This window comes from Bos indicus x Bos taurus, chromosome 1, assembly GCF_003369695.1.
Source record: "Bos indicus x Bos taurus breed Angus x Brahman F1 hybrid chromosome 1, Bos_hybrid_MaternalHap_v2.0, whole genome shotgun sequence".
Classification (NCBI taxonomy): domain Eukaryota; kingdom Metazoa; phylum Chordata; class Mammalia; order Artiodactyla; family Bovidae; genus Bos; species Bos indicus x Bos taurus.
Window position 1 is genome coordinate 154,741,286 of NC_040076.1, and position 288,358 is coordinate 155,029,643.

At 42.3% G+C, this 288,358-nt stretch overlaps 1 protein-coding gene and 2 long non-coding RNA genes across 5 annotated transcripts; 2 read left to right on the forward strand and 1 right to left on the reverse strand.

Annotated features, from left to right (window-relative positions):
* Positions 1-38,563: 38,563 nt before the first annotated feature.
* Positions 38,564-134,862, reverse strand: SATB1 (SATB homeobox 1). 3 transcript variants are annotated; one of them, XM_027549672.1, is made up of 11 exons: positions 120,962-121,389; positions 117,268-117,502; positions 113,399-113,575; positions 112,510-112,636; positions 111,558-111,681; positions 93,633-93,744; positions 90,178-90,632; positions 82,391-82,603; positions 74,467-74,622; positions 45,797-46,000; positions 38,564-42,896 (listed from the first exon to the last, which is right to left on the reverse strand). In XM_027549672.1, exons 2-11 carry the CDS (start codon positions 117,476-117,478, stop codon positions 42,393-42,395), a joined length of 2,283 nt encoding a protein of 760 aa, XP_027405473.1. In that variant the 5' UTR covers positions 117,479-117,502; positions 120,962-121,389; the 3' UTR covers positions 38,564-42,392. The 3 variants fall into 3 exon arrangements, with proteins under 3 accessions (XP_027405473.1, XP_027405479.1, XP_027405488.1); XM_027549678.1 differs by lacking the exon at positions 120,962-121,389 and adding an exon at positions 120,222-120,734; XM_027549687.1 differs by lacking the exon at positions 120,962-121,389 and adding an exon at positions 134,724-134,862 and having other exon boundaries at positions 41,188-42,896.
* A 6,419-nt stretch (positions 134,863-141,281) lies between these two features.
* Positions 141,282-148,051, forward strand: LOC113897212. The gene is made up of 3 exons (XR_003512293.1): positions 141,282-141,348; positions 144,421-145,171; positions 147,086-148,051. It is a non-coding gene; the product is annotated as an uncharacterized LOC113897212 (long non-coding RNA).
* A 604-nt stretch (positions 148,052-148,655) lies between these two features.
* LOC113897215 lies at positions 148,656-187,286 on the forward strand. The gene is made up of 3 exons (XR_003512296.1): positions 148,656-148,858; positions 171,749-171,830; positions 186,844-187,286. It is a non-coding gene; the product is annotated as an uncharacterized LOC113897215 (long non-coding RNA).
* Positions 187,287-288,358: the final 101,072 nt, after the last annotated feature.

Sequence of the window (288,358 nt, forward strand, 5' to 3'; positions counted from 1 at the left end):
GGGAGACGGTGATGGACAGGGAGGTCTGGCATGCTGCAATTCATGGGGTCGCAAAGAGTCAGACACGACTGAGCAACTGAACTGAACTGAACTGGAATGTGAAGTCAAGTGGGCCTTAGAAAGCATTACTACGAACAAAGCTAGTGGAGGTGATGGAATTCCAGTTGAGCTATTTCAAATCCTGAAAGATGATGCTAAGAAAGTGCTGCACTCAATATGCCAGCAAATTTGGAAAACTGCAGCGGCCACAGGACTGGAAAAGGTCAGTTTTCATTCCAATCCCAAAGAAAGGCAATGCCAAAGATTGCTAAAACCATCGCACAACTGCACTCATCTCACACGCTAGTAAAGTAATGCTCAAAATTCTCCAAGCCAGGCTTCAGCAATACGTGAACCGTGAACTTCCAGATGTTCAAGCTGGATTTAGAAATGGCAGAGGAACCAGAATCAAATTTCCAACATCCATTAGATCATCGGAAAAGCAAGAGATTTCCAGAAAAACATCTACTTCTGCTTTATTGACTATGCCAAAGCCTTTGACTTTGTGCATCACAACAAACTGTGGAAAATTCTGAAAGAGATGGGAATACCAGACCACCTGACTTGCCTCTTGAGGAACCTGTATGCAGGTCAGGAAGCAACAGTTAGAACTGGACATGGAACAACAGACTGATTCCAAATTGGCAAAGGAGTACGTCAAGGCTGTATATTGTCCCCCTGCTTATTTAACTTATATGCAGAGTATATCATGAGAAACACTGGGCTGGAAGAAGCACAAGCTGGAATCAAGATTTCAGGGAGAAATATCAATAACCTCAGATATGCAGATAACACCACCCTTATGGCAGAAAGTGAAGAACTAAAAAGCCTCTTGATGAAAGTGAAAGAGGAGAGTGAAAAAGTTGGCTTAAAGCCCAACATTCAGAAAACTAAGATCATGGCATCTGGTCCCATCACATCATGGCAAATAGATGGGGAAACAATGGAAATATTGACAGACTTTATATTTTTGGGATCCAAAATCACTACAGATGGTGACTGCAGCCATGATATTAAAAGATGCTTGTTCCTTGGAAGAAAAGTTATGACCAACCTAGACAGTGTATTAAAAAGCAGAGACATTACCTTGCCAACAAAGGTCCGTCTAGTCAAAGTTATGGTTTTTCCAGTGGTCATGTATGGATGTGAGAATTGGACTATAAGGAAAGCTGAGCATGAAGAACTGATGCTTTTGAACTGTGGTGTTGGAAAAGACTCTTGAGAGTCCCTTGGCCTGCAAGGAAGTCCAACCAATCAATACTAAAGGAAATTAGTTTTGAATATTCATTAGGACTTCCCTGGTGGCTCAGATGGTAAACCGTCTGTGTTCAGTGCAGGAGATCCAGGTTTGATCCCTGGGTCAGGAAGATCTCCTGGAGAAGAGAAATGGCAACCCACTCCAGTATTCTTGCCTGGAAAATCCCATGGACAGAGGAGCCTGGTGGGCTACATTCCATGGGGTCAAAAAGAGTCAGACATAACTGAGCGACTTCACTTCACTCTTCCTTAGGAGGACTGATGCTGAAGCTGAAACTCCAATACTTTGGCCACCTGATGCAAAAAACTGACTCATTTGAAAAGACCCTGATGCTGGAAAAGATTGAAGGCAGGAGGAGAAGGGGACAACAGAGGATGAGATGGTTGGATGGCATCACTGACTCGATGATGAGAGTTGATGATGACATGATGGGAGTTGGTGATGATAAGAGTTGATGATGGGAGTTGGTGATGGACAGGGAAGCCTGGTGTATTGTGATTCATGGGGTCGCAAAGAATCAGACATGACTGAGTGACTGAACTGAACTGAATATTTACTGAGCCTGACAAATTAAGCATTTTAGTTTTTTGCTTTCTGTTATTCCTTTATTTTCTGCATTTTTCTATGTGAATTGAATTCTTTCTTTCTCTCTCTCCTTTTTAAAGAAAATATTCAACCTGATTTTAATTCAAGTAGAATTTTCCTTTACATTTTTAATTGAAAGTTTTCTAGTTTAAGATGCAATATTCATATTGAAAAACATATGAAGGGCTTCCTTAGTGGCTCAGTGGTAAAGAATCCACCTGCCAATGCAGGAGACAAGGGTTTATCCCTGGTCCATGTAGATCCCACATTTCACGGAGCAACTCAACCCATTCAGCACGACTGTTGAGCCTGTGCTCTAACGCCCAGGAGCTGCAACTCCTGAGTCCCCTGCTGCAGCTGCTGAAGCCTGAATGCCTCAAGCCCATGCTCTGCAACAAGAGAAGCCACCGCAATGAGACACCTCCTCACTGCAACAAGGAGTAGACCCTGCTCTCCACAACTAGAGAAAAACCAATGCAGCAACAAAGAGCCAGTTGCTGTTGGTTTACTTTTCGTGAAACCATGTCTGGACACAGCAAAGGCGGCAAAGGTCTGGGGAAAGGTGGCGCTAAGCGCCACCGTAAGGTTCTGCGCGACAACATCCAGGGCATCACTAAACCTGCTATCCGCTTTAAAAAAAAAAAACAAAGAGCCAGCACAGCCAAAAATAAATAAATAAACAGCAATTTAAAAAAAGAAAAACATGAAATCACTGGGGTTAAAGAAATCCAAGAAAAGGAAGCATGGCAGAAGGGACTCTTCAGCTATTCAGCTTTCTTAAAATGACATTATCATTTAGATATAGCAGCAGTAGCAACAAAAACTGCAGCAGAATGCACCATGGTTCCCGAAGCACGTAACGTGCTGAGCATTCTACATAATCGCACTCCCTAACGATCACATCATGGTACCTGTATGATTACCTGCAGTTTCAGGGAAGGAAACTGAGTCAGAAACGTTACAGAACTGTTTTTCTAATCATACATTCACCAGTGGCTTGGGATTTGTGCCCAAGTCTGTCTGATTTACAGACACGTGATTTTAAGGTACTGAGCATTAAATACACAATCCTGGGGGAAACTAAGCAGTTTTGTTCTCAAAGTAGTTCCTGATTTGTCTGTCCAAGATGCCTCTAGAAAAGAAATACACAGCATTATAATGCATCTTTATATAAAGTACATGTTTCATAAGTTACAGACATCAGTGAACTAGAAAAGTGAAAGTCGCTCAGGCCGACTCTTTGCGACCCATGGACTGCACAGTGCGTGGGATTCTCCAGGCCAGAATACTGGAGTGGGTAGCCTTTCCTTCTTCAGGGGATCTTCCCAACCCAGGGATCGAACCCAGGTCTTCTGCATTGCAGGCAGATTCTTTACCAGCTGAGCCACGAGGGTGAATTAGAACCAACACGTTTACAGTGATCTCCGTCGTTTGCTAAATAGAAACCTTAAACACTCTTCCCTTAAACAGTCTTCCCTGAATTCTTAATCCAGCATTTTACCACCTGGTGGAACCCCCAGCTCCCGAGTGAGTATTCCGAGTTTTCACACACGTGAGAATACGTTACAGTGTTTGTGTAGCATTTTCGTTGCTCATCCCCTGCCCCACCTGCACACACTTATCTTCCAGAAATACCTCTGAATAAACGATAAGCTGTTTTTGTACCAAGGTTCCACATTGACTATGTTGCCCCAAATCAATTTCCTTCAAGCTTTCCCCGAACCACTGACCTGCAGCATTATATGCCTATGTATCTACATCAGCTTGACCTTGCAAACAGGATAAACTAAAAGTCATTCTTCTTGGATTTTGGGTCCAAGGATAACACATGTGGATCTCCCACTATTTAACATTTCAGAAGGAAAGACAGTAAATCCCTTGTGTTTTTCATGTGGTGTTTGAGAGGAGGAAGGGAAATGAAATACCATTAGTTCAGCTTCTCTAAGAGAAACAACACCCCCTCCCCTACCAAAGTGGCTTAAGTAGTCTAGGGATTTATTTTTTAGGTAGAATAGTTGGAGCTTTTATAGCAAGTCTGCTTCACGAAGTTGTCCGGGGTGTTCTTCACGTTTGTTCAACCTTCATCCATAGGTTCTGGTTTCGTGAGAATAGCCAATGGTCTACATGAATTTCAAGTGGACACGTTCATTTCTCTCAAGGCTACAAGCTGGAGGTGGCATAAGCCCCACCTCACATCCCATGGGCCAGACCTCGCTGAAAGGGAGGCTGGGAAGGCAGGCGGATGTGGAGCAGGGCCATGCCCCTGGCGGTGCAATGGAAAGCACCTTAGGATGAGAAAGGTCACTGGTGACTGGCTTCCCAACAGTGTGTGAGTACTTATCACTACTGAGGAGTGCACTTAAAAAATAGTTAAGGTGGGGAATTTCATGTGCATTTTACCACAGTTGAAAAAAAAAAAACAAAACAGTTCATTAGCCTGGAAATTAACAGACATGAACCCCATTTAAGCCCTAAGTAACTCTGTGAACTTGGGTGATTTTAATATTACTGAACCTCAATCTAATCCACATAATGAAACTATTTTAGAGTATCTTTTCAGGCATAACCATTTAACTCTATGTTAGCTATTCATCTGAAATATAAGTGCATGTATTGGAAAGATGACTGGGCAGTTGGACCATCAGGAGGACAAGAGAACTGGGTAAGTGAGCAGCCACTGTGTTCGCACACCAGTCCAGTCTTGTCCACACCACCATCGTGAAGAGTTAACTCTGACTGTCCCCTGCATTCTTGCTACTCACATTAAAAATCATAAGTCATGTATTTCTGAAAAAAAGACATATACATGGCCAACAGCGACATGAAAAGTTTCCCTACGTTGCTCATTATTAGATAAATGCAAATGGAAACTCCAATGAGGGACCGCCTCACAGCAGTCAGAATGTGCTGTGCTCAGCCGCAGCCGCTCAGTCAGGTCTGACTCTCTGTGACCCCACAGGCTGTGTAGCCCACCAGGCTCCTCTGTCCATGGGATTCTCCAGGCAAGAATAGTGGAGCAGGTTGCCATTTCCTGCTCCAGGGGATCTTTCCAACCCAGGGATCGAACACGTGTCTCTTGCACCTCCTGCACTGGCAGGCAGATTCTGTACCACCGATCCACCGGGAAGCCTGCTGCTGCTGCTGCGTCGCTTCACTTTCACTGGGAAACCTGGTCTTCACCAAAATAAAAAGAAAGATCTACGGACAATAAACGCTGTACAGGGTTAGAGAAAAGGGACCCCTCCTATATTGTAGGTGGGAATGTAAATTGGTACAAGACTAAGGAAAATGGTACAGATTTTTCTCAAAAAACTAAAACTAGAGTTGCCATATGATCCAGCAGTCCCAGTCCTGGGCATATATTTCAACAAAACTCTAATTCAAAAAGATACACGTAGCCCTTTATTCACAGCAGCACCATTTACAACAGGAAGACACGGAAACAAGCTGGATTCGAGCTGGCGGATGAGAGGATAAAGAACATGTGGTGTGTATACACACTCACAGTGGCATACCACGCAGCCACAGAAGGGAAGCGGTGCCCCTGCAGCGCCACGCACAGACCCAGAGGTGACCGTACGTCTCCGTGTGGTGTCACCGTATGATGACATACCTAGAGATGTCACCATATGACCCCACGCACGTGTGCAGAGCAAAATGCGACACCAATGAACATGTCTGTGAAAGAGGGGCAGACTCAGACACAAAACAGACTTGCAGTGGCCACAGGGCGGAGTGGTGGGGAGGGATGTGTCGGGAGGCTGAGACAGGCAGACTCGAACTGTGATCTGTAGACTGGACACACAACGAGGTCCTGCTGGGTGGCTCAGCAAACTGTACTTAATATCCTGTGATAAATCACAATGGAAAACAATATGAAAAAGAATATACATATGTATGAAGTGAAGTGAAGTCGCTCAGTCGTGTCTGACTCTTTGTGACCCTGAGGCTTCCCTGGTGGCTCAGAGGTTAAAGCGTCTGCCTGCAATGCGGGAGACCTGGGTTCGATCCCTGGGTCAGGAAGATTCCCCTGGAGAAGGAAATGGCAACCCACTCCAGTATTCTTGCCTGGAGAATCCCATGGACGGAGGAGCCTGGTGGGCTGTAGTCCTCGGGGTAACAAAGACTCGGACACGACTGAGCAACTTCACTTTACACACATATATATGAAAAACTGAATCACTGCTGTATACCAGAGACCAACACAACATTGTAAATTAGCTATACTTCAATAACATGAATCTTTAAACAACTGTAAGTCAAAGAAGAGATTCTCCTGGCCCAGCTAGATCTGAGTCTGCCCAGGTCAGGAGGATGGACCTGGCACCCTTTGGCTTCCTCATAGGAAGCAGACAATTCTTCTGGCCCACACCACTCGTCATGTAGGGAAAGGCACATGGGAACCAGAGGCTTACGGGCCAGGACACCCATACCCTCTCTTTCTTTGTTTTTGAAATTCTCTCTGTCGGCTTCTATCACACCAGGTTCTTCTAGTTTTCCTCCTGCTTCCAGAACACTCTTCCTTCTCCTGGGCTTTGCTTTCTCTCCCTAATTTTCAAAGCTCTGACTTCTGCATGGTTTTCTGCTGGACCTCTTCCCTTCATTATCAATGTACTCTCACGGTCTTCCTCAGTATTTCGCGTCCTAATTCTGCCAATGGTCCCCACAAATCCGTGTCAACTGTCTGGCTTCTCCTGCACACGTGTGCACAGATGCACACGTCTCACTGCCTGTTGGGTCTCCAGGCAGCTCACGTTCGGCCCGTCCAGAACCACGTTCCTCAGAGCTGCCTCCCACAGGTTCTTCCTTTTTCGGGCTGTGTTTTTTGGGGGAAATGACGCTCAGAAGAGTCTCTCTTTGCCAAATATTCTACTTAACAGGGGTCGACTGTGAGAACTGTTAATAATTCCACAGGCCAGTAGCATACAGGACAGTGTTTCCTACTAGATGAGCCAATAGAGAAATAGCACGCTCCAAACCAGTGATGGATTCATTACATGACTGCTGCAGACAGAGAGGAGAGGGCAGGAAGAAAGCCCAGACCTAACTGCGGTGTAACACCCCTTGAGTTGGCTGTTGGGGTGACACGGAAAGTCCTTGTCGCTACCACCCATCGCTGGGGGAGAAGGCGCCTCTGCCAGAGGCTTCTGCTCCTGTTCTCCTCCCTACGGCCCCACAAGCGCTCCTGGGCAATTGCAGACAAACACGAGGACATCCTGACCAAACAATTGCACTTTTGTATCAAAACAACTCTACAGTTAGGGAACTGCTCAGAAAAAAAAAGAATAGTTTGAGCAGCAGCGTTTGAATGACAGACCATCTGGAGATGTAAGGAACTGCCCAAGCCACTGGGAAAAGAGGGCTGGAGGAAAGCAGACTTGCAGGTGAATCGCAGCCGTGCTTCTAGAAGCCGGCGCTGTCTTTGATGGGATGATCGTGCTCTCCCTCTCACTGAGGGGAACCAGAAATCAGATAAGGAACCTGACCGGAAAGGAATTCAGGTGAGCAGTGTGGATCAAACACAAAACCCTTAGGCAACAGCTGCCACCCAGAGACTGAGAGACGGGACCACAGAGAACACTGGAGCGATCCGGCATGCAGGCGGCGTGGAGCCACCACACTCTCCGCTACATCTGGGCTTATAATACAGGTGCTTTTGGTTTGGGTGGTGGAAGAAACGCTTCCTAAGTTCATATTTGCCATAAAAAAGTGGACTGGGAGTCATTTCACACCCACTACACCGCAGGCTGCCCACTTGGTAAATGGCAGTCAAACCTACCTTGCCTCCAAGGCAGCAACAAACCAGGCAGATAAACCAGAAACGACCTTAACTTGGCTGTCCTCACGCATCCATTGTCCACATCCACCCAACTGCCATGCCTTCTGGACTGAGCCTCTGAAATATTTCCCCGGCCCCGCTTGCTCTTTAAAAAACAAAACAGAACATTTTTGGCTGCTCCTGGTGCCACAGGGGATCTTACTTCCCCCACCAGGGATCAAACGGCCTCCTGCCGTGGAAGTGCGGGGTCTTAAGCACTGGACTGCCAGGGAAGTCCCCTACATTCACGTGCCTTTCACCCACACTGTCAAGCCCTTTTCCTCTTTATAAAGGCCCCTGGAGTCCATGTCCAAATAACACCAGAGAAAATGACCTTTATTGTTAACTGTAAAACTATGTGTTAGAACTGCAATCACAATATATGTTTATGCTGAAAAAAATTCCCAATAACAAGTAAAATTATTTTCTGTGTTACATGGCTGTGTTTTAACTTTTTGTATACTTGTTTTAGCATAATGACTTCAAAAAATCAGAGCAAAAGTCACATTAGATGTCACAGTTACGTGGATACATTGACTTAATATGTGAAATCAGCTTTGGATTATTACCATGTTTTTAATCTTGGAAATATTACAGCTCCACTGATTGAAACTTCATAACTTGTATGAAAGATTGCATCATATTTAAAGGAAGTTTTTGGAATAGAATTTGGTCAACATCATTCAGGCTTTCCACTGACCATAGCTGTCAATCCTCAATGTTTCTTGTTTTTTAGAATTCATTGTTTTAAAACTGAAAATATCAAAGGTCAAATTTTCATGGCCCTAAGTCTGAAGGAATTATTCTGTCTTAAATTCATATCATTTAAACAAAATTAAAAGATATTGATATACATATTATTTCTATGTGGAGTTAAGAAGGAAGTCATTTCTCAGTAGAGATAGAACAGTCTATGTTGTTAACAGGCAATGCTTTCATTAAATCTCCGAGAAATAGCTATTTCAGTATAAATGCTCCAGATGGCTTCATCCCAGCCTTCCCACCGCTCCACACTCTCCCTACTGATGCAAGTCTTTTTATACATACACCAATGTGCACACGTATCCCTCCAAGGACTGATGCTTTTTAATGAGTGTAAAGGGTATTTTTCTGATTTGACTTGGAATCTAGGTGGCAAACTCTGAGAACAACATTCACTCCTAAGGCACCAGGAGTCTCACTGAAATTCACAGGGATGTTTATTTAGTGACTAGTTGGGAAGGATTCGGTTGATGATAGACTCCAAGAAATGCAGAGAGACGGTGCTCTGGAAGAAGTGATGAAGCTTTCAAGAAGCACCTGGCTCTCGGAGCTGGGAGTGGGTGAGTCAGGTGAAACATCCGAGAGCTACAGTCAGATCTTCACGTGCTTTCATGAGGGACTTGGTGAAGCTCTGGGTAGAAGCCAGTCTCCTTCGAGCGCTCCGTGAGTGTTGTGGCATGGAGTTAGGGTAAGAGTCATTCTCTCTTCCTTCGCATGGTCTGCCACTACGCATGAGAGACCAATAGCTCAGGGGGCATCCAAGGCAGACTCTCTCACAGTCCTCGCCATTGACCTTCGCAGGAATGACGTTCCGAGTGCGTCTCTGAGACACAGCTGTCTCTGTGCTCCCTGGTTTTTCAGCACCGACATGAGTATGAAGGCACGATATTGACAGCAGCAAATTAGACCAAATCCTGCTATAAATCCCTGGGTACCAGTACCTGCCAGGTGAAGTTCAGGCCCTCTGGGGACTCCCGGAAATACTCAGAGGAGATTTTGAAAATGGAAAAAGGTTCCACTCTGGGCAGACAGGGAAAGAACAAGAACTTTGGATTCTTGAAAATTCATTTGCCTCTGCAAACAGAAGAGGTTTTTGTTTTGTCAGCATTACAAAGGGATCCACTCTTAGCATAAAGCAACACAAATGTACCTTGGGAAAGTCAGTTGCCATCCTAAGAATGAATGTGGGAGGCTTGCTTTTTTTTTTTTTCCCACAAGCAGGAATAACCTTAACCGTATGATTTAGGAAACAGTGCTCTGAACCAAGATATTGCTAATAGAGTGGCCCTCAAATAACTTTAGTATGTGAGCTAATAGAATGCTTAATAAAGAACGCTATGTGATGCCAAGAATGCATTCTTTCACAACACAGTGGGATTTCATCAATCAATTCCAGCAAGCAGACCAAGTATGTTGTAGAATTTCAGAATCAAAATTAAAGCATTCCAGGATGAAGAAAAACCTGTTCTTTCACTAAGACAGTCTCTTTCCTTGTGAATTATGGCCTAGTGGAGAATTTTTTAATAGTTTTATTTTAGGACATTTAGAAATAACAGCAAAAAATGAAGCTTTTGCTCAAAAATTTCCTGGTGTAATTTCTCAACGACACTCTTTTGTGTCCCAACATGCAGGACTTATGAACAACTTTCTCAGATATGTGAGTACTCAGGCATCGGTTTTCTTAACCCCTCACTAGATTCCGGGCCCCAGGGCACACTTTCAACTCCCAAACTACAATACCTGGTTTTATTCTAGGGTGAAAAGGAGACGTTCCATTTATACCAATGACCCAGTGGAGGGACATTATGATACAGAATAGAGTCATGAAACTGTCAACTGAGAATTTTTGGTGGCAGTGTAGCAATATTTCAGCCAAAATAGACAAGGAGATTCTGGTTGAAGTTTTGTTTCTGGAAACTTCTCTAGAAATTATGGTTATTATAAATTAACTGTGTAATGTTGAGTCTTAATTAACATCCACGGACCTCAATTTCCTGATAGAGACATTGATTTAAATAATGTTTTGTCAAGAATGAGTGGATTTGTGGAAACACGAATCCTATGAGATGCTCCTTTTCAAGAGGGTCTATAATCCAAATAAGTTTAAAAATGTGTCACATCAGCAGCCATTTCTCAAGTCTTTGTGGCCGTTATCACAAGTCAGCCCATTTATTTAATCATGGAAATCTTTTTCAAGTTACCCCCTGTTAAAATCCAGATAAAGCACTTTAGAAAAGGTTAGATTAAATGATCCATATGCCTGCTTCCAGATAAGAAAATCTTTTAAAATAATAGAGACTGTGATTTACGTGTATACACTACTGATGCTGTGTATAAAATAGGTAACTACTGAGTACCTACTGCACAGCACAGGGAACTCTGCTCGGAGCTCTGCGGTGACCTAAATGGGAAGGAATCCCCAAAAAAGAGGGGACATGTGTATACGTGTGGCTGATTCATTTTGCTATACAATACAAACTAACAACAGCTTTGTAAACCAACTATACTCCAATACATTTTTTAAAAAAGAAATAAAAATAATATTTCTAAGCTTCATGAAAATTATTGCTAAATGACAAAATCATAAAATAAAACTATAAGCAAGCTAATTCTTTAATAAAGGAAAGAAATCTTCATTCTTATGGGCCAACTGTAAGGAAATGCACAAAATTGAAAACAGTCCTGTTAGAATGATACCATCAGGCTTTTATCACTCAAAATAACCTATTTGTCAATATGCTTTGCTAATTAAAAAGTAATTTTTTGCATAGAAGTGAAATTTTCCCTCTTTGTCTAGGAAATGGTGTCATTCCTCTAGTTTTTAGATGATTCTTTGATTATCAAATTTTGGCTCTTCTTTAGTGGAGTGTAGCTGACATAAATAAATGGACATTTCAAACTTTCAGTGACTCTTGCTTTAAGAAATAGTCACTAGCCTATGGCAACAGAAAACCATCACACACACACACACACACACGCACACACGCACACACACACACACGCGCATGTCTCCCCTGCACTTTTGCCAACTTCCTTGAGATGTTTGGCCAAACTGTTCAACCACTGCGTGGCCTTGTCCACTGAACTAGAAAAGAACACTCCTGACCTCATCGTCATAACCCATATTCACAACTAGTCCTGTCTGCCAAGGCCAAACTGATCTGAGCACTCACCTAGATGTGCTGATACAATCTTCCTCGTCTCTCTCTGCTTAGTGAACTTTAGATGGACAGATAGGGATTAGATTGTCCCTTCAAATAAAATTTGTTGAAAAATGGAAAAAGTTTATCTTAGTTAAATTCTGTTTTCATTGATGTCAAGCCATTTCTTTGAAGTTTTAGCTGTTTCATGGATTGTCCTGTGGAAGAGTTCTGCTATTTACAGCTTAACAATGAATAAAGGAAGACTATATTCCCAATGAATCAAGCAGAGGTTTTCCTCTCTCAAGGAATAATTATTCATTGATCCAAATAAAACTCACATTAAGAAAGAAATTAGATGGCAAAAGACCTAAACAGTCATTTCTCTGAAGAAGAAATACAAATAGCAAACAAACACATGAAAAGATGCTCAACATTGCTCATTATTGGAGAAATGCAAATCAAAACTACAATGAGTATCACCTCACACCAACCAGAATGGCCATCATCAAAAAATCTGCAAACAAATGCTGGAGAAGATATGGAGAAAAGGGGATCTTCTTGCACAGTTGGTGGCAATGTAAATTGACACAGCTACTGCAGAGAATGATATGGAGATTTCTTTAAAAACAAGGAATAAAACTACCATATGACCCAGCAATCCCACCACTGGGCAGGTACCCTGAGAAAACCATAATTCAAAAAGACACATGTACCCCAATGTTCATTGCAGCATTATTTACAATAGCCAGAATATGAAAGTAACCTAGATATCCATCAACAGATGAATGGATAAAGAAGTTGTGGTATGTATATACAATGGAATATTACTCAGCCATAAAAAGGAACAAGTGTGAGTCAGTTGAACTGAGGTGGATGAACTTAGAGCCTGTTACACAGAGTGAAGTAAGTCAGAAAGAGAAAAATATACTAATGTGTATATATATGGAATTGAGAAAAAAGGTACTGAGGAACCTATTTGCAGGGAAGGAAGGAAAGACAGACCCAGAGAAAGGACTTGTGGACAAAGCTGGGGAAGGAGTGGTGGGATGAATTGAGAACGTAGCACTGAGATATATACAGTACTCGGTGTGAGACAGACAGCTAGTGGAAAGCTGCTGTGCATCAGGGACCCCAGCCTGGCACTCGGTGATGGTTGAGCAGGGTGGGATGAGAGCAGGGCTGGAAGGGGGCTCAAGAGCAGGGGGACACATACATATTCAGTTCTGACTGATTCGCGTTGCTGTTCGGCAGAAAGCAACACGACGTGTAAAGCAACTATCCTCCAATTAAAAAAATAATAATTTTTTTAAAAAGCTAAACAAACAAAAGGTCATATTTATTCCCTGGTGGCTCAGATGGTAAAGAATCTGCCTGCAATGTGGGAGATCCAGGTTCCACCCGTGGATCTGGAAGATCCCCTGGAGAAGGGACTGGCTACCCACTCCCGTATTCTTGCCTGGAGAATTCCGTGGCCAGAGGAGGCTGGCAGGCTACAGTCCACAGGGTGGCAGAGTGGACACTGAGAGTGACTAACGCTAACACATGGCCTTACAGTCCCAGGAGAGGAAGTCCCCCCTCATTCCCTTTCATCTGGTGCTGAGGCCAAATACGATATTAAGAGGAAGTGCTGCCTTTCTTAGTTTTTTTCTGTTACAACGGTTCAATCAGCATAGTTGTCATTGGCAATAATTACCTCTGTCTCCATTTCATGTCTCCTCCCCTGCAGCCTTGGGAAACTTAGAGCTTTGTCTTCTGCCAGCCGGGCCACTGCAGGGAGCCTCTCCACTATTTTTAATATTGAACTTGAGCTTGTTTTAGAAATACGTGCACATGACTGATGGCTTCAGCTAGTTGACTGCATGTGTTTTCATCACTGCTGACTCCAAATAGTTGCAGCATGCACTCAGACCCTTTTCGTATTCCAGGATATTGACCAGAGGTTATTGCTTTCCTTAGTACCAGAATGTTAGGGCTGAAAAAAAGAAAGTGGAGAAGAGAGAAGAATGAAAGAAAGAAGGAAGGAAACAAAGAAAATTCTAAGGTAGGTCAGTGTGAGTGAGTGATAGTCGCTCAGTTGTGTCCAACTCTTTGTGACCCCTTGGACTGTCCAGCCTCCTCTGTCCACGGCATTCTCCAGGCAAGAATACTGAAGTGGGGTGGGAAATACCATTTCCTTCTCCAGAGAAGGCAGGTATAAGATAGTAAAGAAAAATGGTTATTCTTTTGCTTTTTAATCAGTCATAATGAGATACGTCAACTCTTCGCATGAGGTGGCCAAAGTACTGGAGTTTCAGCTTTAGCATCATTCCTTCCAAAGAAATCCCAGGGCTGATCTCCCTCAGAATGGACTGGTTGGATCTCCTTGCAGTCCAAGGGACTCTCAAGAGTCTTCTCCAACACCACAGTTCAAAAGCATCAATTCTTCGGTGCTCAGCTTTCTTCACAGTCCAACTCTCACATCCATACATGACCACTGGAAAAACCATAGCCTTGACTAGACAGACCTTTGTTGGCAAAGTAATGTCTCTGCTTTTCAATATGCTGTCTAGGCTGCTCATAATTTTCCTTCCAAGGAGTAAGCGTCTTTTAATTTCATGGCTGCAATCACCATCTGCAGTGATTTTGGAGCCCCCAAAAATAAAGTCTGACACTGTTTCCACTGTTTCCTCATCTATTTCCCAAGAAGTGATGGGACCAGATGCCATGATCTTTGTTTTCTGAATGTTGAGCTTTAAGTCAACTTTTTCACTCTCCTCTTTCACTCTCATCAAGAGGCTTTTTAGTTCCTCTTCACTTTCTGCCATAAGCCTCTTTCACTCTCATCAAGAGGCTTTTTAGTTCCTCTTCACTTTCTGCCATAAGGGTGGTGTCATCTGCATATCTGATGCTGGGAGGGATTGGGGGCAGGAGGAGAAGGGGATGACAGAGGATGAGATGGCTGGATGGCATCACTGACAGAGGATGAGATGGCTGGATGGCATCACTGACTCAATGGACGTGAGTCTGAGTGAGCTCCAGGAGTTGGTGATGGACAGGGAGGCCTGGCGTGCTGCGATTCATGGGGTCGCAAAGAGTTGGACACGACTGAGCGACTGAACTGAATGAGATACAACTTGCTGTAAGGTCACTAGGTCGTGTCCCACTCTCTGCAGCCCCATGGCCTGCAGCATGCCAGGTTCCCCTGTCCTCCAGTATCCCCAGGAGTGTGCTCAGATTCATGTCCACTGGGTCAGTGATGCTATCTAACCATCTCATCCTTTGCTGCCCCCTTCTTCTTGTCTTCAATTTTTCCCAGCATCACAGTCTCTTCAATGTGTCTGCTCTACACATCAAGTGACCAAAGTATTGGAGCTTCAACTGCAGCATCAGTTCTTTCAGTGAATTTTAGGGTTGATTTTCTCTACGATTAACTGGTTTGATCTCCTTGCTGTCTCAGGAACTCTCAAAATCTCCTCGAACACCAAAATTTGAAAGCATCAGTTCTTTGACACTCAGCCTTCTTTATGGTCCAACTCTCACATCCATACATCACTACGGGAAAAACCATAGCTTTGGCTATACAGAATTTTGTCAGCAAAGTGATATCTCTGCCTTTTATTACACTGACTAGGTTTGTCAGAGCTTTCTTCCAAAGAGAAAGCATCTTTTAATTTCATGGCTGCAGTTACAGTCTGTAGTCATTTTGAGTCCAAGGGGAAAAAAAAGAAATCTGTCACTGTTTCCACTGTTTCCCCATCTATTTGCCATGAAGTGATGGGATCAGATGCCATGACCTTAGTTTTCTGAATGTTGAGTTTTAAGCTAGCTTTTTCACGCTCCTCTACACCTTCATCAAGAGGTTCCATGGTTCCTCTTCACTTTCTGCCATTAGGATGGTATATCAGCTGCATATCTGAGGTTGTTGATATTTCTCTGGGCAATCTTGCTTTCAGCTTGTGATTCATCCAGCCTGGGATTTCATATGATGTACACTGCATATAAGTTAAATAAGCAGGGTGACAATATACAGCCTTGACGTACTTCTTTCCCGATTTGGAACCAGTCTGTTCTTCCATGTCCAGTTCTAACTGTTGCTTCCTGACTTGCACATAGATTTCTCAGGAGGCAGGTCGGGAGGTCTGGTATTCCCGTCTCTAAGAATTTTCCACAGTTTGTTGTCGTCCACACAGTCAAAGGCTTTGGCATAGCCAATAAAGCAAAAGTAGATATTTTCTTTGGAACTCTCTTGCTTTTTCTATGATCCAACGGATGGTGGCAATTTGATCTCTGGTTCCTCTGCCTTTTCTAAACCCAGCTTGTACATCTGGAAGTTCTCAGTTCACATATTGTTGAAGCCTAGCTTGAAGGATTTTGAGCATATCCTTGCTAGTGTGTGAGATGAATGCAATTGTACAGCATTTTGAACATTCTTTAGCATTGCCCTTCTTTGGGATTGGAGTGAAAACTGACCTTTGCCAGTCTTGTGGCCACTGCTGAGTTTTCCAGATTTGAATGACTTGTCTTAGAAATGAACCGAGGTCATTCTGTTATGTTTGAGATTGCACCCGAGTACTGCATTTCAGACCCTTTTGCTGACTATGAGGACCATGCCATTTCTTCCCATTCTTGTCCCCATTAGTAGTATAATGGTTGGATCGTCTGAACTAAATTCAACCATCCCCATCCATTTTAGTCCACGGATTCTTAAGAAGTCAGTGTTCAATCTTGCGATTTCCTGCTTGACTCTGTCCAATTTAACTTGATTCATGGACCTAACACTCCAGGTTCCTGTGCTTCTTTACAGCATCAGACTTTACTTTCACCACCAATACATCCACTGCTGGCTGTCAGCTCCTCCTTGGCCCAGCTGCATCACTCTCTCTGGAGCTATTAGTAATTGCCCTCCACTCCTCCCCCGCAGCATAGAGGACACATTCTGATCTGGGGGCGCTCATCTTCTGGTGTCATATTTTTTGCCTTTTCATACTCTTCATGGTGTTCTTGCAGCAAGAATACTGGAGTATGTTCCGTCTCCTCCTCCGATGGACCACGTTTTGTCGGAATTCTCACTATGCCCTGTCTTGGATGGCCCTGCGTGGGGTGGCTCATAGCTTTCTCGAGTTTGCAAGCTCCTGCACCATGGCAAGGCTGTGACTCATGAAGGGTGATAGATCATTTACCAAAATTAAAAAGCATCTACTTGAAGTAGATCAATTTCAATGAGATTTGACAGATTTATTTCCCTTTTGGCTCCCCCCTCACTTCTCATGACCCATTATAGTCAGTACCCTGAAACCACTGCCTCAGGCACCACTAACCTGCTTTCTGTCATTGTGGGTTGATTTTTCCTGTTGCAGACATGTATAAATGGAACCAAACTTCATGTGGGACTTCTTTCATTCAGTATTATGTTTTTGCAATTCATCCACACTGTAAAATATAATCCACTTCTTCTTGCTGAGTAATATTCCACAGTATAGCTAGGCCACAATTTTTTTTTTTCTTATCCATTCACCAGTTGACAGCCAGTTAGGTTTTTAAAAGCTTAGCACTATTATGAATAAAATAGCTATGAACATTTGTGCACAGGTCTATATGTGGATACATGCTTTCATTTCCCTTGCATAAATATCTAGGAGTGAGACAGCAAGACCGTTAGGTAGCAGATTTTTAAAAACCAGAGAAGGTTCTCTAAATCTTTGTTTCTTCTGCTTAACATTATTCACCAAGCTTTCTCAGCTCCCTCAAAGGTGTCTGCCTTCAAAAAACAAGAATAGGACTGTCTGAATAAAGGAAAAGGGGAACAAAGCAGAAATTTTTCCCAGGCGGGTCTTCTGTTCAGACTGTGTCTGATTGTACTGGCCAAGAGAAAATTCCAGATCATCTCATCTATTCAACACTGTTGTAAGTAATCTTGCTTTCTCAAATTTCTCTTTCCATGTTTCATTGCTTGTTTACAGAAATTGGATTGATTTTTAGCTGTTGACTTTAGTTCCTGTGGCCTTCTTAGCCTCACTGAATATTTCTAGAAGTTTTTTGGTAGGTTCCTTGGAATTATCTACAATAAAAATCATGTTAGCTGCAAGCAGGAAGAGTTTAATCTCTCTCTCTCTAAATTTCTTTTTCTTGCCTTATTACAAAAATTAGGGGTGGTAGGAAAGGATGTCCTTGCCTTTTCCTGATAGTAGGGGGAAAGCATTCATCCTTTCAGTATTAGAATGATGTTAGTTTTGTTTATTTTATTTTTGGTAGATGCCCTTTATCAAACTGTGGAAATTACTTCCTACTCATGGTTTGTTAAGAGTAGGATTTTTTTCAAATTTTTCTGCATATTGATAGTATCAAGTGGGTTTCCTGCTTACAGTGTTACTGTGGTGAGTTGCACTGATTGAGTCCACTTACTGAGGCAGTGTTGGAGCCTCTGCATACACTCTGCTTGTTCATGATGCAGTATTCTTTCTACACAGTACTGGACTCAATTTTCTATTTTTGAAGGTTTTTTTCGTCTGTGTTCTTGGGAGATATTGGTGTAGTTTTTTTAATGTCCTGGTTTTTTTATGAGATAATGCTAGCCTTGTGAATTGAGAAGCATCTCCCCCTTTTTTATTTTGTGGAAGTGTTTGTGTAAATTTAGTGTCATTTCTTCCTAAAATACTTAGTAGAATTTATCAGTGAAATCACCTGGATCTATATTTTTTTAAACTCTTATTTTTAAAAATAATTATAGGGCTATTTAGGTTATCTATTTCATTATGGGGGGGCTTTAGCAGTTTGACAATTATGACGTATTGGTCCATTTCGATTATAGAATTTATGTGCATAGAGGTGTTCATAGCATTTCCTTATTATCTTTTACCTTCTGCATCTGTAGTGATATCATCTCCTTTATTCCCGACATGGGTAATTTGTGTATTTTTTTTTGGCCATTCTTGCTAGGCTTAAATTTTTTTTTACTGATATTTTCAAAGAATCAATTTTTGGCTGTATTTATTTTGTATATTGCTTTTCTGTTTTGATTTCTGCTTCATATTATTTTCTTTCTTCCACTCATCTGGGTTTATTTTCTCTTCTCTATTTTGTTTCTAAAGGAGGTAACTCAAGCTATTTCTCTAAGGCTTTCTTTCTTTTATATTATAAGCATTCATGCTATAAATTTCCTTCTAAGCATTGCTTTAGCTGCTTCTACAAGTTTTGATATGTTGTATATGAGTTTTTGTTCACTTCATAGTATTTTCTATTATCGTCTGATACTTCTTCATTGACCCACGGATTATTTAGAAGCACATGGTTTACTTTGTTAGTATTTGGAGTTTTTCCTATTATCCTTCTGCTACTGATTTCTAGTTTAATTACATTATGTCTGAACATATACTTTGTATAAATTTGATTTTCTCAAATTTAACTATCCTTAGATTTTTGACTGTCATCTAATCAGCAACTGTATTCCAGTGAAACAAAAGTTCTAAATATAGAAATGCTTACTGGATAGATTACAATTAGGTCAATATGTTGCCTCAATACCATTGTCAAGATGCTTTCCCAGCATGTTCATGATGAACATCAACTTGTTTTGCATACTTATAATCAGTTGAAAATTTTGAAAGAAATATTTCAAATATTAGAAGTTTATTATCTGGGGAGTCATGTGGATAATGTACTTCCATTTATGAATAGAATTTCCCATTGCACCCTGCTCTTACCTCATTCATTTTAGCCAGCAGGAAGGGAAACTTCATGATTGGATAAAATTTCTAAAACAACCATGAAACATGCTCAGAAATAAAAGTTTGGGAAGGGTATCCTAGGGAGAAATTTTTCTCTACATTATAGTAGCATTTTCCTCATTGCAGGCTTGCCTATTCATGGTTTATTTTTCACAAGTCATAAGGTGTCCTGGAAGATATGATGATACACAGGGTTGGGGTGGGCTGCCATTTCCTTCTCCAGGGGATCTTCCCAACCCAGGGATCAAACCCAGGTCTCCTGCATTGCAGACAGATGCTTTACCGTCTGAGCCACTAGAGAAGCCCAGTATGCAAACTAGTAGCCTCTAATATGGAGTTCTCAGCATGGAAAAAAAAAAAAAAAACTTTCTCTACTGTACCATAATTTCCCTGTTAGAGAATTTCTGTTCAAGGGCTTAAGCATCCCAATCCATTGCTCTGAAATTTTACCATGAATGACTCTCCTGAAAGCACCCAGGGCATTCCTCTCTGGATAATGTTACAAAAGCCATGGCTATAATCAATATGTGGGTTATTACTGCTCCCAGGTAAGAAGTTATCTGGAATATGTTCAGTTAGCTTATTCTACCCCACTCATGTACTAGTAGTCCTTGGATTTCTTGTTAAGTTTGAAAACACTTTGCCAATAAAATAAAATTATGTTAAAAATAATTAGTGAAGGAGATTGAACAGACCCAAAACCAACTTGGCACTGGTGAGAGGTAGAAATCAGTGGACAATTACCTCAGCCTTCCCAGCCCTAGGGGCGCAATTCTGCACTTCGTTCTACATGGCTCCTCTGAGTCTCTAATGGGACTCAGCCCTACTTGCTGTCCTTGTAACCTGCTGGTTAACTCACTTCACTGGGTTTTTCCCCTTTCATGTCTCACTTTGACAGCTCCTCAACTCTTCTCCCAAAGACACTGCTAGAAACTAAGTCCTAGAGCCTGCTTTCATAAGGATCCAAAATAAAATAGTAACCATTCAATATGTGTTTGTCAGATAGATTTTAAAATGTAGTTTCATAAAAAGAAAACATGACAAATAGAACATTAAATAGAGAGAAGGCAGTAAGACAGCCTCCCACTTGGCGTTTATCGACATCTGGAGGCGTTCTTCGTGTTGAGAAGTGGGACTTCCAGCTTCCTGGTGGGACGACAGGGATGTTGCCCTGGCTGAGAGAAGTAAGAGCACCTTGCCATTGCTCCTCAAGTGGCCTCTGTGGCACCATTTTGGGGTATGGGATGGTTTTGTCACCCTGGGCAGTGATAAAATTCTTGATTGTCCTCTTGACCTTGACGCCAGCCCTCTGGGGAGGCTGGGGTGTCTTGTTGAGGTCTTCTGAGAGTGGAAATCCGGGCTCTTCTCTCAGCCTTGCTGGCCCGGGCAGGGGCAGGCACAGTGTTTCCTGTGGTGTATGGCTGGAGTAGGGTGGTTGTTACCTAAAAGTTTTCCGTCTTGCTAGCCCACCCATTTTCTTTTTTTCTTCTTTCTGCTAGAGAAAGTAGGTTTGGTGGGGCGGGGGTGGGCGGTTCTTTTCTTTGTGTCCATTGGCATTTCTAGGTTGCTGGCTTCTTCAACTCCAAGGTCGTGATATATGAGGCAGAAAAGAAACTCAGGGAACTTAGCAGTATGCTGTTCCTTGGGTCCTGAGGTCCCTGGCTGGTCTGCCTTCTTGCTGGTTTATGGAGTTTTTCAGTGTTTGTTTTATACATAATCTCCAGGGGTTTTAGTTGTACTTAGTAGGAGGAATAAGATAAAGTATGTCTATTCTATTTTTGTGAAAGTGGAAGTCTCAATAACCTTTACAAGTATGAAGAATTCCTGAGACCAAAAGATTTGAGAATTTCTGATTAAATTCAAAGGTTCCTAGGTTCTAGATTTCATGGATGTGTAAAACAAAATGAAATCAAAGATTTTTACAGGTGGTCTCAATAAGATTGCTTAAAATCAAAGACATAAAACAAAAGCACCCACTCATAATTTATCACAACCAAGGAAGAAACGAAACGTCTCAGAAACTGCAGTCCCTTCAGCTCAGTTCAGTTGCTCAGTCGTGTCCGACTCTTTGCAACCCCATGGACTGCAGCACACCAGGCTTCCCTGTCCATCACCAACTCCCGGAGTTCACTCAGACTCATGTCCATCGAGTCAGTGATGCCATCCAGCCATCTCATCCTCTGTCATACCCTTCTCCCCTGCCTTCAATCTTTCCCAGCATCAAGGTCTTTTCCAATGAGTCAGTTCTTCACATCAGGGGGCCAAAGTATTGGAGCTTCAGCTTCAGCCTCAGTCCTTCCAATGAATATTCAGGACTGATCTCCTTTAGGATGGACTGTCTGGATCTCCTTGCAGTCCAAGGGACTCTCAAGAGTCTTCTCCACATCATAGTTCAAAAGCATCAATTCTTTGGCACAATCCTTTAAGATGTATAAATATAGAATTATACAAATTTTACCTCTTTTTTTTCATTTTTCTCAATTCACTTTGGCCCTGTAAAAAGTCAATTGTATATAAGTACCCACTGAGAGACCAGCATGTGAAAACTCCTGCTCTTGTTCCCACATATGACAATGGTGATTTTAAACTTACAATAACTGGCCCATAGTAAAGAGAGTATAAAATTTTGTTAAGTGAAATTCTTTTCAAATTTATTCTATGGGTTTGCAGAGAAATGTATCTTTTCACACTTGACCTGTGAAATCAAGTTGCTTGTTTCACGTAGGACATTGCACCACATATGCCCAGGTTCCAGGATGCACGTACAACATGGTATTGCCGTAAGGTCCGTGACGAGCACTGTGATGCCAGGATCTTGCTGCTTTTTTTGTTAAACGCTTAAGTTTCTCCCCATTTTTTTTTTTTACCCAGAGGCTGTTGTGATAGGTTTTTTATCACTAAATAAATAAAATATTGGGTCCAATCTAGACAGATTTGGACCTGAGGCTTTTTCCCTCCAGACACATTGACAGCATTACTCAGTCTCTGAGGTTTCATGAGCCCAAGGTTTGAGGGGGACATAGGCAGGGTCCTCTGTTCCTCCTCTCTTCTCCGGGGATGAGTAGAACATTTCTCCAGAATCTGGTGCTCAGCCACCAGGTCTATAGAAACACGGGAGCCTCTCTGAAATGGGGAAGGTTCTGTATGTGAGAAGAAACCATTGATACCCCTGTTGTGTTGGTATACTTCAGCACAGCTCTCCCTGGACAGAATGATTTCCCAAATGGCCATCCGTCCAAGAGCAGTGCTCACTGAATCTCAAATCCCCAGAGGAAAAGTTTACAGTTGTCAGTGGCACGTCCTTCCCAGGATGGATATAAGACAGATCTAGCTTTCTGCGGGGCCAGGAAGCATGGACTGCAGGAGAGAGCAAGTGCTCTCACAGCCTAATCAATCTCACAGAGCAGATGGATACGGCAATTAGTGCAAAAACAATTTTGCCAAGAATATTAACACTTCTTTAGTTTATCAAGAAGGGGTGAAATTTCTAGTCAATAATTTTCTAAATTTATAGCACTGTTACTGGTGAGTAGCTGGGTGTAGGTTCTCTGGTCTTGTGCTCTTGTGTGGCCCAATGAGATAATTAGTAGAAGGAAAGAACTGGGTTCTTCATACACATCAAGCAAAACGCGGGATTGAGAACAAAAGAGTTTTCTATTTAATATGTGCTCCAGCTCTTCTGAAATATTGAAGTGATTATTTTGTTTTGACACAAGTTGTCCAGAAAGTTGCTATAATTCTTATTTTGGCAAACCTAGGTATAGCTTAATGATCCAGGGCAGAGGTTCAGAAATACTGTCTGTAAAGGACTAGAGAGTAAATATTCATATTTCAGACTTAGGAGCCTTGTGGTCTTTTTCCCAACCATTCTAATTCTACTGCTATAGCATAAAAGGAGCCATAGATAATATGTAAAAGAAAGGGCATGGCTATGTTTCAATATATTTACAATACAGGTAGCAGAACAGACTTGACCCATGGATCATAGCTTGCCAATCACCGATCTAGTGCACTGATTCTGTTGTTTGCTCCCCTCTGATATTATATATATATATAAAATATTTTCCTTTTCCAAAATTAGAGCACTTATTAGAATCACCAAACTTAAAAATAGGCAGTGTTTCTAGAATCACTTAAAGATGTCATTTTCCCACAATGGTTCTTGATTTTTTTTTCTACTCACAACATGGAAATATGCAGAAGATGTTTCTCCCTTTGAGTAATCTCACTTATCAGCAGTCTTCCTCTTCCCCTCCGATCCTCCTCCTTCTCTTCCTGTGTCCCTCTTCCTTCTCCTAGCTCTTTTTCTCCTTCAAGTTCTTTTATTTCTTGCACAGTCCTCCTATTCCCTTTCCATATTTCAACTTCACTTTGGTCAAATAGAATTTTGTGGCATAGTCTGACAACCTAATTAAGAGTTGAGTGTTAAAGCTATCACCCTGGTGGTAGGTAGGGATGAAGCACTGAATGTCAAGGACAAAACAGCAGCTGCATTTTAAGAGTTGAAAGAGTTGTTGGGAGATCTACCAACTGTGGCCAGTAACATGGGCTCGCTGTGCCTCAGTTTAATTATCAGTAATGTAACGATAGGAATGTATCTTAGTATCTACCTTATATGGTTGTTATATAGATTGGGTTTGTCATGTAAAGAGGCTAGGACAGTGCTCACACATAAAGCTCAGGAATAAAGTAAGGATACTTCTTCGTACAATTTCAGTTCAATACTGAACTGGACCATCAAAAAATAAAATAAAGGAAATTAAGAAGGCATTTAGGTTTGGAGGAAGAAATAAAACTGCCCCTACTTGTTGTTATTGTTCAGTCGCCAAGTCATGTCTGACTCTTTGCCACCCCGTGGACTGCAGCACACCAGGCTTCAGTGTCCTTTACGATCTCCTGGAGTTTGCTCAAACCCACGGCCATTGAGTTGGTGATGCCATCCAAACATCTCATACTCTGCTGTACGCTTCTCCTCCCACCCTCAATATTTCATAGCATCAGTGTCTTTTCCAATGAGTTGACTCTTCGCATTAATACTGATCAATACATCATCGTGACCAAAGTATTGGAGCTTCAGCTTCAGCATCAGTCCTTTCAATGAATATTCAGGGTTGATTTCCTTTAGGATTGACTGGTTGCATCTCCTTGCAGTCCAAGGGACTCTCAAGAGTCTTCCCCAACACCACAGTTCAGAAGCATCAATTCTTCGGCACTCAGCCTTCTTTATGGTCCAACTCTCACATATGTACATGACTACCAGAAAAACCACAGCTCTGACTATGGACCTTTGTTGGCAAAGTGATGTCTCTGCTTTTTAATACACTAAGTTTGTCATAAATTTTCTTCCCGAGGCTTCTGGTTCAAGATGGTGGAGTAGAAGGACATGTGCTCATCTCCTCTGAGAGCACCATGATTGCAATTAGCTGTTGAACAACAGGCTGATCAAGAGGAGGATGCTGGAACCCTCCAAAAAAGGATACCCCACGTCCAAAGACAAAGAAGCTGCAGGAAGACAGTGGAAGGGGCACTGCTGCTGCTGCTGCTAAGTCACTGCAGTCGTGTCCGACTCTGTGTGACCCCATAGATGGAAGCCCACCAGGCTCCGCCGTCCCTGGGATTCTCCAGGCAAGAACACTGGAGTGCATTGCCATTTCCTTCTCCAATGCATGAAAGTGAAAAGTGAAAGGAAAGTCGCTCAGTCGTGTCTGACTCTTTGCGACTCCATGGACTGCAGCCTACCAGGCTCCTCCGTCCGTGGGATTTTCCAGGCAAGAGTACTGGAGTGGGATGCCATCACCTTCTTTGGGAAGGGGCACAGTTGTGGTCAAATCAAATCCCTCACTCACCAGAGGGTGACCCACAGACTGGAGAACAGCAACCCAAAAGAAGTTCTCCCGCTGTTGTGATGGTCCTGAACCCCACATCAGGCTTCCCAGTCTGGGGGTCTGACAAAAGGACTGGGAATCCCCAGGAAATCTGGACTTGAGGGTCAGCGGGATTTAATTTTAGGACTTCCAGAGGACTAGAGGAAACAGAGACTCCACTTCTGGAGGGCACAAACAAACTTTTGTGTGCACCAAGATCCAGAGGAAAGGAGCAGTGACACCACAGGAGACTGAACCAGAACCACCTGCTAGAGTTGGAGGGCTCCCGTGGAGGCGTGGGTCGGCAGGGGCTCCCCACAGGGCCAGGGCGCTGGAGGGTCTCCCGTGGAGGTGTGGGTCGGCAGGGGCTCCCCACAGGGCCAGGGTGCTGGAGGGTCTCCCGTGGAGGCGTGGGTCGGCAGGGGCTCCCCACAGGGCCGGGGCGCCGGAGGGTCTCCCGTGGAGGCGTGGGTCGGCAGGGGCTCCCCACAGGGCCGGGGCGCCGGAGGGTCTCCCGTGGAGGCGTGGGTCGGCAGGGGCTCCCCACAGGGCCGGGGCGCCGGAGGGTCTCCCGTGGAGGCGTGGGTCGGCAGGGGCTCCCCACAGGGCCGGGGCGCCGGAGGGTCTCCCGTGGAGGCGTGGGTCGGCAGGGGCTCCCCACAGGGCCGAGGTGCTGGAGGGCTCCCGTGGAGGCATGGGTCGGCAGGGGCTCCCCACAGGGCCAGGGCGCTGGAGGGCTCCCGTGGAGGCGTGGGTCGGCAGGGGCTCCCCACAGGGCCAGGGCGCTGGAGGGTCTCCCATGGGGCCCTGGATCGGCAGGGGCTCAGCACAGGCTTGGGGCACTGGAGGGTCTCCTGTGGAGGCCTGGACTGGCAAAGGCTCCCCACAGGGCCAGGGCGCTGGAAGGTCCCCCTTGGTGTAAAGTCTCTTGGAGGTCACCGTTATCCCTACATAGAGCCTGTAGACCCCAGGGCTGGGTCACCTCAGGCCAAACAACTACCAGGGAAGGTGTGCAATCCCACCCATCAGTAGAAAATTGGATTAAAGCTTTACTGAGCAAGGCCCTGCCCACTAGAGCAAGACCCAGTTTTCCCATCACCAGTCCCTCCCATCAAGAAGCTCACACAAGCCTCTCAGCCTCACCCATCAGAAGGCAGACAGAAGCAGCACAAAGAAGCAGTCTCACAGTGGCTAAAACAAAAACCGTATTACAGAAAGTTAATCATGATGAAAAAGCATAAAGTTATGTCCCAAAGGGACAAGATAAAACCCCAGAAAAAGAACTAAATGAAGTGGAGATAGGCAACCTTCCAGAAAAAGAATTCAGAATAATGATAGTGAAGATGATTCAGGATCTCCAAAAAAGAATGGAGGCAAAGATTGAGAAGATGCAAGAAATGTTTACAAAGACCTAGAAGAACTAAAGATGAAATAAACAGAGATGAATAACACGCTAGAAGGAGTCCATAGCAGAATAGCTGAGGCAGAAGAACGGATGAATGACCTGGAGGACAGAAGGCTGGAAATCACTTCTGCAGAACAGAGTATAGAAAAAAGAATGAAAATAAATGAAGACAGCCTAAGAGACTTCTCAGACAACATTAAACACACCAACATTCTCATTATAGGGGTCCCAGAAGAGAGAGAAAGGACCTGAGAAGATATTTGAAGAGATAATAGCTGAACATTTCCAAACATGGGAAAAGAAATAGTCAACCAAGTCCAGGAAGCACAGAGTCCCCGGAAGGATAAACCCAAAGAGGAACACACCGAGACTCACAGTAATCAAACTGACCAAAATTAAAGACAGAGATAAAATATTGAAAGCAACAAGGGGAAAATGACAAATAACATACAAAGGAACTCCCATCAGGCTATCAGCTGATTTCCCAACAGAAATTCTACAGGCCAGAAGGGAATGGCCTGATATATTTAAAGTGATGAAAGGGAAGAACCTACAACCAAGAATACTCTATCCAGCAAGACTCTCCTTCAGATTTGATGGAGAAATCAAAAGCTTTCCAGACAAGCAACAGTGAAGAGAATTCAGCACCACTAAAGCAGTTTTACAACAAATGCTAAAGGAACTTCTTTAGGCAGGAAACACAAGAGAAGGAAAAGACCTACAGGAAGTAAGGAAAATGGTGATAGGATCATACATGTTGATGATTACCTTAAGTGCAAATGATTTAAATTCACCAACCAAAAGAGACTGACTGACTGGGTGGATGAAAACATGCATGTATGCACTTCCACTTACCACATCATTCTGCTTGACCCCCCAAATTGTATAATTATATTATACTGTGAGGTTAATCATGTTCCCTTCCCGTTATGGCTTGCAATTGTAATTATCCTTTATTTTGTATGTGGCTACTGATTGTCAAAACCAATACACATCTTTTACACTTGTGGTTCTGTAACTATTACCCACTTGATACCATTGTATCACGATTGGTCAACAGAAAAATAATAGAACTCTGTATCACCAGGCTTCCCTAGTAGCTCAGTTGGTAAAGAATCTGCCTGCAATGCAGGAGACCTGGGTTCAATCCCTGGGAAGATCCCCTGGAGAAGGAAATGGCAACCCACTCCAGTATTCTTGCCCAGAGAATTCCATGGACAGAGGACCTGCTGGGCTGCAGCCCATGGGACTGCAAAGAGTTGGACACGACTGTATGACTAACTTTCACTTTCACTTTTCTGCATCACCAAAAGTAGGATCCAATAGAAAAACCAGTAGTCACTGTTTAAAATCCAGATGCATATCAGAATTATCTTGAAATTTTTTGAAAAATACAAATGCTCAAGTATTGTTTTTTTACTCCAAAACTCCAGATACGTTTCTAATGAGCAGCCCTGTTTAAAAGCAACTGGACTTTATGACGATGTTTTATTCTGGATGGCCTTTCACTGTCCTCTAGTTCCTTTCACCTTTTCTGTTTTATGCTCAGTGCTCCTATTTCATCGAGCTCATTTCTCCAATTTCTCTACCTCTGTTTCATCCTCTTCATCTTTTTTTTTTTTTTTTTTGATGTTCTTTCTCAAGCCTTTATCAACTGTAGGAGAAAAGCTCTTGTATACATGTACATAAATATGCATGGGCTTCCCAGGAGGTGCTAGTGGTAAAGAACCCACCTGCCAATGCGAGCCTGATGCCTGGGATATGCATAATGTATATATTTTAGAAAACTTCTGAATTTTTGCCTAACTAAAAAGATTATGACATTTTGAGTCCACTTGTTTGACTTAGTATGAATAGAATGCTGGATTTCTAATTGAAAAATAGATTCACAACAAGCAACAAAGATTTACCGTATACCACCAGGAACTATAGTCAATATCTTGTAATAACCTATGATGGAAACTAAGATCAAAAATAATATATGTGCATTTGTATAACTGAATCACCTTGTTGTGCACCTGAAACATTGTAAGTCAACTATATTTCAATTATATATATATATATTCTTTTTTCTCTAATTTCTTCAAAGGAGCAAGTGTCTTTTAATTTCATGGCTGCAGTTACCATCTGCAGTGATTTTGAAGCCCAGGAAAAGAAAATCTACCACTGTTTCCAGTTTTTTCTCTATTTATTTGCCATGGAGTGATGGGATTGGGTGCCATGATCTTACTTTTTTGAATGTTGAATTTTAACCCAGCTTTTTCACTCTCCTCTTTCATCTTCATCAAGATGCTTTTTAGTTCTTTTTGGCTTTCCGCCATTAGGGTAGTATCATCTGCACATCTGAAGCTGTTGATATTTCTCCCAGCAATCTTGATTCCAGCTTGCAGTTCATCTGGCCCGGCATTTCACATGATGTACTCTGGATATAAGTTAAATAAACAGGGTGACAAAATACAGCCTTGACGTAGGCCTTTCCCGATTTGGAACCAGTCTGTTGTTCCATATCTGGTTCTAACTGTTGCTTCCTGACTTGCATACAGATCTCTCAGGAGGCAGGTAATGTGGTCTGGTATTTCCATCTCTTGAAGAATTTTCCACAGTTTGTTGTGAAGCCTTGACATACTCCTTTCCCAGTTTTGAACCAGTCTGTTTTTCCATGTCTGGTTGTAACTGTTGCTTCTTGACCCACATACTAGATTTCTCATGAGGCAGATAAGGTGGTCTGGTATTCCAATCACTTTAAGAAATTTCCATAGTTTGTTGTGATCCACACAGTCAAAGGCTTTAGTGTACTTAATGAAGCAGAAGCAGATGTTTTTCTGGAATTCTCTTGCTTTCTCTATGATCCAATGGATGTTGGCAATTTGATCTCTGGTTCCTCTGTCTTTTCTAAATCCAGCTTGTACACCTGGAAGTTCTCAGTTCATGTATTGTCGAAGCCTAGTTTGAAGGATTTTGACCATTACCTTGCTAGCATGTGAAATCAGTGCAATTGTACAGTAGTTTGAACATTTTTTTTGGCATTGCCTTACTTTGGGATTGGAATGAAAACTGACCTTTTCCAGTCCTGTGGCCACTGCTGAGTTTTCCAAATGTGCTGGCATATTGAGTGCAGCAGTTTAACAGCATCATCTTTTAGGATTTTAAATGCTCATCTGGAATTCCATCACCTCCACTAGCTTTGTTTGTAGCAGTGCTTCCTAAGGCCCACTTGACTTCACTCTCCAGGATGTTTGGCTCCAGGTGAGTGATCACAGCATGAAGATCTTTTTGTATAGTTCTGTGCATTCTTGCCACCTTTTCTTAATCTCTTCTGCTTCTCTTAGGTCCTTGCCATTTCTGTCCTTTATTGTGCTGATCTTTGCACGTGCATCTTTACTTGTAGGTGACATTTTGGTCTGCACAGAAAATCTGATGGAATCTACAAAAAAACCTACTAGAACTATTAAGTGAGCTTAGTCTGGGTTGCAAGATACAAGAGTGATATACAAAAAAATCAGTTGTGTTTCTCTATACTGGCAATAAATAACTGGAAGTCAGAATTAAAAAAAAAACCATCATATGCAATGGAATAAAAAACTTGAAATTATTTAGGGCTAAATCTAACAATAGTGGAGGTGATGGAATTCCAGTTGAGCTATTCCAAATCCTGGAAGGTGGTGCTGTGAAAGTGCTGCACTCAATATGCCAGCAAATTTGGAAAACTCAGCAGTGGCCACAGGACTGGAAAGGTCAGTTTTCATTCCAATCCCAAAGAAAGGCAATGCCAAAGAATGCTCAAACTACCACACAATTGCACTCATCTCACACGCTAGTAAACTAATGCTCAAAATTCTCCAAGCCAGGCTTCAGCAATACATGAACTGTGAACTTCCACATGTTCAAGCTGGTTTTAGAAAAGACAGAGGAACCAGAGGTCAAATTGCCAACATCTGCTGGATCATCGAAAAAGCAAGAAAGTTCCAGAAAAACATCTATTTCTGCTTTATTGACTATGCCAAAGCCTTTGACTGTGTGTATCACAATAAACTGTGGAAAATTCTGAAAGAGATGGGAATACCAGACCACCTGACCTACCTCTTGAGAAACCTATATGCAGGTCAGGAAGCAACAGTTAGAACTGGACATGGAAAAACAGACTGGTTCCAAATAGGAAAAGGAGTACATCAAGGCTGTATATTGTCACCCTGTTTATTTAACTTATATGCAGAGTACATCATGAGAAACGCTGGGCTGGAAGAAGCACAAGCTGGAATCAAGACTGCCGGAAGAAATATCAATAACCTCAGATATGCAGATGACACCACCCTTATGGAAGAAAGTGAAGAGGAACTAAAAAGCCTCTTGATGAAAGTGAAAGTGGAGAGTGAAAAAGTTCGTTTCAACATTCAGAAAACGAAGATCATGGCACCTAGTCCCATCACTTCATGGGAAATAGATGGGGAAACGGTGTCAGACTTTATTTTTTTGGGCTCCAAAATCACTGCAGATGGTGACTGCAGCCATGAAATTAAAAGACGCTTACTCCTTGGTAGGAAAGTTATGAGCAACCTAGACAGCACATTGAAAAGCAGAGACATTACTTTGCCAACAAAGGTCTGTCTAGTCAGGGCTATGGTTTTTCCAGGGGTCATGTATGGATGTGAGAGTTGGACTGTGAAGAAAGCTGAGCGCCGAAGAATTGATGCTTTTGAACTGTGGTGTTGGAGAAGACTCTTGAGAGTCCCTTGGACTGCAAGGAGATCCAACCAGTCCATTCTGAAGGAGATCAGCCCTGGGTGTTCTTTGGAAGGAATGATGCTAAAGCTGAAACTGCAATATTTTGGCCACCTCATGCGAAGAGTTGACTCATTGGAAGACTCTGATGCTGGGAGGGATTGGGGGCAGGAGGAGAAGGGGACAACAGAGGATGAGATGGCTGGATGGCATCACCGACTTGATGGACATAAGTTTGGGTGAACTCCAGGAGTTGGTGATGGACAGGGAGGCCTGGCATGCTGCAATTCATAGGGTTGCAAAGAATCAGACACGACTGAATGACTGAACTGAAATCTGACAAATGTGCAAGAACTGCAGAATGAAAACTATACATAAATATTTCTGAGAGAACAAACAGCCCGAACAAATGAGGAGCTGTGTCCTGTTCACAAGTCTAAAGATTCAATGTTATTAAAATGCCAATTCTTCCTCAAATGATTTATGAAGTTAAAGCAATCCCAGGCAAAATCCAGCATTTTTTTTTTTTGGTAGAAACTGACAAACTGGATCTAAACTTCTGAGAGATGAAAAGACCTATCAGAGCCCCAGAATCATCAAGAGGACTCTGCAGAAGAATAAAGTTAGAAGATAAAGATTACCTGCAGACTTATTTTGTGAAACTGAAAGTTGCTCAGTCACGTCTGACTCTTTGTGACCCCAGGCACAATGTAGTCCATGGAATACTCCAGGCCAGAATACTGGCGTTGGTAGCCTTTCCCTTCTCCAGGGGATCTTCCCAACCCAGGGACTGAACCAGGTCTTCTGCATTGCAGGTGGATTCTTACCAACTGAGCCAGCAGGGAAGCCTTATTATGGAGTTTTGATAATCAAGACAGTGTAGTTTTGGTGAAAAGTTTGGTAGAGCAACAAAATAGAAAATCCAGAAATGACACACATGTGTATGTCAATTGGTTTTTGACAAAGATTAAAAGGGAATTCAGTGGAAGAAGAATAGTCTTTTCAACAAATGGTACTACAATAATTGGAAATATATTTTTTTAAAGTGAAAAGTAAAAACAGTTTTGATGCATAACTTGATACTTTGTATCATATAAAAAATTAATTCAAAATTGATCTTGGATTTAAATATAAATCCTAAAACTATAAAGCTTCTAAAGGAAAAGATAGGAGAACATTTTGATGACTTTGACTTAGGCAAAGATAACACTGAAAGCAAGATCTTTAAAAGAAAAGAAATTAATTTGGATTTACCAAAATCAAGAACTTCTTTCTGCTGTTTAAAGAACAGTGTTAAGAGAATGAAAATATAAGCCATAGACTGACAGGAAATGATTGCAGGTCATATAGCTGACAAATGGCTTGTGACCATAATATATGAAAGACTCTCAGAACTCCATAATAAGAAAACAAAGAACTCAATAAAATTGAGTAAAAGAACAGAAATATCCTGTAGGAAGATATATGAAAGCAAATTATATGAAAACATACTCAGTTAGCCAAATGCAATTCATTACAGGAATGCAGTTTACAATCATGTTGAGATATTATGACTCACCTCTGAGGATGTTTGAAATTAAACACACTGACCATATCACATGATGACAAGAATGTGAAGCAACAGGAAACCTCGGGCACTGCTGTTGGGAATGTGAAACAGTGCACGACCTCTGAGAAACAGTTTGCCAGTTTCTTATAAAGTTAAATGAATACCTACGATGTGAGAAGTTACTCTACCCCTAGGAATTCACCCAAGAGAAATAAAATGTATCTATAAAAAAGCATGCATATAGACGCTCACAGCATCTTTATCTATGACAACCCCAAACTGGAAGGAACCCAAATATCCATCAGATGCTTAACAAACTGCACTATGGGCACAAAAGGTTATATTTTGCAATAAATGGAACGAACATGGATAAACCTGAATATATTCTTCTTTCATGCCCAGTGAAAGAAGCCAGAAAAAAAGCAAGTACATTCTCAATCATTCTATTTGTATAAAATTCTAGAACAAGATGATGCTTACTCCTTGGAAGGAAAGTTATGACCAACCTAAATAGCATATTAGGAAGCAGAGACATTACTTTGCCAACAAAGGTCTTTCTAGTCAAGGTTATAGTTTTTCCAGTGGTCATGTATGGATGTGAGAGTTGGACTATAAAGAAAGCTGAGTGCCGAAGAATTGATGCTTTTGAACCGTGGTGTTGGAGAAGACTCTTGAGAGTCCCTTGGACTGCAAGGAGATCCAACCAGTCCATCCTAAAGGAGATCAGTCCTGGGTGTTCATTGGAAGGACTGATGCTGAAGCTGAAACTCCAATACTTCGGCCACCTCATGCAAAAAGTTGACTCATCGGAAAAGACCCTGATGCTGGGAGGGATTGGGGGCAGCAGGAGGAGGGGACGACAGAGGATGAGATGGCTGGATGGCATCACCAACTCTATGGACATGAGTTTGAGTGAACTCCGGGAGTTGGTGATGGACAGGGAGGCCCGGCGTGCTGCGGTTCAAGGGGTCGCAAAGGGTTGGACATGACTGAGCGACTGCACGGAACTGAACTGGAGTGGAACATGAAAGCTGATCTAGAGGGACAGAAAAAAGTAAGTGGTTTCACGGGGACAGTGATGGGAGAGAGCAGGAAGTGTGAGCGTGAGGGGAGTTCACAGGACACAAGGAAGCCGCTGCAACGCTGGCTGTGCCGCGTTGAGTTATGGGTGTTTCTGTGTTTGTGTCCTATTTGTACTTGATACATGTGTCAAAACTTTGTCAAACTGTCCACTTTAAATAGCTCCCAGGTGGTGCCAGTGGTAAAGAACATCCCTGCCAACGCAGGAGACATTAGAGACACGAGTCGGATCCCTGGGTTGGGAAGATCCCTTGGAGAAAGGGTCTTCTCTTGCCTGGAGAATCGCATGGACATTGCAGCCTGGTGGGCTACAGTCCGTAGGGTCGCAAAGAGCCAGACACGACTGAGGCATGCACACACACGTATGGTTTATTGTGTATCAATCGCACCTCAATAAAGCTGTTAACATTTTGGTAGTTCACTCTAACAAATGTATAGGTTCTCATAACACGTATTTCTGAGGGTCAAATATACTTTTCATTTTGTGTTAATACAAATTTTGGATTAATTTTGTTGTTTATTATTTTTACCCCATGTCACTGTATTATGGACTTCCCAGGTGGCTTAATGGCAAAGAAAAATAGTAAAAATGAAAGTTGCTCAGTCATGTCTGATTCTGTGACCCCATGGATTGTAACTTGCCAGGCTCCTCTGTCCATGGAATTCTCCAGGCAAGAATACTGGAGTGGATTGCCATTCCCTTCTCCAGGGGATCTTCCTGACCCAGGGGTCAACCCAGGTCTTCCGCATTGCACGTACATTGCAGGATTCCGGTCTGAGCCACCAGGGAAGCCCTCAGTGGCAAAGAATCTGCCTGTAATGCAGGAGACACGGGTGTGATCCCTGGGTCAGGAAGATCCTTTGGAGAAGAGAAAGGCAATTCACCCTAGGATTTTTGCCTGGGAAACCCTATGGACAGAGGAGCCTGGCGGGGGACAGTCCTTGGGGTTGCCAAGAGTCAGATGTGACTTAGCAACGAAACAACACTTTAGTATATATGAAAGGCTCAGCAAATTCTTTTTGTAGTAAGATGGGGTATAAAAATACACACTAGTAAATGTAATAGTCCATATTTTAGCAGGACCAGGAGATGCTAAATGGTAACAAAGCTTCTGCACAAATATCTATTTAAAATGTGTCACCAACTGTTTGTATTCTTTTTTCATGAACTTCTTGTTCATTATCTTAGTCTGTTTTTATTTTGGTAAACAGGATTTAAAGTGCAAATATAATATATAAGATACCAAGACCATTCTAACGATGACAGAATCTACTCTATGGTTGTAGTGCATGTCTTAGGGAGTTAAAGTCTTATGTTGATATCTGTTAAATGTCAAGAAGTGAAGTAGTTTCATTGTTTCTATTACTATAGTGAAAGATTGTATGTTAATTGTATAAAATTAGATACTTTGCTTAAGTAAAAATATTTGGAATGTTTTATAATTTTTCATTTCGTTGTTGTTGTTCAGTCGCCAATTTGTGTCCGACTCTTTGCGACCCCATGACTGCAGCACACCAAGCTTCCTGCCATCACCAACTCCCGGAGCTTGCTCAAACTCATGTCCACTGAGTTGGTGATGCCATCCAACCATCTCATTCTCTGTCGTCCCCTTCTACTCCTGCCCTCAATCTCTCCCAGACTCAGGTCAGAGTCAGCTGTTAGGTGGCCAAAGTATCTGAGCTTCAGCTTCAGCATCAGGACCCAGGGTGGTCATCTGATTACGCACGCCCAGATATTCCAAGCACAGTAAACAACACGTTTTAAAAAGTTCACGTAGCATTTATAGTAGAGGAAGTGTTCTTATCCCCAGCTCAAGCATAATAGTGACATGGAAAACTGTCGTCCGTCTTGTCATTATAAGAATACAATGATTCACAGTTAAAAAAATAAAATGCACCACCAAGAAGGAGACTCAGGACACAGAGAAGAAACTGGTGGTTGCCCCGGGGGACGGACTGGGGAGGTATGGAGAGGGAGGCTGGGGTTAGCAGCTGAAAGCATGTATGTGCAACATCCATGAACAGCAAGGTCCTACGTGTAGCACAGAGAACTATACTCGATATTCTACAACCAGCTGCAATGGAAAAGAATACATATACACAAAAAGAATGCATTAATATATACATGCATAATTGAATCACTTTGCTGTACAGCAGAAATTAGCAGGATATTGTAAAGCAACTATACTTCACTAAGAAGAAATAAAGAACAATTAAGACCAGGGCACCTCAAACAGGACTGTCCGTGGGACACGGGTCTCATTTCATACTACACCCCAACACTCCTCCAAAGGCTCGGCATCAGTAATTCCTCTATTCACTTACAAGTATGTGTTTCTTAGAGTAATACCAATATGATATTGAATTTACTTGCTGACAGATGGCTGAATCACTGTAGTTAAAGCATTGCATGTAAGACTGCCAACACCAGGTAGAAAGTTCTGCTGATGCTAGATGCAGAGTTTCACCTCTATATTATACTTTTTCTTAGCTGTTCAGTAGAATAATTTATTTTCAGAATCATGCTGACACATTCTGACATTTGAGTGGTTTGATTTTATTTGATGTATTACCCTTTTTTAAAAATAGGATACATGTCAAACGTCTCTATGAACTTCGGTGTTTCTAGCATAGAATTATTAATTAGACGTAGTTCTTCATTTGAAAAATAAGTTTACTGGATTCTACCGATTGGAGTGTGAATTAATTTAATGTAGTCTGAAATAGAGAAATCACCAAATGCAGTTACATTTGTATGTTCTTTTTTCTATTTCTTAAAGCTCATGCCCCTATTTAGAGACTTTTTTTCTCCCCAGGCTAAGAAGCATGTTGCAAATATTCTACCTCACTCTGTTCTTCAGGTCCATTGTAGTAGAGCCAATTCTTTGTTTCTCTGCTTCTCACCTGTTCTGTCTATTTATTTGTGTATAAGATGTCAAAGGAAAATGAAAAGCAACACCTCCAAATACCACCTTGAAAGAGAAAAGGCCAACAAATTCTTTTCTGCACCTGAAGCTTTTAATTCTTTAATCCACCATGGAATGTTGCTTAATTACATATTTTATTATGCATAACTGAAAATTACGTACTTTAGTTTCAACAATGATATGAAAGCACTTATTGTTTATAAATAAAGAGCGGCTGGTTTGTCTCTATTTTTTTATGTTACAAATATTTGTGGAATTCTCAAAGGTTCTCTTTCTAAAATTGGCTTTTTGAAAATTCTCAGAGAGACCCAAGAAAAACTTCAAGTTTTAATACTTTCTTTGGAAACCAGAAAATTCATTACTTTGCAAAATCAAGATGATGTCACGTCATTATGGGCAAAAGCCATTGAATAGTTTGGATATTTTCATAAGTTTCATCATAATTTTAACAAGCTTCACAAAGTATTTACTGATGGAAAAATGTTACAGTGGTTGAACCAGGTGATGAACCCTTGGAGATTCATTATACTATTCTATCTTTTTGTTTGTGTGTATTTGGAAATTCCTAATCAAATGTGTGTTTAAAAAAAAACTTGGATATATGGATTTTAACCAAAGTTTTGGAGTTAATATTTCACACACTGGAATTCAATGACTTAGTGATGGACTTTTTCATAGTAGTAAAATAATTATGCTGTTTCTGGAAATGTCAAATTGCATTTAATTTTTTTCTATATTTTCTGCATTTGATAAAGCTCTTATTGAGAAGAAAAGAGAAACCTGTAGATGTAAGACTTGGGTTTGAAACCAACGTGGAGCCTCCCCTCTTGTGTGCAAGGTGGGACAGACGTGTTTGTGGCAGTGTCGTGTAAAATGAAGCCTTCCACTAATGTTGTTGCCATTATCATTTTAAGCATATTTGAGGGCAAAGCTGGGAAGGAGCCTTACAAGGTAGGAAGTCTTTGTATGAGACCTGGTAGAACAAATCTTTGAAAATTAAAATCGGAAACAAAGTTGGAGTAGGTGAAGCCTGTCCCCTCATTAAGATGCTGCGGGGTAGATTTGCACACTGGACAAATGTGCATATTGCAACCCGGGGCCACAGACTCAGTGAGTCATTGCACACACTTACAGTATTTGAGCTTTCTCAACATTCTCACTTAGCACGTACTGTTGGTTCTTCTATGACTGGAGAAACTCATAGAGCAGCCCATGGATAGCCTTTCTTTGGTGGAGAGGGGTGTAAGGGCATGAATCAGAGGTTGTCACTGTCATGAAAACTTGTTTGAACACCATACAAAGCAAATATTCAATAACAGTAAAAGAAAATGCAACAAAGAATAAAGAAATAATGTGCAACATTTAATGCAGTGCAAAATACTTTAGAGTTTCTCTGTGGTTACTCTGCAAGGCAACAAAAACAATGGGCTGCTCTCTTTTTCCTCATCAACCACCTCATCCGCGGGTATCAGAGAACAGGGCCCAGTCATGTGCTTTTGATCACAATAGGGATATTAGTTGAAACAGCTGACACAGGAAGGTGACTTAATGCACAACCTTGACATAGAGCAAGGAATCAAAATGGAATTCTTGTAGAATTGATAAAATGGAATTTTTGTAGAATTATTTTGATACATTAATTTGGAGATACATATGATCCACCTAAGGAGCGTAAAGCAAGGGAGGTTTAAAAATGTTCACCTTTTAAACCTGAATTCCAAACGATTTTTATTTGACATGTGGAATTGTTAAACAGGTAATAGTATTCTGGTCATATACATTTCTTAAATAAGTGTTCTCTGTATTTGATCAAAATGTGCATGGTAACAGACTGTAGTTTAGCCTTTGTTCAAAGACGTGCAAGTCTTTAGTATTTACACTAAATGGACCGCCTCAGAAGAGTGAATACATTCCCTTAAAAACAAAACAGAAAAAAAAAAATCTTTAAGGTGAACTATAGTATCTTTATCTCATGTTTTAGATAGGATTAATATTCTTGAACCTCCATTGGTTTCCACACTCTCATGCAAATTTCTGGCTTGCTTTAACACAGCAGTCCAATTTCTGTTGGCTATATGACAGGGCATACACATATTAATTGCTCTTTTTGAAAATATCACCAAGCAGTTCAGAATACCTTATTTACTGGTAATATCGTGAAAATCAAGGACCTTAATACCAGCCAAAGATAACAGTGTGGGATAGGGCAGAACTGAATGATGAAATGTATGAGATTGTCGTTTTCACTCCATCTTGAACCATTTGAAAATGTTTTCTACTTAAGCTATGTATTTTAGATAAGCACAGTTAGATATAGATTTCACTAATGAAGAAATAAACACTTTTCTTTTTTTAGCTCAGAATTCCTTAGGACTAAATGTTAATTGATATGCATTTTATATATAATATGTACAGGCTTTGTAACCAAGGGTCACACAACTAGGGCACATGTTAGCTACCTCGGTTTTCAAAGGTTATGTGTCAACTCTGCATATTATGTGCCAAGGAGATACTATCGTTATTTTTTGCATAATGTGCAAGTATTATAATGGCCACAGAGTGTAATACAAATTAGTGGCAAAGTGCTGAGGGAAGGAGTCCATGACAGATTCAGACGCACAAGGTTGAATATTACCCGTAAACTACCCGACTCTGCTGAGGCCTTAGCAGCAGGGAGCGCTACGTCATGCCCAGCTTTTAAAAGCTTCTGAAATAGTTGGACACAAGGAAGCTTGTTCGAGGAGTTCTACCATAGCCTCTGGCAACACCGGGACTGGTAGGAGGGATAAATGACACCCGGGAAGCAACGTGGAAGGTTCCTCAAACCTCTTGCAAAATGTACCATCTTCCCGAAGAACAATTTTGCTCACTCCATCATGACCAACATTGTTTATTGATATGTGCTTTTTTTGGTTTAAAATATATTAGCAAGATGATGCTGCATGAGTTAAAAACAGTCTGAGAATTTTATTGTCATGTTGATTTCTTATACACACTCTTCAATTTACTGAAAATGTATTTTCAAAGAAGTTAGGAGGTTAGTGGGAAAGAAAAAAAATCTTATTTGCAACCCAAATTCCCCTTAAAAAGGTATTACATCTTTGACTTCTTATATTAGGTGTTGTTCTTATGTTAAGAAAAAACAAAAAACAAAAACAACACTACCCTCTGCTCTAGCTTTTCCCTTTAAAGTCAGAGAAGATAGGTTGTTTTTCATTAAATTTCATAGCATATTTAATTACCCTATTTATTATTTTTAATACATGAAATCTGGTTTCTATTTGAACTCAAAATTATTTTGCTAAAATGATTTTCTGACCCCTAGTAATAAGTTAGAATGTTTAAAGGTGTTTTCTCATTTAATACAAAGAAGTGGTAACTTTTTCAACATAATTTTAAGTTTACAGCAAACCAGCTGCCTCTGAAGTAGTTCAGCTATGCGTCAAAAGTAGATAGTAACTCTGAAAACTGAATTGGGAGTTTTCTATTATCCCATTTTAGTTTCTTAAGTTCGGCATCGGGGGAGTCCAGTTGCCCTCGGAGGAGTTCATCAGGGTGCAGGGAAAAGAGGCAGGAAGAGAGTGGGTGATTTCAGAACCAAAGGAACCCAAACACCCCCTAACAGGTACGTATGAAATCTTAAAAAAGCAGCAAAATATAAAGTGAATGCGAACAAAAATAACCAAAAACTGCAACACTGGCCCTATCCTTTACATGAACATTAGCGCACCCCACTTCATATCCTGGCGTTTACTGAGTTCTACGTTGCAAGAATTTTGAAGTGCATGTTTAAATTCCAGGTTGGTGAATTCTTAACTTCTTCATGGAGTTCTTATAGTTATGACATACACAACCAAATGAGCTCAGTTATTAACTTGTATTCCATTTACAACTTAAGAAAAAATACAGTGCTTACTAAGGAGTTCTTGTACAGAAGGTCCATTTCCCCGACTTATGTTACTTTTAATGGCCTTTAAAAATGTATATACACCAGCTTTAAAAAAAGTGTTGCCATGATGAGTGTATTGTGAAGTAAATGCAGGTCAATCTATTCTAAGTGCGTATCTGCTAGAGACTAAATTATGTCTTTGTTGGTGAGTCTTGACCATCCTCCTAATCAAGTAAAACATCAATCAAAAACAGGTTATCATCTTCACTGTTTAACTTAAAAAATGAGCATATGTTCGAGATTTAAATTTACAGTGTTTCAAGTGACTTTTAAATTGCTCTTTTTCAGATCTGTAAAATGTCAAGAAAGTTTTAACATGCATCTTACTGAGAGGGCCATCTTGGACTCTGTGTGTGACTTCACATAAGCAGACAAACCCTACCATGTCATACCATACAAACAATTTTAATCGTGTAGTTACAGTCAATAACCACTCCTAATCAGAACATTTCTGCATAAAGAAAATTGTGATACACTTATAAAAACAGCCAGCTGTAACAAAATAGCTGGTGTTTTCATAGCCATAAACTCATAAAAAAGAAATAACACCTTTATACAGAAATTTTATACAGATGTAGCTTTAAAATTGATTGTAAACCAAAGGAAGACACGTTGCAAACATCAATTATTTTCACATTAATTGCATAATTTTCTAAGGTGATCTATTAGTTTTATTAACCTAAGCTTATTTGCATGATAGTAAAAATTGCATACAACAATAAGAGTGAAGCTTATAGTATGAATTGCTTGGATAACATAGAGCACTTTTTATAGGCAACTGTGTAAAGCACATTTTATCTATTTAAAACTTTTAAGACACTTTGTTTTACTGCCCATCAAAATACATTTATAAATAGAAAAGAACCAGTATGGTAACAAGAGAAGCAATATTACATTTAACGGAAACTTCCAAAAATTAATTACAACATGATGCTGCAGGATCTACAAATAAATAATGAGGACTAAATTGTGTTTCACATTTTCTTTTCATTTTTTAAAAAATCTTGTAACAATGAGAATGAAAAAAATTACAGTGAACTTTTATTTCCAAAATAAAAACAAATTTGAATTACGGCAGTGCCATATAATACAAGGCATTTGTTGGCATATGTCATCTTTAAACTGCATTCCACAGTCTACAGTTCTTTTGCAACATACAATAGAGTAACAAACTCTTTCTTTTTTAAAACAAGGGGCGAGTTTCCAAAGATAAGTGTGAAGTGTTACAGAAATAAAGGAAGGAAATGATAATCACAGAAGTTATAATGCTTGTTTTGAGGCTCCAGAATAATAATAAAATAAAATAAAAAAAACCCACTGGTTATCATGCTTACGGGTACACACACCTGGGTGTGTTCCGTGAACACAAATTTTCCATTTTTAATACCAAACAATCCGATGCTTCACCTGGGGCTGCCAAGCAGTTCGTAAAAGAGAGGAAAACGTTTAGTGCAGTCAGTATCAGCCTTTCTCGACGTTCCCGTTTGTGCAAGTTTCTGACGATTCCCCGGCCGAATGGCGGAGCGCGAGGCTCGCAGGGCGAGCCCGGGGCGGACCCCCGGCCCGGGGAGCGCTGATGGGGGCCCGCAGCTCAGTCCCTGGCGTCGGCGCTCGCGTCCGTGCTGCCGTCGGCCGCCGGCTCATCCTCGAGCTTCACCGCGAAGAGCGGGCTAGCGCCCGCGCCAGGAGCACCCTCGTCCGGGTCCTGCAGCAGCTCGTCGTCCTTGTAGTCGGCCACGTCCACCTCCAGGCCCGCGTGGTCCTTCAGCCGGCCGTGGTGCTTGAGGTGGTAGCGCTGGTTCTGGAAGAACTTGATGACGGTGTGTTGCGGCAGGTCCAGCTGCGCCGACAGTGTCTGGATGGCCTCCTCGTCCGGGTGCAGCCCCACGTCTTGCATGAAGCTCTGCAGGATGCCCAGCGCCTCCACCGAGATCTTGGTCCGCGGCCGCGCCTTCGGCCGGCTCTCATCCTCCGCCTCAGCCGGCGCCGCTGCGGGCGGCTGCCGCGCGGGGAGCCGGGGCCCCGCCGGGGGCGGCGGCGCCTGTGCCGGCGCGGGGGGCGGCGCGGGCTGCGGCTGCGGGGGTGCCTGCGGCGGCTGCAGGGAGACAGCGGCACAAGGTCAGCGGTGCCGCAAGTGCCCGGCCCCACGTGCGCCTGGCCGCTGCACATGCCCAGCCCCGCACGTGCCTGGGCCCTCGCGTGCGTGGTCAGTGCCCAACACCTGGGTACTGCGCATGCGGCCTCACATGCGGCGCACAAGGGCCGGGAAGGAGCGAGCACATGACCTACCGGGTTCGGAATGTGGGGAACGGATGCTGCACAGAAACGCTGGCCAGCTGAACGGCCCACGGCATCGGGAAGAAGGTCAGAACGATCGCTAGGAAGGGAGGACCGGGGAGGGCCTGGGTGGCTCCAGGGCTTCCTCGTCAGAGGTCAGGCTGGCTCACTTACACGGCTGAAATTCAGCACTCTGAAAGTGTGAGCCACGTTCACCAGGAGGATATGCCTCCGAGGCGACGACAGCACATTGTGATGTCGGTAATTAATAAAGATTTAAAATGAAGACGGAGAAGTTAAGTGCGCCAAAGGCAGTTTAGGAAGGTGAGCTATGGACACTGGGAAGGAAATGTGTTTCGTCCCATTGCAGCAGATGGCTAAAACGTGGCCCTGGCTTCCAAGGTCTTATGTTCCAAATAAAATGGGGAAGCCAGTGCTCTTCTGCAGCAAAGTGAAAGTCGCTCAGTCATGTCCAGCTCTTTGCGACCCCATGGACTATACAGTCCGTGGATTTCTCCAGGCCAGAATACTGGGGTGGGCAGCCTTTCCCTTCTCCAGGGGATAGTCCCTACGAAAGGATCGAACCCAGGTCTCGTGCATTGTAGGCGGACTCTTTACCAGCTGAGCTCTGAGGGAAGCCATTAGCTCTCGTGAATCCAAAGAATTTCTCAGATTCTCACGTTTGTGAATTTCCTACCAGACAGTTTCAGCCTAACAGACACACATTTCTTACCGAATTGCACTGGGCTGACACGGCAAGATTTTTTCTTTACCGAAAAATAAAGGTTTCATTCACCCCACAACAGCTAGCAAATTGTTCTGTCTATACTAAGCTCAGATGTAATCAGGATTTAAATTTAGTGTATATAGACACTTTTTCATAATAAGTATCTGTGCTGTAATTTTCCATACACAATTATACGTAACAAATGTGACACACGCACACACACACATACATACACACACACACATACACACTCCAGCTCCAGGATTCTTATCAACAAAGGAAATCACCCTAAGGAAGCCTAAAATATCAGAACGTTTACACTGTGCCCTAAGCATTTCCTTAATCCCCCTAAGAAGCAATTTTATTAAAAACAATTTACATTTTCAAACAAGTACTATTTTTTTTTACTTATCTTTTTTTGTTTTTGCTAAACAGTACATTTTTCAGGCTTTCATGATTATTTTAGTGCTTGATATCCTAAGGGATTTTCTTTCTCAATTTATCTTTAATATATACTCAAGGATTCTTTTTCTTAGGGGATGGATAACCCTATTTTTGTTGTGTGTGTGAGTATCACCACCCCCCTCCCACCCCGTCCCGCCCCCCCGCCCCCCCCCCCCCCCCCCCGCCCCCGCCCAGCAGTACCAAGAAATAATATGCAGGTGATTCAACAAAGAGAGTGTAGAATTTTAAGACTTGGAAAAGCAATAGCATCTTCCCTTAAAGGGGAAAACGAAAAGCATCCCTTTGGATGTAACAGAAATAATTAGAACAGCTCAAGTTCAGCTTCAACACGCTTCCTAAGCAATCGAGGTCAACAACCAGCTAGGCCCAGACCTTCCCCATCTAAATGAACTGGGGGTGAATTTAGTGGATCCACTCAGTGGATGAATAGACAGGCCCCAGGTCTTGGAAGGGAGTAATTTAGGTGAGTCTGAGGCTGACCCTGCGGAAGCAGTGTATTTGGCCAACACCACTGTTAGCATGGCCTTTCCAAGGCTGAGCATCCTGACCAGGGAGCGGGTCTTGGCACCAACCTTCTGTGTGCCCCCTCTGACTGGCTAACTTGTGCCTGCTCACCTGTGGAGCAGCACCAGCCACGGGGCCGAACGCCTCTAGACTCTGCTTGCCCAAAGGCGGTGGGAGAGGGGCTCTAAGGGAAAAACAGACAGACGTGACTCACCCCTAACCTGTGCTCCCTGAGCCGGCGGGGACAGAGCTAGAGTGAAGGCAGGGCTGGGGAGTTGGAAGCCAGATGCCAATTTGGTTTCCCTCCACTCCTCTCTCTGGGACAGAATCCAAGGCATACAATTGCGATCCTACAAACTTCCTCTGCAGAAACAGCACTCATAACTTTCCTCGGGGACAGGATCGGTGTTCATTAAAAAATAGGTGGCGTGTCTAAAAATTCAAATTTTGCGGCAATGCGGAAGACCTGGGTTCTATTCCTGGGTTGGGAAGATCCCCTGGAGAAGGGATGGGCTACCCACTCCAGTATTCTTGGGCTTCCTTGTAGCTCAGGTGGTAAAGAATCCACCTGCAATGCAGGAGACCTGGGTTTGATCCCTGGGTTGGGAAGATCCCCTGGAGAAGGGAAAGGCTACCCACTCCAGTATTCCAGCCTGGAGAATTCCATGGACTGTATAGTCTATGGGGTCGCAGAGAGTTGGACACGACTGAGCGACTTTCACTTTCAATATAACAAAACAGATTCTTAAGCTCTCACGTAGTTCTAACGAAGACTGGCTTGCCATAGAAGTGTGGAAGGGGGTTCCTGCCGCCTTGGAGGCGGGGGGCGGAGAGGAACACAGCACACATGTTGGAAAACCCAGGTCCTCTTTTTGCCCCCCGGCCGAGATGGCAGGGTATTGTTATCTCTTGCTCAGAAGCCTATGTTCAGACTGGCGGCAAGAAGAGAAATGCCCCCTTCCCTGCTAAGTTTAAGCGTCTGTTTACCCCGAGCTCTACTGCAGCGGCCGAAGTACACGAACCTGAATCTGCTCGGCGGGCACGTGGATGATGTGCGGCGGCCGGTCGCCATGGTGATGCACCGCGTTGCTCTCCTGTTCGTAGATGGCGTCGCGTTCCGGCTGTGGGAGGCTGAGGAACCTTCGGATCATGGAGAGGTTCTCCCACAGGGTCCTGTTTTCTGGAGAAGGGTCTTCTTTCCAGCGTAACAGCTCGCACAGCCACCCCTTAGAGACAAGGGCGTTAGCAGGTCAGTTCAGGTCCAAGAGGGGGCGGGGTGGGGAGCTGACCGTTCCCATTAGGAAGTAAAAAGGAAGGACCCTGTGCAGTTAACTTTTTCCCAGCTCAGAACACTCCAGTCTGCTTTAAAAAAATTTTTGTAACCTGTTAAAAGACAATAGGTGTGGTTGTCGAAGAGGGGGCAGAATCTGTTTTTTAATACACAATTCATATTTGCATCTTAAAGGAGGGCTCTATTTTCCATTCTCCAAAGGCAAGACCCGTTTACCTTGGACTCTGCAGAATGTGCCCAAGGAGAAAGGAAGGCTGTGCGCTTCTCGTCCGATGAGTGGCCATCTGAGGTTCTGAGGACAGTGTTTACGAAGGGCTGGGACAGCTTTTAGGAATAATTTTCCTAAAAGGATTCCCTACGTTTATGATGTTTGCATTAAAAAGGCAGCTCTGTGAATATCTGTGTGTGTGTCAATGTATGTGTGTTTGTATAGAAAAGGGAGAGAAAGGATGTGTGCAGTTGTGTGAGCATGAATGTTGTCCAAGGTAAGGCTTTATGTTAGAATGAGCATTAGAAGAATTCTCCAGTACACAACTTTCCAGAAAGAGACCTCAGAGCCCTGCCTGCTGCTATGGACACACATGGTCCATCAGGGAAGCACTGTGAGAGGATCCCTGAGCTGAGGGGGACGATGTCCACTGAGCCCCAGGACCTGGGCCTCTCTGCTGCCCTCCAAGGCCCACTTTCTGACCCTGACATGCTCAATCCTGAACTGAATGGGCGGACGTGGGGTAGTGGGGCCTATGTACACATAAGTAATACTATATATAAAACAGACTGACTAATGCAGACCTACTGTAGAGCACCAGAGACCCTACTTGATGCTCTGTGGTGACCTAAATGGGAGTAAGTTCAGTCGCTCAGTCCTATCCAACTCTTTGTGACCACATAGACCGCAGCACGCCAGCCCTCCTTGTCCATCACCTACTCCCGGAGTTTACTCAAACTCACGTCTATCGAGTCGGTGATGCCATCCAACCATCTCATCCTCTGGCATCCCCTTCTCCTCCTGCCCTCAAGCTTTCCCAGCATCAGGGTCTTTTCCAGTGAGTGAGCTCTTCGCATCAGGTGGCCAAAGTATTGGCGTTTCAGCTTCAACATCAGTCCTTCAATGAACACCCAGGACTGATCTCCTTTAGGATGGACTGGTTGGATCTCCTTGCAGTCCAAGGGACTCTCAAGAGTCTTCTCCAACACCACAGTTCAAAAGCATCAATTCTTTTGCACTCAGCTAGATCTTTATAGTCCAACTCTCACATCCATACATGATCACTGGAAAAACCATAGCCTTAACTAGATGGACCTTTATTGACAAAGTAATGTCTCTGCTTTTTAATATGCTGTCTAGGTATCCGGTCTCATCACTTCATGGCAAATAGATGGGGAAACAGTGGAAACAGTGGCTGACTTTATTTTTTGGGGCTCCAAATCACTGCAGATGGTGATGGCAGCCATGAAATTAGAAGACGTTTACTCCTTGGAAGGAAAGTTATGACCAACCTAGACAGCATATTAGAAAGACCTAAATGGGAAGGAAATCCAAAAAAAAGGCGGGGGTGGGGGTGGGGGTGTACATGTATGCATAGAGCTGATTCACTGTGCTGTGCAGTAGAAACTAACACAACATCGTAAAGCAACTATGCTCCAATAAAAATTAAAAGAAAAAAGCGAGTTTTCCAACAAGAGTGGACAGTCTCCTGTTCTCTAACCATCATCTCAGTCCTTCTTCACTGAGCAGCAGGGCGGGGAGGCGGAGGGAAGGGGTCCCGCCCGGGGAGGGGGTGCCGCCCACAGCCGCTCCAGGCTGTCAGCTCATAACCGCGCTCTAGAGAAATGTCTGCACGCCAGCTCCCCGGGGGACGCCCGGCTGCTGCTCTGCTTCCTCCTGGTCCCTCTCCCGAGGCGGCGGTGGCCGGCTGGCCCGCCCTCCTGCCCACCGGACCACGCCCTCTACCCTCGGCTCTCCAGAGGTGCCCCTCCCCGGCCTGCCCGCCGCGGGGCCGCGTCAATACAGGCTTTTCCTGAGGTTCTTCCTGGACTTGCCTCCGCTTTCCTATCGTCCCGAACTCCTGCCGGGTCCCTCACCAGATCAGGGGCCTCGGATTCCTTACCTTAGCCTCTGCTTTAGGGAAACTGACCTAAAACAACGGGGTTCCTTGGAAACTAGCTGGATGGGAATGCCAAGAAGACAGGTTAGTATTTGATTTTTAGAATTGGCCAAGGGGCCTTTTTACATGAGTTAGGATGAGATCAGAGCATGGCATGACTTTCTTTTCCAACGTGAACCACTAGAGAAATTCTCCTCTCACTGTAATAAACAGTGGGAATAAGCAAGGTCTACTTTCCCCAAAGTGGCCTGAGAGGTTTTAAAAGAATAGATGGGGACTGACACACGAGCTTCCCAAGACCCACCACCACCCAGCCAAGGGTGACAGCTGCTAAACCCCATGAGATCTGCTAACCCTAACTGCAGCTAAGAGGCCTTTGCTTCTCCATGCCACACATCATTTAAACATGTATGCACCTAGGGAAACGCATGCAACTGCGTACTCAGTTGATGCCACCGAGCGCATAATTCCACGTTAACAGAACAGGCAGTAAACTGAAGGTTTACCAGAAAGAACATTAGCTCAATAAAAAATAACCATGATGACGGTGTCACTGAACATGCTTCTCTTCTAACCATGGCAGTTCTCTGCTGCTTTCCAGAATCAGAACATAGGTCACATTTTGCTCTTACCTATGAACGCAACATTAACTACAATTTGAGTAACTGAAATATTTGAGACCCACTTGCATAGGGTGCCCTGGAGACGTTTGTTTAGCTCCTACTGACAAATATTTGCTATCTGGATTGAGCCATGAAAAGATTTTATACTTTTCTACATCAAAGTTATCGCTTTATTCTTCACTTCTATATTTTGATGCAAGACAGGTTTTAGATCCATCTGCCTGAAGGCCTGACTATTAACTTTGGGTAAGATTACACCCCTGCCCTCTCCTCGTCTCTTTAGCTGTGGCAACTGACAGGCCCCAGTGCCTAAACAGAGAAAACCACTACAATTTTATTTACCTTAAGAGATGCTAGAAGGTTCATCAAGAACATATTCTCTTTTTCTTTACTTAGCTAGGATTATACTCTTGTAATAAGTTTACATTGAGCGTCTAAGTCTTTTTTGTTTTTTGTTTTTTCTTTTTTGAAATAAAAGCTTGTAACCAAAACCTGCTAAAAGTTAAATTAAGAACCATTAATGTAAGAAAATCTTCTTGAAGAAAGCTGAAGTACTCCAATGATTTTTTGAATCCTTTTAGAAACTTTTTAAAGTAATGCAGAGATCAGTTAGCACTTGGATATATGTGGGGGGAAAAAAAAACATGTGGATCACAGATGTTCTTTGGAGAAGAAAATCATTAGTTCTTTTAAAATGGCTAATAATGATAGCTAATTCCCAAACAATCACAGTCATACTGGTTTCACAAATATTTCAGAAAAAGAGCCTTGACTCATTCAGCAAATATTTTGCTCATATTGTCACTTCTGTGTCTCTATACTTATGAGACAGATTCTTATTTTTATTAATTGCCCATGACTAACATAACATTTCCAGTAGTTTGCTATTAACCTCTGCCCTTAAATAATACTTCCAATTCCTTATCTAAAAATAATGTGATGAATTATAAATCTGAAGCATGTCTCCGCTAGCCTTTCAAGAGACACGATGATTTTAAGAGACTGAAATCAGATGCTGCTTAGAAAAATATTTAACGGTGCAGCTGGGAACTGTTAGTTCGACAAGGGTATTCCAAAAACACAAAGATGGGGGAGGGGCGGTGTGCGCTTCTCTTGATGTGTGTCGCTCTCAGCAAGTAAGGCAAAACAGATATCCTGACAGGCTAGTTCTCGGTTAGCAGAGAAATCAGCTGGCTCACTCCCAATTTACACGGCAAAAAGAAGATTAATTTACTACGATTCCACTTAAATACCTCGGAATATTCTGACTCCCTCAATCCTATCGATCAAGATGATGACAGTAATCTGGTCTACGTTTTGCAGGAAGCACCAACGCTTTCTAATTCCCCAGTACCTGTTCCGAGGTCACTTTTCCATAAACGATACTGTTTGAGCACATAAACTTGGGAAGACAATACATGTCAGAATATAGGTAATATGTGGCGAATAAAAATAATGATTTCCCTAAGTACTCCACTGGTTCTTTTAAAATGATACATGTATAGATTTACTGGGTGGAGGAGAGACGGTGAATAAAACGCAAGCACTTTGCTGCAAAATGTGAACATAATTAAGTTTTAAGCCAGGTCTCCGGGACTTGAAATACTGTAAAAGGGGTAGGGAACTGCTGTGACAATTAACTTAGATCACAACTGTTCTGAACAGTAGAAAAGACAGGAGACTAACAGCCTGAAAATAATGAGACCAATCTATTCTCAGAAAACTAAAATGGCAAAGGAACAACCTAAACTTTAAATGTAGTAAATTTGCCAAGCAACATGACACCGCATACAAAGAGGGCAAAATATAAACAGTAGCCACATGTAAATAAATGAGGCAAACTTTCAGGATGTTCCTACTTTTCAAACTGACAAAGTTTAATTTGACACCTTCTGTTCTAAACCCTTTGTTTCTATTCAAAATCACGCCGTGAGCTGTTGCTATCAATCACAGCACTCCCCCTTTTACTTAAAAAAACTGGCATGGACCCTGAACAAGCTGCAAATGCCATGCAGATGAATTCTGAGATAATATGTTCAGACCTGTTACATACAACACAAATCCTGTAAAGTTATGTATTGTAAACCTACATTTATTGAGAACTAAAAGTATTAAATCCATCTGCCACAAAGGAAATACTGTTATGTACTTTATAGGAACCAAGAACCATCTGTAAATGTCTTGCCACCGTAAGCAAGAAGATGGTACTGAAGATGCTAAACCTCAGACAGCATGAAATCAGGAAGTCTTTGGACTGGTTTTGGTTTAGGGAATCTATGAAAGACATGGAAGATTTGGGGAGGGTAAGGGGGGCAAAAAAAAAAAAAAGGAAAAGAGAAAATGCGGAACGACTGCCAACCCACTACTGAAAAAAAGCAAAACAAATTCAATGACAACACAATGGCAATTTATCATGGTCCATGAAACACATGACTGTATGCTCATTTTAAAGGAAAAATTAGCAGTTCTGAACTCAATATTCTAATGATGTGCTTTACCGACAGAATCTTGTTGTACCACACTGAAATAAAAATCCTGGCACCTTCATCTCTCAGCTGCTAATTTCCACCCAAACTCAATCTCTGATTTCCATTCCACTCTTTTTAGAACAGTTAATTCAAGTCGATTCCCTTCTACCGTTTTAATGGGTAAGGAGTACGCAATGATTTTTCACCGATTCAGGAAAGCAACCTCCTTTCACAAATGAATTTATTGTACCTAGGGAGCCTCACATACATGAAAAGAGACCCCTGGCAAGGCCGAGTCTGTGATAGTCAGGAGCATGGAACACAACTAGTTTTCCAGGGGGAAAGAGACTTTCATGTCCTCTAAGGAAAAAAAGTCACTTAATACAGGATATGTATATACTGTTGCCATGTACATATACATTTTAAACTTAAGAGCTATAAAAAGAGAAAGAAAATGACAAATAATTCTCACTGCAACTAAGAAGGAAAAATACATTAAAAAAAAAAAACAGAATGGTAATTTGTGTTCTAAAAAGGAAAACATTTTATAGTCTGTATTTATTCCCTACCCCTCACCCTCATCTTTTATGTGTTATTTGCAGAAGTATTTTGTTCCAATCTCTGGGGTGTATAGTATAATAATATATGATATTAAAAGAAATCAATCTAAATAGGGAGGTATTTGATACAAACATTTTAGTGGAAAGCATGAATTACATTTTAGCAACTAGTAGGAACAGGATTAAGTACATAATCCATTAAATAGTACTTCTCACACAAAAAAATTTCAGTATTGTAGACTAAACTACACCAGGCATTTTGAATGAGTACATTTTCAACAGCAACTAACTACAGAGCTAGCAATTTATCATTCAGCAAATAATTTTCTACTTTAAAAAGAATCTGTAAGTGTTACTTATGCTAATGAAGACAGTTTTTAATCTGCCCACAAACATGCTAATAGAGGGCAATTTTTTTTTTTTTATTTACAAAGCTGTCTGCGCTGGAGGGTAATTTCATATCAATGTTCTGTAAGGGGTGGGGGGTGAGTTCTAATTGTCAGAGCTACTGAATCTTTTACCCTATAAAGGCTTAAAGGTATCACAAAAGATGCAAGGTGACTAATGACGTTTTAAACGACTCCCTGAATGTTCGAGAAGGGACATTTTTACACTTTTTAGGTTTTATACACACCTCCTCAAATACAGTGTTGAAACATACTACTTCTTCCACCCCTAACACAGAGAAACACAGGTCTGATGGGGGTACACTCCCACTTGTAGGTGTGAAGCCTGCATCCTTCCTTCACACACCAACGTCTAACTTTTTTTTTTTTTTTGAGAACAATCATAACACTTTGAACAGTGAGAAACAAAAGAGCAGCAAAGCAACACTGAAAGCGTTCTCAATGATTCACTAGGTTAAAAGGGTGAAACGATACTTTAAATACATCAAATCTCATCGTCTGGGCCATTTTTTGGTAGCAAAGTGGTATTGATCTTTCCAAACGCTGAAAACTAACTATTTTCCAGAAGGTCGTTATTTGATTAAAGGCATTAAAGTTGAGGGCAAAGAAGCGGTGCACTGCTTCCTCCCCATTCAAATCATCACGTAATTTAATAAAAACCATCCCATCATGTCCTGTAATAAAAACGCTTATCTTAAGATATTATTCTTTACCTAACGTATTAACCTTTAAATGTTATGAAGTTCTTGAGGAGAAAAACCTTTGCTAAAGCAGATTATTCTATAACATAATGAGAGGCCTCCACCATTAACATTAATAAAGATACATGTTCTCTATGGAATTAGCAGGAAATACATGAATCTTCTTCCCCAGCTTACTAACATCTACTTTGTGTAAAGTAAGAATTTCAGCAGGCGCTACAAGTAACTTTTTCCTGCTAACTTAACATGGGCCTGAATCAAGAAAACATGGGAAAGAAATCTGAGCAGAGACGGAGCAGTAAATGCATTTTCCATTCTACAAGTAGCATTCTACATCCACTGTATCCAAAGAGGGGTTTTAAAAAGAAACATACTTAAATGGAATATATGCATACGTGTGAGCTCAGTCGTGTCTGACTCTTTGTGACCCCATGGACTGTAGCCTGTCAGGCTCCTCTGTCCACGGAATTTTCCAGGTAGGAATACTGGAGTGGGCTGCCATTTCCTTCTCCAGAAGATCATCCCACCCAGGGATTGGACTGGTGTCTCTTGTGTCTCCTGCACTGGCAGGCAGATTCTTTACTACAGTACCACTTGGAAAGCATATGTGTATATCCCCAAATACATTTATCTTCAGGGTGTGGTTTCTGATGCTTGTACTTTTGCTGAAAAAAAAAAAAAATCACACTGGTTTTTAAAATTAATATTATTCTGAACTACTAAACTGTTACTGTTTTAAACTCTCTCCAGATTCCACAGTTTATTTAAGGGACTCAGTATCTTAGCCAAAATCTGTGGGTTTCCATACTGAATTAATAATAGGTCATAAACAACCATCCATGAATTTCTCACTTGAGTAGATTTTTGCCACTCTGTCTTCAAGAGGTTAGATAAAGCTAGCAGAATTTCTGGAGGTTTGGCATTAACAAAAAGAAATGTTTCTACAGTTTAGGGGAAGCTCACATTAATATTTAGTCAATTTAGAAGGAATATTCTGAATCACTGGTAAGTGATTTTTATCAATTTTGCTTAAAATTTAATTAAGCAAAAAAAAAAGAAAGAAAATTACTTTTTCTCTGTGGTTTGACTGTTTACTTCCTTTTTACATTCTCAAAGGCATTGACTTGAGGGAGCATATAAATATGTGTTCTTTTCTTTTCCTATATATTGTTTGGTTCATAACAAGAGTATCAGATAGTTTGGGCAGAGTAGATAAAAACATAAAATGGTTCTCACTTAAAAAGACTGTCAGGAAAGTTTTAAAGAATATTTTCAGGAAGAATTTGAGGAGAAAAATTAATGAAGATAAAAGTATGAAATTATAGACAACATATTAAATTACCTGACAAGAAGATAATCTCTTAATTTGACTGAAACAGAATTTCTGAATAAAGCCTTCATCTTATTATTTTTTTTAATAGATCTGGAAGATAACTAATTTAAAGACTAATTTTTTCAAAGACTTCAAACTTGCTTTCAGGATGGTGTCTTCAAAGTTTAAACATAAATCTGGCTTACATGTCTGATACTTGATACAGATTCTAAAAAAGAGTGTGTTTTTCTCTCTCAATCTCAATGCATTTTAAAATATTACGTAAGTTTCAGTCATAAGGTTTGGCTCTTGCTTTACATTTATACCCTCTGCCTTAAAAATCTTCCTTAAGGGAAGGGTGGGGGGGGTAGATTAGGAGTTTGGGATTAACGGATACAACCTGCTATATATAAAATGGGTTAGCAACAAGGACCTACTGTACAGGCCTAGGAATATGACTCAGTATCTTGTAATAACCCATAATAGAAAAGAATCTGAAAATATATATATATATCTATATAACTGAATCACTTTGTTTTATACTTGAAACTAATTCAAAGTTGTGAATTAACTAAAACTTCAATAATAATCCAAGAAAATAAAAAATAAAATACCACATCCGTTTAAAAAAAAAAAAAACACTTAAACTTAAGTCTTTATTCTCTCCTCCTTCTTGATATCAAGTGCCATTAAAAGACAGGAAACGCGGTATCTCCAAGGCTCCCCAAGGTTCCCGCTGTAACACTGGTTTCATCTTGGTCTCTGTTTCTACTGTAAAGACTGTTCCTTTCCATTCTGCCCACCACTGACCTGTCGGCAACTTTTCCTTGAATGATGCTCTTACGCACCAAAGAATCGTTTTAAGTACATCCCAAGGATGGTTATCTTAAATTCAGAACAAAACAGCCTTTAAGTAATCATCCCCTGTCCTCTCTTAGGGGAAAGCGTATACCCGTGACGACTAGAGCTTTAGGAAAGGAGAGAAGGAGCGTTACGACAGACAGCTGTAACTCCTACAAAAAGCAAATACAATGTCTGGCTTGGCCTGTGGAACTTCCTGATAGGTAAATACACAGGTGTAACTAAGCTTTCTTGAATCCCCTTAGTCCACTTTGAGATGCCCTTGGAAAAGGGAGACCAGGATGAAATCACTGCTCTGGTCTTTGCTTTCAAACCACCCAACATTATCCTATTGCTCAAAATGACCTTGAAAGCTTCCCAAGAGGGAGAAAAAGGTTACCCTCCCTAGAGCTTCACGGGAGGGTCCTTCAGTCATGCTCGGGCTCACTCAGTCGTGCCCGACTCTGTGCGACCCCGTGGACTGTAGCCCGCCAGGCTCCTCTGTCCACGGGATTCTCCAGGCGAGAACACTGGGGCGGGTTGCCATTTCCTGCTGCGGGGTGTCTTTCTGACCCGGGGATCCAACCCGCGTCTCCGGCATTAGGTGGCGGATTCTCGGCCACTGAGCTGCCTGCAAACCCAATCACACTCGGGTCCTAATTCATCGGAGCATTGATCAGCTGTCATTTCCCCACATCCTACGCCCATTCCCCACACTGTTTTCTCAAATAGAGGAGCCCTCTCCTTTGTTTTTTCTTCCCATGTAAATACTAACTCTCCTTCCAGTTACGCTCCATCACTTCAGCATACCAGTTAAGAATTACATCCAGGGCAGGCACTTATGTATGAGAACTTGAGCAAATCCCCTGAGTCCCCGATTCTCCTCAACAAAGTGCAGATAATAATGGCATTCATCTCACAAGACCGCGGCTGCTACAAATGGAACAGGGTTCTGTTCAGCCCAGTGCCTGGCCTATGATAACCACAGAGGGTCTGATGACTTCACCCAAAGCATCTGCCTTACGTGGCTCACAGGATAGTAGGGAAAAGGCGGAATTCAAACATAGCTACTAGAGCAAAGCAGTATATAGTGAAGGTCAGTGACGGGCAGACATCATGTGGGAACCAAGAGGAGAGATGGGCTGGAATGCTCAAGGACGTCTTCGCTGATGAAGAGTCATGGCGGCTTGGCTTTGAAGAATGGGCAATATTCAGTTGGAAGAATAAAGAAAAAAAAAAGAATTAGCAATAAGCTTGGGAAAATAGGTGGATAGTCGCTGTGGAATTCACCAAGCTTCCCATTCTTTCACCATCGTTCTCTGCCACACTTGCTTCAGGATGCTACTTAATCACTGTGACTTCATCTCCTCTATGTAATGTACCCCTAAGGTCAATTTGTTAAGAAATCCTATGTCTTTATTTTAACACTTATTCTAATAGTGATTGGTCAAGTGCCTTGTGTTCATTAGACCTGAATTTACTCCTCTGTAAAATGGGGGTAATGTTACCACCGCTCCTAGGGTTTTAAGAATTGTTGAGAAAATTCACACTAGGGGCTTGGTGCACAGTAACAGTATGATGAATGATTATTTTTATCCTTGTCATCATCACAAATATAATCCAAAGGAATGCGGGTATCTGGGGAGTTAATGAAAATAATTCAGTTACCACATCCCAACCTGAACCCAGTATCTTTCCCCCACAACACAGCTCCTTCTGTAGAGTTTAACTGTTAATGGCACCACCACTCACCCAGTCACCCGGGTGAAAGGTTGCTATTTGAAGCATAAATTGGTATAATCTTTCCAAAGCACAACGGGAAATGATGAGTGTAGAATGAGTAGCAATTACCTTTAAAACACAAATGCTTTTTTTGATCCAATAATTTCTACTTCTGAGAATTAACCCTAAGGAAATAATAAAGATGTATACAAATATTGAACTATAATAATGTTCACATTAGCATTGTTTGTAACAGCAAAAGTTGAATGCAACTTAAATATACCTCAATAGGGAATTAATTAAAAGGTGAGTTTAGAGCATGAATGAATGAAAGGCATGTATGTGCACACATGTGTATGTATGTATATGCATAAACATACACATATGTGTACACAAAGAGCACAAATCAGGCTATTTCTAGTTAATTGGGATTTGGGTATTTTTTTATGGTCTTTCCTCCTTTATGATTTCTTTAAAATGTGTTTTTCTATACTGGCTAGTACTATTTTTCAATTTTAAAAAACCATGGTAAACAGCTTCAATTGAAAAAATCTGACTTTTCTTGTTTGTTTTCTCCATAAACAATCATAAATTCCCATCAATTCTACTCCTCAATGTCTTTTGAATTTGCGTCTTCTTTTCCATTCCTGCTCTCTGGCCCCGACCCTCAGCGTTTCTCCCACAAACTGAGGCTGGCAGACTTCTTTACTCCAACCCACCCCCATCTCTGCTGAGTTACATCTGTCATAAACACAGGTCAACACGGACAGCCCCATGAAGGGCACGCTTTTCACCTGCCTTCACCCAAGAGGCTCACACTTGAGTGAGTGAGTGTAAAAATACAGAAGATTCCCTGCAACACTGAAGTGGCAGTGAGTTGGGGGAATCAGAGGTAAATAGAAAAATAACACAGTCCAAGCCATTTAGTTCGTGGCAAAAAACTGTATACACCACTACAGTTCCTGAGGGCACTGTGCACGATAGCAGAATCCAGCAACTTACACTCACAATAATGCTGCCTTTCGAAGAAGCAACATCGGAAGTGAGCTCAGCCTAGTAGGGTTAGGAGGCAGAGCGGCCCCGTAACAGGCTTCTGGGGCTCCTCTGGTGGCCCAGTGGTTACGGCTCCACGTGTCCCATGCAGGGGACACGGGCTTAATCCCTGGTCGGGGACTAACATCCAACATACCGCATGGCATGGCCAAAGATAAATAAATAAAGATAAAACGATGCGTTAAAAAAAGAAGGCTTCTATCAAAGGCATATACATTTGACTATTTACAGCACAAGTTTCCTGGGAAACTTATCTTTTTCCAAATCCCTCAACCCCAATAAATGTGTGCTCTTATACCATAATATTATGAAGCAAATCTCTTATGTTGCATTAAGGCACTATTAAAAACTTTCAATATTTATTTTTTTCTTCAAAATTACAATGATCATGAAAAAATGTTGTGGAATATCTGTATATGCCATATGCAAAAAAAAAAAAACCTATAAAAATATGAACCTGTAACATGAGTAATTTTTAGGTGATGGTTAACTCAATACACTAGTTGTCAGCTTACAAAAATAATCTATCATCAGGTTAATTTAAACAAATATTTTTGCCATTCCATTTTTCATTGATTTATATAAAACTTTTCAACACTGCAGATATCTCCTCAAATGGGCTATACCTCTCATTACTCATATTGAGGGGCTGCGAATTAAAAATTTAAATCTTCCCTCTATGATATTCTACGAGAGATAACAAAAGAATGTTTAAAACCAGGGGAAGGCAATTCGGGATTGTAAAAGTTATGGGGCTCATATCTTAGAGGAACCATCAAGCGGGCAGGGTCATTACAAGCTCCCAAGCTGCTTATGATTTTGCTGATAAAGTAACACCCATTTTGCGGCCAAAAACCACACTGCTTTATCCATTATGCAAAGCAACTCATCAGAAGTCAGCTTAAATGAGGAACTCGAATTGGGGGATTAAAAAAAAAAGGCTTAAAAGAAAGAAAGGGTGACTATTTCTAGAAGCACCATGGAGTCGCAGTGATAACGGCCAGGTCAGAATGTACCAGTGAAAGCGGACACGGAGGCCCCTCCCCACCGCCGACCCTGCACCGTGCCCGGGAGGGCACGTCCAGAGGGGCAGGCAGAGCCGGGCCCCACCCTGGCCTCCTGGGCAAAAGGTCTCCCCGCCTTCCTCCCACCGGGACCGCCTTAGGAGTACGCCAGCTTTTGTGCGGGCAAAACCGCGGCTGGATGAATTTACTCCTGAATCATTCTGCCCTTCCACAGATAACCACAGAGTGCCATCTATGTGCCCTCTACCGTGAGGCTGAGACGTGGGACAGACAGAAGAGGGACCAATGCTCCCAGCACTTGCTGGCCAGTGAGGAAGATCAGCTTAAAGTTCAGACTTAAGCTGACAGCCAAGGTATAGTTTACCTGGCAAAAAGTTTCCAGCCTGAGGGCAAAGGCACTGTCCCAAGTGCTGGGCATCAGAATTCTGGAGAACAGTGTGGAGGGTTGTGTTGTTGTTTGAAATGTCACTGCAGTCATCGTCACCCGTGCTTACGTACTCTGGAGTGCAGGGTACTTGAAAAATAAGCATCTGCAAAAGTAATAAATAAATCTTTCCCAGGTAAATTTAAGAACTCTTCAGCTGATGTTTTAAAAAATTAGACTTTTTTTTTTTTTCTTCTAACACACAACTGATCTAAACATTGGCCTCCCCTCTTTTGTGTGATGGCCCTTCTGGTAGTCTGGTAAAGTGCACTGTTTTCAGGACAATGTTTTTATGGGCCAGAAATAAAATACGTAAAATTACCCAAAAAAAAAAAAAAAAAATTGCACTGAAATACAGTCATCAAAATTGTATGTTATAGTAATATAACACTGTGTGATTCTTTATTAACATATAAATAACAAGATCTAAGACCTACCATAATTTTAGAGTGATGAGCAAAAACAGTATTTTGAGATTATCTACAATAAAAATGTGACATGAAAATATTTATGATTTTTATTGGTGACAAATCCTTAGGTGTTCCTAACAATACTGTCACCCGTTGCCTATACTGATAATTAAGTGCCAAACCTCAATAAGACATCAGTGAAATAAAGCTTTTTTTACTCTAAGTTCATGCGTGGACCCTTGGGGGAAGATGAGACACAGGTTAAGAATTCCTGAAGAGGGTGCCCCCCACCAACATCTGTGTGTCCGTATACATATGTAGATACGCACCTAAATATATATGTTTCAAACATTATTCCAGAACTATCTCATACAAGCTCCTAGTAGATTAGAAAACGGTGGCATTTAGGAATTCTTGGAACAGATCTCCTTATCATGTTGCTTTTTTGTTTTTGCCGCTCAGGCACCACACCTCTTAGAGACGGGTGGAAGGGAACAGTTAATCACTAGTCAATCGTTCCCATATCGTGTTCCGAGGAGCCCCGGGATTCCACCAGGGGTGTTTCAGCAGTGCCCTGGGTGTGTGAGTGTGTGGGGTGCGCGCGCGTGCATGCATGTGTGTGTGGGACCCCACCCCCACTCAATCCCCAAGTCACTGGAGGGAAGACTTTTATCAGATCCATCTATTTCAGGTCTGGAGGAGAATGCCCTCATCAAGTGATAGTTTAAGAGCCTGAACTTTCCTAACTGACAGTTAACACCAGCACACGAGTGCACCCCGCTGTGTTTTCACCTGGTCCTGCTATGAACTCAGTAAATGGGTTTACAACCTCTGAATCAGGAAGCTGTCTTAGCTCAGGTCACACCATCCCCAAACTATAAAGGTAAGCACAGTGAGCAGAGTTGCCTTTAAGAAACGCCTATCTGCCTGGAGAGGAACACTAACAGTGTTTGTCCAAAGACACCTGGGTTTCCTAAAGACGAAGAAGTAGTGGGGCAGACGCGAGAAGGAAAAGGAACGGAATTAAGGCAGGGGCGGCCTTCGGGGGTGGAGGGAGGGAGGCCTGCAGACCAGTGACTGGCCTTTCTTCTCCTCACCTCTTCAAAGAGCAAATGGCCATAAAGAGAGCCTTGCAGATTTGAGAGCAGGCAGAAGGAAGCTAGCAACGGATTGAAGAAAGAGAAGAAAGTGAACAGGAAAGACGGTAAAGGGAGGGTGGAAAAGGAGCCCGTGACCGCCTCATCCCTGTACATTCTATATACACCTCAGTGCTGAATTTATCCAAAAATATAGACGCAACTCTCTGCCTGGAAATTAAGCTTGATGGATAAGGCGTTAGTTCTTATGGTTACCCAGGGTCCAAGTTATTTAGACTCTTTAATCAAAATACTAAAATAAAATCATTACCCATTAGGCTATTACCCTTCCCCCAATCTCCAAACACACAAGCAAAAATTAATTGCAAGTCAGGAAAAAAGAAGGCAATTTAGACAGTAACAGCTTGGCATGGACCAAGCTGGATTTTCCTAATAGCATTTGTCTGTTTGTGAACGTATATTTTATTTACAGCCTTCACTTCCTTGACCCCACTGAAAGTAATTTATTTTTTACCTAATCTGCATTTCATTTTAACCACCAAATACTCCATCAATGAACCAGTCAAGTAACGCCCTGACAAGCAGCCTAGTGTTGGTATAAGGAACAAACAGGGGAACATTTAAAGAAGACATCTGGGGCTAGGCACTCCCCAGCAGCTATCAGACGCTCCAGGTACCAGGTGACAAGCTTGCGACTGAGAGTGTCAAGATAACTCCTGCACAGCAGCTCTCATTCCCTGCCTCCTTCACCCAGTTAACTCTCCTTTCCACCGACCTCTTCCAAACCTGTGACTGCTCGTGGACTGAGTCTATTTTTTCCTCTTCGATGTGCTATCCTGCCCTGAAGAACTTTTGTTTTGAATCAATCCCCTAAAATGAGAAGTTAAAGGTGGACTTTCAGGCATCAGTTAAAAACCCCCAAAAAGACATGTTAAAGGAGGAAGCTCTTTAGCAATCTCTAATCACAGGGCGTTGGCAACCACTACCCCACCACATAGCAACCCAAGGCCAGGCCCTGACTGAACGGAGCTCGCCTCCTCTGCATGTCGGCCCAACTCTGCATGGTCCCTGACAAAGGAGGCGGCTGTTCCAGCTTTCCAGCAACAAGTCTCAGACGAGAGCACATCAATCCGGAGCCCAGTGCGCACTACATATCACGGAGTTCACAGCCTGGATTTCAAACAGCCCGTTCTCACTACATGTCCCTCATAAATAATTCTTTTAGGTTAAAACGCCCCCAAAACAGCACTGTGTCCCCGTCAGCTAAGCCCTTCCATTATTCAAAACCTTGCCTCCCCTGGGACTCATCCCCATACAACATACCTGCCAGCGGTACCCTCAATCAAAACAGCATCCTTTTTCACACTCGTGCGCCTGCTTCAGCAACAAACTCATGGAATGTGGACCTGCCCAGGACGCGACAGTCTGACCCAAGCTAGTTCACTCTCCTGAACGGGAAAGTCAGAGGCCTGGCAGGCCAAGCAACTTGCCTGGGTCTCCCCAACATGACGGACGGGGACCTGGGACCCCCTACTCTTTGCAATCCCCAAGGCCTTCTCTGAAAGACGACGTTTATGTACAAGTTGTTATAGAAACCACAAATGACTTTGCAGATCAGTACGTTTCTGACATAGATAATCAGGAACCACACTCTCCTCTTTCCTTCAGCTTGGAGTATAAACACGGGCTACACGATAGATGATATTGACGACTTCAACGATGCTGGTGGAAAATGCTGACATTGAAAATAGAGTAAATATTCAAAGAACAAATTCTGCTTCCTGAACATCTTCCTGAAGATCTGCATGACCGCAGAGTGGGTGAAGGTGGACTAAGATCAAGTTTATAGACTCCTTTTCTACTAATCTTCAGCCAGGACTTGTTAACAGATACATGAAAACTGTCTTTGCATTAGACAGGGACCCAGTAGGGTCCATAAAGAAAATTTCAATATTTTCCTTGAATAATGGGGATTCTTGGAGTCTTGTTAAATTTAATGGAAAGACATGTTCTTGTCTCCTACTCAAAACTCAAACTTCACATATACTCTAGCATCCCTGAACAGCTATTCTTTTTTTTTTTTTTTTTTTGGTTCTTCCTCTTCTCTTTTGTATCCACAGGTATACTTAAGACAAAAAGAAATCCTAACCTATGAAAACTAAAGTTTGCAAACGTGGAAAGCTGGGGATGACTTCTTAGGTTACAAATGCAAACTTTCACTTGCAATGAAAAAAGGCAAGTTTCCATTAAGTGCCAAGTTCAATGACTGCAAAATGTGATTTCACTTGCATGCTGGCTCACCTATTTTGAAGTCGCTGTGCAAAATTCTTCAGGGTCATTAAAGCAGAGGCAGGACAGGAGTCAAAAGCTGTAATTTCTTACCCCCACGTTTCTTATTTCTTCGACTCATCCCCATACAACTACATTACAGATACAGCAAATCTGTTTCTGGGTATCCTAGAATACACGTGACACCAGCCATGGTGGGTGGACCTCACTGATTAGCAACTGGTGCTTTCACTTCTGTGTTAAGGAGGATTCTGAGGTTGTATCTGCATTCAACAGAAGTCAGTACAGTGACAGGTAGTGTGAGACTTTAACTTTCCACGATAACAGTATTGCAAAATGACTACGCAGGCCAATTAAGACTGAAGACATCAACCATGTGAACTGCTCAGCAGTTCAGATGGAAGGGGGATTCTAAGACAAATACTTTCTTTTCCTCTAAAGTGATATTCAGGCCAAAAGAAAAAGAATGAGTAGGCAGAAAAATGCTAGTTGCAAAGTTGGAAGATATTCTGAAGCAAACACAGAGCAAATGGTGAAACACTGAGAAGGAAAACTAAAATAAGGAAATAGGAAGAGAGGTAAGTGGCTAAAGAAAGGAGAGAAAGGAGAAAAATCCACTATTCCGTGGGAAATGGCACCTCTTATCAGGGAGGAAATTTCGAAATGAGGCTCATAACTTCAGTAGTAAAACAAAAATAAAGATAAAAAGGAAGAGTGTATTTTATTTGGCATTAAAAGATATTTAACTAGCTCGATCTACATTTAAATGGTCTCTAAAGTGGATTGTTGCAAGCCTTCTCTAGAGGCACAGTTCTACATCACCACAGAGCCCATTCCTTCCTCCTCTCTTAATTTCAGTTTTCCACCAGCTTTTGCCTTCTATGGCTCCAATACTTTAATTTTCTTATGGCTGGATTCTTCTGAGACTGGTGATAACTCTGGCCTTAACGGTTACCCGGCACCTGCACTCTCTGCCAGGCTGTCTCCACTATTTCTAAAGAAACAGAATTCACTGGTTTTCAGTTCTGCCCTTCACACTGATTCTGCAAATCAACACACCTCTCTGGGAAATAAATTTTTGATGGGTCCGTTTTTGTTTTGGGATTGTGAGGAATATGATTGCCATGCCTAAACTAACAACTTTTCATTGACAAAAATAAGGGAAACTCTCCTTTAAAAAACTGAATATACCCACTGTAGAAGTTCTTTCAGAACTTATGTTAAAAAAAAAAAAATGTTTGACACTGACAAAAAGGCAGACACTAAAGGGATATTATCATTTCCATCCAATAAATAAATACAAGAAAGAAAAAAGAAAAACTGTGCAAAAAAAGAAAAAAAGGAAATGGAGAGTACCATCTTTTTCCATCTGAGTTTTGGCAAAAGTGAAAAAAAAAAAAAAAAGGAAGTTGATGATAGTTTGGATAAAACTACCTGAAAAAAAAAAAAAAAAAAAAACAGGCAACTTCTCTATTTTTCTAGACAACTTCTGTCCACCACATTTTCTTTTTAAGAGCATCTCCAACATATGCACATGCAGACCCCAACTCTTAAAAAAAAGGGGGGGGGGCCTGAAATTTTAGTTACACCACATGTGGTTTTCATTTGTGAAAAATGAACAAGCTGTTTGTGGTTAAACTGTCTAATCGCCTGTTATCAATCTAGCGCTGCATTCAAGATTTACAGGACCCATCAGCTTCTGTGCTACATTAGCTGCAAGGGGGGAGGAGAGGAGGAGGAGGAGCGAGTTTATCCTGAGGAATAACGTTTCCATCGCAGCCACGCTCGTACTACATCTGGTTGTGCTGGTGGCGGCAGTTAAATTGAAATATTTCACAGCGTGTGTCAGAAACGTGCAGAATGGTAATTATGACAGATCTGATTAAGCCCGAGTGCCACACGCTCCCTGGCCAGCGCCGGTTGTGCAGGTGTGACCTTGTGCGTGCCTGCGTGTGTAAATAAAATTAATTACAAGCGAGAGGGTGAAGGCTCCGGTGACATCACAAAGCGGAGGAACTCCCAAGGGGGAGACCTAATGGAATATTTTCCCTCAGTCTAATAATACAGTTCATATTGACTTGAGGTAATTAGTGGGATCATTAAAGCAGTTTTCCCGGCGTATTTGGCTGCCTGATCAGATTAGTGAAAATGTTCTTCAGAACAAGCCCTGTGTGGTCTGCCAGAGAGGAGGAAATAAAAAGCAACAAAGCATATTTTGGAATGATAAGCAGCGCTGGACTTGTACTCCAGGAAACACACACACACACACACACACACACCTCTCCACTCCTCTCTGGAGCTTTCAGACCTCACGGTCCTGTCCGTTTTCATTCTGCTATCCGACTTGTGTATTCCTAGACGCATTCTCAACTATTTCTTTCATTTCCCCTCTCTGCTACATCTGACTGCTCCATCGTGATGAGCCAGCCCAACTCCTCAACAAATCTCTTTTAAACAAGGCAGGATGAAAACTGGGGAAGAGGCTCTTTGATGACTGCCTTGCCATTAACTGACTGGATGGGACCACTGGGGGGGAAAAAAGGGAAAAAAAAAAGGAGAGAGAGGATGGGGGAAAAAGCCGAAAGTAAGGAATGCCACTGAAAATTCACCTGCTAAATAAAAGAGTCCTCTCTTCTGCAACCTACAACAGAGGTTTGCATATTTCTCTGCCTTCGGATCACAAAATGGGTTTTGGCGTGGGCCAAAGTTGGGGCCAGTGTTCTTGAGCTGAACAGAACGCAGGGCCCTCGTCAAGTAAAGGGCCATTTGTCTGAAACTAGCCTACTGAGCATGCTCTCGGCAGCCGCCGGGACGTGCCAAGCGCTGTCACAGATGGCAGGCTCTGACAGTTCCCATCCGCAGCGTCGGGACTCGACAGTTCAGCAGAAGATCACTGACATTCTGTCTCATTAGAACCACGCTAATTATCACAGCTAGTTTCAGGGGAAACCATGTGTTGCAATGGTCAATTTGAAGGAGTCTGTGCATCAACAAACTGGTAATAAGGATCAGACACCTTATTATACGACAGCATGCTGCCTATGATCTGATTTACAGGAGCAGAGGCGCCGAGGCGGCCGAGCAGGCGGGCGGGCTATGAGACTGCGTTTCAGCCCAATTCCTGAAGCCTACGGGCTGAAAACGGGATTGCTTAAAGAAAAGAAAACCACAAAAGGCCACTGGAATGGCTGAATCAAGAACTCAAAAGAGAATCCATTCTCTATGACCAGACAACCGAAATAGATGAAGTCTCAGAAAAAGGACAACTTCATCTCTTTAGCGATCATATGGTGACACCGCCAGCAGATTGGAGCTTTTCTTTTTACAAGATATTTAATGACAAATTATAGAATGGCTATATTCCTATTAATCTCTAAAGTCTACTTTAAATACATGTATTTTGTACGTGCAGATATAGATATTTACTTAGATATTTACATGGGTGGTCTATGATTTAGCTGTCATTCTATCAGGCAAAAGAACAGCATGTATAAAAGCATAATAACTACAGTTATAGGAATGAATAATCTCAAAGGTTACTTTTTAAGGTACCAAAGGTCTTCTTTTACCAGGGCCGAAAAATCCTACGTCAGATTCATATTCCCAACGTAAGTTCTTCCATCTCTCTTTTAGGACCTTTCATTGATGTGAAATTTTAACAGTGCAGTTTCTTCCAGAGCTATTTTTCTATTGTCATTTTGCATAAATGCATTTTCATAGCTCATTCATTTCACAGGGCCTTTATTTTCATTTCTCATATGAGGGAAAAAGAAGATAAAGCTAAAATAAAACCTACCTTTACTACCCAAGCCATAAAAGACAACTGGTGAGACTTTTGAGAAAACACTGTCTTTTCACTTGGCAGTCTGTTAAAGAACTATATCAGTGTTATAATTACACTGGAAGTTTAGCTGAACAGCATTCCATTTTGAAATTCATTCCTGCCGAGAGTTAAAATCCCACTGGTCTGGTCTATTCTCTACTCCCGTTTTGGAGATACTGGAGCCTGTCCTTTAACTCTTCAACTGTCAAGCTAATTATATTGGGTCGGCCAGACAGTTCCGTTTGGGTGGAAAAAATCTGAACGAACTTTCTGGTCAACCCAACAGAAGGCTTCCAAAAAGAGGAACTTTCATAAGATATCCTCAGTCTACACTTTTCAACTTATATTACATTTTGGAACAAAAGGTGGCTTTAGAATACAGTAGATTCTACAAATGCACGCTCATACCCTAGAACGCATCACACGCTGGCCTGCCTTGAAGGACCCGCTCTGGGTCACCTTCCCCAAACTTCCCCACGTGCTCACCCTATTTAGAGAGCTGGCTCAATAGCCACAAACTGCTTCTCTCCAAATCCCGAGTAAAAAATTTTTATGCCATTTTTTGAAAGCTGGAGAACTGGGCTTAATTAGTTATGATTATACTTGTTACAATGAACTTACTAAATGGGAGAATGAGGAACGCATATTTACATGACTCCAATTACTTAATCTTAAATTTTAGAAGAAATTTTTAAAGGATTTTCAGGTGGCAATAAGATAACCAAAAAGCTTTGGTTTGACTTTCTGAAATAAACAATATCAAGTATGTAGGGGGAAAACACCCCTTTAGGTGATATTTTAGCCAAAAATATAATCAGCAGATAAGTTTCTATTGAATAATTCTGAACCTACCTCTGTGATCAAACCCCAAATTAAAATACATGCTTGTTTTTATAACATAGAAATGTGAAAAGAGCTCATATTCAGATTAACAAATATAGTTCTTAAAACACTGTAAAACATACCATCATGTACCTTTAAACTGCTATATTATGTCAATGTTTATGTATTTAAAGCCTTAATTGCAGAAGTCCTGTTTAGCAATCAAGTAGACCACAGCAGTCCCCAGCCTTTTTGTGACCATGGACCAGTTTTGTGGAAGATGCTTCTTCCAAGGACTGGGGGGAGGGGCTGGCTTCAGGATGATTCAAGTGCATTTCATTTCATTTATTGTGCACTGAATTCCTATTATTATTACATCAACTTCACCTCCTATGATCAGGCCTTAGACCCCAGAGGTTGGGGACCCCTAGAAACATAAAGATAGGTCTACACTTTCGAAAACTAAGTCCACTTCCCAAGTGGTCCAGTGGTCAAGACTCCATGCTTCCAATGCAGCGGCTGTGGGTTCCATCCCTGGTTGGGGAGGGGGATTGTCACAAATATACCACTGATACCATGTGTACAATCGGTAACTAACGAGAACACCCTGTAGAGCACAAGGAGCCCTACTTAAAGCTCTGTGGTCATCTAAATGGGAAGGAAGCCCTAAAGGGTGGGGTTATATAGGTTGATTCATTTTGTTATACAGTAGAAAGGAACACAACATTATAAAGCAACTATACTCCAATAAAAAATTAATTAAAAAAATAAAAGCATAATTCAAGTTAAAAAAAAGTCAATCCAATAGGGACCCTGGTATTTAGACAGAAGGGACGCTTCGAGATCACATAGTGCAGGACACTGCGCCAGGAGATGGGCAGGGCTGCACGGCCTCGTCACACGGGCAGCACAAAGCCTCCCCAAGGCGGCCAACCTGCGGGCCCGCTCGTCCTGAGACGCTGCGTTAGGCCGCCTTACTGCTCCCCTCCTGTAAGCTTTCCTCAGGCCGCCTCCTCCTCCCTGGAAGCCAGTCCAGGGAAACCTGTATCTCCGGAGGGTCTCCTCCCCACCAATAAAGATAAGTGAAGATAAAACAAGGAGCTAGGTGGAGAAGGGCGGTTCCCTCCCTGGATCCTGGCTGCAGGCAGTCAGCCCAAGGCAAGGGGCTCTGGGGACGCGGGGAAAGGCCTTCCCCCAGGCTGCCGGGGAAGCACGCGGCTCCGGAAATCACGGAAATTGGCAGGGGCCTCCTGCGGGTCTGAGACAGGAGGCTGCACAGGTGAAATCGTGCTGCAGCGAAGTCTGTTTTACGAGAACATTCCAAAACAATGAGTCAGCACGGAGCTTCCAAGTGAGGTTTCCACGACAGCAATTTGATTCTGACAAAATAAAAGATGCCTTTGCTGACAGGCTGGAATAGAGAATGCATCTGGTATACAGAATGCACACAGTTATGTGATTTTTCTCCTGGATTTTAGCACTGTAGATTCCTATACCCAGCATTCTTAGCCCTATGCACAGAGGAGTCTGGCGGGCTACTGTGCATGGAGTTGGAAAGAGTCGGTCACGACTTAGCGAATGAGCAACAAACAGCAGCCCTATTTCCATCGCCGATGACGTGTGGTATCTCTTATTCGTGTTTAAGGCATTCCAGTCACCATCTAAGAATTTGCAAATCCAAAGATACTTTTTTTTACCTACAAGCCCAATGAGCACGAAGGTGTTCCTTCTCCTTCACTCTCCCTTCTCTCTCCCATCCTACAGATCTGACAATGGCAAACGTGTCTGAAAAGTAGGTGAAAGAGTGCAAGAGGCTTTGAATTATTTGGTTGCTTTAACTGGCATGCTATTTTCACAGAGGCAGAAATTCTTTTTTTAGTGCGAAAAACCACATCCATTCACCAAAGGGTTGCAGCCAAAGCGTCCAGTAACTTGCCAGGACCGGTGGGTAGAGACTGCAAACGATTCTACTGAAAGCATGTTCAGTCAAATAGAACTTCCATCATCTGACTGCTTTACCTAAAAGAACTACCCTGTTCAATAAAGCACCAGAGAGAAATCACTTTCTAAATGCAAGCGGGGATGCGGCTGCACAGTGACAGCCCTCACTCCGACAGCATCACTGCATCTGCAAGCCCCACCTCCGCAAACGCGAAAATCAATGTAACAGCTCGATGTACAAGGCGAGGCCCGCAGCACTGCTGATGTCCCCTTGCTGGACATACACCTGAAGTCTCAGAGCTCTCAGGGGGTTTGCTGTGGAATAAAATTAGATTCCAACATCTGCCACCATTAAGGAAAGAATTCCATTTCCATCTCCCATATGAAAACACTATAACCACTGAACAGTAACTGAACCTTGATACTGTAATGGTTATTACCCAAATCAACTATTTTTTTTAACAGTAAAATTAGCGAATTCTGCTTCTGTAATTATTTGAATGTTATCAGACTAAATGTTTGATAAAATTCCAGTATGATTCACATGGAAAAAAAACGGCTCCTTATTTGAATACCCAGAATATAAAGTGTATTCATTTGTAGCTATTCGCATTATGTTTAGAGCATATCATCTTTTTAAAGTTTGCATTAGCCTGCTTTCCTACCCAAGCACAAAAAGTAGCCTACCTTCAGTCTGCACTTGCATATTTTACCCAGACATTTCTATTAGAGTTAAAAACAATCTCATTTCTATTACTCATGGAGGAGAAAATGTGATACATGTGCAATGGTGGGATCTGCAGAGTTGGTTTCTTTTCCTGAAAACGCTCTGGTGCGTTAGTCATCTCAGACCACAGTTACTCCATATCTGGTTCCACAGCTTTCTAGGGCTGTGCTGTCTTTTAAAAGAATTCTGCTGCCTGCCATTGAGGCAACCCACCTAAAGCTTTACCTTGTAAAATGAAAGGTATCTGAGATACATAAATGGGTAAAAATAAGTCCCTGTGTGTGAAGGTCTGAGTCTCTGGCTTAACACATTACAAGCCATGATCTGTGTTATAGTGTTGTAAACTTCAGTGCTCTTCCACGTACAGGACAGCATGAGACCCCTCCCGTCCTCCAGTGCTCTAACGCCAGTGACAGGCCGGGACCACGGCCCCCTGAGTCCTCACCAGGCACCCCTCCCTACACCCCAGCCCCAACCAGGCATGAAGAAGCTCGGGTTCCGAGAACCCTCCGATGGCGAGAACCCATAATCCATGAATACGTCAACGAAGACAGGAAGGCCCCCAGCGTTTTGACCACTGATTAGCTCAGCGTCCCGAATTCCTCTTTCCTGGAAGAGGGGAGCTAGCTTTGCTCCTGCTGCTACCTGGAACCCTGAGAAGACACGAAAAGAGGGATGCAGAGAACCTGGGGGTGGCTCTCTTACTTGTAGTCAAGCGACCCTCGTGTGTAAAAAGAGGACAGCAACGTTACAGCTCACAGGGTTCCTGAGAACTACATGCAGAACACACAGTGCACGATGGGGTCCAGCACAGAACAGGTGATGAGCGTTACGCCGACAGAGAGAATCAGGGCCAGACACACAAGCGGACGGGCCTGGACGGGCTCACACAGCGCTGCCTCCAGCTCTTCCCCGGAGTCTGGCGGGACCTGCGTGCTGACGGGCCTCAGCAAGTGCCTCCAAGGCATAAGTAACTCACAATTTGAGAATTCTGACCACGCGACAGGTCAGTCTCATCTGAAGGTTTTTGTTTGCTTTGGGTTGTATTCCAGTTTTTATATTTCCTTCACAAAAACTATGGCAAGAGAACATAGCCTGTCAACAACCACCTGCCCTTGTTAAGTCAGGCTTCCTCTCTCAGCCATGTAGACCGTTTTTGGATGGTCTTATTTTTCGGCAATCATCAACCTTTAGATTTTCACGAAGAGGGTAGCTAACATCTCAACTGAAGAATGAAGAGAACGACAAAAATGCTTTTTAATGAAGTTCCAGTAAATCAGTGGTCGGGAACTGTGATGTGAGGGAGTGAAAGCTAACGTCTGTTGGATCCCAACAGTCTACAGCTGGCCCCTGGGATTCTCTTCAACCAGAAGATGAGCCAGCAGCTCTGGGGGTTCCGGGGAACACTTCATCATGGCAGATACACAGAAGCTGCAACTGACCTGGTTGAAAGTGACTCATGGGGAGCTTTGTAGGTCAGGGACACAAAACAAGGATGCTGAACCCTGCCCAGAACATCACTCACGTGACATTATCAACCCATTGCTACCACTGTCCCTTGGACTGCAAGGAGATCCAACCAGTCCATCCTAAGGGAGATCAGTCCTGAATATTCATTGGAAGGACTGATGCTGAAGCTGGAACTCCAATATCTGGCCACCTGGTGCGAAGGGCTGATTCATCTGAAAAGACCCTGATGCTGGGAAAGATTGAGGGCAGGAGGAGAAGGGGACAACAGAGGATAAGATGGTTGGATGGCATCACCGACTCAATGGACATGGGTTTGGGTGGACTCCGGGAGCTGGTGATGGACAGGGAGGCCTGGCGTGCTGCAGTCCATGGGGTCGCAAAGAGTCGGACACGACTGAGCCACTGAACTGAACTGAACCACTGTCTGAATGGTTTCAAAATCAGAAACTCAGCTTAGGTGGGCAGAATTGGCGTAGTGTTTAAAAGAAAGAAAGCATGAAGGTAGCCAAAACACTGCTTCAGAAGGAGATATGCTTTCGTAAGACTGGAAATGGGCTGGCAGGGGGTGTGGGATAGGGATTAAATGACAGATGCCAACTTACCAGAAAGTTTTAATATCTATTTCTGTTTGTGGGTTTGAAGGCTGCCCCTTACTGCAATCAGTAATGCATGTTTAGTTTCTCTGTTTATCTGTTTTGGAGATTTGGGGAAAGTGGCCTTATAGGAAGACAGTCTGTTAGTCTTGATAATTTAATTGGAAAGGTCAGAAGAGCTGTACAATCACAGAGAAAGGTGGGACAAAATATGTTGCACTAGGAGAGTCTCATCCTAATTAGACTCAACAGCAGGAAGGTGCGGCGGCGGGGGAGGGGCGACGTGCACACAGGACGCCTCTCCTTAGGGCCGAGTCTTGGCATGTAAATGAGGACATCTGAAGAAGCACACAGGTTTGAAGCGGCTCTAACATTCTATCATAATTAGAAACATTTCAAGAGCCCTGTAATTTCCAATCAAAATTACAGTAATTTCCGATATACAAGCCATGATTCATGACAGAATTTTACATTCCATGAGAGATTACGGTGGCCTGATGTATGACACGCCGGGTACGGCACGAACATAAACAATTCAGTTTAATGTTTAAACAGCACTTGATGTTTAGAATCTCACAATAAAAGAAACATATTATTGTAGAAATTATCACTTTGACAGTGATTGAAGGGTAGGCAGGCATGTGGCCTATAAAGCTATAATTTTTACAGTCCACAGCTTGAGTTTAACCATTTTTATATAACATTTCCAAGATACCCCTTAAGTATTTCAGCCAGCCTATAACTTAAACAAGAACAACCTCTTCTCAAGCAAAACGCCCATCAAGGACCACTATTAATGTTGCTAGAGTAAAATTCCAGAAAAAGCTAATAATAAAAGTATTACATTATAAATACATCACATTGTAAATGAGTCTCAGGATGGCATAATCTTGTCAGAAGTTGACAGCAGCCAGGCTATTTCAAAAAGGACAGTTCACTAATGATAATGAAATGTATTTGTCTAAAATTTGACTGCCTCTCAGTCTCACTTGGATAGTGTTATCAAGTGAAGTGAAAGTTGCTCAGTCGTGTCCGACTCTTGGTGACCCCATGGTCTATACGGTCCATGGGGTTCTCCAGCCCGAATACTGGAGCGGGCAGCCTTTCCCTTCTCCAGGGGATCTTCCCAACCCAGGGATCGAAATCTTTCTGCAAAGAGGAAGGGACTTCAGTACTCTTCCAGTCCTTTACAAAGTATTCCTGCCTTTGAACAAGAGCTTGTAGATAACTGTGCATTTGTTCATGTAGATGGCCCTATTTGATCAACTGAAATTACCAATGTATAACAATCATACTGATAAAAGACTGCATTATCTATCCTTTTTTATGTCATCTTGTAAATATTTGTAACTTCTCCAAATTCAATTCTATTCATTTATAATTCAGAAGATTTAGACAATTTTTCTGACTATAATCAAAATTGTGTACCATATCTCATACACAGCATCTAAAAGATTTAGACAGTTTTTCTAATTGTAATTAAATTTGTGTCACATATATATGCATATAAATAATTATTAATATGCAAAGACAGATACGTGTGTGTGTGAGTCTGCTTTAATAAGTGCGCCTAACGGTGGTAGACGCCAGAGTTGGAACGGAAACGAACTACAGTTTTCACAGTATTTTAGGATGGAAATCAAGGTCACCCAAGTTCTAATGAAATAATAATAACTCAAGTTATTTGTTCCACTACAATAGGCCAGATGGAGAAACCTCCTACACACTACAATAGTCTTCTGGAAACAACTATTAACTGACTGAGGGATTGACTGAGAAATCTGTGATTTGGACGACGGCTGCTGGAGGAAACACAATCGAGTATCTGTTACCTGAATCTGAACCCTGTCTCATCCCACAGCTGTCAACATGCCTGGAAACCGTGGCCTCTCAGGGACACAAGGTCAGCTGCCGACAGGCGTCCTTGGGATGCACTCTCACAGGCTCTGCAGGCCAAGGGTCTGCACGCCGAACAGAGGCGCTTACCTGGCTCTTGGTAGCTGCCACCTTCGCAAACAGAGCTTGGGAAACTTTAGCACGCTTCATTTCCTGCTGAATCTCGTCGTAAATGGAAGCATTAATGTTCATGGTATTGTTCTCTGGTTTCCCATTCCTTTCAGTGGCAATAGTAGCTGTTTTCACCTACAAAACATTTTGAACATGCCTGTCATTTACCATTGGCCAAATTGTTTTGAAGCTTCTCAGGCTCAGCATCCAAACTGGACATTGTTGCTCCTTTTATGATCAAGGTGATCAACAGGGCAGTCATTCAACATTAGTTATTAGCTGGAGATCAGATTGCTTAAGGTAAGGAAGTCATATTGTCACAGGTGATTGCATCTGTAATATGACAGCAACTGCCAGCTGACAACCAGGAATTATAATGCCATAAAGTAAGTTTTCTGGAAAGCGGAATAGTTTCAAAGACTTGAAAACCCTAAACTAATTGTTACCCAATTACCTTCCATTGCAATTCTAACAAAGGAAATTCACAATTAAAACTGCAATGCACAGTGCTGTGTCTTTGTTGGGTACCTGACGCCTAACAGACAATCACACCACTAATAGCTATTATATACTATGGCCTTTTTAATTTTAGACTCTTTTTTTATGCCTTTTCCACTTATGTTTCATTTAAAAATCTTCCATAACAAAGCCATTTGCAGAGCTGCATATTTAAATCTTCTATCCATCCATGAAACAGGTAGAATGCCTTGCTTAATTATCATAAAGGTGGTTGCATTAAACAAGTGCATGTCCAAGCTGTTCCATGTAATTATTTCATCGCTTCCTGGCACCCCTGTATAACTATTTCCTTTCAACTTGTGGAACAAGACAATAAGAAAATATTTTACAATATTTAATAGAACATGACTGCAAGTCACACAAAATATATTCAAACTATATAATCTTGACCGAGGAATCAATATCAGTCCCTTTGGTAAAAATGATAAGCAGATATCACCAGAAAAATGACAAAAAATTTAGGAGGGAAATCAACCTCAAAATTTACTGATATCATAATCTTTTTTAAAACTTAAAAAGCAATCCTTAATACTTTAAATCATTAAAGTAAAAATTTGACTTTTATTATGCAGTTACAGGAACCAGCCTGGGACATTCACATATGAACCATGTAGCTGCTTTTTACTGGGAAACTGATGAAAACGTAAATGAAAAGTTACTGGAGATGCAGGACCATATTTCTCCTGACAACATGACTCATCGAAAACCACTTTTCTTAGCAACCTTTACAGAATCCAGATTTCCGTTCTCTACAAACTGACCATCTTGACCTTTCCTCTCATCTACTATGAACAGCAGAAACTGAAGCTCACTTTAGGATAAATGAATAATTTGGGAGCCCTAGATGACATATTCTCCCGAACAGCCAAGACTTCTAATTCTTATTTCACCTTGCCCCCAAATACTTGGTATCAAAAAAGGGGCAGAATTAATTATGCAATCTAATTCCCTGCGTTTAGAAAGTAAAGATCAGCTTGCTTTAAAACTGATGCCATCCGACTCCCTTTCTAACTTGCAGCCAGTTAGCAAGATAACTCACCTCTGGAGGATGTGGCTAGACTCTCCTACTTGGACACTAGCCTTGGGAGCTCAGAAACAAGGATGCTGGGAAACGGCTGGACCGCAGCCCTGGGAAGGACACGGGGCCCACCGGCATCAGAGATGGCAGGAGGCTGGACTCACAGGTGCCCCCGCCAGCTCTGGGGCTCCAGTGAGCAGGGGCACTCGGGGAGGCAGTTAAGGACCGAGGCCACCGAGCACAGACACCGGCTTTGAAGCAATAATCTGCTAAACACCACTTTAGGAGCCAGAAGAGTTACCGCATTACCATAAATTGCCTACAAAGTTGCTTTGGTGAGACTCACAACTTTGCTCTGGGGTGGTCTTGCTTTGAGGCAGAAGGATAGATTTGATCACTCCATGGGGTCCCTTTTAATACCTATTTTTCTCACTGCTTAAATGAAAGAGAAAAGAAAAGCCATTTCAATCGCTTTGAACACTGAATGTTATGGAAATGGAGGCATGGAGTCCAGTGCATTGGAAGAAATAGTTCCTTGGTAGTGATCTGCTTAGCAGTCGTTAAGAGGGCAGGCTTTGGAAACTTGGGAGTTTCAGTGTGTTTTGAAAGTAATTGTCATTCTTCTGTAAAAATAATGCTTGAGAATTTATCTTCGAGGTGGGCTATAATCGTTTGTTTCAACCTTGTGATTTTGCTTCTAAAATTTTCTTTGGTTTAATTTTTTTAATAAAGCAATTGCCACCTGAATCAACAAGCAAACATTTTAAATTATTTACCAAAAAAAAAATCAAATAACCATTTCCTAGCAGCTAACATAGTCAAAAGTGGAAAAGAAGCACATGAAAAAAAATTTTTTTTAAAGTGAGAGCAGTAACTTAAAAAAATATTAACGAACTGTATTACTCATTTTAAAAATATTTAGAAAAGCTCTTCTTTATCATCTTGTTGGCTCGGATAGGCATCTTATCAGAGATAAGCTATTAGAATTCTGGAATCACATTTTTTCCCCTAAACACAAGCTATTGCTTAAGGGGAACTGACTTGGACAGCTTTTCAAAAATATGAAAGCTGAAATTTTTTCCCCAGGTAAAAATGGAAACAAAAATCTTTTATACCTCACTCTACTAAGTACTATTTTAGCTTAGCACAAAAAAAATCTTCTTTAATCCTGGTTTAGCTTTTAATATTATATCACACATTAAAATTCATAAAGTAGTTCATTCCAGGCAAAACAAACTACTCTCCAGCTCTTCTCCACAAATAGCACAGGAGGTAAAATAAAGGCAGTTGCTTTCTGAATAGCTTTTATCAAGGTAGCGCACGCCACTCCATCATTACAGAGGCGCCGGGCAAGCAGTTACGAAGGAGCCTTCTGCTATTCACCCTCCCACGTGGGGACAGGGTGCGGCACGAGGGCCTGCTTTTTATTTCGCTGAAATTGTGCAGCAGAACACAAATCTCCCGTGGAGGTTTCTTGCTCCTTTACACGCTGCTGAATTCCTCAAGGCGCGTACGACACACGTGCTATGCACAGAGTGGACACTGCCGGGGTCGCCCTTGGCGCGGGGAGGCGCCTGTGAGCACATGCTGCACGGGCACGAGGCTGTGCACACACACAAGTCAGAGTCTGATGCAGTTTTAACAATAATTATGATAATGAGAGAAACCGACATTAGCTGTTTATTATAAGCTGGCCACTGGGTTGATGCACATTCACCTGCATAAGAGCCCTGAGCAGGTTAATATTAATGTTCTATTATCGCTCTGTTTTTAAATTGAGAAAACTAACAAGGTTAAGTCAAGTCATCTGTCCACGGGGCAAGGCTGAGGACTGAACTTGGGTCTAACAGCAGTGCTTATCTTAGAAAACACCCCAGTACCCTGGAGGGGGCATTACACAGGACTTCTTTATTTGGAAAAATTCTTACTTTTTAAGACATAATGCACCTGCTTTTTGGTGGCCCTTTGCTAAATCTAGCTCATGAACGTCTAATTTTTAGTAGCGAATGCTTTTATCATTAGTTTAAAAAATCCAGTCTAAATTTATTTTTCAAGTTAGGCAAACTATAAATGTTTTCTTAGTAATGTTATGTAAGATATGTGCTATTTTGAGGAATTCCTATTGGTGACAGAAAATAGCCTCCATTTTCAAATTTGTACAGATTAACACTGCTTGGAGTATCACGGCTCTATCCTTTTATGCTTCCTTTTGTAGAAACAATATTGGTTATTTTCCAAATATGGACTTTTCAAAAGTCCTCTGGCTTTTAAAAGATGACTATTAAGGAGAAGCATTTTCCAAGCACATATGTGATCTTAACATAAAGCTGGTCAAGAGATTCATAATAAAACTTTAATCAAGTGTGAAGTTCCTGCCCATAACTAATGTTTTATTATATTATAGAAGAATTTGTTGTAAAGAGACAGAAAGGTGAAGCTACCAGATTAAGTTAATTATACTGTATATTGCGTCTATCAACTTTGTACATCTTCTAAAACATCACTATAAAACATCACAGCTTACTTCAGAAGAAACCAAAGAATTCCTTAAAGACATGTTAAAAAAAATAGGAAAAGTAATTATATAATTTATGTAAAAGTTAAAACTTGATAATTATAGGCTTTTGAACAGTCCTTAGGAAGACAGCAAATGCTAATTTAACTTCAAATGTCACATATCTTAAAACACACAAATAAATCCATAGTAAGTGCACATCTAAACAGAAACCACCAACTTAACATGGCTATGTTTGGTGGAATAGACAACTCCCAGAAAGTAATAGTTAATTACTACTAATAAAATTCATCTTGTAAACTCATCTGAAAAATTTGCTAAGTGATAGAAAAGAAACCTCTCAGATCAGGGGGCTTTGGAGGGACTGGTGTCTCCCAGATATTCCTTCCATCGAAGTGGCTCTTTCCTCTACAATCTCAGAAACGCCCACTGCCCAGCGTCTTCCAAAGCAGGTCCTGTGTCAAGCGGTCGATTTCATCAGGGCAGCGTTCTCACCTGCGTTCTGGCGTCTCAGCTGGTAACACAGATTCTCACCCTCTCTGACGAACAGTCTCCAAGTTCCGTTTTCTCCTTTCTAAACTGTTCTCAGGACACGGCTTGAGGCAGGGGAAAGAGCCGCAGACTGACCAGAGGATCTGAGAACTAAGTCTGTGACTCTTCTCATCTCTCTCCCACCAAAAGGTTGGTATGAGAATTCCAGGAATTCATGTACATGAAGGTGCTCAGAAAATCCGGAATCAGATATTCTTTTTTGGGGGGGTGGGGGAGGGGATGTGGACCACTTTCAAAGTCTTCACTGAACATGTTACAATATAGCTTCTGTTTCATGCTTTGGTTTTTTTGACCACAAGGCAAACAGGATCATCTTAGCTCCCAGACCAAGGATCGAATCCATACCCTATGCATCGGAAGGCCAAGTCATAATCACTGGCCTGCTACGGAAGTCCCATGGTATCTGCATTTCTTGAATTAGAACACATACATTGTGAAAATATACTTTCAACAAAGCTCCTGGCGTGGCTACCTCTCTCAAGTCTGATGGACAGGGGTGCACAGGGCCATCTCACCAAGGCGAGGCCAGCCAAGAGCCTCTGCAGGATGGTCCACGCCTTCCCTAGGGGAGGCTCTCCTGAGAGTAAAGCCTGGGGCCTGGGGAAGCCCCTTCCTGCAGATGATTAGAATCCGAGCACCTCCATGGGTTAGGTCCTCGGTCTGGTACAAGCCAGGAACTTCCAATCATTCCCTATATGACCTACATTCCCCAGGGAAGGAGCTTTAAGAGGCTCCATTCTCTCGTCAGAGGCCCTGGGTCTCTGGTGAGCCACAAGGGACCTCTGCCTGCAACAGGCAGTTCTTTAGAAACAAAGCCTGCCCAGGTCCAATGCAAGCCAAAGACTTGTCTCAAAACAGCTTTCGAGTATCTTCACTTGGGGGGAAAGAAATGCACAGTGATTTCATACAGACTCCGGCAAAATACAAAATGTAAAGAGACAGAATTCTGCCATCCTTTTCTGATCTGTGGTTTCATCCTTTCCTCCCATTTTAGTCATTTGTAAATAAGCACATGAAAACCTTACATGTGGTACTGGTTCCAGTGTAAGCGCTGCACTTCAGCTGCTCCGACAGCACTAACTCAACCGCTCTAACGCCTGTTTTTCTAAATCCAAAGTACTCATTTACACTGACAATACATTTAATACACTAAAAACTCCCCCAAATGTAATTCATTGCATCACTGCCAAAGGGTAAAAGGTGAGCAAACCGGCTGTGAGGCCTGGTGTGATAAATGAGGGAATGGACAGGGATGCTCGAGGAGGCACACCCAGTGAAGCACGTAAAATCCCTCAAGATTTACAGGAAGTAGTGGGATAAAATTATTTACATATATCAGACTCATTTCAGAGTTTTGTTAGATGGACAATACTACTGTGCAAATAAAAACTTTTTTCTATGAAAGATCTTCATTAAGACTCTGCTGTATCCAAGTACATTCATCATTGGCTAAATATCCAAGCTAAAAGGCCTAATCTCAACTCCTCTTGAGAACTAACACATCAGCTGAGGGTGGCTCAACCAGTTCATCAGTAATTCAGGCCAAAATAAATTATATTTTCTAACCCAACTTGTCATCAGAGATAGTCTTTAGATATACATACAGGAAAGCAACCTGAGTATCTTACAAGTATACCAAAATAAGTATCACAGTTAAGAATTAATCTTATTTTGGCTAAAGAAAACAGTTGATGAATAAGGAGAGCAGACTCACATTTGAAAAGCAAATAAAAGCATTAAAATCCTAGAAAACAAAAGCTATAGTAGGGAACTACTAAGCCAAATATTTGAACAGACTAAAAAAAAGAAGAAGAAAGAAGCTCAACAATTAAATTCACACTGGTCTTAAGTAAGTCCTTCTTTCGCTAGTACTGCAGATTAAGTGCCCAGAGGCCCTCCAATGACGACTGCAGCAGTGAAGTCACCGATGGTACGTGAATTAACTCTGAACACCATGAACTGAGTGCTCAATCAAGTCCAAAGGAGAGTAGTTTCTGTTTAATCACTCTTACAAATGTCATATTTGTATATAAAGAGTTCCTCGTTCTTATTTGTAAGGAGTATTTTACAGAAGCCTTGACAGATCAAATTCAATACGTGTATATGTAGGAGATGGGTATGTATGAATGTATATGGGAGCCATTCTTTTCTGCTAGAGACATATGTCTTTCCTACTCACAATTACAGTGCCTTCCTTACTCTGCTCTTACTTACATCAGGACCAAATTGATTTTCATTGAATAAAATGGAGAAAATGGACTTTTGTGACGTTTCTAAAAAGCAATCATTTCAGAACATCACAATGTGCAGCTTAAGACCCTCCACAAGTGGCTGTATATTATGTCTATTTCTCATTTATGCAGTTTCTGTGGCAGTTTCATCTCTAGTGTTGAATGAACTTTATTTCTATACTTGGAAATGAATGCCTATTTTTTACTATGGATGAAATTAACATTAAGAGATAATTTCATTATGACATTATGTTACATAAGTACTTTAGTATTCCATATTCACTTTTTGTCATTTTAGCTGACCTTATTTTTAAGAACTGCACAAAACAAAAATTAAATGTGTAAGAAATATACTTCCTTGACGATTTTAAGTCTAATCCACTCTCATGCTTATATCTAATAGTTTGTGCTGAAATTAACTTCTTGAATTTTTATAATAGTTATAAGGCCACCTTTTAAACTTGATTTAAAAAATAATCAAGGAAGGTGACTTTTCTAAAAAGTGCAAAAATGTGGAAAACAGAGAATGTGCCCATTTCTGGGAATATGGATGGAATTCCTTACCAGTCCATTTAAAGCTGCCTTTAAGGATTGTATTAAACTTAATTATGAAAGATTACAAACGAGATGATGTGTAATTGGTACCAGCTGCAGTTCGTATCGGAAAGCATAAATACAAATGGAATTATTTATTTATTTTTATTTATTTACTATTCAAATGGTGGTTCTAAAACTGGTAGGGATAAAATGGACTTCATCACATTTTCCTGTTGAGTTTAAAACACTTTTTTACTTAATAGTAGTAGGACTAAATATCCCATTTAAAGATCACTTTTCACTCCCAAAATGAAGCAACGCAAAGTGATTGTTCCCATCTAATTAGTAGCTTATTGTTTTTAAACCAGAGTTAGTGAGTTCAGACTAAATTCTCCTCAAGCAACTATGAATTACTGCTCCTTAAAAAATCTCCCTAAGCATCTTTCTATTTTCTTATTGAGAATCTTCCTTAGCCTTTTTTTTAAACAAAAACCAAAAGCAGCAAAGGATGAGGAAGAAAACGAGCCTCACCTGGGGAGGGCGGCTGGGCGGTGTGCTTATCAGGGGGGCAGGACCCATGGCCGAGGCCGCATTCAGGCTCCTCTCCCTTTCATCCTGGTAAATTCGATCTCTCTCAGCTTCCGGTAACTGCAAGAAATTCTGCATAGCCCGAAGGTTTACCAGCAAAGACTGGGACGCAGTCTTGGGATCCTCTTCCTTTCGAAGGATTTCTGAAAGCAAGCCCTGTGGGGAATGAACGGCACAGGGTGAGCGGGTCCCTGCCCGTCCGTGGGGATGCCTGCCTTTTCGTCTCCACTCTGCTCGGAAAATGAACAGTCAGAAGCATCAATTCTACATAGGAATATATTAGTTACAATTGAAGTGGTGGAGAAGAGAGCCTCAATTGTGTTCTTAATTTTATTAAGCGTCTGCTTTACACATAACATAAACGGCAACTGCCTAATTGGTCTCCTTCCTCTGAGCAGCTTAACTTGCCATGAAATCTTTCACAGAGTGAGGATTGAGGCAAGTTAGGAATAAATGAAATGCTCATAATACAACAGCACTGAACTGTACAGTTCTCAAGCTGCCTACACAAAGGCAGCGGAATGCCAACAGCCCAACATGTAAAGATGCAAAGCCATTTCGAGAGAAGCAGGGTTTACAAAGAAAAGACTCGAAGATGAATCGTAACATACTAGGAAAGAGTATCACTAAGCCCTCATGTAAGAAAGACACGAGGTTTTCATAGGCGAGCATTTTACGTTATTCCTTGGTTTTCAAACGAGTGGAGTCAATCACAAGTGATTCTATTTACCCTTAAGGAGACTATCCTGACAACCCCTACGCCTGCTATACACCACCCAGGAACAGGCTGAAGTTCTGAACTTCACAAACCACCCTTTACATGAGATACATAACCCCTTTTCCATGTTGCAAAATACCACCGTAGTACGCCATGAAAAAGAATATTATCAAATTCTGTAATAATCCCATTTCTTGAGGAATATTTTTATTAGTGCTAGAAGAAATGCACAGACCATTTTAGTGAATGCCTTTCGGTGCTCCTCCCAAACAACAGAGCATTGTCAACTACTTTAATTTTTGCAAGAATGTTTTTTTTTAAGTGGGTGGTTTTCCACAATTCTCTTTAAGGGATTATATGAAATACAAGGATTAGAAACATTTCCTGCCCATTTGGTAAGGGCTGAGTAGCCCTCACCTCTTCAGTCTCCTACATAAAACAATGCAGGGAATGCCAAGTCATGTTTGATTTCTACATTTCAGTTTATCACAATATGGCTCAGGATAAAATGTTGTCAAGACCTCTTTATAATTTGCAAATTTCACTTTCTGATAATCCTGAAAAAATGACAATGGGGTCCTTTTGGGGCAGGGAGGTAAAGTGTCAAAACAACCAAGCCCCAGGGTTAAACACTGGGGTTTTTTCATGGTTTTCCTAGAAGCACAAACCTGGTTTTGTTCCCAATTCCTCAGGGCTAATGTGGCCTATTGTAACAGTTGGGAACATACAATATAAAAGCGGTGTCCACTTTAAAAATGATCTGTAGACTGCTGTTAAAAAGAACCTCCAACGGGCTCAGAGGGCTCAGGAGGTCATTCTGCTTTCTCACTTGGCCCACACAAGGGAAGCCAGCTTCACCCTAAGAAAGGAGCCTGAAGGATGAAGGGTGTGTGTCCCTTCATTCACGATACTGACAGGTAATGCTGCAACTGTGTCTACACAAAAGCAAAACATCCAGTCAATTTAACTAAAATCTAGTCAAACAGGCCGTCAATCACCCAGCTATTTAATTTGCACAAGACCAACTAATTAGATTGACTGGGGTTTTGATACGTCATGTTGAAACCAAAAATGCAGGTCTCAGGAACAATCTTTAAAATAGGTGTTAAAAAAAAAAAAGCCCCTGCTCTCCAATCCTGCCCACCAAATGGGGATAAAAAATTTTAAAGATATTAAAAGATGTACTTGGCAAAGCAGTCTATCTTAACCATAGGGAAAGAGATATTAACATATAGTACATATAAATACAATGTTATAAATTCCTCAAGTAGAATAATCTAATACCCTTTAATATTATCTCAGAACAATGCCTGCCACATGTTTGAAAAATATTTATTAAATGGATTATGTGTATTTGGAGCATAAAAGGAAAAAAATTACAAACAGGTGACAGAAACTTAAGAACAAGTTATGCTCCCCATGGGAAAATTCTAATAGTAATTATTAATTTACTCAAAGTAAGCCTTTAGTGGAAAGCTCTGTGGCACTCTGTAAGACGTTTATATGCAGTAACTGTTCAGTAATTTAAAAAGCTTTTGTAGGAACATGGATGGACCTAGAAATTATACTAAATGAAGTCAGACAAAGCTAACATGGCATAATACTGCTTACATGTGGGATCTAAAGTACGACACAAACGAGCTCACTTACAAAGCAGAAACAGACTCACAGACAGAAAACAAACTTACGGTTCCCAAAGAGGGAGGAGGAGGGGCAGGTCAGGAGACGGACTCACACACACACACTGCCATATCTAAATAACATCTATATAAACAAACAATATATACAGACATATAAACAAGGACCCAGTGCACAGCATAGGGAGCGATACTCAATAATTGATAATAAGGGAAAAGAATCTGAAAAAGAGTATACACATATATGTATGTGCATATATACACACATATATAAAACCTGAATCACTGTGCCTCACATCTGAACTAACGCAGCACCATAAATCAACTATAGTTCAAAAAATAATTTCAGCTCAAAAGAGATCCTATAAACATTTAGGATGCTATTATATTTGGGGAATTTGAAATTAGATATTCAGAGATCTCAACAAAATATCCTTTCTTTCCACTAGAGAACCACAGTGAGAAAACCAACACATGAAAAAATCCATAACGACATCAAGGCTTGTTAACATGAGACTGAGTCATTCCTGTATAGCTTGAAGTAGCAGCAGGTCACTTGGGAGAGAATTTAGAAATTTCTCTAACCACATTTTGAGGTTGGCATGATGTCTCACTTGAGCATACAAAGTATTTTCAGGGCAAAGCGTTTTATTTTCACTTAATTATTCTAACAAGAGCAAGTACGGGTTTTCAGCTGGGATGTGTTGGAGGGTCTAGACTGAGATCGCAAATCCTGGGAGATCCAAGAGCTCTAAAGCCCCCAGTGTAGACAGTCTCAGGTGCTTTACAAAACCTTCAGGGTTTTTTTTTTTTCTTTTTTTTTTTTTGGCCCAGGCTTTCAATGAGGGGAGTGCCCCCTGGTGGAAATGCTTGAAAATATTATTAGAAAATGTTTGATTAGAACGTGTTAATTACTTTCCAAAAAATGACGTCACTTGAGAACATTCTGGACGCGAAACGAATGCCATGAGAATTACAATTTGGGAATGTACGCTTTGGTCCTGTTCAGGCTGCGGTGACTTGAGCAGCTGCATTTATGAATTCAAGATGTATGTGGTCTTGTTTCCTGTTTCTCATGCTTGAAAATCTAGCTCAGATTGTCACATTAGGTCAAGGTCATTTGTAGTAATCCCCCATGGTGGAGAGTAAGAAAGCTCTCTGATCAAAACTCTTCTTCATGCTAAAAATACAACATCTCACAGTCATCGTGTACCATGCTTTCTATCGCTGACTAACATACATCAATATTGTGCCCTACAGGTGCTCAATAAATTTGTTGAACAAAATTAAAATCATCAGTCATTCGTGTTTCCAAAAAGAACCTGGATTTTGTATGTTACACAGTGAGTTACCCGCAACTCGTGGATACCGATCTCATGGGAAATGAGAAGCTGCTTTTCATTGTACTGTGTCGTCAAACCGTTCAGCATGTGCTCTGTACGTGAAAATGTGAACTTATTCTGCGTCGTCATTCCACAACAGTTGTGAGAATTCCAATGTTTTCAATTAAAGAGTGAACTTGCTGATGAATGCCTAAACCTTTTTAATATTCCAGAAAGAGTTTACAAGTAAAATTCATTAGTAATTGGAAAAGAAAGAAAAACCTTCAATAAATACTATCAGTACTTCCAAAAGCTAATTATGAATTCTTGAAAACAGCAGATAAGCGAAAGAGACTGCCAATCTGAACAAAGGCCTGTCTGGCCTCCTGTTCGTCTCCTCTTTGAACATAATCACTGATTCAAATAGATTTTTATCAGCTTCATGGAACTTCAAAGCCCTCAGAAGAAAAATATGATCTGATGAAATCGCCTCCTAAAAATAAAACATGTAGCAAATTCTTCAGGGCTACCTGCTTCTGCTGTTGGGTGAATTTTTAATCACGTGTCCAGGTGAAAGACTACTTTCAGGCTCCACCTACTGCCCTGGACTCAGGCTAAGCGAGTTATAAGCAGACACATTTATCTCTGCCGTTTGGGAGGCCAAACCAGAGCTGTCATGGTGGGGTGAGCACCTTTTACCTTCTATTCAATAGTGATATGGAGAGTGGACTTTTCTTAAATTACACTGCGAAGAATTATAGGAACACAGTAGCAATTTCTGTTATACTTAAGCAGGCAAATTTCTCTCTACCACATAATTTACAGGACTCAAATTCAATAAAACATTGCATGATGGTCCATTACTGTTATCAGTTTTGAATAATCCATCTTCATTCTTTATTTTACTGGAAAACAAAGTGTGCCGAAGACAAGCGGAGGGGGGTTAGGAAAAAAGCCGCTGGACGGGATCAGAGTTAACTCTGGGTTAAATTTTTTAAAAAAAGGGGGAGAGGCGCTAAAGTATGTATTTCCTTCTATAATGACCTTTAAATAGCAATAATACAGAGAAGTGAACTGAAATGTATAAGTCTAGAAGCTTCAGCAATTAATTTTAGCCATGGGTTTCCATTAAAAAGACATCAAGTAGGCATAACTGAATGAATGGCAGATGCTAAGAGCTGGTATCTTCAGTAGCAATTAAAGAACATATGCCCCTCGATTCAGAAGGTAGAGAAGTCCTCAAAACAAGAAATCATACCAATTTCATCACAAACTTTCAGAAAAGGTAGACTTTTAAAAACCTTTTAGTTTTTAACCTTTTTAAAAAAGTGATACATGAACATCTTAAGAGAGGGATAGATTTTAAATTAGGAGACCCAATTAATATGATGAGAAAATTCTCCAACGAAGAGTTAAAACAAGAGATGCAGGATTTTAGAGTTGTACAGAGCTATCAATGGCTAAAACAGCCTCAGCTCACAGTACCATTATCTATTATATGAATGTTTTCATGTACTGTTTATAGGGGGCCAGTGTCTTTATCTGATCACATCATAGAACTCTGCATTTGTATGTACATATTTTACATCATTTTTTTTTAAACCTGGAGCTTGCACATTGTAATAAGCGCACACAAATGTGTGCGTGGTTTAACTCTGCAGAGCTCCTGCTCTATACATATGCATTAGCATGTGTATTTTCGTCCTCCAAACGCACACCATACACTCTCACGCTGCACCTGCTTTTATTGAAATGCATACACTTTGAAATAAACACACTACACGCATGCATACGAATGTATAATCATTAAACTAAACGCAGCTGCGTGTGTGCGCGTGCGTGAGCGTGGCGTTTCAGTGTGACCACTGAAAAGACACGCGTGCGTGCATGCTCTAAAGTGAATTCCCCAAAAGTGGATCCTTAAATACACATTAAAAAATTACTCTCATTGAAATCAGACAGCTACAAACATGGCCAACATCCACTTTGACGGAGGAGTCCCAATTAGCAATATAAAGGTTTAAAACCAAACCCCTCTGTCACTGGGGGCTCCAGACAATTTTTCAGTAATGACTGTTTCTCAACCGGCTATTATTAATAAAGAGATGGATATCAAGCTGTACCCAGACTTCATTCCCCTCTCTCCCTCAAAAACATTAAGTCACTGTTTTCGATGCTAACCACAGAAATAACTATCCTTTGGGAGAGACTGATAGGGTATAAAAAAAGGGAGAACTCTGCCTTTTTCCCAGTAACAAATCCTACTGATATCTATGGAATCTGTCCCCGTGAAAACCCAAGAAGAACAAATGGTCACTCTCCAGGGTGATGCCTGCCTGGGACATGAGAGCCCCAAAGATGAAAAAAATGCCCCGATGGAAGTGACCTAACCCTTCTCTCCTTTAGCTGGACACTCTTTACCAAATAAAACACACTTTCCTCGGTCCTTTAAGAAATAACAATTCGCTCAACTTCCAAAATTCACTCACAGTGAATCTGTGAGTCATCTGTGTCCATGTCAATGCTATCTTTGTGGTCATTCAATTCAGTTCAACAAGCATCTTACTGAACTTTTATGCAGAGAGCTGCCTGGTTTTTGCCCAGGACTGAGAACTACTGGTAGTCAGCCAGTAGACCTAAGAACTACTGGTAGTCAACTATTTACAACCGTGATGCTGCTGCCAGAAACGGGGGCATCAAGAAGGCTGACTTGATTCTTTCATCTGTTCACTTCATTTTTCTAAAACAATGACCCTCCAATTGAACAGGGCTGTCAGATTAAAGGGACCAGCTAATAATGAATATACTTTTAAGTTAAAGATACAAAACTAGGCAAGCGCCTACAGTTTTGCAACCTGAGAAAAAACTTTTGAACCATCCCCTTAAACACAGACAAATGATATATAAAAAAAAGTTAAAGAACCCCAAAACAAACACGGAGTTAAAGGTTTTATAAGGCCTCCTAACTTTCAATCCAGCGAAGGCAAGCCGAAAATAAGTCACAGCTGGGATTCTCCTAGGTATGGAAACTCTGCCAGCAAAGAATTAATACTAGATATTTTTGTACCAGGATTTTATTCTTATAATCATGTAATAAAATAACTTAAATATGAAAGGAAAGTATGAGTCAGGCTTAAAAAGAAAAAAACGGACCAAAGAAATACCAGAGGCAAAACAAGAAAGTGAAAAGACATCACGTCCTCACTGATCATCAGGGTTACACCTTCTCCTGGGTTGTTTTTTGGTGTGTGTGTGTCTGTGGGTGCCCAGGCCAGAAATAAACACCATATATATTGTACTAATTGCCAAAAAAAGAAAAAAAACCCTCTCATTCACTCTTCGTTTAGGGCTTTTCACAAGTGTTTATCTTAGGCCTTCCCCTGGATCACCCTCTCCAGGTCCTGCGAAGTATCCTCCCTGCTGATAGTATCTTCACAGGAATTTGCCCAGGAGGACAAAGGCGTGAAAGCAAGGGGTGTATGCAAAACTCAGTGAGAAGTCTCAAACAGGGCTTCCAAGGGCAAGCCTACCCGCTCCAGCGCCCGCTTTGTCAACAGTTTTACTGAAACACCACACCCACATCCATGCGTTTACTTCTATGGCTACTATGCCCTCGAAACCTCCAAAGTTTACTATATGGCGCGTTACAGAAAAGGTCTGGCTGATCCCTGCTCTAGGAAAGGAAGCTCGTCAGCTAGAAGCCTGGAGTCCTACCAGTGGCCTTGACCAAGTGCTGAAACCTTTCTCCCTCGGCTACGACACTCTGTGTTTCCGTTAGGTAAAAGCATAGGTAATGTCAACTTGAAATATTTCTGACATTTGTTCTTTCAAGGCTGCTGATTCAGGATCCATCTGTACATAGCCTTCTCTTGGTAGGAGAGGTTTCTGCTAAGCAGAGAAGCGCTGAAATGTAGGCACCCCCAGGAACAGATCATATGGAGGGCAGGAGAAAATGTTAACATTACACAGCAGAAGAATAAAGGTTAGCACAGCCCGGATGAAAGAAGGAAGAGCAAGACAGAGAAGAACCACGTTCAAATGAACAACACTGACCTGAGTTCTGTTAAAAGCCACACGTGCAAAGACTGCCTGCGAGATGCCTGCCCGCTTCAGCTCGTCACGCACCCACTGGTAGATTTCGGAAGACACCTCTGTGTTGGTGGAGACCTGCTGCTCCAACGGTTTATTCATAGACCTACTGACGGGGGGAGGGTGGTTCAAGTACTGCTGGTTTAAGGACTGCTGGGCTAGAAGTCTGTTCACGGCATACTGCTGGTTCAGCAGCTGGGCCATCACCAGCTGCTGGTTGACCAGCTGCGGGCTGATGGGCGTCGACACCAGCCCGGGGTGCAGGTTGGGCAGCGGCGTCCGCACGGAGGGCTGGCTGCCGTGGGACAGCTGGGCCGGCGAGGGGGGCTGCTCCGCCGTGCTCCCTGGGGCAGGCTGCTGGCCGAAGCTGACGTGGTTGGCGCCCTGCTGGGACAGCTCCGACAGACTATCCATTTCCACTGCAGCGGGCGAGAGGGAAAACCACGTTACAAGCGGTACTCCGCACTGCTGAGGCGCCCTGAGCTTTCCCCAAGCACGGAGAGGCACGGGCGCTGAAGGGCCAACGAAAGCAGAGCATCTCAGGACAGAACCCAACCGGCTGTGAGCTTACCTTTCTTTTCCGCGCCCAGCCACCAACTCTGAAAGGGGGAAAACACTTTCTAATGTTGTGATGTGGTTTGGATTTAAGGCCCGAAATCCATTATCTTCACATTCTACGTGACTAGTTTTGGGGTCAAATTATTATTCGCTATTACTTCTGATCCCACGAAGGCTTATAAAAGCAACATGTATTTTGAAACAGCTTCTCGGGAAATTCCCTGCGGGTCTGGTGCTTTCACTGCCGAGGGCCTGGGTTCAATCCCTGGTCGGGGAACTAAGATCCCACAAGCCAGGTGGTACAGATGCCCACCAAAAAAAAAAAAAATTCTAGAAAAACCCTAGTTGCTTAGTGGTGACTAGAAAGAGTGAAGCTAAGAAAACATCATATGCAATTGTAGAAAAAAAGAAATATCCATATATATACACATATATATATGGCGACGCCATGGACTGTAGCCCGCCTGGCTCCTCTGTCTACGGCATTTTCCAAGCAAGAATACTAGAGTGATTAGGCATTTCCTACCCCAGGGGATCTCTCTGACCCAGGGATCAAACCTCAGTCAGTCTCTCCTATCTCCTGCATTGCCGGGTGCCTTCTTTACCACTGTGCTACCCGGGAAGCCGTATATATATATGTATATTTACAAGGAACAAATACTTGGAGATACATATATTAGACTCCCTGGTGGCTCAGCTGGTAAAGAATCCACCTGCAATGTGGGAGACCTGGGTTCTACCCCTCGGTTGGGAAAATCCCCTGGAGGAGGGAAAAGTTACCCACTCCAGTATTCTGGCCTGGAGAATTCCATGAACTGTATAGTCCATGGGGTTGCAAAGAGTCAGACACGACTGAGCAACTTTCACTTCACACATACATAAACTGTTACCACTTCAAGAAAAAGGTTTGAAAGAAAAATGATCTAAATATTATTTACGTTCAATTTTAAACCAGTTGTGAGTTTAAAAAAGTAATCCATATAATCAATAAAAGGGGTCATAATGATAAGTAATGATAACTGAGTTCAGACTGAACCCTGGGCTGAGTATTTTACACGTCCTGTTTCACTGAATGATAGCTCTCAAGTTAGGTGGCACGAAGAGCCGCAATCACCGCCTAGAACGAAGCAACCGATTTTTCATACTGCAAGCCAGTACACCCAGTCGCTGAAATCCAAATGCTTCTTGAAGAAGCTGTGGCCATCACCAGACGCTAATGACAATCTTTCAAGGGAGAGGTGGGGAGTCATCCCGGTACAAGGTGATGTTGTCACCGTTTTTCAATTAATTATCACCCACCCGGGATGAATGTTTCTCCTTTGGCTAGACACCTCATGTGGACTGGCTGAGAGTGAGCAGTAAGGCAGTCAAATGCTTTGCGGCTACAAGGAAGAGACAGCTTTGATGCTCTTGAACTGAGAGCTGACGGTGGTAGGTAAGCGAGTCCTAAACAGCACACCATGGGGCTCTCCTGGGGGCCCAGTGGTTAGGACTCCATACTTTCACGGCTGTGGGTCTAGGCTCGATCCCCAGGCCGTGCGGTGCAGCCAATAAATAAATAAACAGTACACCATGCCTCCCAGGTGTGGACTCTGGGTTGATTTTCATCATCATTTCTCTTTTTACTAAATATTCTGGCTTTATATTTAGAGGAACTGATCATATCGCTATAATCACTGATGTATGCAAAATATAACTAAAAACGGGGGAAGAAACTTCCATTTCAACCAGTGCTATCAGCCCAAGTGGGCCATTCACAGGGAATAGTAATTCAAGCAATTATTCCAAAAAATGATGTATTGTCTTCATTACAGCTCTAAGCTATAAAAGGCAAAGAATCTGTTTTGGTAGATGGATGATTTTGCTTCAAATATTAAAAGCTAAAACAGGCTCAAAATTCAGGTTCTCCTGCCTCTTAAAGTCTTAAGGAGAAGTTATTATTGCTGTTTTATTAAATCAATGTAATGGAAGTAAACAGAGATAGACTGAAACCATGACATAATGCCATGCATATTAAACACCCCATTTCTATATTATTTTAAAACATTTATTTGGAAGGGGCAAGTATGTGAAAGAAAACGTTAATAGAAATTAAAACATTAACCTTAATCACGGGATTTGCTTCTACAAACACTAACAGACTCAACAGGGGGAAAAACGTCATAATCTAAATGCTCAGGTACAACAAACAACTTTTATCTGTCACTTCACACTGTAGATCATTTTAATGTGTTCCCTGAGTAACAAATATTGACCTAAAGTTACACGTTAAGATAGGAGGCGTGGCGTGTAGAATCGAGGAATGATGCAATGGTTCTTGGGTGATGGATGGTCCAGAAAGCAGCAGACCCACCCAAAGCCCCCATCTAGGGGACTGGAGACAACAGCTCCAATCATTACCCGATCTCCATGCGGAGACTATAAATACAATTTAACGTCTTTAAACATTGGGTGTAAAATCTGGCACTCTCCCTTCTTCTCCAACAAAACCAAGAAAAACAAAAAACAACAAAAAACCCATAAAAGCATGACTTGTCTCTGAGAACCCACAGCCTCTGTTCACTATTCCAGGCCTGGTTAGGCCCTCCCTGAGACATTAAAAAAAATGACAGCTCAGGCCCCACCCCCCACCTCCATCTCCTGCATGTCTGACAACCAAGTCAGTTGGGCTGATTTAAACACAAACATTTATTGAATTTAATTATCTCATTATACTCAGACCCACTCCCCACCCTCCAAGAAACAGTCTAAATCGATCTCTAATTGGGCAATCACAAGGCCTGGCTGCACACGTGACTTGGAGAAACCCCCAAACGACACGCGGCAGTTCGGAGCCACCTCTGCGACGGCGTTCTGCTTACCCATCATATCTTTTGTCTTCTTGAAATGTTTGTACCACCTTCCAAATTCTTGACATTTTGCTGCTGAGACATTTGCATAGTAAGTGCTGTTCACAATGGAGGAGATCATGCTCTGCACGGAGAGGGGGAGAGCAGTTGTGACACACAGTGGAACAAGAGAGAACATGGTCATGATTTCAGCTGTGCAAACTCGTTTTTGTTTGTTAATCCATGGAGGACCCATACGTTTTTGCTTCACACTTTAGCCTAAAGCCGCAACTTCTTCAAAGTCATTAAGTAGATCATCAAACGCTTATTTCAGTAGAAAGCTGCAGCCCACTGAGACTGCTATAAAGCGATCACACCCACAGACTCTGCTCTAGTAGGTATGGGAAATGTCATCTATTCTTGGGCAGACAACTGTCCATGCATCCCAATAAATCCAAATACTTGGAGATGACTTTCTGATTGCAGTTCATAGATAAATGCCTTTGTGGTGTGGTGCCTAAATCTCCATCCTTGCAAGTCCCAGGACGGCCCAGGGACCAGCATCATCCGGAAACTTACTAGAAATGCAGAAGGTTGGGCCCTAAGCTAGGCCAGGGCAATCAGCATCTACATTTTAATCAGATCCCCAGGAGGGCTGCCTGCACATTAAAGTTTGAGAAACACCCCTTACACTGTTTATTCATAGCATTTGGGTTTCAATCGCAGGTTAATTAACACTGTTCCAAGACTGACTGACCACATTTAAGAAGAAACAAACTATTCACGAAGATCTTCTATCAGAAGAAAAAAAAGCATGCTGCCATCTTATTGCTAGCTTCATATAAAATTTGGGTTTGAATTTCAAACTGAGTGTAACATTTTTAAGTCTATGCATTTCATGGTGGGTTGTTTCTTGAGGCTACCACAAACAAAGAAAACAACCTGTCACTTATCCTCATCCCGCGTCTAACGAAAAGTTGTGAGACAGAATCAGCAGTTTAACACAGAAAAATGAAGAAAGAAAGACGATTTTGACGTATTACTGGGTATGTTTTTTTCTTTTTCTTTTTTAAACTCATTTTCAACATGGAAAAGTATTTTCCTCCCTGCCAGTTTTGGTCCTGGTCATTCCAGTGACTTGATCCACAACACTCACATTCTCTAGTAGCGGCTAACTTTATTTCTCCATTGAGTTGTAGGAGTAACTAGACTCTGCAGCACCAATCTGTTCTCCTATATGGAGAAACAAGAGAACTTACCTTTCAGACTTCAGTTGATCCATGACAAACAATTTACAGAAGGCAATTGTTTGGGAGGTGAGACACAGCCAGAAAAGCCAGTTTGGGAACAAAAGTATCTTTCACACCATTATCTTCTTTAAGCTACTTCTAATGTAGAGCCCTTTCGGCTATCACTGATTCTCCTGACACCTCTCATCAGTGTTAATTTTGTAACACGCACACATTCTCGTAACACGTAAATCTAGGGGATCCTTGAAGAACTTCCAGGGAAGGATAAGCTGGAGTTACATTATCGATGTAAAACACGGCTATCCTAAGAGCCACAATGACATTTTTTTGACACTTTCTACTTGATAGTCATTTTCACATTTTATTTCTCTAAAAAGACATTCTTAATGTGCTCGTGATACTCTGCCATTAATTCAGACTAAGAGTGTCCCTCAGTCCAGGGTACAAAAAGATACTTAGCAAGGTTGCCAAAACCAGAGCCAGAAATCTACCTGATCCAGTTAACAATCCATCAGCTTCAATCACAGTTACTCTATTGTTAATGACGGATCAATAAAGTCAACGATAATAAAACGAAGGAGATGGCTGATGGATCACAGTGATTCTGCAAACGGGCGAGAGCCCATGTTCTTCTACTTTGGTCCAATTTTTAAAAAACTATTACTCTTCAATTTAGACGTGCAGGGAGATTCTTAAATGTTAAGGTAATAGTACATGCAAATTTTGCATGTAGCTTATTCTTAATTTTAGAAAGGTACGAAATATTGAAATTTTGCTGAGGTTTTTCACAAACAAGTCCAGGCTACTTGACTTTGCGGATAGTTCTGTGTATGAGACTTGCTCTGGGCTCACACCTACTATCTGACTGGCTGACACTAGACGCAAAGAGGTGTTAAGAAACAGCCTTTACCACAACAAGTTTACCCTCAATTAGGAAGAGACATGTACACAGATCATTTCAATTTAATGTGATTCAGTAGACCCAGAGGAAAATATATGGGGGCGGGGGTGGAGAAAAATATATAATGTGTGGGGAAAAAGAAAAAAATTCTGAAACATTCTCATAAAAGTGGAGCCCATATGTAACAGTGCTATGTAGTTCATTATTATCCATATGTGGAAAATAATATCCATATGTGCGTGATCATCAAAGCTTCCCCCTGCCCTCGTTTAACCCTAAACTGGTACGCACTGTCCTTAAGTGACTTTCTGGATGCTTTCTACTCCGTCAAGTGATGCGTGCTCAGGGAAACTCTGATTAATATAAATATTAGCCTAAGCGAGACATAAATCCAAAGGCTAATCCACAGGTTACGGAGCAGGCCAGAGCAACTTTCTAGATTCTCTTTACGTGCTTTTAGCGGGGCTGGGAAATAGCCCGTAATTCAGGTAACTTGGGGTCAGCTCTATTTTTATTGGAACAATATGCAGTGATTTGGACAACCAGATTGCTCAGTCAGCCACTACATGAGACTTCTATTTTTCTTTGTGGTCACGTCTCTATTGAAGGCTTGGGCATGGCATCTGACTAGGCCTATGGGTTCCAAGGTGGGAGAGACCTCAGAAAATTGTGAGGCACGTGGCATTTGAAAGATCACATTTGCTGTGTATTTCAAATCTGGACATAAATACCTATTGCTTTGATAATACAAAGAACAGAGTCAAGATGATAATATTTTGCTACAGGGTAAGGCGGGAAAGGGGGCGGGCAGACAAAGACCCATGTTTCTAAGGAGAGAGGCTTGGGCTGCTTCTGTCATTCACAAGGAGATCCTGATTCAAAACGATTACCCTCTAAAAAAGACGACTCACTGACTTGTGAGTCCATACAGGTCTGGGGCTCTCTATTTCTCTCCATCCCAAACGCCTGGCACGAATTATATACACACTACGTGTTCAGCTGGTAAGGAATCCGCCTGCGATGCAGGAGATCTGGGTTCCATCCCTGGGTTGGGAAGACCCCCTGGAGCAGGGCAAGGCTGCCCACTCCGGTGTTCCTGCCTGGAGAATCCCATGCGCTGTACCTCCGTGGGGTCGCAAAACCCCCTGGAGCAGGGCAAGGCTGCCCACTCCGGTGTTCTGGCCTGGAGAATCCCATGTGCTGTACATCCGTGGGGTCGCAGAGTCGGACACGACTGAGCGACGTGCACTTTTCACGTGTGTGTTTGATGAAGCAGAACCAGCAAACCCACGTGCAGGTCCAGGGTGTGCTGCACGCTGGTCAGGCGACCTTGGCTGAATTAATCAACGACCAGGACCGTCCCCATACTTAATGGGAATGGCAGCAGAAGCCGCCTCACGGGGCTGTTCTGAGAACCCGTTAATTCATTCTGCAAACAACTATGGACCCAGTGTGTGTCTACCACTGGACTAGGTCGCTGAAAACAGGACCTGAGGAGGTGCGTGGACAGACAATGAACAGCATGATGAGTGTGGTGCAATGAACACAGAGCCCGTAACACGCTGAGCATGGAGTTAAGAGAAGTTAATCACTATGACGACCCTCCACCTCCCTTCACATTGGCTTTTATCATATGATCACATTTCAGATCAGCCCAAAGACTATGCTTTAAATAACTCAAGTCTTACATACAATTTTCAAACAAAGCGTTTTTAAGTCAGAGAAATTTTCTTATGAAGAACACACAAGATAAAAATTAATGATCCAATGACCAGTCGGATCGAGGGGTAACCAGAGAAAACCTCAATGGAAAAGAGCATTTCCGTTGGAATGGTCTCAATACTCCAACCTGGTGGTACCTTCTGAAGCCGGACTGCAGGCCCCACATGGCAGACGACACCAGTAAGACACACAGCTCTCCTCTGACACGTCAGCTCTGTGCCCTCTCCCATCTCTAGCTGCCGCGGCTCACCTAGGGGCTAACTTCAGCAGGAACTGCTGCAAGGCCCTTCCTGACAGCGCAAGCATGCCTTTCTTGGGCACCATGACGGTCTTGTCAAGCTGTTTCTTTCCTGCTAGGCAGTGAGCCTCAGGGCTTATCTCCGTATAGCCTGGACCCATCACAGGGCTGGGCACATCGATGGGGATCAATAAAAGGTCACTGACATGGGTCATCTCTGCAGGCTACCAGAAAGCCATCCTCTTTTCTTAAAGGTCAAAGGTTATGGCAGCTTCATTATCAGACGAATCTTTTCAATCCATCACTTCTGGTTATCCAGCTCCCACCCAGAGCTCTTGGAACTGTTGGCTCTTGAATTTGCAAGAGATCCTGCCCCAGGCTTTTCAAGCTACATCCACACAGATGTCTCAGAAGTCTCAGAGCTTTGGGGCTTGCCTTCTCCCAGATCACCTAAACAGATCAACAGGAGAGATCTCCCTCTCTCTGTCTCTTTCACAAAGATGTGTATGTGACTTGCCTGGCAAGTCCCATTTGGTGGCCAGCCTGCATAAAGCATCCATGTTCAGAGATGAAAATAACCAGGCTGATCAAACTCCTTTGGTTTAAATCCCAAGTTCAAACGCTACACAGACCCAGAAGAGGCACTGGCTTCCAGTGTCAGGAAATACAGTTTGGGAGTCGGCAGAAATTGGCTGTGGGTCTCCTAACCCCGGTGTGACACAATATTCTCATCCTAGGAGCCAAGTTGTAAGCTTTTCTAAGATCCACAAAGCATGTGTCTGCGCTCCATGAGGAGCTCCAGCTCTTTCTGAGAGTCTGCTCGAGTTCCGATCTGAAAGAATGCCATCTTCACAGAAACCCGGGTTCTCTAGAATGATACCATCTGCCACAGGCTGAGCTTCCTTTTCAGCCAAATACATTATTTATAACCTTTCTAATTGTGAAAAGGTAAGGGTGGAATTTTTCTACCGCCTGGCTTCGATATGGTTAGAACATTCTGAACCTTTGCTCCCAAAGACTGCCGGTCTCTGAATTTGAAAAACAAAAAGCAACCCCCAAACCCACAAGGAATTGCTGGAGGTCACACACATTTCCAAACTATCCTATCCTTTCAAAGCCCTGCTGGACAGGACAGATACTGGGGGTATGCATTTATAACATTCAGAAACCAAAGCAAGACAAGCTTTCTCTCTCTCCTTGGTCATCTGATAGCCAAGGGAAGAGGTTTGGGAAGAGGTGAGACCTACTGGAAAAAAAGGAAAAAACGGTTCACCAACTGGGGAAAGACAGTGATCTGATTACCCTTAAAATTGCTTTGTTGTGCCTTTAACAACAACAAAAAACCCAGCCCCAAACAATGCTAATCAGGTTATTCAGTCATTTAAACCAGAACTGTTCATGCTTTTCTGCCAAATCAACCAACCACAGCAAAATCTGTTATCTGTGATTGCTCAGCTTCCAGTCAAAGAAACACTTAACCCCCACTATACCAAAAGTTTTCCAAAATACCGTGCTCACTGGAAAGAAAGAGAATGTCATGACATAGCTAGAGGGTAACTGGAGGGCTGGACCCTAAACCTGCACATTAGAATATAACCAACTCCAGTCTTACGGGAAGCCAGCAGCTCCCTAGCTTTCATGTGAGCTCCAGCCAGGCTTCCCCTGCACATTTTTTTTTTTAAAAACAGGACGGTGATATCATGATCAAAACTTACTAACGACTTGAGGATGGTGTAACCGAGGTGGGAGGAGGCAGCCAGAGCCTCTACAAAACAGTGGGTCCCCACATTTAAAGCTTCCAGGCTCCATCAGCAGAGAGGGCAAAAGCTACAACATCTTATTTACACAATTATCTAAATACGATTAAACAGCTGATGGACAAATATTAAACTGGAAAATGTATAGTCATTTCAGCTTAATGTAATCCTCTTTCTGTAAACACCCAAGATGATTTTTTTCAACCAGAACAGTCCTGACATCTCATAAGCCTAAGGGTGAATAGCAAGAGATTGTTTTTGATAGTTATAAATATTCAAAAGACATGTAGACCATCTGCTTTCATAATACAGGTAAAGCAAGACTGAAATGGGGACTGCTGTATAAAAATGATTCTTTTAACAAAGTCTTCCTCTCCTCGAAAACTATAAAGACAGATGTCAAAAACTGTTTACACAGAGCAATCAGGAGCGTGCAAAATGTAATATTCCTTTTACACTCAGTGCTTGCTAAAGAGATTTTTTTTTCCCCTTTTTCTTCCCATCTGTGTGTTGCAACACATTTCTACAAGTTAAAAACATTTTTTTTCAAACAGAGATCTCATGAATACCCAAAAACATGCTATCTGGTTTCTGAATGCTAATTAATTTCAACTAAGGAATCTGAATATCTTCTTCTGTAGAAAGGAATGTATGTTTTGAATCGCAATACTCTAGAGACAGCAAGGGAACTCATCTTGCACAGGTTTAATTCCGTAAGGTGATTGTTCATGGTTCTTACCTTATCGGTAATATATATCTAGCCCATCCATGTCTTAAATGAAAGCACATCACTGCTAATGTCTTTGGCACAAAGTCTAAAATAATTGTTTTCTGAAATAAATGTCTGTCGTGTAAAATGTATATGCAGAAACCTTTAACCTCTCAGATGACGCAGAGCAAGGCTTTCGGAAGCTCCGTAGTTAATTTTCAGGCCTAGAACGCTAATCTTGACAGTAACCTTTTTATGTATTGTATTAATGGCACAGAGACATTAAGCACCTTTTTATAATTTTCAATAAAATGAGCATTTACTGAACAATCTGTCAAACTGCTGGCTCTCTCTTCCCTTACATTTTTATTTTTTGAGACGTGTGTAACTTCACAGGCCTGGATGGCCCTCCGCTTTCTCCAGGTCCTGTCTGCCTGCGGCCTGAATTTTCACAGCAGATTTTTCGAGGCGTGTGGGAAACTTAAAAAGGTCAAACTCGAACTTCAGATCAAATGACATCAACTCCATACTCAAACACTGTTTTCACAGGGATTCTCAGTCAGCGGGGTTTTCTTTTCATCCCAAAGGACATCAAATACTACGGACAAGCTCTAAGAGGCATCGCAGGAGGCAGGGCCATGGGGTGAATCTGCTGAAAAGGCTCAGGTAGGCCCCAGCTGGTGCTGGGAGAGGAGAAGGCGAGGTCTGGACTGGGCTGCAGTTCACGGGGAAGCAAACAGCAGGGTTTCTAAGAGTCCAGTGTGGTTTGTGATGTTAGCTCACGTTCCCCCAAATCGTTCCCTCTGGATCCTCTTCTGCTTTCTAAGCTATGCTCTCGGGAGATACAACCGGGGCATGGCCGGCATCTCGGTTTGTGGAGAAGAGACTGCTGCTGCTGCTAAGTCACTTCAGTCGTGTCCAACCCCGTGCGACCCCACAGACGGCAGCCCACCAGGCTCGTCTGTCCCTGGGATTCTCCAGGCAAGAACACTGGAGTGGGTTGCCATGTCCTTCTCCAGAGAAGAGACTAATCACTTCTAAATTTGACTTAAACTCCAGGTGTCATAGCTATGGCTTTTGCCATCTTGATCAATCTTGGCGCCTGAAAGTGGCCCCTTCACACAAAGTCACCCTTGTATTGTGCTAAAAACAGAAACTGGGTCCAAAGCTCCCGAGGAATACAAAAGGAAGCACTGCGAGAACCCACCCAATTCTGTTTCAATCCTCTCACTGCAGTTCCTAAAGACAAAAATGTCATCGTTTCGAAGCACGGAAATTTTACTTAATGATTTAAATGGGCAATTCATAATTTTTAAAGGAAATGCTGGTTCACAGTTCATATGACTTTTCTGCATAATTAAAGTAATTTTACATAGGCCCAGATGATATCTTTTGACCAAATTCTCCATGCTTTTTGTATAAGTATCCATTTAGATCTTTCTTACTGTGCTCAAACCTTCTTACTCAAATGAATTGAATATGTTGGCAAAGAGCTTAGATTAGAAAATACTTGTTAAAAAGTGTATTATTACAAAAGAGCTTGTAGTATTTCAAATTAGTTGCACATAGAGGCTTAGGCTTGTTCATCTGCAGGATGAAGGGAAATGGACTAGATAACCTGCAAAGTCCCTTCTCACAGCCTGGATACTCTAGGAGACCTCTATGTATTCCCAGACACAGGTCTTACAGGTTCTTCTCCAGCGACTGAAGATGATGCAATTGTAACACACATCATCCATTCACTTTGTAGACATGCACAACTACAGTTTTATTTTTGAGGAATGTTGGAGTCCCTTGGTATCTTGCTTAATAATGTGATTATTAAAAATATACTATTATTAAACACTATGCTACTCCAAATAGAATTTTCACAAGTTTTTCATTAGATAAATCTAAATCTAATGAGTCTTATTTGATTTTACAGTGAAAATTATTTCCCAAGATTCTAAATCTTGAGCACCTGGGATCTTGCTGCTGCTTTCTCTGATGGCCCTTATGTGGTTAAATCTCCCATTCTCTGTGATGAGTAAAATTTCTTGAATCTGTACTTAGAAATAGATACCCAATTTGTATTAAATTCCAGAGGTCCTAAATACAGCATTTTGAAAAACTTCAAGCCCCAGAGTGAAAACAAGAACTAAACTAGCTCGAGCAATCCATTTTTCCAAAGTAAATACTAGAATTAAGTTCTATAACACTTCACAGATTTTTATATTTCTTGTTTCGTTGTATGAATACCTAAAAAGTGGGGAGAAAAGTTAAGTCTGGTTTTCAGCTTCTTACAGGGCCAAGAACTTTCCTTGGGAGTCTCATGAACCCGACGGAAGCTCTTCCCACATACAAACTCCCCCAAAGAGGCTTGGAACTTCGGGGTCTGTACAAACCCTTGGGAGCAGGGCCCATGGGTCCAACTCAGATCTGATCCAATATTTCACAGGAAAGTGAGGGCTAAATCACAGCCTTGGTTTCTGTGTTTTACGAGTTGTTAGCCAAGATCTCCCATGTCTACTAAAGAAAAATAACCCAATGTCACCTCTGGATGAGGTCATAGAGAAAAATCAAAATAATCTAGGCTATCTCTATCAACATTATGAAAAAGCTTCACCATTTAGGAAAATGCCAGATCCTGGTAATCACCTCTTTGGGAGTTATGATGAAGCGGTAAAAATGTGCCGGACAGACTGTTGGTCATGAAACAAGGAGCCCTGTCCGTCCATGGCAGGGGCGTAAGTTCCACGCCGAGCTGGTGCTCCTGCAGGAGGGTGGGCAAGCCGCCCCCCAAGGCCTGCTCTGGAACGGCTGAGCACTTATCTCCACCTGCAGCTCTCCCTGAATTCCAGTGATCCTGGTCCCGCGCACAGCTGACTTTTCACACATCACATGTTTACAGCCTAAATGGAGTCTCCAATGCCAAATGTGGACCCTGGAGTCTCAGCTGATGGAGGGATGCTGCGAGCTAACACAGGGTGGTGCTAAGCGGAGCTTTTCCATTTTGGCAGCATCAGCATCTCGGGCTATAAGTCACTCGATTCTGCTACTGACATTCCCCTCCTTTATACTTTCGTCAATATGAGAAACAGACAAACAAATTGACTAACAGTAAAAAAAGCGTGGATCTCAAATATGAGATGATTGAGACAAAATGAAAACTATCAGTCAGTCTGAAATACATGATTATAAAAGAAACACTTTAAATGTGCACGAAGTAAGTTGTTAATGACTGCGCTTACCAGTGGCGTATAATTAGGTCTTCTATAGCATTTTTTAGATCTCTGGGTCCTGTGTGCCTCCCGTGATTATTCTTCTGCTTACAAACATACAACTTTTGTACGTGTGTTCAAGAACATCGCAGTACAAGCAGAACTATGGGGCAGCTTGGAATATCAGTAGGTTTTCTTAGAGGAAAATGCAGAACTACGTTAAGTAAGCTAAAAAATCAGAAGTAAATGTAGTAGGAAAAAATATTTTGCAAAGTAAGGTATTATAGATAAGATTACAAATAAAATACTACTCATAAAACTATGGACATAGTTTATTGGTTCACAAAATAAATGTGATAAAAACTCTATGAGGTTGTTTTAGTTTCACAAATATTCCTGAGACCCTACTGTGTGCCAGATTCCTGAGTGTGATGATGGATAAAACCAAGTCCCTTTGTGACCACTGATGGTAGTGTTTTCAGAAATCCTACTCAGTCCACCTACAATCACAGAAAACGTGGAAAGTACCATGGAGAGGGGATGAAGCAGGGTTTGGGCCTTGGATTAGGGTGCAGGGGTGAGGGCAGTTAATGTAATGCCGGGAAAAACACCCAGAGGACAGTCCCCGTGGGACAGCTTTCCCCCACTTACACTTGAAGACACATCAGAACTTTATAATGAGCTCAGGACAGTGCTAAAAGCATTCCTTAAAGGTGAGCATGAGTTATAAAACAGCCCTTTAATTTTTTTCACAAATGAAAAGTTCTTGGTTGTTTCATTAAAAACAATGCTTGCCTCAAAATCTTCTAGGTAGCAACAAAGTCTATGAGACCTACAAGAGTGGTTTCTGAGTTGCAAGTCCCCACGTTGTAGAAAAACAAGGAATGTTATAGTGTACTTTAGAACTGAGAGCTATTCTAAATGCTCTACAAGTATTAACTTACGCAATTCTCCTAAGAGTCCTGAAAAATTGGTACTATTATCTTGCTACTTTATAGACTTAAAAAAATTGAGGCATGGAGAGCCACTTGCCTAAATTTACAGATCAGTGATGACAGAGCCACGTTCTCAACTCCTATGGAACGAACGCTATTAGTGCACTAATTACATGATGGCAAAGAGCGGTTGCTGATGAAATATATCACTTCCAAAGAGAGTTCCATTAAGAAATAAAAAGAAAATGAGATTACACTCTGTTCTACGTTAACATAACTGAAGAGATTCAATACATTTTGGGAAATACGTCTTGTGACGTTTCATAAAGTTAACACCTGTTCTGGTTAGCTCCACGTTTTTTCATTGCACAGGAATACACTCTGGATTAACAGGAAAACGGGACAAGCCTAGTCTGGATGGTACCAGTGAGGAAATACTGTCTTGTCATCTAGAGAAGAATGTGATTGCAAATGGTGCTCATAATTAAAGCTTTAATCGTTCTTAACTTTCAACACATCATCTGGTTTGCCTCTTTAACCTCTCTGAGTAAACTCAATGAGATTAGCATTTTATGGGAAAATATTGCCATACCAGAGGATAGCTTTTTTGAAAAGGAGAGAGAAAAAGGTGATGACTAAGGTGGATGAAGTTTCAGAGTAAGAATAAGAGGTGGGAAGAAGACTCTTACAGCGAGTCGGCCACCTTCTCTAGGGTGTGGAGCTCTGCAGCCTCCTCCACTGTCCACAACAAACCAGCACCCATAACAACGGTGCACATCAGGACTCAAGACCGGCTTGTATTTCTGGAGCACCCTTTGTTGCAAGGATCCCAGGGTGCTTCACAATCACGGTGAGTTAAAATTAAAACTGAAGCACGGACAATTCCTAATAGGCCCATTTTAAAAATGCTAAACAGAGCAAATAACTTTTAAGTCTAGATTTAAAAGTCCCAACAGCCAGAGCGTTCCTTACTTCAACTGGCATCGGGCCGCAGAGCTGGCTGAAGCGCTCTCCTGGTGCATTCAGGCTCTCTAATGTTTTCTTATATCAGAGCACCTCACGAGCTAGCAGTTTTCAAAGAAAGGGGAAAAAAACTGGGTGCACGTAGAATCTGCTGGTTTTGATTCTTCTGAATTGAGGGTTTCCTGTTTGTGAGTTAGTTTGGGGCCCAAATCTGACATGAAATAAAGCAGGTCTAAAAAGCAAATTCAGATAAAGCCCAACTTGAACTTGAAGTAGTCATTCCAACAAAGGAGCCCTTTAAAACTCGCTCTGTTTGAGTAAGTAAATCCGTATGATTAGCATGATTTTGGTTAACTCTAAAAAATAAAAAAGCAATCAGAAAATCACATGTAATAGACTTTCTCTCAGGCCATGTCTACTCCTAAGCCTTGGCAGTAGTTATTATTCTGCACACCAGAAAAAAATAAGGGAGATGCACTCATGATATGGTAATTTTCCTTGCATTAGTGATTTTGAGGTCAAAGGAAACCTGTTCAGATCTAAAATAAAGCAAAGGTAAATATCTATTAAGTGAAGATGAAGTGCTTACACATTGTTAAAGCACTCTAAATTGGCATGGCTTAACTCTTTTAGGTTTTACTACTGTGAGAAGTCAGTGGCCATACAATATTTGAGATCCATCCATTTGAAGTTAGATGCTTTATTAAGTTTGGCTTTTTTGAAAGGTTACAGGGAACAAATATCAAGCTATAAGACAACCTTCACATATCTAAAACAGCTAAAAATGAACCTGACAGATGAGATGCAAAAAGGAAAATTCATAATTTGGAGGACACATCTATCATAGATACTATGGATTACATTATCAACAGAAGAGCTACCTCACTGTCTAATTCGAAAGAAGTACTAGAGTGAAGTCAGAGCTGGTTCAGAAAAGGAGACAGAAGAAAATGACTTGGTGGAAGTTTGCCCATAAAGGACTGGTTTACCATTTCCTTTATGGATCTCGCCATTAATACAACGGCTGAAAGTGGTAATAAAATCCAATTAGTATCAAGTACTTCAGTGCCTGGCAAAGCAGATACTCATAACCTCCGATTTCCATGGGCAGTAGGGTAAAAACTGGGAAAAGTTTTGTAATTTAAAGGAGGAATGGACTTCCTCAAAATGCATGCTATTTAACAGGAAGCATTACAATAGATTTGCAGTATTCTGCTAGGAAGGGACAAGCAGAAAATCCTACAAGCCCTGTCTCAAACAGTAAACTTTAGGGCTTGCTCACCGCATCAAGCCAGGGTATGACTAAGGTCTATATTTTCAAAGAAACATGGGAAACTGCCCACTGCTTCCCACGCAAATACCTAACGTTGTCGTGGGGGTCAAAACAAAGGCTCTTAGCTCAGTTATATACTTACTGATTCAGACAGGGTGTGAAGCCAGAAAGAAGTGACTGGCACAGAGCTGTTACAGCCAACCCTTTTGGAACCTTCCAAACGCCACGTTACCCTAGAAGTCAGTCCCCGTGTTCTAAAGCACCCTCCCACGCTCCAAATTAAGGACATGATGGTATTTTTCAAGGGAGTCCATGTAAGAACGGCATAAAGATACAAAAACAAAATACATGTTAAAGAAAAATTCCAGCAGTGAGAATAAATGCAATTGGAAAACTTTCATTATCAGCGCTTCAGATAAATGTAAGTTCTTTTATAAAACATTAAACTAATTGGAGAAAGACTTTTTAAAGCCGTTTTCTCTCCTTCCTTCCTTCCCTTCTCTCCATCCATCTATCCATCCACCCAAGGATAGCTAATTAAGCTCACAGGTCTGGGGATGAATTGCCACCCCCACGCTTCACCCATTCCATAACCATGGGGCGCGCTTCAACATCCCATGCCTCAGGTTCCTTAATTGAAAATGAGGATATAAAACCACCTACCATTTACGGTGACAGGCATGCTCTTGATGCAAAAATACTAAAGGACAGTTACCATTATTTGAACTACTAAGATGTGTTATGCTTATTACTCCACAGGAAAACAGAATGCCTGTCACACAGCAGACTGTCGATACATACTTTTGAATGAATAAATACATGAATAAATTTCATAGGTTAGATGTGCATGTGAAATGCAATATATGAATACTGATGCTGGATGTTCTCTGGAGACAATGTGATTATTAATACTTATTGATTTTTTTTTCAGAAACATCATTCTGGTTCAAAAATTATGAGAAAATACAGAGTGCAGTTAAATATATATATATATATATTTATGTCTCCTAATGAGTAGAGTTTTTTAAATTGGTGCTTTGTATAATACAGACTGAAAATCAGCTGAACACAGGGGTTTATTAATGTCTATGGAAATGATTATCAAGTTTCAGAGAGAGGACCTGGATAAACGCTAAGCTTCAGGAGGGCAAGGTGGTTGGTTTCTTTCTTTCTTTCTTTTGCCAGTACCTTATAAAAAGTCTGAAGCGTTCAGGATCCCTAGATGCTGTCAGGAAAAGGAAAACTAAAAAATCATTTTTCCCCATATTACGTCTAAATGGAACGTTCAAATTTAAATTCATTTCATGTATCTGTTGCTTGAAAACAAAAATGACAATTCTCACTTTATGGAGAACTCAGGCTTGGAGCTACTCTTCCCAGGTGAGAAATGAAACAGAAAGAACCAGCCCCTTAAAAATACGACAGTGGTGATGTGTGTGCCCAGGGAAGTGGGTGGTGAAAATGCACACGCACCAGATTTAGGTCAGGAACATCTGACCTAAACATTTCTAGAAGGAAGCCACTAGGCTGGCAGAAGTAATAACGGAACTTCTACTCATGACACTTTTAACAAATGAACCTACCCTTGTATCCAATGTCTGTACATTTACCTACTGCTGAAGTTCAATTTTCAAAACTTCAGGGAAAACTAAAATCAAGACGAAATGTTTTGTTGTAAATCAAAATATTTACTTTTTTCAAATCCCAATTTATTGATACCTTCCAAACACATGGTCTCTGAGTTCCTGTGACCTTAAACGTTCTTGTCCCCTCAAGTCAGACTTCAATCTCTCCTCCCCACTTGTGGGTCTGAATACAAAACCCACCTTATCTAAGCACCTCCACTGAAAAAAGCAAGTCTAACAACAAAATGCCCCATCTCAGAGCTCGGAGCTGATGGTTTCTTACACCTTAGAACAGTTTACAGAAGTCATCACATGGTACAAAAAACGTAATAAATGGATGTCAGTCTATCTGGGCAGATGAGAAAAAGCAGCCACAGAAACGAAGGTCTGAGCTATCAATCAAACCACATGCACACTTACGGAATTTCTACAGCTAGAGAAACCTTTGCAGAGATTATCCGAGACATTACTGCAGCCAAAGCTATGCGTCCATTTTAAAGTCAACACTTTAAAACTCAACACTGGGAAAGGACTTCTGGGTCAGTCACCAGCCAGCAAGTTGACTTTAATGTCCAGAGACACTGGCTCTGAAGAGGAGTCTGCGAAGGATGACACATCCCTTCTGAGATTCCGAGCGCAAACTGGGCTTGCCCTTGTCAAGCGTGGGACGGTCCTCCTGGGGGCCAAGGCAGATTGCGGGCTGCCCTCGCCTCCCCTCCCATCTCTACTCAGGAATGGGATCCACTGGCCACAGAGTGGGCATGCCGCTCGGTGTATCGCTAAGGCACCCACCAGCCACTTCTAATGCAAAACCAAAGCATTAATACACAGCAAAATGTGCACGCTGCCTGACAGGCTCAGAGTTCTCACAGGAATGAATCAAAACTCCACAGAGAGGGAGAAAGTCTTGGGCGCCCTTTCTTGCTGCCAGGCGCCCTTCTGAACAAGACTGAAGCAGCCCTTATCTGCTGGGCCTCCTTCAGCGCTGCACCTTCAGCTCCGCAGCGCACCGGGGAGGAAACAGCAGCTTTACCCCGTGCGGCACGCATTTGGGGCTGAGGTCTCAGATGCCTGTGCTTCCTCTAACTAACAGCTCCAGACACAAGAGAAAATAAAGAAGCAAATGGAAAATAGTTCATAATTAAAACATTCCGAATTGAGTATCAGATTCATAAATTCAATCTGGAGAAAGAAACAGAAGATGTTGCAGCGGAACAGAAAATAACTCCCTCATTTAGAGCACAAGTTGCCCTTTTTCATAATAATATTAATTTCAAATATTCGCTGCCACTGCTGAACAACATACATCTTTCTTTCCAAATTGTTTTGCAAAAGAAAGGAAGACTGTAATTACAGCTGATGTTGGCCTTACAGCCTGGTCTTGCCTCTGAAGGATGGCAGCGGGGTCCCCAGTCATATAGGCCCACGCGTTCCACTTGAGGCCTCTTTACAGAAATTCATCCCCATCTGACTCCAAAATCCAGTCCTGAATTTTATTTTGTCATTCTGTTTAATGCTGTAATTGTTTTATTCAATTAATTACCCATGATAACATTAAGTAAACTCACAGTTGTATTTGTAAGCTACGGTGAAGGGGGAGTTTATTGGTTGAATGTTGCTGGCATGTAACCATTAGTTCTCACCGCCTGTATCAATAAATACTCAAGCTAGCATCCTCTTCTCCAGCTCACAGGAAATGCCTTGAACCTTTGCCTGAATTCACTTCCCAAATCAATAGGACATTTAGTAACGTGAAGATACGTGAGATTCCTATGCTGGGTCTTTATACTTATTTTAATGCTGAGTTAAAACCTTTATTTCTAGGGGATTTCAAATTTCAAATCCTAGAGACCAACTGACAGATTATCTGGAGTTGTCTGTAAAACCCAAAGTCCCAGAGGTAAGAGTCACCTGCTTCATTATATCACCCTATTGATGTAACTGTGTTTAATTAATTTAAATTATTTTTACTCGATGGTTATAAATTCACATCCTCTCTACTCAAAGAGTGAGATGGAGGACAGGAGGAGATCCATTAAAGTGTCAAAAAGACTTTGATTTTCAAGAAATGGACTTAACATCAGAGAATATTTCACCTGTGGCTACAACTTACTTTACAAGAATATAAAAAGCCATCATTTATTATAAGCTTAATTCATTTGCTTCATTCCTATAACTGCTAACAAATATCAAAGTAAAGCTGATGGACCGTAATGCAGTAAACCTGAAATGCACAGAGTTTTCATGAAAGAAGAGCACGGACGCCCACAAGCTTCCTTCCAAAGGTACCCACGTGTCTTCACGGCCATCACGTCGGAAACACACTTGGAGAAATTCCCTACTGCAGAAATATTTACAGCAGTCACACAATTCACGTTCAAATACCAGACAGACGGGGCACTCAGGCTTACATGCTAACCTTGCATTGAAAGAAAAACGTTAGCAAAAATTTAGTAAAAATCTAGGTAGACCAGCATCTCAAGTATACTCTCCGGTGGCATGACCTTCAGGGGCGGGGCCCCCGGAGAGAGAAGGCATGAGGGCACAGTGACCTCAGGACCACACAAGCAGCGCTAGGGTGGGCTCACAGCGCCCTTTTCTTTTCAATTTAAAATCAACTGCACAGCATCAAAAGCGATGCTCAGCTTTACATCTAGAAAATGAGGGAGTCTCCCACCAGAGTTCTTATTGCCCTCCACCAAAATTCATCCTACAATAATAATAAATCTCCGTCTCATTTCAAAAACCCCTGACAGTATGCCAGGCATCTCAGAGGAAAACATATGACCCCATGAAAGAAAAAAAAAAAAAAAAAGTGGGTGGGGGGGGGTTGAACCAATGCCTAAAACTGGTGACGGAATCCTGATGAATAATAACTATCTAACCTTCAATTAGAGGGAAGAGACTTGTTTTCTCTGTACTTTTTTTTCTAAATTCTATTTCTTCTTCTTTTTCCTTTGTGTGGTAATGAAGAAAGTACCTAGAAGCTGTTCTGTTCCTTTACTCAGGGAGCATGGTGAGGTTCTGCAAAGTAACACTTCCAGGCGCTTCCTGGCATCTAGGGGTTCCAGGAAGGCACACCACCTTTATTCCCTTAAACACAGGCCCTCAGGACAACGAGGCGGCCAATCTCAGAGCACTCAGAGGAGGGATCTGCAAATGAGCTAGCGCCAAGGTCAGCTGAGTGGGTTTCCCTCCCCTTTCTTTCCCACACTGCTCAGGATGAATCGCGCACACTTCTGAAAGTCACCAGTGGTCAAGTCACTTTGCATTTTGGGGAGATTCTTGCTTCCGATACCACTTGCTTTAGACTATGGCTTCCCATGACTCCTCCAACGAGGCTGCCCTCAATGACTTGTCATTTAGGACCAGTGATGCCCAGTACCTGTGAGAGGGGGCACTCCTTCGCCAAGGAGCTCTGGTTCATATCCTTCAGCAAGTCCTTCAGCGCATTCCTCACGGTCGTGTGGGACCACTGCTCGGGAGGCAGGTCTTCCAGTTTGGGGCAACTATTGGAGACACAGATTAGAAAGGGGATTATGACAAGATTGCATCCCGCTGCAGAACATTCCTTTAAGACAGACAGATTTCATTTTGCGCATCAAACAGATGCATCTGGAGATTGCTCTCGGTCTCCTGATTGTTCCGATTAGTTAATTACTTTATACAACACATCTGCTGTATCGATGCATGAATTATACATCAGCTGCCTGTGGTGGCTATTTTTCCATGTTACTTCTACCTTCCTGCTCTGATGCGCTCGGGAAGACAATTTAAGGTATACTGCTTTCTCAAGAGCCATTGTGAAAAGCACGAACGTGGGAACCGTTTTCCCTTCAGGACTCCGCTCGTACGAATTAAAATGGTTAAAAAAATTATATAACTAAATAAGAGCTCGGCAACAGTGAATAAGGCATTCTTTCACAAAGTGTACACAGATGGCACTGCTCATGATATGCAAAAATATTTTTCTCTTAAGTAAACTTTATGTAAAATGCCTTCTTGCAATGCATCATTTAATTGATTACATAGAAAAAGTCTTGTCTTTCGATAACCTGCACAAGTAGATGCGTTTGGGGGGAACACTGCTTCTAAACGATAGGCTCAAATTAGGAAGATAAAGGAGAAAGGGTGAGGTGACAAATGTCATTGGGGTTAGCCTCTCTGAAATGCAGGGCAAACCACAACTGAAGGCTGGCCAGAGATACTTTGTTGCGATTGGGGTTAGCCTCCCTGAAATGCAGGGCAAATCACAACTGAAGGCTGGCCAGAGATACTTTGTTTCAAACGATCAGGTGAGTAGAACATTCTGCCCTGGAACTGCTTTCCTGACTCACCTGTGTAACTGAATTTTCAATGTGACCACATGATACACATCTTGAAGCATGTCTGCTACTGTAGCATCGGGGGCATCGGTCACGTAAGACAGTGGGACCGGATTCCACTTCCCGACCTGGATCAGCCCTATTCCAGATAAAGAGCGCGCGTCACTGCATGTCTGACCCTTCGGATAACCTACCCAGCGCAAGGCTGCTTTTCATTGCCCCCACCACAAGCAATATTGTTACTTCTGTCTGAATGATTCCCTTCCCTCCAAAGGGCAGGTCAATGAAAATATTCACAGCTTAGTTTTCCAAACTGTGAAATTATGTAAACGACGGTGGGGCTGTTTATTATTTTGGAAATAAAACCCCATCAATAAAACCTAGGCAGAGGCCACATTTTCCTAACTTACAGGAAGTTCTAATAAGACATAGCTGAACCAGTTCTAAATGGCTTTACGATTTAGATAAGATTCTCGATTGCAATGGGAATCAGCATTGAAAAATACTTTACAGCCCATAAAACCATCAGAAACAGAATAAAAGAAACAGAACTAGATATTCAGTCATAAATGCAAATTGACTCTCAACAGTCCATCTGCTCAGATACGCTCCTCACTTCCTTGTGGGTCCTCAGTGGAGCAGATTATTAAGGTCAATAAGCATACTAATGATTCAGCTGAAGTAATTTAAAAAAAAAAACCTACCTCCACATTCCACATGAGCAAAATGTGTGTTAACTAAACCAAACTGAATTAAGCCAATTTTTTAAAGCCACAGTCTAGAAGGAACCCATGTAACACACAGGCTACAGTTCTTTGAATGAGAATATTCAGATGCTTTCTCTGCAAAGTAAACAAAGGATGCCAAGCAATTTCCCCAACCCCGAGGATGCATTATTTACCTTTGGCCTGGGCAGCAGAGCTATGTGAATAACCCAGAGACAGCAAGGCCATTTCTATCAGCTGGTTGAAAAGCATGTCCTTCCTCACCAACACAAACTCTGCATGCTCCTCCTTGCAATCGTATTCAATGGCATTTTCATAATGTTCTACCACGCAGAAAACCGGGAGCATGGTTCCTATCAAGGAGACAGAAGAAAAAGAGACGCAAACCAACGAATTGCAGCAACACAGTCTGGGGGAGGAGGGAGGGAAAAAATGAAGCCATGAAAATAAATCTTCAGCACCACGAGAGAATGCGAGACTGGCACAGAGGCCCAGGCACACACACACACACACACCTTCTTTTATTTTTATTTTTTCTTAAGTTGTAAGAGAAATGTTGAAATAGAATATGAACTTGGCCCTCAGGTAACGTGGGCTCTAATTTTAACTGAGCATTTCCCCAAACCAATTAATGCAGAATTACCTTTCTGATCAAATCATAGGGCTGACAGGAGAGGAGTAAGTGTCTGGTCTGATCTGCTGTGAGTGGTACCTGGTGTGCAAATGTAATTCACTCAGCTCGGCTTCGAAAGAACCCATCTTCATGCTTCCTACATGCTTTTGTTAGGATTCAACTTTCCCTGTCTGTGTCCAAACAAATTAGCTTTGATTATAAAATTACGAGCATTCGCCTCCTTCTTTAAGATCTTCACGTTGAGGCCACAGAAGAAACACAAAACTTAACCCAACCGAAGTTCATAACACAGGATTTCAATATGTGCACACTGCAGATGACTAATATTTACTTTGATGGCTACTCATTTAACCTGCCTAAAAGGACATCACGGTAACCACAGGTCTTTAAAACGAACCATCTCTGCTCTAGCGAATGGGGTAAAGATGAGAGCAAAGGAAAACTGTCGTCATCAGGGTGTCTCAGGATACAGGAATCTGCAGAGACGAGATGTGTTCTCTGTTTACTGTAACCCCAGGTAATAACTCAGGAGCCAGATGGTTAATAAACACAGGCCACACCACACCACTGTCAGCAAAGAGGCTTCTAGAAACAGAAATCACGGAACGCTGTCGTCCTCGAGGTGTTTACACAGCGCACTGTCAGACTTCCAGTGATAAACGGAAAAGGGTTAAAAGCAGATGCAGCAGAGTGCACTGTGGCACTCTGCCAGGAGGGCACCATCCTTAGCATAAATGATGACAAAGGTTACTGCACCAGGGCACCCAGGACCCCCAATTAGTCCTGGAACGCTAATGCCTCTCTAAGCTCTGCCCTCTGCATTCACAGAAGCCAACCAACTTCTGAAGGTGTCCAGGGTCGGCAAAGCGGAGCTAAAAACCCAGGGTTTCCTCCTGACACCAGAGATGCCCTTTAAAAACGCCCTATTTGCTTGTTTCTGCTGAACAAAGCCGGCAGGAAAAGCAGCCACAGTTTTCTACATGGGCGTCTACACCACAGCTTCAGTGAACTGTTCACAAGAGATTCTAGTTCTGACAAATAAACCCCTTTAGGTTTACTTAGAAAAGCTCACAAACTCATTTGGAGGGACCCAACAGGCTAGGCATGAAAAACAAGCTGCGGAGCTTGCCAATATCCTTGTCATTCATTCGGCTGTTTTTATACCAGAGACAGAACCCGTCAGGGATCAGGAGGAGACTGGGAGAAACCACGGCACAGACAGCAATGTGCAAACTGGTGACTTCTTCCGTGGCTGGAAGGTTCTCTGGCAAAACCTCCTAAACAAACAAACAAAAACCTCCAATCCCTTTCCTTAAGGTGCGCTTTCTCAACGCAGCCACACTTACTCTCCGGCACCTGTCAAGCAGAAACGCTGCACGTGAAGAAGAAGATAAGACAGCACCACCACCAACACAAGGCTGGAGGCACTTTGTTGCTTCAAGCAAGCAGAGAACCTTCTACAATTAAAGTGCATTTTTAAAATGTCACTACAAATGCAATGCTTGGGAAAAAAATAAAAAGCAGCACTTGAGCAGGAAGTGACATTATTGTTCTTTGGTTTCTCCTCCCTCTATCCTGAGGTCTTCAAAGAGTTGGGTTACTAATACAACAAAAAACATAGGCATTGATTTTTCCTCTTATAGAATGATACAGACCTGGGCTGCTCTTTGCTGCTCCTCAGACCTGGGAGATAACTGAAGGTTTTTTTTTAAACTGTTGAAATAAACAAGAGTCGCTCTGGACTTTAGAGGGACCCTGTAAGATCGTTAAGGTGGCTGCTGATAAGGTGACAATCGTAGACTTTAATTTTCAATCTGACTGCTTAAATCTTCCAGCAAACTGTCACGCGCCTCCTGATACTGCGAGTCAGGCTGAACAGGAGCCTTCTCTGAACCGATTGTTTGTGTGAGTGCTTGGCGAGGCTTCCAACTCCAGCAACTTCATAACCTTCCAGTATGGAAAGGGGAGTACGCTGGTCACTGCTGACTGCTAAAAATACCGCATGATTTAAACCTGGAGGCAGTCTTAGAAGCTTTTGCTGAAGGTTTATGAGCCTGTGTAAACAGCACGTCTGCCATAAGGAGCAGTGAAGTCTGTAGAATCCTTGTCTAAAACTGTCCTGGCATTAAAGTTTGCTGTGCAAATATCACATAATACCAGAGACAGCTGAAATCTCCTATTTAGGAATTTATGGAACTTATATGTTTGCAGGCGTCAGAAAGTCTTTTTTATAGAGCCCCAGCGCTTCGCAGTACAATATTAATGCACTCTGTTTGAAAAGCCATAATAAATTATATTTTTAATGCTCTTACCCTGGCTTTCTTAAGATGCATACATTCTTGGCAAACAATCAATAAACAGGGTAATCATGAGGAGAGGCCAAAGAATTTGCTGAAGTGCTGTTTTTCCATTTTTAATAGATAAAGATCTAACAATACGGACTGCTGTGTCTGTTCATTTCAGGATCAATATATTCTTTGTTTTCGCCAAACCAAGGAAAAAATAAATGATTGTATGATAAATGTTATGCATCAAACACAATGAAATTCCTCTGCCTGCTAACTTTATCTACTTAATATTCTTGGTTGTTACAAGATGGCATTTTTATCCTTTGCTTTAGCAAATGTAAGGAAAATCTGAATCCCATACACAGTTATTCAGAGACAAATAAAGACCTTCTAAGGCCCACACGTTATGCCCTGGACAGACACTGATTTACAGAAGCAACACTGCTGAATACAGTCAGAGTGGGTAAACTCCATCCCTGTGATATAAAACCGGCAAAAAGGAAGCACACAGTTGCATATCCCCTCCTGATTAATTTGTTTACATCTGCCCTTTTATCAGAAACACCCAATTATAGCAAAAGGGAAACACCAGAATTATCAGGTTTTTACCTACTAAGTAATGAAGTTGCTCTTAAGAAAACAAACCACACACACAAAAAATCACAAAACGTTTACATCATATCGCAGAAGACTTCCATTATCTGTGAAACTGCCTTACAACCAGTAATACCATGAAAAAGCTAGGTCCATCCTCAAACAATTTAAAGGTCTCATTCTCAAGCAGGGTTAGTTTCAGCAACAGCCACTTCTGCACCCCCTTCTACAACACCACCTTATCAACGGAAGCCTTGTATAACTGAGACCACTAGACTTAACTCAGTCTTTACCATCCGCAACGTCCAAAGACTCCAGTCTACAGTAGAGGGAGACGCTCTGCTGAGGCACGGAGCCTACGCTTTCAGACACGCCTGACGCTGCAACCAGAAATGTGACTAATTTCAGATCAGAAAAGAGAATCAAGGAGCACACACAAAGCCAGGCGCTGCGTGTCCACCCCCGCACCAGGTGGTGCTGGGTGGACGCAGGACTCGCGCCTTCCAGGATCTGGCTTCAGGGTATTTACCTTTCCTAAGGTTGCTTTTCATCAGATGGCCCGAGTGTTTCAAAGGCACTCCCTGCATTTTTGCACCTGTACTGCCAAGCCTTCCTCTTCCTAGCGGGCTCCCGTTCTGTTCCAGGCGGGCAATCTTGGCGGGTGGACCCTTCGGATCACTCACATTGTTAGACATTTCTGAATGTTCTTTCCCCTGAGTTGCCTCGTTCAAATGATCCATACTCAGTTACTCTCTAAAGATCACCTGCGAGAATTTAAGAAGAAGACATGTTACAATTGGGTGGGGGTCTCCGCACACCCCCTCCTTCTCTGTGTATATATAATGCATGTACATGTTTTATCCCTGGATATTTCGCTCCACAAATATAATGTATTTGTAAGACTCCTTAACCAGATATATAATGCAGAGGTTACTCTACTTTCTAGATCACAGCATTATATTTCCATTCAAGTTAACAGAATAATTTGTGGGAATTGTATCAACACACATGAACGAAAAGATAATTTGTCACCTACCAGCAAAACTATGTGTGTAGGGGGGTGGGGGGGGGGTGGGGGATTATTTTTAGAACAAGAATTACTACAAGTGTAGCTAAAAGGACAATAACAAATTGTATTTTTGTAGTCCCAAGTTTTAAAAATGAGAAACTTAATACAGAACATAATAATGAACTTTAGTCAAAGATGGAAAGATTATTTTATCAGTCCAAGAGATTAGTTAGATCTGTTGTCTTTATATTTTTATATACATTTTAATTCTCATGAAGGAAAAATAGATTCATATGTATATATACCACCTCAAAGGAGGGAGCAGACAACTGCTTTTTAAACTCTCTATTGGCTTTATGGTTAATGTGTAGAAAAAGTTTTCTACTGTCAAAGTATCAAGAGTTACATGACCTGTTTTAAAGATTCAGTCAAGTCTTGGCTCAAACATGCAACTGGATCATTCCATCCCTAACTAAGTGGATACAAGTGGAGGATTTCTTCAAAGAGCCCTGATACTGAAGTATTACAACTCATGTATCTTAGAGTTAATATTTAGGTATTCTTTTGTAATAGAATGCTATTAACAATTTAAATACCAAAAATTTTGAAAACATTTTGTAACATACACATTAGATTGAAGTGCTAAACTTGCTTTGAAAGAAAGCTTGTTAATTTTGGTAAAACAAAATAACCAGTGTTCAAAAATAATCTCAGCAGGCAATGAAGTCAACATTTCAATTAACTCCAGAAAAAAAATGAACAGATAATGATTGTTCAGTTGTATTATACTTTGGACATCAATTTTCATACTGCTTATAGTAAAGCAGTTAGTACATTATCAAAATCGCTTCTGCAATAGTTCTAACAGTGATAAGAACAGGTGAGTAGAATTATTTTATGAACTTTCATGCTGCTTGAAGTATTAAGTTCACCAATACTAAAGGAAAGAGAATCATACTCAGAAAAAACAGAGAGAATATGATAATTATCACTTTCCTCCAGCTGTTTGGTAATTTGACATATCTTGCACATTTATATATATATATGTGTATATATAAAATATGAACATGCTACTTAGATACAGATTTGAAAGCGAGCTTATATTCTTAGCAGGGCCTTTCTGTAAGCATTGCTTTCCCCTCTGTTTAACCGGTACTATATCCATTATAATGAAGGAAAGAGGTGATGGGGAGGGGGAAGCAATGATAATCTGTAAGTTTAAAAGCAACCTCAAGAATGCCAGTTAAAGAACTGTGAAGTTAGAGAAATAATGGCTATTTATCCTTGTGCTCCACGGTGGCGCACTGAGACCAAAGGTTTACCATTGATCGCGGTCCCATCTGGTTTTGGTTATGAGGTTCATTAACAATAAATGTGCCTCTTTTAACCACTTTTTATCAAGATTACTCTTTCCATTACATTAAACTGTAGTCTAAAGCCAAAATTAGCGGTGATTATTAACTTACTCAAAACACTCTTTATAATGCTTCATGTGGGTTATAATACAGAACTACTTTTCCTGAAATTGGCTGCCTTACCCTAAAGCAGAAGATGAATTTTAAAGCATATGATTTGAAAAGAAAATACTTAACCCGTGTAGCAATTTAAGTGCCAAAAAAATAAAAAAGAGAGAGAGGATGAGTAGGCAACAGCATCAAAGTTAATGCTACAAAACATATTAAGTAGTCATGAGGCTTAACAGCATTATAAACTGTGAAGTGATAGATGATAATTTAGTTAATGTATTGACAATCAAAACATCATATAGGTCATGCAAAATTGTCCTTCGAATGAATACCCACCTATAAGCAGCTATTAAACACTCAGTCATCTTGTAAAAAGCTTTACATTATAAAGCAAAATTACATGCACATAAAACACCCAATTTACTCATTTAAACTCTATGCCCAAGGCTAAAGTTCACCAAACCTGAGTTTGGATTTGCAAAGAGCAACCTCCGCGGGGCCTGCTGGACAGACTGCATGGGAACAAACTAAGGTCTCAACAGATGCCAGGCTGGAGAGTTTCTTGTGAGTTACACATTTTAAAAACCGATTTCACTGTGATGTTTGGCTGGCACATTGAAAGCAGGCTACTTTCTCCAAACCCCACTTCCCTGTCCATAAACGAAGTCCATATATGATCATTAACGAATTAAACAGCGAACTCAGACACAGCAATTATTTCCTTTAAAAAGAAAGAGAAAAGCACGAAATTCCGGTTTCAAGAACCTATTTTTTTGCAGTGTGGGAGCCTTTTCAACGAGTTCCCTGCTGAATCGCCTCCTTCGCCCCCACACAACCCCATAATCACATTTTAAGAGACTGTGCCCTTATCCGTTCCATATGGCCGGCACGATCCAGGCCAAGCTTTCACTGTGACCTTTTAAAGAGACAAAGAAGCAAAGTACTATCTAGAAACAGAAACGCTGCAGTTTTACTGAGTGAAATTAGCAAAACCGACCTGAAACTCACCACTTCAAAACTTGACAGCATATAAATAACAAAAACAAAGGAGATTTCCTTTGCAGCCCGGGTTCTCGAAGAGAAGTTCAAGAATGATGTTTTCTATGTCCTTTTTTTTTTTTTTAAATTAAAAAAAAAAAAAAAAAAGCAGCAGCAGCAGCCCTGAAGGCGACTTCCCCTGAAATTGTATTATTTTCTCTTCCTTTACCCTCGCCCCCCTAAGCGGGGTGAGGGCAGATAAGCGTCTGGAAGAGTAGCCATGGGAGAGAGGGGTTAAGGGGGGGGGGGGGGGGCCGGAATCACAATTGGACAAACAGCATATATGGTTTGTAAAATGTCTAACCTCGGAGAACGGGGTTTTCGATGAGGGAGGAGGGGAGAGCGGGAAGGAGGGAGGAGGGGGAAGACAGAATTGATCTGACAAGTGATTCGTTGGGGGGAAATCGTAAAAACAAAGCCAAACCCGTTTGGAGCAGTACGCGGCGGCGGTGCTGGGGAGGCGAGGTGGGCACCGGGGATTCTCTTAAAAAGAAAAAGGGAAAAAAAAAAAAAAACAAACCCAAACAAACCTCGGCGGCCGAGGTCTGCAGAAGCGCCCCCCGCCCGCCGGGGCTCTCCCGGGCGCCGGCCGAAAGTCCGCCCGGCCGTGGCCCGTGGTCCCCTCCTCCTGCCGCCCCGCGCGCGCGGCTGGGGGGCCGGCTCGCCTCCCCCTGCCCGCTCCCCGAGAACCGCGCCGGAGAGTAACCGACCTGCAACTTTCTTCCCGCAGCCTTGGGCCCCGCGCGGGGCATCTAGCGAGGGGCCGGGGGCGCCGGGGGCCGCAGGGCACGCAGGAAGCCCCGGCAAGGCACTGGGGCGCCACTTTGGAGCCGGCCCTCGCGGACGAGCGCCCCGAGGACCCCCCCGCGGCCCATGGACGCGGGGCCGCGAGCGTCTGCGGAGCCGGGAGAGTGAGGCGTGGGGGGAGCCGGGGGAGGGGGCCGGAGGGCGCCCCCGCCGCCTCCCCGCCGCCCCCCGAAAGTCGCGGAGCCCTCGCTCAGCCGGAGTCCGAGGTAAACACCCGGCCCCACAATGGCCCCGGGGCGCGGGGGGCCCGGACGCCCCACAAAACTGAGCAGGAGTTTCGGCGCGCGCGGGCTAGGGGCGCGGGGCGCCCCCCGAGCCGCCTGGGCCCCGCGCCGCCTAGAGCGCGGCGGAGGCGACGAGGCCGGCGGGCGCCGGGCGGCGCGGCGCCGAGTGCGCGCGCGGGCCGCTCCCCGCGCCGGGCCGCTCCGCTGCCCCCCGCGCCGCCGGCGCGGCCCCCATCAAACGCGGGGCGCGCTCCTCCCGGCCGCCGCCGCCGCCGCCGCGCCCCGCTCGGCCCCGCGCGCCCGGCCGCGCCGCCGCCGCTGCTGCCGCCGCCGCCGCTGTGGCTGCCGCTTCCCCGTCCTCGTCATCTTAACGCACGGCCCCCGCTCGCAGCCCCCGGGCCGCCCGCCGCCCGGCCCTTCCCCAGCGGGACCGGCTGCGCCGCGTCCGGGCGGCGGGAGCGAGCGGGCGGGCGGCGCGGGGGCGGGGGCGCGGGGAGGGGCGCGGGGCGCGGGGGAGGGACGCGGCTTAAAACCCGGGCTGGAGGGCCGGGAGCGCGGAGGGGCGGCGGCGCGGCGGACGGGCGCGGGGAGCCGGCCGGGCGGGCGGCACACAATGCCCGGAACGGCGGGGCGCGCGGGCCGGGGGCCCGCGGGGGCAGGTGTGCGCGGCGGCGGCGGGGCGGGGAGCGGCCGGCGGGGAGAGCGGGGGAGGCGGGGGCGAGGCCGGGAGGCGAGCCGCCCCCCGCCCCGCGCGCCGCGGGAACACCGAGGGGAGCGGCGGGAGCGGGGCGCGCTGGCGCCCGGGGACGGGCGAGGGCGCACCGGCCCGCGCGGGGCTCCGAGGCCGGGCCCTTCGGGACGGGGCCGGGGGACGGCGGGGCACCGGCTCTCGGGGAGCGCAGAGCGCACGCCGGCGGCGGCAGAAACGGAAGGGCCGGGGCCCCCGAAACCCCCTGCGCAATGTGATCACTCCTCACGGGAGGGGGAAGCCCCAGCGAAGAGCCAGAGGCCCCAAAAGACGAGCACTTTCCGAGCTCATCGGTGCCCGTCCACTCTGTGCTGGGCGCAGGTAGATGCCAACGTCCCTCACTTCTGAGCCGGAGAACTCGGAGGAGGGAATACGTGGCCCACGGTGGCCGAGTTAAACAAAATTTGGGTCACTTTCTTGAAAGAGACCTGACTAGTTAAAAGTTATTACAAAGGAAAACATGCCACCTTTACCCCTGGTGAAAGACGGTAACGTTGGGGGGTGGGGGGCGGTAAATACCTGTGTTGTAGCAATAAATACTTCTGTAATCTAAGGTAAATTACCCTGGTAGATAAATGGTCATTAGCACCCAAGTATGATCCTCTTATTTAGATAATCTATTAAATATAGTTCCTATAAAAATGAAGACCATCACAGCCTTGCCCGAAATGGGGATGTAGCGTTCATCGTTTAGGTTTGAGTGCTAACGCCTTAAGACCCTGAAGGCAGTTAATCATTACACAGAAACAAAAATGTTCGAATTGTTTTTTCAGAATACAGTAGGAGGGAAAAGAGAAAAATCAGTGAGATAAACATTTTGTTACACATAAAAAAGCAACAAGTTAGCGCAAGTACTGAGATAAGAGGGAAATATGCAAATGAAGCTATTTAAAGCTACCAATACACTCTCAGACACTGTCTACACTAGAAATCTTAGACAAACAGAAGGTAAAACAGAAGATAAAGGAGAGGAAATAATGGCCTCCTGGGGAGGACAGGTTCAGGAGGAACACAGTGAAAATATATCACTCTAAGGGCACCCACGTTTCACCCACAAAACCAGAAAGGTTATTGAAGGCAGCAGTGAATCTTGGTGTATAAACCCAAACCCAGAGCTAAAGAATGTGATGATAAACACAGTATCAAAAGCAAGAAAAGAAAGATAAGGAAATCTTTATGAAAAAGCTCAAATGATACCGTATTTTCAAAAGTTGATATGCAGGAAAGTATGAAGGAGGGTATTTTGATTAAAGTATAAGAAATACAATCAATAAGGAAACATGTAACACTGGTGGCAGAGTTGTTATTGTAGATGGAAGTACTTAAATATTTTTTTTTAATGTTTGATATTCAGAAGAAAAACATGGATAACACTCATCTTTATAATGAGAATGATTTTTGCAATGTGATGGGTTAAATTGGGAATTTCCAAGATGTATATTTTAATAGTGCTTCACACTGGTGATGCCTGACATGTTTCCCTGAAACCTGCCTGGTTTTTCAGTAGGGACTGTGCATTCTAGTATCACAGTGTATAAATTTACAAGCAATACCAAAATCTCAAAATAGAGGAAAAGTATCGTGTACTACAAAGAATCATTCAGGCAAATGGAACTCAAATGGAGTGTTTAAAAAGAAAGAAAAAGGAAGACTAAAACAGGTTACTGAATATATCAATATTAAAACACACTGGGATAAAATACTGTAAGTGATGTTTATCCCATTATTTCCACAAATAAGACAGAAAGCTTTCTGATTGCCTTAGCCTCCTATTCATGTGGGGGTTAAAATATTAATCTTTAAATTTGAGTAGCAGCTTTTATCTAGGAATTCCAAGCTAATTCTCAAACACAAACATAAAAAAGTGTAATAAGGATGGACATGGCCTCCGAAAATGATAAAACAGAATAAATGAGGATAAAGGCATCTAATAATAACTTTACTACATGATTATAAGTCTATTAATCATATACGCATATTAATTTCCCTCAAGCACATTCTTTATTTCAGAACTATATAAGATATAAGCAAAAGGGCACACAGGCGTATGCCCTCCAAGTAATAGTGCACTGGTGAACTTCCTATATATTATTTACTCTTTCAGAATACTCACTAAACCACTGAGTACTAAACGCAGATTAAAACAAAGAACAAAAGAAAAGTAATAAGGAAAATTCCCCCTTCCCAGACATATGTGAAAATAAACCATTGCGATGGGGGGCATCAGTTTTATTCTACAAAGTATCTTAAATTTGGCAATAAAGGTGCAAGCCAAGTATTGAAAAAAGTTAAGATAAACTTTATAAATCCAGCTACGAGAATGGAAAACCTCAGGAACATGAAATATTACAAGTCAAATACATGAGCTATTAAACATGTGGGTGTACAGTTAAAACAGTGCATCAATTTTTTATCACAGGAGAAGGAAGTCAGTCTGGCCACGCAAAGGTAGCAGAGATAAAATATTGTAACAGAGATACAAGATTTTTAAAAAACAATAACAAAAGGACTACTGCATGCTTCAGGGGGCCCCATATCAAGATAAATATGCTGGCAGATATCCGGAAGCATTAAAACACATTCAGAGTTCTGAATAGCACATACATTTGTAATAAACAGAGAAAGCATTTAGAATTTGAACGCTTTTAAGACACGGCAACTCCGCCAGTGACTATGTTAGCAAAGCAATGTTTACTACCATAGCACTTTCTAAGGACATGGTAGGTTTTTTTTTTTTTTCATCTTTTTAAATTCAAATACTGTTGGCTATCTCTCCACATCTTAGAGCAGCACATTTCACGTGGCATATTGCTCTTTTTGTCGTGTCGACTCTTTGTTTTTGGCTTTAGCTGCAGGTGGCGTTTCCCATATATGAATTTCTGGGAATACGGTCTGTGTTGGCCATATAAGGATGCCTCTTTGAGCCATATGTTCTGCCGTCATGTGTCTCGTTTTGTCTGTCTGGGATGTCAGGACTGATTTCCACATCGTTTCTTGAATGGACCAGATACAAATTTGTAAGAGCCGAGAAGGGGGGATTAAAAAAAAAAAAAAAATCTGGGGCTGGAGCCCAAACAACTTTGTCAAAACATACATTGGAGAGGAAATGCAATATCCTGTAAACATTCACACCCTCCTTCTCACGTCTTATCTGTGACTGACATCATCACAACTGCATAGCTTGAGAGGGGATCTGTGCGATCGAGTGCAGGAGTCTGCATGTGAGCATGTGCAGCTGAGCCAGAGGGACCCTGCGCCTCTGGAGGTCACGGCAGGCGCAGGGGGACTGCCCTGCTCCAGAGTCCCAGGCACTGCAGCCAGCCTGACCCGGCCTTGAACCTGGGGAGGGAAGCCACCTCACGCCTTTCTCCTTTAGTGAATCAACAGGACTCGGATTAAACTTTCAGGTGAATCACGCAGGAAGGCCTGGTCCCCGGTTTACACTCTCATAGCCTCCGGTACTTCTCCTTTGTCGCAGTTATCACCAGTGAACAAGCTGGATGATCACTGGCTTAATAAATACCTTCCATCAGTCCAGTTCAGTCTTTGCGACCCTGTGGACTGCAGCACGCCAGGCCTCCCTGTCCCATGCTAGACTGTCATCCCTATGAGCACAGAGACTGTGTCTTGCTCACTGCCCTATGACCAGGGATTCATACCGCATCCCTGCAATGTTTACATTCTGAACAAATAAATGAGAGCCAAAGGCTCAGTGTCACATGCAACCAAATGCTATGGCTAATTGGAATGACCGTTCCTCTTAGAGACTGTGGAAGTGAGGTGGAGTTAACAGTGGGGAAAGCGGCTGTATCTTTGAAATGTGAATTCACTGGAATTAAATAACATTTACAGTTTAGTTCCTCAGTCACACATCAAGTGTTCAATAGCCGCATGTGATGAGTGGCTATCCTATGAGACAGTGTGGGTTAGAGAACCCTTCCACCATTGCAGAAAGTTCCATCAGGCAGCACGAACCTAGAGAACTTCTACAACAGAAGACTCAGTATATCCAGGACCTTGCCTGGAGGAGTCTTAGAGGTGCTGGACAACTTCCAGACATCCCAATGAAGTCCAAATTGAAGTCCTTTTCCACTTTAGAATGGGCCCGTGGATCTGTAAAGCTGCGTGGAACGAGACATGGGCAGTGCTGCACACAAATCTAAGACAGCTTTCTAGACACGTCTGTATGTAAAAGGGTCTCAGAGTACGTTTGGAATAACATGCATTTACCCCCAAAGGCTGCTTTCCATGAACATTTCAACAGGTCGCAGGTGAAGCTGAAAACCACAGAATTGTTCCACACCCTCTCCCACCCCCACGTTAAAAAAGCAGAGTTGCCACTAGAAATGGCTTTTTTGGAAGCTTTAATGTAGATATCTACTCAAACCGGGAGGGCATCCAAATACCAACCAATAATGGTGTGCTGCAGAGAATCAAAGCAAACGGCTTGAATATGTTTCAGGAGAGAGAAAGGAGGAATAATAAACGCTAAACATGGGCCTAAGGTTTTCGGCTTTTGTTTTTTCCCCAATATGTGGGGTTTCGGTTATAGCCGGACTGATAGCGATCAAAAGTTGTTTCCTAATTACTTTAAGGTGAATGTAAATACCCACTGGTAATTTGGGTTATGGTTTTAATTGACAAAGGTCACTATTAAAGTGAAGCAAAGAAAGGCTGATGTTTAAGCTAGTTTGAGGAGAGGGCGCTGAGGTAAATGAACGGCCATTAGAGTTGGCTTCTAGAACCTGGTGAGATACCTGGGACTTTGAAATATCTGCAATGTTTACATTCTGAATAAATAAATGAGAGCCAAAAACTCGGTGTCACTTGCAACCAAATTCTATCGCTAATTGCAATGACCGTTCCTTTTCGAGACTGTGGAAGTGAGGTGGAGTGAAGAGAAATATTACCTCTTTTTAAAGCAAGAATTTACTGGACAAAATTTTGTATCTTCCTTCCACAGATATCAGTATGGCCCACAACATTGACATGGACAGTGGAAATAACCCCATCAAAATTGGTTCTCTCTGCCTAGACCCAACTCCAAAACTGAGTAGGGCTCGGGTTCCAGTAGCGATGCTGTTGAGACGCCCGCATACGTCCGTAGTAGCCTGTGTATCAATAGCATCACCACCAAATGCGTGACGAGGTTCAGACTGTCTTCTTCCCCCATTGCTTCTGGAGAGCAGGGCCTCCCTCGTCTCTCTTGGGAACCCCTCTTCTGCCACATTCTTTGATATGTGGCCTGATTGCACCTTTTCTTTCCAAAGCTTCCTCCATCTATTAGCCACTTCCTCCTCGATGCCCCATCCCAACTCTGTCCTCCAAGCGCAGCATTTCATATTTGCATGCCTGCCCTTCCCAACTGCACATCTGTCAACATCTTGAGGCTGGACTCCTGTCTGTATTCCAGGAGTCTCTCACAGTGCCCGCAATTAACAGGGAAAGGAAGCCAAGAACTGTTTTGGTGAATGAGTGCTGGTAAAAATCTTAGAAAGATTCTTGCACTCCTAGGCAGTAAAGCCAAGGATAAGATCAGAAGTTAGTTCAGTGGCTCCTCAAATCTGCTGCATGTTAATATCGCTTGGTATGTCAACAGTCCAGATACCCAGGCTGCACCCATTGCCAAGGGTTGGAGCCAGCGTTTGAGAGTTTGCAAGCTGATTCCAGCATACAGCCAGGTGTAGCATCCATTGGAGTAGGTAATGTGTTAGAGACAAGAAATTAAATATACCTGTTAGGACATCTCCCAAGGGTATGGAGATCCTGGAGTCACTTGGAAAAGTTAAGGCTCTTTTAAGAATCAGAGCTCACCCCAAAGTTAAGAAATTTATGTGCAGGCAAGCTACTTGTTTCAAATTAAAAAAAAAAAAAAAAAAGGTAGGGAGCAAGCTATTAGATCATTGATTTGGTGAATAAAAGTCTGCTGTTTGAGGAACCATGATAAATTAGCATTTGGGTACTGGCTTGAGATTTACAGGGGTGCCAGAAATCCTGTGCGAGTGTATGATTTATCATCACAGACATAAGAGACTAACCACAAAATTACACATGGAAGTTAAGTTCCAAAACCAGTCTATTATTTACTGGAGCCAGAACCATCCTGGTTTTCTCTAATTCTTTTTATTTTTTTTCCCCCCCAACATATTTGAGCAGGCTCTTTCTCCCAGAAAATTTCAACCTTGAGTGGGATTCCCTTTGAAACAGCTGAAACCGTTCAACTCCTTTCTGGCCCTAGTCATGGCACTTGAGCAGGACTGAAGTGCCCAGGAGCCGGTGCAGGGCTCCTCACTGCTGTGCGGCGCCCCCAGGAAGCCCATGGGATTTTAATTCCAGCGAAGTCAAACAGAAACCATTCTCAACCAACCTTCCGTCAAGACAGACCAGCCAAGTCTCCTTGGTGATGTCAGTGCTATTCTGATCTTTCCCAGCTTACCTGAGGGAAAAACAGTTTGAGGTTGCAACAGGCCTGGATGCTGGTCCAGATTGTTTTTGGGAAAAGGATCAACCAAGGGCAGGATCAGATTCTGCACCACCGTGCCCAGCACCACAAGCAGTGGACAAGGGCCATCACTGGGGGAAAGAAGCCCATTCATTGGGGGAAACAAGTGCAGCGCACCTGGGCAGTGCTTAAATACCTCTATAGTGCCGGAAGCTCACTGAAGCAGAGGAGGAGTTTAATTCAAAACTAAAGCACATTCTCTTTGGGATGACGGCGAAGACCTGGAAGAGACAGCGGCGCTGGGCACACGATAGTGTGACTGTGATCAAGGCACTGAACTGTCCACTCACACACTGTCCAAATGGCACGAGGTATGGTACCTATCTTTTACCCCAATTTAAACATTTGAAAACAACAAAACTAAAGGAAAACAATCCTCTATTCCTAAGACTGGCAGATGTATATTATCATGAAAACATCACGCTATGCACAAAACAATAAGCTGCAACACATTGGCAACTGCCTCCGACCTTCCACTGCTTTGCCCTTACCTGCCAACAGCCGCGGCCCAGTCTCCGCTGGGTAATTCATTCAGATGATGATTACCTGGCCCAAGGATAATTAACATGGGTTGGTAATCAGAGACCCAACATCCCACCCAAAGTAGGTAATTTGATGGTCCTCTGATGCAAGAAAATGTTTCTCTTTTCAGATGTTCTTCTATATTCTTGTATCTTAGCAAAAGAAGAGAAAGGAGGGACAAAAACCAGGCCTTCCAAATATCCAACATTCAAATATCCAAACATTCTATCTGGATATTTTTCAAGTGAGTAAAAATTAACTACACTCCTGAGACAGCAGACAGTCCCCAGGTGGCGTCTGCAGGACACTGACACTGCAGTCCAGTCACAGAGCCGTGACAACTCCATGTAGGTACTCGATGTAATAATCTATAAACTCTCCATGTAGATATTTTAGGTTGCACTTATTAATAAGAGAATGCAGTTTTAGTAATAAGCTCAAAAGGCTTTCAAATTTATTTTTATCAGTCACTTTTTGTGATAGTAATTATAATTATTTATTTTTGTATGCAGTAATCTGTAATGATATATTTTTTATAGTGTTTTGCCTGATACTGTTTCCTATCATCTGTTCTCACTGATTTTATATTAGGGACTTTTATATTAATGATGCAGTTTTTTTTTAATGTATTGGAAACTCGTATCTAAATTGTATCTCCCTGAAGTTCATTCCTGCATATATGTATTTTTCTGATGCATGACTAAGGAATATGATTACATAGTAGAGCCAAATTAAGATTACATATTTATTGGTCTGAAATAAAATACTAAATAAAAGAAAATAATTTAAAGTCTAAATAAAATACTAAAAAATAGTTTTACAGCATAACTGTAGCTAAAGGATATCCAGTTACCTATTTTGCAGGTGCAGCTTTCTTTATTAGTGTGTTTATTGTGGAATTTAATTCATTGGATAACTAACAGGGACTATAAATACACATGCAAATTTCCAGCTGATAAGAAGCAAAAAGTTGATAAATAATGCTGCAGTATAACTTTAAAAACAGAAGTAGTGGGCCTTCAGGCTATTTTTTTAATCATTTATTTTTATTTATTCTGTAAAGACTATTTTCATTTGTATTTTTTAAATCTATATATAAATACACTTGGGAGAGAAACAAACAGCACATTTATGAACATTTTTGACGGGGACCAGCTTGTAGCTGTTTTGAGGCTGTAACTGCTGTACAGACGGACAATACCCCACAGTTCTATCACTTCTGCAGCTGAAAATCTACTACACATTCATATCATATTTAATGAAAATCAAACTTATCTCTCTGTGGAGGTAACAAGACTCTCCAAAATAACTTTTTAGTTCACTCTACACAAAGGGGTTTTGTCTCTAAGAATTTATAACACCACAAGCTAGTGTAAAGGCATCTTTGTAACTGGCATATGCTGTAGTTTTGGATATAAACCACATCTTGGGGTATTTTCAATAGATTTGGAAAATCCAAATGTTGGACCAACAACCTAGTGTGAATAAATGTATATATAATACACATCTAGCATAGCATGGTATACACACTCACAGATACAATCCACACGTCATACAAGAGAATGTTACATCAGTTAAAACTAGTCAACCACAGTTTCCATCAGAAATTCTTTAAAACCCAGAGTTAGTGTGATAGTGCTCTCTATCAGTAAGCAACTCCTACAGAAAAGAATCAATGACATAGTGGGAAAAGAAGTGGAGAACAGCAGAAGCCTTAGATCCAGGTGGTGGTCCTTCCTCTGCCAACTGTAAGAGTCACCCTTCGTGAGCCAAACGGGACCCGGTTCTGTATCCACGAAGTGATGGAAAAGAATCTGATCATCTTTAAGATGACAGAAAGTCTCTGCCCTTAAATTTAAGTTAAAAAAAAATCAGGTTCATTTTAAAGAGAATACAAAGATATGAGGGAATTTCTCACATGCTACATTAGATGTTTATCTCTATATGAGACAGGTGTCAAACAAACAAATTAAAAAAAAAAAACCACTAAGGCAAAGGGAAACTTTAACTCACAGATTCCATCTGTTACATCCGAATTCATGCATAATTGATTATCCATGACTGGTAAGTTCTTCTCTCACTAGCCGACCACAGTTTTCTAAACATTATGTATTAAATCACTAGCAAAGTAGACTACATTTCAGAAACAGCAAGGGCAGAATAAGAATATTTTAAATGAAAAATTACATGCTGGTTAATAATAATACAGCTGACCTATGTTTAAGGGAGAGAAATTTTAATCATGTGCATATTAAATATTAATAACCTATTCTGTTATTGTTATAATAAGGTTAAGTAGGCTTCTCCATGCTTAAGGAAAGAGGGAGAACTAGGAATGCATAACTGTGCAAAGAGATACAGAGACGGGAGACAGAAGGAAAATGTGTCAACAATAAACGAGAGGAAATGAAAAAGAAGGAAAAGATGAAGGTGGAAACTAATCTCTATGTGTCATTATGACTGCCAGAGTACTGGCAAAGAAGCAGCATCCTTTTATTTCAATTTTAATCATTTCTGAATTTTAATACCCGGCTCCTTTTGTAATTCTCCTGGCATTCCCCATATGCCTCCATCCCAGCCAAAACACCAGTGTAAATTAAATGGCAGGCAACCACACCACTGATGTAGCCTCCCCAAAGAAGCTACCAGGTGAACAAAAGCAGAAAAGGTATGTCTACCTTACATCCCTGAGGACCTCCAGCCAATTAACTGGCTGAATGTTCTCTGTTTTCTCTAGTTTTGCAAAGAAGGACAGTAGTTGGGTAATCTACAGATAGAGAATCATTAAAAAAATAAAGCAAGCCAGTGGTAATACAATCATCAGTGACCATCAGGGCCTGGAAAAATGAGTTTGCTCTCACTGGCACTAAGGAGCATCACATGATTATTTAATTACAGCTCTAATTTTTGTCTCGTGGATGGCAACATATCAACAATTAATAGGGCAAATAGAGGAGACTGTTTTTAAAGAGACAGAATGTGCATGACAATGGACTGGGTCACACAGCAGTCTGCTGCTTCAGGAAGACTTTTCTTTGTGTAACTAAACAGCACTGTCTTGCAAAGAGCCTCACATGTGGAAATAAATTTAAAGAGGAAGTGTCTTTTTTCTTTAAAGATAACTTTCTTAGAAGGCTGGCAACTTTTCAGAATGTTTCAGATGCACCTAACCCAACCCCACCGCAATGCGAGCATTAATTTTAAGGAAGAGAAGGAAATCATCTTTAACATAAATACCCTAAATCTCAAAACAGTGTTACACAATGGATATAAAAATCCATTTTATATATAAGTGGATAGAAAAATATCTGTTATGCAATTAATCATGGCTGATATGCATCCAGAGAGGTCCTGGAAAACATCACCGTCGTAGGAAAGAATAGAGGCCAGTCAGACGTGGGCTGCTGCGCACACAGGATTTTTGGCCCCAGAAGATCAGAAGGACCTTCACCTGGTAGCCTGACTCCAGGGACGACAGAGCAGGTTGTGAGCACCACCCCACACCAAAGGACCAAAAGCCTTGACAGAGACCCTGGCCCATCCTCAAGGTCGAAGAGGAGGAAACAGACCCTGGCTCTACTGTCCAAAAAGGGCACAGCAGAGAGAGGAGAAAACCACTCAGTTATCCAGAGCACTGGCACATGTGCAGATGAAGTGTGCAGACAACCCCAGTGAAAAGAGAAGACTGGAGACAGAAGCCTTTTCCCACTAAACCATATCGGCACAAGCTAAACGCACTATTCTGTTATTAATTTAGCAGATCTTTAATGAGTGCTCTCTATGCAAAACAGAATGTGAAGTTACTATTTTCTGTAACACAGACATGTACCTTACACTGATTTTTTTTTTTTTTTTTGTAGTTGAATAACTTGTTGGAATAGAGGCAGCAGCACCTAAAAATTCATAAAGTGGGAAACTCAGTACATTTTTAAGCGCTGTATTACAAGGTTACAAGGTCAACATATCCAGATTAGCTGAGAGTTCAAAGAGTCCACCAGTCTGAGAGATGTCTAAGGCAGGCTCAGTCCAGCTTTCAGCCTCACTAGTAGCAGTCACCCATTGTTTGCCATGCCAGAAGCCAAGGCAAAAACCCAGGCTTTAGATCTGGAAAACAAAATAGTCTTAGAACCACTGCTGTGATCAACTGCTCTCATGTATCCTACATATCATGCTTTACAGAACTGTAAGACAGCACAGCCTGGCTCAAGAAATAGTGACTAAAAAGATGCCGTAAAGAGAATCAACTCAATAAGCTTTGAATGGCTTATATTGGCCAAAGTCATCACAGAACAAAAATGTAGGCATCTCAAACTACAGTGTGGGAAGGCTAAACTGCTGAGGGACACTGATTTCTGAACCTACTAGCAGAAGTGCTCAAGTCAATGCTAATATAGAGAAAGGGGAAAAAGAAAATTAAAACTCTTACATCCCAGTGAAAAGTTCAAAATTAAGTTACTTTATTCGAAAACATTCTGATAATTGTGGACCCAAAATCTGACTCCATACATTCTGAAAGACTGTTTTGAAAAGAGTCTAGCAAGCAGCAGCTTGTATGTAACAGTATACATCATTCTTTTTTGACATGACTGTTAATATACAGTTAACATGTCTCAGAAAAGGCTGTAATTAACTGTCTACTGCTCCAATAACACTAATAAGTGTACAGTATTATTAAAATACAATGACTCCTTGCAAAGTAAGGCTGTCATTTTTAAACTTATAAGATAATGTTCTAAATTGGTTTTGAGTCTTCTTACACCACCCCAAAGCAAGCCCACCTCTAAGAAAAAGAAACTTAAAGCATAGTTATTAAAATATTATTCCTCTCACAGTCTGGAGAAATCTATTAGAACGTCTAGGTATCATTTCAGTTGGCGAAAATACAATGAGAAACACTTGGATTATTTCATCAATTCTGGATGTCCTTTTAAAATTTAAAATTGTAAGCATTTGAATTGAGTGCTTTATTTACTGATAAAATATTTTTATCAGTGAACAAGGAAAGAAAGGTTTGCTATATCAAGAATCATTACATAGCCCTGCTGTTAATCCCCAATGATTTCCATTGTCTGGTTCACTGGATCAGGAAAACTCAATTGCATTCAACATCAAACAGCTAATTATGGAGACACCATATTCAGGACTATCTCTATTTCAAAAGATATCTGCATATACTAGGTTGTATTTTATTTATAATAATTATTACAATAAAATATTTATAACAGACAACCTCTTTTACCTTAAAGTCCTTAACACTGTAAACGTTAAAAGGCCAAATTATCGTTTGCAGGCTCTTAACGGCATATCAGAAACCATTGAGTAAGACTAGAAAAGAACCTCTAGCAATCCACCCTACTCTGCCCAGCTTCCTGGAAAACTGCATCTAGAGAGTTGCCCCTCTCACAGATTACTGAGTACCTTTTCTTTAAATATCTCAAGAAAGGAAGATGTAGTAATTTCTCCTGGGAGCTCTCCACCACCTCTCACCACCCAGAGTAGCACGCACGCTGCAGAATTTCTGCTGCTCTCTGGTTCCAAATCACCTCTCACCAAGAAATAGCAACATCCAGACATGGAGACCTCCCCTGGACACTCAGTCCTGGTCTCTCCCGGGGGCTGGAGCCCCTGAGTCCCCACATGGAACTAATAGGAACTTTTCTGGCACTTACCCTCCAAATACCAGAGGCTGCTCTCAGAATCTAGCCCTCCAGGAGAGCTCTCAAGAAGGAGTCTTTGACGAGGTGACAATGACGAAGTTGTCTCTGGCACAGCTAGCAAGGCAGAAGCATCCCCAAATGAGGTGGATACCAGTTGCCTGCAAAGCAGCTGGACCATTACTGCAGTTCTGAGGGTACGTCACAAATCAGGTCATAGCTCTGGGTAGAGTCCACCCACTTCACTGGGTACAACGCCCTCCATTTCCTGCACACCTGGGAGAAGAGGTCGGCGGGAGGTGCGGGGGGCAGGGGTGGGGGGTGTTGCAGCAGGTCCACAGCACCCTAACAGAGGCAGGGCCAGGTGCAGCCTGCCATCTGCTCCTTCTGCAAGCATCTCAGCTTCATTTGGGGGACCTGCACCCCTGAGGTGCAGCAAAAATTCATGTCATGATAAGCGGGCTCTCAAATGAGTGATTAGTGCAATAAAATACTGCACAGTTAAAGGTTTTATCCAGCAAGACCGTTTCTCCACTGGAAAACTGAACCAACTCTTAATGTTTGATTACAAGACACTTCACTACCAAATATCAAATAACTGGACTGAATAAATGTCAGCCAAATCTAGGCACATAAATGCTGGGATACTGGTTAACTGATTTTCATGTCTCATAACTAAGCTGGGATTGCCACATAAACCAAATTACATCCTTGAAAGTCCATTGAAAGAGGTGATGAGAATTTCTATTTACGAACCTTCAGACAGCAACAACTGTGGAAGAGATACAGAATAACTTCAAAGCATAAAAATAGGCCAATATGCTGGAGAAACGCTAAGCTACTAAATCTCACCCTGAATATATATACACACAATCTGTATCTATTTACTCTGAAATGAAATATCTGATCTTAAAAAAGACTTTAAAAAATAAACAGCAAAAGGTACCATTGGCATAAGTTCAAAAGTACTAAATAATGTGTGTTAATGTGTTGATCACACTCTATGAAGACATCAAGTTGAAATAGACTTACCATTGAGAATAGCACTTAGGAACGATATATAAATTACCATAGAAGACACTTTTTCTTTGGGAGGGAAGGAGAAGAACCTTGTGTAACAGATTTGATTTATATGCTGCATTAAGACCACATTCTGCTCTGATGTCAATGGAGTATGTGATTAGAGGCTGACAACTGGGTGGACAGGCTGAGTGTTAGAGCTACTTACAGAATGTCCTAGATAACAAGCATTTTCTCAAATTAATTACAAGTTTTGGAGCTCAACTTTAACTGTATTTTGATGTTTCCAGGGGTCTCCAAAGAGAATGGGCTTCCAATTTAAAAGAAAAGATCCCTGAATTTAGTATTGTAAAAAAGTTGAAATCCAAGGTTGGCTGCTTAAACAAAAAGATGAAGGAGGCAAGAATATTTTCAGAGCAAAGTTAACTGTACCAATTCATCCATCCATCAGTGTGTCTCACTTTATATTCATATTTGCAGATCTCCATTAAAAACTGAAGCATTCCATCTAAGGCTTGGGAGAGAAGACATTTTATCAAAGCTATTATCTAAGTAATCAAACAGTTGAAGTTATCTCTTTGGAACTTTGTAGAGAGTTTAATTTAGCAAACATACACTTGAATGTGTTTGAACATATTTGTCCTGAGGTTGCTCTAAGATGACTATTTTAAGTGGCATGCGGATTCTTTTGGGATTTGGATGTAACAGTTGAGGTATGTAAAGTAAACATGTATAATATCTGTTTCAACTGATTCTTGCAGGACAGAAATGAGAAGATGAAATAACTCTTTTTTTTTTTTAAAGTTTAGCCACTGGGAAATGATAAGAAAACTCTTCTCGACCCCTACCCCCAACCAGGAAGAGTCTAAAGCCCTGGATTAGAGTACAGGTAGATATTAAAGTGGAGACAGGGCCATTATTTAGTGGTGACAGGAATATAAATACGTGCACTAACCTATAAACTGGTATTTACTTCAGGAAGGTAAGTAATATTTTTCCTCTGATTGCTGAGCTGTCAGTTTAATGCAGCGTAAATAAACAGTAGGTGCCTGCTAGCTCGAAGTAGGAAGTGTTCATTCCACACGAGGAACAGATTACTGAAGCCTGATGCTCATCGTGCTGAAACATAACTTTCATTTTACCAGAAAATACACCCTACATGGAGGCTTTTCCGTGCCTGATCTATTAATTAACTTAACTCTGTTCTGTCAAAATGTAAACCAATTTGTTAAAAGCATCCCAGAGTTTTGGAGTTTGCAAACCAAATCAACTGGAAAAGCAAGAGGGATGACGGTTCTGTAATCTGATCACAAATGCTAAAAATGACTACTTAATAAGCAGAAACTACACCAAACCAAAAAAAGACAAAGAGCATATTTAAATAGAGAATTTAATCATCACGGTTACCGAATTTACTCAAAATCCTCCTCCTTTGATAATTAAAAGCAACTGGCACCTTTTATACTTTGCAACCTTGTGCTACTGAGGTCTGTTCACTATGGATGCTTATTCTGCTCTCTGAAATATCTAATGGCAAACCATTCATAAAAATCCAATCACATGCCTTAATTCTAATCAAAATACTACTGAACTCCCTTGAGAGAAGTGGCAAGTTTGGAGAGCAAGTAATGATACCCACCCAAACAGCACTCATGTCAAATGTGCTTTTCTTCTCCTTCTCCATACACCACAAAGCTCTGTCAGCATGGAGCAACTCCTGTTCTGTACAAGCACCAAGCAAAATATTTCCTGGCATCATTTACAGTGGGAACTCACCTTATCTAAAAAGCATAAAAGGCAATTTGGGGAGGTTTCTATTTAAAACCTGAGCAAACTCTGATCATTAATCAGTGGACTGTAAAGGAATAAGAGGGGGTTGAAAAAATAATATTTTGACTAGATCTGCACTTGACTACAACAGGCTCAGGCAGAGTCAGTCACATGCATTTACATACTCCATCAGTCTCAAGCATGAAAATGATACAAGAGTCATCCGAGACAACACGTCTTAGAAGAAGAGGTGTTTGTGTGAAGGGCATGTCTGTGTATGGCCCTTTTGGAAATTTCCAGAGCGGATGAAAAACCACCAGAGTGCTGTACAGAGTTCCTGCTGTATATCCATGTTGTGTTTAGCTTAACAGTGTTTGTAACCAAAAGGTTTTAACAATAATGAGGAACAGGTGCTTGTCACCTGACCTTTTAGGCCTAATTTAGGATCCTCAACCTATCACACGAACAAAAATCACTGAAGATCTCCCCCAGATATTTCCCTTTTTGCTAATTTAATGCAGACTTGCTGAACCATCACTCAGCACATCATCTTATTCAATCGCAGGTTCCTATAGCTGGCAGCAGACTTCTGTGCAGAAATAAACCAACATTCATTTTGTTGCTGTTCTCATTTAAGATGCTGTGAGACAAAAGAACTACTTTTGTAGATTATCAACCAAAGAATATATTAATTTATTACAACAACTGAACAAAAGGCATTCCTTTGGAATACTTTTACATACAAAGAACTATTATTTATTACATATTTCAGCTTGTGGGAAAATGAAGAATGCATTGATTCTGGAAATAACTATTCAGACTTTTGGAAGTTCTTTAAGTCTGCTTTCTCTGCTGATCTTTCCCCTGCTTCTCCCCCTTGTCCCCCTCTGCCCCCTGCCCCCTCCCCCCACACATTTTAAGGCACTAGTACTTCAGGAGGGAAATCCCTATCTGTTCTTTTCTCATCCATCATGTGTATTCATTATTCAGAAAGGAATACAAAATTGAGCAGGGATTTTTATTTCTCCTGTATAATCTTGTTACAATGTAGCCATGCTCAAATTTAACAATGCTTTGTATTTTATAGCTACTGTTTACATATTATGTATTACATATGACTGAACAACTCTACATTTAAAATATTGTTTCCATTAGGAAAAATATAAAGTAATAAGTGTCAAATGGAGATGAAGAATAAACATGCCTGGTATATTTATAAAATGCATAGTCATTTAAAATGTACACAAATAGGATACATATTTCGCTACTGTTACATTTTATATACCATTCACATCGTTTAAAGTGTATTTAATAATGTGCCTAACCAAGTTAATTACAGTATTTATGTCTGCTGATTGTGTTTAACACTTGGAGAGGTAGTGAAAGATACAGCCAGTTACTTCTGCTAACTAAAGTTGAAATTATGCACTTATTATAACCTTTTCTAACAATGTGAGAAAAACAGAGTAAATATATTAAATTTGTTTCACAACAGATGCTTAGGTTGTTAATATTTAAGATGCCTATTCATGCTATTCCTGTCTGCACATTTGTCAAAAATGTAAGCCTGAATGCTAATGTTTGCCAGCAGACTGGAGCAGTCAGTATATGAACGTACTCCTGTTCTACTAAAATAATATGCAAAAGAAATAAAGGACTGCTGCTAAATCATAGCAGAGTACCACACAGATTAAAGATTTTTAGAGCAAACACCTCAACCTTGGCTGTCTCATCTTTTTCTTTTTTTCCCAAGCTACGTTTGACTGCAGAATAAATCTTAATTCCCGACATCTCAGAAAAATTCACTTTAGATTGGGTGTAAATTTCAATAAAATTTCAGCGGCATGAATGACTGTCGGCAGCACAAACACTGGATTTCGGGACCTGCTTGGGACAAATCCTGACCCCAGCAGTCGCGTGTTCCTCGGTCCTAACCCCTTCTCTGTCCTCTTGGGAAAGTAAGGTCCCCTGGCCTCCCAGGAGGGAACCCCAGCCAGTAGGGGCAGAAAGGTTCTCTCCTGAGACTAGGACTTGTTTCGTCTTTCGCTTTTCTCGGTCTCCTTACAACCATGTGGAGTCCAAGACTCCCAGCGTTTGCCTGAAAATCCGGAATGCTGCGGAGAAAGTTCGCCAGGGTCCAAGTTGCCAACCAGGGCGCTCTGAGAGGCGATCATGAGGTTGACACTTAGAAGTGAAAGGTGCTACGCTCTAGTGGCGATCCGGGCCGAAACGTCTAGCAAGAGCCCCGAGACCCTCTCCGTGGCTTCTGGGGGCGCCCGGGCGTCCAGCCCAGTGGGTCTCCCGGGTCCCGGCACGCGCCTGTCACTGCCCGGAGCAGCCGCCGGCCAGCCCTGCCCTCTCCCCGAGGTTGTGCAAACCCGCGCCCCGCCAGCCCCGGAGCCTGGGCGGCGGAGCGCCCCGCGAAGGCCGCGGCGCCCGGGCCGCGGCCGCGGGGGGAGACTCGGCGCGGACCGCAGGCCGCCCCGGCGCGGTCCCGGCCCTCGGAGGGGGGGGGGGGGCGCCGCGCCCTGCGGCCCTCAGCCCGACCCCCAACCCCGCCCGCGTTCGCCCCGGGAGCCGGTCAGGACCCACCTGCCTACCGCCGGCGAGGGCTCGACACGCCGGGCGCCGCCGCTTTCCAACTCCCGGCTCCAAGTTGAGCGCCCCGGCGCCGAGCGGCTCCGGGCTGGAGAAGTTGCCGCAAACTTCCCGCGCCCCCCTCGCCGCCCCCGGCGGGCGCGCGGGCCGGGACGGATGCTGAGCCTGATGCACGCGGCCGGCCGACGGGACCTTCCCGCTCCGCGCCGGGCGCCGCGCGGCCAAGCCGGCTCCGGGGCGCACACAGCGGGTCCCCGCGAGCTCCCGGCGCGCTTCCCGAGTCCCCTTTTCTCTTGCCAAAGAGGGTCCCACGGCGGGCCCGGAGGCGTTCGTTCAGCCGTAGTCTGTCGGGGCAGGTGTGTGCGCGCGTCCACACCCCGAGGGAGGGCGAGTGAGCCCCCTGCGGCCCCGGCCTGGGCGCCCCCTCCCCTCCCCGGCCCCCGGCCGTCCCTCCGGATCCCGCCGCGCGCGGGAGGAGGGCCTCGGGGACCCCTGTGGCCGGGCGACCCCCACGAGGCGCCCCGCGCGCGGGTCCCGCGGTGAAGTTTGGATCGCTTCCGAGCAAAGCAGAGACCGAGGGAAAAGAGCACGAACAGGGCCAAAAAAAAAAGAGAGAGAAAGGAGCGAGGGCGGGGAGGGAAGCGGCACTCACTCAGGCTGGGGCGCCGGGGGCGGCGGGGGGCGCGCCGGCGTCGGGCTCCAGAGGCGGCGGGCTCGGCCTCCAGTGCCGCCGCCGCCCGGGCTGCGGCCGCCGCGGAAGTTAATTGCAACTTGACTGCAAGTTGTCTTCTTTTCCCATCCGGAGTGGGCGTTTAAAGGGGAGAGCGAGGCGCGGAGCGAGCGCGCGAGCGCGCGGGGCCGGGGGAAGGAAGGGGGAGGGGGTGCGGCCGGGGGGAGGGGGCGGGGGCGGCGGCGCCCGCGGTCTGGAGGCACCGGGGCGCCCCCCGCGGGAGCCCGCAGCCGCCCGGGCGCGCATCCAGCCGCAGCCCCGGGCCGGGCACGCTGCGCCCGGGGCTCGGCGGACCCGCGCGCCGCCGCCGCCGCCGCCCCGGCTCCCGCCCGGTTCTCCCCCTGGCGGCGGAGCCTCGGCGGCCGCCCGCCCGCAGGGCGCGCCGGAGCCCTAGCCGCCGCCGCCGCCGCCGCGCGCCGCTCCCGGCTCCCTCCCCGCGCGCCGGCCGGGCCCGGGGCGCAGCGGGCGGCCAGGGGCGCGCGCCGAGACGGGCGCCGGAGCCGCGACCACCCTGGCGCGAGGGTAAGTGTGGGCGCGCGGGGGGCGCGGCGCGGCCCTGGGCGCCGCCAGCCCGGCCCCTCGCCTCTCCCGGGCCCCCCGCGCGCGCACCCCGCCTCCTGCAGCCGGCGGCTTCCTCCCGCGGTTCGCTGTTTGGCTGGGCTTTTGGGGGGTACGGGGGGGGCTCCGGGGGTGACTGTGGCTGAGTGCCAGCGGAGGAGGAAGTCAGGGCAGAGGACCCCCGCGCCGCGCCCCCACCCAGGCCGGCCGGTGGGCGGAGGCTCGCCCCCCGCCCGGGGCGCAGGACCGGCTCTCCCCTCCGCGGCGCTCGGTGGAGACGATCCCGCCTAGAGGGCCTCCTTGCCCGCCAGGCGGCTCCGCTCCCCTCCCCGCGCCCCACCCTCGGCCCGCAGCGCCCCATCCGGGAGCGCGGCGCCCCCTCCGCGGAGCACGTGGCGGGCGAGTCGGGGTCCTCCTGCAGACCCCCTCCCCCGCCGCCACTCCTCGTTCATTGAATGTCCTCCCGGGGCAGCGCTCCTGCTTTTCACCCCATTGGCCAAAGACGCCTAAACTGAGGGCCACTCGCTCCACAGAGCAGGGAGCACAAAGGGCAAGTCAGGAGGCTGAAATGACTGGGGACTCGGGGAGCGGGGCGAGGGGACCTTTCCAGAGGGGACTGAGACGCCACAGGCCTCGGGGGGCTGGGTGACCGAGGACCCCGGGCTGAGGAGAAACGGGAACTCGGTTTGTCCTCTTTTCCTAAGGGAGCTCACAGGTCTTTTGTGTCGTTTTGTCTTTGGGAAATTCGCAAGGAGTATGACCACAGAAAATGACTCCTGTTTACTCAAAGTTAAGGAAATTGGGGAAACGAGGTGTTTTTCTGTGTGTGTGTGTGTGTGTGTGTGTGTAGTTAAGTTTGTGGCTTGAACTGTCAAACGTCAGTTTGTAACAGTAAGGACCGCAGAGGCGCCCCGGTGTATTTTTTAGAAGCTGCACTTTCTTGAGTTCCGTTCACTTACGGCTGGCTCTCTCATGAAGCCCCCGTAAATAACTGTGCTTCGAGGGAAGCTCCGGGAGCAGGAGGCAGAAGGCTCAGATCTCCGTCCCGCCAGTACAGAGCACTGTTTGCAGGGAAGTTCCTGGAAAGTGGCTGTGGGCTGAGAACTCAGCTTTTCCTCAAAGCTCTGTGAGGTCCTCTTCTGTCAGATGTCTATGAATAAGGCACCCTGGGAAAATCCTGATGTCCTTGCCGGCTTGCTTTATCTTTTACACGGTGGTTGAATCTACTTTCAAGTCCTGGTAACAGCACATCGACTGTGCTGTATTTCTGTGTGGTTTTTCTAAATAAAAGGAGGGCAGCGCTTGTCTTCACCCTGGCTTCTGATATGCCCATTCTTTTCTATTAATGGGTATTGAATTCACTGGAATTGATCCGTCTTTTTCAGTTGATTGTCATTTTATGCAGAGTCGGCAATCGCAAAGACGGAAGAATGTAGAAAGTTCATGAATTAGTGTTCTTTTAGAGAACTGGCACCTTGCTTTTTAAGACACAGGTGCCCACCTCAGCTCCTGGTTCTAAAGCAAAGCAAAAAGGTGTAAATGATCCCAGTGGGCAAAACAAAATCAAACACAAGTGTTTCTTCCTGGACCACTTTTCTGCCTCCACAGGATCCAAAAGACACCAAATCCTTCTGCCTTCATTTACCAAAATGCTGAATAGCCTAACTAGTACCAATATCTCCATCTGGGGATGACATCAGGTTTGGAATGGAAAGAATAAATTCTCAGTCTTTAATTGCTGCTTATTAGCAATTTCTTATAGCAGGCAGCTGATTCTCCAATTCTGAAAGCCTGAAATGAAGCTTAGCAGAAATGGAAATATTGAAAAAAAAGGTTGTTTCTTCTCCCTTACATACTTTTACATTACTCATCTACTACCCCAAGTCATTCACCACACCCTCAGAATTTAAGGTGGTAAACCAAGGGAATGTTTTGCTCCAACTTTTTGAATTTGTTTTTCCCCTTGCAAATAGTCTTATACAGAGAACTCATAGGCACTATTACAACATAGAATTGTGTAACAATGGGTACAGTACATGAAATAACATATCTTGTAAACTCTTATGTAAACCTTTCCCCCTGGCACATAGTAGGAATACATTAAACACTTACCCAATTAAGGAGTTAATGAAATATTGTAATTGGCCACAAATTCGATAGTACAGGGCTAAGGGTTTTTGTTTTTTTTTTTTTTTCAGAAGGAAGACTCATTTTGCCTGAAAATTATTAGGGTAATATATTTGTGCTCCTTGGTTTCTTTTGTTTTGTTTTGTTTTTGTTTTTTAAACAAGTCCAAACCTAATTTAAATGGTTGAAAGACAAGTATATCTGAAACATATCAATCAGTTAATAATAATAGCTAGTGTCAAATGCTGACTATTTTCCTAGGAGGACAGACAATAAACTATTGTGTCCTAAATAGCGTGAGAAAGATGCAAAGGAAGAATAAGAGTATTGGCCTGCAAGGGACTTATTTGCTGGGAAAATTACATTAAATTCAGACAACTCAGTGGGTCAGTAAATGGCTTGAGGCAAAGGAATACTTTAAATAAATAGATTTTTTTTTCTTTTTTAGACCAGAGGAAATAGACATCCTGAAGTTCCAGGTTGGCAGGTATTTTTAGAGTTAATTCGTTGAGTCAAAACTTTCAGGGCCATCCAAACAAACATCTTGAGTGAAAAGAAGCTTGCCCCTTACCTCCAAAGAGATGAGGATTTTGTCTATAGAACACTTAACCCAGGGTAGAATTTAGTGTACACTGTATGAATGAACAATAACCTAAGTCGTTCATTCCATCTTTGTATACTTTGTACATCTTTTTCTTAAACTGCAGAGAATCAGTCTTCCTAAAATGTCCAGCTGTCAGTCTTAGTTCTGCCACTTGCTGCAAACCAGAGCCATCTGTTGTATCAGTCAGGATAGGCTGTGTTAGCTGGAGTGACAAACAGTCCCAAGAATTAGTAACCATGATGGCACAAGTTGTCTTGGTGTGTGATGTGTCTGCTGCAGGTTGACTGGTCTCTTCCGTGTCCTAGGCCGACAATGTTGCTCTGGGAGAATGAAGATCACCCTGGAGAGTCTCATGCTGGTATTTAAATGCTGCGGCCACAAGGCACACCTCTTCTGGGCTCACGACTCACTGTCCAGGACTAGCGACGTGGCTGCATGGAATCATCTCAAGACCAGATAGGGCAGTCTGTCTTGCTGTCTGTGCTCCATAGTGGAGAGCTGTGCTGCACAGCTCTAAGGACTGCTTTACTCATGGCGGCTCGTGTCCACATGCCCATTCCAGATAAATGATTTCTTCCTGCCACTCGGGGGCCCAGATGTTCCGCTCCTCAGGGCAGGCGCTCCCAGAGAGACCACTAGCTAATAAGAGACACGCTCTGGGTCCTTTCACCATCAGCTCTCTGAATGCAGCATGATCATTCGCCCCTCCACACCGAGACGTGGTGCCCTATTGATTTTAAGTCTCTTTTACTTAAAATGCACTTACTTCTGTTGTTTATATTTCATTGTCTCAAGGCTTGTTTTCCCTGAAAGGCTGAGATGAACAGGAACTTTTAAGAGCTGCTATCTGGAGATGTCATGATCATTATCAAACTTTGAAATTTGGTTTCAAGTCATGACTTCCCTTATTTTAAATGTCATAGTCTTGTGACACAGATAAAGCGTTCTCCTGGAAGTATCCATTCATGCATCCGTTCATCCAGCTTTTTGTGCATTCGGTGAACACTGTGTGCCTACCAGGTGCCGGGCACCATATGAAGAGTTGGGGATATAGAGGTGGGTGGTGGTTGTTTAGTCGCTAAGTCGTGTCTGACTGTTTTGCAACCTCATGGGCTGTAGCCCGCCAGGCTTCTCTGTCCATGGGATTTCCCAGGCAAGAATACTGGAATGGGTTGCCATTTCCTTCTCCAGGGCATCTTCCTGACCCAGGGATCAAACCAGCGCCTCCTGCACTGGCAGGTAGATTCTTTACCCCTGAGTCACCTGGGAAGCCCTATGGAGTGGATAGAGTCCTCCTTTGCAAGAAATATATTTTCCAACTGGACAAATAGAATTTTGAATTTTGATTTCTATTAGAATTGCAGTAGTAATAGAGCCACCTAGTGCTGTGGGAACACTAGGATAGAGGCAAATAACTCTCTGGTGGGATTGAGGAATGTTCCACGGAGACATTGGACTAAGTCTTGAGGATAAATGAGATTCCTTTAGGCAGGAAAGGAAGCTGGAGGGAGGGTTGTTGAAGCAGAGAGTCCATCATGAATCAGGGGCCTGAGGATGACAAAGCTTGTCATTTAGTGAACTACAGAGAATTCACTGTGGCTGGAACGGGGTCTTTACAAAGGATGAAACCAAAGAGCTTCAAGCTGTGAAGATCCTCGGAGACATACTCTGCATAGACATTATCCCGTCCCTCAAGGGATTTCAAACTCTTACATCTCCCTTGGTCCAAGCATGAATGTAAATGAACAAAGCAGGTGGAGCTGAAGCCATTAGGGACTGTGGCAAGCAGGAGAAGAGGTTCTTTGTCTAAATGTAGTGGTCAGTTTGGCCAGTGGTGCCGGATGTAAGACCTTCCAACTTTTAAAGAGAAGCTGCTGATTCAGATTTATATGAAAAATTAAAACATTACATGTTGAGGACTTATCCACATTTTAAAGAACACACATAGAGGGAAAACATGTCTATGGGTCAAAACCAGCTTAAGGATCCCCAGTTGCATGTCTCTTGCTGCAGGAGCCAGGGAGTCATTAAAGCGTATAAAGATAGGATAATACCGTCAGGTCCCTCTAGAAGGATCCCTCAGGAGGCAGAGTGGACAGGAAAATCTTGGAGCCAGGAGAGTCTAGCCGATACTTCATAACCATTTGAGTGATGATGCAAAGCCCTTGATAAGGACACAACCTTCCGAGTATATAGGGTACACGCGTGCTCAGTTACTAAGTCACGTCAGACTGTGACTCCATGGACTGCAGCCCGCCAGGCTCCCCTGTCCTTGAGATTCTCCAGGCAAGAATACCAGAGTGGGTTGCCATTTCCTCCTCCAGGGGACCTTCCCAACCCAGGGACTGAACTGGTGTCTCCTGCATCTCCTGCATTGGCAGGCAGATTTTTAACCACTGCAGCACCTGGGAAGGCCATGCATGGGGGAGACCCAATAAATATTTACAAAACTAATGAACGAAAGAGAAGAAATGTTCAGAGGAGGGACACACGTTTTGAGTCCTCCTTATGTTATGCCCTTCCTTTGCTAGACTGTTTGTTTTTCAAGACCACAATGATGGTTTATTTTAATGACTTAAAAAAATTTCTTGGCATATCGTTGTTTTCAGCATCGTGTTGGTTTTCGGCGTACAGCATAGTAATTCAGTTACACGTATGCATATATTCATTCTTCTTCAGATTCACTTCCCGTATTGGTTATTATGGAATATTGAGTAGAGTTCCCTGTGCTGTACAATAGGCCCTTGTTGTTGTCTGTTTTATATATAGTAGTGTGTGTGTTAATCCCAAGCTCCTAACTTATTCCTCCTTGCTGCATCCATTTCCCTTTTGATAACTGTAAGTTTATTTTCAAAATTTGTGTGTCTATGTCTGTTTGGAAACATGTTCATTTATATCATTTTTTTAAAACTTCACATATGAGTGATATCATACTTGTCTTTCTCTGCCTGACTTAGTTTTCTCTGACAGATGGATGGATAAAGAAGATGTGGTATGTGTAAGCAGTGGAATATTACTCAGCCATGAAGAAGAATGGAGTAATGCCCTTGCAGCAATGTGGATGCACCATGATCTTTTCTTGATTGGATACAATTTTTCTGTATCACTCTCTGATAAATATTACTGTTTGTTTGTTTTTTAATGCACAAATCATTCAGTGCAGGACACAAAGATCAGCAGCTGTCAGAATATCTACTCCCTAGGACTGAGCTTTCTGATCTGTCCACCTTCTTAAGGAATGCCAGCTGAACAGATGGATCTTATTCCAGGCCCTACAACTGGACTCTCGGGCTCCGTGAAACTGTAGAGACCCATTTGGATAGCTTATGTATGTTTCTAGTGAAAGCCAAGCTCCTTATTACTATCCCCCAGAGTATATTATAACTCAGTCTGTCCTACCCATATGCCTAAGACTGTCTCAATGTTGTTAATTTTTCAGTTAAAAAAGCGTGAGTCCACTGAACTCTTCTTTCTCACAGCTTCTCTCCTGCTTTGAAACCATACTTGTCTGCCGTTCCACAGTCAGCAGTCTGAAAGAACTCCCCACACTCTCCCATAAACTCCTATAAAATCTTAGAATCACTGGGTATTTTTTCATAAGGTGTGGCGGTTTCTTGTAGGTTCTGTCCCCCTGGGCACATCCAGATTCTCCAAGCCACTCGGTTCACTGGACAATGAAATCTTTAAATTCTCAACAACTCGCTCTACAAATTGTCATTTTTTAGCTCAGCTTTCCTGAGGTTTAATCTCTATAGGATAAAACACACCTATTTTATATATTCTGTGAGTTTCGAAGACAGTGGAGCAGCATGAACAAACTATACTATTTTCAGCAAACTTCAGAATAAATCAATGGGCAGAACAGAAAGTGAAGAGGAGCTAAACAGCCTCTTGATGAACATGAAAGAGGAGAGTGAAAAGCTGTCTTAAAACTCAACATTCAAACACTAAGATTATGGCATCTGGTCCCATCATACCATGGCAAATAGATGGGGAAACAATGGAAACAGTGACAGACTATATTTTCTTGGGCTCCAAAATCACTGCAGATGGTGACTGCAGCCATGAAATGAAAAGATGTTTGCTCCTTGGAAGAAAAGCTATGACCAACCTAGACAGCGTATTAAAAAACAGAGACATTACTTGGCCAACAAAGGTCCATCTAGTCAAGGCTGTGGTTTTTCCAGAAGTCATGTATGGATGTGAGAGCTGGACTATAAAGAAAGCTGAGCACCGAAGAATTGATGCTTTTGAATTGTGGTGTTGGAGAAGACTCTTGATAGTCCCTTGGACTGCAGGACATCCAACCAGTCCATCCTAAAGGAGATCAGTCCTAAATATGCTTTGGAAGAACTGATGTTGAAGCTGGAATTCCAATACTTTGGCCACCTGATGTGAAGAACTGACTCATTGGAAAAGACTCTGATGCTGGGAAAGATTGAGGGCAGGAGGAGAAGAGGACAACAGAGGATGAGATGGTTGGATGGCATCACTGACTAGATGTTCATGAGTTCAAGCTCTGGGAGTTGGTGATGGATAGGGAAGCCTGGCGTGCTGCAGCCCATGGGGTCACAAAGAGTCAGACACAACTGAGCGACTGAACTGAACTGAGCCTTGGGTGTCTGACTACCTAGATTCTAATCCTGGTTCAACTACCTGTATGACCTAGAGCAAGTCTCCTAATATTCTGCCTCAACTTTCTTATCCTTGTGATGGAAATAATCATTTTAACCACCTCCTCTGGTAAGTATATGCCCAGTGTTTCAACACAGTTGGTACTCAATAAAGGCTCACAATTGCTTCTTTTGTTAATGTTTTCATTATGAATAATTCTAGTAGAAAAGAAATCCTGGGGTTTAAAGAAAAATAAAAATGAATTGACTGGAATGTAAGTGGGGTAGGAGCAAGTCCCTCCTGGGTGACTTGCTGGTGTGCCAGGGGTAAACAAAGCCCCGGAATAATGATGGCCACTGCTTCTGGAATATTTATTTTTTTACTTAAATATTTTGGAAGAAATTCTTTTTCTGTTACATACCCTGGAACTGAATACAACGTTTTGCATGCATTTTTAAGGAAAAGAAGTGTCTTTGAGACTTGGACAGGGAGGGGTGGGACCTGCGTGGGGACTGCCTTTGTTTCTTTCTGCTGCTCTGTATCCTCCATTGCTTTGATGGAAACATTTGCAAATTTCAGACCGTCCACCTAGTAGCATTTACCTCAAGGTGGTTAGAATACCTATTTTTATATGCCGTGAATGCTGCCCAAATGCAGAATCTTTGCCATTAGTCAGCGTTCACAGTTTAGATGAAAAGTCAGGAAGAAATGTATTAAAGCAGAAGCTTGGGAAGGTCAGGTCACCAGGAACAGAATTCTAGTTCTGGTTCTGTAACTCATCAGCTCGTTTGTGGATGTCTTCCCAAATGTCATTCCCACATACCTAGAATAAACACGTGCTGTTGAAAGAGCTTGTGATGGACACCTAATCTTCATTATCTCAATTTCCTAAGCCATAAAATTGGAACAGCACATCTCAAACTTGAGTGTGTTCAGGAATTAGCTAGAATGCTCATTGCAATGCAGGTTCCTCGGCTGTAAGTCCGTGCATTCAGGTTCAGTAGAAACAAGCTGGGATCCAGCAATCCCCACGGATTTGAGAAATGAGGGCTGTAAGGGGGAAAATGCAACCCAAAACTGAGGTGCCTACTTCCTTGTTTACTCTCCCTGGTACATACACATTCTCACTCGCACCCACACGCTGAAAATGCTGTGTGAGGACTGCTTTCGGCATAGGTAGATCCAGCTGCTCAAACAGTGTCACCAACTATCTCTTGGTTCTGCTTTCTTCTGTTTTAACTTGATTCTCGGTCTGATTGTCCCTTCGCTGGAGCAAGCTACCCTTCCAGGCTTCTATTCTTCTGACATAGGAACCCCAGCCCAAAGAGCTTCCCTCTTTCTCAAAGTTTCGAGCTAAAGAATTATACCTGGTTGTGACTGGATCAACTTACATCCTATACCCAGACCTGGGCTCATCACCCTGGTCAGGGGCTGTGGTACTCTGACTCACTAGTCTTGGGTCAAATGCCCACCTTGGATTCATGAATGTAGCCATCCTACCCAAATCAAGTAGTCTGCAGTGAAGGAGATATGATTCTCCAAGATAAATGGGATTATGTTTCCAGAAACAGGAAAAGTGGATGCAAATTGACCAGAACTGTAGATTTCCAGCCACTACCTGACATTTTTTGGAAGCACTTAGATGAGAATGATGGAGAAGGAAATGGCAACCCACTCCAGTGTCCTTGCCTAGAGAATCCCGTGGACAGAGGAGCCTGGTGAGCTGCTATCTATGGGGTCACACAGAGTCGGACACGACTGAAGTGACTTAGCAGCAGCAGCAGCAGCAGCAGATGAGAATGAGCCAACTGCTCTGTTACAGACGGACAACATATGTGTCGATACATTGAGGCCTTCAGCTTTCCAGGAGATCCAACAGGGCCTGGGAAAGGCTTGGGTTATTACAGTCCCTGACCCAGTTGCCTCATCCACTTACCCCAGTGTTTTTCAGTTCAGTTCAGTAGCTCAGTCATGTCCGACTCTTTGCAACCCCATGGATTGCAGCATGCCAGGTTTGCCTGTCCTTCACTATCTCCCGAAGTTTGCTCAAATTCATGTCCATTGAGTCAGTGATGCCATCCAACCATCTCATCCTCTGTCGTCCCCTTCTCCTCCTGCCTTCAGTCTTTCCCAGTATCAGGGTCTTTTCCAGTGAGTCATTTCTTCCCATCAGGTGGCCAAAGTGTTGGAGTTTCAGCTTCAGCATCTGTCCTTCCAATGAATATTCAGGACTGATTTCCTTTAGGATTGACTGGTTTGATCTCCAGTGTTTTTGGCTGATATTAAACATTTTCTATGTGTTCCACAAGGATGATTTATATGCAACTCACCTGTGACTTGCATATTGCAAATCAATGGATTTTGAGAGTCATTCATAGTTTGGGATCCTTTCTAACACATTAAGGTTATTAAGATCTGAGTAATTATTCTAAGATAACTTAGGCGTTGATTTATCCAACTGAAAGGACAATAAAAGCTCCAGTGATGTTGCAAAAAAGTGGGACAGAGTGAATGAACAAGCAGGGCCAGCATTTACTCCTACTTGGACCTGGTTTTCAGCTTGGTTTTACTCAATACTCTTGGGCAGATACAGTCTATCCCACCTGACAGGTACAGTCCTCCTCTCGATCTCAGTTACTGTCTGGAACACTAAGGGATGCACGCTATACCCACAATGCAGAAGGATACGCTGCCAACAACATACGGCAGAAAGCTGAGCTAACTCCTGGCCATCGGACACGTTTCAGGTGGATTACGTGCAAGTTCATGGCAGAAGGGAATTCTAATGAATGGACTGTCAGCCCATTCATTTCTTTCTTTCTGTTTTTTTCTGAGTAGGTTTTTTTTTTTTTTGGATTTTTTATTTTTTAACTTTACAATATTGTATTGGTTTTGCCATATATCAACATGAATCCACCACAGGTATACATGTGTTCCCCATCCTGAACCCTTCTCCCTCCTCCCTCCCCATACCATCCCTCTGGGTCATCCCAGTGCACCAGCCCCAAGCATCCAGTATTGTACATCGAACCTGGACTGGCAACTCATTTCATATATGATATTATACATGTTTCAATGCCATTCTCCCAAGTCATCCCACCCTCTCCCTCTCCCACAGAGTCCAAAAGACTGTTCTATACATTAATTTCTTAAGTGAAGAGACTACTGTGTTTTCTTAAACTCAGTAAGATGAGTAAAATAAGCGAAGTCTACCTCTTCATTTCAGTATTGTCATTAATTCAGGTTCAGATGGTCTCTCCATGCCCTCCCTTCCTGGTTTCATCTTCTCCAAAGCAGCCCATTGTGCCAGAGGAAGTGTTTTCAACCTGTGGTACTAGAATGGCTAGACATCCACAGGGAAAGCAAACTAGAAGCCCTTGATCCCTGCCTCACACCATACGCAGCAGCGCAGCAGCAACGAATTACAGCTGTAAATGTGGAAGCTGAAACCCTGAACTTTTAGAGCTTTATGTTTTAAAGCATACATTGAACATAGACCAAGTTTGCTTAAAAAAGCCTGAAAAATGATAATCATAAAGAAAAAAACTAGATAAATTACATATTAAAAATTCTCCTCATTAAAGAAAAGGGAATGACTAAAGCCTCAAAAATCTGTATGCAGGTCAGGAAGCAACAGTTAGAACTGGACATGGAACAACAGACTGGTTCCAAATAGGAAAAGGAGTACGTCAAGGCTGTATATTGTCACCCTGCTTATTTAACTTATATGCAGAGTACATCATGAGAAACATTGGGCTGGAAGAAGCACAAGCTGGAATCATGACTGCTGGGAGAAATGTCAATAACTTCAGATATGCAGATGACACCACCCTTATGGCAGAAAGTGAAGAAGAACTAAAGAGCCTCTTGATGAAAGTGAAAGAGGAGAGTGAAAAACTTGGCTTAAATCTCAACATTCAGAAAACTAAGATCATGACATCCGGTCCCATCACTTCATGGCAAATAGATGGAGAAATGGTGGAAACAGTGGCAGACTATTTTGGGGGGGGCTCCAAAATCACTGAAGATGGTGACTGCAGCCATGAAATTAAAAGACACTCCTTGGAAGAAAAGTTATGACCAACCTAGGCAGCATGTTAAAAAGCAGAGACATTACTTTGCCAGCAAAGGTCTGTCTAGTCAAGGCTATGGTTTTTCCAGTAGTCACGTATGGATGTGAGAGTTGGACTATAAAGAAAGCTGAGTACCGAAGAATTGATGCTTTTGAACTGTGGTGTTGGAGAAGACTCTTGAGAGTCCCTTGGAATGCAAGGAGATCCAACCAGTCCATCCTAAAGGAAATCACTCCCGAATATTCATTGGAAGGACTAATATTGAAGCTGAGACTCCAATACTTTGGCCACCTGATGCAAAGAACTGACTCATTGGAAAAGACCCTGATGCTGGGAAAGATTGAAGGTGGGAGGAGAAGGGGGCGACATAGGATGAGATGGTTGGATGGCATCACCGACTCAATGGACATGAGTTTGAGTACGCTCTGGGAGTTGGTGATGGACAGGGAGGCCTGGCGTGCTGGGGTCCATGGGGTCGCAGAGTCGGACACGACTGAGCGACTGAACTGCACGGAAAGCCTGGGAATCCATGATTAAGCAAGCGTCGCCGTCAAGAGGATGTCCTCTCTCGTGCCTTGGTTCAAACTGGTTTGACTTGTAAATGCTAGAACAGACTCTGAGCTTGAGCAGAAAATGGAAAAGCCCTCTGGGGCTTTTCATGAGATCCAGAGTCAGGGGTGTGATGGGGCCACCAGGACAGGAAGTGCTGAAGAACTGAAGGGCGGCCATCAGTCTCCTTTCTCCAAACCTCCCCTTTGTCTTTCTTCCTGTGGCTGTCCCGCTGCTCCTCTCCTGCTTATGTAGCTGAGCATGGTTGCAGGTTGTTACTGAGCCTTGGATATCCCAGCAGAGCCACCCAGAGACAGGACTGCCTTTCTGTCTCCCACAGTTCTCAGGGAAGAGTCTGCTTGCTGCACCTGGGGCCATGACCACCCCTGGTCCAACAAACTGACCAAAGGACTGTATTTAAGGAAACACAGCAGCTCTTTTCGTCTCTGAGGCGGCAGGGTGAGAAGAGACTGCATTTCAGCTGCTGTTCACCTGACATTCCCTCGTTACAGCACTGGAGTCAGAGTAGATGAAGTTTGTACTTGGTCAGTTTTTAAGGACTGCAAGTTTTAATGTGTTGATATACTGTCTCTTTGGTTATCTAATCTCAGCATCTCTGCATTTCTATCAGTTGACTGATACATATTAAAGACCATAAACAAAATTAGTTTATTTTTTAAATGGGCAAATTTATTTTTGAATTATTAGCCAAGATCTATCCAAATGCAGACATGCTTTGTTCTAGTCTGGATATGCAATAAAATTAATTTAAGTAACTTTAATCAGCTTCAAAAACAGCAAATTTCAAGACAATTAGGTTAACTTTAAGAATTCATATTTATTGAGTTAACAGATGGTAAATTAAAAAACAATGAAGTTAATTTTTTAAATCATTCATTGGATTAGAAAAACAGACATTTAACGAAACTGTTTTTAAGCTGGATTTTTTTTTTCATCCCAATATGCATATTTTAAGATTCCAATTTGGGGGACTTCTGTGAAGACACCGAATGAGTTGCAATATATGAAGACACTCCTCCAGCAAATTACTTTTTTAAAGGCTTTAAAACCATCTGCAAAAGAATTTTGTGCATCAACAATAAAAATATGAGAGAGAAGTGTATTCCAGATATTGGAAGGAGTGAAGAGTCTACTTTGTCACATTCCTACTGTAAGCTGTTTCTGGGCCTTCTGTGTTGCCTGCCCTGGCATACTTTGGGAGTTTCCTACGCTAGCAGAGTAAAAGTTACTCCTGGGCAGAATTGCATTTTAATGGTCAAACACAGGACTCCCCTTCGATGACTTCTTGGGCCTTGTGCATGAATGACTTGAAATATCTGAGCATCCCCAAATGTGCTCCTTCGTTCTTTTTTGTTTTCTCCTTTGTTTTCTTTGTAAGTGCTAACAGTTGACTCTGTCGGCTTATAGGAGACGGGGAATTGCATGGAAGTACGCTGAAGGCACGGGAGCTTTTCCTCTGTAGGTGGAATTGGAAATAACACCACTAATAGATTAAGATAATCTTTGCATTTTTCCAAGGGAAAACCACTTGGCTCAGATGGTAAAGCGTCTGCCTACCATGCGGGAGACCCGGGTTCGATCCCTGAGTCAGGAAGATCCTCTGGAAAAGGAAATGGCACCCCACTCCAGTATTCTTGCCTGGAAAATCCCATGGATGGAGGAACCTGGTAGGCTACAGTCCATGGGGTCACAGAGAGTTGGACACGACTGAGCGACTTCACTTTACTTTGCATTTTACTGGCCATTGTTAGTTTTAACAGATGGCATATTTAGAACCTGAGTTATACCTGTGGAAGCAAATTATTCCATACAAATAATTGGATTAGATTTGTTTGAATGGCTCATTGTTCAATTGCTGTTATAGTTCTTTCCTCACCTCGGATAGTTGCAAACTGTAACAATTTATTTCATGGTCCTAGAAACCTCTTATCTAAAATGTGGTCTTACTTTACATTGTAAATCTAACATTACTTGGTCAGTAATGTTGAGAACTGTATTTACTGATTTTGAAAGAAAAATTTATTAATCATAATTTGAGTTAAAAACAGAGATATAAAAGCACACTTATTGACATTACTGTGGTAAAAATTATCTTATTTTTGTGCATTTGAAACTGTTCAGCCCCTAGTCCCTTTTCTCCTTGAAATAACTGTTTTTATAATAGCCTTTTGATAATACAAGTCTTCTTAGGAATGCAATTATAATAGTATAGCAGGACAGACTGTATTGTTTTTAATTAAACAGGTAAAAATAAGAGTAGATTGTGATCAAATAAAAAATTCATTAGATGAAATTTCTGTTTTGCAAAAGTGGAAATAAGGGATACAGAAGAAAAACCGTAACTAGTCTAAACATCCAAAGAAAATGAATAAAAGTTCAAAGGAGAAGAGAAAAATGGGCAAATTATGGAGCTCTGACTTAGAATGTAAGCTTCTTGAGAGCAATAAACATCTTATTGTAACCCTACCCCTAACAGAGCAGTTAATACACAGTATATACTATTAGTGTTATATAAATATTTCTTAAATTCGTGAATAAAATAATGGATGTTTCCTTGAAAATAAAGCAAGTGGATCAGAAGTAAAAAAGTTATAACCGAAGAACATTTTCTCTATATAAAAACTATAATGATATTGTAAGGTTTCTTTTGGGCAAAATTAAGGAATGGAGATAAATGTCTGGTCATAGGCTGGTTAATTTTTAAATTTTAGGACAAACAAAATTCCTTCAAGTATCTAAGAATACATTATACACACACACACACACACTTGTAGATTACCTTCATATTTCTTATTTAGAACAAGAACTTTTTAAGACCATTGGTCAATTTCTACACAATTTTAGAGAAACAAGTTTGATTCTGCAAGTTTATGCCTACCCAATTATTGCCTTACGTGTAAAAACAACAGAAGAACATTTTAAAATCGGCAAAGTATCAGAAAATAGAACAACTAAGAGTATTTTCTGTAAAAATTGCAAAGATACGGCTTCTAGATGACTAAGAAGTGAGACAATATAAAAATTCAAGAATAGGAAATTTCAGGGAAAATGATTAGTGCTAACTAAGCCTTGAAGATAAAGATAAAGTAATAAATGAATAAAGTGCAGTGAACATTGAAGTGATTAAGAATTGATGCTGGTGACTAGATTTTTTTATTAAGGAAGCGATGTTTTCAATAAAGTAATTCTGAAAAGGAGGTTTTAAAATTTTTAAATAAAGAGGCTGTAGCTAATGATCACCATGTGGAAAGAGAAACTGGACAGAACAAAAGAGATCATTAAAAGTTTGGCTTTCTTTTTAAATAATCAGGTAAGAATGTATTTAAAGATCGTTGTGAACAATTTATTATAGATACTAATTGAATGGGAAACATAATATCTGTTTTATAAATAATTGTGGAAGACAAAAATAAATAAGACATAGTCCATGCAACAGGCAAGATGGAGAGAAAGCAATAAGAAATTGTTGAAAATATAGCATCCAATCAATTATGGGCGGTTTGTAGCACAGTTCTATTTCTTTTCTTCCATCTCTCACATTCTCAAACTTCGGATAAAGTTTCTTATATTAAAAATATACCGTTGTTTAAATACAAGAACTTGCAGCGTTTATTGGGTAAGAGTCTGGGCTGTGGAGCCAGGCGGCCTGTGTCAGCGCTCGTCAGGTGTGTGACCGTGGGCAGGTTGTTGAACTTTTGTTTCTAAGTTTATCCTGTAAAATGAGGATAATTGCAGTACCTACCTCGTTGGGTGATTGAGAGGATTAAATGTGCTTAGAACACTGTGTGGAACTTAAATATGTGTCATCTAGTATTGTTATTGTTAATTTACAAATAAACCTCACTGCTTCCCAGCTCCTTAGTGATCAGACAAGATGACATTTCCCTTTAGCTGATCCTTAGATAGGACATCCATTAGTAACAAGTTTCATTTTTATATATAGATTTTACTCTGTCTTTACTATGAATTACCCAATGCAGAGATTTCTAGAAACCTACCTACTATTGGTTGAAGGCACACTTGTGAATTCTCTCCAAGGAGTATTGTCAAAAATCAAATTTCTATTTTTTTTTTTCCACTTTCCAGAAACTCAATCTCTCTGCTTGTGTCTGTCTCTGAGGACATGGGCGTGAGCAATCGAAACTCTCCACTGAAGCCAGGATTACATTAATTTCACCAGCCTTGAGTTAGAGAAAATATGTATCTACTTCTCCGGTTTTCACCTTCCTCTAGCTGCGTGACTCTTTCCAGCTCCTTGATCTGAGAGTAGACAGCTGTTTAAGAAATGGGACATTTGTTGTGACTTGAGTTTTATGAATCGCACACCCTATAAAGCCTGAAGATGTGCCTTGAAATGTTATCCCACTCGGCAGATCCAAAGAATTTAGATTTTGGTAGAGTTTATTCACAACTTGAAACAGTGAAGTAAAAAAATCAAAACAAAACAAAAAACCAAACCAGAAAGCCCAACAACTGTTAAGATGCCAGGGTGTATTAACTATCTTAATGGGCTGATGGAGCTACAAGACCTTGTAATGACCTCTGCCAACTATAGTGACAGGTGTTGACAAGGTAAAGTATCGAGGTGCCTGCAAGAGGAAAGGTGAGAATTGGCATTTTGCACATCTGGAGGAGCAGTCCCTCTGAAGTATCTGCTTGGGTTTCAGGGCAGCTGCCCTCTGCTCTTCTGAGCCTTCAGCTTGTAAGCGCCCAGGGGTGAACCCTCCGAGGTGAGCGGCGCTCTGCTTAATGCCGGCGCTCTCCTTACCTGTCTCACCCAGGCCCTACAGCGTTCACGAATAATATCCCTTGGTTAAACTCCCTCATAATGATCAGCTCTATGAAGTGGTAAATGCCTAACAAACTGCCTTAATGTCTGAGTTTCTCATTTTTGCTGGAGTTATCATCGCCTTGATTCATGAAGGCAGGCTTGGGTTTATCCGCCTCCACCTCCTTCCAGGATTGACCCTAAGCCTTTCACGCTCTCTCTTCTAATAGTTAGGTTCTATTAGCACACAATACCACTTTTGAAGACGTTTGCTAAGTCAGCAGGTAGCATTTCACAATTAGTGATGATTGACCACGTGAAGAACAAGAAAATAGTAACAGTGATAGTAACCGTGAAATCCATGTCCTCTTGGGAAAATGGGTCCAAGGATTCACTCAGTTCAGTTCAGTTCAGTTCAATCGCTCAGTCGTGTCCGACTCTTTGCAACCCCACGGACTGCAGCACGCCAGGCCTCCCTGTCCATCACCAACTCCCGGAATTTACCCAAACTCATGTCCATTGAGTCGGTGATACCATCCAACCATCTCATCCTCTGTCGTCCCCTTCTCCTCCTGCCCTCAATCTTTCCCAGCATCAGAGTCTTTTCTAATGAATCAGCTTTATGCATCAGGTGGCCAAAGTATTGGAGTTTCAGCTTCAGCATCAGTCCTTCCAATGAACACCCAGGACTGGTCTCCTTTAGGATGGGCTGGTTGGCTCTCCTGGCTTCACCCAGAAAATGCTAACCCAGTGAATGACAGGGTGACAGGCTGTGTCACTAAAAGGTGACCTCAGGATTATTACTGTATTTTGAACTGGTTTCTTACATAGCCAAACGCTAGACAATTTCTCATTCTTATAGTACAATTGGAGGGGATTTCTTGTGTTTATGCTACCACATGAGGTGAAATGGAACTGAGTTTGGTCCTCTCTTTAACCAACCATCAGTGTCTGAACTTGGGAAAAATTTCTAAACAATTCTGGGCCTCAGTATCTCCACTTGAGAATAGGAACAATGGTATTTATTAGGGTATGAGAGCAACATGTCATACCATAAAAGTCCTGGTACCCAGCAGTCACTTCATAAATTCTGGTCCTCCCCATCCCTGTTTATGTAGCTAACACACAACTCAGGTGTCATCTTCAAATATATTCTAAATTGATTATCATATGCATAGAGCTGTTGATTCTGAAGATAGGTGAAGTTCCCATCTCTCCAGCCTTCATGCCTTGATTCATTTTTCAGTGCTTTAATGAGCATCTACCGTAAGAACTGACTACTTTGGAAGACAACAAAGGAGAGTGAACTATCAATCCTGTTACCAAGGAGATTGGGGTCGAGAAAGGGAGGCTACATATTTTTTAAATGCCAGTAGAGAAACAAGGTAAAGTACTGCCTTTATAAGAAGGAGAAATTATTAGTTTTTAAACTGGAGTTAGTTGATGTACAATGCTGTGTCCATTGCTAGTGTACAGCCCAGGGACTCAGTTATACATACACATGTATATTCTTTTTCATATTCTTTTCCATTGTAGGTTATTACAGGGTATTGAATATAGTTCCCTGTGTTATACAGCAGGTCCGTGTTATCTGTCTTAGATGTAGTAGTATGTATGCGTTAATCCCACACTCCTCCCCTTTCTCCATTGGTAACCAGAACTTCTCTATGTCTGTGGGTCTCTTTCTCTTTTGTAAATAAGTTTATCTGTATCTTTTTTTAGATTCCACATGTAAGCAACTTCACGTGATATTTGTCTTTGTCTGACTTCCTTCACTTGCTTCCCTGGTGGCTCAGATGGTAAAGAATCCGCCTGCAATGTGGAAGACCTGGGTTGATCCCTGGGTTGAGAAGATCCCCTGGAGGAGGGCATGGCACCCCACTCCAGTATTCTTGCCCAGAGAATCCCATGGACAGAGGAGCCTGGTGGGCTACAGTCCATGGGGTCACAGAGAGTCCGACATGACTAAGTGACGAAGCACAGATTACTTCACTTAGTGTAATAATCTCTAGGCCCATCCATGTTGCTGCAAATGCGATCATTTCTTTCTTCTTAATGACTGAGTAATACCCTGTCGTATGTAAGTATCAAATCTTCTTTATCTTTACATCTGTCAATGCACATTTAGGTTGCTTCTATGTCTTGGCCACTGTAAACAGTCCACCGTGAACACTGGTGCCATGTATCTTTTAAAGTTAGAGTTTCTCTAGAAGGAGAAACTTTATCAACTAGGGTTCTCAGGGAAGGCTTCATGGAGGAGGTAGGGTTGCACTGGGCTTTAAAGAAGAGGTACAGTTCAGACAACAGTGAAGGTGGGGATACAATGAGCCAAGACTAAAGCTGTGGACTTGAGCAGAGGAAACACTGACCTGGGACTGGCAAGACCTAGGTTGGGATTACCTTGGCTGGACCGCTTCCCCTTCAGTTCCTTCATCTGTGAAATGTGTGCAATGATCTGCACCCATTGGTCTTTCAGGGCTCTGGAGAGGATTTAATGGGAGCTTGAGTGTGGAAACTCTTTGGAAACCATGAAGCACTCAGTGAAGGAAGACGGTACATTTTTTTCTTCTCTTAGCCCGTAAACTTCACGACAGCAATAGACAGGATGATTGTGTCAGCCTTTAAAAAATGCTCCGTGGAGTTTACCAAAAAGTTATATTGTAAACCTTCATCAGTTGCTCAGTTATGTCCGACTCTTTGTGACCCCATGGACTGCAGCACACCAGGCCTCCCTGTCCATCACCAGCCCTCCGAGCTTGCTCAAACTCATGTCCATCGAGTCAGTGATGCCATCCAACCATCTCACCCTCTGTCATCCCCTTCTCCCACCTTCAATCTTTCTCAGCATCAGGGTCTTTCCCAATGAGTCACTTCTTTTCATCAGGTGGGCAAAGTGTTGGAGTTCCAGCTTCAGCATCAGTTCTTCCAATGAATATTCAGGACTGATTTCCTTTAGGATTGACTGGATTGACCTCTGTGCAGTCCAAGGGACTCTCAAGAGTCTTCTCTAACACCACAGTTCAAAAGTATCAATTCTTCGGTGCTCAGCCTTCTTTATGGTCCAAATCTCACATACATATATCACTACCAGAAAAACCATGGCTCTGATTATATGGACCTTTGTTGGCAAGTGAGGTCTCTGGTTTTTCATATGCTGTCTAGGTTGGTCATAACTTTTCTTCCAAAGAGCAAGCGTCTTTTAATTTCATGGCTGCAGTCATCATGTGCAGTGATTTTGGAGCCAAAGAAAATTAAGTCTGTCACTGTTTCCATTGTTTCCCCATCTATTTGCCATGAAGTGATGGGACCAGGTGCCATGATCTTAGTTTTCTGAATGTTGACATTTAAGCCAGCTTTTTCATTCTCCTCTTTCACTTTCATCAGTTCAGTTCAGTCGCTCAGTCGTGTCCGACTCTTTGCGACCCCATGAATCACAGCACGCCAGGCCTCCCTGTCCATCACCAACTCCTGGAGTCCACCCAGACTCACGTTCATTGAGTCAGTGATGCCATCCAGCCATCTCATCCTCTGTCGTCCCCTTCTCCTCTTGCCCCCAATCCCTCCAAGCATCAGAGTCTTTTCCAATGAGTCAACTCTTCACATGAGGTGGCCAAAGTACTGGAGTTTCAGCTTTAGCATCATTCCTTCCAAAGAAATCCCAGGGCTGATATCCTTCAGAATGGACTGGTTGGATCTCTTTGTAGTCCAAGGGACTCTCAAGAGTCACTTTCACTAAGAGGCTGTTTATTTCTTCTTCACTTTCTGCCATAAGGGTGGTGTTATCTGCATATCTGAGGTTATTGATATTTCTCCCAGCAATCTTGGTTCCAGCTTGGGATTCATCCAGCCCAGCATTTCTCATGATGTACTCTGGATATAAGTTAAATAAGCAGAGTGACAATATACAGTCTTGACGTACTCCTTTCCCAATTTGGAATCAGTCTGTTGTTCCATGTCCAGTTCTAAATGTTGCTTCTTGACTTGCATACAGGTTTATCAGGAGGCAGTTCAGATGGTCTAATATTGCCATCTCTTTCAGAATTTTCCACAGTTTGTTGTGATCCACACAGTCAGAGGCTTTGGCATAGTCAATAAAGCAGAAATAGATGTTTTTCTGGAACTCTCTTGCTTTTTCTATGATCCAACGGATGTTGGCAATTTGATCTCTGGTTCCTCTGCCTTTTCTAAATCCAGCTTGAACATCTGGAAGTTCTCAGTTCACATACTATTTAAGCCTGGCTTGGAGAATTTTGAGCAATACTTTACTAGCGTGTGAGATGAGTGCAATTGTGCAGTAGTTTGAACACTGTTTGGCATTGCCTTTCTTTGGGATTTGAATGAAAATTAACTTTTTCCAGTCCTGTGGCCACTGCTGAGTTTTCCAAATTTGCTGGCATATTGAGTTCAGCACTTTCACAGCATCATCTTTTAGGATTTGAAATAGCTTAACTGGAATTCCATCACCTCCACTAGCTTTGTTTGTTGTGATGCGTCCTAAGGCCCACTTGATTTCAGATTCCAGGATGTCTAGCTCTAGGTGAGTGATCACACCATCGTGATTATCTGGGCATTAACATCTTTTTTGTATAGCTCTTCTGTGTATTTTTGTCACCTTTTCTTAATATCTTCTGCTTCTGTTAGGTCCATACCATTTCTGTCTTTTATTGTGCCCATCTTCGCATGAAATATTCCCATGGTATCTTTAATTTTCTTGAAGAGATCTCTAGTCTTTCCCATTCTATTGTTTTCCTATATTTCTTTGCACTGATCTCTGAGGAAGGCTTTCTTATCTCTCCTTGCTATTCTTTGGAACGCTGCCTTCAGATGAGTGTATCTTTCCTTTTCTCCTGTTCCTTTAGCTTTTAAATATCTAATTTAAATATTGTAAGTCTTAAATATTTACAATTTTTTTCAATTATACCTCAATAAAACTGAGAGTAAAAAACTTTTATGAAATAAAGAACTATTGATTGAATGAATGACTCCATGAGTGCTCTGGGTTGAATGTCTGCACCCCCCACAAAGTCATATGTTGAAATCCCCAATGTGGTGGTATTAGGAGGTGGGGCCTTTGGAGGTAATTAGGTTTAGATGAGGTCATGAAGGTGGAGCCTCTTAGAAAAAGAGGAAAAAACACAGCATACAGTGCAAAAGGGGTGGTCTACCAGCCCGAAGTATGTCTTCAGTTCAGTTCAGTGGCTCAGTTGTGTCTGACTTTTGTGACCCCATGACCCACAGCATGCCAGGCCTCCCTGTCCATCACCAACTCCCAGAGTTCACCCAAACTCATGTCCATTGAGTCCATGATGCCATCCAAGCATCTCAGCCTCTGTTGGCCCCCTTTCCTCCTGCCCTCAATCTTCCCCAGCATCAGAGTCTTTTGAAATGAGTCAGGTCTTCGCATCAGGTGGCCAAAGTATTGGAGTTTCAGCTTCAGCCTCACTCCTTCCAATGAATATTCAGGACTGATCTCCTTTAGGATGGACTGGTTGGATCTCCTTTCAGTCCAAGGGACTCTCAAGAGTCTTCTCCAACACCACAGTTCAAAAGCATCAATTCTTCAGTGCTCAGCTTTCTTCGCAGTCCAACTCTCACATCCATACATGACCACTGGAAAAGCCATAGCCTTGACTAGAAGGACCTTTGTTGGCAAAGTAATGTCTCTGCTTTTAATATGCTATCTAGGTTAGTCATAACTTTCCTTCCAGGAGCAAGTGTCTTTTAATTTCATGGCTGAAGCCACCATCTGCAATGATTTTGGAGCCCAGAAAAATAAAGTCAGCCACTGTTTCCACTGTTTCCCCATCTCTTTCCCATGAAGTGATGAGACCGGATGCCATGATCTTACTTTTCTGAATGTTGAGCTTTAAGCCAACTTTTTCACTCTCCTCTTTCACTTTCATCAAGAGGCTCTTTAGTTCTTCTTCACTTTCTGCCATAAGGGTGGTGTCATCTGCATATCTGAGGTTATTGATATTTCTACCGGCAATCTTGATTCCAGCTTGTGCTTCATCCAGCCCAGCGTTTCTCATGATGTACTCTGCATAGAAGTTAAATAAGCAGGGGGACAATATACAGCCTTGACAGACTCCTTTTCCTATTTGGAACCAGTCTGTTGTTCCATGTCCCGTTCTAACTGTCGCTTCCTGATCTGCGTACAGATTTCTCAAGAGGCAGGTCAGGTGGTCTGGTATTCCCATTTCTTTCAGAATTTTCCAGTTTATTGTGAACCACACAGTCAAAGGTTTTGCCATAGTCAATAAAGCAGAAATAATGTTTTTCTGGAAAACTCTTGCTTTTTCAATGATCCTGCGAATGTCTTCACCAAGAAGCAAACCTGCTGGCCCCTTGACCATTGACTACCAGCCTCCAGAGAGATGAGAAATAAGTGTCTATTGCTTAAGCCACCCAGCCTGTGGTATTCTGTGATAGCGGCCTGGGCAGATTAAGACAACGAATGAGTGAATCCAGGAATGAAATGAAATGATAGCACAGAGTAGGAAAGCTACAGCATGAACTGGGAATCAAGGGCTGTCTTTGAAAACATGTCCTGTCGCTGGGTGTTAGGACAGCAATCTGTGATGGGATAGAATGGGTCCACTAGGCTGGGTCCACAGACTGTGGTCTGTGAACCAGCAGCATCTGAATCACCTGGGAACTAGTTAGAAATGGAAGTTTCTGGGCCCCCAGCCAGGCCAACTGAATCTGAAACTCAAGGGTGAGGCTGGTAATCTGTGTTTTAGCAATCAGTCCCTCTAGGTCATTATGATGCATAGTAGATTTTCAGAACCTTTGCTTTGTACTTCTGTGGGGATTTTAGAAGCGAGTCTCCTGGAAATTCAGTGTTAATGAAGGTGGTTGGCTATTGATGGACATAATCAGAGCTGTATTTCTGATATGATAAGGCATGAAGTTGTGCCTAGAAGAATTCATAGTTTCAATGTACAAAGGACTAGTAGCAACACTGGAAAACATGTATCTGCTAATCCTCAGAGTTGAATTTTTTTTTTTTTTTCTAATTGCAGATAACGTCCACATTGTCACCTAAGCAGCAAAACAGAATAGGCATTGCTCCCAGGCACTGGGCAAGCTTGCTGGGTCTGCAGAGACAGAAGGGATGAGGATGCTTATGTGAAAGCACAGAAATTAACTGTCCAAATGGGGCCCAGCCAATCTCAGAGAGGCCTCCTAGTTCTGATGAACTCTGGGGAAATGCTACATGGGACCTTCCAAACCAAGTTACATGGGCAGCTCTTCCTGAGACGTGGCTAACTAAATGCACAGGGTGAAAGATCGGTTTTGTCTTCAGGGCTGGTGGAGACAGGTCTGCCAAAGGACAGGACATCTCATGGAAGAGAAATGAAGAGCCTCAAGAGAAAACATTTATCTTAAGAGTCAAGAAGCAAAAATCCAAGTGTCGGATGGGGAGGAAGTTAGGGAGAAGCAGAATGAGGACTATTTAGAGTGACTCTGGGGCTTTGGGGATGACCAGTCACTAGGTTTGCCCCAGACTGAACAAGCCCTGTCAAACTAGGACAACTGGTCACCCCATGGCTACACTCCCTAACCTATATTAAATGCCTGGGGAGAAGATGTGGTGAAAGCAGAATAAGTACTGCTCTAAAGCTGTTTCTCAAAGTAACTGTCTGCAGATGCAAAGGCAGCATCACCTGGGAGCTTATTAGAGGTGCAGCTTCAGGGCTTCCCTGGTGGCTCAGCTGGTAAAAAAATCCACCTGCAGTGTGGGAGACCTGGGTTCAGTCCCTGGGTGGGGAAGAGCCCCTGGAGAAGGGAATGGCTACCCACTCCAGTATTCTTTTCTTGAGTATTCCACGGACAGTCCATGGAGTCACAAAGAGTTGGACGTAACTGAGCAACTTTCACTCACTTCTAGACCTGCAGGACTAGACCTGCACTAGAGCAGGAGCCCTGAGTGATTTGCAAAACATCAGTTTGAGAAAGACGGCCTTAGAAGATCCTGTGAGCTCCAGGTGGCTTCCCCCAATAAGAAAATGTAGCGCTGATGGAAAGTGTAGGGAATTTCTTGGCTGTGATACAGTTTATGTCCAGGTCAGCCAGATTCGAAGCCAAAACCGTATCAATCATCCAGAGAAGGAACAGAAGCATCAAGGAAGATGAGATGCTGGAGTCTCCAGAACAGACAGCAGAGAGGGAAGAGATGGATGACCCAAAGCAGCCAAGAGGGGCCTCCTGAGCGATTAGTGGTGGTAATTGTAGGGAATGCGAGGAAAGCCAGAAATAGTGAGAGCAAAGCCGAAGCAAACTCTCTTCTGTTCCTACTACTGTGACCCTTTTTGGTTAAAATCAAGCCTCAGGGGACTGGGAAATGAGTGATACTTGGAAATGTGGAACCGCAGGCCTGTTGCTAAGCTTGTAGAGAAAAGTGAAAAATCATCATCCGCTAAAAGTATTCAGCTTTACTATTTGCATATCACTCTGATATGCAAAGAAAGTTGTTTTCTCTGTTTTTTCCTCTACCTGATCTGTTCTTTTTCATGGGCTCCAGCTCTCTATTCTAGTGGACATAATTTGCACTTAATTAATCATGTTTCATTTTCTTCCAGCTTGAACATAATTCTTTCACTTAAAACATCCTAACCAGTAGTTCTTAAATGCAGGCTTGCAACTGAATCACCTAGGGGGCTTGTTAAAACACAGATTTCTGGGCCCAACTCCAGGGCTTCTGATTCAGTGCAAGGGGTGGAGACTTAAACTTTGTGTTTCTAAGGTGTTCGAGGATGACGCTGATGTTACTGGTCCAAGGCACACACGCTGACAACCTCTCATTCAAACCACTCGGCATCGTTTTCCCATCCGAAGGTGATGATTTCAAAACCGTCCTCTCTGAGAAGAATGCTTCTCGAATTGATTGATCTTTCCAGTGGATCATGGATCCAATGCATGGTCTTCCAGTATAGGATGAGGATGCAGCTTACGCCAAGAGCACCCGGCCACACAAGTTCAGCACCTGAACTGGTCTATGTCTTGTTCAACAATCCTCATCCACTGATCACATGCTAGGATGTCAAGGCAGTGTCATTTCATGACACAAATTCCTGAACATGACTCGCCTGTATGTATCTCACCTCAGGTAGCTAACACACTGGCCCTGCTGATAGACTGCCTTTTGAGTAGCTTTATGTAATTTGAGATAACTCTCAGATTCTCTTTCTCCCTTGTCTGTCTCTTTCCCAAGATGGCACCTGGGTATATGAGGGGGGTGTTTTTGTATACTTGTGGCATCCTTGGATTATGCATTGTTTTCTGGAGGCTCCAAATTTTTTCTATAGAAAGTGAAGCCACTCAGTCGTGTCCAACTCTTTGCAACTCCATGGACTGTAGCCTGCCAGGCTCCTCTGTCTGTGGGATTTTCCAGGCAAGGGTACTGGAGTGGGTTGCCATTTCATTCTCCAGTGGATCCTCCCAAACCATAATCAAACCCAGGTCTCCCGCATTGCAGGCAGACGCTTTACCATCTGAGTCACCAGGGAAGCCCTTCTATAGAATTTTTTATATAGAAGGGCTTAATTCATCTTCTGCCTGAAATTGAGATCATTGAAATGTGACTAGATTCCACTGCTCTTTCGAGATGATGTGTACTGGCCACTTCTGTTGCTGTAACTTTGGACTTTTCTCCTACTGTCAAAGTTCCACACCTGCCCCATCCCAGCCCATGGTCTCTTTCTTGGACCTTAGACCTCTGCTAGTCCACCAATGGTCTCAATGTGGAAGTGAGAAACTCCAGAGACCCCTGCTTCCCACACTAAGGCCTCAAGGAGACAGGATCACTTTCTAAGTTCTGTATACCTTCTACAGCTGTCTCTGCATCCTTCTTTCTGGTCTACATGGGATATGGTGCTGGGCCAAATGCTCAGAATCCCCTAGAAGTAGGGACATGCTGGAGGGAGCTTGCAACTCAATTTTTTTTTGGAAATTTGCACTCCAACTCTTTCTGTTTGTGTTTGTTCAGTTGTTTAGTCATGTCTGACTCTTTGTAACCCCATGGACTGCACCACACCAGGCTTCCCTGTCCTTCACTATCTATTGGAGTTTACTCAAACTCATGTCCATCGAGTCGGTGATGCCTTCCAACCATCTCATCCCCTATTGTCCCCTTCTCCTCCTGCCTTCAATCTTTCCCAACATCAGGGTCTTTTCCAATGAGTCAACTCTTCACATCAGGTAGCCAAAGTATTGAAGCTTCAGTTTCAGCATCAGTCCTTCCAGTGAATATTCAAGGCTGATTTCCTTTAGGATTGGATGATTAGATCTCCTTATGGTTCAAGGGACTCTCAAGAGTCTTATCCAGCATCACAGTTTGAAAGCATCAATTCTTTGGCACTTAGCTTTCTTTATGGTCCAACTCACATCCATACATGACTACTGGAAAAGCCATAGTGTTTACTATATGGACATTTGTCTGCAAAGTGATGTCTCTGCTTTTTAATATACTAAGTTTGTCATAGCTTTTCTTCCAAGGAGCAAGCATCTTTTAATTCATGGCTGCAGTCACCATCTGCAGTGATTTTGGAGCCCAAGAAAATAAAATCTGTCACTGTCTCCATTGTTTCCCCATTGATTTGCCATGGAGAGATGGGACCGGATACCATGATCTTAGTTTTTTGAACGTTGAATTTTAAGCCAACTTTTTCATTCTCCTCTTTCAATTTCATCAAGAGGCTCCTTAGTTCTTCTTCACTTTCTGCTATTAGGATGTGTCGCCTGCGTATCTGATGCTGTTGATATTTCTCCCAGCAGTATGGATTCCAGTTTGAGCTTCATCCAGCCCAGCATTTCACACCATGTACTCTACGTATAAGTTAAATAAACAGGGTGACAATACACCACCATGTTGTACTCCTTTCCCGATTTGGAATCAGTCCATTGTTCTATGTCTGGTTCTGACTGTTGCTTCTTGACCTGCATAAAGGTTTCTCAGGAGGCAGGAAAGGTGGTCTGGTCTTCCCATCTCTTGAAAAAATTTCCACAGTTTGTTACAATCCACATAGTCAAAGACTTTAAAGTATTCAATGAAGCAGAAGTAGATTTTTTTTTTTTTAATTCCCTTGCTTTTTTGATGATCCAACAGATGTTGGCAACTTGATCTCTGGTTCCTCTGCCTTTTCTAAATCCAGCCTGAACATCTGGAAGCCTAACTTGAAGGATTTTGAGCATTACCTTCCTAACATGTGAAATGAGTACAATTGTGTGGTAGTTTGAACATTCTTTGGCATTGCCCTTCTTCGGGATTTGAATGAAAACTGACTTTTTCCAGTCCTATGACCACTGCTGAATTTTCCAAATTTGCTGGCATATTGAGTGCCACACTTTCACAGCATCATCTTTTAGGATTTCAAATAATTCAGCTGGAATTTCCTCACCTCCACTAGTTTTACTTATAGTAATGCTTCTAAGGCTCACTTGACTTCACACTCCAGGATGTCTGGCTTTAAGTGAAACAGAGCCATTATTACAAGTTAAATGATATAGACATATCTTTAAATGAATTATATTAAAAGCCAAGTTGATTAGTACTCAGAATCATCGCTTTCTATTGTTTTACTGCATTTTACTATTATCTGTATTTGTTATGGCTTCCCAGGTGGCTTACTGGTAAAGAATCTGCCTGCCGATTCAGGAGATGCAAAATCAATCCCTGGTTTGGGAAGATCCCCTGTAGAAGGAAATGGCAACTCATTCTAGTATGCTTGCCTGGGGAATCCCATGGACAGAAGAGCTGGTGGGCTGCAGTCCATGGGGTTGCAAAGAGTTGGACATGACTTAGCAACTAAACAACATACTTGTTATAGATGTGTGGTGGAAGTCTTATGTAAGAGTGAACTAAAACACAGTTCTTCTCACTTCTGTTCAGTAACATTAAGTTGATAGTTTCACATTGGCCAAGGCTAGAGTGCTTACACCATGGAAATGAGCAAACATTATGATCAGGGCTCCAGCCTCCCACATCTGCACCCCTGCCCCCCACTCCCAAGGCCAGTTATTCAATGTTGACCAGCACATCAATGCCTACAGCCTAAATCTGGGAAAGCGACCCCTTAACCCAGTGGCCTCTCTCACATTACACTTAACTAGATGTTACAAAGATGCCCTTGCCCTGACGATTAGCCCCAAAAAGTGTGTGGAGGAGATACTGAAAAGTCGATCCCGTATTACCCTCTTATCTACTTCCTCTACTTCTGTCTCCCTCTCTCCCTACTTTCTCTTGGGACCAGAAGCAGCAAACTTCTGGCCTTTTCTTTCCTCCACATCTTGTCTTTGTTCATTAAGAATACCACTCATGGCTTAACATCACCTTTCCGGGATTCTTCCCCAAAACATATACATTTAGCCTTATTGTGAGAAAATATTGGATTAACTCAGATTGAGGGACATTCTATAAAATTTATCCCATTTGCTTTAAAACTATAGAGATCATGGGACTTCCCTGGCAGCCCAGTGGTTTAAGGCTCAGTGCTACCAAGGCATGGCTTGGGGGTTTGATCCCTGGTTGAGGAACTAAGATCCCACATGGCACACAGCTTGGCCAAAAACAAACAAACAAACAAAAAAACACTGTAGAGATCATGAAAGACAAGGCAGGACTAAGATATGTATATAATCATAGCTTAGAGGATACTCCGGAGAAGGCGATGGCACCCCACTCCAGTACTCTTGCCTGGAAAATCCCATGGGTGGAGGAGCCTGATAGGCTGCAGTCCATGGGGTCTCGAAGAGTAGGATAGGACTGAGTGACTTCACTTTCACTTTTCACTTTCCTGCATTGGAGAAGGAAATGGCAACCCACTCCAGTGTTCTTGCCTGGAGAATCCCAGGGACGGGGAGCCCGGTGGGCTGCCATCTATGGGGTCGCACAGAGTCAGACATGACTGAAGCGACTTAGCTTAGAGGATACTCATGCACTAGATTCAGGGTGATATCATGAATTGAAAGAAAGAAAGAAAATTAGTAGAAAACCAGGAAATCCAAATAAAGTCTGAGTGTGGTGCCAATGTCCATTTCTTAATTTTAATCATTATGCACAGCTGGGGGAAGGGTACAGGAGAACTCTCGGTACCCTGTTTGTAGCTATTCTGTAAATATGTAGTCACTTCCAAATAAATAAAAACACTGAAGGGAAAACTTCACAGTCTAAGTAACAGGTGGAATACTGATCATTTCTACTCTATGGAAAATTCTTATGCTCTGCATTCACCTGCTTCTTGATAAGATGAAACAGGGAAAGATGGGGCTGGTAGAAAATCTTCTCTTAACAAAGCCTGGCCTTCAAGTCTTATCTTTTACAGGATAAAACAATTTGCTGTGGATGTTGTAGGCTGAACTCTGGGATTCCGTGGTGGCTCAGTAGTAAAGAATCCGCCTGCCAATGCCAAGATGCAGGTTCAGTCCCTGGGTCTGGAAGATCCCCTAGAGAAGGAGACGCAACCCACTCTAGTGTTCTTGCCTGGGAAATCCCATGGACAGAGGAGTCTGTTGGGCTGCCGTCCATGGGGTCCCAAAAGAGTCAGACACAATTTGGGACTAAACGACAACAGTCTGAACATTAACTATCTCCCTTTGTCTTTACAGTCTTGCTGTAACAACAACAAAAACATCACCGTGCCCTGAAAGTGGACTTCCTCGGACAGTGAGGGAAGTCACGACGTAGATGGTAGGTTAATATAAACTCCCTGATGATGCTTTGCTGCTGGTGTCTGAGCAGAAGGAGTCAGGGCTCTTTCTGGGGTATCTCTGCTTCCCTTAGCACAGGAAGCATCGGGAAAGTGCTTATTGATCAGAGCCTTGAAGAATAGGAAATGCACAGTACCTCCGCAAGACCAGAAATAAAACACACAAGTTAAAGAAGAAGCACACGCATCAAAATTTGACATTATTACACACAATGAGACGGAGTGAAAGATGGACCATCCAGGCATTCACTGAATATTAGTGAAGCTGTTTGTGAAGTTTACTTTAAGGCCCCAAATAAGAGTCATTGTATCTAGTTATATCCTTTCACTAGAAAGAAAAACTTCAACATCTTCTATTAAGGAGGAAGGAAAGCTCTCAAAGTACTGAGTTGTCAAGTGCCAATTTACACAAATCTCTTCCCTCCTCCAAAAGTTTCTGATGATTATGGTTTCTGGAAAATAATGGATCATTTTTTTTTTCCAGTACACACTCAATCTACGAAAAAGCTCTTCCAAAAATTTAAGCTAGAAAAACAGGTAATTTGCCAGTATCGTAGAGATAACTCACGCCAGTTAAAAAACACATTTTTAGAATTGGGAACATTGCAAGGAGAGTTCAGGGTTTTGCGTGCGTCTGTGCATGTTCTTACCCCTCGCCAGTGAATTCTTCCAAGGTGTGACGTGCATTTAGAGTCCCTCTCCCAGCATTGAAACTGTGAGGCATTTTTCTGGAAGATTTGTTCAGTCGTCCTGTAGGCACGCTGGCAATCACCTATGTGATTTACAAACATTCTGATGTACTTGTCAGAAGTAGACCTGAGTCTGCTAATCACTCATCACATCTTTCACCCACTACTTCTTCGTGGAAGAAGCGACGTTGCTTATCTTACCGATACACAGTATCCAACTTGCAGAAAATATAAATAATACGGAAAACAGCAAAAGGAGATCCTGTGTGCAGATTCCTACATCCTGGGCAGCACAGATCTATTTAGAACTGATAGCTCTTTCCTGCGCTATTAGTTCAGTTGCTCAGTCATGTCCAACTCTTTGTGACCCCATGAATCGCAGCACGCCAGGCCTCCCTGTCCATCACCAACTCCCAGAGTTCACTCAGACTCATGTCCACGGAGTCAGTGATGCCATCCAGCCATCTCATCTTCTGTCGTCCCCTTCTCCTCCTGCCCCAAATCCCTCCCAGCATCAGAGTCTTTTCCAATGAGTCAACTCTTCACATGAGATGGCCAAAGTATTGGAGTTTCAGCTTTAGCTCAGTCCTTCCAAAGAAATCCCAGGGCTGATCTCCTTCAGAATGTACTGGTTGGATCTCCTTGCAGTCCAAGGGACTCTCAAAAGTCTTCTCCAACACCACAGTTCAAAAGCATCAATTCTTCGGACTCAGCCTTCTTCACAGTCCAACACTCACATCCATACATGACCACTGGAAAAACCATAGCCTTGACTAGACGGACATTTGTTGGCAAAGTAATGTCTCTGCTTTTGAGTATGCTATCTAGGTTAGTCATAACTTTCCTTCCAAGGAGTAAGCGTCTTTTAATTTCATGGCTGCAGTCACTGTCTGCAGCGATTTTGGAGCCCAAAAAAATAAAGTCTGACACTGTTTCCACTATTTCCCCATCTATTTCCCATTAAGTGATGGGACTGGATGCCATGATCTTCGTTTTCTGAATGTTGAGCTTCAAGCCAACTTTTTCACTCTCCACTTTCACTTTCATCAAGAGGCTTTTTAGTTCCTCTTCACTTTCTGCCATAAGGGTGGTGTCATCTGCATCTCTGAGGTTCTTGATATTTCTCCCGGCAATCTTGATTCCAGGTTGTGTTTCTTCCAGTCCAGCGTTTCTCATGATGTACTCTGCATATAAGTTAAATAAGCAGGGTGACAGTATATAGCCTTGATGAACTCCTTTTCCTATTTGGAACCAGTCTGTTGTTCCACGTCCAGTTCTAACTGTTGCTTCCTGACCTGCATACAAATTTCTCAAGAGGCAGATCAGGTGGTCTGGTATTCCCATCTCTTTCAGAATTTTCCACAGTTTATTGTGATGCACACAGTCAAAGGCTTTGGCATAGTCAATAAAGCAGAAATAGATGCTTTTATGGAACTCTCTTGCTTTTTCAATGATCCAGCGGATGTTGGCTATTTGATCTCTGGTTCCTCTGTCTTTTCTAAAACCAGCTTGAACATCTGGAAGTTCATGGTTCACATATTGCTGAAGCCTGGCTTGGAGAATTTTGAGCATTCCTTTACTAGTGTGTGAGATGAGTACAATTGTGGGGTAGTTTGAGCATTCTTTGGCATTGCCTTTCTTTGGGATTGGAATGAAAACTGACCTTTTCCAGTCCTGTGGCCACTGCTGAGTTTTCCAAATTTGCTGGCATATTGAGTGCAGCACTTTCACAGCATCATCTTTCAGGATTTGGAATAGCTCAACTGGAATTCCATCACCTCCACTAGCTTTGTTCATAGTGATGTTTTCTAAGGCCCACTTGACTTCACATTCCAGGATGTCTGGCTCTAGGTCAGTGATCACACCATTGTGATTATCTGGGTCTTGAAGATCTTTTTTGTACAGTTCTTCTGTGTATTCTTGCCATCTCTTCTTAATATCTTCTGCTTCTGTGAGGTCCATACCATTTCTGTCCTTTATTGAGCCCATCTTTGCATGAAAAGTTCCCTTGGTATCTCTGATTTTCTTGAAGACATCTCTAGTCTTTCGCATTCTATTGTTTTCCTCTATTTCTTTGCATTGATCACTGAAGAAGGCTTTATCTGTTATTGCTGTTCTTTGGAACTCTGCATTCAGATGCTCATATCTTTCCTTTTCTCCTTTGCTTTTCACTTCTCTTCTTTTCACAGCTATTTGTAAGGCCTCCCCAGACAGCCATTTTGTTTTTTTGCATTTCTTTTCCATGGGGATGGTCTTGAACCCTGTCTCCTGTACAATGTCACGAACCTCATTCCGTAGTTCATCAGGCACTCTATCTATCAGATCTAGGCCCTTAAATCTATTTCTCACTTCTGTGGCTCAGACCATGAACTCCTTATTGCCAAATTCAGACTTAAATTGAAGAAATTAGGGAAAACCACTAGACCATTCAGGTATGACCTAAATCAAATCCTGCGCTATGGCCAGTGCCAAATAGACTGCTTATGTAATTCTTGGCTTTCTTCGTGTCTTTTTGGGCATCAGTAGAGTTCCTTTTTCCCTACACATCAACTTCATCTCCTTTATACTTGAAGAATTCAGTATTAGTTTAAAGGATTTTTCAGTTTAAAGCAAACTTGTCGAGATTTTCTCACCCATGATTGATGGACGAACAGGAAAAAAACGTAGGTTGATTTCATCCCCAGCCTTTCAGATCTCAAAGGGGAAAGAAAGTAGATTGTTGCTTCCTGACCTGTCTGTCTAGTCAAAGCTTTGGTTTTTCCAGTGGTCATGTATGGATGTAAGAGTTGGACTATAAAGAAAGCTGAACATAGAAGAATTGATGCTTTTGAACTGTGGTGTTGGAGAAGACTCTTGAGAGTCTCTTAGACTGCAAGGAGATCCAACCAGTCCATTCTAAAGGAGATTAGTCCTGGGTGTTCATTGGAAGGACTGATGTTGAAGCTGAAACTCCAATACTTTGGCCACCTGATACGAAGAGCTGACTCACTGGAAAATACCCTGATGCTGGGAGGAATTGGGGGCAGGAGGAGAAGGGGACAACAGAGGATGAGATGGTTGGATGGTATCACTGACTCAATGGACATGGGTTTGGGTGGACTCTGGGATTTGGTGATGGACAGGGAGGCCTGGTGTGCTGCGGTTCATGGGGTTGCAAAGAGTCGGACACGACTGACAGACTGAACTGAACTGAACTATGCCCATAAGACCAACTCCCAGTCAAGGGAACAAATATGTCCATTTCTACAAAATGTTCTCTCATGGCCCCACTAGTCACCCTCCACTTCACCAAGGCAACCACTGTTTGGATTTATATCACCACTGAACATAATGGTTTGACCTGTTCTCAAACTTCATATAAAAAGAATCCTATGTGGAAAAAAAAAAAAAGTAGATTGTACCTGAAAACTATTCAAATTTTTGAAAGTAAGTAAAGCTACATTGCTCTTCAGGCTTTTAGCTATAGAAATGAGGAAGTGTATATATTAGCTACTGTTTTCTTTAAGGGCTTGTGTTCATTTGTCTCTTGGCATAAAAATTTATCATTGAAAATTATTGAATTGTCATCTTAATGTTGCACATTACGTAAATCTAATATGTATATTAGCAACAAAGACTTATGTCCCAAACAGGAAAGGATAATTCATGAAACTAAATTTGAAGTTCAGGCAGAACTGTGATATTCATAAATTTGTATTTTCCTTTCTCTTGGCCTTATTGGTATTTGTACAGTGTATGCTCTGCTAACTCGCTTCAGTCGCGTCCGACTCTGTACGACCCCATAGACGGCAGCCCACCAGGCTCCCCTGTCTCTGGGATTCTCCAGGCAAGAACACTGGAGTGGGTTGCCATTTCCTTCTCCAATGCATGAAAGTGAAAAGTCAAAGTGAAGTTGCTGAGTCGTGTCCGACTCTTCACGACCCCATGGACTGCAGCCCACCAGGCTCCTCCGTCCATGGGATTTTCCAGGCAAGAGTACTGGAGTGGGGTGCCATTGCCTTCTCCGTGTACAGTGTATAAATAATGACAAATAAAGAACCAATGATCACATTTCTACAGCGAAGTATTTTTTAAACAGGACAACTATCCCTCAGTTACTTGTGTACATAGAACTGCTGGCAGACCCTGATTCCTTTTTCAGAAGAAAAACTGGTGAATCTCAAATACAAGTGCAGAAGACTATCTTTCATGAAAACGTACTGATAATACCAAAGAAAGCAAGATAACTTACTTAAAAAATAATTGTTCTTGACAAGGGATTTACATGTAGGAGCCAAATTTATAAATTTCATGTTTTGTTCTTCCTGCCTTTGCCTTGTGCCCTTGAACTTTTTTACTTCAGATGACCTTGTACTTTCTTTGCGACTCACACTCAGTAATGTGTGTCATTGTGCATTTTTTATAGCAAGAAGCAAAGTATTGACAAAATAATCAAAGTTTCAGGGAAAATGGCACTCCCATAATAGGAAAAAGAAAATGTAGCTTCATTTTAGCATCTTTCTGGAGACTCTCAAGAGAGGAGAAAAGTTCCTTTAAAAATATGAGATGATATACTATTTGATAGTTGCTTTAACTACTGCTGATTGAGGTAGTAAATTGGAACAACAGGTGGTGATGGAATTCAAAACAAAAACAAAAAAATCCCACAAATTGTGTATAGCTATTCACATATCACTTTTAGAAAATTGTGCAAAGGAAATATGGATGTGTTCACAGTTATATATAGGAATGTTTAGTGGAGCATATATTGTGGAAATGTTGGAAGCACCTGATGTCAAAGCATAGAAACTAGTGTAATATAATAAATTAAATCTATAAAATTCCATTTACTATTACAAAAGAAATAGTGTAGAAAGTATTTAATGATGTGAAAAATAGGAAACATTAAATGAAAAAAATCCAAAGTAATTTTTACAGACTATATATATATATATATAGTGTTATAAAGGGCTTACCAGGTGGTGCAGTAGAAAAGAATCTGCCTGCCAATGCAGGAGACTTAAGAGACATGGGTTTGATCTCTGGGTTGGGAAGATCCCCTGGAGTAGGAAATGGCAACCCACTCCAGTGTTCTTGCCTGGAGAATCCCAGGGACAGGGGAGCCTGGTGGGCTGCTGTCTATGGGGTCACACAGAGTCAGACTCGACTGAGTGACTGAACTGAACTGAACATGTTATTTTAATATGAAAAACAATGTTATTTATCTTAAAAAAAAAAACAATTAATTTTATCAATATGCCCCTATTTGTCCTTTGAAAATTTGATAGCTTTATATACTAGTAATTCTTTAACAGGTACTTGATTTTAAAAATGGAAATAGAGAAGATAGTTTTTATTTTAAAAAAATAGCAAGAAGTGGCCATATAAAATACTTGCTTTATTAATAGATAGGCCATAAATAGCCTAATGAGTTATTTCCTGGTGAGAAATAAGAATTGCCATGGCTCAGGATTATATTTTCTTGGAATATCATCAAAGCCATAAGTAATAAATATTCTAACTTTGCATCTTAAGGAGTAGTTTTTAACATTCCTGCATAGATAAGATAGCTCCTGGAATCTTCCCAGTGCTCAACTATTTCTTTGATGACTCAATATACCGTTTGATTTATTAATATGAATGTTAAGTGACATATTTAGTAAATGCTTATTTGGTATTTAGATATTGTTGACTACTGAGCATACCAGAGGGTGTGAGGTCTGGCCCCTGACTTAAAGGAGCTACAGTATTTTGGGGGAACAAGTAATGTGAAACAAATGGGGAAAAAAATGTAAGAATATAATCCAAACATCAATTGACTGAAGAGATAGGAACCAAGGTATTTGTATAAAGCAAATGATAGATATAGGCTGAAAAGGTGCAGCTTGCCCTGCTTTAGAAAGATGAGTGGGAATCGGCCTGACAAAGTTTGGGAAACATTTCCGTTGGAGAGATGAAGGGCTACAGTCCACTGGCTGGATTTGTTAGCTGTCCATGTGTTTACCGCCATTCCTCAGAGTCTGGTGCACCCAGGGCATGAAGCTATCTGGCTGTCTGGCTGGAAGGGGAAATCCTGAGAGAAGGTGATGAGGTAGGACGCTCCGTGGAGTTGTCTTCATGGCTTCGCTGATGTCCAGCTCTAGTTTACTCTCTCTTCTGTGAGAATCTTCTCTACTCAAGCTCTGAATGCTGGGCTTCCCCAAATTCCTTCCAACTTCTTTTCTGACCCAATTTCTGATGTTCATCCCCTGGATGAAAGTGGAGGGTTCTAAACTACCCACTCCTATGGTTTAAGACATCTACCCAGGTCCTTGGAGAAGAGATTGATTCTGGGGCGAGGGCAGGGACGATGCAAGCTGAGTCTGGGGAATCCCGTAGTTACCAAAGTGTAAGGGAACACTAAGGATGCCAGCGGGTGGAAAGGGCACGGTGCCAGCTTGAAATTGCTCTCAGCGACCAAAGCAAGAACCATCTCAGTAACGAAATAAAACACTGGATTATGAAACAATGAAGTGGATACTCAGAAGTCCATACTGACATAGATAAATGATTGAATAAGTAAATGATAGAGAAAGGATAACTCCTTCTTACAGAAGAATTCCATTAATACATGAAAATGGAATGAAGGAAATAGCAAGTCATCACTAGACCACTAGAACATGAGTTAAAATGTTAGTAATTAGTAAAAATAAGGCAAGATTAGTAAAAATTAGGCAGGATTCATCTATATATGCTAAAATGAGTGGGCAAAAGTTTAAAGAGAAAACAGATATTTGCATAGTCTCAAAATATTGTTCCTCAGGTATTTATTATTTACAAAGGGAAAAAGACTAACTTTAATGAAGCTACAAACACAGTAGATACCAGCTTAACCAAGTGATCAAGTTTAATATCACTTGGATAGGATATGGAGGCTCAGTGGCAAAGAATCCACCTGTGATGCAAGAGAAAGATCCCCTGGGGAAGAAGATGGCAACCCACTCCAGAACTCTTGCCTGGGAAATCCCGTGGACAGAGGAGCCTGGCAGGCTACAGTCCATGGGGTCACAAAAGAGTGGGACATGACTGAGTGAGTAAACAGCCACAGGATATGGAACCCTGATAAGGTGCACTCAGAAGGGCCCCCAGCTCTGTGATGTCACCCCTATCAGTGCACAGCCTTCACCTGATCGTGAGAAACCACCAAACAAGTGCGAACGGAGGAGCATTTTACAAAATAATGGACTAGTACTCATCAAGAGTGTCAAGGTCATGAAACACAGGGATAAACTGAGGGAATGTCCCAGACTGGAGGTGGAGAAGGAGACACAACATCTAATACAATGTGGGTCCCGGAGTGGACTTTGGAACAAAACAGGAGCATTGGTGGAAAACTGGTAAAATCTGAATAAGTCTGTAATGTAGTGACTGGTATTGTAACTGTTAATTTCCTACTTTTGACCATTGCACCATCATGATGTGAGATGCTAACATTAGGGGAAGCTGGGTGAAGAGTATATGGCACCTCTATACTATCTCTGCAGATCTTCTGTAAATATAAAATTATTTGAAAATTAACAATTAAAAATAAATAAAATGTGTATATCCCAAAGACGTCTCAGTCCTCTGTGTCTCTGGAGGGATCTTACTTTCCTTCTCTAAATCCTTCACATGCTCTTTGTCCACATTTAAAATCTTCATCCTCTTGATCCTCACATATTTTTATGTCCTCATCCTAAATGCAAAAACCACTGGGTCTTTTGGAGAATTTGTTGGATGAAAGTGCATTGTAAGGCTCCCTTTGCCTTCCAAGGACAGAAATGTTAGACAAAATATAATGACGTGTGCAAAATACACAGGTAAACTCAAATGGAGGGGCAGTCCACAGTGATGGAACAAAAAGCAATGATCTGTGGATATATGAGACCCACGGATTTACAGCGGGGCCTCAAGTCATAATGCCTGGGACAGGAAATGAAAGTTTAGGCTAACGCTGGGTAAGGAGCTTGAGGGACTAGAAAACTCTAACTAGTAGCTTTAGGAAGGTGTCAGGAAAACGTGTCTTATGCTTGGGTCATGAATGGGAAAATCATTACTGCATAAGATATCAAACTTAAGCCTGTACTCTTTGTGGCTGTGGGATTTAAAATTATATTACTCATATGGTATAGATGAAAGTGAAAGTGGAGAGTGAAAAAGTTGGCTTAAAGCTCAACATTCAGAAAACTAAGATCATGGCATCTGGTCCCATCACTTCATGGGAAATAGATGGGGAAACAGTGTCAGACTTTATTTTTCTGGGCTCCAAAATCACTGCAGATGGTGACTGCAACCATGAAATTAAAAGATGCTTACTCCTTGGAAAGAAAGTTATGACCAACCTAGATAGCATACTCAAAAGTAGAGACATTACTTTGCCAACAAAGGTCAGTCTAGTCAAGGCTATGGTTTTTCCTGTGGTCATGTATGGATGTGAGAGTTGGACTGTGAAGAAGGCTGAGCGCCGAAGAATTGATGCTTTTGAACTGTGGTATTGGAGAAGACTCTTGAGAGTCCCTTGGACTGCAAGGAGATCCAAACCAGTCCATTCTGAAGGAGATCAGCCCTGGGATTTCTTTGGAAGGAATGATGCTAAAGCTGAAACTCCAGTACTCTGGCCACCTAATGAGAAGAGTTGACTCATTGGAAAAGACTCTGATGCTGGGAGGGATTGGGGGCAGGAGGAGAAGGGGACGACAGAAGATGAGATGGCTGGATGGCATCACTGACTCGATGGACGTGAGTCTGAGTGAACTCCGGGAGTTGGTAATGGACAGGGAGGCCTGGCGTGCTGCGATTCATGGGGTCGCAAAGAGTTGGACACAACTGAGCGACTGATCTAATCTGATCTGATCTGATCTGATAGAAGGTAAGACATTAATGTAGAAACGGTTATGGAATGAGTAAAGCCTCTATGGGCTTTGCAAGTACAAAAGCAAAACCATTTGGAAGGACACTTTCATAAAGGCCTCTCAGGCAAAAACCCCACTGAACAGGCACTTTCTATCAGCAATTATACCCTGCCCAAAGAACAAAGTATCATGAGAAACAATAAAATCTACACCCTTAAACCTAGAGAAAATAAAACAGTCCAAACTATACCATAAAATATTTAGTTGGCTTAAAGAGAAGACTGAGTTATAATAATGCACTCAAAACAAGGTCATTATAAAACTAGGAAATGGGGTTTTAAGAAAACAGAATTCTTAAAATAACCTAGAGGCCAAATATCAATACATTATAATCTTGGAAGTGTTCCAGAGCAGATTAGACACTATTGAGAATAAGCTCTAGATAATAGAAAACAGATCTGAGGAAAGTATCCAGAATAAAGATCAAAGACGTACGGAGAAGAAAATAATTGCGGGAGTTGACAAGTTGCAGAGGCTAGAACAAATTTCAGTGTTTTTCTAAAAGCCATTCTACAAGCAGAGGCTAGAGAGAAGAAGCAACTTTTCGTTTTGTCTTCTCAGCTTTATGGCCAAGTGTACATAATCAACAGATACCCAACAATGGGTGAATCATAAGGACCTTTTTGGGCTTCCCTGTTACCTCAACTGGTAAAGAACTCACCTGCAATGCAGGAGACCCTGGTTTGATTCCAAGGTCAGGAATATCCCCTGGAGAAAGGATAGGCTACCCACTCCAGTATTCTTGGGTTTCCCTGGTGGCTTAGATGGTAAAGAATCCACCTGCAGTGTGGGAGATCTGGGTTCGATCCCTGGGTTGGGAAGATCCCCTGGAGGAGGAAATGGCAACCCACTCTGGTAGTCTTGCCTGGAGAATCCCATGGACAGAGGAGCCTGGTGGGCTACTGTCCACGGGATCTCAAAGAGTCAGACATGACTGAGTGACTAAGCACAACACAGCACAGCAAGGGCCTTTTTAGCATCACCTCCTTAATCACTGACACATCACCGTCAGCTCAGCTCCCTGGATTACGCTGTCACTCACTGAGCATACTCTTCCCTCCTTTCATCATCCGACTTATTTTACTACCTTCTAGATTCAGTTTGCATTTTGACTTTCTGATAAAGGGATCTCAGTGATCCCCTCTCTTCCTTAAACTTGTGTACCATTGGATCTGAGCCACCCAACTAACTTCTCAATTATATTCTTGAGTTGGAAAACTATGCCAGCTAAGCACACCTGCTCACTGCCTGTTTTTGTATACTCTGCAAGCTAAGAATGGTGTGTTCATTTCTATTTTATATTTTTAATATTTGGAAAAAGCAAAAAAGAGCAATAGTATCTCATGATGTGGAAAAATCGTGAAATTCAAAGCTAGTGTCCCTTTCAATGTCCAGTAGTTTTATTAGAACACCGCCATGCCCATTTGTGATCTGTGCTGCCTTTATGCTATGACAGAGCTGAGGAGTTGCAACAAAAAACACACATCCCACAGTGACTGACAGACTGTACTTCCTGGCCCTTCACAGATGAAGTTTGCCAGTCTCGGTTGTTCTCTAACTCGGTCATGCTTATGAGTCTTCCCTCTACTTTGCGTGAAACTACTTGAGGCTCGGAGCATCGTCATCTCCTTTTGTCTCCTGGCATCTGACTCCATGTAGGACAGTTATGGATTTTCTTTAGCAAGTTTTGGCATCTCGAATACAGGATTTCAAGAAATGAGTCAGACTCCATAATGCAGAATAGGTCAGAAAGAAAGAGAAGTAATAATAGTTGACACATGTTCATGGATGCTCTGTGGTATCTGTGACTTGATCGAGTGTGGTGGTGTGGGATATGGTGATGGAGGCAGCAACCTGAAACAAGGTGCTTCCAGTTAGATGACACAGACTGGGAAGGAGGGGTGGGGAGGAGATGCGGTCTGGCAGGCAGCACACGGGAACAACAGGGCTTAGCCTGCACAGCCCAGAAAGCACAGCGTAACGAAGACCAAAAAGCGCTGAGGAATGACGGGGGAGAGGACAGAAGCACAAGGCCTCCAGAGACACTTCAGGCAAGCATGTAGGCACAACCAGGGGAACTGAGTAGGTGGACTGTATTCTGCCTGAAGTTAGGAAATAGAGCCACTGGCCAAGCTGGGCCTTGGTAAAAGAGACCGGACCACAGAATCAAGCAATCAAACTATGGCACAAGTTTGAATGGGTCTGATGGATACAAGGGTCTCATGGTTAAGCTCTAAACTAAGAATGGAGAGATATTTAAATACCAAGTCCTGGAGTATTAAGTTGGATGTTAAATTCTTTCTACTTAAAATCAGGTTTTAGAAAACTAAGAAAACTAAGATCTTGGCATCCGGTCCCATCACTTCATGGCAAATAGATGGGGAAACAGTGGAAACAGTGACAGACTTTATTTTTTGGGCTCCAGAATCACTGCAGATGGTGACTGCAGCCATGAAATTAAAAGATGCTTGCTCTTTGGAAGAAAAGTTATGACCAACCTAGACAGCATATTAAAAAGGAGAAACATTACTTTGCCCACAAAAGTCTGTCTAGTCAAGACTATGGTTTTTCCAGTGGTCATGTATGGATGTGAGAGTTGGACTAGAAAGAAAGCTGAGCTCCAAAGAATTGATGCTTTTGAACTGTGGTGTTGGAGAACACTCTTGAGAGTCTTTGGACTGCAAGGAGATCCAACTAGTCCATTCTAAAGGAGATCAGTCCTGGGTGTTCATTGGAAGGATTGATACTGAAGCGGAAACCACCTGGTGTGGTTTGGCCACCTGATGTGAAGAACTTACTCATTGGAAAAGACCCTGATGCTAGGAAAGATTGAAGGCAGGAGCAGAAGGGGATGATAGAGGATGAGATGGTTGGATGGCATCATCAGCTCGATGGACATGAGTTTGAGTAAACTCCGGGAGATGGTGATGGATAGGGAGTCCTGGCGTGCCGCAGTCCATGAGGTCACAAAGAGTGGGATAAGACTGAGCAACCGAACTGAACTGAACTGAAAATCAGATTTGGTTTCAGAAACTAAGCTGGATATGGCAACATAAGAAATCCCACCAGCCCCAAATATGGCAGCACCCACCCTCATGCCTGAATACTTGCAAATAACTGTAAGGAGGATGCTGTGTCTCACACCCTGCTGGTGAAGGTGAGTCCTCAGACACACAGTCCACCACCAGAGGTGATGGAAGGAAAGAGGTACCTGTGGGAGATAATTGAAAAAAAAGATTTATCACCTCCTTCCAAGAGATCAAAAAAAGACTTGATGAACATGGCAACACATGGCAAGATGGAGGCCCTACGCATCAGTAGATGCCGTCCGCGCTCCGCCTGCGTTCCCGTGGCATTCATCTCGACGTGCAGAAGGCTTCTTACTGTGAGCACCCGGACCTCTCTGTGAGAAGCTGCTTCTGGTGTCTAACTCGCTTATGTGCCCGGTTGTCAGTGATCCCTGAAACCATCAGCCAGCCAAGGCCCATGATGTGGATAAGTGCCCCACGCTCCTTGTCCATCAGGTGGAATAACTGAGCTGTGCCATCCAGGGCAGCAGCCACCGGAGACAGGTGGGCTCCTGAGCATTCAGAATGTTGCTAGTGTCACGGAGGATAGGAATTTTCAATTTTATCTCATTTTCATTCATTTAAAGTTAAAACATGATACTCTTCAGTTACTGGAAGACCTTTATATTTGGAAAAACTTGGCTACATAAACCTACTTTTCAACTGCAAATTTTACAGATTCTAAATACACATCAGGATTAAATTTTAGTGTCCAAATCCGGTATAAATTGATTTCAAAGACATGGTAAAAAAAAAAATTAGTATCTCAATAGTGTTTACATGTTGAAATAAAATTGATATCAAAGACATGGTAAAAAAAGTAATATCTCAATAGTGTTTATATGTTGAAATGTAATGTTTTGAATTTAATAGGTAGAATAGATGATTAAAATCAGCTTTATCTTTTTTAACCTTTTAAATGTTGATACTAGAAAGTTTAAAACTACCAGTTTGGCCTCATACATCTCCTGGCCAGTGTGGCCAACCCGCCACATTGTCTCAGGGGGACTGACCCCCTGGTGCCCACCGTGGTAGCTAGCTTGATGACCCGCTTTTTTCTTTTTGTTTAGTCACTAAGTCACGTCCAGCTCTTCAACCCCGTGGACTGTAGCCCGCCAGGTTCTCCTCTGTCCACGGGATTTCCCAGGCAAGAATACTGGAGCAGGTTGCCATTTCCTTCTGCAGGGGATCTTCCTGCTCCAGGAATCAAACCCATGTCTCCTGCATGGACAGGTGGATTCCTTGCCCCTGAGTCACTAGAGAAGCTGAACACGCTTTTTACGGCTTCCTTTCCTTCTCTCTTTCTGGATTCTCTGCTGAGTTTCCTGGGATTACCCCCTCCATTTGCACTAGAATCCTTGTGTGGGAGTGTGTTTCTGGAGACTCCCAACCATGACAAACAGTGTCAAAAACAGGACAGGGAACCTTTCCTGATGGTCCAGTGGCTAAGACTCTGGGCTCCCCTTGCTTGGGGCCTGAGTTTGATCCCTGGTCGGGGAACTAGATCCCACGTGCAACCAAAGATTCCACATGCAGCATCGAAGACCCGGTGCAGACAAGTAAACAAAAATATTTTAAAAAGCAAGAAAGGGTATAGTTCCCTTTACTGTACAGTAGGTCCTCGCTGGTTATCTATTTTATATACAGTGTATGTGCTTATGCTCATTACAACCTCCTCACTTATCTCTCCTAAACATTTTGTAATAACCTATAGAGCAAAAGAATCTGAGAAAGTATATAGATAGATAAAGATAGATCTGAATCACTTTGCTGTATAGCCGAAACTAACATGACATTGTAAATCAACTATAATTCAATTTAAAAAGCAGGAAATAACTTTAGAGATTAACTATTCTAACCTCTTACACTTATAGATGAAGAAAATGAGGTTCAGAGAGGCTAAATGATGTCACCAAGCCCACTCAGCTATTTGACTGTGAATTCAGAGCTTGACTTCAGATCTCAGGATCACAGGTCCATTTATTTTCTGATGATATTATACTGCCTTTTAAAGATTACTGACCATTTTGGAGAAGTGATTTCTAAAAGCAGAAGAATATTTGGGGCTCATAGGGAGAAATTACGGTAAACCAGCTATGTTTGTTTTGCTCAAGCCCGCTAAGCCTCCTTGGGTGAGTGGTAGCCTTTCCTTGCTCCTGGTTGGAAACCTGGAGAGGCTCGTTGACCCTGCTGGTCCTTCTCATAGAACCAGGAGCCCTCTGGCCAGCTGTAGCCACAATCTCATCTCCGAAAGTAGATCATTCAGTCCTGGTATGAATCCTACTGAGCTGAAAGTTAACTCTTTCTTTCCCCGTCTTCTTTTTCCAGATGGCTATGCAGTTGTTGAGCCACCAGGATTGGGGCAGAGAGACAGAAGGAGAAGCAGGAAGCGCAGGTATCGGGTACCATTTCGAGATGACGGGACCCTCTCTGGACCTGGGAGGCATTCACCGCTGACCCTCGCGCTGTCAGACACTTGGTCAGGTCTTTTCAAGTTTCCTTTGCTGGGCCTTTCTGACTGCAACCCCGCTGATGTGATAGGTCTCCTTTGGCAGCATCCCACCCTCTCACCACCCCCCTCCACCACTGGTTCCATCAGTCTGCTCCTCATCCTCTGCCTGGCCATCTTGGGAAGAAGCCTGAATGACTCCAGTCTGATCACCTGCTCTGGGGTTTGTGCACCTTTAACCCGTGATCCAAAATCACCGTGGATGGTGACTGCCACCATGAAATTAAAAAACGCTTGCTCCTTAGAAGAAAAGTTATGACCAACCTAGATAGCATATTAAAAAGCAGAGACATTACTTTGCCCATGAAGATCCGTCTAGTCAAAGCTCTGATTTTTCCAGTAGTCATATATGGATGTGAGAGTTGGACTATAAAGAAAGCTGAGCACCGAAGAATTAATGCTTTTGAACTGTGGTGCTGGAGAAGACTCTTGAGAGTCCCTTGGACTGCAAGGAGATCCAACCAGTCCATCCTAAAGGAGATCAGTCCTGGGTGTTCATTGGAAGGACTGATGCTGAAGCTGAAACTCCAATACTTTGGCCACCTGATGGGAAGACCTGACTCATTGGAAAAGACCCTGATGCTGGGAGGGATTGAGGGCAGGAGAAGAAGGGGACGACAGAGGATGAGATGGTTAGATGGCATCACCAACTCAATGGACATGAGTTTGAGTAAACTCTGGGAGTTGTTGATAAACAGGGAGGCCTGGCATGCTGTGGTCCATGGGGTCGCAAAGAGTCAGACATGACTGAGCGACTGAACTGAGCTGAGCCCGTTGTCCACAGGAAGTGCAGTTTATCTCCCAGATCAGCAATGGACCCCCTCGTTGGCCATCCGCAGATCCTTTGGCTTTCCCCTGTAGGAGTTCAGCAAAGGACCTCTGAGTTCCCCAGCTGCAAAGAACACATGTCAAGAAAGAGCCTCAACAGCCTAAAAATGGTCTCACGGAAGCCCCTGTCGTTAGGTTTGGGGTAGTGGGTAGTGGTGGGGTCTGTCTCTCCCCCTTGTGAGCTGGACTCTAGGGTTCTCTTCCAAGTTACTCCCCTCAGAACCCCTCTTTCGCCTCCCAGCCCTGACCCCACTGACGAGCTTGCAGAAGGCAGGGGCTCCAGGAAGCGTGTAACCAGTGTCAGCGCCGCCTTCGTAAATTTCCTACGGTCTAGCACCGCTCTTGTCGCGTGACCTCGTTCTACTGCTGTGACTCACTGGAAACTACAGACTTAATGTCTTCATTGAGCTGATGTATTACAAACAGTTGAGCTGGGAATAAATAAAACTGACACGGCTAATATGGACCTTTTATCACTAGAGCCTGGCAACGAAAGAAACAGGTCCATGTCCAGGTAAACAGCATGTAAAGCGAACGTTTAGGTTTTAGGGTTTGTAATTATTTTCTAAATAAGATACGCAGGCCGTCAAATATTTGAAAAGATCCTGGGTGAAGCTACAGAAAAAAAAATCATGTTTTATTGTGCTATCTTGGTTTTTTTCTTTTTCTCTTTTGACTTCAACTGTATGGGTTTTAATGAAATAAATAAGTATTAGATGTCTTCAGAGCTGTGTGATTTCCTTTGATAACTGCTAAGACAACAGAGGTTTCGATTGTTTTTGATCTGCTTTGATCTCCCTCAACTACTCTTTTTTTCAGCATTGTAGCATTTTTTTTTGGCAATTTTTATATGAGAATGAACAATAAAAGATAACACTGTTGTTATAATTAATTGAAGAATATGGCTGCATCTACGCATAAAATCACTTGCAACCGTCATCTTCAACTTTTTTTCAGTAGGTTGTTTTATTTGCTTGTCTACAGCACAACTGGAGCCAGAGCAAGCGAATTTCTTCTTTTTCTTTCCAAAAGAGATAATTTTAAAATGTTAGACCATTTCACAGTCTGAAAGTTTAGTGTCAAAGCATTTCAAACATCATTTCTGTTTGAAAACTCATCACTGTCTCTTACAGGAACATGAAAATGTTTAGTAACCGAACTCCAAATATACCAAACTCTAAATTGCTTGTTTGAAAATAAAAACACAAAACGCCCAAGTTGGCAATCTTTGATGAGTCCTTTCCAGGATTGTTTAGAGAACGAAATAGCTAGGCTTTGTTTAGGTGGATAATTCGTCAAGGATTTGCCCTAATGATTGCGTAGTGGCTTCCGTGAACGCAGGCGCAGTCTTGGTGCCAGATCAACATAGCAGAAGTCATGCAAGTTTCCTGCAGCCTTAGCTCTCAGGCAGTACCAGCCTTGTTTTAAAATGAACAAAGAGGAAAAGAAAGGAGAAAGATGTAATGTTAATAGACTTCCTTTTGTGATCTCTCAGGGAGAGGTCTTTTTAAATAAGGGGCTTGAACTTGACCTTCTTCAGTGGCACAAAGGTCCCATGCGTGGTTTTTAAAGTCATATTTAAATTTTAATAATTTTACTCATTGGAGGCAGTTAAAAGCAAACTCTCAAAACCTAACCTTCAATCTTTTAGTAAAACTGATAGACAAAGAAGAGAAGCTTAGGGAAAAAAGTCTGTAAGAGGTAAATAAATGTTCTAACTTCTATATCACAGTCAAGCTGCTTTCAGGTCATTATCAATACGATATTTGAGTTTGAAAATACAATTTAGTATAGAGTTAGAGTAGAAAAAAATCTTAATTTTATGATAAATCTAGTTTTACGGACCTCAGATTAAAAACAGATGAAAAATATCATATTCTCATTGCTGGCGAAATGGCATGAGAAGAGTCACTGTCATATGCTGTTGGTAAGAGTATAAATTTTTAAAATCTTTCTGGAAGGCAGTTTGGCCATAGCTATTGAATGCCTCAGAATTTTGCATTACAACCTTTAAACCAGCATTTTTACTTTAGGGGATTCATACTAAGAACATAGTCATCGATGTTTGCAAAATTAGAGCTACAAGATTTTTATGGAAGTGTTTTTGATAGAAACAAGAACTGAATGAAGCATAAATATTTAACAACAAGTCTTTATTTAGCCCTTAAAAATGATACTATAGAAGTATTTAATGCTATGAAAAGGTGGGAAAAGCTGATTATAAACAGTACACAAATGTGATTCGCTTTCACAGAAATTACTCAATATCTTGTAGTTACCTAAAACGGATAAGAATCTGAAACATACATCTGAATACATATGAATCTGAATATACATCCATCTTCTTTTTAGGAGTATATCGGGAGAGAAATGATCCTTTCTTTGCAAGCTTGGTAGCAGCATTTTGGCGCAAATCTTTGGTAGTCATGAGGGTGGTAAGGGTGATGAGAGGTGGATGTGCACATCTTTGCTTGCCCTTCAGGTTTTCCTATAATTATTGGTCTAGTCCATCTCCTTTGTTTCTTGATTTACTTTTGGTAAATGTTTATCTTAATGCAAGACATCAGCTCGATCTGGATTGGGGAGCCTTTGCCTTTTTCTTTTTTTAAATGCCTCGAACACCTTTGGCATTTGATGAACTATATGGACCACTTCTTAACATCATTTTGAAGATTGTTCTTCCTGGAATTTGACTTCCACTGTGAGTGGAGTCACATGACCTTCCATGCCTTCCTACAAATAATGTGTGTGGGCTTTTTTCCCGATTATGTTTAGGAGGTTCTCACAGTGTTATTCTCAACACGTGCAGTATTTTAATGGAATAAAAATGCACAAAGCCTGCTTGTATAATATATTAAGAGGCTAGCTTATAATGTAGTAAGAGCCTAGCTTCCCAACAGAGAACAAAATGGGGACTGAAGAGGAGTCCAAATAAAGAAAAGAACCTTTGCTTCTCAGAACTTGTAACACGCGTGGCCTGTATCTCTGCACAATCTGTGACTACTAATAAGTTGCTTTAAATAATACTTCAGTAGTTATCTCAGTCGTATGATGTGTTTGCACTTGCAAGGCTTATACTGGTGGCTCACCAGTTATCTGTATTACAGAATACCATCCTGCCTTATGGAGAGTTAAACTGTCCAGCTGTCCAGTTTTACAAAATTTTACCAAGTGAGGGGAAAAGCTCACCCCCTTTCAACTATTGAACAGAGGGAGATAAGTATATCAGAGAGTAATCAGGTGGCAGTCACCGAATGGGTAACTGCACGTTTGCCGGGGCGGGGGGGAGCGGGCGGGGGTGGGGCAGTGGGTAGCAGCCAAAATGCTGCCACCAAACTTAAAGAAAGGATCGTTTCTCTCCCTACGTATTCTCCTAAAAATGGTCAGCCCGTTTGCAGGATCATCTGTAGACGGGAACTTAGGGATTATGTGTAATCTACAGCTGATCCAATGACTCTTATTAATGATATTTTCGTTACCTGCATCAGCAGGAAATGATACAGACGTTTCTATGATTTGCACAGATGACAGTCACAGGTGTTGCTTACACCACTGTGCTTCTTGGCAAAGTTCATGATTGAAGGTCGCGCTAAATTTCAGTTAGAGGCAAGTGGAGATAGAGACATAAGTTCTTTTACCATCCAAGACGATGGGCCCTCTGGAATCTAGAGTCTGTGGTTTTAGAATCTAGATTTCTAAACTTACCAAAATATTAATATAAAAGAATATATAATATTCTCTGATGCTTTTTTTTCCCATTTGCTCTTTTCAAAGTTTTGCCTTTTTACTTAGGAATCGCTAGAGCACAGGAATTATAGAATTTTCTTCAATGTCTTAGTCAGCCGTAATCACAGCTATGTAAATGAAATAAGGAGTTTACCTGCTGCCTTTTTTACTTTTTCCCTTTTAGCTGCGCTTCTCCCTCTATTCCACACATCACTGGTTGGCTCGTCTCAGTAGTGCTCTGAGTAACTCTTACAGAAAGAATTTGTGGATTTTAAGCTGTCTGGGTCTTTCTTGGCCCCTAAATATTTTTCCTTTGCTCTTATACTTGGTTCATAATTTTCCTGGATATGGAATTCTAGGCTCAAAATAATTATATCTCAGGACCCCAGAGGAATTTTTTTCCACTCCAGCATCCAGATTTGCATACGACACATCTGCATTCTCATTCTAACTCTACTCCTTTGAAGTTGAAGGAAATTCTTTTCATATTTTTGCAGTTTCAGCGTTATGATTTTTCTCTTTACCTTTGAAGCAGAATTTTCACTAACTTGAGAATTTTCCAGCTTGGCAATATCAACTCTTTCAAACCAAAGATTTACATCTTCTATTTTTTTTCTTTTGCAGCTCAGAGAACTTTTCTTCTATTATGTTTTAATTATTCCAACCCTGCATCTTCTTCTTCCCTTGGAATTGCAATCCCTATTAAATGGGAACTGGAAATTCTGAATCTATTCTTTGTAATCTAATCTTATTTCTCCTAGTAGAAATACACACCCATGCCTTCCATGGTGGGAGTGGTTTAGGTGTTAAGTCGTGTCCGACTCTTGTGACCTGCCAGGCTCATCTGTCCCTGGGATTCTCCAGGCAAGAACACTGGAGTGAGTTGCCATTTCCTTCTTCAATAGCTCTATTTTTTCAGTGCTTTGTGAGAGAATCATTCTGCTTTGTCTTCTAGGTCACTGATTTGTTCACCACTTATGTCCATACTAAAAATAGATTTTCCTAAATAACTGGAAATCATGAAAATTTATAAGAGCCTTTTAAAAACATACAAGGGTCACAGGTTCCTCAGCCACACTGGGTGTTGCTGGCCAGTGCTGACCTCCTCCTCCAGTTCCTGCCTGGGCTCGCTCACTGTCTGTACTCCTCTTGTGTTTCCAGTGCTGCCATGGACAAGTTTCACCCTCATTTTTTCCCCTCTGTAATTTGGAATAGAAAGGAAGTTAAAAGTTTTCATCAACCATCTTGCATCTGGACTCTGTTTTTTAATGTCTGATATGTGTCAGGAGAAATATCAATAACCTCAGATACGCAGATGACACCACCCTTATGGCAGAAAGCGAAGAACTAAAAAGCCTCTTGATGAAAGTGAAAGAGGAGAGTGAAAATGTTGGCTTAAAACTCAGCATTCAGAAAACAGATCATGGCATCTGGTCCCATCAGTTCATGGCAAATAGATGGGGAAACAATGGAAACAGTGACAGATTTAATTTTGGGGGGCTCCAAAATCACTGCAGATGGTGACTGCAGCCATGAACTTAAAAGACACTTGCTCCTTAGACGAAAAGCTATGACCAACCTATACAGCATATTAAAAAGCAGAGACATTACTTTAAGAACAAAGGTCTGCCTAGTCAAAGTGATGGTTTTTCCAGTGGTCATGTATGGTGTGAGAGTTGGACTATAAAGAAAGCTAAGCTCCAAAGAATTGCTTCTTTTGATCTGTGGTGTTGGAGAAGACTCTTGAGAGTCCCTTGGACTGCAAGGAGATCCAACCATCAATCCTAAAGGAGATCAGTCCTGAATATTCATTGGAAGGAGTGAGGCTGAAGCTGAAGCTCCAATACTTTAGCCACCTGATGCAAAGAACCGACTCTTTGGAAAAGACTCTGATGCTGGGAAAGATTGAAGGCAGGAGGAGAAGGGGCTGACAGAGGATGAAATGGTTGGATGGCATCACTGACTCAATGGACATGAGTTTGAGTGAACTCCAGGAGTTGGTGATGGACAGTGAGGCCTTGTGTGCTGCAGTCCGTGGGGTCGCACAGAGTTGGACACAACTGAGCGACTGAACTGCTTTGATGTGTCAGTTCCATGTCCGTCGCTGGATGGACAAAGCACATTCACAGTGCTCCTAGTCAGGTGGACTCTCATGACCACCTCCTGCACGAAGCATCTCCCTCTGGGGTACACAGGAGATGGCAGGGGACAGTGGAGAGAGGTGCAGTCTGAACATGCTGGGGTTGCATCATTAACGCCTTTTTCTGTGTATTTTCCAGAGGAGTTAGGACTTCATGTGCAGTAGGGAGCTAACAAGGGATTAAAAGTTTTTAGGAAGGTATTTTTGTCAATATTATGGAGGATATAAGGAAAAAGCTGGACTGGGAAAGGGAAGTCATTTAGGAGATGACTGATCATTTTCACCTGAACTTTTTCACTGACATCAGACAGGAGGAGGGGCATGATGTACTGGCCCAGCACTTCACCTGTGTGCGCTTTTATTAAAAGTGGCCTGAGACCCCACGCAAAGAGCTACCCCACTGGCCAACAATCTCAGTCATCACCTTTTGGTATTGCTCTGTTGCCTTTTTCTTACCCACACTGTGAGCCAGTACATTTCTGTAACTTTAATATGTTTCGTGAAGTCAGATCACCTGTTTCTTGTGTAACAGATGACTCATGGGGCTCCTAGAAGACAGAGCTATATTACGTTTGTGTGGTTCCTTGAATACTGGTGGTGTGGAATCGTGGTTCATTTCAAATCATGAACTCAAGTAGCCAGGTGTGATATTGAAAAGGTACGACATTTCAACCCTAAATTCCAAGGTGAACTTTTCAGTTCTTTCTGAAATTTGTGCTGGGTAGTCGAACACCATGATCCTGGGAAGAACTTGACCTAAAAGTCAAGGATGTCCCCATTGCTACAGTAGTAGAATTAATAGACAAGGTCACATTTCTCTGACTAGAAAGATCAAACTGGGAAAATTTATAAAAGTGTACTAATAAAAGTTCAGAGAAGGCAATGGCACCCCACTCCAGTACTCTTGCCTGGAAAATCCTATGGACAGAGGAGCCTGGTAGGCTGGAGTCCACGGGGTTGTGAAGAGTCAAACAAGAATGAGTGACCTCACTTTCACTTTTCACCTTCATGCATTGGAGAAGGAAATGGCAACCCACTCCAGTGTTCTTGCCTGGAGAGTCCCAGGGACGGGGGAGCCTAGTGGGCTACCATCTTTGGGGTCGCACAGAGTTGGACATGACTGAAGTGACTTAGCAGCAATAATAAAAGTTACTTGGGAAATGTATAGAAGTGTAATAATAAAAGTAACAAAAACACTTGCTGTGCTCAAGAATCCTATGTATGGTGAAGCACTGAGATCATCTTGGCAAGAGATATGGAGCAGGTGTTGAAATTTGAAAGGACGAGTTAGTGCTATGGCTGCAATAGATCAGTGGTTGGTGGGCTGGCTCATCAAGGAAATGGGTGCTTGACAGTGAGTCGTGAACATGTGTCTTTCAATTGTTTTTTTCAAAACAATGTGTGAAAACACTAACTCACTAAGATATCTGAACCCCCATGTTTCTTGCAGCATTATTTACAATAACCAAGATATGGGGGAAAAAACCTGTGTTCATTGACAGAAGAATGGATAAAGAAGTTGTGGAATATATTGTTGTTCAGTCGCTCAGTCAAGTCCAACTCTTTGCCACCCCATGGACTCCATCACCAACTCCCGGAGTTTACCCAAACTCATGTCCATTGAGTTGGTGATGCCATCCAACCATGTCATCCTCTGTCGTCCCCTTCTCCTCCCACCTTCAATCTTTCCCAGCATCAGGGTCTTTTCAAATGAGTCAGCTCTTCACATTAGGTGGCCAAAGTATTGGAGTTTCAGCTTCAGCGTCAGTTCTTTCAATGAATATTCAGGACTGATTTCCTTTAGGATTGATTGGTTTGATCTCCTTGCAGTCCAAGGGACTCTTAAGAGTCTTCTCCAAAACCACAGTTTGAAAGCATTGATTCTTCAGTGCTCAGTCTTCGTGGTTCAGCTCTCACATTCATACATGGCCACTGGAAAAACGTAGCTTGGACTAGACGGACCTTTGTTGGCAAAGTAATGTCTCTGCCTTTTGATATGCTGTCTAGGTTGGTCACAGCTTTTCTTCCAAGGAGCGTGCATCTTTTAATTTCATGGTTGCAGTCGCCGTTCACGGTGATTTTGGAACCCATGATTTTGCAGTGTTAAAGAAGGAAATTCTGCCATTTGCAATAGTGTGGAACCTGAGGGCATTAAGTTAAGTGAGTCAGAGGTAGACAAACACTGCATCGTCTCACTTGTACATGGGGTCTAAACAAACCAACCCGTGGCAAAGAGATCAGACTGGAGATTACCGGGAGTGGGAGCTGGTGATATAACGTACAGCACGATGACGTGCTCAGCACTGGCATACAGTGTATGTGAAGTGGTGAGGAGAGTGAATCCTAACAGTTCTCACCACAAGAAAAAGTGTTTTCTTTCCTTTTTTTTTTTGGAATGATTACGAGACGATGGATAATTAAATTCATTTTATAAAATATAAGTAACCATTTCATAATAAGGTTATCATTTCATAATATATATGTCAAATCATTATACTATATACCTTAAACTTATACAATGCTATGTAGCAATTATACCTTAATAAAACTGGGAAAAAAAGAAGAAAATTTTTTAATGTAAAATTTATGGCAGAGATTTCAGATTTAAAATTTCTATTGCAAAGTAAACACAGTTTCATCAGTCATGTATTTTGTTAAGACGTTCTTGTAAAAATGAGTTTCTCCATATGCATATCTTTTGGTCTATAAACTATGAGGCAACAAATAGTTTCTATAATACAATGTACAGAAATCTCAGGAATATTTGTGTTGACAAAATAAATTTTTGATGTAGGTTAAGAATTAACATAGAAGATTAAGAATTAAGAAGTAAGATTAAGAATAAAATGATATAGGGACTTGGGGGTTAATGAAGGGTTCAAAATATTTAATGTCTTCTTTATATTTTTAATTCAGTGAACAGTTTCTCATTTGAAATATGTACAAATTTCTTTTCCCTCGTGTGTTCCTCTTCCTACCCGAACAATATTTGTTTGCTAGGACATAAATGCCTCAACAACGATAGCTTTATAGTCAGACAGCAGGTTCAGTCTGATTGCACTGAGTAAGTGATTTGCACTCATTCGTGAGATACTAATTTTGGAAGTTACTGGAAGAAACCCTATGCATTATATAGGATTCTCACTTTATGTAAAGTTACCTGTTTCCGTTATTTTCTGATTATTGTCTCACTGTTTAAATATTAAACCACTTCTTTATGTAGTCATTCTTTTAAGTAGCTATGAGCTTCAAATGACAACTTTTAAGTTTGATTGATTAAAAGCAAAACTCATTTTCTTAATCACAGTTTGGCGTTGCACGGCTCAACTCACAGTAGGAGAAAAGAAGACAAAACAAAATAAGTAAACTGCACTTAAAAAAAGGTTTGAACAGTAAAATCAAATGTGAAATTGTTCCCAAATAAACAGCACTAATTAAGTGATAAATTTGTGTTTTAAGTAAATAAATCAATGAAAGGAAATACTCTATGCTCATTCTTTGAAAATCAAGTACTTACTTGTTTTCTTATTTTTGGATCAGAGAATCTGTACTTGTCTCAAAGAATAGTAGTAACCTGTTCCTAGTAAGAAGGGCAAAGGAAACAGTAACATGGATGTTTGCTCAGCTCTGTGCTGAGTGCTAGACAGAGCAAACACAAGGGCCAGAGAATCGTATGGCCTTTGTGTGTGTGTGTGTGTGTGTGTGTGTATTTTGCAGTGTAATAGGGAAAACACACTCTGATCACACTTTGTAGCAGTTCAACACGGCAGGCCATCGGTCATACTGCTTATAAAGTGTCCATGTCCCTGTTTCCTGATGTGGGTGTGCAGCATGTTATTATATTCAATTCTTTTGATGTAGATAAACGTCTTGCGATGAATGACCTTCTGGTTTTTGTATGCATGCAGCACTCAGGCACTAATGTCAAATTTCATTGTTGCTGTTGCTCAGTCGCTCAGTCGTGTCCGACTCTTTGAGACCGTGTGGACTGCAGCACGCCAGGCTTCCCTGTCCTTCACTCTCTTCTGAAGTTTGTTCAAACTCATGTGCATTGAGTCAGTGATGCCATTAGGATTTATTCAGTTCAGTTCAGTTCAGTTCAGTTGCTCAGTCGTGTCCAACTCTTCGAGACCCCATGAATCGCAGCACGCCAGGCCTCCCTGTCCATCACCAACTCCCGGAGTTCACTTAAACTCACGGTGATGCCATCCAGCCATCTCATCCTCTGTCGTCCCCTTCTCCTCTTGCCCCCAATCCCTCCCAGCATCAGAGTCTTTTCCAATGAGTCAACTCTTCGCATGAGGTGGCCAAAGTACTGGAGTTTCAGCTTTAGCATCATTCCTTCCAAAGAAATCCCAGGGCTGACCTCCTTCAGAATGGACTGGTTGGAGGTCCTTGCAGTCCAAGGGACTCTCAAGAGTCCTCTCCAACACCACAGTTCAAAAGCATCAATTCTTCGGTGCTCAGCTTTCTTCACAGTCCAACTCTCACATCCATACATGACCACTGGAAAAACCATAGCCTTGACTAGACTGACCTTTGTTGGCAAAGTAATGTCTCTGTTTTTTAATGTGGTGTTTAGGTTGGTCATAACTTTCCTTCCAAGGAGTAAGCGTCTTTTAATTTCATGGCTGCAGTCACCATCTGCAGTGATTTTGGAGCCCAGAAAGATAAAGTCTGACACTGTTTCCACTATTTCCCATGAAGTGATGGGACCAGATGCCATGATCTTCGTTTTCTGAATGTTGAGCTTTAAGCCAACTTTTTCATTCTCCTCTTTCACTTTCATCAAGGGGCTTTTTAGTTCCTCTTTACTTTCTGCCATAAGGGTGGTGTCATCTGCATATCTGAGGTTATTGATATTTTTTTTTGCCAAATGTTAAGAATTTCAGTTTTTAAGATCCACTTACTATGCGTATTTTTAACCCTACAATTTGCTTAGAAACAGCTTTTGATCTCATTGAACTCGCAGGTGGAGGCAAACGCATTGCAGATGCCAGAGTGACAGGGCAGTGAAGAGGAAGCCCGCACTGACTGTGGGGAGTAGTTTCCAGGAAAGCCCTGGAGGGAGGTGAGGCCGAGCTGAAGCTCGGGCAAAAGCAGGACGTGGTGACATGAAGAAGGAACAGGAAAGGCATCTCAGAGACAGCAAAGTCTACACAGCCAGGATTCGAGAGGGGACATTTGAAACACTCACCCTCGCTGAGTGCAATAACAGTTCCAGTTGCGAAAAAACAGAAAAAATGCAGGCGGCACGTGTGAATGACTGCTATCCCACTCCATATCCGAATTATTGCAAAACCCTTAAATACAAAATGTGAACTCCTTTACCATTCTCAAAAGCTGTATGTTTCCACATTCTCCCCTTTTGCCAAAAGTCAGAGTGAACTTCACAGTGAACTGAAGTTGTCCTTGGTTTTCCTAAATATACTTTATTTGAAAGAAAATACAGATTTTCCTTGATCAACACAGTCACACGGGTAATTGTTATACATTTCTGTGGAATTAGGAGTACTCTAGTGGGACAAAAATTCTACTCTGTCCTGGGGCCATCTTCTTGGGTCTGCTAGCAAATTTCAGACGCCTGTGCCTTTACATCTGAGACAGAGCTGCAAACAGCCTCAGGAGTATTAGTGCAGGATGTTCACACACACACACACACACATAATAAGCTTCATGCATCTTACTTTGAAACAAAGCAAGTGGTATGTTCTCTTCAGCAAAGTGTCGTATCTGACATAATGTGGTACTTTTATACTTTAATAATAACATTTATGGAGTCTAGAAAAATTTAACTGACGAACCTATTTGCAGGGCAGGAAGAGAGACACAAACATACAGAACGGACGTGTGGACACAGGAGGGGAAGGGGCACGTGGGACGAATTGGGAGACCAGCATTGGTGCAGATACACTAGGGTGGAGCATGGCCCAGACGGTTGGGAGGGGCTACATGTATACTTACCGCTGATTCACGCTGTTGCACAGCAGAAACCAGTGCATCATCAAAAACTAACTCTACTCCCAATTGGAGTATAAAATAAATTTAAAAATACGTAGATATTTTCACTTGGTATACTAAGCACAGAGTCTGGGAACTCATTCTATTGGGTTCAGATAACTGTTTTTCAAGGTATGACCTTGGACTTTGTAGGTCAGAATCATCTGGAGTATTTCAAGACGTGACTGTTTCCTGACTCCACGTGGGATCTAATGAGTCAGGACCTCTGGGTGTGGCCCCAGGGCACACTGCCCAGCACGCCTCCAGGTGATACCTGACGTCTCCTAGAGTCTCTGTCGTCCTGCATTCGGTTTGGTCCAGAGTTAACCACTTAGAACCAAATGCAAATGAAGACAGGTAGCACATGTTTGACTTGATCCACTGAGCTTAAAAAAATCTACGGTTCAGAATTCTAGTCTTGCAGCCTCATTTTTTTTCATCTTTATAATTTCAAAATTCCTTACAACCATTGTGGAATACACCATGAACATTATAACTTTTTTGTTTATACAATACTTTCTGAAGTCCAATGCTCAATTTTACTAAACATGGAACTTGTAGCATTTATTTCTCCTCCACACATTTCAGTCTGTCTTAGAAAAATTTTTATTCTTTATTGATTTATACCTCTCAAGGTTACATTTGCCTACAGATTTTTCTTTGGGTGTTTTGGTATTTATGGCAGGCACTGAAACCTATTTATTTCTGAGCTACATCTCCCTTCAAATGCCTTAAACATCATCTCATTTCACTACATACTCAGCGTTACTTTTTCTCTACTTTTGATTTTATCCCATGAGATCTTTATCTCTCTAGACAATTTATTAATACCCTTTGCTACCTCTTGCATCCTCCTGGATTTATAACTGCAACAACTAAGAAACAGGAGTGATTTCTTTCTTTTTTTTTTTTTTTTTTTATTTGGCCTTTCTGCTTGGCATGTGGGATCTTACTTCCCCAAACAGGGGGGATTGGAACCCAGCCCTCTGCAGTGGGAGCATGGAGTCTTAACCACTGGACTACCAGAAACGTCCTCAGCAGGGGGAATTTTAATGTTTTCTTCCATCCGCTGCTTCTCCATGACTAAGTGAAGAATGAGGGGGTCTGTGTGTACAGGATAACACAGGGATATTTTCCAGCATCACAGATGCGAGGAAATCAAACCAACTGGGATCCTCAAAATTATCTGTGATCACATAGAAAATGCCAGAGCAAAATCTATTCTAAGCATTTCCTCTTTCTGAACTGTTTGCGCTATCCTGTCTTCCAGGATTCCACTAGGAAGTCAAACCCCCTATGAGTATCATAGTGATGATAAAGAATATGAATAAAGAATCTATCATTAGGAAGACGTTGCACAAATGGGGAGAAGTTGGAGAGACGTCCAAAAGGAAGAGCTGAAGGATCAGATAGATCCTTCCGCCAGCCAGCCCTTCTGATGTACACGAGGAGGAGGGATAATTTACCAGAAAATCTGGAAGCTTAGAACGTCTAGATGCTGAAGTTAAGAAGAATTAGAGAGCCCAGCCTGGGGTAGCTGTTGGTCAGCAGGACCAGCCGTTGGGAAGAAAAGTTGGATGCAGGGTGCTGATGAAGCCGGGACAGGGCAGACTTCATCGGCATCTCTGCGTCTGTCTCTTGCTCGGTCTAACTACAAAAACCTGCAGGGCATGACGGCTACAGCTTCCTCTACACCTTTCAAGAACCTCACACAAACTTTTGGTCAACTTCCCTCTAGCACCATAAGTGGACGGATATTCTGGGGAAATCCTTCCCACCTAGCCAAGCTGACAAGTGATCCATAAAACCGTCCCACCATCAGTTGTGAGAATCAAAACTATCTCCATTTCCCAGAGGACATTTGGCAATGTCTGGAGATGTTTTTGATTCTCACCGCTGATGGTGGGATTGCTGTTAGAATCTAGTGGGTAGAGGCCAGAAATGTTGTTAGACGTCCCATCATTCCCAGGACAGCCCCGGACAGCAGAGAAGCATCGGGTCCAAAATATCAGTCGTGCTGAGGTTGATTAACTCTGCCTTATACGGAATATAATTCTATCAAGTTTGCAGAGTAGGACTAAGGTCAGGAATAATACCTAAAGGTATTCTTTTTACACAGCCTGAAATGATTTAGAATTTTGAAGGGATCATAAATTTCCTTTTGGATGTAAAGGGGCTTTCAGCATTCTGCCTTTCTTTCTAGTATTCATTATTTATGAACAAGCCATTTTAGATAGAGTATGAACCACTCAAACCCTTCTTTAAGATTCAAGCTGAAAACAATACTTAGACTTTCAAGACTCTGCCTATTATTTTTAATTTTTAACTCTCTTTCTAGCTTCTAACCCAAGTTTAAGGGATGTGCACGCTTGTGTGCTCGTGCCCAAACACATGCGCGCGCGCACACACACACACACACACAATGTTTTAGCTGTTTCTGTCAGAAATCTCTTAAGCACAATCCCACATTGTTTTAAAGGCTAAGAAGTACGTGTTAATTGGTCAAAGCCCTTGTCTCATTAACTGAGGAATAATACTTCACACAAGTTTCAAACTGTGTCTCTAGATGGAGGCTGATAAGAATTACATAACCCGCTGAGGATTCTCGTCACACTGTCCTTGGGAAGGCTGAAATTGTCAAGGTTTCCCCTCCAGAACAAAAGAGAGTAGAATTTAACGTAAAGTGGGATAAATCGGTAAGGACACAAAGCAAGCTAGAATTGTATGCAACGGTGAGACTTCCTTAGGGCAGAGGGAAGAAGCGCCGAAAGAGGACTGTGGACAGAATTTAAAAATCAAAAAGGGACAGAAACCAGCTCCGCACCCTAGCTCTGCTCCGGGTTCAATTCCAGCTCTTGGGCTGGTCTTGACTTGGATGGTGCCCAAGTTGGGGCAGTCATCTTTTCACCCAGACATGCCCCATCTGCTCTGTCCTGAGGGTGTGTGATCACAGGTATCTTACCTTATCAAGAAGATGGATTGACATCCCTCTCAGGTGGCAAAGGCTGTCTGTGCTGGCTCCAGAGCTCAGTAGTTGGGGTAGACATATGAATGCAATGATAGACATTTATTACATCAGCTCAGGCCTGAGGACTCATTTATTTTATTTTTAATTTTAATGTCACACTAAATAATGTCTTACAAAAGAAACAATTTCTTTTATGATGTCAAGGAGTATATGAATAAACATCAAATTTAGGGCTTCCCTGTGGGCTCAGTGATAAAGAGTCTGCCTGCCAATGCAGAAGACAAGGGTTCGGTTCCTGGTCTGGGAAGACCCCACACTCCTGTGGGCCACAACTATTGAGCTTGTGCGTTAGAGCCCGGGACCCACAGCTACTGGGCCCAAGGGCCACAAGCACTGAAGCCTGCGTGCCGAGCCTGAGCTCAGCAACAAGAGAAGCCCCCCAAGGAAGAGCCTGCACTGTGCCATGAAGAGCAGCCCCCACTCTCCGCAACTAGAGAAAGCCCGCTCAAACCAATGTGGACCCAGTGCAGCCAAAAATAAATAAATTAAAAATTATTTTTAAAGTGTACACTTCAATGCATTTTTTAAAAAAAAATTGAATTAAATGACATGTACTTTTTATACATATTTCATCCTTATTTTATTTTCTTTGATATTTTGTCTCAAGTTTTAAAACATTTCATTAAGCAAAATTTTCAAAGACCATTCTTTCACTCCTTTTAATCATTTATATTGCAGTGTTTTTGCTGTTTGTGACAACCCAAAGTATTAATAGCTCTATGATCTTTACATGAACAACTGGGTGGATGACTTCAGAATTTTCTCTGTGTTATAGACTGTTTTCATCCTACATTTTTTCCTCACAAATTAAATATAATGTCGCACCATGGCAAGTTCCTTTTGATTTGCAAGCCTGGGGGTGATGTTGTGACAGTAAAGGACCCTCACTGAGAGAGAGGGAGAGGGAGAGGGAGAAAACAGATCCTTGCAAATTCGGGAATCCATCGAAATCAACAAAGTAGTTTCTCTAATCTATGGATGAGACCAACTACAATCAAGATCTACCAATTCACAACTACAATTATGATCCCTTTAGTTGCCTGAAAAGTAGATTAATTTCTCTTTTCAGCTAAAGGGTTGACGTCATGCATAGAAAACAAACTTTATGGTTACCAAAGCGGAAAGGGAGGGAGAGGCATACATTAGAAGCTTGGAATTAGCAGATACATGTTACTGTATACAAAATGAATGAACAACAAGGACCTATTGTATAGCACAGGGAACTATATTCAATATCTTGTAATAACCATAATGAATAACAATCTGAAAAAGAACATACATAAAACTGAATCACTGCTGTATGCCGGAAACTAACACAATATTGTAAATCAACTATACTTCAATAAAGAAATTAAAAAAAAAAAGGATTGATGTCATCAATGCAACATTTTACTGGAGAGATATTGCTGAAAACTGTTTAATAAAGCAACTACTGATAACCTGCAATTGCTTATTGCGGCCCAAATTATCAATTTATTAGCAAATGCAGTCTCCTGTCTCAATAGTGACGTGTATTTCTACTTTACGGAATGCCGACATATAATACTTCTTCCATAGAGATATATCAGGAAGCCATAACCATTAAACTACGAAATGTCACATCCACACAAGCTGGAGAGGTGTTAAGGAAATACTAAACACATTGTTTGAGGTTAGTGCTTCCGGAGTCTTGACCTCGACCTTCAATCGATATCTCACTTCAAAATAACAGCGATAGATGATGAAAACAGATGTGTTTCACTTGCATTGTTACAGAAACAAAATCTTAGAGGCTTTAACATATAGGGACCTTCCAAGAAGTAGGTAACTAAACTTGTTTTGAAGTGCTCTCGGAACGCAAACATTTTCTGCTGCCTCCGCAGGAGGAAAACGAAGGAATCTCAGCCCACCGTCAGCCTGGAAGTAGTTGTTCTGCTGGTTATTTTCTTGCGGAGGCCTTTCCTTCTCCACACTCAGGAGTGGGTAAGAGCAGCTTCTGATGACTTGGGCACATATCTTGAGTTCTTGAAATGGTAAAACAGTAGTTTTGAAGTATTCCTGTACCTGATTCCAAAAGGTCTAACTACACTCACTCAAATGACTCACGGGATGGCTGTACCATTCAAACCACTTTAAGGCATTTCTTCCTCTTGAGAGCAGCAGTGAGAACAGTGTGAGATTAAGACTCTTCTCCAACAACCATGACAGTACCGCCTGACACTTGAGAGTGGGATATGTTTTCCAAGTGTACCTAAATGCATTACAGCGTGACGCTACGGTGTACTAGTCAAAACCTCGGCTTCAGAGTCAAGGCAATCTACTTCTTCGTAACGTGTATATATTTAAAACATAAATAGTAGTACCTAAGTTGTGGCATTATTCTAAAGACTAGGTATATGGAAATAGCTTAGTTTCTGGCTGCACCCTGGTTAGCATCACATAGCTGGTAGCTATTATTGGTACTACCTTAATGCAGGTGTCTTTTTCACCACTTATGTCTCACAGATTTAGACCTTAAAATAGTCATTGTAGATTTATTGCCATAGCACACATCTTTTTAAAAAACCTACACCAGGACTGAAGTCCCTAAAATTTGTGCTCCAATCTCTACAAGGGTGTATAAAGAGGCAAGACAGGCAGGAGAATCTTCCATGACAAAATAAACCACATGGATCATGGATTCCGACTGACACCTCCTAAATCATAACTTCAGTGTCCACGCTGGCTAAAAACATCTAGGTTATCCATTTCAAACCAGAGCCCAAAACATGGTTGGTGCTGACGGAGCCGCCGAGCAGACTGATGAGGCTTCCTGCCTCTGCTTTCCCTGACACCAGGAAAACCCTCTTTACATCCTTTTCTGAGGTGGTAATTCACCCAACAAAGAGCATGCCTTACCCCAGGCACCACATGCTTCAGGAGGCTCCCAGGTTGCCCATATTCCTTGGGAAAGTCTGGGGGCCACAGAAGCCCAACCACTGTTTCAGAGCCTGCCGCCTGGAGTGCCAAAGAATTATGCACAAAGAAAATCCTGCCGGGAAAACGTTAGATATGAAACTAAGCATCTTGAAGAAGAAGTGCAAAGCAATATAAATGCTGTAAACCACCCAGCAAAATTCAGCTTAGAAATGGATAGGTAGTCACATAAGGGATGCAAATTAAAATACAAAAATGACACGCTGAAGCCTGACATTAGGGAGAAAGAGACCCATTCAGTGATTCTGAGATGGACTGCCGTTCTGACAAGCTGCATTTTAGCAGAGTCTGAAGAAGCAGAATTGGAACTTGGATCTTCACACACTAGGGGGATCCTTTACATAATAGGATCTCCATGAACATTTAAAATATATGACAGATCTAAGAAATGTATACATATGTCTTTAATAGGAATGCATCAAATGTGCTGAGAAATCTAATCCAGTGTTGCTCTAAGGAAGGGAGAGAGCTGAGGAGCTCTGAGCATGCATCCTGTCTATTTGCCATTTGGAAGAACACAGAATGGAATAACTGGAATGAAGTACGTTTACCTTGATGTCATTGTAGAGTTTTGAACCATTTTTTGTTGTTGTTGTTCTCTCCCAATCCTGGCCGCCAGTACTTTCTCTTCTTTTAAGCTTTTCATTGAGAAAACTTGGGAAAGAAGTGTGGTATCAAGAGTGGCTTGAAGGTTGTTAAGTATGTCCACCCAATGTGTTTAAGACGATTCTGCCATTTTGCTATTTCATCACCTTCCTCCTCTCCTACTTATTACTGATGCTTATCACTGTGGCATCAACTCTGCTGTTGAAGTGTGTGTGTGTGTGTGTGTGTGTGTGTGTGTGTGTGTTAGGTGGCTCTATTCAGTTGGAGAGTTGCGTTTCTGAGGTGGTATCTCGGGTGAGATCATATTATTTAAGAAGTTTTGCTAAGTTGTCTGGGTGTGTTTTGCTTGACTAGAGATAAATACATTTACTCCAAGGTTTTTCCTGACAAACCTATATTTTTCACTTAAGGTTTTCTTTTATCTGATTCTCATACATCTTTTTTCTCCACATCCATAAACACACACACACAATTTATATTTCTGGAATGTTATTTTTTAGGGTCTTCTGAATCCTTTAACTCTTCTCTCTTTTTAGAAACAAAAAAAAGCCTCTGTATTTTTCCTTCTTTTCCCAGGACCTGTATGAACCTCACCCAGAGTGTCCCTCTAATCCCCTTGTTTACTGCTCTAGCCATGAAATGTAATTTAATTTATTCAGTAAGTTTCCTTTTTTTTTTCCTTTTCTCCTGAGAATTTCAAAAAGGAAGAGTCATGAAAATTGCTCCTATTGGTCAGAATTTCTCCATGTGTCAAAGTAGTGATCAGGAAAGGGAGAAAAAAAAAAAAAAACAATAAATGGGAACTGAATGATCTATACAAATTAGTTTGAAATCTAGGACTGAAATAAGATCGCTGGACTATATTCAGGGATTTTTTTTTTTTTTTCCTGAAAAGAACTGATTCTTGACGTCATCATGTGGAACAGAGAGTACATTCTTATTTTAAAATAATTATGAATGTGATTCGAGTAACTCTATTTCTAGAAAATTCCTTTCAGAGTTCCTGTAAATATTGAACAATAGTTCATGAAGTCTGGGCATGAGCAAGTTTCACACAAGTCAGTTACAAGGGCCCCAGGGAACAAATTTTATTTCAGGGAGGACATACCCTGGAGGAGTCATGCCTGCTGGGAATTCCAAGGTGCCGGCAAGATCTGAAAACACCGCTGCAGTGCAGTGCTGATGCCGTGGGCATCTTCTGGGTCTATTTTTCGGCAAGGAGTCTGCATTTTCGGGCAAGCAGGACGCAGCTCAGAGTCCACAGGAGGCATGTCTTGGAGACTTCCGCCTGACAGCGCATGCACAGCTTCCTGTTTTGGTCTGGTAGCTTCCCCTGGGCGTTCATAGATGCAGAATTACCCACGCGGAGATGGTTTGCCCGGGCAAAAGAGTAGGTGTCTTATTTTTGGAAAGACTTGTTTCACATTATCTGTGTCGTTTCATTCTACTAACGCTATTTCCTCTTACATTTTACACTAACCCTTGAAATGTCATTTCAGTTGCCTATGGGAAATCCTTTATTCCTCCTCTTCGGCTTAGTCTTCTCCTGATCTGTTTTATTTCTTCTCTCTTGGCGCTGCACTAATATGACTGCTTCATTTGCTTACAGTGTTAATAGCCAGCTAAAATGACTTCAGACAGACTTTGTTAAATCGTTTGGTCAACCATTCAAGAGTGTCTATGAGCCCGTTCCGTCTTCATGTCCATATGTACCTCGGGGTACAAAGAAGCCTTAAATACTCATCTTACTTTCAAGTGGTTTACAGTTTGGGTTGTGAGTTGTACTTACGCAAATTGTAGTACAAGATACAAAATGATTGGCTCCCCACAAAGTAAAGATGAAGTGTTATGAGAGATTTTCTCATGTGCTTTTTACCTATTGCATATCTTCCTTTGTGAAGGCCCTGGCAGTCTTTGGCCCATAATTTTTTATTGGATTAAAAAAAAAAGAAAATGAGTTGAAAGAGTTGTTTATATAGAATAAGTCCTTTGTATGTATGTACTTATTCCAGAGTATGGCTTGTTTATCCATTTTTTTTAAGGTTTTAATTTTGACGATGTCATATATATAGGTATGTATATTTTTTCTTTTACAGTTAGCATTTTCTGGGCCCTGTCAAAGGAATTTTTGCCTACTTGAAAGTCACAAAGATATATTTCTGATAATCTTGTGTTTTCTTCAATCTCCAGGTCTACACTGTAAGTTATTAAGGAACTGTCATTAGGGAAATGCAAATTAAAGCCAATGAATAATGACCACACACTCAGTGGATGGCTGAAGTTAAAAAGACTGGCAATACTGAGTGTTGACAATTATGTGGAACAACTAGAATGGTCGTCTGCTGCTAGTCAGAATATAAAATGATGGAATCACTTCGGAAATCAGTCTGACAACTTCTCATATAGGTAAAAATGCACCTAACCTATGGATTAACTCATAATTTTAGGTTTTACCCCAAAGGGAATGAACACATATGTCAACAAAAAGATTTGTGTAAGATTGTTCATAGCATACTTAAACATAATAGCCAATTATTTAGATGTTCATCAATAAAAGACAATTAAAAAACATTGGTTTATCCATAGCATGGCATAGTCATTGTTAGCCGCTTGGTCATGTCTGACTCTGTGAGCCCATGGACTGTAGCCCACCAGGCTCTTCCATCCATGGGATTTTTCAGGCAAGAATCCTGAAGTGGATTGCCATTTCCTCCTCCAGGGGATATCATGGCATACTACCTATAGAAACACAAAGATACTGATATTCATGAATAATATGGATAAATTCTCAAACTGGTGAGCTAAAGGTGCCTTCCACAAAAGAGTACATACTGTGTGATTTCATTTATATGAAGTTCTAAAACAGATAAAGCTTGCTTCTGATGAGATAAATCAAAGCAGTGGTTACTGTCTATGGGGAGTAACTGGAGTAAGGAAGGAAGAAACCTTCTGGGGTGATAGAAATATTCTGCACTTTGATAAGAGTGTGCGTTGACACCGGTGTCTAGGTATTTGTCAGCACAGTGACAGCACATTAAGATCTGTGCGTTTCATTCCATGCGAACGACACTTCTGGGACTTCTCTGGTGATCCAGTGGTTGAGGGTTCACCTACTAACGCCGGGGACACAGGTTTGATCCCTGGTCTGGCAGGCTTTCATATGCTGCAGGACAGCTAAGCCTGCGAGCTGCGCTACGGAAGCCCGTGCCCCCTCGGCCTGGTGCTTTGTGACAAGAGAAGCCCCCTCAGTGAGAAGCCTGTGCACTCCAACTGGAGAGCAGCCCCCAGTGTCTCCAGCTAGAGAAAGCTCGTGCACAGAAGACTCAGCACAGTCAAAAATAAAGTAAGAAAATAAATCTTTTTAAAACAATTGAAAGAGAAACATCCATAAAAACAATGAAAAAATGTCCTCAAGGGCTGAATTTAGCAATTGATTGGTTAGAAATATGGCACATGTGTTTGGAGTAGATTTTGTTTTTAGAGGGCAGATCAGATCAGATCAGGTCAGTCGCTCAGTCATGTCCGACTCTTTGCAACTCCATGAATCGCAGCACGCCAGGCCTCCCTGTCTATCACCAACTCCCGGAGTTCACTGAGACTCACGTCCATCAAGTCAGTGATGCCATCCAGCCATCTCATCCTCTGTCGTCCCCTTCTCCTCCTGCCCCAAATCCCTCCCAGCATCAGGGTCTTTTCCAATGAGTCAACTCTTCACATGAGGTGGCCAAAGTACTGGAGTTTCAGCTTTAGCATCATTCCTTCCAAAGAAATCCCAGGGCTGATCTCCTTCAGAATGGACTGGTTGGATCTCCTTGCAGTCCAAGGGACTCTCAAGAGTCTTCTCCAACACCACAGTTCAAAAGCATCAATTCTTTGGTGCTCAGCCTTCTTCACAGTCCAACTCTCACATCCATACATGACCACTGGAAAAACCATAGCCTTGACTAGATGAACCTTTGTTGGCAAAGTAATGTCTCTGCTTTTGAATATGCTATCTAGGTTGGACATAACTTTCCTTCCAAGGAGTAAGTGTCTTTTAATTTCATGGCTGCAATCACCATCTGTAGTGATTTTGGAGCCCAGAAAAATTAAGTCTGACACTGTTTCCATTGTTTCCCCATCTATTTCCCATGAAGTGGTGGGACCGGATGCCATGATCTTTGTTGTCTGAATGTTGAGCTTTAAGCCAACTTTTTCACTCTCCTCTTTCACTTTCATCAAGAGGCTTTTGAGTTCCTCTTCACTTTCTGCCATAAGGATGGTGTCATCTGCATATCTGAGGTTATTGATATTTCTCCCAGAAATATTGATTCCAGCTTGTGTTTCTTCCAGCCCAGCATTTCTCATGATGTACTCTGCATAGAAGTTAAATAAGCAGGGTGACAATATATAGCCTTGACGAATTCCTTTTCCTATTTGGAACCAGGCTGTTGTTCCATGTCCAGTTCTAACTGTTGCTTCCTGACCTGCATACAAATTTCTCAAGAGGCAGATCAGGTAGTCTGGTATTCCCATCTCTTTCAGAATTTTCCACAGTTTATTGTGATCCACACAGTCAAAGGCTTTGGCATAGTCAATAAAGCAGAAATAGATGTTTTTCTGGAACTTTCTTGCTTTTTCTATGATCCAGCGGATGTTGGCAATTTGATCTCTGGTTCCTCTGCCTTTTCTAAAACCAGCTTGAACATCAGGAAGTTCACGGTTCACCTATTGCTGAAGCCTAGCTTGGAGAATTTTGAGCATTCCTTTACTAGCGTGTGAGATGAGTGCAATTGTGCGGTAGTTGGAGCATTCTTTGGCATTGCCTTTCTTTGGGATTGGAATGAAAACTCACCTTTTCCAGTCCTGTGGCCACTGCTGAGTTTTCCAAATGTGCTGGCATATTGAGTGCAGCACTTTCACAGCATCATCTTTCAGGATTTGGAATAGCTCAACTGGAATTCCATCACCTCCACTAGCTTTGTTCATAGTGATGCTTCCTAAGGCCCACTTGACTTCACGTTCCAGGATGTCTGGCTCTAGGGCAGTGATCACACCATCGTGATTATCTGGGTGGTGAAGATCTTTTTTGTACAGTTCTTCTGTGTGTTCTTGCCATCGCTTCTTAATATCTTCTGCTTCTGTTAGGTCCATACCATTTCTGTCCTTTATCGAGCTCATCTTTGCATGAAATGTTCCTTTGGTATCTCTGATTTTCTTGAAGAGATCCCTAGTCTTTCCCATCCCGTTGTTTTCCTCTATTTCTTTGCATTGATCGCTGAAGAAGGCTTTCTTATCTCTTCTTGCTATTCTTTGGAACTCTGCATTCAGATGTTTATATCTTTCCTTTTCTCCTTTGCTTTTCGCTTCTCTTCTTTTCACAGCTATTTGTAAGGCCTCCTCAGACAGCCATTTTGCTGTTTTGCATTTCTTTTCTATGGGAATGGTCTTGATCCCTGTCTCCTGTACAATGTCACGAACCTCATTCCATTGTTCATTAGACACTCTATCTATCAGATCTAGGCCCTTAAATCTATTTCTTACTTCCACTGTATAATCATAAGGGATCTGATTTAGGTCATACCTGAATGGTCTAGTGGTTTTCCCTACTTTCTTCAATTTAAGTCTGAATTTGGCAATAAGGAGTTCATGGTCTGAGCCACAGTCAGCTCCTGGTCTTGTTTTTGCTGACTGTATAGAGCTTCTCCATCTTTGGCTACAAAGAATATAATCAATCTGATTTTGGTGTTGACCATCTGGTGATGTCCATGTATCACATGGAGGGCCCTGCATTCAGATCTCAGTTCTGAAACTTATTAGCTGTGGAAGTTTTGGTGAATAGCAAAACTTCCCTGAACCTTAGTCTTCCCTTTGCAGAACTGCAGTATTAACTTCTTTCAAGAGATGTTGTGAAAATATTTGTAAAGAGTTTGTCACAAAGGTCACATATATGTTAAGAAATTAATACCACTCAAATAATTCTCCCTTTCCTCCTTCTTGTTATTACTGAGCAGAGGTCCAATACAATTGTGAGGTTTTGAATTTCGACGTTAAGATGATGTTAACAGAAGTAAGGTCATACCTGGGAGACAATATGATGTGTTCTCTGTCAAACTTAATGAATCTGAGTAGCGATGGTCTGAATGTAATTGACAACAATGGGTCTGGGATTTGGGGGAGAGATATAAGAAAAGAAGCTTTGGGTTTGAGCTATGATGAAGTGGTAAATCAGATTTTCCAGGGGGGCTGGGGAGAAAGGCTGTGATATGTGGCATTTGCTGATTTCCATGCTGTAAATACTCCCAACACGGTCAGTTTCAGGTTACCAAACCAGTTTGCAAAATTCCTGATTACTTAGTGTTTAGCTTTCCCTCCAGCTGGTGCCTGCTGCTCCTAGCTCTGAGTCACTGGCTGAGCCAGAAATGGAGAGAAAAAGAGATCTTTTTTCACCTTGCATGGGGTCGTCTTGCCTAGGATACATTGAGTTTCCGTTCTTTTGCTGTGAATCCGCACTTCTGAGTGCCTCTCCACACTTCTCACCTTTCTCTGCTGTAAAATGGAAAACCTAACCACCTTGTATCTATTTCCTTAAAGATGGCCTTGAGGCACCGTGGTGTATCCATCTTCCTGTTGCCCTGATATAGTTGCTTTATCCTTTGGTGGATTTTACAAGGTCGCTCCGTCCAGGGAGGGAGGAGGTCAGGCAGACCCCATGCCCCGCTTCTAGTACATCTTCTAGCACCGGGCTCCTGCCCAGCTTAGATTATGTTTCTCTCCTTGCTGGATTGGAAGGAACGCTTCAGACAGCTCCTTGTCTCCTCCTTCCCATCCCATCCCCTGGCCAGTGCCTACATCTGTGTTTGCATGAAACGCAGGTATAGACGGTTCACAGTCCCCTTTCCATGAGCTCCTAGGACGTTGACAAACCATAGGATGAGGTTCATCTTACACTCAGTATCACTGAGCTGTCTACAGCACAGGACTTCCAGGTGGCGTGGTGGTAGAAGCCCTGCCTGCCAGGGCAGGGGACAATCCCTGCGTCAGGAAGATGCCCTGGAGGAGGGCATGGCAACCCACTCCAGTATCCTAGACTGGAGAATCCCATGGACAGAGGGTCCTGGCGGGCCACAGTCCATGGGGTCACAAAGAGTCGGGCATGACTGAGGTGACTTAGCACACGCAGCAACAGGGCACTTTGTCACGAATCCATGGGGGCTATTCTTAACCCATAGGCCAACTAACATGCCCTGTTCAATGTACATTTCCAGAAACTCTCTGCCTTAAAAACAATTAATATGTAAAGAACTTTTTACTCAGATGTTTTTTCAACATTGTTATAGCAAAATAAAATAAAATAACATATATGCCCACATGTCCATAGTATAATACAACATGTGCTTAATAAATAAATACATATATCTATTTAAAATTAAATTATGTAGTCTTTAAAATTATTTATGGATTTTTTATTTACATGAAATATATTTACATTATACTAGAATATTATATTTGCCATTCTGACTCTGTTAACATGTGGAAAGAAAAATCATTAGAAGTAAGTTTCTCAAACTATTAACAGTGATTTCCTTTTGGTGGGAGGATAGGGCTGTGAGTGGCTTCTTTCTTTTCACTGTGCACTTAGGAGCTTTTCCAAATTCTCTGCACAAAAGCAAAAAATGTCTTTAACAAATTCTTAAGTATCCAGAGACTGTATTTATATTCCAATATTCTTGGTCAGTCGACTCAGTTTTTTAAATTACAAGTCCATCTGAAGTCTAAAGTTGAATTATTTCTGAAACACAAAAGTCATGTATCTTGTGTCATGAAACTGGGGACCTTCAGTCCTGCTCCGTAGTTAGCGGTGTTACTTCTCTGGTTATTTCCTTCTATACCACACTTCAAGAAAGGAGGGTACTTAACAAAATAAGAACCTAAGTTTCCCTCACTGCAGGATACTCTACCTTTAATTTGTACGTTATTCAAATATTCCAAATTCTTTTAACAGTATGCATGCATTAATATATTCTTGAGTTACATTTCCCCAATATTTTATTATGAAAACTTTTAAAGATCTAGAAAGGTTGAAAGAATATTAACTATAGTTAGATGCTATAATTAATATTTTAATAATGGGAGGATAGATATGTCACATTATCTATTTATCAATCCATCAGTCCATCTTATTTTTTGATACATTTTAAAGTAAGTAGCAAACATCAGGACATTTCACTTCTACATATTACATCATGCAGATCTTTAACTAGAACTCAATATCTTTTAGACTTCTTTTTATGTCTTTCAGGGTAAAATTTATATGCAATGGAATGTATCAATCTTAAGTGACACTAATTAGTTTTGACAGCTCCATATATCTGTGCCACCCAAGCTCCAGTCAGAATCTAGACCATCACTGTCACCCAGGAGGTTCCCTCATGTTCCTTCCCAGTGATGCTTGCACTGACCTCCCAGGGCCAACCTTTGTTTCAACTTGAACACCTAATGGTCATTTTTCCAAGTCTAGAACTTCATATAAATGGAATCAGAGAGCCTGTAGTCTTGTGTCTGGCTACTTTTATGCAGCTTATGGTTTTCAAGATTCAACTATGCTATTGCGCTTCTTGTACAAGCCTTTTTGTGGACATCTTTATTTCTTTTGGGTAAATACCTAGGGATAGAATTGCTGAGTTATAGAGTAGGTATATGTCGAGTTTTATAGGAAATGGTTCAACCTTTTTCCAAAGAGGTGTAACATTCTCCACCCTCACACCTTCAATCTATGAGAGTCTCATCTGCCTCTCTTTCTTGGCAACAACTGGTATTGTCAGTACAGGCAGGTCTTCCTTTTTTAAGAAAAAAATTTTACTCTGTCTCATGGATATGTTGTAGCTAAATTATATATTTTAAGTGTGTGAACACTTGGTCAGTTTCCTTACCGTCCTAGTGGGAAGAAAGGCAGGAGCCGAGTTTGGCGCCCAGAGATCTGGCCTCGTGGAAACAACAGCACGTTGCAGCTGGCAGACCCCTGCCCTTTGTGAGAACGGATTGCCCTCCCACAAGGAACTCTCTCTTCTCAACACTGAAAGGGTACTCACTGCGGGCTTCCTCTCTGATGATCCCAGCGTGACGGCCGGTCCCTCCTTCTAAGTCTCCCTTTCACTGCTTCTGCCATGCCCCTCTCCCTCTGTCCCTGGGCCACTCGTAGGAATCAAGGTTGCTTGCTATATTCCAGGTGTCTATCAGCTTGTCACATGTTTTTTTAGGATGTCGGCATCTGAGCTCATGTCTCATCTCCTTAACTGTGAAGAAAAAATTTCTTCCTTTTGAAGAAAAGACATTATTTACTTTATTAATACCTTAACACAGTCCCTTTCCCCTCCAAGGTGCTCACTGAACAGCCATTGAATGTGTGATTGAGTCAGAGGTGGATGGTATCGTTGCCAGCACAGATCTGGGGCTGGACTTTGGTACCTATGGGCTTTGGGATGTCAAGATGGTTACTTACCCTCTCTGAGCCTCAGTTACTACCTGAAAAATGATGATAGTAAGAATACCTACTTTACTGCACACGGAGTGGGGATTCATAATTTAATTTTTTAAAACGTGCATAGTGCTGTGCTGTGCTTGGTTTCCCTGTGGGAGACCTGGGTTCGATCCCTGGGTCAGGAAGATCCCCTGGAGGAGGGCAAGGCAACCCACTCCAGTAGTCTTGCCTGGAGAATTCCCATGGACAGAGGAGCCTGGCAGGCTATGGTCATGGGGTCGCAAAGAGTCTGACATGACTTCCCAACCCGGGGATCGAACTCAGGTCTCCCACATTGCTGGCAGATTCTTTACCATCTGGGCCATCAGGGAAGCCCAAGATTCCTTCTCCAGGGAATCTTCTTGACCCAGGAATCAAACCAGGGTCTCTTGCATTGCAGGCAGATTCAAACCCCAAAATTGTAGAAAAGTGTCTAAAACAAAATAAATAAAAATAAAATGAACCCAAATCTTCTTTGGATCTTAAATACAACGTTAGAGAGAATGCTGCTTACTAAATCTATATTCATCCTGTGATGTGGAAAAACCCCAAACCTGACACCAGCAATTGTGATAATTCAGCCCCAAAATACTTCTTCAAATACTTTGGTCCTGCTTTTTCAGAATACAGTAAACAAGTCTGTTTATCTGTGAAGATGTCATAACCTTTGATCTCGCGACTTTCAGCCTCCAGGTATTTAGACTGAGCAAGTCAGGAGAGTTTTTTCCCTTTATCTTGGGCCTATATTGTCTTCCTAAAGTGCCTGTATCAGACCTGCAATATTTGATATATAAACTCTCTTCCCCCGTCTTTTGAGTAGAAAGAGAATTAGTCCTCATGGTCTTCAGTATTATCAAACTTATCTTGCACCCACTTGCTTTATACGAGAAAGGGATGCACCTTTAACAATGAGAAAAGCAGCAAACACTGACAGGACCTTTTGATACGATTTGCCATTGATCGAACCTACACATTCTGGAGGGCCCTGCTATACATTCTTCAAAGAAAATTTTGGCATTTTCTACTCAAAAGGTTTGAAAAAGAGGGCACAGAAGGGTCCTGAGAGCATCCCCCAGAAGAGGGAAGGATCTTTACATGCCAGGATCTTCAGTATCAGGAAAAAGTATGGCTCTCATTTTCCTTCACTGGACTGGATTCCATAACGAAGCACCTTATTTTCTGGAGTCAGGATGCATCTGTTTGTCTCCATACAATGTGGGAGAAATATGTTCATGGAGTGAAAGGAGGGTGCTGGCCACTGTGACCTGTGAACACGGTTCTCTGCTCTTTGGATGAAAGATTGCACATCTCATGCTTAACGCGGTGGCAGATACTGACTTGGAAAACACGAATACTCCATGTTGATTCGTCCACCATCAGAACCAGAGAGAAGGGCTTCCCTGGTGATCCAGGGGTTAAAAGTCCGCCTGCCAACGCAGGGGATGTGGGTTTGCTTCAGGGTCCAGGAAGATCCTGTGTGCTGTGAAGCATTGAAGCCTGGGTGCCACACCCGAGCCCGGGTACCCTAGAGGTTCTGCTCCCAATGAGAGAAGCCACCCCAGTGAGAAGCCCGTGCACAGCAACTCGACAATAAACCCCGCTCCCTGCAGCTGGAGGAAGGCCCTACGCAGCAAGGAAGACCCAGTGCAGCCAAGAATAAATCAGCAAATCGAAGATCATAATGATCTCCTTGTGACTTCCAAATGCCTTGCATTTGAAGTGGAATCTGGATTGGGGTGTCTGGAGCAGCGAGGGGAACTCCACAGGATGCAGAATAAAGTAAAGGCTAGAGGTGTCCTCTTGGTATTAAAACAAAATGCTTCTGTAAGCGAAAGAAGAAACCGCGTTGGATGGAAAGGAGCGCGCTTTCCCCGTGCCTGCGCATCTGCGTGCTTCCAGAGGCCGCGGTGTCCTCCTTACCTGCGGGTGGCCTCCACGCCCTGACGGGGCACTGCGTGAAGACGTGCCTCCTTCTGTCGGAGGGAAATTCGCTTTGCCTGCTCTCCCCTGCTCCTCTGTGCCTCCCTTTGTTCTAATCACGCGCGTGAGAACAGCCAGTGAGACGCGCAACCGTTTTCTTCTCCAGCCACGTTTTTTGGAGCTAATAATTCAAACGGATCTTTTACAAACTTTCATTTTATTCTTAGAAATGGCCTTATTGCTAACAGCCTGCTCTCCAGTTGTACTTTATCGAGCAGCAGATCTGTTGTAAAATGTGATGACTGGATTTCATCTGCTTTGCCACCCCCGAAGAATTCATTGCCCACGGTGCTTCTACTGCTGTTATAAGAGACGTTTAATTTTTGTGGTACATTGATGGATATCTGGACTCCCTGGTAACATGGTCTTCCTTGAATAGGACTGCTGTTTTCTAGGTCTCAGATCCCCTGAAGATGCTACGTAACTCCCTGTATGAAACAAATCTTCCACACCCTAATAGTAATATCCCCAATCCCCAGATGAACAGCTAATGCACACAAGTGCCTGTAGGTAACTCCAAGCCTGCAGGTGAGACAATAGGGGAAGGGAAGCCCCCCTCGTCTTAGGTACGATGGAATTTGAGACACAGAAAGACAAACACACACACACAATTGGAAGACTTACCACAGTTCTGAAAAGTTGTCTAAATAGGTCTCTTCTGAGTAATAAAAGTTCAGCTACTTTTTCACTCCTTGACTCATTTTCTGTTGCTTTCAGGTGAGCTGTGCAGAATCCCTGCTAGGCACCTTCAGATTTAAAAAATAATAGTAAGAGCAAAAGGAAAACAAACATTTTGCAAAGAGGAGAATGGAAAACATCAGGAAAACAAAGCAGTGGAATCAGGTAGAGGGTTTGAATGGCCATGCTGGAGGAGCTACTGTGTCCTCAATTTAATAAAACTCCATTTTTGAACAAAACTCCACATAATTCTCTGATATATCAAGGTCAAGAAACTGTATGCTCACATAGAGAAGGGCACAGTGACATGGTCCTGGAACAGGGATGCCAGTGGATGGCAGATTTGCTACCCTCACCCAGTGGAAAAAGGCTGAGGGCTCGGTAAGGCTGCAGCAAGTCATCGAATAGAGTGTGAGTGCTCAGCAGCCTATCGTATTGGACGAGTTGGGCGCGATCCACTTCTTCCCAACCAGGGGCACCCGGGGACTAATGCATATGGCAGCCTGTTAAAGTTGGAAGGTCATGCGTTTCGGTTTGATACCTTCTATTGCTTTAGTAATGATCGGGTGTGGCCTCCGGTGACTATTCTTGTGTCCATTCCCAGAGCATCTTCTTTTGATTTGGATATCTGAGATGGGTTAGATAAAATTAGGAGAAGGCAATGGCATCCCACTCTAGTACTCTTGCCTGGAAAATCCCATGGAGGGAGGAGCCTGGAAGGCTGCAGTCCATGGGGTCGCTAAGAGTCGGACACGACTGAGCAACTTCACTTTCACTTTTCACTTCCATGCATTGGAGAAGGAAATGGCAACCCACTCCAGTGTTCTTGCCTGGAGAATCCCAGGGACGGGGGAGCCTGGTGGGCTGCCGTCTATGGGGTCACACAGAGTCGGACACGACTGAAGTGACTAAGCAGCAAGCAGATAAAACCATCTCTGCATTTACTAAGCATTACTCATTCATTCTTTACCAACTGAGCTATCAGGGAAGCCTCAATGAAAGTGAAAGTCGCTCAGTCCTGCCTGACTTTTTGCGAACTAACCCCATGGACAAGTTCTCAAGGCCAGATTACTGGAGAAGGTAGCTTTTTCACTTCTCCAGCGGATCTTCTCAACCCAGGAATTGAACTGGGGTCTCCTGCATTGCAGGTGGATTTGGTACCAACTGAGCTATCAGGGAAGCCAGTTAGCTTAAAACTCAACATTCAGAAAACTAAGATCATGGCATCTGGTCCCCTCACTTCATGGAAAATAGATGGGAAAACAATGGAAACAGTGAAAGACTTTATTTTCTTGGGCTCCGAAGTCACTGCAGATGGTGACTACAGCCATGAAATTAAAAGACGCTTGCTCCTTGGAAGAAAAGTTATGACCTACCTAGACAGCATATTAAAAAGCAGAGACATTACTTTGCCAACAAAGGTACGTCTAGTCAATGCTATGGTTTTTCTAGTAGTCATGTATGGATTTGAGAGTTGTACCATAAAGAAAGCTGAGTGCTGAAGAACTGCTTCTTTTGAACTATGGTGTTGGAGAAGACTCTTGAGAGTCCCTTGGACTGCAAGGAGATCCAGCCAGTCAATCCTATAGGAAATCAGTCCTGAATATTCACTGGAAGGACTGATGCTGAAGGTGAAACTCCAATACTTTGGCCACCTGATGTGAAGAACTGACTCATTGGAAAGGACCCTGATGCTGGGAAACATTGAAGGTAGGAGGAGAAGGGGACGACAGAGGATGAGATGGTTGGATGGCATCACTGACTCAATGGACATGAGTTTGAGTAAACTCCGGGAGTTGGTGATGGACAGGCAGGGCTGGCATGCTGTAGTCCGTGGCGTTGCAAAGAGTTGGACACGACTAAGTGACTGAACTGAACTGAACTGAACTGACTCATTCATTCAACCAATATTCATTAAGTATCTACTTACTTCCAGCCCTGGAAGCTGGGGATTCAGTAAAGAACAAAACAGATATTGAGCTACATGAGCTGTTTGAATACTTTGGAGATTAATCCCTTGTTTCATTTGCAAATATTTTCTCCTATGCTGGGGGTTGGTTGTCTATTCATCTTGTTTGAGGTTTCCTTTGCTGTGCAAAAGCTTTTAAGTTGAATCAGTTCCTATTTGTTTATTTTTGTTTTTATTTTCAGTACTCTAGGAAGTGGGTCACAAAAGAAATTGCTGGGATTTATGTCACAGAGTATGTTTTCCTCTAAAAGTTTTATGATGTGCAGCCTTACATTTAGGTCTTTAATCCATTTTGACTTTATTTTTGTGTATGGTGTTACGTTCTAATTTTATTATTTTACATGTAGCTGCCCAGTTTTCCTAGAGCCACTTATTGAAGAGACTGTCTTTTCTCTATTCCATATTCCTATCTCCTTTCTCATGGATTGGGTGACCATAGATTCTTGGATTTATCGCTGGGCTTTCTATTTTGTTCTATTGATCTGTATTTCTGTTTTTTGTGCCAGTACCATACTGTCTTGATTATTGTAGCTTTGCAGTATAGTCTGAAGCCAGGAAGCATGATTCCTCCAGCTGCATTAGCTCTGTTTCACGTTCTCAAGAGCAGCAAGTGCAGAGTCCACGGGGCAGGGGCAAGCCTGACATTTTTGTGGGGAAAAGCAAAGAGGTTGGGATTCTTAGAATGGAGCAAAAGAGGGAGAGAGTCATAGGAGGTGACAGCACAGGGGTGATGAACACTAGACCGTAGGACCTTGTAAAACACGGAAAAGACCTTGGCTTTTGCTCCAAGTCCCATGGGAAGCCACTGAAGGGTTTTGTGCCAAAGTCTGAGATGATCACAGCTCCCTGTGAACAGGACGGCTCTGAATGTTATGTTGACTGAGAACAGACGGATGAAGTGCGAGGACAGAGAGATGTCAGTTAGGATGATACTGGGTGGCTGGATCAGGGTGGTGGCAATGGACGCAGTAAGCAGTCCGGTTCTGGATATACTTTGAAGGTAGAGACGATATGATATGATGATGGCTTGCGGGGAGCCGGTGAGGCATTCCACTCATGACAAAGGTCATGAGGAAGGAGGTTCGGCATACGCAAAGGCGGGATCGAGCCTCAGGAGTCCCCCCGGATATTCTCGAGCATTTTCCCCCAAAAAACCAGAGTCTGCCTACTTTATTGCTTTGTGCTCTCACCTCTGACTTTACTGGGGGCTGTCCCCTACCACCATCTCTCTCTCTCTGTCAAAGAGTTAACTTACAGCTCCAATTAATAAAGTTCCTGGGCAATTAGGAGTGTTTAAATCCAAACCCCTCTGAGGGCTCTCTAACTCGCCTGACAAGTTTACCCGGACTCCTGCAGCTATGCATACGATTGTTTACAGTCTCCCAGCCTCGAGAGGCATGGGAAGCTTAAGATATTCAAATAGCTTAGAGCCTCTCAGAGAGTTAAAAACTGTCAGAATAAACTGGTAAAGGATTTCATTGATGAGTCAATGCTTGTTGCCAAGTTTTCACATCCCCTGAATTGTATCCTTGAATATGTATCAATTAATAGTGGGTATGTAGAAAAAATAAGTAGTGGCCTTGGTGTTAGTAACTTTAGACCCTTAAGGTAATAAATTCTTTCTTTGTTGTAAACCCATTACACATCCGCCCTATAGGAATGCAATTTTATCTTTGGAAGATGGTGCCAAACCTTGAAATAATTACTCTTAGAGAAAGTAAGTCTTTGTTGATAAGTCCTTGTCAAGAGTCATAAAATGTTAGTAGGCCTTCTGGCCAGAAGATGATGTAAATCACCTAAACCATTTGTATACGATACATTTGCAGGAAAGAAACCTTGGTTTTTGATAAGAATCAAAGACTGCTGACTTTGCATCCCCTATTATCCTCTATGTGTAACTTAGGGTATAAAAGCCCCTGTTAAAAATAAAGCTACGGGCCTTGCTCACCAACGCTTGGTCTCCCCATGTCATTCTTTCTTTTAACTTCCAGCTGAGTCTCCATCTGGAGCGCGGAACCCACCACGCTTACTAATCATGCCTGGGCTTCTAAGACCCACTCGAGAAGGAGTCTAGGGTGAGACACCTTCCGCTATTCGAGAGGGCGCCTGCGGCCTACGTAAGTGGTGCAAACTTCTTGTCTTGAAGTTTTATTGGTCTCCCGCGTAAACCAAGCTACTCAGCTTCTTTTCTCCACTGAATTTTCCTACTGAGCTATCCTCATTCTATTGTTCTCTATATCTCTAATTAGCATATAAATAGTCGCCGACGCCGTCTCCCCTTCGAATACCCTGGATCAGCCGGGGCTGGTCCTCGGCAATGGCTCTTAGGGTATGAGTAGAGCTATTGATTCCTTCAAAATATTGATGTAAACAGGTATTGAATTAACAAATTGAGTGGAGTTTCAGTTAAGATGGGCAAGATTGGAGATGGAGGGTGTGTGCGTTTGTGCATGTAAAGATCCTCATTTGAATATGTTAAAAGTGATGTATCTATTAGATATCCAAGTGAAGTTACCAAGTAAGCTCTTGAATATATGAGTCTGGAGATGAGAGAAAGAGAGTTTCAAGTTAGGGGTAGAAATTTGAGGATGAGCAGCAGATAGGTGATTTAAGTCATGAGATGGGATGAGATCACTTTGGCCATGTCTTAGAGAAGTGGTCTATGGATTAAAACTTGGGACTCAGAGGGATAAGGAGGTATCAGCCTGTGAAGCTGAGAAGGAGGGGTCAGAAAGAGTGTGATTTTCTGGAAAACAAGTGAAGAATATGTTTTAATGCAGAAACAGTGATTAGTTGTTTCAAATGTTGCTGAAAAGTCTAATAAGATGAGAATCATGTAATGGCATTTAGTTGTTACCTTTGAAAATACAGAGTTCATCAGTAACTTAAAACATTTTTAAAAAATTGAAGTATAGTTAATTTACAGGCTTCCCAGGTGGCACTATTGGTAAAGAACCTGCCTATACAGGAGACAGAAGAGACGCAGGTCCCATCCCTGGGTCAGGAAGATCCCCTGGAGGAGGGCATGGCCACCAACTCCAGTATTCTTGCCAGGAGAATCCCATGGACAGAGGAGCCTGGCGGGCTGCAGTCCATGGGGTCACAGAGAGTCGGACGTGACTGAGCGACTCAGCACACACAGAGTTAATTTATAATATTGTGTCCGTTTCTGGTGTGTAACAAAGTGATTCAGTTCTACGTATTTACATATACCTATTCTTTTTCAGATTCTTTTTCATGACAGATTATTATAAGAGATTGAATACAGTTCCTTCTGCTACACAGTAGGTCCTTGCTGTTTATCAGTTATACATATAGTTATGTGTAACTGTAAATCTCAAACTCATTTTCTCATTTGTGACTTTGAGAAGAACTTATTTCTGTTGGGCTCAGGATCTAAATAATGCAAGACATGTCATCAATCTTTATGAATTAAGTAAGGAAATGGATTTGGATGTAAACTGCTTCTTCAAAAGCAGACTAGGGTGAGAGGACAAGCTACCGAGGAAGAGAATTTTAAATCCCTTCCCGGTCCTAGTCTATGACATAGAGTATGGAGATGACATGAAACTTAAAGCAAACAAATAAACAACCAAACAGAAGTGAGAACATCATCCAAATAGGATCACCATAGGCACTGGTCTTCAATGGGAACAGTGGCAACGGGAAAAGGGGCCTTGTAGAAACTTTGTGCGTGTGTGTGTGTGTGTGCGTGCGTGCATGCTTTGCTTTCTCAACGTGTTTACCATGCTGTGGCCTTGTCAAGAGCAAAAGCTAGGGAAAGATAAATAATAATTTCTTACCTTTTGGAAAAAAGTAAACTGGACTAATGTAGCTGGTTACGTATCATCTCTATGTTATCAATTTAAATGTAAAAGTTCAGTTTCAAAAAAATGAATAAGATTGCAGTTATGTGGGTGGATTTGGTAGGAAGTCTAATTACGTTGCAAGGCTGGAAGGTAATCTTGACCAAAATAAAAACATATCCCTTTGATTTTTAGAAAGCTTCAAACTCAACCTAAGTAAAATGGAAATTGGTAAAAGGGGGAGAGAGATGGGCAGGATTGATCAGATCAGCTTAATTTAATTTTATTTATTTTTTACAAGTATATGATTTAATATTAATGTGTTAATATTAATTGGTGAGATTTTATGATTGATACATAATCATATTATGGCTATATATATATATATGCCTGTATATATACAGACTATTTGCTTATTTGCTTATATACATATATCTATGATAAAGCATAAGGTTTTTTATTCTATAAACACACCATATAGTCACATTCTTAGATTCAAGGTGAGTGGGCCAAATATAAACTTGTTAAAACAGAAAGTCACAAATTGTTTTTTTTAATTAATTTTCACTGGACTGTAGTTGATTTTAGATTAATTTTAAAATTAAAGAATTGTTGACCTTTGCCCGAGAAGACTCAGGAAAGCTAAAAGCACATGAACAATAATGATCACACTGCTTTGCATATTTCGGGTTGCATTCTTTGCAGCCTCAGCTAACTGAAATAGAGTCTTAAAACTGGCACAAAGCTCATGGTATAAGACAGGCGTGGCCCTGCCTTGGAGGGCGGGCAGAACCCTAAACATACTGCTTCCTATGGGTTACCTGATTTCCACTTGAGTTAGGGGCAGCAGATTGATTGACTAATTGCTGACCAATCCTGGAGTTGTGTGCAATGGCAAAGGTGGAAACAAAGATCAGAGATGATCTGCGGGAGTAAATAAATTTAAGTCTCTTAAATGCCCCCTTCAGGAGTGGTGACTTGACAGTGAGACTCATAAACTCCCACCCTCTGTAGTCTTCAGCTCTAAAATCTCCGCATCTGGACTTTTTATTAAAAAAAAAAGTGTGTTTATTTATTTATTCATTTGGCTTCCCCTGGTCTCCCATGAGACCAGGGATTGAACCCAGGCCCCCTGTGTTGGGAGTGCAGGGTCTTGGTTACTGGGCCGCCAGGAAAGTCCCTGCGTCTGGACTTTTAAGCCACCCTGACACGTTCCCACACCTTAGGTGAATGACCATGGACCTGGCTGGCCATCACGTGGGGGGCTTCCTGAGTGTTCTCCATTGTTCTTGTCCTGAGCCCATCTACGTAAGACCTCAGACTCCTCTCCTCCCATACAGCTTTGGGTACCTATGCTTTGCTCTCAGAGGTTTAATTCTTGTGTGTCCTCCTGCAGCAGGACTTAGAGAAGAGGCCTTCGTCCAAATTCTCAAGGCCCTGCCTCCAGCCTCTCCTGCAAAGGAAGGGTGGAGATGAGACACAGAAACCACATCTTCTTGATGCTGAGCGGAACTGCACCCCCTAGTCTGGGAAGGGTCTTATACACTGTTGGTCAGTAGTACAGGAACAAGGTGAGGACCGGCAAGGCCGTTGCTAATGAATGAATTATTGTGAATTGTTCTGGTATGTTCATGCCACCCACTTAAAGCCTCCTTTTCTTCTGGTAATTTACTAAATAATTCATGATGCGCCTCAGTTTGGTATAACTCATCATCACAGTTTGATGAGTTAAGGAAGTGGCCCTGTTTGGGAGTTTTCTCGGAATATTGGCTCATCTGAGTGAAAATCGGTATTCTCTTTCTTCTACTTCGGTATTGCACACTGTGAGTAAGTGAGAATGATCACTGCACTGGTAATAGTCTTAGGTCAGGACTCCCAGAGACAGGTCCCAAGATGAGGATTTGCACGTAACTGATTTATTAAGGAAGTGCTCCTGGGAGACACTAGTGAGAGGCTAGGTATCAGGACAGGAGAAGGGAAGACACCAAGCCGCAAGTGCGCTCCAGGCCAAGTCTCAGGCGGGACGTTTAGCCTCATCCTTCATGGGGGCCCGGGTGGGAGGTGACTGCCCCCACGAGTCACCTGGGCCTCCTCCACTCACGTCGCCAGTCACTGGGGACGCCCACCCCAGGGTCACGTAAATTCCAGGAGATTCTCCTCCAGCGCTCCTGGGACCATCCTCCCCAAGAGGGTTGTGCATGAGGCCACTGGAAGTAAATAGCAAGGAGCAGGAAGAAATCACTGAGACGGCTGAAGGAACTCAAGGGATCTGGGTGGGGCAGTCACAGCGCCTGCCCCGTCGGCATAAACGCTTAGTGAGGCTCTTGGTACCAGGAGAGCTGTTTCTTCATGTGCACCGTTTAGTTCTTACAGTCAGATCAGATCAGATCAGATCAGTGGCTCAGTCGTGTCCGACTCTTCACAACCCCATGAATCGCAGCACGCCAGGCCTCCCTGTCCATCACCAACTCCCGGAGTTCACTCAGACTCACGTCCATCGAGTCAGTGATGCCATCCAGCCATCTCATCCTCTGTCATCCCCTTCTCCTCTTGCCCCCAATCTCTGCCACCATCAGAGTCTTTTCCAATGAGTCAACTCTTCGCATGAGGTGGCCAAAGTACTGGAGTTTCAGCTTTAGCATCATTCCTTCCACAGAAATCCAGGGCTGATCTCCTTCAGAATGGACTGGTTGGATCTCCCTGTTTCACATAGTGAGGACTGAAGTGTTAAGTAATCTGTAAGAATGTTCCAGAATATTGTGATAGACTACAGGTAGACTCAACTCCAGTTCTACCTAAAGACCACGTCCACAGTTAACTATGTTTCCTCTGATTATGTTCCTTTCTGGTCTCTTAGATTTTGGACTCACTGCTTGGCATGTGGGTTAGTCCCTAGATACCAGGGATCAAATCCTGGTGTCAAACCGCACTGGAAGCACGGAGTCTTAACCGCTGGACCGCCAGGCAAGTCCCATAGGAATTTGTTTTCCCCTGGACAGTTACTATATTCTTTACTCTTCTCCTCTTATGACATTCCTTACTTTTCTCTCCTTTTACTATATCCCAATATCCGTTTGGTTATATTCCATAACCAAAGTGAAAGGTTCTGTTCAGGAAGGCATGGGGAAATTGGGAATAGGGTAAATAAGAAAAACAGAGAGGATAAAATAATTTGTAAGCAAGAAATACTATAGCAAATGAGTCGGGATCATTCTATGACCAGGAGAGAGGAAGAAATCTAATAACATCTTTAAGTTCATGAGCGGTTTTAACACAGAATAGATTGACCAGCTGTTCTCAAATATCAACAGAGCAGAATAAAGAAGAAACCTCCTTGCTATTATAGCAGGAGGATTCTATGTTGAATTAAAGAAAGTGCTCTCTGGACATAATGGCTATTGAGTACCAGATTGAAGTCCTGTAAACTCAAATGAGAAGGAAAAGAAAAGAAAAAGGGAAAACACACAGATGCAAGCCCGGCCTGCCATCCTGCGCAAATGTATGAGATGTTACCTTGAAGACAGCTGCTTCACACCTGCAACCTTCCACAGAGTGGGAGCTGTGAACTGAAAACCAAACAGCAGCAAAACTGAACTTCACCGGGGCTGACGATGCCCACCAGAGGCCATCCCACTGTCTGCGCCAGAGAGAGGCTAGAACCGTCGGGCCTGGCAATCTGCTTCTCCGTGAGAACGCTTGTTTTCACTTTTGTCCTTTCTCCCTTGAAGAGAAGATCACAAATGCTGCAGCACACACGTGACAGAACACTTTTACAGAGAAATACAGAGAAAGAACATGCGTCGAGGCTGCAGCGCGGTCTGGAGCCGCTGACTGCTTGGCGAGGAGAGGGGATGGGCCCCGGGAGGCTGGACGTGCCTTTGAAGAGTCTGCTGTTTGCCTGCTCCCTGTCCATCCGCTGCTCCCTCCCCTAGGGATTTTCTCTGTAATATGGCTCCGTTTAGATTTCTCAAATGTTAAAAAATGTATATCCTCGATGATGATTGTTAAACATTCAAAATGTATGTCCCCAGTGATGTGCTTGCTGCCAGACTAAACTACTCACTATTTTTGAATAGGGACTGTGCAGAAAATTAATTTAGGAATCACTTATGAATATATCTTCCCCAAAGAAACTCTGATGTGGATGGACTTGTGTTTTGGGGAAAAATCCATTGCAATCACAACCAACATACCTTTGAAGGTCCTAGTCTTTTAGCTACACTGTGCAATTGGGGTTTCCCAGCTGGCGCTAGTGGTAAAGAACCCGCTTGCCAATGCAGGAGACATAAGCAACATGGGTTCGATTCTTGGGTTGGGAAGATCCTCCAAGGAGGGCATGGCAACCCACTCCAGGATTCTTGCCTGGAGAAGCTCATGAACAGAGGAGCCTGGTGGGCTACAGTCCAGAGTGTCACAGAGAGTGGAACACGACTGAAGCGACTAAGCATGTGTGCGTGCATGCCTGTGAACTTAAATGGACGCTTCGGAGCTAGAGTAGGAATTTGATCACTGTTCAGATCGTTATTTCCCCAGAACACTGAATTCTTGTTTGGATGTGGGACCCCAGGACTGTTTCCAACCTAAAATACCCTTCGGTGGAGGCTTGCAGGGGGTTTTCTGTGCATCGGGTGAGGCCGGGAGGAAACAGTCAATTGCCTCTTGAAGTTCAGGGCTGCTCTTCCTCTGGCCAGGAGGTAGTGATGTGTGTGTTTGTTTTTTCTGCACTGCTCGGTTTGTGAATCTCAGTTCCCTGACCAGGGATTAAACCTGGGCTATGACAATGAAAACCCAGAATCCTAACCTGTGGGCCACCAGGGAACTCCAGAGTGGCGATTTGTTCTCTGCAAAAGAGGATTCCCCTAACCTCCAGATTAACAGCAGCCATTCATAGGAATGAAGAATTTGTACAAGAGTGACTATTATTACTGAGCACCTATTATGGATCACAAACACTGTCATTCACTATATGTATATTATGTAACTTTCATAATAACTTCGAGGGGTATTATTTTCACCATTTTATAGAAGAGGGAACTGTCTTTAAAAAGTCAACTTGTGTCTGAAGTCCTATTCATAATACATGATTGAATTTAATGTAATTAGAGCTCCAGATTGTCTGACATCAAAGTCTAATCATTTCATAGATGTTGCAGTGGGCATTTATTCCTTGGCTGCATCCCTGAGATCTGTTCACCCTTATCATTATTTTCTTCTGGCATATCTACCTTCACTGCCTGTACCCTACAACACACCACAGCCATTTGATTTGTGCAGAAATGACCCCATATCTGCGTTAGATGTGAGTTTAGATTGAAATAAGATAAGCACTAGATTCTATTCCCTTTCACCATTTCCCCTGCCATATTGCCTGGTACAAACATGATTAGGTATATTCATGAATATGAATATAATTCAGAGTCAGGGAAATAGAATGAGATGTTTGCTGGTCTTCTGGAAATGAGTAGTTCCCCTCTTTAACAATGTTATATCAGGAAGTGAGTTCTGAAGTGGTGGCAGCATTTTCTTACCCACAGGATACAGCATGGCTCTGCTGGGTTGTGTATTATGCAGAATCTAAGGTTGAAGCCGCTAGGACAGAAGACAGAGGTCAGAGACAGGATTCAGGCTCACACTGTCAGTCACTGAGCTCCTGGATCAAGCCTCACCTGAAGTAAGAGCGGCTCCTGGAATAATTCAAACCTTTGCTCAAACCACTATTTGTAGTTTTAGTCACTCAATAGGTTCTCTGCCACCTTCACCATTAAGAGTTGTAAGTGACACAGATGCCCTGGTATGAATCACATTCCTGAGACAATTCAGAAACCTAATTAATCAAATTAAATTACACTCAGGCTAGTCTCCTGAATAGCTGATAGCTCAATTGGTAAAGAATCCTCCTGCAATGCCAGAGACCTAGGTTCGATCCCTGGCTTGGGAAGATCCCCTGGAGAAGGGACAGGCTACCCGCTTCAGTATTCTGACCTGGAGAATTCCATGGACCATACAGTCCATGAGGTCTCAAAGAGTCAAACAGGACTAAGCCACTTCTACTTTCATTTCACAAGCTATTCTCAGTGACAAAAGCTGTCCACTTAAAATTTACAAAGATTCTGAGCAATACAGAATGAAAATAAAGAATGTTTTGGTTAAGGAATTTAAGTTACACAGAAAAAAATTAAGTAAATGATGTCATTCTCTGATAACTATAATTAATCTGAGATTTAATTCCATAGGAATAATAAAAACTGGGGTCTGGGTTTAAGTTTGAGGAGCAAAATTCTCCAATTTTTTAAATATGCTTAATTTTTTTAAAATGTGGGTGTACATTGGTTTCTGATCTGAGACAATATATTAGTATTTCTTAAGGAAAGTGTATTTCTCGTTATCTTGATAGTTGCTCATTTTGCTGAAGGTATCATGATGGTACCCTCCCCAGCACGTGATAAGGATCGGAGCTGCAGTTCTCAGGTGTTTTACAGGCCGCAGGTAAAGCCAAGTGCCCTGCTGCTGTCCTCTGAAGTGAGAGACTGCCAGAGGGTGGGGAACGCCGTGAGGGAGAGGGGAAGCAGTCACGAGGAAACAGGCAAGCGGAAGGAGAAAGAGAGGCTAATTTCAGAGGCCATTCCATCAGGAAATATCAGTTTTAATTGGCGGGTTCCCTTCCTTACAGGGCCCTTCTAGGGCTGCAGGAGGGACTCTACTCACGTATTCTCATAGTACAGGAGTTTTCAAAATTTTCGAGAGCTAGGTATTTTAACTGAAATTCATTAAGACCATTGTCTTTTCTCTCCTCAAATGCTCCCTGCCCCATTTTATTTACTTGGGTTGCTTAGCATTGGAGACACTCCAGTAATTCTAGAAGATGCAATTCAAGAGGGATGTATTTATGTGGGCCACAGACATATATTCAGTTAAGGTATTGTTAGCCATCCACCCCTGGATTGCCCTGTGGCTCAGAGGGTAGAGTCTGCCCACAACGAGAGAGACCTGAGTTTGACCCCTGGGTTGGGAAGATCCCCTGGAGAAGAAAATGGCAACCCATCCAGTACTCTTGCCTGGAAAATCCCATGGACGGAGGAGCCGGACAGGCCACAGTCCATAGGGTGGCAAAGAGTCAGGCACGACTGAGTGACCTCACTCTCACCTTTTTTTCAGCCATCCGTCCCAGCTGGAACTGCCTTCCAGAAATATTCATTCCATCACCTGGGCCAGTGAACCCAGCATTGAGACAAGAACCTACAAGGGCATATACTTGATCATGAAATGAATGGGGGCTAAGGTATCCAGCTCTAGAAGTATGTAGGTATTGAGGAGAAGCTTGGTTGAAATGCACGGAAACAGGAATGAATCAATGGGAATTCTTCCAATTATTAGAAATGTAAAATTGCCAATGGAAGATTCAGTTCTTCCAATATGAAGCCAAACTGGAAAGTGTGCTCTGATCAGAAATATAACAAATAATGACATGTGCACAATGGCTCATGGTGTATGCAGGTCTCTAGAGGAAATAATGAGCCATCTTTCTGTCTTCTTATAAACAATGTTATAAAATTGTCATAAAATAGATGAACAAAGATTTTGCACAAAAATGTGTTAGAAGTACAAGTGGTGAATTAATAAATATATACATCATTTTTGAATTTTGTGCAGTTGAGGATTGTGTCAACTTTTTAAAATTAGGTAGATTTTCTGGTTTCTACTGTATATAAAAAATTCCCAATCTCCTTATTTTCTCAGCCAGGTGGTCATGGGTAAGGTAGCTAATTTGTCTTAGTTTTCTTGTCCATCAAATGGGCACAGCAATATCTAACTTTAAGTTAGTTAGATATTCCAAGTAATATCTAACTTGGAAGAAAAGCTATGACAAACTTAGACAGCATACTGAAAAGCAGAGATGTTACTTTGCAGACAAGGGTTCATATAGTAAAAGCTATGGTTATTCCAGTAGTAATGTATAGATGTGAGAGTTGGACTATAAAGAAGGCTGAGTGTTGAAGAATTGATACTTTCAAACTGTGGTGTTGGAGAAAACTCTTGAGAGTCCCTTGGACTGCAAGGAAATACGACCAGAACATCCTAAAGGAAATCAGTCCTGAATATTCATTGGAAGGACTGATGCTGAAGGTGAAACTCCAGTACTTTGGCCACCTGATGTAAAGAGACAACTCATTAGAAAAGAGCCTGATGCTGGGAAAGATTGACGGCAGGAGGAGAAGGGGACGACAGAGGATGAGATGGTTGGATGGCATCACCGACTCAATGGATATGAGTTTGAGAAAGCTCCAGGAGATGGTGAAGAACAGTGAAGCGTGGCGTTCTGCAGTCCATGGGGTTGCAAAGAGTAGGACACAACTGAGTGACTAAAACACAACAACAGTTGTATATTAATAATAATTTCTGAACCTAATTTAATTTTTAAAATTTATATTTCTTTTCTTAAATTGACATTATCAATTTAACATTCTTTAGAGCTTAAACACTTGGGCCTGATCTTGGTCTATTCAAGCTTTGTATGTGTGAAGTCACTCAGTCATGTCCGACTCTTTGTAACCCCATGGACTGTAGCCTGCTAGGCTCCTCCGTCCATGGAATTTTCCAGGCAAGGATACTGGAGTGGGTTGTCATTTCCTTCTCCAGGGGTTCTTCCTAACCCAGGAATCGAACCCGGTCTTCCACACTGAAGGGAGACTCTTTACCATCTGAGCCACCAGGGAAGTCTTTCGAGCTTTAGGTGAAAGCAATTGCTTCAACCTCTAGGTGAATTCTTATACCTCCCAAGAGTCCAGCCTGATAACCATTAGTGGGGCCACCATACTTTTCAGTTCAAACTTTCCTTAAAGGGGTTCTGGATTTGCATAAAAGGAAAGATCCAGTCTACTTTTTTTATATGTAAGCATTTTATCAGCTTTATTGAGGAATAGTCGCCATCAAACAGGCAGTGCTTATTTAAGGCGTACTGCTTGGTAAGTTCTGACACATGTTTACACCCACGAAACTATAACAATAATCAAATAATGCAAGCGCCCATCACACCCAGAGTTTCTTCATGTCTCCCTAATCACTTCCTCTTGCCTCTCCCCTTCCCAGCCCCAGTCAGCCTCTAATCTGTTTTCTGTCACAACAGGTTTGTTTGTGTTTTCTGGAAACATAGACAAACAGAGTCCAGCTGACTGTATTTTTGTTGGTGTGGGGAGTGTCTGGCCTCTTTTGCTCAGAATAATTATTTTGAGATTCACCCCTGTCCTTCTTTGCATCAATAATTCCTGTGTTTTTATGAGTGAGTTCCATTGTGTTACTATTGTCATTATTTAGTCACTAAGTCATGTCTGACTCTGGCTACCCTGTCCTTCACTATCTCCTGGCGTTGCTCAAACTCATTTCCATTGAGTTGGTGATGCCATTCAGCCATCTCATCCTCTGTCATCCCCTTCTCCTCCTGCCTGCAATCTTTCCCAGCATCAGGGTCTTTTCCAATGAGTCAGCTCTTCGTATCAGGTGGCCAAAGTATTGGAGTTTCAGCTTCAGCATCAGTCCTTCCAATGAATATTCAGGACTGATTTCCTTTAGGATGGACTGGTTGGATCTCCTTGCAGTCCAAGGGACTCTCAAGAGTCTTCTCCAACACCACAGTTTGAAAGCATCAATTCTTTGACATTCAGCCTTCTTTATGGTCCAGCTCTCACAATCATACATGACCACTGGAAAAACCATAGCTTTGATTAGATGGACCTTTGTTGGCAAAGTGATGTCTCTGCTTTTTAACAGGCTGTCTAGGTTGGTCATAACTTTTCTTCCCAGGAACAAGCGACTTTTATAGTATATGTTACTATACCACAGTTTCTTTATATATTTTCTCTGTGCTGTTTCCAGTTTGGAACTAATACAAAAAAGAATAGCAAGAAGAGATAAGAAAGCCTTCTTCAGTGATCAATACAAAGAAATAGAGGAAAACAACAGAATGGGAAAGACTAGAGATCTCTTCAAGAAACATAGAGATACCAAGGGAACATTTCATGCAAAGATGGGTTCAATAAAGGACAGAAATGGTATGGACCTAACAGAAGCAGAAGATATTAAGAAGCGATGGCAAGAATACATAGAAGAACTGTACAAAAAAGATCTTCATGACCCAAATAATCATGATGGTGTGATCACTGACCTAGAGCCAGACACCCTGGAATGTGAAGTCAAGTGGGCCTTAGAAAGCATCACTACGAACAAAGCTAGTGGAGGTGATGGAATTCCAGTTGAGCTATTTCAAATCCTGAAAAATGATGCTGTAAAAGTGCTGCACTCAATACGCCAGCACATTTGGAAAACTCAGCAGTGGCCACAGGACTGGAAAAGGTGAGTTTTCATTCCAATCTCAAAGAAAGGCAATGCCAAAGAATGCTCAAACTACCGCACAATTGCACTCATCTCACACACTAGTAAAGGAATGCTCAAAATTCTCCAAGCCAGGCTTCAGCAATATGTGAACCATGAACTTCCTGTTGTTCAAGCTGGTTTTAGAAAAGGCAGAGGAACCAGAGATCAAATTGCCAACATCCGCTGGATCATAGAAAAAGCAAGAAAGTTCCAGAAAAACATCTATTTCTGCTTTATTGACTATGCCAAAGCCTTTGACTGTGTGGATGACAATAAACTGTGGAAAATTCTGAAAGAGATGGGAATACCAGACCACCTGATCTGCCTCTTGAGAAACTTGTATGCAGGTCAGGAAGCAACAGTTAGAACTGGACATGGAACAACAGACTGGTTCCAAATAGGAAAAGGAGTACGTCAAGGCTGTATACTGTCACCCTGCTTATTTAACTTCTATGCAGAGTACATCATGAGAAACACTGGACTGGAAGAAACACAAGCTGGAATCAAGATTTCTGGGAGAAATATCAATAACCTCAGATATGCAGATGACACCACCCTTATGGCAGAAAGTGAAGAGGAAATAAAAAGCCTCTTGATGAAAGTGAAAATGGAGAGTGAAAAATTAGCTTAAAGCTCAACATTCAGAAAATGAAGATCCCATCACTTCATGGGAAATAGATGGGGAAACAGTGGAAACAGTGTCAGACTTTATTTTTTGGGGCTCCAAAATCACTGCAGATGGTGACTGCAACCATGAAATTAAAAGATGTTTACTCCTTGGAAGGAAAGTTATGACCAACCTAGATAGCATATTCAAAAGCAGAGACATTACTTTGCCAACAAAAGTCCATCTAGTCAAGGCTATGGTTTTTCCTGTGGTCATGTATGGATGTGAGAGTTGGACTGTGAAGAAGCCTGAGCGCCGAAGAATTGATGCTTTTGAACTGTGGTGTTGGAGAAGACTCTTGAGAGTCCCTTGGACTGCAAGGAGATCCAACCAGTCCATTCTGAAGGAGATCAGCCCTGGGATGTCTTTGGAAGGAATGATGCTAAAGCTGAAACTCCAGTACTTTGGCCACCTCATGGGAAGAGTTGACTCATTGGAAAAGACTCTGATGCTGGGAGGGATTGGGGGCAAGAGGAGAAGGGAATGACAGAGGATGAAATGGCTGGATGGCATCACTGACTCAATGGACGTGAGTCTGAGTGAACTCCGGGAGTTGGTGATGGACAGGGAGGCCTGGCGTGCTGCAATTCATGGGGTTGCAAAGAGTCGGACATGACTGAGCGAGTGAACTGAACTGAGTCTTTGTTCTGACATTAACTTTCCTGGATGAATATCTGGAAGTGGATTGCCTGGATTACACATAGGTACATTTCACTTTTTAGGACAATTATTAAATATTTTTTCCCAAAGGACTTGAGCCCTTTTACAGTCATTCTCACCAGTGTGATTAAAGTTCAGTTGTTCCAAAACCCTTGGTAACACCAGGTATGGAAAATGTTTTAAAGAAAATTCTAGCTATCTTAACAGGTCTGCTTTGCTCATTGTGGTCTTAATTTAATGTTATTGAGGATTGTTTCATTTGCTTATCTGCCATCAATATATCTTCTTTGGTGAAGTATTTTTTACAAGTCTATTGCCAACTGTTTGTTTTCTTATTATTGAGTTTTGAATGTATACTTTAGATACAAGCCCTTAATCAGATGTGTAATTTGCCAATGTCTTTCCAAGTCTGTAGAATATTTTTTCATTCTGTTATCAGTGCATTTCAAAAAGCAGAAGTTTTAAATTTTGATTAAAATTTGATGCTCAGTTTGTTAATATTTTCTTTTAAAGATTGTACTTGTGGCATCATATCTTAAAGTAATACAAATTCAAAAGTTTTCTTTATGGTACAAGAGATGTATCATCGATAGTATATGTACCATATCTTGTGCTATTAAAACCACAAATAATATTCAATTATGTCAGCACCATTTGTTGAAAAGAGCCAAGTTTTCTTTATTGAATTGCCTTTAAACTTTGTCAAAATCAGTTGTCTGTACATATTCAGTTGTCTGAACATGTCTGAATCTATAGACTCTGTCCTATTCCATTCATCTATCTTTCTATATTTACACCAACACCTGACTGTCCTAAATATTGTAGCTTCATTGCTGTTAGTCCTCTAACTTGATCACCCCTTTCCACACTATTTTGGCTACTCTAGATCCTTTGGATTTTTGTATCAATTTTAGAATCAGTCAGTTAATTTCTACAGAAAAGCCTGCAAGGGTTTTAACTGGTGTTCTAAAATCTATAGCTTGATTTGGCGAAAGTGGATTTCTTAACATTAGTGAGTCTTCAGATTGAGGTACACGGTCTCTCTCACCACTTATTTACATGTTTAATTATTCTGTTATATTTTATAATTTTCAGTGTTCAGGTCTTTCAAGTCTTTTGTCATATTTATCCTTAATTATTGCACATTTTTAATGTCACTTTTGACAGCATTTTTTTTTTTTTTTTTGCTTAAACAGCAGAGATTTATAGCTCAATGTTCCAGCTATCAGAAAGTCCATGATTTGGGTTCTAGCAGATTTATTCTTCAGTGAGGTCACTTTCCCTGGTTTGTAGACAGGATCTTATCCTTAGATCAGCTTCTCTTTTTCCTCTCTGTAAGGACACTAATCTGATTCATGAGGGCCCCTCCCTCATGACCTAATTACCCCCCAAAGGTCCCACATCCTAACGTCATCCCACTGGGGGTTAGGATGTCAACGTATGAGTTTTGAGAAGATACAAACATTCAGTCCATTATAGCGCCTTCTGTCAGTAGTAGTAAATGCCTCCTGTCAGTACTATGTACAGGGCAGATATTTTCCCTCAGTTACCATTTGTTTTGGCTCTTCTGTTATGCTATACTTAGAAAAATAGATGTTCTTCATTTTAATGCAGTAGAATTTTGGCTTTTTTTTTAGTTTATTATTTTTGTGTCTTGTTGACAAAATCCATCCATATCTTGATGTTAAAAATAATTTCATATTTTCTTCAAAAATCTTGAAATATTGTGACTTTGCTGAGAATTTTTATCATAAATGAGTGTTGAATTTTATTAAAAGCTTTTGCTGCATCTACAAAGATAATCATATAATTTTAATTCTTAATTTTGTTAATGTGGTATATCATATTGATTGATTTGCAAATTTGAACCATCTTTGCATCCCTGGGGTAAATCCCACTTGATCACGTATGATCCCTTTAAGGTACTGTTGAATTCAGTTTGCTAATGCATTGTTGAATATTATTGCATCTGTGTTCATCAGGAATGATTGTCTGTATTCTCTCTCTCTTTTTTTTTTTTTGGTATTGTTTTGTCTGGCATTGGAGGAGGTTGCCATTAACCTCACCGTAGAGCTGTCAGAACTTACACAGAACTGGGGAAAAAGACTCTTGGAGAGCACACACAAAACCTTGTGCACACCAGGACCCAGGAGAAAGGAGCAGTGGCCCCACAAGAGACTGACCACAACCCGCCTGTTAGGGTCCAGGACTGTCCAGTGGAGGTGCAGCTCTGTGGTGGCTGCCACAGGGTCGGGTGTATGGGATCTTTTGAAGGAGGTCACCATTATCTTCATTACCTCCACCGTAGTTTGGTCTCAGGTCAAACAACCGGGAGGGAGCACAGCCCCACCCATCGACAGAAAATTGGATTAAAGATTTACTGGCCCTGCCCATCAGAATAAGACCTAGTTTCTCCCAGGCAGTCTCTCCCATCAGGAAGCTTCCATAAACCTAGTATTCTTATCCATCCAATGAGAAAACAGAATGAAAACCACAATCACAGGAAAATAATCCAACTCATCACATGGACCACAGCCTTGTCTAACTCAGTGAAACTATGAGCCATGCCATGTAGGGCCACCCAAGACAGATGGGTCATGGTGGAGAGTTCTGGCAAAATGTAGTCCACTGGAGAAGGGAATGGCAAGCCACTTCAGTATTCTTTCCATGAGAACCTCATAAACAGTATGAAAAACAAATATATATGATACTGAAAGATGAACTCCCCAGTTGGTAGGTGCCCAATATGCCACTGGAGAAGAGAGGAGAAACAGCTCCAGAAGGAATGAAGAGGCTGAAACAAAGGAAAAACATCGTCCAGTTGTGGATGTGACTGGTGACGGAAGCAAGCTCTGATGCTGTAAAGAACTATATTGTGTAGGAACCTGGAATGTTAGGTCCATGAATCAAGGTAAACTGGAAGTGGAGTAGCCCGTATAGTCAACAAAAGAGTCCAAAACGCAGTGCTTGGGTGAAATCTCAAAAACGACAGAATGATCTCTGTTTGTTCCAAGGCAAACCATTCAATGTCATGGTAATCCAAATCTGTGCCCCAACCAGTAATGTTGAAGAAGCTGAAGTTGAATGGTTCTATGAAGACCTACAAGACCTTCTAGAGCTAACACAGGAAGAAGATATCCTTTTCATTATAGGGGACTGGAATGCAAAAGTAGGAAGTCAAGAGATACCTGGAGCAACAGGTAAATTTGGCCTTGGAGTTCAAAGAGGGCAAAGGTTAACAGAATTTTGCCAAGAGAATGCAAATACCCTCTTCCAACAGCACAAGAGAAGACTACACATGGACATCACCAGATGGTCAACACTGACATCAGATTGATTATATTCTTTGCAGACAAAGATGGAGAAGCTCTATAGTCAGCAAAAAAAAAAAAAAAAAAGACTGGGAGCTAACTGTGGTTGTGATCATGGACTCCTTATTGCAAAATTCAGACTTAAATTGAAGAAAGTAGGGAAAACCACAAGGCCATTCAAGTATGACCTAAATCAAATCCCTTATGATTATACAGTAAATGTAGCAAACAGATTTCAGGGATTAGATCTGATAGATAGAGTGCCTGAAGAACTATGGATGGAGGTTTGTTACATTGTACAGGAGGCAGTGATTAAGACCATCCCCAAGAAAAAGATATGCAAAAAGGCAAAATGGTTGTCTGAGAGGCTTTACAAATAACTGAGAAAAGAAGAGAGGCTAACAGAAAAGGAGAAAAGGAAAGATATACCCATTTGAATGCAGAGTTCCAAAGAATAGCAAAGAGAGATAAGAAAGCCTTCCTCAGTGATCATTGCAAAGAAACAGAGGAAAACAATAGAATGGGAAAGACTAGAGATCTCTTCAAGAAAATTAGAGATATCAAGGGAACATTTCATGCAAAGATGGGCACAATAAAGGACAGAAATGGTGTGGACCTAACAGAAGAAGATATTAAGAAGAGGTGCAAGAATACACAGGAGAACTATACAAAAAAGATCTTCGTGACCCAGATAACCATGATGGTGTGATCACTCACCTACAGCCAGACATTCTGGAATGCAAAGTCAAGTGGGCCTTAGGAGAGTGAAATGAATTCACTCAGTCATGTCTGACTGTTTGTGGCCCCATGGACTATGCAGTCCACAGAATTTTCCAGGCCAGAATACTGGAGTGGGTAGCCTTTCCCTTCTTCAGGGGATCTTCCCAACCCAGGGATCAAACCCAGGTCTCGCATTGCAGGCAGATTCTTTACCAGCTGAGCCACAGGGGAAGTCCATTGGCCTTAGGAAGCATCACTACAAACAAAGCTAGTGGAGGTGATGGAATTCCAATGGAGCTATTTCAAATTCTAAAAGATGATGTGGTGAAAGTGCTGCACTCAGTATGCCAGCATATTTGGAAAACTCATCAGTGGCCACGGGACTGGAAAAGGGAAGTTTTCATTCCAATCTCAAAGAAAGACAATGTGAAAGAATGTTTGAACTACCACACACTTGCACTCATTTCAATGTTAGCAAAGTAATTGTCAAAATTCTACAAGCCAGGCCTAACAGTATGTGAACTGTGAACTTCCAGATGTTCGAGTTGAATTTAGAAAAGGCAGAGGAACCAGAAATCAAATCGCCAAAATCTGTTGGATCATGGAAAAAGCAGGAGAGTTTCAGAAAAACATCTACTTCTGTTTTATTGACTACACCAAAGCCTTTGATTGTGTGGATCACAACACACTGTGGAAAAATCTCCAAGTGAAGGGAATAGCAAACTGCCTTACCTGCTTCCTGAGAAACTTGTATGCAGGTCAAGAAGCAACAGGTAGGATTAGACACGGAACAACAGGTTGTTTTTGAATCGGGAAAGGAGTCCATCAAAGCTGTATATTGTCACCCTGCTTATTTAACTTATATGCAGAGTACTTCATGCAAAGTCCTGTGCTGGATGAAGCACAAGCTGGAATCAAGATTGCTGGAAGAAATATCAATAACCTCATATACACAGAAGACACCACCTTTATGGTAGAAAGTGAAGAACTAAAGAGCCTCTTGATGAAAGGGAAAGAAGAGAATGAAAAAGTTGGCTTAAAACTCAACATTCAGAAAACTAAGATCATGACATCCAGTCCCAACACTTCATGGCAAATAGATGGGGAAATGGTGGAAACAGTGGCTGACTTTTTTTCTTAGACTCCAAAATCACTGCAGATGGTGACTACAGCCATGAAATCAAAAGACCCTTGCTCCTTGGAAGAAAAGCTGTCACCAACCTAGAGAGCATATTAAAAAGCAGAGACATTACTCTACCAACAAAGGTCTGTCTATTATTTCTTCTGGCAATTTTTTAAAATTTAAATATCTGAATTTTTATTGTTAATACAGAAAAAAAGACCCAGATTTTATATATTGATATTTTATCCTGAAATGTTTCTTAAACTCATGTTTATTAGTTTTTTTATTTTTTTTAGATTCCAATGGAGATTATGCATAAAGAATTACATAATTTTTTAATAAAGGCTCCTTTATTTATGCTTTTCCAATCTGGCTGCTTCTATTTCCTTTTCTTGCCTTATTGCTTTGACAAGAAATTCCTTACAATATTGAAGAGAAGTGGTAGAGTGGGCTATCTGCTTTGTTCCTGATCTTAGGTAAAGCTATATTTACAGTTTTTAGCTGTATTTTTATATATGTCCTTTATAAAATTGAAGAAGGTCTCTTCTGTTTCTAGTTTTTGAAGAGTTTTTATCAGGAATTTTTGTTGAATTTTGTTAAGTGCATGGTTCTCCAATCTATTGAGCTGTTAATATAATTTTTTATTCAATTTGTTTATTTGTTTCTTTGTATTATAAGGGCCATTGGAAATTTTCTACTATTAAACTGACTTTGCACAAGCTTTGACACTTGTTTCACACATATGTTATCTTTTTATATAGTGTCCGATTTAATTTTTTCACATTTCATTAAGAAAAAAATTATTTTTGATCATGAAGGATATTTGTCTGCAATTTTTTCCTTTTAATATCTCCGTTGTTTTTGATATCAGGGCATTTCTGGCCTCATAGCCTGAGTTGGGGAGTATTTTCTCCCTTTCAATTGTGGGGAAGTATTTTTGTAGAACTGATATTATTTTTCCTTAAATCTTCAGGGTAATATTCCAGTGACGCTATCTGTGTCTCAGTATTTCTTTGTGGGAAACTAAACTACAAAGTTAGCTTCTTTAATAGATGGAGGGCTATTTATGACATCTAACTTTTCTTGCGTGAGGTTGATGGTCTGTGTGTTTCAAGGAATTTGATCGTTGCCTTCTAGCTGCAGAGTTTATTGGTATAAATTTGTGTATATAGTATCCTTCTGATATTTGTGAAGTCTCTAGTGGTATCTCCTCTCTCTTTTCTGAGAGTGACAATTTATATTTTCCTCTTCCTTGACTAATGTAGAGATTTATCCGTTTTACTCATCTTCTCAAGAAGTACATGAATTCTTTCAGTGTTCATACAGCTGAAAGCGTCTTCATCTTGCTTTCATTTTTGAAAGACGTTGTCACTAAGTACTGCGTTCTGGAAAGACAGATTTTTTCCTTTTCAGTACATGAAAAACGTTGCTCCACTGTTTTTTTTTTCTCTTGCCTTGTTTGCGACAAGAAATCTACTATTATTCTTTTCTTTGTCCCTTTGTACACACTTTTTTCTCTGATTGCTTTTAGGGTTTTCTGTTTATCACTGGTTTTAATCAGTTTGATTACACTGTGCCTTTGTATCATTTTCTTTGTGTTTCTGTAGGTTCTCAGCTTCAGGTATTTACAGTTTTTGGCAAATTTGGAAAGTGTTTATTCATTATTTCTTCAAAAATGTGTTTGCCTCTCTCCCCACGGTGACTTCATATTTCAGGCTGCTTGAAATCACCCCGTACCTCACTGACCCTCTGTCCAAGTGTCAACAGTTCTCTGTGTTTCACTGTGGATTGTTTCCACTGCAATGTCTTCAAGTTCACTAATCTTTTCTCTCACAATGTCTAACCTACCGTGAGTCCTAGAAAGTGTATTTTTTACTTCACACACTGCAGTTTTCAGCACTAGAAGTTTGATTTGGATATTTTTAAATATCTTCCTTTTTTTTGCTTAACTTCTTGAACATATGGAATACAATTATAATAACCATTTTAATATCCTTCTCTTGTAACTCTAACATCTGTGGTTAGTTCTTAATCAAATTCAATTGATTGATTTATCTCCTTATTATGGATCATATTTTCCTGTTTCTTTGTTTGTCTGGAACTTTTTGATTGCATGCCAGACATTGTAAATTATACCTTGAGGGATGGTGGATATTTGTGTATTTCTATAAATACTCTTGAGCTTTGTTCGGGGACACAGTTAAGTTACTAGGAAACAGTTTGGTCTTTCCTGGTCTTACTTTTACTAATGGTTAGACCCAGTGTAGTGTTGACTCACGGGCTGATTATTCCTCGTCAACAAAAGATGCTTTTGAGCACTGTACTCAATGCCCTGTAAATCTTCAGCTTTCCCATCTGCCTGATGCATATAGACACTGTTCTTACCCCTGAGTGTTCACTGAGCCCTGGAACTTTTGATCCTTTTGGCTGATTCTTTGTCTGGCTCCAGGTAATTCCCTTACTTGCATGCGCTGAACTGTACTGACCTGGGTATTCAAGGTGGGCACTCTGCAGAACCTCCTCTGTGCGGCTCTTCCTCTCGGGTATAGTGTCCTGTGAACTGTGTTGCTTTGCTTTCCCCAACTCAAGGAGTTGGCTGAGTTCCTCCTGGACTCTCACTCTCTAGACGTGACCTAGAAATTCTTTAAAGGTAGCAAGGTGGAGCAGCATAGAGTTCACCTGATTTATTTCTCATATCTCAGGGACCAACACCCTTCATCATATGAAGATCCAGTGTCTTGAAAACTGTTGCCTCATATATTTTTGTCTAATTTTTGGTTGTTTTAGGTGGGGGTAAATAAGTTCTTTTTTTCCTCCGTCCTTGCCAGAGGTAAGAGTTCTCATTATTTGATTTTTCTTTTTCAGTTCCACTGGATTCTTTAAGATCAGAATTAAGTTTAAAAAACAAAAAGAAGAAAAAGATATTTCAAAAAACTCATGAAAAGACTTCAGATACACAGCATTGGTGTGTTTGACAATTAAATAGATTAGTGGGGCAGTCTCAAATTCAGTTTCATTTATCTGCTAAAGAAAAAAGAATTTATCCAAAATCTGAAACTCAGATTGGTCTGTTGGCCACTGTGTCAGAAGACTTGAGAGCTACACTCTGGAAAAACAAAATCCCTGACAGTTGTTGATGCTTTTCGTAATAGGAGACTTCTGTTATTTTAGCAAACAGAAAGACTGCATAAAAATGTCAAAAAGAAACTACTTTTGAAGAAAAAAATAGAAACTGACTCACTAAAGGGACCTATTGGGGATAATTACCCAGAGCCTGTGGTAGATTGGGAGGGCTGATTTAAAGTTATTGTTTCTGCAAGTTCTGCAAAAAACAAAAAAACAAAACAAAGATTTTTTTTCCCTTGCTTTGCTGGTAGTAGAAAAATTCCTCCCACAGCCGTAATCTCATGTAAACTGCACAAATGAGTTGTTCTTTCTGAGTTCCTTAAACCACCTTTTCTGTAATATAGAGTAATATTGGCTTATGACAAAACAGTGAAAAAAAAACTATTATTTGAAAGAGATTTTTGGTTTTGGGTCTGCTGGTAGATTAAAGCAGCTTTATTTTGTTGGTTTCCTGTTGCCTTAGGCAAGTAAAGCTTGAACTTTCTCATCTGACACGTGTTCAACTCTGAGGATGCTGGTTAATTCATGGTGGAAAGGTTTCAACTTCACGACTCAGACCTCTACATTCTTGAAATGCCCTCGCATGGGAGACATAAGATAAGTTTTTAATTAATTGAGGTAAATAAATATCCAATCCTTTGGACAATAACATATTCTCTTTCACTCAGAAAATGTCTTGTCACTTGAACTTTATCAATAAAAATTTATTAAATTTATTTTAATTAGTATCATCTCAAGAACTAGTATAAATCACAGAGTGATATCTGTGCTTTTCTGGCCCATAAACTACTTGCTCTTTTTTGTTTTTCCTGATGTACAGCCTGGTGCCTAGTGAGTGCATGCTCAGTTGTATCTGACTCTTTGTGACCCCATGGGCTGTAGCCCACCAAGCTCATCTGTCCATGGGGTTCTTCAGGCAAATATACAGGAGTGGGTGGTCATGCCCTCCTCCAGCTAATCTTTCTGACCCAGGGCTCGAACCTGGGTATCCTGTATTGCAGGCAGACTTTTTTTACCATCTGGCTACCAGGGAAGCATCCCCCGCCACCCAACCTTTTTAATATAGATAGTAGTGTGTAATTCCAAACTCCTAATTAATTTCTTTTTACTTCCAGCCCATCTTTCCCCTTGGTGACCCTAAGTTTGTTTGCTATGTCTGTGAGCTTGTTTCTGCTTTGTACATAAGTTCATCTGTACTAAATTTCCCCCCTAGATTCCAAACATGAGTGATGACATGTGGTCTTTGCCCTTCTCTGTCTGACTCACTTCGCTTAGTGCGATACTCTCTAGGTCCATTTGTGTTGCTGCAAATGGCATTATTCATTCTTCTTTACGGCTGAGTAACATCCCACGGTATATACATGCTGCATCTTTTTTATTCACTCATTTACTGATTGACATGTATTGATATGCCTTGGTTATTGTAAGTAGTGCTATGAACATTAGGGTGCATATATATTTTTTCAAATCAGAGTTTTGCCTTTTCCAGATCTATGCCCAGGAGTGAGATTCCTGGGTCACAACGTAGCTCTATTGTTAGTTTTTAAGAAACTTCCATACTGTTCTCCAAAGGAGCTTATGTTCTCAGTTCATACAAATATGTTAGTTGCTCAGTTGTGTTTGACCCTTTGTGACCCCATGGACTGTAGTCCACCAAGATACTCGATCCATGGGATTCTCCAGGCAAGAATACTGAAGTGGCTTGCCATTCCCTTCTCCAGTGGCTCTTCCCAAGCTAGGAATCAAACCTAATTCCTGCACTGCAAGCAGGAATTCCTGCATTGCAGGCAGATTTGAAACTCAACAAATTCAGTTTTAAGCTGAAAAATCTTTGTTAAAAAAGAATTTAAACTAGGATTTCAAGTAGCTTTAACCAAATCTAAACAGTAATCGTGAACACTAAACACTGAATGTGAATGAACATGGAATCATTGACTGGTTTATCACCTTTTCGGAAATCAATTCTGTCTTCTGAGACTTGACGGCATTCAGGCCTCAGTTCACATTCAGCTCTAACGGAGGATGTCCTGTTGCCTCCTCTATGCCCCTTTGTGGGGAGGACATCCTGAGTTGTTTATGAATGGAGTTACCAAGGTTCTCTTCGGACAAATACTGAGCAGGGTTATGAAGTACAATCCCACTGAAGAAGCAGGGGAAGCCCCTATAAGTTATTCCACTTTAGAGCGTCTCACCCAAGGGATACGGGAGCTACCGTTTTTACCCTTCAGCATTCCTCAGATGTTGCTTCAGAGTTGCTCCGGAGGCACACATTCCAGGAACTTAACAATTTGTTGACCAGGTGGCAAAGTGATTTCCATCAGTGAGAGGACACCCCAGTGAACCCGGCTGGGGCTAGGGGCTGGAAGGGGGAGCAAGTGCAAGCAGGTGCTAGCACGGAGGTGACACGAGAGGGGCACGGACACCGCCTGCTGTAAGACTGCACGCGAGAGGCAAGACGTCCGGGACATTCTGGACACATGAGTTTCTACTAAACGAAGGTGCAAACATAACACGTGATCTTCTGCGTCGCCTGGAATAGGGTGGGTTATGCTGCAGTTAAAAGCATCCGACTCAGTGGTTCAGTCCCCCCCGAAGTTTATTTTTAACTCATGGTTGCCCAGGGACCTCTGGGCAATTGTATTCACTCAAAGACTCAAGGTGGTAGGAATGCCACTGCCTCAGGCTCAGCAGACTGCGCATCAGAGGGAAGAGTGAGGCTTTGCCTTGACAGTCACATGGTTTGACCTGCAGTGACTTGTGCCACTCTGCACAGAGGGTGGGCTCTTTGCCAGCTGAGCCACTGGGGAAGCCCTCCTTGTGCCACTCTGACTCACGATTGATCACGTAGGATTAGTTTCATAGTTCAGTCCACCGTGAGCTGTGTATGTGCCCTCTACCATGTAACTGGAAGAAGAGAGAAACAACTGATTAAGGACTCCCACATCCCAAGACTATCGATAGCTTTAGATGAATCGATGACCTAAACCCCAAAGTGGCATTAATGGGGCAGAAGAAAACCATGAGTGAGATTTGTTCACATTTAAAGTGATTTCTAACTAACATGTAAAGCACAGAAACCACAAGGGAAAGAGACTGACAAATTTGAACAGAAAAAAAATTTGAAAATTTGATGTGATAAATATACTACAGAAAAATAAAGAGTCAAAAGTCTAAAGAAGGTGTTAACATAGCAGAATGGATACTAATTTTCTTAATGTACTAAGAAGTAAGTAAGAGAAATTCAGTACCTAGAAGAAAAAGAAGCATGGAAAAGGGTAGTTCACATATAACGGCCTTTATGTGGCTTGTAAACATATGACATACAAAATAAAATAAAAATACTGCTTTTTTAGTCATTGCTTGGAGCCAAAGTACAAAGGTACAATGAAACTCAGGCATTTTCATATACTACGGATAGGTGTGCAAAGAAATTCAGCCTCTAGTTTTATTTGTATTTTTGAACATGTCCATTAATATTTTAAATGCGTATCCTCTTTGACCTTACTAATTTTATGTCTTGGGCTTTAGAGATAAACTTGAGCAAATGTATTGGATTTATGTACAAATATGTTCAATGGAACATTATTTGTTATTACAACACTACCCCCCATGTATGGATATGAGAGTTGGACCATAAAGAAGGCTGAACGCCAAAGAATTGATGTTTTTGAAGTATGGTGTTGGAGAAGACTCCAACACCACAGACTGCAAAGACATCAAACCAATCAATCCTAAAGGAAATCAAATCCTGAATATTCATTGGAAGGACTGATGCTGAAGCTGAAACTCGAATACTTTGGCCATCTGATGCGAAGAACTGACTCATTAGAAAAGACCCTGACACTGGGAAAGATTGAAGGCGGGAGGAGAAGGGGATGACAGAGGATGAGATGGTTGGATGGCATCACCAACTCAGTGGACATGAGTTTGAACAAGCTTTGGGAGATGGTGAAGGGCAGGAAGGCCTGGCGTGCTGCAGTCTATGGGGTCACAAAGAGTCGGACGTGACTGAGTGGCTGAACAACAAACTCCCCCAAAACCAATTGTCCATAAATAGGGAATTTGTTAAATGAATTATAGTACATACTTTTAATGGAGTATCATGTAGTCATTGAACATCATGAAGTAGACTTCTGGGGCTCATATGGAAGGTCTAGGATGAACTGTTAATGAAACGTAGAAGAGCAGAAACATCTATGGTGTGATCTCACTTGTGTATGTCTTGTATATGTACTGAATGTTGGTAAAAGAACACATGAGTGGTGGTTCAGAGTGAAAATATGTGAGCAGGCTAATAGGAGTCCAGAGAGGGAAACAGGACCTAGAGTGGACGTTATTTAGTTTTTGGCCAAGAATATTTATTCTTCCTTCTTTGTGTCAAATTATATCCTTTCCTTTCCCTCAGATCACACTCTTTGGGTGGGCGCTTCATCATCATGACTCCAGAGGTGGAGCATAAACCCCAAGCCTGGTCAAACAGTCTATCCCATCCCATGAGCCACAGTGATTGATCATGAATGTTAAGAGTTGCACGCTGGTCCAATCAAGGCCAATCTTGGGATTGGCCCAAGATTATAAAAAAAGAATATAAACTTTTTTTTTCTTGATGTGAGTCTGGAAAAATCTATGCTCAAGCTATTGCAGCATCTGAATATTATGAAAGATGAGATAAAGCATGAGGAAGAAGCAGAGCTCATATGTTCAGGGTTAGATCCATGGACATTTCAGTTAACCAAGAAACAAATGAATCCATGCATACATAAATAAACAAGCCATTGTTTTTCCCCCTAAGCAAGTTTGAATTAGGATGGAGCTGAGAGGTTTTTTTTTCTTTCTTTTAATATCCTTCCATTCAGATTGAATAAACATGCCACTTTTGTAGTGAAATCTATTTTATAAATAATAAGTCTCTATTCATTTTATAATTATATTTTAAAAGATAAGCACAATAGGGGGCTTGGTTATATAAAGTGAGATATTTCTAACTATAATGCAGAATAACTCTTAAGAAAATAATGAGGATATTTCCTACACTGTTGATGGAAATATAAATTGGTACAGTTACTATAAAGAACAATATAGAGCTACCATATAATCCAGCAATCCCACTCCTGGGCATATATCCAGAAACGATGAAAACTCTTAATTCAAAAAGATACATGCACTCCAATGTTGACCGCAGCACTGTTTACAATAGCCAAGCCATGGAAGCAACCTAAGTGTCCATTGACAGAGGAATGGATAAAGAAGGTGTGGTATGTATGCACAGTGGAATTTTGCTCAGTCGTGAAACAGAATGAAATAATGTCATTTGCAACAACATGGCTGAACCCAGAAGGTATCAGACAAAGTGAAGTAAGTCAGATGGAGAAAGACAAGTACCATACAATATCACTTATATGTGGAATCTAAAAAAAATAATATAAATGAACTTATTGACCAAACAGAATAGACATAGAAAACAAACTTATATTTACCAAAAGGGATAACAAGGGTGGGACAGGGGAGAGGAATCAGGAGTTTGGAATTAACATATACACACTAATATATGCAAAACTGGTAAAAACAAGGACCTTCTATAGAGCACAGGGAACCGCACGCAATACCTACAGAGGAAAAGAATCTGGAAAAGAACAGGTAGCCATCAAAGTGATATGAATCTTTTCTGTACACGTGAAACTAAGACAATGTTGCAAATTATGCTTCGGTGAGAAAAAAGAATTAGAAAAGGCATGAGGTTGGTCTTGGTGTACTCATATGGAAAGATGCTCTGGAACTGTGAATAATTCAGGTTCCAGAAAACCAGGCAGAGCATATATCCTGTCATGGAGAAGAAAACCTTTTCATGTGCATCAAGATCTTGACAGCTATACCGCAATTTAAATAATTGTTTTCAAAGTGCTGAGTTACGGGAGGGAAGTACACTTCCTATTCCATACCCTGATATTTGGAGGTCTTTTATTCTCACCCTCAGGCAAGAAAGTCCTCAAATACAAGGTTCATGTCATCTTCGAAGATGATTTTAAATGATTTGTTCATATTAGGTAACAAATAAATGTTTGTGGAGTGAGATAATATGAAAAGGAAAAATTAAAGTGAATTAAGAAGGAGATTTTGCCTTAGAGAGTGAAAAATACTCAGCAAGTCTTCTGTGTCAGATTGGGCGAATTTCTAATACGGCCAGCTCCACTGGCTTTGAAGAATTAATTCAATCACAACACCCCAGTCTCTTCCCCAGTTCTGCTTGGTCCTTTGTAAATGAAGTTATGCTGAGGAGAAACATTTTGTTTTGTTACTCTAGATTTTTTCACAAGGGTGGCTGTCAGGATAAACTGGGATTAAGTTGTACTAACAAATCAAAAATTTCGGGGGCTTAGAACCATCCAAATATACTTCCTGTACATGTGACATTTCCAAAGCAAATTAGCAACGGGACTGTGCTCCTCAGAGTCAGTCAGGAATCCAGGTAGATGGAGTTGCCTCTCAAACTGCGAATCCGCGAGGAAAGTGCAAAGAACACAGCACCCCGGCACACTGTGCCCTGGTTCCTCAAGCGGCCCCCCGAGGGGAACAGGCCCACCGTCTCACGGGCCCTGCGGGTCTCCTGACTGCATCTCACTCCGGGGGCAGGGATGCGCGCTTTCCCCCTTGCCAATTAGACGTGTTGGGTGGGGTTTATCTGCATGCGACATCGTCCACACGGACTTCCTTTTCAGCATCCAGCCTTTGACCAGAGACGGCTTCCTAAAACAATGCTTCCTCTCACTTCATACTCACAGCAGAAGAGAGAGGGCCTGCCCACAGCTACCACCGCTTAGCTGCTGTCTTACTTCCTGTTCTTACTATAGCTGGCGATCACAGTGCAAGTGAATTCCACTCCTCACGGGGGACCATACTTGAGATCCCGTTGATTTCTCACCTTGGGAATGCAAAGACAGCACATGTTACCTACCAGTGAGTTAGCCATTTTCTTTAAAATAAAAATTCTCTGGACATTTAATTGCTATTTTCAGTAAATACAAAAAACCAAAGTGGTATATTGCTATGTTCTGTGGGGTGAGTGTGGGGCCGATGGGACACAGCACAATAAGTATTAAGTGGTGAGAATGGAATGATTAAAGTTATAAAGTAAATGCTCACATTTGAAAAAAGGGGATTTTGTTTCACAAGTTCTGAATAATAGGCGCTCTAATTTCCTTTGTGAAATAGACTGCCTCAAGTAGGCCGTGGTGTCGTCTTTATGGCCAAGTTTGAACTGCAGCAGACACAAGCTCTATCCTCATCTTTGGAGTTTTTCCAAAATTCTTTACTTTTGCTTTTATTATTTTGTTTGTTGGTTGGTTTATTTACTTATTTCCCTTTTTAAAAATTGAGGTAAAATTGACATACCTCATTCTATTAGTGTCAGGCATACAAGGTAAAAATTTGCTTTTTGTATGCACTGCAAAATAATCACCACGATAAGTCTAGCTGCCTTCCGTTATTACACAAAGTTATAGGAAACTTCTTTTTCTTGTGATGAAAACTTTAAATTTACTCTCTTGACAACTTTCAAAGTTTTATTGATTATAGTCACCATGCTGTACATTACATCCTTGTGACTTATTTATTTTAAACCTGCAAGTTCTAACATTTTTTGTTTTTAAAATAACATTTTTGTTTTATTTGTTTATAGCTGAGATGTCCTTATAAATGTTTTCTGTTCAAGTGTCACTTATTTATAATAAAGCCACTTTAAGTTCCATTGCTAAATTCACACCTTTAGTAGGAATAAATCTGAAGTGACCTTGGTAAACACAAATGGAAGTCAAAAACCATAGAGCATTATATTCTCCAGGAATAAATTTAACACTGTGTGTTCCAATCAGAAATAATGGGCCATATTTAACCATGTCAAAAATGACTCAGACTTCACTTGGGCAGAAAACTAATCCTTTGAAATGTTATTTAATTGCAAAGAATCTATTTGACAGCATGGATTCGACCAATTAAATTATGATATCATTATATAAAGGAATATTATTATATTTATAAAGAATTTAAACTATGGGAAGTGGAAAAGGCAAGAAAATGCATACATCGTCAATTTAAACTGTTTAAAACAATGTGCATAGGAAATAAAGATGACAAATTGTGAAGAATATTATCTCTGGATGCTGGGATTGGATGTTTACTATTTTAACACTTTGGAACAAAAAAAATCCATTCATTTTATGATTAGAAAAACTTAAACTTTGTTTCAAATCCCAGAATTCTTTCTTGCTGTCGTTTGTTGGTTTCATCTGCTGCTGCTGCTGCTAAGTCGCTTCAGTCGTGTCCGACTCTGTGCGACCCCATAGACGGCAGCCCACCAGGCTCCCCTGTCCCTGGGATTCTCCAGGCAAGAACACTGGAGTGGGTTGCCACTTCCTTCTCCAATGAATGAAAGTGAAAAGTGAAAGGGAAGTCGCTCAGTCGTGTCCGACTCTTTGCGACCCCATGGACTGCAGCCCACCAGGCTCCTCCATCCATGGGATTCTCCAGGCAAGAGTACTGGAGTGGGGTGCCATTTTTTGTATTCAGTTTTGGTCTTTGCAACCAAAGAAGCTCTTTAGAATGAGAGAAGATAATAGAAGATAAGCATGAAGGTGATTGAAGGTTTTGGAAATGTGAATCAAGATTATTAGACCCAGCAGAGAGCTGACAGTGTGGCATTTAATTAGATGGTGGATTTCCATAGAGAGCACGGTGACGATTTAGGACACAAGAGTCACTCAATCATCATTTCTTGAATGACTTTTAAAAATAAGTGAATGAATGACCAATAAAGAAAAATGTTAAAACTATGGAAGGAGCAGTCTACATTGAGTATAATGTGATATGAAGGGTCTTGTATTGACTTCTTCTAGAAACGGTTGAAGAGAGAGAGTAAAAGAGAAAATTAGAGTACTAATTTAGAGTGTTCTCACAAATCTAAATTCTGAGGTTCCTTAAGGAATGACCACCAAGACCCAACTTTGAGCAGCAAGTGTTCTAAGCCTGGGGAACTGGGTGTCCAGCAATAAGGTGACTGGTTTTTAAACTCTGGGATATTAATATTTTTGGATAAAACTGTCATTTCACGCATTTAAGCATCACCAATGCAGAGCACTTTAATCCAGAGAATGTTTGAGGTTAAATGATTATAATTTATTAACACCTCTAGAGAGAAATGGAGCTTTGAATAAATTCCTTTGATTTACTAATGTTGGATCAAAAAATGACTGATTATGCAGTATATTTTGAGGATCCACAGAGAGCTAATTTTCTCTCTAAAGTCATATCAGCAATATTCATGTCTTCACAGAGCAGACTATCTACACACACACTCACACACACACACTCACACACACATGCACTCATACACACACGCACTCACACACACGCACTCACACACACACACGCACTCACACACACACGCACTCACACACACGCACTCACACACACACACACACGCACTCACACACACGCACACACGCACTCACACACATGCACACACGCACTCACACACACACACGCACTCACACACATATGCACAGCCTATCCTCATCATTTGCAGACTCCACTGTGCAAATACACGCACTTTCTAAAAGTCACCCGGACCCCCCACATCAGTACTCGAGGCGCTCTCACGGTCATTTGTGGACATGCAATCTACTGTCACCAAATGTGCACATTCCAAGTGAAAGTTGAACCAGGCAACGCCGTTTTCTTGTTTCAGCTTTCTTAGTGTAAACACGCACCCTTTGTTGGTCTATCCAGTATTACATTTTTTGCAAGTTTGCCCTTCTGGTGATTTTTCTGTTTAAAATGCCCCCGAACGCAGTGCTGAAGCCCTGAAGTGCTGTCTATTGGCCCCAAGATCAAAAAGGCTGTGATGTGCTTTGTGAAGAAAATTACGCGGTTTAGGTAAGCCTCGTTCGAATCATCAAGTTGGTGGCTGTGAGTTTAACGTTAATGAATCAACAACATACCATAAATAATTGCTTTTAAACAGAAATTATACATAAAAGAAAGTTACCTTTTGATTAGTTGATGAAAATGTGCCCAGAGGCTTCCAGGAAGCTAGCTAGCCCTGTATTTCCCCTCCTAAAGCCTTGGCCCAACCATGATTTCTGGTTGCATTTTTATACTTTGCATCTTTATCTTCTGAAACCTAAAGGCTTTTCACTTTTGTTGCCAACTTTCAACTCCCGGAGCTCAGAAAATCTTGGCCGCTGTCTTTGTACCAGGCTCCAGTATACAGGGTTTCACCAAGTTGCTTATGAGAACATATCTGCAGATTGGTTCTTCTTCTACAAGAACTGCGTATTCTTAAACTTTGCCCTAATGACTAAGATATTAGTCTGAAATACAAGAAACAGACTGACAACAATAAAAATGACAATACTAAGTGTTGGTGAGGATGTAAAGCAACTGAAATTCTAATCCTTTGCTGGGGAGACTGCAAAATGGTGCAGTCATACTGGGAAATAGTTTGGCAGTTTCTTTATTAAATTAAACATGCACTTACTATATGACCCAATGCTTTCACTTCTAAATATTTATTCAAGAGAAGTGAAAACAGTTATCTACCAAAGACTTGCATGCAAATGCCCATGGCAGCTTTGTTCACAGTTTTCCCAAATTGGAAATAACCAGTGTCCATCCAATGATGAATGGGTAAACAAATTATGGTTTATCCATAAAATGGACTATTAGCAATAAGAGAATGAAATATTGATAAGCAACAGTATGGGTGAATCTCAAAAACATTAAGTTGTGCAAAGGTAATCGGGTCTAAATGATTACATACTGAATGACTCCACTTATGTGAATCACAAAAGACAAATCTAATTTAAATGGACAGGAGGCAGATTGGTGGTTGCCTGGAGCTGGAGGTATTGATATGACTGGATGGGGAGGAGCTTTATGGGGTGATGAGAATGTTCTTACGTCATCATTGTAATAGTGGTTGCGTGGCTTAATAAATTAGTCTAAACTCATCAAAAGGTATGCTTAAAATGTGTGCATTTTCAGTTCAGTCGCTCAGTCGTGTCTGACTCTTTGCAACCCCATGGACTGCAGCACACCAGGCCTCCCTGTCCATCACCAACTTCTGGAGTTTACCCAGACTCATGTCCATTGAGACATGAGTGATGCCATCCAACCATCTCGTCCTCTGTCATCCCCTTCTCCTCCCGCCTGCAATCTTTCCCAGCATCAGAGTCTTTTCCAATGAGTCAGTTCTTCGCATCAGGTGGTCAAAGTATTGGAGTTCCAGCTTCAGCATCAGTCCTTCCAGTGACTCTTCAGGACTGGTCTCCTTTAGGAGGGACTGGTTGGATCTCTGCATTTTAGTGTATGTCTATTGTGCGTCGTAAAGTTGATTTAAAAGTAAACAAATTATAAGCTCAATTTACTCTATTCTCTTTGGATTCTTTAGGTGCTCCCATTCTTGGGGGGAAATTCATGAATGCATTTGGTTTTTGGAATGGGAACCAACTTGCCAACTACAAAGGAAAACCAAACTATTGTCTACAAACTTTGTGCCCTTTATTCTGATGAAAGACAGAAGCGATATGAAGAGAGATTCCCTTTTAAATGTAAGATGTAAGATAATAGGTCCAAATAGAGACACTCGTTAATCATCCCAGATGATTCATATGCCAGATATGCCAAGCCATGCATCAAAGAGTAAGACATTTGACTGTAAGCACCTGAGTATGAAGGCTTTCCTGTAAGTTCAGTGCGTGTTCCTAGTGCCTAGAGCAATGTGCTTCATACCTGCTTATTGACAGGTAGAATGAAGATAGTTCCTCATGACGGATATTCAAGTGAAATGCAGGAGGAAGCCATAGGTTTAAGGCATTCCATAGATAAATAACTGCTAGGTGATGAACCTACAGTGCTGTGGATGTAGAGAGGGGGAACAATTAGCCCAAACGGGGTTTCTGGAATGGCTTTGTGGGTCCATATTGGGAAAAGCAAACATAAACAAAACAGAAGAGACAATGTGGAAGATACCAGTCAGAAAACATAGGCTGGGCAGACATGGAGATTTACTCATTCATTCAGGGAATCTTTGCACGGCGGCTGAGTGGTCTAGACACCCGTACGGATAACGTGGGCTGAAGATGAACAAGGCAGAACATCATCTCCATCATCATAGATTTTCTGTTCTAGTGAAGGGGACAGGAGATTAAAGAAACCAGTCTCCCTCAAATATACAGCAGTATTGATAAAGAAGAAATAAAGATGATACAGAGGAAATAGAGCCGAGTACGGGCTATGGAGCATGATGGGAAGGTTGGTGTCCTAGTTTATGCAGGGCTGTCGTTTTCATGTTGAAGTCAGAGAGGAGCCATGTGGGTGTGGGGTGGAACAGCTTTCAAGGCAGGTGGAACAGCATATGACAAAGCCACGAGCAAGGGCAGAGAAGGTCAGGGAGCAAAGGGACAAGGAAGCAGGTGAGACCTGAGAAGGGAAGAGCTCGGGGTAGCACCTTAGGGACCACTGTAAAGAATCTGGATTATACTCAAGCAAAACGGGAAAGCGATAGATTAAAATATATGACAGGACTTACGCTTTAAAAGTACTGCTCAAAAAAGAATAAATAAAATAAAAGTACTGCTCAGGCTTCTTGGGAAAGAACAGGCTACAGAGAACAAGGGTAGAAGCGGGGACGCAATTAGGAGACTGTCACAATGATTCGGATGAGAGGTGGTGTGTTTCTGGAGTGGACTGACCGCAGCAAAAATTGTGCCAATAGGTGAGATTCCAGCTTGATTCCACAGATACAGCTGGTAGGATTTTCTGATGCATTCGATACAGTGGGATGAAAAGAAGAGACATCTCAGGGATAATTCCCCGGTGAGAGCAAATAGTACGTGCAGTGAGGAAATGTGAGAAAGCTGTTACTAGTAAAACACAAGGGGTAAGGCAGGGTGGTGCGGGGATTATATTGGAAAAATGAGTAGAGATACACCACTGACGGCCTCATACGCACGATACATGTAGGTAAGAATCACTTTGCTCTTCATCTGAATGGGGACTCATTGAAAGGGTTTCAGCAAGGGAATGGTATTCTGGGCAGAGAGGGATTTACAGAGCACCTCTCTGGTATTAGTGTGTAGATGGAATTTAGAAATCAGATATTAGTAAAATCAGAAGTAAAGAAGCTAGTTAGAAGGCTGTCATAGTGGTCTACTGAAAGGTGATGAGACATAACTTGAACAAAAGTTATGAATATGTTGAGAAAGGAATGGATTTGGGCAAATATTGGGGAGATATGAAACTGGAAGTATCAGTTAATCAACTGGATGTGAGACAAGTTCAGTTCAGTTCAGTTCAGTTGCTCAGTTGTGTCCGACTCTTTGAGACCTCATGGACTGCAGCATGCCAGGCTTCCCTGTCCATCATCAACTCCCAGAGTTTACTCAAACTCAAGTCCATTGAGTTAGTGATACCATCCAACCAGCTCATCCTCTGTTGTCCCCTTCTCCTCCTGACCTCAATCTTTCCCAGCATCAGGGTGTTTTCCAATGAGTCAGCTCTTTGCATCAGGTGGCCAGAGTATTGGAGTTTCAACTTTAGCATCAGTCCTTCCAATGAATATTCAGAGTTGATCTCTGTTAGGATGGACTGGTTGGATCTCCTTGCAGTCCAAAAGACTCTCAAGAGTCTTCTCCAACACCACAGTTCAAAAGCATTAATTCTTCGGTGCTCAGCTTTCTTTATAGTCCATCTCTCACATCCATACATGACTACTGGAAAAACCATAGCCTTGACTAGATGGACCTTTGTTGGCAAAGTAATGTCTCTGCTTTTTAGTATGCTGTCTAGGTTGGTCATAACTTTCCTTCCAAGCAGCAAGCGTCTTTTAATTTCATGGCTGCAATCACCATCCACAGTGACTGGAGCCCAGAAAAATAAAGTCAGCCACTGTTTCCACTGTTTCCCTATCTATTTGCCATGAAGTGATGGACTGGATGCCTTGATGTTAGTTTTCTGAATGTGGAGCTTTAAGCCAACTTTTTCACTCTCCTCTTTCACTTTCATCAAGAGGCTCTTTAGTTCTTCTTCACTTTCTACCATAAGGGTGGTGTCATCTGGATATCTGAGGTTATTGATACCTCTCTCGCAATCTTGATTCCAGCTTGTGCTTCATCCAGCCCAGTGTTTCTCATGATGTACTCTGCATATAAGTTAAATAAGCAGGGTGACAATATACAGCCTTGACGTACTCCTTTTCCTATTTGGAACCAGTCTGTTGTTCAATGTCCAGTTTTAATTGTTGCTTCCTGACCTGCATGTAGGTTTCGCGAGAGGCAGGTCAGGTGGTCTGGTATTCCCGTCTCTTTCAGAATTTTCCGCAGTTTATTGTGATCCACACAGTCAAAGACCTTGGCATAGTCAATAAAGCAGAAATAGACGTTCTTTTGGAACTCTTGCTTTTTTGATGATCCAGCAGATGTTGGCAATTTGATCTCTGGTTCCTCTGCCTTTTCTAAAACCAGCTTGAACATCTGGAAGTTCATGGTTCATGTATTGCTGAAGCCTGGCTTGGAGAATTTTGAGCATTCCTTTACTAGCGTGTGAGATGAGTGCAATTGTGGAGTAGTTTGAACACTCTTTGGTGTTTCCCTTTTTTGGGATTGGAATGAAAACTGACCTTTTCCAGTCCTGTGGCCACTGCTGAGTTTTCCAAATCTGTTGACATATTGAGTGCAGCACTTTCACAGCATCATCTTTCAGGATTTGAAATAGCTCAACTGGAATTCTATCACCTCCGCTAGAGAAAAGTCTAAATTGACTCCTAGATTTGGGAATGGGTGACTGAAAGTATCCTACTAATAATCAATCACATTAGAAAAAACTAGAAATCAGGAGGAGTATGGGGTTAGGCCTGTGGAGGAGAGAGGAGAGTTCAGTTTAGGCTCTACTGTTTACGTTTCCCAGGTATGTCGAAGTGGACACACACTGCTACCTATAAAATAAATAAGCAACCGGGACTACTGTAGAGCACAGAGAACTCTGCTCAGTACTCTGTAATGGCCCGTGTGGGAAGAATCTAGAGAAGGATGGATACACGCATGTGTAAAACTGATTGTGTATAATGGATACACGCACGTGTATAACTGATTTGCTTCGCTGCACACCTGAAACTAACACATGCTGTAAATCAACTACACTCCAATAAAAATTATGAAAACAAAGTTCTCGTAATAACCTGCAGTGAGGAAGACTCTGAAAAAGAATATGTATGTGTATATATGCATATGCATGTGTAGGAGTCACTTTGCTGTACATCTGAAACACTGTAAATCAAATATGCTTCAATAACAGTAAACAAACAGATAAACATTTTTTTAAATTAAAAAGATGGAGAAACCAAGAAGGAAGTGAATATTGATCTTCCCAGAGCTCAGGGCAATGGGGAAAGTGTCAAAGCAATGGGGAAGGAGAAGGGGTCTGAGACGTAAAGACAGCAATCAAGACTTACTCTGTTGGCTTCCATGTAACAAGTGAAAATTACCAGTAATCGCTTTTTGAATAATTTATAATTATTACAGGCTGAATAACATTCCAGAAATATTTCAGTATAAAAGTGTTCCATCTATCTAAAACAACCTAGAGTTGGGTTATAAAGACATATGACCTTAAGCAGTGCATGTGTGCATGCTAAGTCACTTAGTCATGTCCGACTCTTTGCAATCCTATGGACTGTAGCTCACCAGGCTCCTCTGTTCATGGGATTCTCCAGGCAAGAATGCTGGAGTGGGTTGCCATGCCCTCCTCCAGGGGATCTTCCAGACCCAGGGATTGAACTTGTGTCTCTTATGTCTCCTGCATTGGTAGGAGGGTTCTTTATGACCAGCATCCCCTGGGAAGCCCAACGAGTGAATAAGCACCTCCAGTAGTCCAGACATCTTGTAGGGATAAATGTCTCTGCTGTGGGAGCTTGACTTTCAAGCAGATTAGAAGAGAAGAGGGGCAGGGGACAGCCTGCACCGGGAGAAGTGCTGGAGAGGCAATAGCTCTTTCCACGACTGGCTTCTGTGTGGGTGATGCTATCCTGAGCCTGTTATAACGTGCTGCATACAATTCTGTGTGGGTGATGCTATCCTGAGCCTGTTATAACGTGCTGCATGCAACTCGTATATGTTGACCCTAGACATGATTACCACACACGTCAGCTTTGCTCCCCTCACTCACCTGACTATAGGTCATAAAGATAAACCACTCAGACAGCTCTCCCTGTTGACACTGATAAGTGTCTGTGGCCACCAGTAAGGGTCAGAATGAACATATCGTACAACTGGAAACAGTGATTTTCGAGTTTTCATCCAATGGTGGGTGATAGCCTGGGCAAAGTGTAGAGGAGAAAGAATAGAGGCCAAACTGAGATCTGGGGAATCCCACTCCTTGAGAGCCTAGGAGAACAGGAAGAGCTTATGAGGGAGACTCAGGTGGAATGATCAGAAGCAGAAGAGAAATGGGGAGAGGGGGACACGGCCCCCAGGGCACAACAGAGCTGCCCCTCCCTGCCCCTCCAGGCACTTCCAGCACTTTCCCTCCAGCGGCCTCAGCCTAAGACACATGGTCTTCTTACTATGAGGTTTGGTCCATTTTGTCTCCGAGCCTTTGCACGTGCTATTCACTCTCCTCTCAGATACTTGAAAGTCTGATTCATTCAAATCACTGTCTCTGTTCATAAGTCACCTCTGCAGAGAAGTCCTTCCTGATAATCCTAAATAAGCTTGCACACACTGCAAACTAAAGTTCTCTCATTCATGTGCTTCTTCTTCTAGTCGTTTTCTCCCCTGAAATGGAATGTTGACTGTATGAGAGCTAGAGCCTTGTCCTGCTTTGTTTATGTAAACAGGACATAGGATGGTCCCTGCCATGGTGGTCAGTCATTATTTACTGAGTGTTCAATGCTTCAAGTCAAGGAGCAAAGTGCAAAGAGAGTTTTAATAAGAGTCAATGGGCAACAATGTCAAACACAGGAGAAAGAGCTAAAATAAAGAGGCATCGATTGGATTTGACTCAATCTCTGTCCTTAACAGCTTTTGTTAACAGCACAAAGCACAGACCTTGGAAATGTGCAAGGCATTTAAAAGCAGCATATTATAATAGATGTAAATGGTACAAGAGTGTGGAGCATCAAATGAGTGACTTTATAAATACTTTTTCATTTACTCCCAGCATAAAAGCTCAGGGGTTTACTCTGCTCCGGTCCTAAGCCACCCACTCACTGCTCTGGGAACAGGGCAAGTGGTACTTTTATTGAGCCTGATTTGAAGCTATGCCTTTGGTGCCTGTTGGCTTGCAAATATTTGAGTCATGTCTGTTTTCAAGGGAGTGAAGTGTGACTGGTTCAGCTTTTATTGCTCTGAGGTTATGCAGTGACTCTTGATCATACTTGTCAGTTGCAAAATTTTGATCAGCTTCATTTTCGGAGATCACTCACAGAATTTTGTGATAATCCATATGAAAGGGAAGTTTTCACATTAGAAACAGTTACCTGAAGATTATGATTCAGCTGGATAATAGGTTTTGATTGCCTAAATATGTCAGTGTTTTAGAGTTTACCAGATAGCACGCCTGCCTTGATAAATTATTGAATGTTAAGGATCTCACATTATGGGTGACTACGCATGGCAGGGACAAGGGCAGGCAAAATCTGGTCCTCACATCATCTGCCCAGGTAGGTGCTTTTGATGCCATCCCTCACCTTATCCCATCCACAGTGATCTCTGTCCACAGGAACGTGACACTGCTTGTCTTATCTGGAGCTCGGGTCGGTCCAGCTGCATCACCATGGAGACCTCCCTTCTTCCAGTGTACACAATCACTGGCCCGTTGGTTCTCCTGATGCCTCTGAGCCCAAGTTGGCCAAAGTCAATCATCTGCCTTCTCCCTGGCCACACTGCAAAGTGGGAAGTTCTCACATTGTCTAACGTTGTACTGGCCTCAATGGATGCAGCGGTCACTGTCTCTCAGCGTTTTCTGCCTCCTTTGGTTGCGTCAACCTAGATTTCATCAACTTCTCAGGGGTTTTGTCCTCTGTTTTGGACTTAGCCAAGGAGCATTCATGGTGGCCCTCCCTTGGGAGGACATCTGTTGCCTCCATCGCATTCTCTTTGCTGCTACTTCTGTACATTCAGGGAATTTTGTTTCCTAAATTGGCCTTAAGTGAAAGTGATATGAAAATGTTAGTTGCTTGGTCATGTCTGACTCATGTGACCCCCTGGATTGTAGTCTGCCAGGCTCCTCTGTCCATGGGGCTCCCTAGGTAAGAATACTGGAGTGGGTAGCCATTCCCTTCTCCAGGGGATCTTCCTGGCCCAGGGATCGAACCTGGGTCTCCTGCGTTGCAGGCAGACTCTTTGCTGCCTGAGCCACCAGAGAAGCCTTAAAGACTCAGGGAAAGCTGTGTGCACGCCATGATGTTTTATCCTCAGCCTTTGGCTAGACTGTAGCTCCTTACATTCCTCTCCTCCATTGTTGAGGCTTTTGAACTCAAAAGCTGAGAAGCCACTCCTTTGTTGTCATTTTCTGCCGTCACGTCCCCTTTGTAAAACAATTAGATGAGAACAGCATAGCTGACCGAACAGTGGGCAAGCCAGAGGCCGTGTGAGGGACCACTCGGGGTGTGTGGCGGGCAAGCCAGAGGCCGTGTGAGGGACCACTCGGGGTGTGTGGGCGCGGTCAGGCTGGCTAATATTTTAACCTTATTATTCCATCATTCAGTGAAATGTCAACCTTTCATTTAGAAATAAGAGTTCTGAGTTGTCAAGTCATGTAATTTCCCCTTTCACTGCTTCATGCTCTCCATGACTTAACAGAAAGGTTAGTGAGAAATCAAAGGGAAAATTAAGGCAGTCAAGTAGCAGAATAGATACGAGAGAAACTTTAATTCTTGGGGTTTTCTCTGATTCTGTTACTGAGGCATTCTTTGTGTTCTTGATATGTGAGCAGTGGCAATACTAATCTAACCTATCACCCACAGCCCCTGAAGAAATGATACAGGAGCTCATAAAGGAAATAAGAGTCCTTGCTTGGTGATTATTTTTCTCACCCTCTCCTGGCCTACCCTCTCTTCCCAAGCTCTGAAACATCAACCCTTAATACACACACACGCACATGTTTCCACGTACACGAGGATCAGGCACGCATATGCTGGAGAGCTATTTGCATTAACAAAGCATGCATTTAAAGCACAAAGGCAATTCTTCACTCAATAGATGTTTGTTTCCAGAGGAGTTTGGATTTGGATGTTGAAGGGAAGAAGAAAATCAGAGGAAAAGAAACAAACAAGCAAAACAGAGGTTCGTATTGATGGGGATCCAATGTCTCCTCACCTGAGTCCATCTTTCCATCACCTCCTTCTCTGTCTTTAGGGTGAGACCTCCGTTATCGCATACTTGAAAAGCTCTGGATGCTGAGCTGGAGACAGCTTGGAGAGTTGGAGACTGGGAGGGGGCTAGAGAAAGAGAGAAACTTGAGGATGACGAGGGACTGGAGGACAATGAGAACCTGGAGAATGCCCGAGCGCTGGGAGCAGTGGAGGCTGTCTTCAGAGGGTGGCGTGTTCCCACAGAGAAGCCATAGGCGCTGTGGGGAAAACCTCGGACCCTGGAGATGCCACGTTTAAATGAGATTAGCCTCTGAAACTGAAGTTGGTGACACTTGGGAGTCACAGGAGAAGCCTCTCAGCTTTTAGAGTAAATTAGTCAAGTAATTCGGAGAAGGCAATGGCACCCCACTCCAGCACTCTTGCCTGGAAAAACCCATGGATGGAGGAGCCTGGAAGGCTGCAGTCCATGGGGTCACGAAGAGTCGGACACGACTGAGCGACTTCCCTTTCACTTTTCACTTTCATGCATTGGAGAAGGAAATGGCAACCCACTCCAGTGTTCTTGCCTGGAGAATCCCAGGGACGGGGGAGCCTGGTGGGCTGCCGTCTATGGGGTCGCACAGAGTCGGACACGACTGAAGCGACTTAGCAGCAGTCAAGTAATTCCCAGGTTGCCTGTGTCTTTAGTTCTGAGGTGTCGTTTCTGTTGTTGAATCATGGCGCGGTGCTTTGTCATGCATTCAAATCATCTTTGGAATCTGTGTTTTATGTTCTGATAATAAGCCCCTTGAAGTCAGCAATTGCAGTGTTTACAACATGTCCTGTGACATTTGGTTCACAGAGAGCACTTTAGGCATGTTAATTCACTCTCTCCACAGACGTTTACTTGATTTTATTCCCCGAGTTATTTCTGAGGTATTTGCTTTGTCTCACTGAGTAGATTGTAAGTTTCCTGAAGGCAGGGACCAGATCTTCAACTTTCTCATCATGCCTAGTAGAGTGACATGCCCAGCTAGGGAGCTCGCTGAATACTTGTTAATGGACTGAGTGATTGACTAGAAATTTCCCTGAGGTCCTGATTCTAGGAAGTGAAATTTTCAGTTTGCCTCATAAAATGAACAAACAAAAACTGTGTGTGAAATGGTAAAGCATCTCCAGATTTCTTAATGGTTCTGATAATTTCATTGACAAGGATCTTGCATTCATCACACTTGTTTGGCTGCTGGAAACTTTATTTATATTGGCTTTTACAAAATGAATGAATGAATTTAATAAAACTAAATTTATTTACTCACATAACTGACAAACCCAAGATCTTGTTGATTTGATCTGTATCTCAGGGACCCAATTATGTCAACCAGACCAGTTCTGTCTCCCTTGCTGTTCTCTGCTTCCCTCTGCAATACCTTCATATTAACACAGATTTTTCACTCACAGGGGTCCTGGTGGCTCCTTCTTATCCTTCTGGGAGAGACTCAGGGCTGACACCTGATTGTTGTAACAGTCTGACCAGGGTCATTGTCAAGGACCTGAATGTGATATTGGAATTATCCAGGTCTGGGTCATATGCTCATCCTAAGACCAGGTGATGGGCTCAACTAGACCCAGACTGACTCTAGGGGAGGAATCTTTCCTCTCAAAATTAGAGCACTGTTTTCAAAAGGAAAATGAATGCTATATATGCAAAAGCTACAGCTATCTACAAGAGATTCTCTTTTCAGTTTTTGCCAAATGGAGCCCAATTTCTATTCCTCAAGTAAATCAACCTGTCTTTCATGACACAATATTGAGCCAAAAGCATTATAGGCAAAACACCCACAAACAAACAAAAAAAACACAAACAACTCTTCCTTACCTTAGATGTTGGAAGCTGCATGTATGTTTTCTCCTGGACCTTTTGACAAAATGGAAATAGCTCCTTGGCCCTTCAGTCCTGTTGCTACAACTCCTGTCATTTTAGGAGACTGGGTTGCACAGTTGTTAAAGTTCACTTTAATACAGAGTTTTTCAGATGTAACTGTGCACCACCAGGGGTTATTAGGGAGTCCTGATGGTTCTTCAGCGCTCATGTTCAGGGGTTCTTACTTAGCTTGGTGAAGGAGCCAGCCCTTGGAGGGATGTTTGCTTGTTTTTGCAAACACTCTAGTGAGTTTATGTGCAGAACTGGGGACCTTTGCAAATCTTCCTCTTTTTGCAATGAGTTTAAGGGGCTCTATAAATCAGGACTAATGAACAGTGAACACCGTTGTACCTGGCATAGTTGCAGCGTGCAACCACAAACAGCTGCACAGCTCACTCCAGGTGTACATTTCCCTTTGTCCATCACACCTCTGCAAAACCTGGCAAACGCAACTGTAATCACCACAGAGAAGTTCACAGAAAGGTTGACACCAAAGATGTGTTTTTCCTTTTGCTCATGTGCTAATTTTCTTTTCACATTAATAAACAGTGACTGGTTCACATTTTTGGCAGAGTTCTGCTTCCAAGTTAATATGCATTGTGAGTGCCAGGGAAGCAAAGTTTTCCCAAGAACTTTAGCATTGTTTGTGGTTTAGCGGTCACTCATAATGGCTTAAAGAGTTTAGCTGGAGTTTTGATCTTGCATTTTTTTTTCTTTTTCTGCAGAACGCTATTAGTTTTTCTTATTTCATTAAATACATTTCTCCAAGAAGGTACAGGCTGTACCATGAATAATCTTGCCAGCTGATTTAATCTGTATATGTCAATATTTTCAAGAAACTTAGGAAGAAATGAATAATGAAGTAAAACTTATCAGCAGTGGTACTGAAAAAGGGCAAGTTGTGGAGCACAGAATCCACAGAAAATTTATAAAAGCATCAGATACATGTGATATCTAAACTTGGAAGCCTCAGCAGTGTATAATGAGAACATACTTCTGCCCTGGTGTGATGAGAATGTTTGATGTGGCTATAGCTCCAGTAAATGTAGGATCTGGGGTCTTGGAAAAATCGGATTTAAAATATCTGTTCCATTATTTCCACAAATCATCAAAATATGTGGAAATTCCATTATTTTGGCCTGAAAACAACATATCTCAAATTGTTTGCCTTCCAGCTGCCTCTAAGATATCTGACTTGAGGTTTGGAAAGTCAGAATAACACAAAGAAGACCAAATAAGACTTGCAGAGAAGGTTGATTAGTAAAATTCAAGAGTGATCTGTGTTCACAATGACAGAACTGTTTTATTACAGATTCTGAGAAGATGATAGAAAATCAAAAGTCTACAGTAAATGAAACTACCTTTGAATTTTCTCAATCTGATGGTTCAAACTCCATACTTAAGCACAGTTAACGCTCTAATTGACTCCATAAAGCTTGCTGTTCTTCAACCACTAAGTACTGATTCTTTGCGACCCCATGGACTGCAACACACCAACCTTCCCTGTCCCCGTAAAGCTTGACTTGAGTTAAAGGGGAATTCGACTTTTGAAACTGACACACACACTTAAAGATAACTAAAGAATTTGCTGATTGTTTCTGGCCTGAATTTTTATTCCTTTTGACGAAAGGGGCTTCCCCTGTGGCTCAGCTGGTAAAGAATCCACCTGCAGTGCGGGAGACCTAGGTTCAGAAGACCAGGGTTCTTCCCTGGGTTGGGAAGATCCCCTGGAGAAGGGAAGGGCTACCCACTCCAGTATTCTGGCCTGGAGAATTCCATGGAGTGTGTAGTCCATGGGGTTTCAAAGAGTAGGACACGACTGAGCAACTTTCACTCACTCACTTTCACTTTGACCAAAGATATTACAAGATTTACATGTTAAGAAGGAGAGGCAGTATGATCTCTAAAATAATGTATGAGTATTCAAATAGAGCAGAGTCTGAATAAGATGCTAAATGTAAGAGGTGGTGTTTCAGAAGTGATATCCTAAAATAAATTATTAGGCCAATATTAATTATTTCTTTTCTGATGTGAAGAGTAGTTGATATTTAGTGACACATGTACAATAAGCCCACCCTGGAAATTAGCAAAGTCTGAGGGCATAATGACACAGAGAAAAAATATGAACACTGATTAGATCTCAGGCCTGACTCAAGGGACGCATCTACCACTTATTTAAGATGCCGACGTGTGATGACTTGCGCCAGCAGGGAGCACCGTGTGTGAGTTCCGGGTGCTCCACACCCTGACCAACATTTGGTGTTGTCAGTCTTTGTAATTTTAGACATTCTCGTAGAAGTAGAATGGCATCTTATCATGGCTTTCATTTGCATTTCCCTGATGACTAATGATATTGAACATTTATTCATGTGCATTTTTTTTTTGCCATCTGTTTATCTTCTTTATAGAAATGTCTGTTCAAATCTCTTGCCCATGTTTTCATTGGGTGTTTGAGTTCTTATCATTGAGTTGTAAGAGTTATTTATACATTCTGATGCAAGTCCCTTTTCACATATATGTATTGTAAATATTTTCTCCCAGTCTGTTGCTTGCCTTTTCATTTCCTTAGTGCTGCCTTTAGAACAGCAGAAAATTTTAATTTTGATGAAGTCTTACATATGAGAAACTCTATTTTATGTTTTGTGCTTTCTGTGTCCTATCTCATATTTTTTTCATATTCTAAGATTGAAACAATTGTCTTCTAGAAGATTTATGAGTAAAACCACATGGAAGATTGGTTTAACTTTTATGAAATTACACAGACCCTTACCATACAGCCCAGGAATTCCTGGTAGGAATTTGCCCAGGAGAAATGAAAGCATGTTCATAGAAAGACCTGAATACAAATGTCTATAGTATCCCTAAACTGAAACAACTCAAATGACCACCAAAGGGTGAATGGATACAAAGGTGTGGCATATACATACATGTTGTTTATGTATACACAGAAATAAAAAGGAATTACTGTTGATACAAGGAGCAGGATGGATTAACCTTGAAACATTATGCAGAGCCAAAAGAGACAGAAACAAAAGCATGCAAACATTCATGTGAAATTCTGGAATTAATCCATAGTGATAGAAAACCAATCAGTGGTTGCCTCCTGGAGTGAGAAAGGATTTGTCTGAGAATATGCATGAGGGAACTTTTTGCAGTGGTGATGGAAATGTTCTATATCTTGACTGTGGTGTGGTTATATGGGTGTATGTGCTTGTCAAAATGCATCAGCTGTCCATACTTTACTGTGCTTTAAGCTATGTAAAATCAAAAGCATTTGGTCAAAGATGGTTAAAAAAAAAAAATACCATAGAGTTAGCCAATAGTAATAATTTACTTAGAGGAAACATACATTGACTAATTTTTAAGATGTGATAATCATTGGTAGAAATTCCAACTGTTAAACCCCCAGATCATGACATTATCATTTACATTTTAAAAGAAGACATTTTAGTTAATAGAAATTTGAAAAATACAGAACAGTTAAAAGAACCAAAAGAAATGGCTTCTTGTCTCAATGCTTAAACCCAACCTTTCCTCTATGCTTTGTGGATTTCCTTTTTGTTGTTTAGTTGCTAAGTTATGTCCAGCACTTTTGTGACCCCATGGACTGTAGCCCTCCAGTCTCCTCTGTCCATGGAATTTTCTGGGCAAGAATACCGGAGTGGGTTGCCATTTCCTCCTCCAGGGGATCTTTCAGATCCAGACATCAAACTCAGATCTCCCGCATTGCAGGCAGATTCTTTACCTCTGAGCCACCAGAGAAGCCCTTTAGAATACTGGAGTGAGTTGCCATTTTCTTCTCCAGGGGATCTTCCCGACCCGGGGATTGAACCTGCATCTCCTGCACTGGCAGGAAGATTTTTTTTTTTTTACCACCTGGGAAACCCCTTCTTTTTCATACTTGTAATCATATGCTTTAACACTTGACATATTACATTGAACAGATTACTGCTCTTGTCATATAAGGATTTTCCCAAATAATTTTAGTTTTTATAAATGTGATTTTAAAAGTTACATAATATTCAGAGAAATAGACATTACGAATTACTTGAAGATGTCTACTTCTAAACACTTCACTTTCTTGTTTACTTTTGGATTTTTCCTTATCTAAGGTTACAGTGATTAACATATAACATTTTCCCTGCTTAGAATTATTTACTTGGTATAGATTTCCAAACATCTTGATCAAAGGGTAATGCAGTCAACGTTATTACTTGAAACCAAAAGATTGATACTTGTCCATTCTGTGTGGCTTTTCTCTTTGGTTTCCATTCCAGAAGATCTTTTCTTCTTTCACTTTCTGATGAATTATTGTTTTTTGAAGCAGGGAGCTAAGGAGAAAGAGGATTTTCACCTACTCTTCTGCATGTACTGCGTTGCCTGAATTAGCCTCATCTATCTGTCAAAGTGCCCAGAAACCATGATGATAGGAGCTGTGGAAATAGATATCTAGCATATGGGAACCTGCTTATAATTTCTTGCTCACAGCATTTATCCCACATACAGCATTTATCTTTAAAAGAGCAAGACTAATGAACCCGTATGTATTGTTTTCTACTTATAGAACGTCCTCATTTGAAATACATCCCATGGAAAATAAAGCTCTGCTAATGAGTAAGGAATTGCAATGTTTTACAGTGAGTAGAATCATAATGCCTTGGTATAATTCTTGCTTTTGCCACTGACCTTATTGGGTCATTTTTTTTTTAAACTAGAGAGACCATTTATTGTCTGTAAAATGCTTTGATAATTTCTGATCTAGAATACTACATAACTACACCATTTAATAAAAATTACCTTGCTTCAAGAAAACTGGGATTGGTCAAACCAATTACTGAGGAGGCATCCATTTGGGGAAGTTATTTTTGCATTGACAAAGGATTTATAAAGAGTATGCTCAGAAATAGTGCATTACAACTTTGGCTTGAATAACAAAAATTCAAATGATGATCAGCTTCTTCAGGACTGCATCTGTCACTAAATGTTAGACAATGTAGAAGAGTGGTTAGGCTCTGTCTTTTAAAAGCTGCGTGTTTGGGGGCAAGTTACATGGCCTATCCAAGTCTTAAAGATCCAAGTCTTGCAAAAGATGAGTCTTTTGTAAAACGAGCAAAGGGACAACGTGTTCATAAATTGCTATGAAGTTCCAATGAGATAATGCGTGTAAACTGCATACCTCATCCATGGCACACCTCCTCCATGGCACCTACTCAATAATGCTCATAATTGTGGCTATGCTTATAGGAAAAGCAGAACCTGGGGATAGTCCATCATGCTTCACAATTCCTCTTGTCCCCTTCTCCTTCCTTCTTCTTTGAACTTGCATCACTGGACATCTGTCTCTACCCTCTATTCTCTCACTTTCAAATCCTGACACTCCCCGTGGGAGGGAAACCACCCAAGAGACACAAACTCTCTGATAAATGTTCTTTTCACCACTTTGACTGACATCAGACTGTCCTCTGAAGACTTGACTCCTCGGCAGTCCTCTATCTTGGAGAAATTTCTTCCCCCTTCTCAGGCCCAGAAAGAGACAGAATTGTCCTCCACTGCACCAGGCTGCTTTTAGACCAGGGTCCTGGCCCTCCTCTGCACCTGTTGTAGCTTTGAGGTTCAGTTCTTGAAAACAGACCATCATCTCCTTCTCATGACTGATGTTTACAGACTTCCTCCTAGCCACTTCTCTTCTTTCATTAAACTCAATCATAGCTTCAGTATCTTCATTTCCTTCTATACTCTTTTCATCATTCTTGGGAACTTGGCTTTTCAATTCCTCTCCTTCTCTTTGAAGTGAACTTGTCCTTCCCACCCACTCTAGAATCTCAGCTGCATATCTCTCTTTCTTGGACCACAATATCACATCATTATGGTATTTTCTACTCCGTGACATTCGATCCATTGATCTCATTGCCTAACTCAAAATCCTTGAGCTTATGTCTGCTACCTGCAGTTATACAGTGGAAGTGACAAATAGACTCAAGGGATTAGATCTGATAGAGAGTTCCTGAAGAACTATGGATGGAGGTTCATGACATTGTATAAGAGGCAGTGATCAAGATATTTCCAAGAAAAAGAAATGCAAAAAGTAAAATGATTGTCTGAGGAAGCCTTACAAATAGCTGAGAAAAGAAGAGAAGCTAAAGGCAAAGGAGAAGAGGAAAGATATACCCATTTGAATGCAGAGTTCCAAAGAGTAGCAAGGAGAGATAAGAAAGCCTTCCTCAGCGATCAATGCAAAGAAATAAAGGAAAACAACAGAATGGGAAAGACTAGAGATTTCTTCAAGAAAATTAGAGATATCAAGGGAACATTTCACACAAAGATGGGCACAATAAAGGACAGAAATGGTATGGACCTAAGAGAAGTAAAAGATATTAAGAAGAGGTGTCAAGAATACACAGAAGAACTATACAAAAAAGATCTTCATGACCCAGATAACCATGATGGTGTGATCACTGACCTACAGCCAGACATCCTGGAATGTAAAGTCAAGAGGGCCTTAGGAAGCATCACTACAAACAAAGCTAGTGGAGGTGATGGAATTCCATAGTTGAGCTATTTCAAATCCTAAAAGATGATGCTGTGAAAGTGCTGCACTCAACATGCCAGCAAATTTGGAAAACTCAGCAGTGGCCACAGGACTGGAAAAGGTCAGTTTTCATTCCAATCCCAAAGAAAGGCAATGCCAAAGAATGCTCAAACTACTGCACAATTGCACTTATCTCACATGCTAGCAAAATAATGCTCAAAATTCTCCAAGCCAGGCTTCAACAGTACATGAACGGTGAACTTCCAAAGTTCAAGCTGGATTTAGACATGGCATAGGAACCAGAGATCAAATTGCCAACATCCGCTGGATCATCAAAGAAGCAAGAGAGTTCCAAAAAGGCATCTACTTCTGCTTTATTGATTATGGCAAAGACTTTGACTGAGTCATTTCAGTTGCTCAGTTGTGTCCGACTCTTCCCGACCCCATGGAGTGCAGCATGCCAGGCCTCCCTGTCTATCACCAACTCCCGGAGTTTACTCAAACTCATGTCCATTGAATTGGTGATGCCATCCAACCATCTCATCCTCTGTTGTTCCCTTCTCCTCCTGCCTTCAATCTTTCCCAGCATCAGGGTCTTTTCAAATGAATCAGTTCTTTGCATCAGGTGGCCTAAGTATTGGAATATTCAACTGTGTGAATCACAAAAAACTGTGGAAAATTCTTCAAGAGATGGGAATACCAGACCACCTGACCTGCCTCCGAGAAATCTGCATGCAGGTCAAGAAGCAACAATTAGAACTGGACATGGAACAACAGCTGGTTCCAAATTGGGAAAGGAGTATGTCAAGGCTGTATACTGTCACCCTGCTTATTTAACTTATATGCCTAACCCTCAGCGACCCCATGGAATGCAGCCTTCCAGGCTCCTCCATCCATGGGATTTTCCAGGCAAGAGTACTGGAGTGGGTTGCCATTTCCTTCTCCATATATGCAGAGTACATCATGTGAAATGCCAGGCTGGATGAAGCACAAGCTGGAATCAAGATTTCCAGGAGAAATATCAATAACCTCATATATGCAGAAGATACTACCCTTATGGCAGAAAGAGAAGAAGAACTAAAGAGCCTCTTGATGAAAGGGAAAGAGGAGAGTGAAAAAGTTGGCTTAAAGCTCAACATTCAGAAAACTAAGATCAAGGTATCTGGTCCCATCACTTCATGGTAAATAGATGGGGAAACAGTGGAAACAGTGAGAGCCTTATTTTCAGTCAGTTCAGTTCAGTCACTCAGTCATGTCCAACTCTTTGTGACCCCATGAATCGAAGCACGCCAGGCCTCCCTGTCCATCACCAACTCCCAGAGTTCACTCAAACTCACGTCCATCGAGTCAGTGATGCCATCCAGCCATCTCATCCTCTGGCGTCCCCTTCTCCTCTTGCCCCCAATCCCTCCCAGCATCAGAGTCTTTTCCAATGAGTCAGCCCTTCACATGAGGTGGCCAAAGTACTGGAGTTTCAGCTTTAGCATCATTCCTTCCAAAGACATCCCAGGGCTGATCTCCTTCAGAATGGACTGGTTGGATCTCCTTGCAGTCCGAGGGACTCTCAAGAGTCTTCTCCAACACCACAGTTCAAAAGCATCAATTCTTTGGCCCTCAGCCTTCTTCACAGTCCAACTCTCACATCCATACATGACCACAGGAAAAACCATAGCCTTGACTAGATGAACCTTTGTTGGCAAAGTAATGTCTCTGCTTTTGAGTATGCTACCTAGGTTGGTCATAACTTTCCTTCCAAGGAGTAAGTGTCTTTTAATTTCATGGCTGCAGTCATCATCTTCAGTGATTTTGGAGCCCAGAAAAATAAAGTCTGACACTGTTTCCACTGTTTCCCCATCTATTTCCCATGAAGTGATGGGACCAGATGCCATGATCTTCGTTTTCTGAATGTTGCACTTTAAGCCAACTTTTTCACTCTCCACTTTCACTTTCACCAAGAGGCTTTTTAGTTCCTCTTCACTTTCTGCCATAAGGGTGGTGTCATCTGCATATCTGAGGTTATTGATATTTCTCCCAGCAATCTTGATTCCAGCTTGTGTTTCTTCCAGTCCAGCGTTTCTCATAATGTACTCTGCATAGAAGTTAAATAAGCAGGGTGACAGTATACAGCCTTGACGTACTCCTTTTCCTATTTGGAACCAGTCTGTTGTTCCATGTCCAGTTCTAACTGTTGCTTCCTGACCTACATACAGGTTTCTCAAGAGGCAAGTCAGGTGGTCTGGTATTCCCATCTCTTTCAGAATTTTCCACAGTTTGTTGTGTTCCACACAGTCAAAGGCTTTGGCATAGTCAATAAAGCAGAAATAGATGTTTTTCTGGAACTCTCTCACTTTTTCCATGATCCAGCAGATGTTGGCAATTTTATCTCTGATTCCTCTGCCTTTTCTAAAACCAGCTTGAACATCAGGAAGTTCACGGTTCACATATTGCTGAAGCCTGGCTTGGAGAATTTTGAGCATTACTTTACTAGCGTGTGAGATGAGTGCAATTGTGTGGTAATTTGAGCATTCTTTGGCATTGCCTTTCTTTGGGATTGGAATGAAAACTCACCTTTTCCAGTCCTGTGGCCACTGCTGAGTTTTCCAAATTTGCTGGCATATTGAGTGCAGCACTTCCACAGCATCATCTTTCAGGATTTGAAATAGCTCAACTGGAATTCCATCACCTCCACTAGCTTAGTTCACAGTGATGCTTTCTAAGGCCCACTTGACTTCACATTCCAGAATGTCTGGCTCTAGGTGAGTGATCACACCATCGTCATCATCTGGGTCGTGAAGATCTTTTATGTACAGTTCTTCTGTGTATTCTTGCCACCTCTTCTTAATATCTTCTGCTTCTATGAGGTCCATACCATTTCTGTCCTTTATCGAGCCCATCTTAGCATGAAATGTTCCCTTGGTGTCTCTAATTTTCTTGAACAGATCTCTAGTCTTTTCCCATTCTGTTGTTTTCCTCTATTTTTTTTTTTTTTGCATTGATTGCTGAGGAAGGCTTTCTTATCTCTTCTTGCTATTCTTTGGAACTCTGCATTCAGATGCTTATATCTTTCCTTTTCTCCTTTGCTTTTCACTTCTCTTCTTTTCACAGCTATTTGTAAGGCCTCCCCAGACAGCCATTTTGCTTTTTTGCATTTTTTTTTCCATGGGGATTTCTTGATTCCTGTCTCCTGTACAATGTCACAAGCCTCATTCCATAGTTCATCAGGCACTCTATCAGATCTAGGCCCTTAAATCTATTTCTCACTTCCACTGCAAAATCATAAGGGATTTGATTTAGGTCATACCTGAATGGTCTAGTGGTTTTCCCTACTTTCTTCAATTTCAGTCTGAATTTGGCAATAAGGAGTTCATGATCTGAGCCACAGTCAGCTCCTGGTCTTGTTTTTGTTGACTGTATAGAGCTTCTCCATCTTTGGCTGCAAAGAATATAATCAATCTGATTTCAGTGTTGACTATCTGGTGATGTCCATGTTTAGAGTCTTCTCTTGTATTGTTGGAAGAGGGTGTTTGCTATGACCAGTGCATTTTCTTGGCAAAACTCTAGTCTTTGCCCTGCTTCATTCCGTATTCAAGGCCAAATGTGCCTGTTACTCCAGGTGTTTCTTGTCTTCCTACTTTTGCATTCCAGTCCCCTATAGTGAAAAGGACATTGGGTGTTAGTTCTAAAAGGTCTTGTAGGTCTTCATAGAACCATTCAACTTCAGCTTCTTCAGCATTACTGGTTGGGGCATAGACTTGGGTTACTGTGATATTGAATGGTTTGCCTTGGAAACGAACAGAGATCATTCTGTCGTTTATGAGATTACATCCAAGTATTGCATTTCGGACTCTTTTGTTGACCATGATGGCTACTCCATTTCTTCTGAGGGATTCCTGCCTGCAGTAGTAGATATAATGGTCATCTGAGTTAAATTCACCCATTCCAGTCCATTTGAGTTCACTGATTCCTAGAATGTTGACATTCACTCTTGCCATCTCCTGTTTGACCACTTCCAATTTGCCTTGATTCATGGACCTGACATTCCAGGTTCCTATGCAATATTGCTCTTTACAGCATCAGACCTTGGTTCTATCACCAGTCACATCCACAGCTGGGTATTGTTTTTGCTTTGGCTTCATCCCTTCATTCTTTCTGGAGTTATTTCTCCACTGACCCCAGGAGCATATTGGGCACCTACTGACCTGGGGAGTTTCTCTTTCAGTATCCTATCATTTGCCTTTTCGTGGGGTTCTCAAGGCAAGAATACTGAAGTGGTTTGCCATTCCCTTCTCCAGTGGACCACGTTCTGTCAGATCTCTCCACCATGACCCGCCCGTCTTGGGTTGCCCCACGGGCATGGCTTAGTTTCATTGAGTTAGACAAGGCTGTGGTCCTAGTGTGATTAGATTGACTAGTTTCCTGTGAGTATGGTTTCAGTGTGTCTGCCCTCTGATGCCCTCTTGCAACACCTACCATCTTACTTGGGCTTCTCTTACCTTGGACTTTATTTTGGGGGGCTCCAAAATCACTGCAGATGGTGACTGCAGCCTTGAAATCAAAAGACACTTGCTCCTTGGAAGAAAAACTATGACCAACCTAGACAGCATATTAAAAACCAGAGATATTACTTTGCCAACAAAGGTCCATCTAGTCAAATTTAGGGTTTTTCCAGTCGTCATATGTGGATGTGAGAGTTGGACTATAAAGAAAGCTGAGTGCAGAAGAACTGATGCTTTTGAACTGTGGTGTTGGAGAAGACTCTTGAGAGTCCCTTGGACTGCAAGGAGATCCAACCAGTCCATCCGGAAGGACTGATGTTGAAGCTGAAACTTCAATACTTTGGCCACCTGATGTGAAGAGCTGACTCACTGGAAAAGACCCTGATGTTGGGAAAGATTGGAGGCAGTAGGAGAAGGGGATAACAGAGGATGAGATGGTTGGATGGCATCACCAACTCAATGGACATGAGTTTGAATGGACTCCAGGAGTTGGTGATGGACAGGAAGGCCTGGCGTGCTGTGGTGCATGAGGTCGCAAAGAGTTGGAGATGACTGAGCTACTGAACTGACTTATGTCTGCTATCACTTCCCTTCACTTCTTGGCTAGTTTTGTGATGAAAAGGTCTCCCTTGCAAATATGCCAACAGTCTTGTCCTCTCTCCCTCTGTCGTGTGAAGTTTGTAAATTGCCAGCCCTGTTTCAACTTTTCCTGCCTTTTGTATGTCTGCACATGAAGAAGTAGGACATAGCTGAGGGGAAAAAAATCGAGAATCAGACATCAAGGGTTTCTTAATACTCATTGTTCAACAATAAAAAAAAAATAATAAGCACCGTTTAGAGATTTATCCTACTCTTAATTATTTCCCTCTCTTTTCAGCTAATAACCTAGTGTTGTTACGTAAGTAGAAACCACAAGATACAAAACTCTGTCTTTTTTCCCCTCATGATCAAAATGACTTGTTCATGTCCATCTGCAACGGTGTCCATCCTCTCCTTTCTTACTGTTAAAATGAAGTGCATACCTCTCCTTTCAAAGGTTGGTACCTCTGTATATCCTTCTGAGCTCATCTCCTCTCTCTTTGTTAAGTTTTTTGCCCACCTGGCCTTTCTCTGTCTGTCTTATATCATCAGTCTTTCTCTTCCTGAGTGATTTTCCCCATAATACCAACTTGCCATCTTGTCTCCAATGCCCACATTTCCTCCACCCTGTCACCTCTTCATCCACTGCCCCATATCCATACACATTTTCATAGCTCAACTTCCTGAGATTGGTCTGAAAAGGTTACTTCTGCATTTTCATTGAATTCAGGTGAGTTCAGTTCAGTTCAGGAGCTCAGTTGTGTCCGACTGTTTGCGACCCCATGGACTGCAGCACACCAGGCCTCCCTGCCCATCACGAAATTCTGGAGTTTACTCAAACTCATGTCCATTGAGTCGGTGATGCCATCCAACCATCTCATCCTCTGTCGTCCCCTTCTCCTCCCACCTTCAATCTTACCCAGCATCAGGGTCTTTTCAAATGAGTCAGTTCTTCACATCAAGTGGCCAAAGTATTGAAGTTTCAGCTTCAACATCAGTCCTTCAAATGAATATTCAGGACTGATTTCCTTTAGGATGGACTCGTTGGATCTCCTTGCAGCCCAAGGGACTCTCAAGAGTCTTCTCCAACACCACAGTTCGAAAACATCAATTCTTCTGTGCTCAGAAGAAGAGGTCCACCTCTCACATCCATACATGACCACTGGAAAAACTATAGCTTTGACTAGAAGGACCTTTGTTGGCAAAGTAATGTCTCTGCTTTCAGTACACTGTCTAGGTTGGTCATAGCTTTTCTTCCAAGGAGCAAGCATCTTTTAATTTCATGTCTGCAGTCACCATCTGATTTTGGAGTACAAAAAAATAAAGTCTGTCACTGTTTCCACTGTTTCCCCATCTGTTTGCCATGAGGTGATGGGAATTCAGCCTTTAACAAACTCTAGAATGGCTCCCACCCCTGCTGCTCCACTGCAACTGCTTTGGCTAAAACCACCAAGAAGCTTCATGGACCAATTTCAAAGACTGATTTTCTGTCCTTATCTTTAATGATTACCTAACAGCATTTCATGGTATCTTTAGTAAAATAGCACCCTGGTTCTCTAAAATTGGCCAAGAGCAAGAACTTTCCGATGGGTGATCCTTTATCTTCTCTCTCATTTTTCCGCTGTCCCTGAGATGCATGTCCTTGGGGAGCCACATCGCAGCCCCTGCTCCATCTCTTTCCTAACTCCACATCCAGATGTGGACTCAAGGCTTCTCCTATGATATCTCTCAATATTCCTAATTCAGCTGTAGGTGGAAGACTCTTAAAATCTCTCAGCACAGCTGGAACATGTTAAAAATAGCTGAAGTAAAAACTCAGGAATCACAAAGCCCAGAAAATAAACGTAGACAGAATCTATCAAGCCAACATTTTTGTCCAGAGGCTTGGCTTGTTCATCTGCAGCTTAGGGTTCCTAGAGTTCTGATTCTTAAAGGAATGGTCTGTGGTCCCCTGGTTGCCCATCAAGGTCTCCTTTGGATGCCAGTCATTTCTTTGATACTTAGAAATTAAAGTTGAATAGCATGCTTGTTCATAGCCCTTATTGTTACAAATAACCAAGAGCTATTTGAGCAGAACCTACTGCATTAAATATTAGTTAACCCAGCTTTGTTGGGTTATACAGTTGGTATTGAGTGATACATATTGGAAGTTGGAACTTATGAACTAAAATGACTAAATAAGTAAATTCTGTCAAGGACTTTATTTGACAAAGAAGTCTGGTGGCTGCACATTTGGTAACATGACGAAGCTCCCTCTGATAGTATGCACGGCCAAGTATGTGCAGCACCACTGTTACGCATGTGTGGAAGGGCAACTGGCCTCTGACTGAGCTCTAGATGGGGGCAGTGCAAACATGGCAGCTCCCCGTCTCATTTTTGTCTCAAGTGGTAGATGTCATCTTAGCAACACTCTTTAGGAACACTTCTCTCTCCAAGCTGGACAGACAGAGGAAGGGCCTCAGAAGAAAAATTTTCAGTTGATATTTTGAGGTTGGACTTGAAAGGCAACTCATACATTTAGGCGGGGGAACTTTGTTGCCTTGGGCTTGCACTTTAAGAACCCTGGTTACGTTTGGGGTGACTGGTCATGCAGTCATGGGGGAAAGTCTGTCATGTTGAGGCGGATGGGGGACAAGGCAAGGAGACACCCCTTTGTTTTGGTGGGTTCCAGAATTTTTGCATTTCTGAGACCAGGAAAATTTCAAAAGTGGGGGGCCAAAACAGAAAGATGGCTTTTTATTTTACCAAGTTAGGACTCTGAAAAAGCAATATATAACCTGGTATTAGAAGAGAGGACTAGTCATGAAATAAGATGAGGCAGGACACAATCTCAGAACAAATAAAGTAAGTATGCTTTACCATCTCTATTGTATGGCATGTAATCTTATATATCCTATATGCTTTTTATTTAATATAGCATATGAAAGCTTCTCTGCAGTTTGTTATTCTGCATTTTGCCACACTGTGTGCCAATGAAAACCTGCCAGAGGTTTCCTCTGGCACATGGGACCCAGTGTTCCATGAGACAGCTTTATAAAGCTGTCAAATATGAATCAGATTACCAAATTGTGTATTCTTTTTTACTGTTTTCCTGTTTTCCCCCCATCCTTGAATCCATGGGAAAGCTTGATTTACATATCCTTATCTCAGTTAAAAAAAAAAATTGAATCCATCTGTGGGGCCAAAGGACTCTCTGAAACCAGGGCGGTGTTGGCTCTGTGCTGATGTTTTAGCAATCTCCCGAAAAATGCGAACTTCAGGAAACAGGACTTGGGGATAAAGGTCCAGATGGTCTTCACATTCGAGTTCTTACCCTGTATTATCTACTGGGGGGTTTGCATTTCGGTTTCCTCATGGGCACTGGGGGTTTCTCTAAGAGAACTTCCTCATGATTCTGGAATTGCCTTTCAGAATTCTTGGAAGAATGAAAGGACAATCAGACATCCTGGTCCCGCCTCACAGCTGAAAAAAACGGAAAGGAGTCCCCGAAACGTCTCAGTGTCTCTGCATTTCCTCCTGGGGAGAGACACCAGTGTGGGCAAGTAGAACTGGTCCAGCTGGGGAGGGGTGGGCAGAGGCCCCTCCTTGGCACCGAGCCTGTGGCACCGCTCAGCCCCGGAGTCCCTGGGACCTGCCTGGTGAGGAGTCCACAGTCGGCCTGCAATCAACCGGGTGGAGTCAGCAGAAGTTGCCGTGGGGGAGGAACTGGCTTGTTGGAGGGCAGCAGGTGAGAAGGTGGTCACGGCAAAAGTGGCCCAGGAAAGGACGCAGTCAGGATAGGAGCTGCAGCTGCTCGGCGGGATCTCATCAGGCAGCCCGCAGGCTCCTGAGGCAAGTGTGGGAGTGTCCCAGTCTTAGAGAGGGAGGCTCCTTTTCTAGTTGTTAGAGAAAATCACTCAGTCGTGTCCGACTCTTTGCAACCCCACAGAATTCATGGAACTCTTCAGGCCAGAATACTGGAGAGGGTAGCCGTTCCCTTCTCCAGGGGATCTTCCCAACCTGGGGAGTGAACCCAGGTCTCCTACATTGCTGGTGGATTCTTTACCAGCTGAGCTATCAGGGAAGCCCTGTTCCAGATCACTGACAATTTAGCTGGAAGGGAAGGTGAGCCACTGGTCAGGGCCTCCCCTGCATGTGTCCCTGTTGGTCTGAGGGCACTGGGGTGAGGCTGCCCATGAAACTCCTTTGCACTGGGTTCTTTCCAGACCAGCTCAGGGGGGCTTAGTGAAGCAAACCCTTAACACAGGTCTCTGTCCAGAGGCAGCATTTAAGAGTCTATTGAGATGAGTAGTGTGAAATTAGGCAAACCAATGAGTGAAAAGGCGAGAAAAACATAAAAGGAGAGAAGGTGAGTGAGGCGCTGGGGATTAGGAGGAATCTGTGGACCAGGCGTGCTCTCTGCCACGGGGCGCAGCGTGGTCTGACGAGACTGAGTACATGTGGTTTTGGCTTTGCGCTGCGGAGGCGTTTAACTGCATCATGTGAGGTGGACTGGAACCTCAAGGCCGTCCAGTGACAGGCTTGTTTCGTCACCAGTCTGCCCACTCCTGCATTTATCAGCAAACTGGTGCAATGTGTGTGTGTGTGTGTGTACATATATACATATATGTATATTTTTAACTTCACAGTATGGTGTCTGATTTATAATTTCCCAAGGGCAATATTTTTTTTACAGCGACTGGCAGGATTTTTTGTTCTTCATTAGGCCTTTTATTAACCCACTGCCAGAGCTCGGCATCTAACCACTCCCAGTGTTTCAGTGATCATATTATCAGTAATAGCATATTTCCTCTGGGAGGTATGAATGCCATCTATTGCAGGTGGAAGGCTGGGAGGAGGCGGGCACAGAGCTGGGGAGTGTTCACATCTCTGTTCGTGCTCTGCCTTCAGACTCTCCCACTGAACTTGCAGATGTTGCTGACTAGCGACTTTGACGCTTCCTTAACTTCATTTTTATGCAGGAGAGCAGCAACTTGATTTGTTCAGAAAGTTTTCTAAAGTGGTGACATCCGGCTCTATAAAAAGCAGCCCTGACCACACGTTTGGGGGTGCAGATTCCTGAGGTTTCCTTCAGACGTTTGTCTTTCCCTCCCAGTTAAAGTCTAGTGAGTTAACGGACGTGGACCAGCTTGAAAAGAGCCGTACGGCGTGCAGGGGGTGGTTCCTTCCTGTCTGGCTGAAGAGCTCAGATGAAAGGAAGTACGGAAGCCTAAAGCTTAATTATTATCATCACCGCCCTCCCATTTAGAGAGCAAGAAGTGGTGGCGATTACAGGGCTAGCAGCATACTTAGGAGAGGTCTTCTGGTCTTCTCTTCCTAACCTTCCATCAGAACCGCCTGTCAAAATGCCTCATTCAGAAAAGAAAACACTTGGTTTCTAAAAGATTTGCAGGGGAGGAAGTCCTAAAGTTTCCTTGGTATCCCATTTAAGCTCCCAGCAACATCATCTTTTTATCTTCAGTGTGACTATTTACTAGCAGAAGGTACCTGAACAAGTCACTTAATCTCTTGGAACCTCATTTGTCAAATTTGAATTCTAATAATAATCTGTGGAATTCATTTCATTGTTGTGAAGATCAAACCGAACAATCCACTTAAAAGGAATTTTCAAACAGTGAAGCATTGCGCAGTGATAAGCTCCTGTGATATTACACATAATTCCTGTTCATGTAGTACCTCTCAAAATAAAATGCAATCAACAAAGTACATCAGACACCTTGGTAGGGATGGAAACCATCGGCTTTCTCCTTATTCTTGTTGCCTTCTCCTGCATAATACAACAGAAGAGAGTCAAAAACATGCCTTCTGTCATTAAACTTAAAATATTGATGTCCCTACACTTGGACATTCTTTGAATTCCTTGACACTAATTTCCATGCCATCTCAACTGTATCCCAAATTAATAAGGCTATCATAGCCATACCCCACTACCCCTCCTGTGCCCTGAATCCTTTTTAGGAAGACTTTTATCTCACAGAGCTAGCCTGGAAAATGGGGTGAGAAGAAGCTGACTGAGTATCTGGTGCCTTCCACTAATAATAGGAGGTTTCATCCTCTACACACTTTTATCCTGTTTAGGTTTTTCTCATTGACGTTCTACCCACACACATAAAGATCAATCAAAATTGAAGTCTGTTGGGTTTGGATAGTCTTTGTCTATAACTGTTTTCCCCTTAATAGATTGCCCATTGTATTTGGGCAGAGGCAAAGCATCTGTGGTACGGGCAAGGCTCTCAGATGTATCCAGAAGATCAATACTTAAGAAAGAATCTCTTGATGTTAAAACACTCAATAAAAAGAGCAAGAAAGCAGACAGACAGGAAGTGGGACAGGAAATATCCCCCCTGGTTTTGGGTGAGATGTGGTTTAAGACAGAATCACTCTGCGTAGTCACAACCTCATTTGCTTGTTGTAAGGATTCAGTGAGATAAATGGAATGGTCATGTAAACTTCACCAACTCTCAACTTTCATCTTAATGGACATCGAAGTAAGCTGCTGGAACTGGCCAATAAATCTGTTTTGTCTGACTAATATCTCCTAAGGCTTCATGACATCTAGTTTGGTCAAATCTGGCTCAATGAAGAGAGAAATGGAATTTTCACCCAGTGGGCATCTTCCTCATAAAAGGAGAGAAGCTACAAGTCCCTTCTACTTGGCTAACTGAAGCTGACCATCATAAAAGGAATACAGTGACTTAACAGTGCTTCTAAAACGATTCTTCCCCTCTTCTCAAAGGCAGCTCTGCCATCAGACCTTTGGCCTTGCGAGAAAAGCATGGCTCTCATTTTGAGGGAGAAACAGAGTTTCCCAGACAAGTCTGATAGCAGTGTGTTTGCTTGTTATCCCTGTACAACCTTTGGAGCATGCGCTTTCTGCCAGGCATTCTATGCATCATGTATCATCTCATTTACCTCTCACAGCAAACATATGAGGTTGGTACCACCATCATCTCGTTTTTCACAGGCTCAGAGGGCTGAATGACTCGTTCCAGGTGATGAGGCCAGCAACCAGTGAGGTGAGGATTGACTCAACTTTCTGGGTCTCCAAGTTTCCTTTCTGAATCACTACATATACTATCACCAACCTAGGCAACATATTAAAAAGCAGAGCCATTACTTTGCCTACAAACGTCCGTCTAGTCAAAGCTGTGGCTTTTCCAGTAGTCATGTATGGATGTGAGAGTTGGACTATAAAGAAAGCTTAGCGCCGAAGAATTGATGCTTTTGAACTGTGGTGTTGGAGAAGACTCTTGAGAGTCCCTTGGACTGCAAGGAGATCAAACCAGTCCACCCTAAAGGAGATCAGTCCTGGGTGTTCATTGGAAGGATGGATGCTGAAGCTGAAACTGCAATACACTGGCCATCTGATGCGAAGAATTGACTCATTGGAAAAGACCCTGATGCTGGGAAAGATTGAGGGCAGGACGAGAGGGGGGTGACAGAGGATGAGATGGTTGGGTGACATCACCAACTGAATGGACATGAGTCTGAGTAAACTCTGGGAGTTGGTGATGGACAGGGAGGCCTGGCGTGCTGCAGTCCACTGGGTCATAAAGAGTTGGTCATCTCCCTGAAGAGTGGTTACAGAAGACAGGTTGAGTAGCAGAAACAAGCTCTGCTGTCCAACGCTTCCTTCCCTTCAGGGGTCTCACGGTCACTAGCACGCCCTCCCCGTGAGTACCCCTCTGGAGGTCTGCTTTGTCCGTGTCCCTTCCCCCGATGCCCCCCCAAAGGTTTGTTGTGTGACCCAGAACCTGCGTCTCTACCTGTTGTTCCGCACACAGCCACCAGGTGGCGCCTATGAGTCCACGCCCTACCCCCACCTCCAGCGTGGATTCCCGAAAGGTAGAGGAGGTGTGGAACAAATCTCTGCTTCCTGTCCTGCTGGATTCACTGGCGGGAGCTCACCCCTTCTTAACGAAGAGCCGCAGCTTGCCTGAAAAGTTAAGACTGTACTCCCTGGACTCAAAGGGAGACTCATTTGAAGCTGACTCAGATGTCTGATGGGCTACTTTGATGAGTGTCTGTTCCCAAGAGACCAGATGCTTATTAGTAATTCTTCCTTCAAATGCACAAATTAAACCCAGAAAGAACTTATAAAATTTCAGGCAAAGAAGTCTGGGGCTTGATTAAAACCAACACACACACACACACACGCACGCACGCACACACACGCACACACCCCAACTGGCTGCCAGGAGAGAACACCTGGGTGGGTGAAATGCCCCCAGGCACCAGATGACAGAGTCTGTAAAGAATGTCAAGGTTTGCTAAGTTGTGATCAAACTCCCCCTAACCCGCCCCCCTCCCCCCCCCTCACACACACACCTCCACCTTCAACCTTCGGAGGATGAATTTTTTTCAGAAAGAAAATTCTGTTCAAGCTGCCGAGTACCAAGGGGGTTGCCTGTCGCTGAGGCTGAAATGAACTCTTTCACCCTGTTTAAATATTTAAAAACAGAAAATCCTCCTGATACAGGCAAATAGGTCATGAAGTGCCAAAAGATATATCTGAGAATACATCTGCTTTTGAGATCAGGACTCCTGATCATACTCTGTCCGCTTTGATTTGCTTTATTGCTCAAATGTGAGAGGCACAAAATCTTAGCACAAGAACTAACTCATACACCCAGTGCTCCAGGAAAGAGACCCCTTCAGGGTAAATAAAACTAATGTTCCGTCACTCACATGGGTGTTCTTAAGCTTATCATGGGCATCTTTTCCCTGGAGTAAGGGACAGCTCAGCTTAACCCATGCACACTCGGTGCAAATGATTGAATAATCCTCTGTGGATTAAAGAGGATGGGGGTGAGCAGTAGCCGTACTCGGAGTGTAAAGACTTGGACAGAGAAGATAAAGGGAATCAAGTTGTTTTTCTTCCTTTTGACAGTTATGCCTTGAGCTGACCTGCTGCTGAGACTAAATCTGGTCCATGTAATAATATTTTATTTTCCTTCTAAGAAAGAGCCATTTGTTTCCTGCTATAAAGGCATGGTTAGTTACAAGATATCCCTCTTGGGACTGTGAGGATTTGAGATAAATGGAAAGCCCAGAAAAAGTATGATTGAAACTTTAAATTCATTACCACTCTCTAGTCAAGATTACCCTCCACCCTTCTTTTGACACCTGACGTCTGGGTGACCTTGGATTTGTGTCGGTTGCACTGTAGGTAGCAACAAACCCAAGTTAGAGGTGGAATTTAGTCTCAGGGTGTAGAGCTCTTACATGTTTAATTAGGTTACTTGGGGCATCCATAAATAGAAAAGGAGGGAAGGAATGTTTCGCGCGCGAGAGAGATTAGCAGAAATTCGAGAGGCAGAGTGCTGTGAATTTCTAGTTCCACATCTCAGGTCATCAAACTCCAGGGGACACCATTGCAGCCTCACTGGTTTGCTTTTGCTGTTCAGTCACCAAGTTTTGTCAGACTCTTTGTGACCCCATGGACTGTAGCAAGCCAGGCTTCCCTGTCCCTCACCATCTTTTGGAGTTTGCCCAAATTCATGTCCATCGAGTTGGTGATGCCATCCAACCATCTCATCCTCTGTTGCCCTTTTCTCCTTCTGCCTTCAATCTTTCCCAGCATCAGGGTCTTTTCTGTGAGTCAGCACTTTGCGTCAGGTGGCCAAAGTATTGGAGCTTCAGCTTCAGCATCAGTCCTGGTTTGTTTGAATTGACTGAAATCAGTAAGCTAGTTTCTGCCACTTGGAGTCAAAAATTTCTAGTTAACACCATTCTTTGAGTATTTCTGCTCATGGGTTGGCCAGGGGCTCTCTAGATAACGATGAATGGCCAACAATTAAGGGATAATTATCAACCTTCCAAATATTTAACAGCATTCACTTTATACCAAATAAAGTTTTGTGGTAAACTTGTTTGTAGAGTTGGAGAAGTTGAATTCAAAGAACACTTTCATCTAAAAATCTGCTTGTTATGATGCAGGTTTCTAGGCCCTCTCCCTATTGAACCAGAGTGGATGAGGGTGTATCCAGGGATCTGCTCTTTAAACTACGTTCCAGATGGTTCTCAAATACAGTAGAACTAGAGCACTAATGAATTAAGGAGCTGGAGGTGTCAGAATTTCTGGGATTGCTCCTGTGAGAGTGGATATGCTCCATCCATACCTCTGATGCTGAGATAAGAATCTTTCAACTTTCATTAGCAGGGCGACCTGAGCAATTTTTTTTCTTTGTAATATCTTAGCCCAACTGTCCAGGCTCACCACTTAGGTTTTCCTTACCTCCCCGCCCAGTGGGAGTTCTTAATTTGATAGGTTGAGTAGCTGTTTGGATCCGAAATTCTGCAGGTTCTTCTGAAGGAGATTCACCTGCACAGCTGCACTTGTGACAAGAGATAAAGTTACTTAGCCGGTTCCCTGGAGACCATTGGCACGATTTGGTGTAAGTCTTGTTTAAGTTCTTTAAAGCATCTCTGGCACAGGACCAAGAAAAGGGTGCTTAAAAATGGGGGAAAAATCAATGGACCAATCAATATGATGAATATATGGCTCCATTAGCCACTTCCCGGTCTCTAGGAGTGGGATGGTGTCTTCTGCATTTTCTCTGCTCTAGGGTTTGGATGGAATTAGGGGAAGATGTCACTGCCTGTTTCAAAGCTGCCTCATCTTCTTTCCACACTTCAGACACGAGAGACTTGAAGATCCTCTTGGATCAAGAAGTCTGTCTTCCTTACCCTGCCCTCCTGAGACTTAAAGACTTCTCCAGATGAAACATTCAGTTACCTCCAACTTCCTCCTCTCCTGGTGGCTTCCTCAGTGAGCTGATTCCTTTGCTAATGTGAACATTGGCCCGGATCTCTTTCCTCAAGAACCTTGTTCAGTAACATTTCATGACTCTATTCCTGACTAAGGCATACAGGTGGAATTCTGACTCCACAAAGGGAGAGGCCCACTGAATAGTTCTCAAGTAATTCTGGAAAGTTGAGTGGGAATCATTAGGGGCTACAAAGGGATGCGAGCTGGTTTGTTGAGCTTCCATATTGAAGAAGAGTGGCTTACCGGAGAACACAAGCACTCTCCAGAGATGTTCCTGCAAAACAGACGTGTTCTGGTTTAAGGAGTGCTGCTGAGGAACCGTCTCTGGTGCAGGGGTACAGAAAGGGATTTCTAGACCCTAACCAAACTGAAAGAGAGTTTTCAGAACCATCCCCTTTTCTCAGAGAGAGGTTTGGTGCATGTAATGGGTACTGAGTCAACATGTCTGCTTTGCTGACCACTCGGGAGACTCTTCCCTGAGACCTGACCCTCAGTTGTAGGGTCAG

Excerpts from the sequence above, each read along its gene's own strand:
- SATB1 (XM_027549672.1), bottom strand. The coding sequence starts at position 117,478 with ATGGATCATTTGAACGAGGCAACTCAGGGGAAAGAACATTCAGAAATG. Across the intron at positions 90,633-93,632 it reads GAAGACAAAAGATATGATGG|TGGAAATGGATAGTCTGTCG; the intron begins GTAAGCAGAACG and ends CGCCCGCTGCAG. Across the intron at positions 46,001-74,466 it reads TGGCAGCTACCAAGAGCCAG|GGGTGGCTGTGCGAGCTGTT; the intron begins GTAAGCGCCTCT and ends CTTGTCTCTAAG.